Raw genomic sequence first — 288,358 nt, 5'->3', positions numbered from 1 at the left:
TGTAAGAAGGCGTGGCCGCAGTATGTGTCAGGGTCTCCACAAGGGGTTTTAGGTGGGGTTAGCACGGGGCCCTGTGTACCACGTTCTGTCCACAGTGCCATGTTAACTACATAGTTCGTGCTCTCCGGTGTTGTTGGTATATGTAAAACCACAAGACCAGACTTGGAGATTTATCTAGGATTTTCTGTTTGTCCTTTAAGGGTTTTCATCTCTTTTCGTTTGGTGCTGTTGCTCCAGGGTTTCTTGGGTGGCTCAGTGGTGAAGAATCTGGCTGCCAATGCAGGAGATGCAGGTTCAGTCCCTGGGTTGGGAGATGCCCTGGAGGAGGGCATGGCAACCCACTCCAGTACTCTTGCCCCTGGAGAATCCCATGGACAGAGGAGCATGGCCGGCTACAGTTCATGGGATTGCAAGAGAGTCAGACATGACTTAATGACCAAGCAACAGCAATTTTTTCTCCATTTACAGCCAAATCAATTTTGTGATATTCAAAACTTTTACTGATGTCAAATGGAGGAAAGAAACAGCAGGAACAAAGCTCCTCCTGTCCAAGAGTGGGATAGTCCCAGGGAAAAGAGAAAGGTTCCATTTGGTTCTTAAAATCACCAAAGCCCCATCCTAGAATTCCTCCCGGTGGCTTGGTACCAAAGCAAAAGTGTATCCTTTTAATGGTTAGAAAGAACCAATGGCTATTTACAGCTTTACAGAGCTTTCCCCCCTATGGCTCTTCTGTGAAGAAGCAAGGAAGAATGATGAGGTCCTTTATGTGCAAGCATGTGGGCTGTTACATCAGGGAAAGGAAGAAAACAAAGGAAGTGAGAGTGAGGATATGGTGCTTCAAACCTTAACTCCTGTGGCTGAACTAGATGTCTCAGCCACTCCTGCTGCTCTGCTAATACATCCACCCCTTCCACCACCTTCCCTTCCTAGCCTGCCCCAATTCCTGACACCAGGGCTCAGGACTTCCCCTCCTTCTAGGGACCGCTTAGAAAATCCTGTGTTAGTTTCTGGGGTACAGGGACTTGGCCTGGTATTACCATCTAAGACCCAACAGGGGAGCCAGTTTGGGCCAAGAGCCACTCCTAGGGCAGGACTGTCTCCGTGGCTATCTCAGGTGTGCGTGCTACGTCACTTCAGTTGTGTCTGACTCTTTGCAACCCCATGGACTATAGCCTACCAGGTTCCTCCGTCCATGGGATTCTCCAGGCAAGAATACTGGAGTGGGGTGCCATTTCCTTCTCCAAGGGCTGTTATCTCATCAGTTCAATCATTCAGTCATGTCCGACTCTTTGTGACACTGAGAACCGCAGCACGCCACCAACCCCTGGAGCTTACTCAAACTCATGTCCATTGAGTCAGTGATGCCATCCAACCATCTTATCCTCTGTCGTCCCCTTCTTCTCCTGCCTTCAATCTTTCACAGCATCAGGGTCTTTTCCAATGAGTCAGCACTTCACATCAGGTGGCCAAAGTATGGGAGTTCCAGCTTCAACATCAGTCCTTCCAATGAACACTTAGAACTGATTTCCTTTAGGATGGACAGGTTGGATCTCCTTACAGCCCAAGATACTCTTGAGAGTCTTCTTGAACACCACGATTCACAAGCATCAATTCTTTGGTAGTCAGCTTACTTTATAGTCCAACTCTCACATCCATACATGACTACTGGAAAAACCATAGTGTTGACTAGATGGACCTTCGTCAGTAAAGTAGTGGCTCTGCTTTTTAATATGCTGTCTAGGTTGGTCCACACAATCAAATGCCCTGGCATAGTCAATAAAGCAGAAATAGATGTTTTTCTGGAACTTTTTACTTTTTCCATGATCCAGTGGATGTTGGCAATTTGATCTCTGGTTTCTCTGACTTTTCTAAAACCAGCTTGAACATCTGCAATTTCACAGTTCTCATACTGCTGAAGCCTGGCTTGGAAAATTTTGAGCATTACTTTACTAACATGTGAGATGAGTGCAATTGTGGGGTAGTTTGAGCATTCTTTGGCATTGCCTTTCTTTGGGATTGGAATGGAAACTGACCTTTTCCATTCTGTGGCCACTGCTGAGTTTTCCAAATATGCTGGCAAATTGAGTGCAGCACTTTCACAGCATCATTTTTCAGGATTTGAAATAGCTCAACTGGAATTCCATCACCTCCACTAGCTTTGTTTGTAGTGATGCTTTCTAAGACCCACTTGACTTCACATTCCAGGATGTCTGGCTCTAGGTGAGTGATCACATCATCGTGATTATCTGGGTCATGAAGACCTTTTTTGTACAGTTCTTCTGTGTATTCTTGCCACCTCTTCTTAATATCTTCTGCTTCTGTTAGGTCCATGCCATTTTTGTCCTTTATTGAGCCCATCTTTGCAAGAAATATTCCGTTGGTATGTCTAATTTTCTTCAAGAGATCTCTAGTCTTTCCCATTCTGTTGTTTCCCTCTATGTCTTTGCATTGATCGCTGAGGAAGGCTTTCTTATCTCTCCTTGCTATTCTTTGGAACTCTGCATTCAGATGCTTATATCTTTCCTTTTCTCCTTTGCTTTTCGCTTCTCTTCTTTTCACAGCTATCTGTAAGGCCTCCCCAGACAGCCATTTTGCTTTTTTGCATTTCTTTTCCATTGGGATGGTCTTGATCCCTGTCTCCTCTACAGTGTCACGAACCTCTGTCCATGGTTCATCAGACACTATATCAGATCTAGTCCCTTAAATCTATTTCTCACTTCCACTGTATAATCATAAGGGACTTGATTTAGGTCAACTCATGGTTTTCCCACTTTCTTCAATTTCAGTCTGAATTTTGCAATAAGGAGTTCATGATCTGAGCCACAGTCAGCTCCTGGTCTTGTTTTTGCTGACTGTATAGAGCTTCTCCACCTTTGGCTGCAAAGAATATAATCAATCTGATTTCGGTGTTGACCATCTGGTGATGTCCATGTGTAGAGTCTTCTCTTGTGTTGTTGGAAGAGGGTGTTTGCTATGACCAGTGCATTCTCTTGGTAAAACTCTATTAGCCTTTGCCCTGCTTCATTCCGTGTTCAAAGGCCAAATTTGCCTGTTACTCCAGGTGTTTCTTGTGGAAAATTCTGAAAGAGATGGGAATATCAGACCACCTGACCTGCCTCTTGAGAAACCTATATGCAGGTCAGGAAAAAACAGTTAGAAATGGGCATGGACAAAAGACTGGTTCCAAATAGGAAAAGGAGTATGTCAAGGCTGTATATTGTCACCCTGCTTATTCAACTTATATTCAGAGTACATCATGAGAAACGCTGGGCTGGAAGAAGCACAAGCTGGAATCAAGATTGCCGGGAGAAATATCAATCACTTCAGATATGCAGATGACACCACCCTTATGGCAGAAAGTGAAGAGGAACTCAAAAGCCTCTTGATGAAAGTGAAAGAGGAGAGTGAAAAAGTTGGCTTAAAGCTCAACATTCAGAAAACGAAGATCATGGCATCTGGTCCCATCACTTCATGGGAAATAGATAGGGGAACAGTGGAAAAAGTGACAGACTTTAATTTCTTGGGCTCCAAAACCACTGCAGATGGTGACTGCAGCCATTAAATTAAAAGACACTTGCTCCTTGGAAGAAAAGCTATGACAAACCTAGTTCAGTTCAGTTCAGTTCAGTTCAGTTGCTCAGTCGTGTCCGACTCCTTGCGACCCCATGAATCACAGCACGCCAGGCCCCCCTGTCCATACCCACTCTCGGAGTTCAGTCAAACTCATGTCCATCGAGTTGGTGATGCCATCCAGCCATCTCATCCTCTGTCGTCCCCTTCTCCTCCTGCCCCCAATCCCTCCCAGCATCAGGGTCTTTTCCAATGAGTCAACTCTTCACATCAGGTGGCCAAAGTATCGGAGTTTCCGCTTTAGCATCAGTCCTTCCAATAAACACCCAGGACTGTCTCCTTTAGGATGGAGTGGTTGGATCTCCTTGCAGTCCAAGGGACTCTCAAGAGTCTTCTCCATCATTACAGTTCAAAAGCATCAATTCTTTGGCCCTCAGCTTTCTTCACAGTCCAACTCTCACATCCATACATGACTACTGGAAAAACCATAGCCTTGACTAGATGGACCTTTGTTGGCAAAGTAATGTCTCTGCTCTTTAATATGCTATCTAGGTTGGTCATAGCTTTCCTTCCAAGGAGTAAGTGTCTTTTAATTTCATGGCTGCAATCACCATCTGCAGTGATTTTGGAGCCAACTTTTTCACTCTCCTCTTTCACTTTCAACATGGTGGACAGCTCTGACAAAACGTGGTCCACTGGAGAAGGCAATGGCAAACCACTTCAGTATTCTTGAGAACCCTGTGAATGTTATGCAGGAGGCTAAATGCAAATGGGCAGCCTGCTGGGTTTCTCAGGAGTCCGTAATTGGCGAGATCACAGCCATCCCTATAGGGAGGATCCTCGACACCTTGAGCGGGCTTGGCAGTAACCACAGCTGAACCACACTGGGACCTCATGAGGGAAGGCTGCCCTTATTAGGACACCACTTATTATGCCTCGGACAGGGCTTTGAAAAGGGAAACCAAGGCTAAAGAGTTTGAACAATATTCAGGAAATTCAGCAAAACAAATGAAGACCTCTCTCAAGTTTTAGAAAGGATTTATCAAGACTACAGGGCTTCCCTGGTGGCTCAGACAGTAAAAAATATGCCTGCCAATGCAGGAGACACAGGTTTGATCCCTGGGTCAGGAAGATCCCCTGGAGAAAGAAATGGCAACCCACTCCAATATTCTTACGTGGAGACGCCCATGGACAGAGGATCCTGGTGGGCTACAGTCCACGGGGTCGTAGAGAGTCAGAAATGACTGAGTGACTAACACACACAGATGCCATACTAATGCAGACTCGGAAGCCCCTGAAAATATAGAATGGTAAATTTGACCTGTTTTTGAGCAAAGTACCTCGATCAGGAGAAAGTTGCAAAGATTAGGTATTACATTTAGAATGAATACTTCTCAGTTGGTTGGTGTTGCTTATGAAGCGTTCAATAGGGAACAGCAGAGGAAAGATGCAAGGCAAATGCCACTCTCCTGGGGGCAGCATTGAACATCTGAAAGGCAAGTAACCTGGAGACAGGTAAAGCACTATTGAGGAAGGAAAAATGCCCTTAACGGCAAGAAAGACAACACGAAGAAGTGATTGCCCTAGGCCAAAACATAAGAAGAAAAATGATAAAAGATGAGAGCCTCTCATACGGTAGAGATGATCACAGTAAGGAAGGACAAGGCCCAGGGCTCCCTTGGACTTGAGGTGCCTAATTCCCCCCAGGAGCCCAGGATAAAACGGTGCGGGATGAGCTGATGAACTTCCTGGCGATAGACCTCGTCCTGAAGTTTTTCACCAAGAGCTTGGGGTCAGAGTCCCATCAGACTGCACTTTAAGCCTATACAGATGGTGCTCATGGAAACCCCAGAAAAGGAGACAGAGGTCTTCCCCGCTTTACCAACCTCACTCCCTCCTGGGTCTGTGAAAAGATAGCCACTAATATTTGTGGACATTTTTTTCGGTGTGGGTGAAAGCATATCCCACTTGGACAGAACGTCTCTGAAGAGGATGCCTGGGTCTTGAACAAACTGAAAGCTGAACACAAGCAAAGTATCGCCATTGATATCTCCCTGTGGACATTTGAGACTAGCAAGTACCGTCACTGATGCCCCAGGACACAGGGACCTTATCAGAAACGTGATCACGGGACATCAAAGACTGATGATGCTGACCTGATTGCTGTTGCTGCCGGGGAATGTGAAAGAGGCGTCTCCAGGAATGGCAGACCCTTGGGCATGCCCTTCTAGCTTCCACTCTCGGTGTGACACATCTAGTTGCTGGACATAATGACAGATCCCACTGAGCCGCTTTACAGCCAGGAGAGACGAGGACTTCACTAAGAAATTCAGCACCTGCATGAAGAAAATTGGCTCCAACTCTGACACGGTAGCATCCGTGCAATTTCTGGCTGGAACAGTGACAACATGATGGAGCCAAGTGCTCACATGCCTTGTTTCAAGCCTTGGAAAGTCATCCCTAGAGATGGTAACGCTGGTGGGACAAAGTGCTAAAGGGTTTTATCAGATTCAAACAGCTGTAGATAAAAAAGGAAAGAGGATTTTTACCACTGACTGAAGATTCTACGAAATATTCATCTCCCCATTTGGCAGGAAATGGCCAGAGTGGTCTTAATCCTTTCCCTGCAAGTTTGTGGAATGAACATTAACAGTGGAGAAACCTAACAGGGAAGAACCTTTGTATTCTACTACAAGTTACTCACTAAAACAGTACTACCTTTAAGCTTAAATTGTATCTCTGGGAATGAGAGATGGGTATTACGTATAATCTACATAATTCCCTATTATCTCTGCCTCCCAGATAAGGAGCTTCAAGCTAGCATACTTTTGTTAAGCTCACAGGAAACGTCCTGACCAGACCCACCTGCGAATCACTGTAGGAAGGAAGAAATGAACAGGTCCCATCCAGAGGCTGACCCAAACTAGGAAATGTTTGATTTTAATCCCTCCCCTTTAAGTAGAAAAGAAGCCTGAGTTCTAGGTCAGCCAAGACGGTTCTCTGGGACGCAAGCCAGCTGTCGTTTTGGCCTGCTGGCGTTTGAATAGTCACCGTTCCTTGCCAGGACTGTCGTCTCTTGATTTACTAGACTACCGAGCTGCAAGCAGTGTAAGACTGGACTCACTGACACCACTGTCTTCCCGACCTCACGCACCTTCTGAAAGCCAGCCACTGTGTGCACCTCTGTTCCCTTACATGTCACACGTGCTTTTCCTGTGGCTTCCTTTAAGGTTATCTGTCTATCTGGGATTTTTAATCGTTTAATTATGATATGTCTGGGGAGTGGTTCTCCTTCTGTTTCTTCCATTTGAGGTTAACCGAACTTATCCTAAAGGTGAGGGTGGGGGGTGGGGTACTTTCTAGGCCCTTTAAGTCTTTCCAAGTTCGTAATTTCTTATGGTTAACAAAAGAGCTCTGATTCTCTACATCTCTGTTCAAACAGTCGCCCTCTCTTGCTTTGCTGCAGGTATTCATGAAAATGGAGAGAGCGCAGCAGGCATTGCCTGTAGAGATCCTGCCTCCAGGATCTCACAGTTCAGAGTTGCTGAGGACTGGGTGGATTGGAAGGACCTGTGGGATCAGAAAGCAGCTCAGACCTCTGGAAAAAAACGAGCCTCAGGGGGGCACTCTGCCAAACACGGGACCTGGGAGGAGGGACTCCCCACACCCAGCCACCGAAGCGCAGCTTGGTGTGTGGGTTCAGTTAAGACTCTCAGCTCAGCAGGTTGGGGATCAGACCAATAAGCACACTTTTCAAGACCACAGTAGCCAGAAGATACGTGTCATCTTCTGGAATGATCTTCTGCCTCTTGTTTCTGGCGGGGATCTCCACAGAGACTGAGTGGGAAGACATTGTTACAGGTGAAAGCCAAGGAGGATCACTGCTCTGAGACGCCTGGCCCCTGTCTCCTCACTGAAGCGGATGAATCAAAACGTTGGATGTGGATAAGAATTTCTGAGTGCTGAGAGTTATATCAGGTGAAAAGGAAGTGGTTCCCTTTGAGAAATCTGTATCAGGCATGTACCATGTACGGAGCAGTGTCCTGATTCTGTAAGAACTTTTCCCTGGATAAGGACAGGCTTTTGTTCTGAATTGGTACGTAAATGTGGCGTGATTTGGAAACTTCTTGTTAACAGCTGGCGTGTCAGAAAAAGTAACAGCTTCTGGGAAGAAGTATGTGGGTTTGGGTGATATTTATGGAACAGTTTGTAGACATACCATGCAAACACGATCTCATTCAATTCCCTAGAAACGTTATATGGTAGTCAGATTCCCCCCCTCCCCTTGGATAAATGATGGCCAGGGAAATTAAGTGCCCTTCTTAAAGTTTCCAAAAGACGAAGTAGACTGTAGTCAACAGACTACAATCCAGATGAGATTAATATTAATTTAAAACCATAAAAAAGAAATGTAATTTTTAAAATCTCAGTTATAATGCTCCTATATAATTTGGTGTTTCCTTCTAAATTTTTATCGTCTGTGATTTATGTGAATATGCACACAAAAAGGCCTCTAGTTATTTTTGCAGTGTCATGTCCCTCTTTTCATGTTCATCTTGAAGACTTTCTCACATGGCAACATATAACCTTCATGTGAAAATGGGTTTTAGAGTAGTAAAAGAACGATAGATCATATTTACATGAATTGTATGTATAACAGGACACTGAGATTGTGTCCTGTACATGCCTGTGAGTTAATATTGTATTGCTTTCAAACTTTTTCAGAGTATTTTTCCTCATTTGAACTGTCTTCTTTGGATAAATTCCCAGTACTGGAATGGATTTGCCAAAGGTTTCAAACTGTGCTTCCCAGGACTTTGGCTGTTATCAAGGCTGGCACCCCCCTAAAACGAATCTCCTCAGTTTTAGTCAACTGCATTTATTGAACATCACATTTGTGTTCATTTTGTGTGTGTGTGTGTGCATATATGCGAGTGCAAAAAGTTTTCCCAAATGTACTTGTCAGAACTTTAGTATTCTATCCCAGTAATCCGGCATCAAATTCAACTTTTCTTATTCTCGTGCAGTCTTTTTGTGAAATATTCCTAGCTAATGTGTGAATGGGCTTCCCAGGTGGCACGAATGGTAAAGAGCCCTCTTGCTAATGCAGGAGACATAAGAGACAGGAGTTCAATCCCTGGATCAGGAAGATCCCCTGGGGGAGGGCATGGCAACCCACTCCAGTATTCTTGCTTAGAGAATCCCATGGACAGAGGAGCCTGGAGGGCTACAGTCCATAAGGGTTGCAAGAGTCGGACACAACTGAAGCAACTCAGCACACATGCAATGTCTGATTAATGTTTAGAAATGATACAGTTCTACTGTCTTCATATTTTCCAAGATATGGCACAGGTACTTCTATTCTGGTCTGAGCCTTTTTTCCAAAGAAACATCTGGTAGGAATGCCCAAGCCCAGAATGTAGTTGGTTCTTCTACTGACACCTGTTGAATGAAAGAATGAGTCTTTTCCCTTGGTAAGCAGAGTGATTAAAGAGATGATTGTGTTTATGCAAGCATGTCATACATTAAATCAATAAACATTGAGTTCTTACTGTGTGCACGACAGTGTAATAAACATTGAGAATAATAGAATAAATTATTTAAGATCCTGCCCAGAGGACTGATAACCTAGAGGGCTGTAACAAGTTTTGATTGAAATGTGTACATAATCTTTGGGGGGTACAGAAAAAAAGAGTGATCTGTTCCTTTGGGATTGAGGAACTAAAGGGAGTCAATAGAGAGAAAAGGGAAATTTGAGTAAGACTTTGGAATGGGAACAAAAGCTGGATTTTGAAGGTCTTCTGGAATTAGGGCCTAAATAAAATGAAGACAGTCCAGACTTGTTAAATCAGATACTGAGTTAAAGAAATATTCTGTGGTCTTGTGTGGAAAAGAAGGACAACAGAGGAGACTAGCAGACTTCACCTTGTAGTAAAGAAAATATATATTTACAGGACTTAAGTGATTCCTACCAGCCTCAGTGACTGCCCACAGCAGCTACAATCAAGATACAAAGACCACTTCAAAAAATTAACCTAGACTGGATTAAAGGCTTAAATGTACTAAGACCTGAAATCATAAAACTCCAAGAAGAAAACATGGTGTGGGTGGGTGGGAAACTTGACCGTGGTCTTGGCAATGATTTTTTTGGTTATGACAACAAAAGCTCAAGTATTGAAAGCAGAGAATAAACACGTGGGGCTATATCAAACTAAAAATTTCTGCACAGCAAAAGAATCAACAAAATGAACAATCTATGGAATAGGAGAAAACATTTGCAAACCATTAAGGGGTTAATATTCCCCTGTCCCAGGTGACAGACAGGCTGAAGGTAGACGCAGGGGACAGAGAAGCACTTCCAGCCCAGCTACTACCTTATATTTTGAGTTACTGTGCCACATCCAACTTTGTGCAACCTGCCAGGCTCCTCTGTCCATGGGGTTTTCCTGCAGAAATACTGGAGTGGTTGCTATTTCTTCCTCCAAGTGATCTTCCTGACCCAGGGATCGAACCAACATCTCCTGAGTCTCCTGCATTAACAGGTGGATTCTTTATCACTGAGCCACCTGGGAATCCCTGAGGTTAGCTGCAAAATGCCCGCTGCTTTAATTTTGCTCTCCAGGTTTTCCACTGGGAAATATTGAGGGCAGGAGGAGAAGGAGGCAACAGAGGATGAGCTGGTTGGATGGCATCACGGATTCAATGGACTTGAGTTTGAGCAAACTCCAGGAGATAGTGAGGGACAGGGAAGCCCGGCGTGCTGCAGTCCATTGGGTCACAAAGAGTCGGACACAACTGAGCAACTGAACAACAGCAACCAGGTTTTCCATAGGAATCTCTCCGTGCTGTGCTGTGCTTAGTCGCTCAGTCGTGTCCAAGTCTTTGTGACCCATGGACTGTAGCCTGCCAGGCACCTCTGTCTATGGGGATTCCCCAGGCAAGAATACTGGAGTGGGCTGCCATGCCTTCCTCCAGAGGATCTTCCCAACCCAGGGATCCAACCCAGGTCTCCTGCATTGCAGGTGGATTTGTTACCAACTGAGCCACCAGGGATGCCCAAGAATACTAGAGTGGGTAGTCTATCCCTTCTCCAGGGAATCTTCCCAACCCAGGAATCAAACTGGAGTCTCCTGCATTGCAGACGGATTCTTTATCAGCTGAGCTACCAGAGAATCTCTGTGGTCCACCCTAAGTGGAAACATAAAGGGAAGGGAATTCTGGGAAATGTAGTTCAGCCTAGCGGAGGTGACACCTCATTTGTTGAATAGATTAAGTTCTCAATAAATATTAACACTTATTGAGTGATTGAATAAGTGAATGACTTATAGATAAATAAAGCAATACTTAGGTTTCCAGTCTAGTCACAAAAGTCTATTTAAATTATAATGAAACTATACCAAAATACCATTAAATAAAAAATCAAAGCCAGACTTTGGTAAGGAGAGACTTTATTTGAAAGGATTATTTCAAGAGGGAAAAGGAGTGCTGAAATAGGAAGAGGGTATTATTTCAACAGAAGAACTCTCAGATGGTAAGATCTACAAACATCTGAAAGGTCAGGCAGAAAGGGGTTGTTTCATGGAAAGGAGTCAGCAAAGTTTCATGGAGGATCATTCTGAATGCCAGTGTTGGCTTGGGCTGAGGGTGGATCACAGCCAGAGGACTGGGTGCAGGAGAGAAGACGGATTAACGTTTTGTCAAGCTTTAATCTTTGTTAAGCTGTTAGAACACTTTGTTGTGATTGTTAAGCCAGGATAAACCATCCACCTAACCATGTAGGAAGGGAGAGTAAACAGAAAGAATCCAGTTCTTTGCCCTTTTAATGGAATTGTTTGGCTTTTTGTTTGTTTGAAGTTTTTTTTATGTTGACTTCTATGAGCTGTTGAAGATGGGGAGTTTGAAGGATTAGTACCTGGCCTTGTCACAGACAACGTGAGGGTCACGGTGAGTCTTAAGCCCAATGGGAGAAGGGCAGTTCCTTGCAGGAAGACACTCAGAAACACGAAGGGAGTGGCAGGTTTTTTGTTCTGTTTTGCTTTTTAACCATTGCTGTTTCCCAGGAAACAGGGACTTGGGCATCTTTGTGTGTCTTCCAGCACTTCTCATTCCTTGTCTGTCGATCCTCTCTTAGGTTAAGGGACCTGCCGAGATGTTCCATTTACAAGGCCCACAACTGCTGCAGATGTTAGAGAAATCCTTGAGGAAGAGTCTCCCCGAGTCCTTAAAGGTGAGAGTGGAGCCTTCTTAAGGGGGAAAGGGCTAGGGACAGCTTGAGGGAAGGTGGGAAAGAGAACAAGGAATCCCTGAGCACTACTCTGTGCCAAGCTCACCCACCTGGCTGCTCGTTTGGTTTACCTCACCTATCTGCAAGGCAGCTATGTCATGTCTGTAGAACCAAAGGAGAAAGGCAGGCTCAGTCATATGACTTGACCAAGATCATGCCGGTGGTGAGTGGCAGGGCTATGATTTGAACCCATTGTGATCTTTGTTGTGTGATGACACCAAAGCTTTCCCTCGTGCCCTTCAGCTCATGTTATGTAACTCTGGAAGTTTGTTTTTTTTTTTTTTTCCAGAATTGGCAAAGTCAATGTTTATTCTTAGCAAAGAATCAAGTGCCTGGTGAAAAGTTATCCATTATGGTTCTTCTTTGTAATTAATAATTGGTCAAATTCTGTTTTTCGTCAAACCCCAAGGATTATGTTTAACTTTGAATGAGACAGAAATTGTGTTTAACGAATGATCTTGTACCGTAGAGAAGTGGAAGTATTTTTCTTACAATAATATATATTACAAAGGGAGTAGGCTATTACTAGAGATAAAGACTGCCACTATTATGATAAAGGAATCAATTCACAGAGAAGATGTAAGAAAACCTGAAATGCATACGCCTGGCAACAGAGGCTCAAAGGACACGAGACAGAAACTGAGAAAACTGAGAGAAGAAATCTGGAAGGACACAGGCGTGAAGAGCTCAGCACTTCTCGCTCAGTGATTTGTAGAATAAGCAGAAAACCTATAAATACATATGTGAACTTATTGTATATGAAATACTACGAGCCAACTTGAAGAAACTGACATTTATAGAATACTTCCCACAACCATGGCAGGGTACATGCTGTTTTCAAGTGCACATGGAATGTTTAGCAAAATAGACCATATTTTTTAAAATTTTAGAAGAATTGAAGTACAGCAAGTACGTTCTTGAGCAATATAGAATTAAACTAAAAAAATAAAGCCCTGAAAGATATATGGAAAATACCTGAATTTCTAAAAGTATACAACACACTTCTAAATAAGTCATGTTTAAACTTACAAGGAAAATTAGAAAACATTTTAGTTGAATGAAAATAACAATACAAGGTATGAAAAGCTTTGGGATGCAACTAAAGCAGTTGATAACCGAGAAACAGATAGCATTAAGTGCTTATACTGAAAAAGAATAACAGTCTAGGGACTTCTCTGGCAGCCCAGTCGTTAAGACTTGGCACTTCCAGTGAGAATGATTTTCAATACTAAGTCCATACATTTCACTTTGTATATTCTGTGAAAAGCATGAATTACCAAAGGTCACTGAAGAAGAAATATGCAACCTGAATTGCCCTCTATCCATTGGAGAAATTGACTTTGTAGTTTAAAACCTTCCAACAAAGAAAATTCCACGCTCAGATATTGTCAGTGGCAATTTCTACCACACACGTAAGGAAAAAATATCACTTCCACAAAAACCCTTGCAGAATAGAGCAGAGGAGAAAACACTTCCCAAATCATTTTATGAGTCCAGAATTACCCTGACACCAAAACGAGAACTACAGAACAATACTCTTTGTGAACAGAGATATCCATTAACAAAATAATATCAAGTCAAATCCATCAACATATCAAAAGGATAATACATCATACCCAAGGGAAGTTCATCTTGGAAAGGCAAGGCAGATTCAACATTCAGAAATCAATCAGTTCAATTCACTGTTACCAACAGACTGGAGAAAAGCCATAGATCTTCTCTCAGTAGATGCAGAAAAATGTTTGACAGAATGTAATATTTCTGATAAAAATAAAACTCTCAGCAAACTCGAAATAGGAAGGAATTTCTTCAACCTGATAAAACGTGTACTGGAAAAATCTATGCCTAAGATTAATCTAAATAGTGAAAGATTTAGTATTCTTGCTAAGGTCAGTAGCAAGGGAAAGATATTCATTCCCAGCACTCCCGGTGGGAATGGTACTAGATATCCTAATCAGCACAATAAGACAAGAAAAAGAGAAATACATATTGGAAAAAAATAAAACAGTGTTTATTCACAGATGGTATAATTGTCTAATGAGAAAAATCTTAAGGAATCTACCAAAATCCCAAAGCTCCTAGATGTACAACTAGGTTTAGCAAAGGCCTTAGGGTGAATACACAAAACACAAAAATTGGTTTTCTGTGTACTCGCAATGGACAATTGGAATTAAAAATCAATACAATTTATAAGATAGACAAAAACAATAGACAACAACAACAAAAACCCTTAAGTATAAACTCTGTTAGCATACAGGGCTTGTCTGGAAAATAAACGCTTTTCCTTTCAGTGATGAATCACAGCTCCAGACTTCTCAGGGCAGCATGAATATGATGTAGAATTTAGTAGAGTTAATTATACTGATCATGCTGATGGGAAACCTGAAAGGAATAGCATCATATTATATCCTTTTTTGGCCGGGGGTTTGGGGGGAGCTTCCCTTGTGGCCCAGCTGGTAAAGAATCCGCCTGCAGTGCAGGAGACCTGGGTTCCATGCCTGGGTTGGGACAATCCCCTGGAGAAGGGAACGGCTACTCACTCCAGTATTCTGGCCTGGAGAATCCCATGAACTCTATAGTCCACGGGGTGGCAAAGCGCCGAACGCGTCTTCTCCTTGGTGCCCTGACACCTTGTTTAGGGGTCGTGTGTAGGCTGGGCCACGGGCGCTTAGTGTAGCCAGAGGCACGCTACACTGAGGGGTAGGGCAGGGAGCTCTTGAGAGGAACAAGGTCAGGAGTCAGACGGCTTTGATCCCACAAATTCATTGTTTTCTGGGTAACACTGCAAAAATCTCAGTGCTCTTGCATGTAAAATGAGTAAAACCAGAAAGTAAATACTCTTGGCAGACACTCCTCAACCTTGAACAGGGTTGTGTGTGTGTGAGTCGCTCAGCTGTATCTGACTCTTTGAGACCATGGACTGTAGCCTGCCAGCCCCTGCAGTCCATGGGATTCTGCAGGCAAGAATACTGGAATGGGTTGCCATTCCCTTCTCCAAGGAATCTTCCCAACCCAGGGATCAAATGCAGGTCTCCCACTTTGCAGGCAGATATTTCATCAGTTGAAACACCAGGGAAGCCCTAAGTAGGGTTATCATTACCTTGCAGAGATGTTTGGAGGGTTAACTAAGTTATGATAAAATTAATAGCCAATATTTCTTGCTGCCGCTGCTGCTGTTGCAAGTCGCTTCAGTCGTGTCCGACTCTGTGCGACCCCATAGATGGCAGCCCACCAGGCTCCCCAGTCTCTTGGATTCTCCAGGCAAGAACACTGGAGTGGGTTGCCATTTCCTTCTCCAATGCATGAAAGTGAAAAGTGAAAGTGAAGTCACTCAGTCGTGTCCGACTTTTAGTGACCCCATGGACTGCAGCCGACCAGGCTCCTCCGTCCATGGGATTTTCCAGGCAAGAGTACTGGAGTAGGGTGCCATAACACTTGCCAAATATCAGGAACTACACCATGTATTCAGTATAACCTCAAAAGTATTTTTTCAGGAGGAGGAGGAGAAGGAACTAAATCAGTTAGGTGCCTGAATAATTTTTGTCTTTACTGGAAAATTTTTCCAAGTCTACTTGGAAAATTTTTCAAGTTAAATTGTTTTCTTTTATGCTCTATGTCTGGGGTTTGAATTGTTCTTTACTTTTTGTGTTAAGTGGATCTCAAAGTTTTTGGAGAAAATTCTTGGCACGACTAGTCTTAGCCCAACTCTACTGTAAGGCAAAGTGACTCTCAATATGAGATCCTCAGTTTTAATGAGGTTCTTTTCCTCTCTACTCACCTGATTCTTTGATGACATAGCTTTTTCCCCATAAGCAGAAATCTAGGTTATCTGTAAAATTTATCCTTGTTACAAATGTATGACCTAAAACTCATTGACTAGTTGCTAATAAGTCTCAGGTGAGAGAAAAATCTGAGCATTGCAGCCTGAAGGACTGCCCACCTATCTCCCAAGCAGAGGGAACTAAGTGGGTGTAGCTCACCTGTGAGCCTCAGTCCCTTCCCTTTGCAGTGGCTGCCTGAGTCACCATGTTCCGGTTAAATGACACTATCACGAGCACAGAAATGTGTATATAAATGCCACTGGTTCCAAACGCCATGTGGAAAAGCATGTATTTTATTTTCCTTAAAACTGCATTTAATTTCTATGTTGAGCATCTGCTAATGGCAGAAATTTAATTTATAAAAACTCAGTAAAGTCAAAGTTTGGAAAACAAAGTCAAAGTTTGCCTCTTCCTCTTTTGCCTTAGTCTGACATTAACATTTCATGGCAAGAGTAGGGAAGCACGGGGTGAGAGGTGGTCCTTTGTCACTGAAATAGTCACCATTTCCTTGGCCCTGGTCTTTGGCATTCTTCCATGCCTTCTGCTAAGGCGTCTTGTTTCAATGCATCTAGGTCCTAAGGTCCACCCTTGTATGGATTGCTGTTTTTCCTCTCCCCACAACCACGTGGCTCATTCCAGTTTGGACAATCTCTTTCTCAGCCTCTTCAATGTTTTGAGGGAACCAATGTTTGAACAGGTGGTTGCAAAGATTAAAAAAATTGCCCAATAAGTGTTGCCCTTGGACCTTGGCCACCAAAGCTTGTGTTGTTAACACCATGCTTTGTCTCTACTTTTTACATAGAGGGGAATTCATTTATTTATTTATTTATTTTCAATTATTAAGTGAAATTTAATTTCCACATGCACTGAAACAGTTGTACTTATAGAACCAGTGTACTCTTTTTTCTAGAGGTAGTCCTAAAGTGGAAAAACAAATCTGAATCAGAAGGGGGCTTTTGGAGTACAGAATCGAGAAAGGGGATCAAACCTACAAATCAAATGGCTGGGACCAAGGAACTTACAGGCTGCTGAGGGGTTTTTTGTGGATAGTGCTTCAGCAGGCACTAACAATGTTCCTCTAGCCCCCAATTCCAGGCTTTCAGGTCTCCAGACACCATTTGGAGGCATCTCATTGGGAAACACTCAAGTCCTCCCATCTGGAAAGTTCTGTTATTTTAGGTAATGTCCAGACCTTTGAGTTTATCCTACAGTTGAACCACAAGGAGAGAATCATGTTTTTCATTTCCATGTTCCTGGTGGTGAGTTGGCTGCTCGGTGTTCTCCAAGTTCTGAAAACTGATATAGATATTTTTTAATCACTTATTTTTCTTCTACTGAAATTCCTGTAAGTAATGTATTTTAATTTTTTTTTTTTTTTTGCATTGAACCTGGATTGGCATCTCGTTTCATACATGACTTTTCACATGTTTCAATGCCATTCTCCCAAATCTTCCCACCCTCTCCCTCTCCCACAGAGTCCATAAGCCTGTTCTATACATCAGTGTCTCTTTTGCTGTCTCGTATACAGGGTTATCGTTACCATCTTTCTAAATTCCATATATATGCGTTAGTATACTGTATTGGTGTTTTTCCTTCTGGCTTACTTCACTCTGTATAATAGGCTCCAGTTTCATCCACCTCATTAGAACTGATTCAAATGTATTCTTTTTAATGGCTGAGTAATACTCCATTGTGTATATGTACCACTGCTTTCTTATCCATTCATCTGCTGATGGACATCTAGGTTGCTTCCATGTCCTGGCTATTATAAACAGTGCTGCGATGAACATTGGGGTACACGTGTCTCTTTCCCTTCTGGTTTCCTCGGTGTGTATGCCCAGCAGTGGGATTGCTGGATCATAAGGCAGTTCTATTTCCAGTTTTTTAAGGAATCTCCACACTGTTCTCCATAGTGGCTGTACTAGTTTGCATTCCCACCAACAGTGTAAGAGGGTTCCCTTTTCTCCACACCCTCTCCAGCATTTATTATTTGTAGACTTTTGGATCGCAGCCATTCTGACTGGTGTGAAATGGTATCTCATAGTGGTTTTGATTTGCATTTCTCTGATAATGAGTGATGTTGAGCATCTTTTCATGTGTTTGTTAGCCATCTGTATGTCTTCTTTGGAGAAATGTCTATTTAGATCTTTGGCCCATTTTTTGATTGGGTCATTTATTTTTCTGGAGTTGAGCTGTAGGAGTTGCTTGTATATTTTTGAGATTAGTTGTTTGTCGGTTGCTTCATTTGCTATTATTTTCTCCCATTCTGAAGGCTGTCTTTTCACCTTGCTAATAGTTTCCTTTGATGTGCAGAAGCTTTTAAGGTTAATTAGGTCCCATTTGTTTATTTTTGCTTTTATTTCCAATATTCTTGGAGGTGGGTCATAGAGGATCCTGCTGTGATGTATGTCAGAGAGTGTTTTGCCTATGTTCTCCTCTAGGAGTTTTATAGTTTCTGGTCTTACGTTTAGATCTTTAATCCATTTTGAGTTTATTTTTGTATATGGTGTTAGAAAGTGGTCTAGTTTCATTCTTTTACAAGTGGTTGACCAGATTTCCCAGCACCACTTGTTAAAGAGATTGTCTTTAATCCATTGTATATTCTTGCCTCCTTTGTCAAAGATAAGGTGTCCATATGTGCGTGGATTTATCTCTGGGCTTTCTATTTTGTTCCATTGATCTATATTTCTGTCTTTGTGCCAGTACCATACTGTCTTGATAACTGTGGCTTTGTAGTAGAGCCTGAAGTCAGGTAGGTTGATTCCTCCTGTTCCATTTTTCTTTCTCAAGGTCACTTTGGCTATTCGAGGTTTTTTGTTTTTCCATACAAATGGTGAAATTATTTGTTCTAGCTCTGTGAAGAATACTGTTGGTAGCTTGATAGGGATTGCGTTGAATCTATAAATTGCTTTGGGTAGTATACTCATTTTCACTATATTGATTCTTCCAATCCATGAACATGGTATATTTCTCCATCTATTAGTGTCCTCTTTGATTTCTTTCACCAGTGTTTTATAGTTTTCTATATATAGGTCTTTAGTTTCTTTAGGTAGATATATTCCTAAGTATTTTATTCTTTTCATTGCAATGGTGAGTGGAATTGTTTCCTTAATTTCTCTTTCTGTTTTCTCATTATTAGTGTATAGGAATGCAAGGGATTTCTGTGTGTTGATTTTATATCCTGCAACTTTACTATAATCATTGATTAGTTCTAGTAATTTTCTGGTGGAGTCTTTAGGGTTTTCTATGTAGAGGATCATGTCATCTGCAAATAGTGAGAGTTTTACTTCTTGTTTTCCAATTTGGATTCCTTTTATTTCTTTTTCTGCTCTGATTGCTGTGGCCAAAACTTCCAAAACTATGTTGAATAGTAATGGTGAAAGTGGGCACCCTTGTCTTGTTCCTGACTTTAGAGGAAAGGCTTTCAATTTTTCACCATTGAGGATAATGTTTGCTGTGGGTTTGTCATACATAGCTTTTATTATGTTGAGGTATGTTCCTTCTATTCCTGCTTTCTGGAGAGTTTTTATCATAAATGGGTGTTGAATTTTGTCAAAGGCTTTCTCTGCATCTATTGAGATAATCATATCGTTTTTGTTTTTCAATTTGTTAATGTGGTGTATTACATTGATTGATTTGCGGATATTGAAGAATCCTTGCATCCCTGGGATAAAGCCCACTTGATCATGGTGTATGATCTTCTTAATGTGTTGTTGGATTCTGATTGCTAGAATTTTGTTTAGGATTTTTGCATCTATATTCATCAGTGATATTGGCCTGTAGTTTTCTTTTTTTGTGGGATCTTTGTCAGGTTTTGGTATTAGGGTGATGGTGGCCTCATAGAATGAGTTTGGAAGTTTACCTTCCTCTGCAATTTTCTGGAAGAGTTTGAGCAGGATAGGTGTTAGCTCTTCTCTAAATTTTTGGGAGAATTCAGCTGTGAAGCCGTCTGGACCGGGGCTTTTGTTTGCTGGAAGATTTTTGATTACAGTTTCAATTTCCGTGCTTGTGATGGGTCTGTTAAGATTTTGTATTTCTTCCTGGTCGAGTTTTGGAAAGTTGTACTTTTCTAAGAATTTGTCCATTTCTTCCACGTTGTCCATTTTATTGGCATATAATTGTTGATAGTAGTCTCTTATGATCCTTTGTATTTCTGTGTTGTCTGTTGTGATCTCTCCATTTTCGTTTCTAATTTTATTGATTAGATTTTTCTCCCTTTGTTTCTTGATGAGTCTGGCTAATGGTTTATCAATTTTATTTATCCTTTCAAAGAACCAGCTTTTGGCTTTGTTGATTTTTGCTATGGTCTCTTTTGTTTCTTTTGCATTTATTTCTGCTCTAATTTTTAAGATTTCTTTCCTTCTACTAACCCTGGGGTTCTTCATTTCTTCCTTTTCTAGTTGCTTTAGGTGTAGAGTTAGGTTATTTATTTGACTTTTTTCTTGTTTCTTGAGGTGTGCCTGTATTGCTATGAACTTTCCCCTTAGGACTGCTTTTACCGTGTCCCACAGGTTTTGGGTTGTTGTGTTTTCATTTTCATTCGTTTCTATGCAAATTTTGATTTCTTTTTTGATTTCTTCTGTGATTTGTTGGTTATTCAGCAGGGTGTTGTTCATCCTCCATATGTTGGAATTTTTAATAGTTTTTCTCCTGTAATTGAGATCTAATCTTACTGCATTGTGGTCAGAAAAGATGCTTGGAATGATTTCTATTTTTTTGAATTTACCAAGGCTAGCTTTCTGGCCCAGGATGTGATCTATCCTGGAGAAGGTTCCATGTGCGCTTGAGAAAAAGGTGAAATTCATTGTTTGGGGATGAAATGTCCTATAGATATCAATTAGGTCTAACTGGTCTATTGTATCGTTTAACGTTTGTGTTTCCTTGTTAATTTTCTGTTTAGTTGATCTATCCATAGGTGTAAGTGGGGTATTAAAGTCTCCCACTATTATTGTGTTATTGTTAATTTCTCCTTTCATACTTGTTAGCATTTGTCTTACCTACTGCGGTGCTCCCGTGTTGGGTGCATATATATTTATAATTGTTATATCTTCTTCTTGGATTGATCCTTTGATCATTATGTAGTGACCTTCTTTGTCTCTTTTCACAGCCTTTGTTTTAAAGTCTATTTTATCTGATATGAGTATTGCTACTCCTGCTTTCTTTTGGTCCCTATTTGCATGGAAAATCTTTTTCCAGCCCTTCACTTTCAGTCTGTATGTGTCCCCTGTTTTGAGGTGGGTCTCCTGTAGACAACATATGTAGGGGTCTTGTTTTTGTATCCATTCAGCCAGTCTTTGTCTTTTGGTTGGGGCATTCAACCCATTTACGTTTAAGGTAATTACTGATAAGTATGATCCCGTTGCCATTTACTTTATTGTTTTGGGTTCGAATTTATACACCATTTTTGTGTTTCCTGTCTAGAGAATATCCTTTAGTATTTGTTGGAGAGCTGGTTTGGTGGTGCAGAATTCTCTCAGCTTTTGCTTGTCTGAGAAGCTTTTGATTTCTCCTTCATACTTGAATGAGATCCTTGCTGGGTACAATAATCTGGGCTGTAGGTTATTTTCTTTCATCATTTTAAGTATGTCTTGCCATTCCCTCCTGGCTTGAAGAGTTTCTATTGAAAGATCAGCTGTTATCCTTATGGGAATTCCCTTGTGTGTTATTTGTTGTTTTTCCCTTGCTGCTTTTAATATTTGTTCTTTGTGTTTGATCTTTGTTAATTTGATTAATATGTGTCTTGGGGTGTTTCACCTTGGGTTTATCCTCTTTGGGATTCTCTGGGTTTCTTGGACTTGGGTGATTATTTCCTTCCCCAGTTTAGGGAAGTTTTCAACTATTATCTCCTCAAGTATTTTCTCATGGTCTTTCTTTTTGTCTTCTTCTTCTGGAACGCCTATGATTCGAATGTTGTAGCGTTTAATATTGTCCTGGAGGTCTCTGAGATTGTCCTCATTTCTTTTAATTCGTTTTTCTTTTATCCTCTCTGATTCATTTATTTCTACCATTCTATCTTCTAATTCACTAATCCTATCTTCTGCCTCTGTTATTCTACTATTTGTTGCCTCCAGAGTGTTTTTAATTTCATTTATTGCATTATTCATTATATATTGACTCTTTTTTATTTCTTCTAGGTCCTTGTTAAACCTTTCTTGCATCTTCTCAATCCTTGTCTCCAAGCTATTTATCTGTGATTCCATTTTAATTTCAAGATTTTGGATCAATTTCACTATCATTATTCGGAATTCTTTATCAGGTAGATTCCCTATCTCTTCCTCTTTTGTTTGGTTTGGTGGGCATTTATCCTGTTCCTTTATCTGCTGGCTATTCCTCTGTCTCTTCATCTTGTTTAAATTGCTGAGTTTGGGGTGTCCTTTCTATATTCTGGCAGTTTGTGGAGTTCTCTTTATTGTGGCTTTTCCTCGCTGTGTGTGGGTTTGTACAGGTGGCTTGTCAAGGTTTCCTGGTTAGGGAAGCTTGTGTCAGTGTTCTGATGGGTGGAGCTGTATTTCTTCTCTTTGTTCAGTCGCGCTGTGGGGAGGCAGGGAGGGATGCTGCAAACAAATAACACTGGCGTGCGCTCGTAGTGCCTCAGCCACACTGGGTCTGCCCCCGCTCACGGCGTGTGTAGACTCCCTGCCCACACTGCTCGGGCTCTAGGTTGTTCCGCCGGGAACAATCCGAGGCTGGCCCTGGGTTGCATGTACCTCCCAGGTCCAAGCCACTCAGGTTCAGGCACTCGGGTAGTCCTCAGAGGCGCAGACTCAGTTGGGCCTGAGTTTTGTGCTCTTCCCAGGTCCGAGCAGCTCAAGTGATGAGGTGTTTGGCGAGCGCCAATGCTGCGATTTATCGCCTCCCCGCCACTCGGTTATCTGGGTGTAAAACCGGCACACCTTCTCAGGCAGATGTTAACCGTCCAGACCCCCAAAAAGTTTTAGTTAGCAAAGAAGCCTGCTTACAGTTTTATAGATAATGTCTCTCTGGGGCTGCGATTGCCCCCTTCCGGCTCTGGCTGCCTGTCACCAGAGGGGGAAGGTCTGCAGCCGGCTCTCTCTGTTCAATTCTTTGTTCCGTGCGCGGGCCTGGAGGTCTTAGGTTAGGGCTGGCTTTTTGCGTGGTAGATATCCCACAGTCTGGTTTGCTAGCCCAAATTATTTCGCTCAGATAGTGCTCAGGGTATTCAGGCCAGATTCTTACTCTAAGCGATGCAGCCCACGCTGCGCCTCCCTGCCCAGCCCCTGCTTGCTAATGGCGCGTGCAGGCGTCTGCGCTGCTTCTCCGCTGGGGGAGTTACCGTAGGACTCGCAATCTTCGAGTTTTAATTGTTTATTTTTTCTTCCTGTTATGTTGCCCTCTGTGCTTCCAAAGCTCGGCACAGATTCGGCAGTGAGAAGGTTTCCTGGTGTTTGGAAACTTCTCTCTTTTTAAGACTCCCTTCCCGGGACGGAACTCTGTCCCTCCCTCTTTTGTCTCTTTTTTTGTCTTTTATATTTTTTCCTACCTCCTTTTGAAGAGTTGGATTGCTTTTCTGGGTGCCTGATGTCCTCTGCCGGCATTCAGAAGTTGTTTTGTGGAATTTACTCGACGTTTAAATGCTCTTTTGATGAATTTGTGGGGGAGAAAGTGTTCTCCCCGTCCTACTCCTCCACCATCTTGGCTCCTCCCGAGGGGAATTCATTTAACCTTTATGGAAAGTGATTCGGAGATGTGTGCAAGAAAAATAAAATATTTAAACAACAGTTGGTGTTTGACCCAGAAATTCCCCTTCTAGAATTTGTAATATCAGACATATTTGCAAATATTGATGCAAAAGCAATGTTCATTGAAAAATAAACTATTAAAAATAAGAAAACGCTGAAATGACCAGCAGTCAGACAGTAAAGTTGAAGTAGTCCTTCCATATAATGCAAGTTATGCAGCCATTAAAAATGATTGTATAGATTTCTATTTATTGATGTGGAAACAAGCTAGTGTGTATGTGTATGTGAGGGGGACAGATGTTAAGTTAATATGTATTAGGTAATTAATTTCATGTTTAAGAACTGTATGTGTGTGTGTTAGTCACTCAGTCGTGTCCAACTCTTTGTGACCTCATGGACTGTAGCCCACCAGGCTTCTCTGTCCATGGAATTTTCCAGGCAAGAATACTGGAGTGGGTTGCCATACCCTTCTCCAGGGGATTTTCCTGACCCAGGGATTGAACCCGGGTCTCTTGCGTTGCAGGCAATTTCTTTAGTTTCCCTGACTGAGCCATCAGGGAACCCTGAAAACTATGTGTGTGAGTAAATAAATGGAATAAAATGGAAAGATATAACACTAAATTCTACAACGTGTTAGTAGATGATTTTAATTTATTCATTTTATTTACCTGGATTTTAAAATATACTAATAAAATTTTTGATCTTCCCTGGTGGCTCAGACAGTAAAGAATCTGCCTTCAAGGCAGAGATCTGGGTTCTATTCCTGGGTTGGGAAGATCCCCTGGAGAAGGAAATGGCAACCCACTCCAGTATTCTTGCCTGGAGAATCCCATGGACAGAGGAGCCTGGCGGGCTACAGTCCATGGGGTCAAAAACAGCTGGACACGACTGAGCGACTAACACACACGCACACAGTATAATGTTCTCACAGTTTGACCCCAAAGTCTATTTCCATTTGGAGTAGTAAAGTAGAACCTGAAGACAAAAATAAAGGCATATTAGGTACTTAATCTAATTTCACAGAAATAAGCCTTGTCCTGATCAAACAGGGCGCTTCACCATCGCTTCCTGATAAGCTGACCCTCTCACTTTCTCGGGATACGGCAGGTTTACGGGACCGTCTTCCACATGAACCAGGGAAACCCATTCAATCTAAAGGCCCTGGTGGACAAGTGGCCTGATTTTAAGACCGTGGTCATCCGCCCTCAGGAGCAGGTAAGGGGCCAGGGGCAGAATGAATGTGCATCTGTGTTTGCATTCGCTATGCGCCCACCAGGTGCCTGGCAATGTGGGAGACCCTGTGGATACTGAAGCGAAATGCAGTGACAGTGAACAGACCCCTGTGCTCAAGAGCCTCAGAGTCTGGAGGGAAGCAGACAAGCAAAGCAAATGCAGCGAGGTGTGACAAGGTACAGTAAATATGGGAGAAACAGGAGGAGCGCTGGCCAAGAGACGGTTAGGCTACAGAGGTCAGGATGTGGGGCAAGGACCAGAGAGCTTTCACGGAAGACGTTTTGCCAAAAGGGAATTTTGAAGAGTAATAGGTTTTTAACTGGTTGACAAGAACAGAGGTTGCGTTCTAAGCAGAGAAAGGAACACCCCAACATGTGTGAAGGTAAACATGACAACATTGTGTGCGAAGCCGCTTCGGTCGTGTCTGACTCTCTGCGACCCCATGGACAGCAGCCCACCGGGCTCTTCTGACCATGGGGTTCTCCAGGCAAGAACGCTGGAGTGGGTTGCCATTTCCTACTCCAATGATAACATTAGGAAAATAAAAAGAACAGATTATGATGCGTGTATTTGGGAATATATTTTCAGTACTAGACTTTTAAAAATCACTCAGACTAAGTTGTTAATCTGTTTCAAATATAAATATGTTATCAGATCAGATCAGATGAGTCGCTCAGTCGTGTCCGACTCTTTGGGACCCCGTGAATCGCAGCACGCCAGGCCTCCCTGTCCATCACCAACTCCTGGAGTTCACTCAGACTGACATCCATCGAGTCAGTGATGCCATCCAGCCATCTCATCCTCTGTCGTCCCCTTCTCCTCTTGCCCCCAATCCCTCCCAGCATCAGAGTCTTTTCCAGTGAGTCAACTCTTCGCATGAGGTGGCCAAAGTACTGGAGTTTCAGTTTTAGCATCATTCCTTCCAAAGAAATCCCAGGGCTGATCTCCTTCATAATGGACTGGTTGGATCTCCTTGCAGTCCAAGGGACTCTCAAGAGTCTTCTCCAACACCACAGTTCAAAAGCATCAATTCTTCGGTGCTCAGCCTTCTTCACAGTCCAACTCTCACATCCATACATGACCACAGGAAAAACCATAGCCTTGACTAGACGGACGTTTGTTGGCAAAGTAATGTCTCTGCTTTTGAATATGCTATCGAGGTTGGTCGTAACTTTCCTTCTAAGCATATTGAAAATGAAGTATAAAAATTCCCACATCAAAAATATGTAACTGTATAATATCATTTGATGAGTTATTTGGAAGTAAAATTTAAATGTATAGTGATTTTTTTTAAAGTACCAAATTAAACAGAATACAAAAGTAAAGATACTTTAATTATTGAAATCTAAAAAGGGGATAATATTCACTTTTTAATACAATCTTTAAAAACCAGGTTGTTCGTGGTATTAATGGGAAGGGCATTTCTGGGCAACAATTTCCAGCTATTCTGCCCTTGTTGGGTAGTTGTTCTTTGATTTCTTCCTTCAGCTTCAAAATAATCTCATCATCTTTTATTTGTTAATGTTGAGACAATATTTTTGAGCAAATTTTGTTTTAGCTTTTTTGGAAATATGAATTATTTTTTAAACAGTGCTTTGCAGTTTACATTTTTAAGGCATCCTGGGTCTTCATTCTGCACAGCTTTATCACATGTGAGAATTCTAATGCAAGGTTACCTGTGTCCATTTCAATATTGTCCTCATAATCCATTTGTTCTAAGACTCTTTGAAACAGAGTAACATTTACTCTTGCAACTGAAGCTTGTCTTTAACAAAATTTCATTCTTTCTCCTGAGGATTGTAAAATCACTGAAGAATGCACTCTAAACTGTAAGTGTTTGGTTGATTTGAAATTGTCATGCAGCAGAAAAATACCTTCATCAAGTTTTTCTTACTTGTAAGTGGAATTATTCATTAAATCCATGACTTAGACGTATGGTGAAAATGATTCAGAAATGATGATAGCACACCAAGAAGAATAGCAATATTTAGTTTGTCAAATAGCACTGTATACTGAAATACCAAACAAGTGTCCAATCACTGCATATGATCAGTTTGATTTATTTATATTACCCAACCACACAGGAGATGGCAGATGACTTTGATCATTATACCAACACCTACCAAATCTATTCCAAGGATCTCAACAACTGTCAAGAGTCCCTTGCCACATCAGATGTCATCAACTGGAAACAACATTTGCAGATCCAAAGTACGTAAGAGATCTGGGATCTGCCCACTGAGGGGACTGCTCATATCTGTACCTGGAGTGTCACTTTATCCTGAGTACATCCCCTACAATCAGTATTTCCTACTAGACCCCAGACACTCAGCTTGATGGTGACACCCTGAGTCAGCTAACACCATCTCTTCAGTGGAGTTGAATTCAAACATTGCAAACTAGAGGGTTCTTTTAAGAACATGTGAGAAATGTTAGTTCTTGTTAGATGAGGATTCCTGATGTTTTGCAGACATATTGAAGATCCCTTAGGGTGGCTGGGTGTGAGAGCAGAGCTCACCCTCTGGCCTTCTTGCTGTTTGTTGTTTAGTTGCTAAACTGTGTCCAACTCTGCAACCTCAGGGACTGCAGCCCGCCAGCCTCCTCTGTCCACGAGATTTTCCAGGCAAGAATACTGGAGCGGGTTGTATTTCCTTCTCCAGGGGATCCTCCTGACCCAGGGATCGAACCTGTGGCTCTTGTGTCTCCTGCACTGGCAGGTGGGCTCTTTGCCACTGAGCCACAATTGGAATGATAAGTCCTTGTGCCATAGACACATCCCCAGTCACAGGAAAACCTGTCACTGTTGGAATCAGACTCCCTTGGGTGACATCCCTGTTCTGCCTACTATTTGCTTCGTGATCTTGAGCAAGTAGTGTAACATATCTATTTGTCAGTCCCCTCACATATAAACAATGAAGATAATAGCAGTACCTGAAACTTGCGTCTGGGCTTCCCAAGGGGCACAGTGGTAGAGAAACCACCTGCCGATGTAGGAGATGTGGGTTCGATCCCTGGGTTGGGAAGATCCCCCTGGAGGAGGCAACCCACTCCAGTAATCTTGCCTGTAGAATCCCATGAACAGAGGAGCCTGGCAGGCTGTGGTCCGTGTGGTTGCAAGGAGTTGCACATGACTGAGCATGCATGCAATACATATGGTTAATGTAAGGATTAAATGCGGTATTAGACCAATACCAGGGCATGTCGAAGGTTGGCTACTATTTTTTTTTTTTTAATTTACTTGGGCTGTGCTGGGTCTTTGTTGCTGCCCGCAGGCTTTCTCTAGTTGCAGCAAGTAGGGGCTGCTCTTCGTTGTGGTGTGTGGGCTTCTCGTTGCCGTGGGTCCTCTTGTTGTGGACCACAAGTTCTAAGAAAGCGGGCTTCAGAAGCTGCACCACACAGGCTTAGGCCCTCCAAGGCATCTGCCCGGATCAGGGACCGAACCCATGACCTCTGCATTGGCAGGCGCATTCTTAACCACTGGACAACCAAGGAAGCCCAAGTTTTGCTACGATTTTTTGAATGCCATGTATTCTCGATTCCACAGTATTTCTAGTGTTATCTCTGTATTGGGTAAGAGCAAACAGGTTGAGGCAGTGATGAGGCCATGGTCACACGGTCGCTTGCAATACCAGAAACAAAGTTGCTGACTTTCAATCCTGGACGAGTTTGCTGGGAACCTTCCAGAAGCATCTACAAGGGCAGTTACTTCTCCCCTAACTTTACCCCTCTCTAGGTTCGCAGTCCAGTCTGAATGAGGTGATACAGAATCTTGCAGCCACTAAATTTGTTAAGGTCGAGCACACACAGTGCATTCTCTATGTGATGCCGGAGACAGCGAGGAAACTTCTTCCTTCCCTGCCAGAGACAAAGAACTTACCTGTTGGATATGGCGCACCCAAAGCCATGTGAGTTTGAAAAAAGATGCTCTTTCACCATTGCAGTAGCCTCCCAACTTCTCTCCCCATATTCACTCTTGGCTCCCCGCAATCCATTTCCAGAGTGATGCTTTTAGAGTGTGATGTGGATTACATCCATTCACCTGCCGAAGAGCCACTGAGGTTTCTCAGCTTGCTGTTGTTGTTCAGCCGCTAAATCGTGTCTGACTTTTTGCAACTCCACAGACTACATACAGCACGCCAGGCTTCCCTGTCCTTCACCATGCCCAGGAGTTTGCTCAAACTTATATCCATTGAGCCGGTGATGCTATCTAACCATTTCATCCTAGTTGTCCCCTTCTCTCCCTGCCCCCAATCTTTCCCAGCATCAGAGTCTTTTCCAATGAGTCAGCTCCTCACATTAAGTGGCCAAAGTATTGGAGTTTCAGCATCAGTCCTTCCAATGAATATTCAGGACTGCTTTCCTTTAAGATGGACTGGTTGGATCTCCTTGCAATCCAAGGGACTCTCAAGAGTGTTCTCCAACACTACAGTTTAAAAGCATCAATTCTTCAGCACTCAGCTTTCTTTACAGTCCAACTCTCACATCCATATACGACTACTGGAAAAACCATAGCCTTGACTAGACAGACTTTTGTGAGGAAAGTGGTATCTCTGTTTTTTAATATGCTGTCTAGGTTTGTCATAGCTTTTCCTCCAATGAGAAAGATGGTTTTTTTTGTTGTTGTTGTTGTTTGTTTGTTTGTTTTGTGGCTGCAGTTACCATCTGTAGTGATTTTGGAGCCCAAGAAAATAAAATCAAAGTCAAACTCCTTTATGAACTTCCAAGGTCCCATAAGACCTGGAACTCATCACCTCTCGGACTTTATCCTGTTGCCCTTCCTCACTCCCACCAGCAGCTCTGACCCTCTTTATACAACTTGATCCCATGCACCCACACATGGCTTTGGGCCATTGCATTTCCACTTTGTCTTCCCACAATGTCCTTCCCTCTGATCTTCATATACTTGCCTCTTTATTGTCATTCATTCTCTCAAATGCCATTTCTTCAGAGATGCCCAGTCCTCTGCTCCTCTCTGTGTTAAAATGACTGGAAACGTTTTACTCACAGTATCATACATCACTGCCCATGGAGTTCTCCAGGCAAGAATACTAGAGTGGGTTGCCATTTCCTTCTCTAGTGGATCATGTTATATCAGAACTCTGCGCCATGTCCCGTTCATTTTGACTGGTTCTGCACAGCATGGCTCATAGGTTCATTGAGTTACATAAGCCCCTTCGCCATGACAAGGCTGTGATTCATGAAGGGGTGTAGGGGCGGCAGAGGATGAGATGGTTAGACAGCATCGCTGACTTAATGGACTTGAATTTTAGCAAACTCCAGGAGACGGTGGAGGACGGAGGAGCCTGGCGTGCTACAGTCCATGGAGGCACTAAGGCGGTCGACATGACTTAGCGACTGAGCAACATCCCACGAACACCTGAAAATGCCTCCACATCTATAGTCTCATTTGATTCTGTTGTCCACCTCAGAGGTAGACAAGATTGGAGACATTATCCCTATTTTCCTGACAGAAACAGGCTTGGATGATGAAATAGCTTGTTCAGGTCATGTGGATAGTTAAGGGTGTGATGGGCCTGAGTACAGATCTCCTAGTTCCCCATCTCGAGACCCTTTCCAAAGCCCTTTACAGCCTGAAGACGACTTCAGGCCCAGTGTTCTGTGCTTCTGGGGCTGCCTGCACTCCACATCACACCCCTTCTCTGGACTTCAGTTCCCATAGTGGCCAAGGACCCTCTGACAACAACATTCTACGATTCCATGATTCCTAAGCTCTGGCTTTACCCACAGTTGCTAGCATGTGCTTTGGGGCACTCATCTATTTTCTGTTAACCTAGTTTTCTTATGGGTAAAATGCACTCTTATCAATTCCCTCATTAAATGCTGAGTCGCTGCTTTGCCGACAGCAATCGTACTTAACTTTTAGATACTTCTGACTGGAGTAACAGGCAAATTTGGCCTTGGAGGATGGAATGAAGCAGGGCAAAGGCTAATAGAGTTTTGCCAAGAGAATGCACTGGTCATAACACTCTCTTCCAACAACACAAGAGAAGACTCTATACATGGACATCACCAGATGGTCAACACCGAAGTCAGACTGATTGTATTCTTTGCAGCCAAGGATGGAGAAGCTCTATACAGTCAGCAAAAACAAGACCAGGAGCTGACTGTGGCTCAGACCATGAACTCAGTATTGCCAAATTCAGACTGAAATTGAAGAAAGTGGGGAAAACCACAAGACCATTCAGGTATGACCTAAATCAAATCCTTTATGAGTATACAGTGGAAGTGAGAAATAGATTTAAGGGACTAGATCTGATAGGTAGAGTGCCTGATGAACAATGGATGGAGGTTCGTGACATTGTACAGGAGACAGGGATCAAGCCCATCCCTAAGGAAAAGAAATGCAAAAAAGCAAAATGGCTGTATGGGGAGGCCTTACAGATAGCTATGAAAAGAAGAGAAGTGAAAGGCAAAGGAGAAAAGGAAAGATATAAGTATCTGAATGCAGAAGTCCAAAGAATAGCTAGAAGAGATAAGAAACCCTGCCTCAGCAATCAATACAAAGAAAAAGAGGAAAACAACAGAATGGGAAGACTAGAGATCTCTTCAAAAAAAAATTAGACATACCAAGGGAACATTTCATGCAAAATTGGGCTTGATAAAGGAGAGAAATGGTATGGACTTAACGGAAGCAGAAGATATTAAGAAGAGGTGGCAAGAATACACAGAAGAACTGTACAAAAAAGATCTTCACGACCAAGATAATCACGATGGTGTGATCACTCATCTAGAGCCAGACATCCTGGAATGTGAAGTCAAGTGGGCCTTAGAAAGCATCACTACAAACAAAGCTCATGGAGGTGATGGAATTCCAGTTGAGCTATTTCAAATCCTGAAAGAGGATGCTGTGAAAGTGCTGCACTCAATATGCCAGCAAATTTGGAAAACTCAGCAGTGGCCACAGGATTGGAAAAGGTCGGTTTTCATTCCAATCCCAAAGAAAGGCAATACCAAAGAATGCTCAAACTACCCCACAATTGCCCTCATCTCACACGCTAGTAAAGTAATGCTCAAAATTCTCCAAGCCAGGCTTCAGCAGTACATGAACCGTGAACTTCCAAATGTTCAAGCTGGTTTTAGAAAAGGCAGAGGAACCAGAGATGAAATTGCCACATCTGTTGGATCATGGAAAAAGCAAGAGAGTTCCAGAAAAACATCTATTTCTGCTTTATTGACTATGCCAAAGCCTTTGACTGTGTGGGTCTCAATCAACTGTGGAAAATTTTGAAAGAGAGAGGAATACCAGACCACCTGACCTGCCTCTTGAGAAACCTATATGCAGGTCAGGAAGCAACAGTTACAACTGGACATGGAACAACAGACTGGTTCCAAGTAGGAAAAGGAGTACATCAAGGCTGTATATTGTCACCCTGCTTATTTAACTTATACACAGAGTACATCATGAGAAAAACTGGGTTGAAAGAAGCACAAGTTAGAAACAAGATTGCCGGGAGAAATATCAATAACCTCAGATACGCAGATGATACCACCCTTATGGCAGAAAAGTGGAGAGCCTTCAAAAGCCTCTTGATGAAAGTGAAAGAGGAAAGTGAAAAAGTTGGCTTAAAGCTGAACATTCAGAAAATGAAGATCATGGCATCCGGTCCCATCACTTCATGGCAAATAGATGGGGAAACAGTGGAAACAGTGTCAGACTTTATTTTTCTGGGCTCCAAAGTCACTGCAGATGGTGACTGCAGCCATGAAATGAAAAGACGCTTACTCCTTGGAAGGAAAGTTAAGACCAACCTAGATAGTATATTCAAAAGCAGATACACTATTTTGCCAGCAAAGGTCCGTGTAGTCAAGGCTATGGTTTTTCCAGTGGTCATGTATGGATATGAGAGTTGAACTGTGAAGAAAGCTGAGCACTGAAGAATTGATGCTTTTGAACTGTGGTGTTGGAGAAAACTCTTGAGAGTCCCTTGAACTGCAAGGAGATCCAACCAGTCCATCCTAAAGGAGATCAGTTCTGGGTGTTCATTGGAAGGACTGATGCTGACGCTGAAACTCCAGTTCTTTGGCCACCTCAAGGGAAGAGTTGACTCATTGGAAAAGACCCTGATGCTGGGAGGGATTGGAGGCAGGAGGAGAAGGGGACAACAGAGGAAGAGATGCTTGGATGGCATCACCTACTCGATGAACGTGAGTTTGAGTGAACTCCGAGAGTTGGTGAGGGACAGAGAAGCCTGGTGTGCTGCAATTCATAGGGGCACAAAGAGTCGGACATGACTGAACGACTGGACTGAACTGAACTGACTGCTGGTAGGCACAAGTCCTGGGTCCTTATGGTGTAATTGCTCTTCTATCAGTTTTTGAGGAAGGTACGATTGATAGGTTCACTTTATAAAGGAAGGAGGCAGAGAGACAGCATGTTTCCTGTTTGAAATCACACAGCTTTTGAATTATGAATCTGGGTAGCCTTATTGCAGAATCTGTGCCTTTCCCTGCACTCTCAAATGCATCATCTGAAGACAATTTGGGGGCAAACAATATGTATAATACTTCTCAGTATGTGTGACTTACGAGTTTTGTTTTGTTTTTTTCCTTCTTGTCAATAGTAACCAGGAGATGTTTAAGCTCTCATCAATGGATCCTACCCATGCCACTTTGGTGAATAAATTCTGGCATTTTGGTGGCAACGAGAGGAGCCAGAGGTTCATCGAGCGCTGTATCCGGGCCTTCCCCACCTTCTGCCTTCTGGGGCCTGAGGGGACCCCTGCCTCCTGGTCCCTGATGGACCAGACAGGAGAGATCCGGATGGGGGCCACGCTGCCCGAGTACCGTGGCCACGGGCTCATCTCCCACATGCTGGCTGTCCACACCCGGGCTCTGGACCAGCTCGGCATCCCCGTGTATAACCACACGGACAAAGCCAACAAAATCGTGCAGAAAGTCAGTCACAACCTGCATCACATCGCCATCCCCCATGGGTGGAACCAGTGGAACTGTGAGCCCCTGTAAAGTGGGCCTCCACCTGAGACAGCGCCGGGTGGGCTGGACATGTGGCCAGAGAGGCAGAGGGCTGGGCGGGAAGGAAGAATGAATCTTCATCAGCGGGGAAGCAGCGTGGGCTGTTTGGGGTGGGAGAGCGGTGAACGGTCAACAGAACCCCAGAGTCCCTGCTCACTGCTCACCCACGGACTTCCCTTTGGGTCTTGCACACCTTCCTGCTTCCTCCACATTCCAACCCTGGCACCCACCACGCTATTCTGTGCTTCTATGAGTTCAACTTTTTTTCTTTTTAAGACCCCCATGTATAAAGAGGGAGGTGATATATGTATAATTATGGCTGATTTGTGCTATTGTATAGCAGAAACCAACACAACTTTGTAAGGCAATTTTCCTCCAATTAAGAAATAAATTAGAAGAATAAAGTCAATGCTTTGAAGAAACATTAAAAAAATGTCTAAGTGATATCATCAGGCCGTATCCCTGTTCCTGTCTGGTTTATTTCACAGGTTCATAAGTTTCTTGTAACACTTATGGCTAGTAAGGAAGTGCCCATAATCGATAAAGGATGAATGCAACTCCCTATTCCAGTGTTCCATACTGTTTCCAGCACTGTCGAATTTCTCTCTAGAGTATACGGGGCTCCCCCGGTGGCTCAGTGGTGAAGAACCCGCCTGCCAATCCCTGGGTCGGGAAGATCCCCTGGAGGGAAAACGGCACTGCACTCCAGTGTTCTTGCCTGGAGAATTCCATGGACAGAGGAGCCTGGTGGGCTACAGTCCATGGGGTTGCAGAGAGTCAGACACAACTGAACAACTAAGCACAGCACAGCACAAAACTTTAAGACAACAAGATGCTCACATCTCTAATGAATTAGTGTAACACGGGTATGATTATCGGAGAAGAGAGATACTGGGGATGGCTGTATCAGTGGTAGAAAAAAAAAATTCTCCAAGCCAATACATTGAGGAAGAAGTACTTCCTCATTTCAGGAAGATGAACTGAAACTGCTGATCTAAGACAGGATTTCTATATCACAGCTGTGATCATCATCATATCACTGGAATTTCCTGAGTACTGAGAACATAAAACAGCACAGATTCCAGTAATAAAGTACATTAACTACTTACTTTGAAGGATATTTTCACTGAACATAGAATTTTTTCAGTGTTTTTCCTGAAGCCTTTTTTATGCTCTTGATGCACTTCTTTCTAACTTTGTAGTGATAAGAAGCCAAGGGCGATTGTTGTTGTTCCCTCAATGCAATATGTCTTTTTGTCTCTGACTGCTTTGTCCCCCTACTTTTAAATTTTATGTATTTATTTTCCTGTAGCTGAAAAATAGTATGAGATCTTAACAAATATTTCAGTGTATGGGACAGTGTTGTTATCTGTGAACACAGTATGGTAGAGAGGGCCTCTAGAACTTTTTCATCGTACACAGTGGATACTTTATACTCAATGATAAGCAGCTCATCCTGTTTCCCTCTCCTCCTAACTACCACTCCACTTTTTGTTTCCATGAGCAGCATTACTTTAGATACCTCAGGTAAGGGGAGTCATGTCCTTCTGGGACTAGCTTAGTTCACTCAGCATAAAGTCCTCAAGTTTCATCCACATTGTCATATATTGCTGTGTTTCCTCCTTTTTCAAGGCTGAGTAATACTCCACTGTAGGTATGTACCACACTTTCTTTATCCATCATTCTGACATTTACGTTGCTTCCTTATCTTGGCTATTGTAAAATAATGTTGTAACGAACATGGGAGTGAAGACAGCTATTCCACGTCTTCTTCATTTCATCTGCCAATGGACATTTAGGTGGACTCTATGTCCTGGATATTGTGAATAGTGCTGCTATGAACACTGAGGTGAACGTATCCTTCTGAATTAGAGTTTTTGTCTTGTCCATGTATATGACCAAGAGTGGGATTGCAGGATCATATGGTCCGTCCATTAGTTTTTCTAAGGAACCTCCATACCATCCTCCATGGTGTCTGCACCAATTTACATTCCCACCAAAATGTACGAGGGCTCCTTTTTCTCCACATTCTCTCCAACGTTTGTTATTTGTAGACTTTTTGATGATGGCCATTCTGAGACAAAAGCGCTTCCACAGCCTTTAACCTTGGAGGAAGACTAATGAATAATTTAGCAAACGTTAACCCTAGGAGACAAGGTGGAGCAATAATATTCTAGGAAGGCAGAGGTAACCGTGTGCAAATCTGTGCTGTGCTGGTCTATGGACTGAAGGAGCGTACAAGCTTTTTCGACTTTCCAGACATTAATCACCCTTGTCCCTGCTCCTCTGATCAGAGTGACTCCTTCCTTCCATAAAGAAACTGCCCACTGACCCGTAAACAAGGATAAGAGTGATGAGGACAATGACCCAGATGATTCAAACGTCCTTCCTTGGTTGTTTCACCCAGTGGACTATCTTCTCTATGAACACAACTTTCTTTTCTGAGGGTGGTAGGACAAGTGTTCACGTGGGATCCAGGGTACTTTGGCATGAAAGGCTCTGGACTGAAATTCTGTCTAACTCAGCCACACTGAGCCTTAGTTTCCTTTTTGATAAAAGTGAAACTCAGGCCCAAGTTGACCCATTGTGGAGATGTTTAACTGTAGCCTCAGTATGGACAGAGAAGAGAACACAGCTCATCCTAGGAAAAGGAGGATCCTGACAGCTTTAGGATTCTTGCAAATGATCTGCTCTGAATATACATAAAAAGGGAGATCAAATTATGCAAATCACACTGGAGCCCTATCTTTCCCAATATCTTACTCATTGCAGGTGCTTGAGAATGCGAAGTGCTTCCCTGGGGGTTCAGTGGTAAAGAATCCACCTGCCAATGCAGGAGATGAGGTTTGATCCTTGGGTGGGGAAGATCCCCTGACAAAGGGAATGGCAACCCACTCCAGTTCCTTGCCTGGACAGAAGAGCCTGGAGGGCTACAGTCCATGGGGTTGCAAAAGAGTTGGACACGAGTTAGCAACTAAACAACAGCAACAACAGAGACCGGGAAGGGGAGGAGGGAGGTACTGTCTACCAAGTGTGACCTGGGATCCAGCCTATTGGTTTCCTGCAGCTTGGATTTCAGAGTAACGGCAGGGCCTTTGGGCAAAGAGCAGCCTGGTGTTTCACAAAGAGGAGCTCACGTGCACACTGGCAGCCTCCCAACCTTTCAGAACCCGTTCCCGCAACACGAGACCCAGACGGCAAGGGCTGGATTTCATGAACACTGGCTCCTAACTGTTTGCCTCAGTGCAAGGTCCACATCACAAGCCTCCGCTTAGCAATTTCTGCAGAAAGCATCCCTAAAGGCACTCAGCAAGACACCACCAAACTGACTGCATCAAAGAGAAATTTCATCATCTACAGAAGGCTCCTCTTCAGGTGTTCCCGCAATGCTTGGTGTGAAGACAGCTTTCCAGGTAAGTACCCGTTCCAAAAAAAAGGATAATCATTGCTCTGTGACATCTTCTCCACTTACATAAGACAAATCAAAGTGCTCATATTGTCTTATGCTCAGAATACGATGATAAATATAAGAAAAAGGAATAGCTGGAACTTAAGAAAAGTGTATCCAGCACCTATTCTGGAAAACGCAACTTGTTACGTACCATGAAAAAATCTTGCATTTTCCAGATCTGAACTAATAAAGGAATGAGGAAAGATCTGGACTTTTCCCAGAAGTGTGTGGGTAAAAGGAGCACTTCGCTATGGTTTTACCTGTGGTCATGTGTGGATGTGAGAGTTGGACTGTGAAGAAAGCTAAGCACCTAAGACTTGATGCTTTTGTACTGTGGTGTTGGAGAAGACTCTTGAGAGTCCCTTGGAGTCCAACCAGTCCATCCTAAAGGAGATCCAACCAGTCCATCCTAAAGGAGATCAGTCCTGGGTGTTCTTTGGAAGGAATGATGCTAAAGCTGAAACTCCAGTACTTTGGCCACCTCATGCAAAGAGTTGGCTCATTGGAAAAGACTCTGATGCCGGGAGGGATTGGGGGCAGGAGGAGAAGGGGACGACAGAGGATGAGATGGCTGGATGGCGTCACTGACTCAATGGACGTGAGTTTGAGTGAACTCCGGGAGTTGGTGATGGACAGGGAGGCCTGGAGTGCTGCAATTCATGGGGTCGCAAAGAGTCAGACACGACTGAGTGACTGAACTGAAATGAATTGAACTAAATATGTGAAGACGGCACTCTAAACATCACCCTGTTTAATCCTTCTGGTCATATTTTAAGATAGGCAGCATTTTGTCTCTTTAATGATAAGAAAGTTGTTGTACTTTATGTTAGAGAGGAAATGAGCAGATGAGTAAGGACAAGAATACAGAACAGATCTGCTGTAATAAACTTGTTTTAAAGAATTCACTTATATTTCTACCACCACAATCCATCTTTTTGTGTTCTCTTTTGAATTTATGCCTACGTATGTGGTATATGGGGAAACAGTGGAAACAGTGTCAGACTTTATTTTTCTGGGCTCCAAAATCACTACAGATAGTGACTGCAGCCATGAAATTAAAAGACGCTTACTCCTTGGAAGGAAAGTTATGACCATCCTAGATAGCATACTCAAAAACAGAGACATTACTTTGCCAACAAAGGTCCGTGTAGTCAAGGCTATGGTTTTTCCAGTGGTCGTGTATGGATGTGAGAGTTGGACTGTGAAGAAGGCTGAGTGCCGAAGAATTGATGCTTTTGAACTGTGGTGTTGGAGAAGACTCTTGAGAGTCCCTTGGACTGCAAGGAGATCCAACCAGTCCATTCTGAAGGTGATGAGCCCTGGGATTTCTTTGGAGGGAATGATGCTAAAGCTCCATTGATGCATCCAGTACTTTGGCCACCTCATGCGAAGAGTTGGCTCATTGGAAAAGACTCTGCTGCTGGGAGGGATTGGGGGCAGGAGGAGAAAGGGACGACAGAAGATGAGATGGCTGGATGGCATCACTGACTCGATGGATGTGAGTCTGAGTGAACTCCGGGAGTTGGTGATGGACAGGGAGGCCTGGCGTGCTGCAATTCATGGGGTCGCAAAGAGTTGGACACGACTGAGTGACTGATCTGGTCTGATCTGATCTGATGTGGTATATGAGCTTTTTCTCGTCCATCCCTGTGTATGAAGAAGAGGTGACCATCATGGACCTGTATCATAGTTCACATTTCCTTTCTCTCAGCTGCACACTGCGCTTTTGTTCAGTCCTTGCTTATTATGTTCATGTAGCTTAATCAGTTTCTGCTGAGAGCGTTTTTGCTTCCTTTTGGATTGTTTTCTTTGGGTTAATTTCTTCTTCTGGGAATAACTAAGTCAAAGGTTTGGATTTCGCTCCCCAGGACGCTGCCTGTTACCCAGTTCTGCAGCTCAGGGTGAGCGTGTCCAAAGCCCTGTAGTCTGTCCAGATTCCTGTTTCGGTTGCTTTCAGTCTACTTGATTTATGAATCTCGGGCTCACTTGTTTTCAGTCTACCCACCAAGCTTGGTTTTTGGTTCCTGTGTGCATCCGTAAAGGATGGTTCTAAACCCTATGCTTTTCAGGAAATACGGTGATATTATACCCCACAGACTGTTTAAAAACTTTGTTGAAGTATAGTTGACTTATAATGTTGTGTTAATTTCTGCTATACAACAAAATTCTCCAGTTATACATGTTGAACACATATATATTTTTATATATTCCTTTTGACTTTCCTTTCCACTATAGTTTATCACAGGATGTTGAGTATAGTGCCCTGTGCTGTATGGTAGAACTTTGCTCTTGACCCTAACATCCTATATGTAATAGCTCACATCTGCTAACCCCACACTCCCAATCCTTCCCTTCCGGACCACCATCCCCCTTAACAACCGCAAGTCAGTTCTCCACATCTGTGAGTCGGTTTCTGACTCACACATATGTTCCCTCGTGTCACATTTTAGATTTCACTTCCGGGTGATATCACACGGTATTTATCTTTCTCTTTCTGACTTCCTTTACTTGGTATGATAATTTCTAGATCCGTCCATGTTGCTTCAAATGGTATTATTTCATTCTGTTTTATGACTGAGTACTATTCCACTGTGTATATATATGTGTGCGTGTGTGTACATATATTGTGTCTTCCTTGTCCATTCTCTCAATGGGCGTTCAGTGTGTTTTCATGTCTTGGCTGGTGTAAACAGCGCTGCTGTGAACAAAAGGTGCATATATGTTCCTGAATTACAATTTTGTGTGAATATATGCCCATGAGTGGGATTGCTGGATCAAAGGGCAACCCTGTTTTTAGTTTTTTGAGGAACGTCTATACTGCTTTCCATAGTGGCTACATCCATTTACATTCCTACCAGAAGTGGAAGAGGGCTCACTTTTCTCCATAGCCTCTCCAACATTTATTATTCGTAGACTTTTTAATGATGGCTATTCTGACCTCACCCCACGGGGTCATCTTATACTCGGGTAACTCCTTATGAGTTGCCTCGAGATGAAAGGTAAGATTAGCCTTCAGGAATGCTATCCTTTTTACAGTCCTAAGATGTTGAAATAGGGCTCCTCTGGTGGCTCAGTGGTAAAGATTCTGCATGCCAATGCAGGCGACATGGGTGTTACCCCTGTTCCTGGAAGATCCCCCATGCCACGGAGCAAGTAAGCCTGTGCACCACCGCCACTGAGCCTGTGCTCTGGAGCCCGGGGCCATGACTACTGAGCCCACGTGCCCTAGAAACCATGGTCTATGACAAGAGAAGCCACTGCAGTGGGAAGCCCAAGCACTGCGGTGAGAAACAAGCATGCTGCAGTGAGAAACTCCCGCACTGAAATGAGAAGCCCGCGCACTGCAGTGAGAAACTCACCCTGGGCAGCGAGAAGCCCGCGCACTGCGCACACTGCAGGGAGAAACTGGCGCCTGGCAGTGAGAGCCCACGCACGGCAGTGAGAAGCCCCCGCACTGCAGTGAGAAACTCCCACACTGCAATGACAAGCCCGCACACGGCAGTGAGAAGCCTCCACACTGCAGGGAAAAACTCACTCACTGCAGGGAGAAACTCGTGCACTGCAACTCCAGAACAGCCCCGGCTCGCTGCAACTAGAGGAAAGCCTGAACAGCAAGGAAGACCCAGTAAAACCAAAAGTAAATAGATAAAACAAATAAATTAAAAAAAAAAAATCCTCCAATACACAACAAGGCTCTGGACTTTTCTTTTCTTTTAAATTTTATTTTATTTTTAAACTTTACATAATTGTATTAGTTTTGCCAAATATCAAAATGAATCCGCCACAGGCATACATGTGTTCCCCATCCTGAACCCTCCTCCCTCCTCCCTCCCCACACCATCCCTCTGGGTCGTCCCAGTGCACCAGCCCCAAGCATCCAGTATTGCGCATAGAACCTGGACTGGCAACTCGTTTCATACATGATATTTTACATGTTTCAATGTCACTCTCCCAAATCTTCCCACCCTCTCCCTCTCCCACAGAGTCCATAAGACTGTTCTATACATCAGTGTCTCTTTTGCTATCTCGTACACCAGGTTATTGTTACCATCTTTCTAAATTCCATATATATGCGTTAGTATACTGTATTGGTGTTTTTCCTTCTGGCTTACTTCACTCTGTATAATAGGCTCCAGTTTCATCCACCTCATTAGAACTGATTCAAATGTATTCTTTTTAATGGCTGAGTAATACTCCATTGTGTATATGTACCACTGCTTTCTTATCCATTCATCTGCTGATGGACATCTAGGTTGCTTCCATGTCCTGGCTATTATAAACAGTGCTGCGATGAACATTGGGGTACACGTGTCTCTTTCCCTTCTGGTTTCCTCGGTGTGTATGCCCAGCAGTGGGATTGCTGGATCATAAGGCAGTTCTATTTCCAGTTTTTTAAGGAATCTCCACACTGTTCTCCATAGTGGCTGTACTAGTTTGCATTCCCACCAACAGTGTAAGAGGGTTCCCTTTTCTCCACACCCTCTCCAGCATTTATTATTTGTAGACTTTTGGATCGCAGCCATTCTGACTGGTGTGAAATGGTACCTCAGAGTGGTTTTGATTTGCATTTCTCTGATAATGAGTGATGTTGAGCATCTTTTCATGTGTTTGTTAGCCATCTGTATGTCTTCTTTGGAGAAATGTCTATTTAGATCTTTGGCCCATTTTTTGATTGGGTCATTTATTTTTCTGGAGTTGAGCTGTAGGAGTTGCTTGTATATTTTTGAGATTAGTTGTTTGTCAGTTGCTTCATTTGCAATTATTTTCTCCCATTCTGAAGGCTGTCTTTTCACCTTGCTAATAGTTTCCTTTGATGTGCAGAAGCTTTTAAGGTTAATTAGGTCCCATTTGTTTATTTTTGCTTTTATTTCCAATATTCTTGGAGGTGGGTCATAGAGGATCCTGCTGTGATGTATGTCAGAGAGTGTTTTGCCTATGTTCTCCTCTAGGAGTTTTATAGTTTCTGGTCTTACGTTTAGATCTTTAATCCATTTTGAGTTTATTTTTGTATATGGTGTTAGAAAGTGGTCTAGTTTCATTCTTTTACAAGTGGTTGACCAGATTTCCCAGCACCACTTGTTAAAGAGATTGTCTTTAATCCATTGTATATTCTTGCCTCCTTTGTCAAAGATAAGGTGTCCATATGTGCGTGGATTTATCTCTGGGCTTTCTATTTTGTTCCATTGATCTATATTTCTGTCTTTGTGCCAGTACCATACTGTCTTGATAACTGTGGCTTTGTAGTAGAGCCTGAAGTCAGGTAGGTTGATTCCTCCTGTTCCATTTTTCTTTCTCAAGGTCGCTTTGGCTATTCGAGGTTTTTTGTTTTTCCATACAAATGGTGAAATTATTTGTTCTAGCTCTGTGAAGAATACTGTTGGTAGCTTGATAGGGATTGCGTTGAATCTATAAATTGCTTTGGGTAGTATACTCATTTTCACTATATTGATTCTTCCAATCCATGAACACGGTATATTTCTCCATCTATTAGTGTCCTCTTTGATTTCTTTCACCAGTGTTTTATAGTTTTCTATATATAGGTCTTTAGTTTCTTTAGGTAGATATATTCCTAAGTATTTTATTCTTTCCGTTGCAATGGTGAATGGAATTGTTTCCTTAATTTCTCTCTCTGTTTTCTCATTATTAGTGTATAGGAATGCAAGGGATTTCTGTGTGTTGATTTTATATCCTGCAACTTTACTATAGTCATTGATTATTTCTAGTAATTTTCTGGTGGAATCTTTAGGGTTTTCTATGTAGAGGATCATGTCATCTGCAAATAGTGAGAGTTTTACTTCTTGTTTTCCAATTTGGATTCCTTTTATTTCTTTTTCTGCTCTGATTGCTGTGGCCAAAACTTCCAAAACTATGTTGAATAGTAATGGTGAAAGTGGGCACCCTTGTCTTGTTCCTGACTTTAGAAGAAATGCTTCCAATTTTTCACCATTGAGGATAATGTTTGCTGTGGGTTTGTCATATATAGCTTTTATTATGTTGAGGTATGTTCCTTCTATTCCTGCTTTCTGGAGAGTTTTTATCATAAATGGATGTTGAATTTTGTCAAAGGCCTTCTCTGCATCTATTGAGATAATCATATGGCTTTTATTTTTCAATTTGTTAATGTGGTGTATTACATTGATTGATTTGCGGATATTGAAGAATCCTTGCATCCCTGGGATAAAGCCCACTTGATCATGGTGTATGATCTTTTTAATGTGTTGTTGGATTCTGATTGCTAGAATTTTGTTAAGGATTTTTGCATCTATGTTCATCAGTGATATTGGCCTGTAGTTTTCTTTTTTTGTGGGATCTTTGTCAGGTTTTGGTATTAGGGTGATGGTGGCCTCATAGAATGAGTTTGGAAGTTTACCTTCCTCTGCAATTTTCTGGAAGAGTTTGAGCAGGATAGGTGTTAGCTCTTCTCTAAATTTTTGGGAGAATTCAGCTGTGAAGCCGTCTGGACCGGGGCTTTTGTTTGCTGGAAGATTTTTGATTACAGTTTCAATTTCCGTGCTTGTGATGGGTCTGTTAAGATTTTCTATTTCCTCCTGGTCGAGTTTTGGAAAGTTGTACTTTTCTAAGAATTTGTCCATTTCTTCCACGTTGTCCATTTTATTGGCATATAATTGTTGATAGTAGTCTCTTATGATCCTTTGTATTTCTGTGTTGTCTGTTGTGATCTCTCCATTTTCGTTTCTAATTTTGTTGATTTGATTTTTCTCCCTTTGTTTCTTGATGAGTCTGGCTAATGGTTTATCAATTTTATTTATCCTTTCAAAGAACCAGCTTTTGGCTTTGTTGATTTTTGCTATGGTCTCTTTTGTTTCTTTTGCATTTGTTTCTGCTCTAATTTTTAAGATTTCTTTCCTTCTACTAACCCTGGGGTTCTTCATTTCTTCCTTTTCTAGTTGCTTTAGGTGTAGAGTTAGGTTATTTATTTGACTTTTTTCTTGTTTCTTGAGGTGTGCCTGTATTGCTATGAACTTTCCCCTTAGGACTGCTTTTACCGTGTCCCACAGGTTTTGGGTTGTTGTGTTTTCATTTTCATTCGTTTCTATGCAAATTTTGATTTCTTTTTTGATTTCTTCTGTGATTTGTTGGTTATTCAGCAGCGTGTTGTTCAGCCTCCATATGTTGGATTTTTTAATAGTTTTTCTCCTGTAATTGAGATCTAATCTTACTGCATTGTGGTCAGAAAAAATGCTTGGGATGATTTCTATTTTTTTGAATTTACCAAGGCTAGCTTTCTGGCCCAGGATGTGATCTATCCTGGAGAAGGTTCCATGTGCGCTTGAGAAAAAGGTGAAATTCATTGTTTTGGGATGAAATGTCCTATAGATATCAATTAGGTCTAACTGGTCTATTGTATTGTTTAACGTTTGTGTTTCCTTGTTAATTTTCTGTTTAGTTGATCTATCCATAGGTGTAAGTGGGGTATTAAAGTCTCCCACTATTATTGTGTTATTGTTAATTTCTCCTTTCATACTTGTTAGCATTTGTCTTACCTACTGTGGTGCTCCCGTGTTGGGTGCCTATATATTTATAATTGTTATATCTTCTTCTTGGGTTGATCCTTTGATCATTATGTAGTGACCTTCTTTGTCTCTTTTCACAGCCTTTGTTTTAAAGTCTATTTTATCTGATATGAGTATTGCTACTCCTGCTTTCTTTTGGTCCCTATTTGCATGGAAAATCTTTTTCCAGCCCTTCACTTTCAGTCTGTATGTGTCCCGTGTTTTGAGGTGGGTCTCTTGTAGACAACATATGTAGGGGTCTTGTTTTTGTATCCATTCAGCCAGTCTTTGTCTTTTGGTTGGGGCATTCAACCCATTTACGTTTAAGGTAATTACTGATAAGTATGATCCCGTTGCCATTTACTTTATTGTTTTGGGTTCGAGTTTATACACTGTTTTTGTGTTTCCTGTCTAGAGAATATCCTTTAGTATTTGTTGGAGAGCTGGTTTGGTGGTGCAGAATTCTCTCAGCTTTTGCTTGTCTGAGAAGCTTTTGATTTCTCCTTCATACTTGAATGAGATCCTTGCTGGGTACAATAGTCTGGGCTGTAGGTTATTTTCTTTCATCACTTTAAGTATGTCTTGCCATTCCCTCCTGGCTTGAAGAGTTTCTATTGAAAGATCAGCTGTTATCCTTATGGGAATTCCCTTGTGTGTTATTTGTTGTTTTTCCCTTGCTGCTTTTAATATTTGTTCTTTGTGTTTGATCTTTGTTAATTTGATTAATATGTGTCTTGGGGTGTTTCTCCTTGGGTTTATCCTCTTTGGGACTCTCTGGGTTTCTTGGACTTGGGTGATTATTTCCTTCCCCATTTTAGGGAAGTTTTCCACTATTATCTCCTCAAGTATTTTCTCATGGTCTTTCTTTTTGACTTCTTCTTCTGGAACCCCTATGATTCGAATGTTGTAGTGTTTAATATTGTCCTGGAGGTCTCTGAGATTGTCCTCATTTCTTTTAATTCGTTTTTCTTTTATCCTCTCTGATTCATTTATTTCTACCATTCTATCTTCTAATTCACTAATCCTATCTTCTGCCTCTGTTATTCTACTATTTGTTGCCTCCAGAGTGTTTTTAATTTCATTTATTGCATTATTCATTATATATTGACTCTTTTTTATTTCTTCTAGGTCCTTGTTAAACCTTTCTTGCATCTTCTCAATCCTTGTCTCCAGGCCATTTATCTGTGATTCCATTTTAGTTTCAAGATTTTGGATCAATTTCACTATCATTATTTGGAATTCTTTATCAGGTAGATTCCCTATCTCTTCCTCTTTTGTTTGGTTTGGTGGGCATTTATCCTGTTCCTTTATCTGCTGAGTATTCCTCTGTCTCTTCATCTTGTTTAAATTGCTGAGTTTGGGGTGTCCTTTATGTATTCTGGCAATTTGTGGAGTTCTCTTTATTGTGGCATTTCCTCGCTGTGTGTGGGTTTGTACAGGTGGCTTGTCAAGGTTTCCTGGTTAGGGAAGCTTGTGTCGGTGTTCTGGTGGGTGGAGTTGTATTTCTTCTCTCTGGAGTGCAATGAAATGTCCAGCAGTGAGTTATGAGATCTCTATAGTTTTGGGGTGACTTTGGGCAGCCTGTATCTTGAAGCTCAGGGCTGTGTTCCTTTGTTGCTGGAGAATTTGCTTGGTATGTCTTGCCCTGGAACTTATTGGTCCTTGTGTGGTGCTTGGTTTCAGTGTCGGTATGGAGGCATTTGATGAGCTCCTGTCAATTAATGTTCCTTGGAGTCAGGAGTTCCCTGGAGTCAGGGTTTGGACTTAAGTCTCCTGCTTCCGGTTATCCATCTTATTTTTACAGTAGTTTCAAAACTTCTCCTTCTATACAGCACCATTGATAAAACATCTACATTAAAGATGAAAAGTTTCTCTACGATGAGGGTCACTCAGAGAGGTTCACAGGGTTACATGGAGAAGAGAAGAGGGAGGAGGGAGTTAGAGGTGACCCAAATGAGATGAGGTGAATCAATAATGGAGAGAGTGGGCTAGCCAGTAGTCACTTCCTTATGTGCACTCCACAACTGGACCACTCAGAGATGTTCATGGAGTTATACAGAGAAGAGAAGGAGGAGGAAGGTGACAGAGGTGGCCAGAAGGATAAAAGGGGGGAATGAAAAGGAGGGAGACAGATCCAGCCAGTAATCAGTTCCCTAAGTGTTCTCCACCGTCTGGAACACACAGAAATTCACAGAGTTGGGTAGAGTAGAGGGGTTAGGGAGGAGACACAGGGGACCTGGTGGAAAAAAGGAGAGTCTAAAGGGAGAGAGAGCAGTCAAGCCAGTATTCTTGCTCCCTAGTGAAAAATGGGTCCTGAAGATTGGGTTCTTAAAGGTACAAAATTGGTAACAATTACATAAAAGCAAAAATTAAAAATCTAGAGTAGAGTTTGGAATTTCAAAAATACGATGTTAAAGAAAAGAAGAAGGAAAAGAAAGAGAAAAAACGAACAAACAAAAACAAACAAGGTCACGAAAATTGTAAAGAAAGTACAGGTACAAAATTGATAACTAATACCAAAAAGCAAAAATTAAAAATCTAGAGTAGAGTTTGGAATTTCAAAAATAAAATGTTAAAAAAAAAAAAAGAAGAAGAAGAAGAAAAATAAAGAGAGAAAACAGACAAACAAAAACAAACAATGTCACAAAAATTATAAAGAAAATACAGGTACAAAATTGATATTATTCAGATATACAATGTTATATAGAAGAAGAAGAGAAAGAAACAGAGAAGAAGAAAAAAAGAAGTCACAGAAATTATATAAAAAAAAACTATAGGTACAAAATTGATAACAAATACCAAAAAGCGAAAATTAAAAATCTAGATTAGAGTCTGGAATTTCAAAAATACAATGTTAAAGAAAAGAAGAAAAAAAAACAAAAAACAAAAAACAAGGTCAAAAAATTATAAAATATGTATATATGAAGTTTGCTGAAGAAGAAAAAAATAGGGTCTTTTTTTTTTTTTTGCAAAGTAATAGGTTATAAAAGTGAAAATTAAAGGAACAATAGAGGACTTAAAAATTTTTTTTTAATTAAAAAAAAGAAAGAATGATTGTAAAAATAATAAAAATATATCTAGGACTTTCTTGGTGTTGTTGTGGGTTCAGTTCATTTTTGGCTCGTTCCTTGGTCAGACTTATATTTCTCAAGATCTATAGGCCCCTTCCTATGTAGTCTGTAGTAACCACAGGGTTTTGGTCTATTGCCTGTAGCTTCCAAGGCGTTTCCGTCTGTTATATCTTCTTCTGTTTGCTAGTCTCTTCAGTATCTGGTTTCCGCCCTGACACAAAGGGGACCGTGGAGGACACTTTTTTTTTTTTTTTTTTTTTTAGGCTTACTTGTTCAGTCGCGCTGTGGGGAGGGAGGGAGGGATGCTGCAAACAAATAACACTGGCATGGGCTCGCAGTGCCTCAGCCACCCTGGGTCTGCCCCCGCTCACGGCGCATGTAGCCACCCTGCCCACACTGCTCGGGCTCTAGGTTGTTCCGCTGGGAACAATCCGAGGCCGGCCCTGGGTCGCATGCACCTCCCAGGTCCAAGCCACTCAGGTTCAGGCACTCGGGTAGTCCTCAGAGGCGCAGACTCATTTGGGCCTGCGTTTTCTGCTCTTCCCAGGTCCGAGCAGCTCAGGTGATGAGGTGTTTGGTGAGCACCAATGCTGCGACTTAACGCCTCCCGGCCACTCGGTTATCTGGGTGTAAAACCGGCGCACCTTCTCAGGCAGATGTTGACCGTCCAGACCCCCAAGAAGTTTTAGTTAGCAAAGAAGCCTGCTTACAGTTTTATAGATAATGTCTCTCTGGGGCTGCGATTGCCCCCTTCCGGCTCTGGCTGCCTGTCACCGGAGGGGGAAGGTCTGCAGCCGGCTATCTCTGTTCAGTCCTTTGTTCCGTGCGCGGGCCTGGCGGTCTTAGGTTAAGACTGGCTTTTCGCGTGGTAGATATCCCACAGTCTGGTTTGCTAGCCCAAATTATTTCGCTCAGATAGCGCTCAGAGTATTCAGGCCAGATTCTTACTCTCAGCGATGCAGCCCGCGCCACGCCTCCCTGCCCAGCCCCCGCTTGCTAATGGCGGATGCAGGCATCTGCGCTGCTTCTCCGCTGGGGGAGTTACCGTAGGGCTCTCAATCTGCGAGTTTTAATTGTTAATTTATTTTTTCTCCCTGTTATGTTGCCCTCTGTGCTTCCAAAGCTCGGCACAGATTCGGCAGTGAGAAGGTTTCCTGGTGTTTGGAAACTTCTCTCTTTTTAAGATTCCCTTCCCGGGACGGAACTCCATCCCTCCCTCTTTTGTCTCTTGTTTTTTTGTCTTTAATATTTTTTCCTACCTCCTTCCGAAGAGTTGGGTTGCTTTTCTGGGTGCCTGATGTCCTCTGCCGGCATTCAGAAGTTGTTTTGTGGAATTTACTCGACGTTTAAATGCTCTTTTGATGAATTTGTGGGGGAGAAAGTGTTCTCCCCGTCCTACTCTTCCGCCATCTTGGCTCCTCCTCCCTGGACTTTTCTTCAAGACATACCTTAGTACAAAGCAACTGGAAACCTTTCCCATGTCCAGCATATATTATGTACTCAATACATATATGTTGATTGGCTTAATCAATCTCTATGTTTCTGGAAGGTGGAGTTACTAAACAGGTAAATACAGCATTTCTTGCATCAAATCATCCTCATCACCCACTTACTGAGGGCATGTTATGTGCCGCATGACAGAGAATGAGATGGTTGGATGGCATCACCAACTCAATGGACATGAGTTTGAGTAAACTCTGGGAGTCGGTGATGGACAGGGAGGCCTGGCATGCTGCGGTCCATGGGGTCGCAAAGAGTCGGACACGACTGAGCAGCTGAACTGAACTGAGTGCAAGAAGTGTAACAGATAGGATAACAAATAAGATGAGGTTCCTGCCCCAGAGGCGAATACAGTCTGGAAAAGTAAACTCTAGCCCAGAGTAACAAGTTATGTAATGCAGGTATGCAAAAGCACTTACGAGAGCAGAGAAAAGGGAGTGATTGTTCTGTCTGAAGTAAGAAACAAACAGGGATCATCATCCAGTAGAAACTATCAGATCAGATCAGTCGCTCAGTCGAGTCCAACTCTTTGCGACCCCATGAATCCTAGCACGTCAGGCCTCCCTGTCCATCACCAACTCCCGAAGTTCACTCAGACTCACGTCCATCGAGTCAGTGATGCCATCCAGCCATCTCATCCTCTGTCGTCCCCTTCTCCTCCTGCCCCCAATCCCTCCCAGCATCAGAGTCTTTTCCAATGAGTCAACTCTTCGCATGAGGTGGCTAAAGTACTGGAGTTTCAGCTTTAGCATCATTCCTTCCAAAGAAATCCCAGGGACTTCTGACATCCTTCAGAACGGACTGGTTGGATCTCCTTGCAGTCCAAGGGACTCTCAAGAGTCTTCTCCAACACCACAGTTCAAAAGCATCAATTCTTCAGCGCTCAGCCTTCTTCACAGTCCAACTCTCACATCCATACATGACCACAGGAAAAACCATAGCCTTGACTAGATGAACCTTTGTTGGCAAAGTAATGTCTCTGCTTTTGAATATGCTACCTAGGTTGGTCATAACTTTCCTTCCAAGGAGTAAGCATCTTTTAATTTCATGGCTGCAGTCACCATCTGCAGTGATTTTGGAGCCCAGAAAAATAAAGTCTGACACTGTTTCCACTGTTTCCCCATCTATTTCCCATGAAGTGATGGGACCGGATGCCATGATCTTCATTTTCTGAATGTTGAGCTTTAAGCCAACTTTTTCACTCTCCACTTTCATTTTGATCAAGAGGCTTTTTAGTTCCTCTTCACTTTCTGCCATAAGGGTGGTGTCATCTGCATATCTGAGGTTATTGATATTTCTCCTGGCAATCTTGATTCCAGTTTGTGTTTCTTCCAGTCCAGCGTTTCTCATGGTGTATTCTGCATATAAGTTAAATAAACAAGGTGACAATATACAGCTTTGACGAACTCCTTTTCCTATTTGGAACCAGTCTGTTGTTCCATGTCCAGTTCTAACTGTGGCTTCCTGACCTGCATACAAATTTCTCAAGAGGCAGATCAGGTGGACTGGTATTCCCATCTCTTTCAGAATTTTCCACAGTTTATTGTGATCCACACAGTCAAAGGCTTTGGCATAGTCAATAAAGCAGAAATAGATGTTTTTCTGGAACTCTCTTGCTTTTTCATGATCCAGTGGATGTTGGCAATTTGAACTCTGGTTCCTCTGCCTTTTCTAAAACCAGCTTGAACATCAGGAAGTTCATGGTTCACATATTGCTGAAGCCTGGCTTGGAGAATTTTGAGCATTACTTTACTAGCCTGTGAGATGAGTGCAATTGTGTGGTAGTGTGAGCATTCTTTGGCATTGCCTTTCTTTGGGATTGGAATGAAAACTGACCTTTTCTAGTCCTGTGGCCACTGCTTAGTTTTCCAAATTTGCTGGCATATTGAGTGCAGCACTTTCACAGCATATCTTTCAGTATTTGGAATAGCTCAACTGGAATTCCATCACCTCCACTACTATCACAACATTGTAAATCAGTGATACGCCAACAAAAAATTTTAAAAACAAATACAATGTGAATGAATGAGCCAGTTCTTTGACACATGGATCAAAATAGACATTTCATTTTTAGGTATTGAAAATGGGACTATGTATTTGCGTGGTTTTTCTATATCAATATGTATAAATAGGTTTATAACTAGAGATGATTAGACTATAAGCTGTATACACGTGAGAAATAGAAGAGAGACACTGAAGAGGGCTCTGGCAATCAGCACAGAACCTGCTCCTCTTGCTCCTGAATCTCCTTCAGCTCCTCTCACTCATGGCTGTTTCCTGGTTGTCTCTCTAGGCTTACGTGTCTTGCATGATGTTCCTGCTGCAAGGTGCCCAGATGCTGCAGATGCTGGAGAAATCCTTGAGGAAGAGCCTTCCTATGTCCTTAAAGGTGAGAACGGCAAATTCTTGGGGAGTTTTCCCCTTGGGGAGTGAGGACTAAGAAGTTCCTGCAAATGAAGAAGAGAGACTAGTGTTTGCTAAGTGCCTATTCTGTGCCAGGCCTTAGAGCATGTTTCCTCTGGTTTAACATGCATAACCTCTCTGCAAGATGTTCACTGTTATGCCCACATCACTGCTGTGAAGATGGAGGCCTTGGTGAAGTGATTTGCCCGATACCCCAGATAGTGAGCTGCAGTGCTATGGTATGAACATAGGAATACCTGAGACCTAACATTGCTTTTTTTCTCCAAGTTGAATAAAAAAGTGTTCCCTTGCTCCTTTTTAAGAAACATTCCATAATAGCACTGGGAATTTGCCCAGAGCTCTCCTACAAAATTAGCTAAGACTGCTTGTTAACTTTTAATTTTTTCTCCCTAAAGGAACAGTTGCCAGATCATGAGCCGCCTTTGAAATTACCAATGAATCAATTTCTATTTGACTTAAATTTCCAAGTTTCTCTGAACATACTGCACATCAGGCTATTTTGATAGTCAGGCTGACACTGAGGATCTCTGTTCACCTAGTACAATTGATCAGAAACGTTAGGATTAAATAGGGAATACTCATAAATGCCCCCATCCAGAACTGTTCCATAGCAGCTCTACTGACTGGCCGAGGTCCTCGCCTATGTTTTTCTTTAGCAATGAAAGGGATGGTGTCCGTTCCAGTGGAATTTAAATGCAACCATGTGTCTGTGGGGAGTTTGAGCAAATTCTGGGCCATCATGAAGGACAGGGAGGTCGGCCATGCTGCAGTCCATGCGGTTGCAGAGTCAGATATGACTGAGTGACTGCACAACAGCAACAATGGGTGTGTGTGTGTGTAAAATCATTTTTCCCTGAAATATTTTTTGTTTCTTAGGTCAGATTAGAAACTAGATTTCTACTGTTTTGTCAGACACTCCTACAAGATGCATACAGTTGAGATTAGGTAAATGCATTTTTCACCCCCTCACTCTCTAATAGATTTTTCTGCTTCTTCTTTCAGTATAAAGGTGGAAAGTGCTGGCAGTATTTTATTTCTAGATCATATGGCTTCATTTATTAGAAATAGACTAAGGGGGGTACTCCCTAATGGTCCAGTGGTTCAGACACCACACTCCAAGGCGGGGGCCCAGTTCCGATCCCTGGCCATGGAACTGGATCCCACGTGCCAAGCTAAAGGGGCACAGGCAGCAACTAGAGACGCATGTGCTGCAACTCAGACCTGGGGCAGCCAAATAAATATTGAAAAAGAGAAAAATGGACGAATGAAACAACTCACCCTGTCTTTAAATTACTGCCTGAAAATGACTCCAGATCAACTAATTTAAAACTAAAAAACCACCCCCTTCAGTGGATCCCACTAAATACAAATCTCTGTTACCTTTCACTTGATAAATCCTTAAGATCCAGGCAAACTCTCAGAGAAACAGTCAATTTTTTCTTAGAGATAAGATCAATCATACATTTTAAGAACATTTGCTTAAGATATTTTTTATGGTGAGTAGCTGTTTTTTAATATTCTTCAGCCTAAAACTTTCTCCTCAAGTTAAGTGGACTCCAAACATTTCGAGAAAACTGTTGGTGGGTCCAAGGCCCTTATGTGGACCATCTCTGTGTTAAGAAAAGGTGGTCCTCTTGGGTCCCCAGCTTTCCTGAAGAAACAGTATTGGTTGTATATTGGAGATGCACATTATACCCTAGTTCAAATCTACGGTACTTGTTTGCCAGGTACTTTTAATGGAACTGTAACCTGGAACTCAGTACTTGAGTCTCAGTTCAGATAATGTCCATCTGCCCTTCTCAGTGTTGGCTATTCAGTACATTTTATTGTGTGTGAACTCCAGTTGAGTCAATTTAGAGTAGTTGCCTGACTCACTATAGAGTTCAATAGAAAAAAGGTTTTAATTAATTCAGCCAGAGGAATAAGAAAGAGAACAGTTACACGTATTTTCAGATCTTGTAATGAATCATATATTAATATAAAATGGTTTTACAGACTTCCCAGGTGGTACTAGTGGTAGAAAATCTTCCTGCTAATGAAGGAGACATAAGAGACGCAGGTTCGATCCCCAGATTGGGAAGATCCTCTAGAGTAGGAAATGGCAACTCACTCCAGTATTCTTGCCTGGAGAATCCCATGGACAGAGGAGCATGGTGGGCTGCAGTCCATGGGCTGCAGAGAGTCAGACACAACTGAGCGACTAAACACAAGTACATAAAATAGTTTTACACCCCCAGGTGCCGATGTGTAAAAACACTCCACTGAATTTCTATTTCAAGCCTCCATTCATGGCTGAAAACAATACATTCAGGTAAGATCAGGCAACATAGACTTTTCTCCTCTTTCTCCATGATCTAACATCACTAGTTCATGTGAGGTGGAGAGTGGTAGGAGGGAAAGATGTTGAACAGTCTTTGGTCACCATTAACCACGGTAGAAGTCATTCAACTGGATAACTTGTGTTTTTTTTTTTTCCACCTTTGGTCTCTGGCAGTTTCCATGCTGGTATCTGCAGAGGTTTCATGTCCACAAGAGTCACGAGGCCCATGGTAGAATTCATTCACTGCTGCATTCCCCACCCCCCAAACAACTAGAGTATTTAAGATCCAAGGGTGCCCTTATACATTCTCTCATTGCTCTTCCCTCTCTCTCAACAGCGTGTGCAACACGGTGGGGCTGGGATTCCAAGACTGGACTCAGGCCGCCAGATTCCACAGTCCATTCTCTTGAGCATTTTGCTGTAGCCTTTGCTTATTGGTGGGAGGAAATTGCCACCAAGGGGTTATGAAGACATGTGAAAGAGTTTTAAATGTGTCCATAAACTTTCAACTAGTAATTACCTTCTGGATAATGTAAGGAAATAGCAGGTGCCCATGCAAATGTCTGTGCAGGCATGCTCTTTGAAGAACTATCTGTTAAAATGAAAATTTGGAACCAGCTGAAATGACCTTTAACAGGCAAAGGTACAAATGAACTGTGGTACTGATTCTATATAATGGAATCCTCTGCAGCAATTAGAACATAATCTAAAATTTTTTATATTTATGAACATAGAAGTATTTTCACAATTTATTCAGTGGGGGGAAAGATCATGTATCTGATCATTTTACATTTGTAAAATTGTGTATGTCCATGAAGTTCTCAGGTGGCTCAGATGGTAAAGAATCCACCTGCAATGTGGGAGACTGGGATTCAATCCTTGGGTTGGCAAGATCCCCTGGAGGAGGGCATGGAAACACACTCCAGTATTCTTGCCTGGAGAATCCCATGGACAGAGGAGCCTGGCAGGTGGCAAAGAGTCAAACATGAGGTGTCAAGAGTCAATGAGGTGGCAAAGAGTCAAACACGACTGAGTGACTAAGCATAGCACATGGGTATGACTAGAAGACAGTCTGGGAAAAGATAACAAACCCTACAAAAAAAAAAGAGTGATGTTCTTAAGATCACTAACTTTGTTTGTCCAAACATTTTGCCATATGCATATATGAGTTATATTTATTGTTGTTCAGTTGCTCAGTCGTGTCCAACTCTTTGGGTCCCCGTGGACTGCAGCACACCAGACTTCCCTGTACTTCACTGTCTCCCAGAGATTGCTCAAACTCACCTCCATTGAGTCAGTGATGCCATCCAACCATCTCATCCTCCTGCCCCCAATCCATCCCAGCATCAGGGAGTTTTCCAATGAGTAGCTCTTCACATCAGGTGGCCAAAGTATTGGAGCTCCAGCTTTAACATCAGTCCTTCCAATGAATATTTGGGGTTGATTTCCTTTAGGATTGACTGGTTTGATCTTCTTGCTGGTCAAGTGACTTTCAAGAGTCTTCTCCTGCACCACACTTTGAAAGCATCAATTTTTTGGTGCTCAACCTTCTTTGTGGTACAACTCTCACAACCATACATGACTATTGGAGAAACCATAGCTTCGACTAGACAGACCTTTGTCAACAAAGTGATGTTTTTACTTTTTAATATGCTGTCTAGGTATGTCATAGCTTTTCTTCCAAGGAACAATCTTTTAAGTTTATGGCTGCAGCCACCATCCACAGTGATTTCAGAGCCCAAGAAAAGAAAATCTGCCACTGCTTTCATTGTTTCCCCATCTATTTGCTATGAAGTGATGGGACCGGATGCCATGATCTTAGTTTTTTGAACGCTGGGTTTTAAGTCAGCATTTTCACTCTCCTCTTTCACTTTCATCAAGAAGCTCTTTAGTTTCTTTTCACTTTCTGCCATAAGGATATGTCATCTGCATATCTGAGGTTATTGATACTTCTCCTGGAAATATTGATTCCAGCTTGTGCTTCATCCAGCCTGGCATTTTGCATGATGTACTCTGCATATGAGTTAAATATGCAGGGCAACAATATATAGCCTTGATGTACTACTTTCTCAATTTGGAACAAGTCTATTGTTCCATGTCCGGTTCTAACTGTTGCTTCCTGACCTGCATACAGCTTTCTCAGGAGGCAGGTAAGGTGGTCTGGTATTCCCATCTCTTGAAGAATTTTCCACAGTTTGTTGTGATCCACATAGGCAAAGGCTTTAGTGTAATCAATGAAGCAGAATTAGATGTTTTTCTGGAATTCTCTTGCTTTTTCTATGATCCAATAGATGTTGGCAATTTGATTTATATTAGATGGGCAGAAAATTTTCTCATTTCAGGTAAAAAAAAAAAAAAGTTTCACGTGGAGATTGTTGACATAGATGCCCTATTTGTCTTTTTTCCACTATAAAATTTCATGATTTCATAGAAATAGGCCTTGTCCTGATCAAAGAAGGTACTTTGCCATCCCTTCCTGATAGGCTGACCCCCTCACTTTCTCTGCACACTGCAGGTTTATGGGACCGTCATGCACATGAACCATGGAAACCCATTCAATCTAAAGGCCCTGGTGGACAAGTGGCCTGATTTTCAGACCGTGGTTATCCGCCCTCAGGAGCAGGTAAGGGGCAGGTGTGGAGTGAACGTGTTACGTTTATCTTTGCTGCGTGCCTAGCATGTGCCTGGCAGTGTGGTGGACCCTGGAGACACGGAGATGAAACGCAGTGACAGTGAACAGGCCCCTGTCCTCAAGAACCTCAGAGTCCGGAGGGAAATATAGATAGATAAATAAATGATAATTTAGCACAAAGTGTACAAGAACAGAAAATGTACAGCATACAAAGAAATCACTGGTGAAAACTGATGAGCTGTGGAGGCTGAAGACGGAAGTTGCAGAATCAGGTGAGAGACACCTCTGAATGGATGTTTCATTGGAACTGGATTTTGTTGATAAATACATCTTTGTTAGGCTGAAAAAGAATGGAGGACATTCTAACCAGAGAAAGTAGCAAGGACAAAAATAGGAAGGTATAAAATAAGACAGTTAGCTAAGGTGATTATAAAAGCAAACTTATATTAGAATTTCTGTATGCATTTTGAAAAAATATTAAAAAGTCATAAAACTATATAGTTAATACATTTCAAAGACAAAACATTCTAAGTTCATTAAAAATATCCAGTAAAATTATAGCTTTATAAATATATAAATATACTTTTCCTAAAAATAATGTTATTTAAAAACTGGAAACAAAAAAACATATTTAATGAATAAATATATTGATAAACACTGAACTAAAATAAAATTATTTGATCTTTTGTCTTCAATGGGATATTATAAACAAAATTTGTTAATGACGTCATTGCTGAGTTGTGAATGTATTTTTATGAAACGTATTCCAAACATTTTTTAAATTCTATGATTCTGCACTAGCTGTTATGTTTTTCTGTGACTTTTTCATGCACATAATCTCACACCCTTTTTAATAATTTGACAGGATTTTTCTGCATAAGTGATTTCATTGTTTTTCTGTAATTACAGTTTGTTAACTAGTTTAATATTGTGAGTAAGCATTTCTAATAGGTTTTCATCTTCTTTGTCCTAATTAAGTATAGATAGAAATTTCAACCCAGAATTATCAATATCTAAATTTAATATTGTCGTCCTCTAGTTGATATGTTCAACAAGTATTTGAAATAAGAAAAATTTATTCTTGCAACAGAAACTTTTCCTTGTCAATTGCTTTTATCCCTGTTGAGAAAATGAAAATATAGAAAAGTGCTTTCTAGATAGTTGTGCCTTTGTTTGAGAGGACATTTTGACACAATGTATATAATATTCTTCAGTTTTTCATCATAATTTGAATACCTGAATAGTTTATAGCTTATACCTCATAGCTTAAATGATTCAGAAAAATTTGTAGTGCACAAATACAGACAGCAATATTTTAGTACTGAAAAATACCACAGTTTAGTAGATTTTAGGGAAAAAAGGATTAAAATTATGAAAAATAAGAAATTTATTTTGTCCCCCATTTCTTTATGACAACAGGACATGAAAGATGACCTTGATCACTACACTAATACTTACCATGTCTACTCTGAAGATCTTAAGAATTGTCAGGAATTCCTTGACTTACCAGAAGTCATCAATTGGAAACAGCATCTGCAGATCCAAAGTAAGTAACAGGAATGGACTCACCTCTCCATCCTAGCAATTTCTTCTTGTCGTCTACGTCCTTTCTCCAAGCTCCAGACCCTCCACCTGCTGTCAACAGTTTTGTTGTTGTTGTTCAACTACAACTGTACAGGTAAAGGGGAAGAAACGCCCTCCAAGCTTGTATGGGATGCTATAGAGGACTGTACATAGTCCCCGGATAGCCAAGGATTTGTGCCACACTTTGCAGACATAAGCAGGATATCTTAGGATGGTTGGGTATCAGAGCAGAGCTTTCCCCAGGGACTTTCCTGTGGCTCAGCCAGGAAAGAATCCCCCTCCAATGCAGGAGACCTGGATTCAATCCCTGGGTTGGGAAGATCCCCTGGAGAAGGGAACGGCTACCCACTCCAGTATTCTGGCCTGGAGAATCCCATGGACTATACAGTCCATACAGTGTCACAAAGAGTCAGACATGACTGAGTGACTTTCACTTCACTTGCAGACTTTCACCCTTCACTTGCAGGGTGCCTTAGGATGGTTGGGTATCAGAGCAGAGCTTGCCCCAGAGACTTCTGTTCTTAGATCACCTCTCAGGTCACAGAGAACAGCTGTCATGGTTATGAGCAACCCCTCCAGAGTCAGACCACCTAGAATGGCATTTGCCTGTGGCTTTGCTATGTGATCCTAGCCAGAGACATTATCTGAGATCATGATTTAGGTATATAGAATTGAGAATAATCAGTTCAGTTCAGTTCAGTTGCTCAGTTGTGTCCAACTGTTTGTGACCCCATAGACTGCAGCATGCTAGGCCTCCCTGTCCATCACCAACTCCTGGAGCTTTCTCAGACTCATGTCCATTGAGCCAATGATGCCATCCAACTATCATCCTCTGACATCCCCTTCTCCTCCTGCCTTCAATCTTTCCCAGCATCAGGGTCTTTTCAAACAAGTCAGTTCTTCTCATCAGGTGGCCAAAGTATTGGAGTTTCAGCTTCAGCATCAGTCCTTCCAATGAAGGACCCAAAACACAGCAGTGTTGAAAAGATTCAATGAAATCTTGACCAGGGATTGCTGAGTACAATGCCCGGATGTCTCAGTGCATTTCACTGCATAGGAAAGCTCATAAATCTGTGAACTGACAGGTGGGCTGGGCTTGGCAAGGCGGTTGTTCTGTTGGTCTCCTCTGGGTTTTCATATGCAACTGCAGTCAGCTGATGGGTGGGCCATGGGCTGGTTTCTCTAACATGGCCTAAGGTATGTCTGAATGATGGTCTGACTGTCAGGGCTGGCTACTTGTGGACATACAATAGGCGCACACCTCCTCAGCAAGCTAGCCTAGGCCTATTCACGCGGTGTTGATCTCAAGGAAACAGAAATGCAAAGACATGGTGAGCCATAACGTGCAAGCATTTTTAAGCCCCTCCCTGCATCAATATACTCTTTCCCAATTGGTGAAATCCAGTCATATGGCCAAGGTCAGATGCAGTGCAGGAGGGGGACTATTCCAGGGAATGGATACAAGGACATGTGGGCAAACTGAGGACCATCCCTGCAGTCATCTCTGCAATCATCTACCATACTGGAAACACAGTAAGTTCTCCATAGATGGTGGCAACTCTAATGATGATAGCTCACCTTCTTTGGTCATCAGAACCACATGGTTATGTAGCCCAGGAAACTTAGGTCTAGGTATGACCATGACTGAATGAATTCCTAGACATGTTTTCAATTTTGTAAAACAAGGAAAACTGTACAGATCTTGACTACATAACCCCAGTCATACAGCAGCACCACCAACGTGTGAGTGGCTCAGACCTGTCCAACTCTCTGTGACCCTATGGACTGTAGATTTTCAGGCTCCTCTGTCAGTGGAATTCTCTAGGCAAGAATACTGAACTGTGTTGCCATTCCTTTCTCCAGGGGATCTTCCCAACTCTGGATCAAATCCGGGTCTCTGGCATTGCAGGCAGATTCTTTACTGGCTGAGCCACCAGGGAAGCAGCCCCAGGCCCATCTCCAAAGTTTTCTGTCTATAAACCCTCAGATACTCCTACTCCACTGGAGAGCTTTTCCTTAGAATGGACTTAAATCATGGCATGTCTCCTTATAATCCCATCTAGGTACACAGTCCAGCCTGAATGAAGTAATACAAAATATTGCAGCCACGAAATCCTTCAAAGTCAAGTGATCAAAAAACATTCTCTACATGGCATCTGAGACAATAAAGGAACTGACTCCATCCCTGCTGGATGTAAAGAACTTACCAGTCAGCGATGGCAAACCAAAGGCTATGTGAGTTTGATAAAAGCTACTCTGCACCACTTACACCTCTCATACGCAAGTAGCCTCCAGCCTTGTCTGCCTGCTTTTACCCTGGCTCCCCACAATCCATCTTCTTCAAGGCAGCCAGAATAAGCTTTTTGAAAAAATGTAATTCAAGCCGTGTTTCTCCCTGCTTAAAATAGGCCACCAGGCCCTCTCCTCTGGAGCGTGTCAGGCCTGTGCTGCCCTCTCTGACCTGTCTTGCCCTTCTAGCTCACTCAGTCCAGCAGCAGCAGCCTCTTTCTCGTCCTCCATCCTCACAAGCTCAGCCACAGTCCAGGACTCTGTGTGCCCTCTCTCCTCTGCCTCCTCTCTCTCTATAAGGATGATAGAGGTGGGGACAGATGCAAACCTCTAAAGTCACAGACTGTGCTTTTCTCTTGGAACACCCACAGCTGACCCAGAGATGTTTAAGCTCTCATCTGTGGATCCTAGCCACGCAGCTGTGGTGAACAGATTCTGGCTTTTCGGTGGCAATGAGAGGAGCCTGAGGTTCATCGAGCGCTGTATCCGGAGCTTCCCCAACTTCTGCCTGCTGGGGCCCGAGGGGACCCCTGTGTCTTGGTCCCTGATGGACCAGACAGGAGAGATGCGGATGGCAGGCACCCTGCCTGAGTACTGGGCCCAGGGGCTCGTCACCCACGCCATCTACCAGCAGGCCCAGTGTCTGCTCAAGCGGGGCTTCCCTGTGTATGCTCACGTGGACCCCAAGAACCAGATCATGCAGAAGATGGGTCAGAGCCTCAACCACATGCCCATGCCCTGTGACTGGAACCAGTGGAACTGTGAGCCTCTGTGAGCGGCCCTGAGCAGGAGCCAGGGTGGAGGGGTATGAGGACGTGATGGGGGGCAGAGCGCGGTGGAAGGAAGAATAAATTGTGGCTGCGATCACCATGAAGGCGTTGTGGCTGCGATTGCCATGAAGGTGTATGGCTGCGGGTGCTGTGAAGGCATGTGGCTCTGGTCACTGTGAAGGCGTGTGGCTGCGGTCACTGTGAAGGCGTGTGGCTGCGGTCACTGTGAAGGCGTGTGTCTGCGGTCACTGTGAAGGCGTGTGGCTGCGGTCACTGTGAAGGCGTGTGGCTGTGATCCCTGTGAAGACATGTGTCTGTGGTCACTGTGAAGGCGTGTGGCTGTGATCCCTGTGAAGGTGTGTGGCTGTGATGTGTGGCTGCGATCCCTGTGAAGGCGTGTGGCTGCAATCACTGTGAATGCATGTGGCTGCAGTCACTGTGAAGGCATGTGGCTGTGATCCCCGTGAAGGTGTGTGGCTGTGATGTGTGGCTGCGATCCCTGTGAAGGCGTGTGGCTGCGATCCCTGTGAATGCATGTGACTGTGATCCCTGTGAAGGCGTGTGACTGCGATCATGTGAAGGCGTGTGGCTGCAGTCACTGTGAAGGCGTGTGGCTGCGGTCACTGTGAAGGCGTGTGACTGTGATCATGTGAAGGCGTGTGACTGTGATCATGGGAAGGCATGTGGATGCGATCACTGTGAAGGCGTGTGGCTGTGGTCACTGTGAAGGCGTGTGACTGCGATCATGTGAAGGCGTGTGGCTGTGATCACTGTGAAGGCGTGTGACTGCGATCATGTGAAGGCGTGTGACTGTGATCATGGGAAGGCGTGTGGATGCGATCACTGTGAAGGCGTGTGGCTGTGGTCACTGTGAAGGCGTGTGACTGCGATCATGTGAAGGCGTGTGGCTGTGATCACTGTGAAGGCGTGTGGCTGTGATCATGTGAAGGCATGTGACTGCGATCATGTGAAGGCGTGTGGCTGTGGTCACTGTGAAGGCATGTGGCTGTGATCATGTGAAGGCGTGTGACTGTGGTCACTGTGAAGGCGTGTGACTGTGATCATGTGAAGGCATGTGACTGTGATCACTGTAAAGGCGTGTGGCTGTGGTCACTGTGAAGGCATGTGGCTGTGATCATGTGAAAGCGTGTGACTGTGATCATGTGAAGGTGTGTGGCTGTGGTCACTGTGAAGGCGTGTGGCTGTGGTCACTGTGAAGGCGTGTGGCTGTGATCATGTGAAGGCGTGTGGCTGCAATCCCTGTGAAGGCCTGTGGCTGTGATCCCTGTGAAGGCGTGTGGCTGCGGTCACTGTGAAGGCGTGTGTGCTTGGAGCCCTGGGGAGGCCATGTGAATGGCCAGCAGGCCCGCTCCTGGCCCTGCACTCAGGTCATGATGGGCTTGCCTCAGAGGTCTCCACCTGAGCAGTGGCCGGTCCTCCTGTGGTGGGTGCACACATTCTGCTCCCCACATTCCTGGCATCCCTGCCAGGCTTCCTCATCAGCCACATGTTGCCCTGAATGGATTCCCCTGGGACTCTTAGGGCAGGAGTGGGGAGAGCCTCACCACTTTTTCCAGAAGGATAATACCTCCTGGCCCTTATGACCTAGTCCTGAGTTTCTGTGGCTCTTCCCTTAGTGAAGAGCAAGTAGACTCTACTCATTAGGTCTGTTGAGGTCACCTCTCTTCTTTCTGCTTCACAGGTACATTAAACATGTTACATGCAGGGATACATGAGATACTACGTTAAACACCACATGCGTGATGTAGCAGGGAGCCTTACTAAGAAAAAACATATCTGTTAGCCTGCCCACTCCCTACTGTCACTCCAGAGAAAATGATTCAATGTTGTTTCTGAAAGCTGAGCTTCTTAAAGCCACCAGACACCCTCAGACAATGAAGAGATGCTGTGCTGTGTTTAATTGTACAAGTTGAAGCTCAGCCGTTCGTGACGGGGACAGCATGAGTGAGCCTGGGGAGAGGACAGTGGGCACAGCCAGACCCAATGAGGCGGGAACTTATTGAGAATGCAGCTGAGGACGAGGGTGGCACAGTGTGCATTTCTGCTGCTCCTCTTGAGCTTGGCACCTCACTTCAGGATGCCCAGTTCTGTGCGGGTCGACTGTTGTCTCAGGGGAGAGTCTGGTTTCTGGTGTGCTGAGCTGCTCCTCCTGGTCAGGATGGGTTAGGGGGAGAGCTTCCTGCCCCAGCCCTGAAGCAGCCTGAGCACCAGAGCCGGCAGCAAACAGCAGCTGCAAGACGGTGGTCGCCAGGTCAAGAACCTGCTTCCGCTGGTCCGTCTAAGCTTGAAACTCGGCTCTGCAATCGGAGGTTAAGGCCCCCACTCACACATATGCACACATACTCAGTACATGCATGCATGCATACACACATGCTCAGTACTCTGTTTTTGCTCCCAGCACCCTGATTTTTGCTCCCAGCTTTTAACAGTAGCAGTTGGGTGTTTGTGGTCTTTTGTGTTCTTTTGTCCATAATTTGCCTCAACTTCGTGTGCACACACTTATTTTAGTCGCTTAAAGTTTGCTCCCCAAAATAGCATCATTGGCATTATTTGAAAATTCTTAGACTCCATCCAAGACTCCTCTAAAAGATAAAGTCTAATAAAGTCTCCTGTTTTTGTGATTATAGGAGAAAACACCCTTGTACCTATAAGATACACGACATATTTAAAGATTAAAGGGTGAAGTCTGAAAATGTTCCAAACGTTAACAATGTGACTCTATGTAAAGAGTACCTGGTGTTCATTGTACAATTCTTCAACTTTAATAAGCTTGAAATTCTTCCAACATATAATCTTTAAAGCATTATTAAGCATTAGAAGCTTTCAGATTATCCTTTGATAAGAATAATCAATAATATTCATCAACTTCTTTTAGACTCATTTCTGTTAATTTTCTTTCTGTAATTTTCTGTGTATTATTGTGGGTTCAGATGAATGCATTTCTGTATTTTACAAGCATTAGTCTTCTTTTCATGCTCAAATTATAACTTTGGCCAGGGGTTTCCCTTATAGGTCAACTGCTGTGTTCATTTGACATGATCTTATTTATTTTTAAATAAACAGATGCAGAGTACATCATGAGAAATGCTGGACTGGAGGAAACACAAGCTGGAGTCAAGATTGCTGGGAGAAATATCAATAACCTCAGATATGCAGATGACACCACCCTTATGGAAGAAAGTGAAGAGGAACTCAAAAGCCTCTTGATGAAAGTGAAAGTGGAGAGTGAAAAAGTTGGCTTAAAGCTCAACATTCAGAAAACAAAGATCATGGCATCTGGTCCCATCACTTCATGGCAAATAGATGGGGAAGCAGTGGAAACAGTGTCAGACTTTATTTTTCTGGGCTCCAAAATCACTGCAGATGGTGATTGTATCCATGAAATTAAAAGACACTTACTCCTTGGAAGGAAAGTTATGACCAACCTAGATAGTATATTGAAAAGCAGAAATATTACTTTGCCAACAAAGGTCCGTCTAGTCAAGGCTATGGTTTTTCCTGTGGTCATGTATGGATGTGAGAGTTGAACTGTGAAGAAAGCTGAGTGCTGAAGAATTGATGCTTTTGAACTGTGGTGTTGGAGAAGACTCTTGAGAGTCCCTTGGGCTGTAAGGAGATCCAACCAGTCCATTCTGAAGGAGCTCAGCCCTGGGATTTCTTTGGAAGGAATGATGCTAAAGCTGAAACTCCAGTACTTTGGCCACCTCATGAGAAGAGTTGACTCATTGGAAAAGACTCTGATGCTGGGAGGGATTGGGGGCAAGAGGAGAAAGGGATGAGGATGAGATGGCTGGATGGCATCACTGACTCGATGGACGTGAGTCTCAGTGAACTCCGGGAGTTGGTGATGGACAGGGAGGCCTGGTGTGCTGCGATTCATGGGATCACAAAGAGTCGGACAGGACTGAGTGACTGATCTGATCTGATCTGATCTATTAATTTTTAAGTATTTTCTTGCTTTACAGCATGAAAATTTCTAACACTAAAAAAAAATTTTTTTAATTAGTTAAGTCTTATGAAGAACCTGCTTTCCCCAAAAATGGAATCAGCTGCTTTTCCATGTTCCAGTGTTAAAATGGTATTTGAGACCAGAATCTTTACAGATTTACAGATTATCATCTGTAGAATCTGAAGAGATATGGCACACTTCCTACTGACTTGCTTTAAGGACAAATTAAAGAATTCCTATAAACTACCAAACACAGTGTCTGATTCTTTGTAAATACTCAACAAATTTTTATCATTGTTGTTACAATTTCACTGGAAACATTCGGGAAACTCTTGAAGCAAGTATGTCCCTCAAGATAGGAGACATGCACAAATATTGCTGGCCTGCACTCTAGGGCATCTGCAACGAGAAGCCACCACGAGGATAAGCCCTTGCACCACAGCTAGAGAGCAGCCTCCCACTTGCCACCACTAGAAAAAAGTCCAGGCCCATCAGCGAAGACCCAGCACAGCCAAAAGATAAATAAACAAATCTTTAAAATATACATATACAAAATAAAATAAAATATACATATATACTTAGTGCAGTTAACACAGATAAAGTAATTAGCAGTTTCTTGCTGTTTTAGAATGTCTATTTAGCATTCGATTTACCTATAAGCATCTCTTTATAGTTGATTTGCTTGGATAAAAATTCAAACAAGAGCTCCACCATTTTTTTTTCCTCTTTTTATGACCACTTGTGTGTTGAAAAAAACTGGGTTGTTTGTCCTGTAGATATTCCCAAATTCTGAATTTTATTTGTTTTTCCAAAGCCTATGTGTTGTTTAACCTGTTCTCTACCACCTGCATTTTCTGTAAACTTGCAGTTATATCAAGAGTCTTGATCAGGTTCGGTTTTAATTCTACAGCAAGAACATCTCATAATTGTGTTCGTGCACTTTCTACTGTGCCACATTAGGGTGAATGTTAAGTGTCTTTGTTTCTCTTTTCTGATGATCAGATGAATGTAGGTCCAGATACTGTCAGACTTTTCCAACCATTATAATGCTCCCCAATAGCTATTCCTCAGTAGTCAAGTATGGATATGAGAGTTGGACCATAAAGAAAGCTGAGCACCAAAGAATTGATGCTTTCAAACTGTGGTGCTAGAGAAGACTCTTGAGAGTCCCTTGGACAGGCAGGAGATCAAACCAGTCAATCCTAAAGGAAATCAACCCTGAATATTCATTTAGAAGGACTGATGCTGAAGCTCCAATACTTTGGCCACCTGATGGGAAGAGCCAACTCTTTGGAAGAGACCATGATGCTGGGAAAGATTGAGGGCAGGAGGAAAAGGGGATGACAGAGGATGAGATAGTTGGATGGCATCACTGACTCAATGGATGTGAGTCTGAGCAAGCTCAGGTGATGCTGAAGGACTGGGAAGCTGGTGTATTGCAGTCCATGGGGTCACAGAGTCAGACATGACTGAGGGACTGAACAACAGCAATGGTCTTGTGAAGCACCCCAGGACGTGAAGGAGGTGTTGGCACGTGTGAGCATAAAGATTGCACCATACTGAGGACTGACCTTTTGTCATGTGACCCTTGGCCAGGGACCAGAACTCTTGCTTCCAGTGAATGATCACTGGCGGTTCAAGCAATTCCTGGAAGTTCTCCAGAGGGTTGGAATAGACTTCACTGATGTTGCGTTCTTCGAGGGTTAGAAAGAGAAAAAGAAATCCATTGATAAGATTTGGGGGAAAAAATGTTGAGGAACCCTGTGGGAAGTTATTCTTTTCACAAAAAATGAAACTGTGGACCAAGTGTGCCTCCTGCCATATCCGAAGACAAAGGACACTGTGGCCACCAGCCACGCCAGCCATGCCGGGCCTCCCACAATCAAAGGCGAGTCCCAGGGAGACTCAGGATGGAGGCAGGATTCCCACCCCCACAGTCAGGCCCACATGGTGCACCCTGAGAGGACTCAGGGTCTGAAAGCAAGGATGCCTGCCCAGATCCTGAGGCCCATGTCAAAGGGATGATTTCGGCGAAGCTGGACTTTTGCATCTTCCCATACATAGAAAAGTACTGGGTGTGGGGTGGGGAGGAGGACATACACTACACGTCTGGGGTTGGCACATGTGGAGTACTATCTTAACAGGCACATATGCCTGAAGGGCTGCTGCCGAAGTTGACGCTCCAATGCTTTGGCCCCCTGACGTGCAGAGCGGACTCATGGGAAAAGACCCTGATGCTGGGGAAGATGGACGGTGGGAGGAGAAGGGGGCGACAGAGGATGAGATGACTGGATGGCGTTACTGACTTGATGGACATGAGTTTGAGCAAGCTCTGGGAGTTGGTGACGGACAGGGAGGCCTGGTGTGCTGCAGTCCACGGGGTCGCAAAGAGTCAGACGTGACTGAATGACTGAAATGATATATAACAGGTAAACAGCAAGGGGCTATCATACAGCACAGGGAACTATACTAGCATCTTGTAATAACCTATATGGAGGAGAACCTGAAAAGAGTATATAGACAGGACTGCATCACTTTGCTGTACACTTGAAACTACCACAGCACTGTAAATTAAGTATCCGTCAAGTTTTCAAGAAAGCACTAAATTCATTAGCTGGGGGTCTGATTTTCTCTAGTTAATAGTCATCTTCCAACCGGCTCACTGCCTGGTTTTTGTTCCAGACTCCCATACGTCCTGGCTCTTTACTCCCTCTTCAGAGCAGTCCCTTAGAGCTCTCTGAGACACTGTCTCCTAGGCTTGAAATCCTCAGAAAAATCTGATGAATAAAACATAATTCTCAACTGCTAAGTTGTGCATTTTTTTCAGTCAAGATGAGCTGGCCTCATAGATTAGCAAAACAGATACCTGCCTGTCCCTGAGGCTGGATGAAGAGTGAGTGGGAATTTGATCATCTGTTTGTCAACATCATCAACCCCAAAGGATTCACGTAGGACACAGGGAGAATGGTACTCAGAGACTGCAGCTGCCCAAGAAAGTGTTAGATCCGAAATGCAGAAGTAACGTTTTGCTTTTTTTTTTTTTTAATTACTTCTTCTGGCCATCTTTATTCCTGAGATATAATCACACATAATGACCCAGTCCATTCTTCCTTGGGGACTTGAGTTTCCTCTACCCCAGCCTCACTAAAGGAGGATTCAAAATCTCCAAGTGATTGAGTAACTTGGAGTCCTGAGTTTGAGGGGGTGACTCATAGCCTCTGTGTAGAGAACTTGAGAGCTCAGAGATCGAAGAGATCATCCAGCTCGAATGAACTGGAGGCCCTAGGAGGCAAATGGCTTCTACTATCAAGCACAGCTGGATGGTGGCCAGTCAGGACTAAAGCCACGGTTCTCTGGCTCCCAGTACTCAGTCCATTAAAACCCAGTTACAGTGGAGAGGAGGCAGGCCAATGAGGGAAAACTGATGGAGGCCAACTTCCTTCCTGATGGCAAGTCTAGTGCTGGGAAACATTGTTCTTTGTTGTCCAGTCAGTAAGTCGTGTCCAGCTCTTTGCAATCCCATGGACTACTGCAACCTGGCCCCTCTGTCCTTCACTGTCTCCCAGAATTTGCTCAAATTCATGTCCATTGAGCTGGTGATGCTGCCGAACCATCTCATCCTCTGCCACCCTCTTCTCCTCCTGCCTTCACTCTTTCCCAGCATCAAGGTCTCTTCCAAAGAGTCAGCTCTTCCCATCAGGTGGTCAAAGTATTGGAGCTTCAGCTTCAGCATCAATCCTCCCAATGAATATTCAGGACTGATTTCCTTTAGGATTGACTTGATTTGATCTCCTTGTGTCTTCTCCAGCACCACTGCTTGAAAGCATCAATTCTTCGGCACTCAGCCTACTTTATGGTCCAACTCTCACAACCCTATATGATTTCTGGCAAGACCATAGCTTTGACTAGATGGATCTTTGTCAGGAAAGTGATGTCTCTGCCTTTTAATATGCTATCTAGGTTTGACATAGTTTTTCTCCCAAGGAGCAAGAGTCTTAATTTCATGGCTGCAGTCACTGTGCGCAGTGAGTTTGTCCGCTCAGAAAAGAAAATTCGTCCCTGCTTCCACTTTGCCCATCTATTTGCCATGAAGGGTGACGGGCAGGGAGGCCTGGCGTGCTGCAGTTCATGGGGTCGCAAAGAGTCGGACACGACTGAGCGACTGGACTGAACTGATGGGACCAGACGCCATGATCTCAGTTTTTCTATGTTAGTTTAGAGCCAGCTTTTTCACTCTCCTCTTTCACCCTCTTCAGGAGACTCTTTAGTTCCTCTTTGCTCTCTACCATTAGAGTGCTGCCATCCGCATATCTGAGGTTGTTGATAATTCTCCCCTCAGTCTTCATTCCAAACTGTGCTTCATCCAGCCAGGCATTTCACGTGATGTACTCTGCTTATAAGTTAAATAAACAGGGCGGCAATATGCAGCCTTGTCATACTCTTTTCCCAATTTTGAACCAGTCAGTTGTGCCCTGTCTGGTTCTTACTGCAGGGCACTGTGTATGAATATTATTATTGAAACCTTATTGATGAAGACACTGAGGTTTAGAGTGGCTAAGTTCACACACACACAAAGGTTTCATTATTTTATTCAAATTCCAACGTGCTGAATTCCAAAGCCCACATTCTGTCCAGTGTAACACTTTATCTTATGAAAGGACAATAGAAAACACAGCACAGCACATATTTTGATGATAAATTAGCATTTCCAACAAATGCTAAGAGTTTATAGAGATTTCTCAGTAACTCTCTTGGTCATAGGGCATAATTTCATAAAGAGTTACTAAGGGGCTGATTACTAAATGATGAGCCCTAGGTTACAATGACAAGTCCACGTGAAGGAGATTTCCTTGCAAATGGCCTTCATACTAAGTAGACTATGTTTTAAATTTACTCTACACCCCCAATCTTCTTGCCTGTTCATACTGTTCATGGAGTTCTCAAGGCAAGAGTACTGAAGCAGTTTGCCATTCTCTTCTCTAGTAAAGTGAAAGTATTAGGTGTTCAGTCATGCCCTACTCTTTGTCACCTCATGGACTATAGCCCTATAGGCTCCTCTGCCCATGGGATTTCCCAGGCAAGAACACTGGAGTGGGTTGCCATTCCTTTCCCCAGGGGATTGTCCTGACCCAGAGATTGAATCCACATCTCTTATATCTCCTGCATTGGCACATGGGTTCTTTACCATCTGAGCCAGGGGATAGTTTAGAAAGCATTACTATGAACAAAGTTAGTGGAGGTGATGGAATTCTAGCTGAGTTATTTCAAATCCTGAAAGATGGTGCTGCTAAAATGTTGCACTCGATATGCCAGCAAATTTGGAAGACTCAGCAGTGGCCACAAGACTGGAAAAGGTCAGTTTTCATTCCAATCCCAAAGAAAGGCAATGCCAAAGAATGCTCAAACTACCGCACAATTGCACTCATCTCACACGCTAGCAAAGTAATACTCAAAATTCTCCAAGCTAGGCTTCAACAGTGTGTGAACTGAGAACTTTCAGATGTACAATCTGGATTTAGAAAAGGCAGAAGAACCAGATATCAAATTTCCAACGTCCTTTGGATCAAAGGAAAAACAAGGAAATTCCAGAAAAACATCTACTTCTGCTTCATTGACTACGCTAAAGCCTTTGACTGTGTGGATCACAACAAAGTACGGACAATTCATAAAGAGATGGGAATACCAGACCACCTTACCTGTCTTCTGAGAAACCTGTATGCAGGTCAGGAAGCAACAGTTAGAACTGGACGTGGAACAATGGACTGGTTCCAAATTGGGAAAGGAGTACATCAAGGCTGTATACTGTCACCCTGCTTATTTAACTTATATGCAGAGTACATCATGAGAAATGCCAGACTGGACAAAGCACAAGCTGGAATCAAGATTACCAGGAGAAATATCAACAACCTCAGATATGCAGATAATACCACCCTAATGGCAGAAAGTGAAGGGGAGCTAAAGAGCCTCTTGATGAGGGTGAAAGGAGAGTGAAACTGTCTGGCTTAAAACTCAACATTCAAAAACTTAAAATGAAACTTTCAGTGTTTCATGACTAATTTGAATCTATAGATAAGTTTGGGGGAAATAGTGACATATTAGCAGTAATGACTCCAGTGATTCTTTCTCTCCCTCCATAAATCATTATGGATAGTTTTAATTGCTGTATCTTTAGCTTCTCTTCCTTTGCAATGTCTCATTTACTGTTAATCACGTCCAGTGTATTTTTCATTTTAGATATAGTTTTCACGGCTATAAACTTCATATGCATCTTCTTTATATCTTCCATTTTCCTCCTCATTATAATCACATGTTCCTCTATCTCTCACACACGTGGAGTAAAATGATAACTATTTAACATTCTTGTTTGCAGGTTCTAACATCTCTGCATTTACTTATTTATAAAGAGAAACCTTATTGGCAAGAATTATTACAATAAGGGGCTTCCCTGGTGGCTCAGATGGTAAAGAATATTCCTGCAATGCTGGAGACCCAGGTTCTAGTTCTGGATCAGGAAGATCCCTCGGAAAAGGAAACAGATACCCATTCCAGTATTCTTGCCTGGAGAATTCCATGAACAGAGGAGCCTGGAAGGTTACAGTCCATGTGGTTGCAAAGAGTCAGATACAACTGAACAACACACACACACACATATGCACACACACACACACATTACAAGAAGAGGAAAAGCATTCTTGCAATAGAAAACATTTTCACCGTATGTTTGCAGGTGTCTCCTCTGTGTCTAACTGTTTTGATGTGTGTTTCTCTATTTTCCTGATCCTTAACATCCTCACCATTTATTGGATGGTAGACAATTGGAATCATAGGCTGTTACTTGCTAGGTTCTGTCATACGTATTTATAATGCTGTCTCTTGTCCTGGTGCCTGGTGAACTTATTGGAATCAGTTGGATAATGTCAAGGCTTGCTTTTAACCAGAGTTAGGGTGAATCTAGAAGAGGCAAGGCTGAATTTCATCCCCTGCTAAGCCTGAGCATCTTACCCAATGCTCTATGTTATAAGATATTTTCATGTCAACTCATAAGAACACAAAGTATTCCCAGCCTTGTGGGACCTAGAGTAAATTTCCCACCTACTCCTTTCCAGTGATCTTCCCCTAGGTTAAAGTCTAAGGGAGTCTAGGAGGTTGCTTTCCCCAAGAATTCTCCAGATATCCCTCCCTCTGTCTGTCCATCCATCTGTCTCTCTCCGAAGCTCCACCCGGGTCTCCCCAGCCTCCAGTCTCTGTAAGCACAGCTCGGTGAGACCCTGTGCTCTGGTCGGTTCTATTTCCCTGAGCTGCAGCCTTCACACAGTGAGTTGATTCAATCCTAAGGCTCACATTTTCTCTTTTCTGAGGGATCGTATTTCTACGGTGCCTGATGTCCAACATATGAAAACTGTTTCATTTACTTTGTTGAGTTTTGTCATAGCTTGAGGAGGAACGGTAAATAGTCACATCTGGTTTCTCTGTTTTGGCCAGAAGCAGAAGCATATTTACTGTTTGAAAACCACATTTTGTCCAATTCTGGCCTGGAGCATGGCAGTCATGCATGGCAGGTTTTAAGAGAATATGTACTTAGAATACCTCTTCAGCGCCTTCCTGAGAAAGGAGCTTCCTACAGAGGCCACTTCTCCAAAGCTGAGAAATGTAAACAATCTTGTTGTTCAGTCACTCAGTTGCATCTGACTCTGTGACCTCATGGACTGCGGCACACCAGGCCTTTCTGTCCTTCACCATCTGCTGGTGCTTGCTCAAACTCATGTCCATTGAGTCAGTGATGTCATCCAACCACCTCATCCTCTGTCATCCCTTTCTCTTCATGCCTTCAATCTTTCCCGGCATCAGGGTCTTTTCCTATAAGTCAGTTCTTCGTATCAGGTGGCCAAAGTATTAGAGTTTCAGCTTCAGCATCAGTCCTTCCAATGAATGTTCAGGATTGATTTCTTTTAGGATTGGACTGCTTGGATATCCTTGCAGCCCAAGGGACTCTCAAGAGTTTTCTCCAGAGCCACAGTTCAAAAGCATCAATTCTTTGGTGCTCAGCCTTCTTTATGGTCCAAATCTCACACCCATACATGACTACTGGAAAAATTATAGCTTTGACTAGATGGACCTTTGTCAGCAAAGTAATGTCTCTGCTTTTTAATATGTTGTCTAGGTTGGTCATAGCTTTTCTTCCAAAGAGTAAGTGTCTTTTAATTTCATAGCTGCAGTCACCATCTGCAGTGATTTTGAGCCCTAAAAAATAAAGTCTGTCACTATTTCCAATGTTTTCCCATTTATTTGCCATGAAGTGATGGGACTGGATACCATGATTTTAGTTAGTGTTGACTTTTAAGCCAACTTTTTCACTCTCCTCTTCCACTTTCATCAAGAGGCTCTTTAGTTCCTCTTCACTTTCTGCCATAAGGGTGGTGTCATCTGCATATCTGAGATTATTGATATTTCTCCTGGCAATCTTGATTCCAGCGTGTGCTTCATCTAGCCTGGCATTTCACACGATACATAAAACTACAAGTAATAAGTTAGATAAGATGAGGCAGTGAAGGAATATGTTTCAGATGAAGGAAGAAGATAAAACCCAGAAAAAGCAGTGAGTGATGTGGAGATAGGCAATCTACCCTGAAAAGACTTCAGTGTAGTGGCCATGAAGATGATCAAGGAACTCGGAAGGAGAGTGGATACACAAAACCAGAGTTGGAAATATTTAACAAAGAGTTTAAAAATATAAGGAACAATCAAACAGAGATGAAGAATACACTAACTGCAATGAAAAATACACTAGAAGGAATCAATAGTAGACTAAATGACGCAAAGGAACAGATCATGAGCTGGAAGACAGAGCAGTGGAAGTCACTGCCACTGAATAGAAAAAGGAGTGAAAAGGAGCAGTTCAGTGTCCTTAAAGATAAAAAGATATTTTATGGGAACAAGATTGTCCAGCCTCAGGTGGGTTTATTTGGATATTCTTTTAACATGCTGATTGCCATATTGTTTGAGGTAGGTGGTATAGAAATGGGTAGGATGCCCCAAGATTTATACCTGTGCCTGTCCAGAGACTTCGGGTTTCCAGACCCTGAGAGTCATTGCTCAGTTGTCATTTGTCATGACAATTGTCATGTAACCCTCAGCTGTCATGTAACTTTCTCATTTGTTTTAATTGCAGCATTTCCTGTCTAGGGTAAGCAATAACACTATAGCAAGGACTTCTGTGAGGAAAAGTTAACATGATGCAAGTGAAAGTGCTTTATAACTGCTACATGCTATAGACTTGGAGACCGTTGGTTGAGTATACCTAAGTCTAGTACCTTGGGTAATGTGGTAAAAACATGAGGTTAGGGGTCAGGACTGTGTCTGAATTACAAGTAAGATTCAGCCACTCAGTGGATGATACTGGGCAAATCTCATCAACACTGTGGATTTTTGTTTCCTATTTTTTTTAATGCAGATAAAAATACATGCACCTGTAAAAATAGAGATGAAAAGGATTGTGGAAACACAAGCTAGAGAACTGGCTCAAGATTCCAGACGGAGGCCAGCAATCATTTGCCTAAGCTTCATTCATTGTGTGATTAAATTAACACTACTTGGAGTAAGATAAAAAGTAATCTGTTGACACTCCAGATGTGTTGAGGATTTCCTGTAAGCTGGAGAAGGAGAAAGACCAAGACCAGGCTGAAATAAAAGTCTAAGAAACGGCTCCCTGTAACACATGTGTGAAATGTCAGCCAGAAGATCATACAGGGCAGAATCAGCCCCGAGCCAGCAAACTGGAAAAATCTAACCCAGGCTCAGAGCTAGATTATGTAAACTTGCTGGTTGACCTTTGGTTCCATCCTGATTTTTTGCTGAATAGTTTGCAAATGTGTTACTCGAGCAGAAGGCAATTGGGGGCAGAGAGGGGCTTTGGGGACTGGAAGCAACAGAGAGCTATGACCTTTGCAAGAGGGGAGGGCCTCACATGAAGAGGGCAAATGAGTTTCACAATCTGTAACATTCCACTCCCATCCTCCAAAATGCCAGGGATGTGGAGTAACAGTTCTTTTAAAATTGTAAATAGGAACTCTCAAACTCAAAAAGAAAACCAGCAATGACCAAAGAATTGACAAGGAAAGAAAGGCATAAAACTCAGCCTGTGGGTGAATTCACAAACACAGAGCAGGTAGGAGATTTTAGGAAAGTATAGTTGTTGGTATATTATATTCATAGAAGGAATAAACCTCTAGTCAATCTCTAATTTTGGGAATTAAGTACTGGAACTTTGAATAGAAATCGCAATAGATGTTCTGAGTAGCAAAGTGGACACAGCTGATAGATAATTAGAAAGGTAAGAAGTTCCGGTAGACGGTATAAGTCAGAACATCACACAGCACAGGGACCGGATGGAAAATAGGAAAGAAAACACGAAAACTGAACAACATCGAAAAGTTTGGACACTCATGTAAGGGGCATTCCAAAAAAGAGAACCGAGAGTGATGCTATGAAAACAGCGTAAAAGGGAGAAGACAAAGAGGTGGCAAGAGCATCAGAAGACGCGGCGGCGGCTGCCGCCGCTGCTGCTGAGTCGCTTCAGTCGTGTCCGACCCTGTGCGACCCCATAGACGGCAGCCCGCCAGGCTTCCCCATCCCTGGGATTCCCCAGGCAAGAACACTGGAGTGGGTTGCCATTTCCTTCTCCAATGCATGAAAGTGAAAAGTGAAAGTGAAGTTGCTCAGTTGTGTCCGACTCTTCGAGATCCCATGGACTGCAGCCTTCCAGGCTCCTCCGTCCATGGGCTTTTCCAGGTGAGAGTACTGGAGTGGGGTGCCATTGCCTTCTCCAATAATAACTTGGTTAGGTTTTAAAGACAATCCCATCCTGACTCTATAAATTACTTCTTCCAAGTCGCTGGTTCAGTCAACTTAAAGACTGTCTGCACTTGATAGCTCCTAAAAAAAAGAATCCATAAATCCTGGACATATATTTAACTGATGCTACTAAATTTAACAAGGATATTCTGATTAACAGCTGGATTTTAGGAATGTTAGAAAGATACCATTAATAAACATTCATGAGATAGTTTCTGGAACTTTTTTTTTTGACTGCACCCCGTAGCATGTGGAATTGTAGCTCCCCAGTCAGTGATGGAATCCGTGGCCCTTGAATTGGAAGAGTGAAGCCTTAACCAATGGACTACCAGAAAAGCCCCTGGACCCATACTTTTGGTAAGTCATGTTGATAAGACGGTTACATTTGCTCAAGATTAGAAAAATATTGTCTTTCAACCTAATCATTTCAATCACTCCATCCTCAGCCAGACTAGCCCTTTGTCTGTTCAGAGGCATTTCCTGTCTAGTGATGTGTGTGTGCTAAGCTGCTTCAGTTGTGTCCGACTCTTTGTGACCCTAGACTGTCGCCTGCCAGGCTCCTCTGTCCATGGGATTTCAAATTTCTTAGACATAGAAAAAAAAAGCATGGTGCTAAACTGTGTTACATTAATTTTACCAATAATGACTCTTTTTCGGGGGGACAATCCTACAAAAAGTAAATATCCTTGTGCTGTGAAGACAGACACACACATATTCCTGAGAATCGGGAACTGTTTTTCGTGACATAACCCAGACATGGAGAACCTACCGAATTAGTCATTTTAACCACACCTCACAAGAGGCTCTTGGGTTCTTATCCTACAGGGGAATCGGGTTCTTTTCTAAGTCAGGACCGTGGGAATCTTAGACCATGCCCATGTATTTCTTCCCCAACTCCCTCAGTGGACTACCGGTCTTTTCTAGAGTCTGGAACTGGAGTTATGCCTGCTAGCTAATGGGACACCTCTAGTCTTAGGTTGTCAGACAGAACACACTTCAGGCTATGCAACCGTGTCAAAGTACATTATGTTTTTTAGCCCAGAGTTTGAATTTTACTTGACTGACTGGTAAGAGTCTGTGCCATTGCAAACACACAGGATTAACTCCAAAAATGCGCTGGAGCCATTTATATGTAAAATAAATTAAACGTCCGCAGATTTCAATGCTTTTACAGCCAGAAGCTGTTTCTTTTCCTAAGTTAGATCACTGATAAGTGAAAGTGAAAGTCACTCTATTGTGTCCAACTCTTTGCAACCCCATGGACTGTACTGTCCACAGAATTCTCCAGGCCAGAATACTGGAGTGGGGAGCCTTTCCCTTCTCCAGGGTATCTTCCCAACCCAGGGATCGAACCTGGGTCTGCTGCACTGCAGGCAGATTCTTTACCAGCTGAGCCACAAGGGAAGCCCTATCCCTGATAACATAAAAGTAACTTGCCTCCATGCTTTTATCTCTGTTTGCAAGATATATTATGTGTGCTAAGCTATCTGACTGCTGGTAATTTTTTAAAATTTCTTTATGTGGTTTTGGTGTTTGTTTTTTTTTTAATATTTATTGGCTTATTTGGTCCCGTTGGGCCCTAGCTGCAACACGAGGGATCTTGGCTGCCTTATTCAGCGTCTTCGTTGCAGTGCGCTGTCTCTCTAGCTGTGTGGGCTTAGTTCCCTAACCGGGGGTTGAACCTGCTTCCCCTGCATTGCAAGGTGGATTCTTAACCTCTGGACCCCGAGGGAAATCCCTTGATAATGTTTAAACATGAATTTGTTTTCCTTGAATACCAGGAATCCCAAGTGAAGGCAAAACCTTATCTAACCCTGTACATGAGCGTCTTCACTTATATATAATGAGGTAGTTACGAAGAGCCACCTTGAGTCAACATAAACGAGGACTTTGGTGGGGATGTTTATAAGAAAAACTCACACTATGCAGGACTGTTTAGGATGGGGTAGTAGAACAACATATCCCCTCTTTCCAACATTCTTGTCTTCAGTGCCTCACATTAGAATCATCGTATCAAAAGGGATTGGACCTATAACCACAGGGAAAAAAGGCTTTCACTCAATATTTTGCGAGACACATTTACTCAGGCAGCTTACACTATACATGTGTGTAACTTTGTTTTGCTCCCTTTCATTTAAGAGACATTCATATACACATCTTGTATTTGTCAGGTACTTCCCTAAGCAGCTCACAAATGTTAGCCTGTTTCACTTAACAAAGCAGAAATGTAGTAAGTGTAGGCGGTGTTATTGATTTCACCTACAGATAAGGAAACAGAGGCAAAGAGGTATTAGCTGCTTTGGTCATAGAGACACGACTGGTAAACGGTAGGATTACAAACGCTGAGTTGCAACCAGACTCCCAGATTTGCAGAAACAGCAGAACATGTGACCCAGAAGGAGGGCCCAGAGGTCCAGGAGAGGCTGCACCAGCTCCCTGAACCTTCTCCCTTCCTTTTTAAGGAGGAAAGGTCCACAGTGACAGCTCCAACTTAGTTGTTTCTGTAGAAAAACTACCACAACACCCTTTGCAGCTCCTGGCTGGGCGTCCCGGGACAACGAGCACTTCAGGTTCTGGAAAAAGCTGCTGCTTCTCATTGGTTCCTGGGGACTCTTCTCTGTGCAGACAGCTTTCCAGGTGAGGACTCACCTCAGCAGAGAGAATCGCTGCTCTGTGATACTCACCTCCTTCCTTTTCTTCCCACAAGACGGTGGGAAAAATCAAATGCTCTTGTCGGTTTTAGACAGGAAGTGCCAAGTTTATTGATTGATATTTATGCCAAAGGGGAGGGAGCCTATTTGATTTGAGAAATAATGCATTGCCTCTACTATGGCTGCCCTGGTGGCTCAGCGGTTAAAGCATCTGCCTCCAATGCAGGAGACCTAGGTTGGATCCCTGGGTCGGGAAGATTCCCTGGAGAAGAAAATGGCAACCCACTCCAGTATTCTTGCCTGGAGAATCTCATGGACGGAGGAGCCTGGTAGGCTGCAGTCCACGGGGTCGAAAAGAGTCGGACACGATTGAGCGACTCCACTTTCACTTTCACTTTCTACTGTGTATATGATAGATGTACTGTGGGGGGTCGGGGGGGGGGATCTTCTTGGAAGGACGAAGCCAGCTTTCCATTCTGAGCAGATGAATAGTACGGAGGGGTTTGGAAGTTGGTGGGTGAGTGGAGAGGTAATAACATTTGCAGGAAGGATGCTGACCCAGGTAGCGTTCACCTAACACACCTACAGTGCCGAGACAGGAGGCAAATGTGGTTCTGTTTACTCCCTTAGGAAACATTCTACAGGAGGTAGCTTGTTCCTTAGATAAAGGTTAACCAAGAAAACAAAGCAGTTGGTTCAAAGTCAGAGAGGAAATATGCAGAGGAACATGGACTAGAATGCACGGTAGGCTGACTTTTAATTCAGATCCTGTGAAAAAGAAAGTTAATGTAAAATATTTTATCAATAATGTTATGGCCATAAAATGTTTTTTTAGTTTTCTTTTTAATTGAAATATAACTGCTTTACAACATTGTGTTAGTTCCTGTTGTACAACAAAGTGAATCAGCTATCTGTACACATATATCCCTTTCCTGGGCTTTGTTGGTGGCTCAGGTGGTAAAGAATCTGCCTACAATGCAGCAGTCCTGGGTTCAATCCCTGGGTTGGGAAGATACCCTGGAGGAGGAAATGGCAACCCACTCCAGTATTCTTGCCTGGAGAATTCCTTGGACAGAGGAGCCTGGCGGGCTGCAGCCCACGGGGTCACAGAGTCGGACATGGACCAGTGTTCACTCGCTCGTGAGGTGCCCTCTCTCATGAGGCTCCCCGCCCACCCCATTCCCCCTGTAAGTCATCGCACAGCACTGAGCTGAGCTCCCTGTTACACAGCAGCTTCCAGCCAGCCATCTAATCCACACATGGTCGTGTGTACATGTCAAGGCCACTCTCTCAGTTTGCAGTGAATGGCTTTTCACATCTTGTTTTCCCTTCTAACTTTATCTTTCTACCTCCTTCCAGTTCTCATATATGTTGCATATTGAATATGTCTAAGCAGAGATTTACACATTATAATCAAGGATCAGGTACTGTTTTGTGTTCTACATTTTCTCCTTTGATTTCAGGATTCTCTATTATTTAGAGTTTGCTTTCTTTGTTTAAACTGCTCAATATTTTGCAAATATTTCCAGTCAGGATGGCTGGGTCTGAAGTGCTTTGTGTGTGTGTGTGTGTGGACTTTGCCCTTTGCCAAAGCTAAAAGCTCATGATGACTAGGCAGTCTTCTAGAGCCTCTTCAGTTTTCAATCTACTCAATAACAAGGCAACATGTTTTGCTGTTGCTACTGGGGCTGGCGGTACTTTTCACTGTGTGTGTGTGTTTGCACCTGCCTAACAGAACAGTTTCATATTAAATGGCTTGCAGGATTGTAACAATGTTACAACCCTAGAAATTTGGCATCAAACTCATTTTGCCTCTTACAGGAGGCTTTCAGACTAAAGGTCACATTTGCATCTCGGAATGCTGGACTTCTACTTGATGCTGGGAAGGACTGAAGGCAAAAGGAGAAGGGGGCAGAGGATGAGATGGTTAGATAGCATCGCTGACTCAATGGAGATGAATTTGAGCAAACTCCGGGAGATAGTGGAGGACAGAGGAGCCTGGTGTGCTACAGTCTATGGGGTCTCAAAGGGTTGGACACGACCTAGAGACTGAACAACAACAAATCCTGAGGCTTTCAGAAAGATGAGATAAATGCCCAGAGACATTTTTGTTTCTCACAACTGAGAGTGGAAGTGTTACTACTGAGAGCTAGTTAGTAGAGTCCAGTGATGTTATTATACATTCTATGATGCATAGAATTGCCTCCCCCAACAAAGACTTATCTGCACTGAAATATAAATAGTGCTAAATTTAGGGAACCCTACTAAACCCTACTAAAACCCTACTCTAAACGGAACCCTACTCTAAACCCTACTCTTGAACGGTTCTATGAAGACCTACAAGACCTTTTATAACTAACACCCAAAAAAGATGTCCTTTTCATTATAGGAGACTGGAATGTAAAAGTAGGAAGTCAAGAAACACCTGGAGTAACAGGCAAATTTGGCTTTGGAATATGGAATGAAGCAGGGCAAAGACTAATAGAGTTTTGCGAAGAAAATGCACTGGTCATAACAAACACCCTCTTCCAACAACACAAGAGAAGACTCTATACATGGACATCACCAGATGGTCAACACCAAAATCAGATTGATTATATTCTTTGCAGCCAAAGATGGAGAAGCTCTATACAGTCAGCAAAAACAAGACCAGGAGCTGACTGTGGCTCAGACCATGAACTCCTTATTGCCAAATTCAGACTTAAATTGAAGAAAGTAGGGAAAACCACTAGACCATTCAGGTATGACCTGAATCAAGTCCCTTATGATTATACAGTGGAAGTGAGAAATAGATTTAAGGGCCTAGATCTGATAGATAGAGTGCCTGATGAACTATGGAATGAGGTTCGTGACATTGTACAGGAGACAGGGATCAAGATCATCTCCATGCAAAAAAGCAAAATGGCTGTCTGGGGAGGCCTTAACAAATAGCTGTGAAAAGAAGAGAAGTGAAAAGCAAAGGAGAAAAGGAGAGATATAAACATCTGAATGCAGAGTTCCAAAGAATAGCAAGAAGAGATAAGAAAGCCTTCTTCAGTGATCAATGCAAAGAAATAGAGGAAAACAACAGAATGGGAAAGACTAGGGATCTCTTCAAGAAAATCAGAGATACCAAAGGAACATTTCATGCAAAGATGAGCTCGATAAAGGACAGAAATGGTATGGACCTAAGAGAAGCAGAAGATATTAAGAAGAGATGGCAAGAATACACAGAAGAACTGTACAAAAAAGATCTCCACGACCCAGATAATCATGATGGTGTGATCACTGACCTAGAGCCAGACATCCTGGAATGTGAAGTCAAGTGGGCCTTAGAAAGCATCACTACGAACAAAGCTAGTGGAGGTGATGGAATTCCAGTGGAGCCATTCCAAATCCTGAAAGATGACGCTGTGAAAGTGCTGCACTCAATATGCCAGCAAATTTGGAAAACTCAGCAGTGGCCACAGGACTGGAAAAGGTCAGTTTTCATTCCAATCCCAAAGAAAGGCAATGCCAAAGAATCCTCAAACTACCACACAATTGCACTCATCTCACACGCTAGTAAAGAAATGCTCAAAATTCTCCAAGCCAGGCTTCAGCAATATGTGAACCATGAACTTCCTGATGTTCAAGCTGGTTTTAGAAAAGGCAGAGGAACCAGAGATCAAATTGCCAACATCTGCTGGATCATGGAAAAAGCAAGAGAATTCCAGAAAAACATCTATTTCCGCTTTATTGACTATGCCAAAGCCTTTGACTGTGTGGATCACAATAAACTGTGGAAAATTCTTCAAGAGATGGGAATACCAGACCACCTGATCTGCCTCTTGAGAAATTTGTATGCAGGTCAGGAAGCAACAGTTAGAACTGGACATGGAACAACAGACTGGTTCCAAATAGGAAAAGGAGTTCTTCAAGCCTGTATATTGTCACCCTGTTTATTTAACTTCTATGCAGAGTACATCATGAGAAATGCTGGACTGGAAGAAACACAAGCTGGAATCAAGATTGCCCGGAGAAATATCAATCACCTCAGATATGCAGATGACACCACCCTTATGGCAGAAAGTGAAGAGGAACTAAAAAGCCTCTTGATGAAGGTGAAAGTGGAGAGTGAAAAAGTTGGCTTAAAGCTCAACATTCAGAAAACGAAGATCATGGCATCTGGTCCCATCACTTCATGGGAAATAGATGGGGAAACAGTGGAAACAGTGTCCGACTTTATTTTTCTGGGCTCCAAAATCACTGCAGATGGTGACTGCAGCCATGAAATTAAAAGACACTCCTTGGAAGGAAAGTTATGACCAACCTAGACAGTATATTCAAAAGCAGAGACATTACTTTGCCAACAAAGGTTCGTCTAGTCAAGGCTATGGTTTTTCCTGTGGTCATGTATGGCTGTGAGAGTTGGACTGTGAAGAAGGCTGAGCGCCGAAGAATTGATGCTTTTGAACTGTGGTGTTGGAGAAGACTCTTGAGAGTCCCTTGGACTGCAAGGAGAACCAACCAGTCTGTTCTAAAGGAGATCAGCCCTGGGATTTCCTTGGAACGAATGATGCTAAAGCTGAAACTCCAATATTTTGGCCACCTCATGCGAAGAGTTGACTCATTGGAAAAGACTCTGATGCTGGGAGGGATTGGGGGCAAGAGGAGAAGGGGACGACAGAGGATGAGATGGCTGGATGGCATCACTGACTTGATGGACATGGGTCTGAGTGAACTCCGGGAGTTGGTGATGGACAGGGAGGCCTGGCATGCTGCGATTCATGGGGTTGCAAAGAATCGGACATGACTGAGCCACTGATCTGATCTGATCTGACTCTAAACTGATCAAGAAATTTTGAAAAAGAACATGAATTACCAGGACTGTCAGTGATGAGTGAGGGAACACTACTATAGATCCCACAGACATTTAAAGGATAAGAAAATATAGATGGCTTTGTGCAATAAATTCTACAGCTTAGATAAAATGGAAAAAAAAAAAAATCCCTCTAATGACCTAAATAAATAACCAGATGTGTCTAACTCTGCAACTGTATGGATTGTAGCCCACCAGGCTTCTCTGTCCATGGAATTCTCCAGGTAAGAATACTGGAGTGGGTTGCCTTTCCCTTCTCCAGAGGATCTTCTCAACCCATGGATCAAACCTGGGTCTCCTGCATTGCAAGCAGATTCTTTACTGTCTGAGCCACCAGAGAAGACCCAACTAAATAACCAGAAGTTACCTCAAAAATCAGAAAAGCCATATATTTACAAAGGAAATTGAATTTGTAGTTAAAACATTTCCACAGAGAAATTTAATTCCAAGTAAAAATATTTCCGAGTCCCAGATGGCTTCACTGTTGAAATCAACAAATACTTGATGAAGAAATATTAATTCTCTTAAGAAAATAGAGGAGGAGGAAACTCTTTCTCAATTTGTATTTTCTGAACATAAATGTTATATCAAAATGGATAAAAACTTTACTAGAAAATAAGAATATAGATCAATATAGATCAATCATTCACAAACATAGGTGCAAAAATCCTTTAAAATAATAGAAAATTGATCCAAAATATATAAAAATAATACCTTATGAATAATGAGTTTATACTGAAAATATATTATTCATTTAGCATTCAAAAGTAAATAATTAAAATTCAACATGTCAACAAGAAAAAAATCATATAATTATCCCAATAGATGTATTTAAAATGGCTGACAAATATCAACATTAATTTATGATTTTTAAAAAACCCCTTAACAAGCAACTTTTTCAACATGACAAAGGTGATTGATGAAAAATTAACAGCTAAGCTTAAGTAAGAAAATAAATACTTTTCCCTAATATCAAAAAGAATGCTCATATAGTACCTCCTATAAAATATTTTCCTGCAAGTTCTAAGTGGTACAGTAAGCCAAGAAAAGGAATAAAACACATACAGATGGAGGAAATAAAATTATTTTCATTTGCAAAAAACATTTGATCACATATATAGAAAATTTTAATTGCAAAAATACACAACTACTAAAGGTAATTGTGGGAAAGATTAGTTTTCATTCCAATGCCAAAGAAGGGCAATGCCAAAGAATGCTCAAACTGCCAAAGATTGTACAATTGCACTCATTTCACATGCTAGAAGGTAATGCTCAAAATCCTTCAATCTAGCCTTCAGCAGTACATGAACCCAGAGTTTCCAGACATACAAGCTGGGTTTAGAAAAGGCAGATGAACCAGTATCAAATTGCCAACATTGGTAGGCTCATAGAGAAAGCAAGGAAATTCCAGAAAAACATCTACTTCTGCTTCATTGATTATGCTAAAGTCTTTGATTGTGTGGATCAAAACAAACTGTGGAAAACACTTAAAGAGATGGGAGTACCAGACCACCTTACTTGTCTCCTGAGAAACCTGTGTGAGAGTCAAGAAGCAACAGTTAGAACCAGACATGGAACAACTGACTGGTTCAGAATTGGAAAAGGAGTACATCAAAGCTGAATATTGTCACCTTGCTCAAGTAACTTCTGTGCAGAGTAGATAGTGCAAAATGCCAGGCTGGATGAATCACAAGCTGGATTCAAGATTGCTGGGAGAAATATCAATAACCTCAGATAGACAGATGATATCAATTTAATGGCAGAATGCAAAGAGGAACTAAGCTGCTGGATGAGTGTGAAAGAGAGGAATGAAAAAGCTGGCTTAAAACTCAACATTTAAAAAATGAAGATCATGGCATCTGGTCCCATTACTTCATGGTGCAAAGAAGGGGAAAAAGTAGAAGCACTGACAGATTTTCTTTTCTTGGGCTCCAAAATCACTGTAGATGGTGACTGCAGCCATGAAATTAAAAGACACTTGCTCCTTAGAAGGAAAGCTATAACAAACTCAGACAGCATATTAAAAAGCAGAGACTTTTCTTTGCCAACAAAGGTCCATAGAGTCAAAACTATGGTTTTCCCTGTAGTCATGTATGGATGTGAGAGTTGGACCATAAAAGAAAGCTGAACACTGAAGAATTGATGCTTTCGAACTGTGGTGCTGAAAAAGACTCTTGAGAGTCCCTTGGACTGTAAGATCCAACCAGTCCATCCTAAAGAAAATCAACCCTGAATAGTCATTGGAAGGACTGATGCTGCTGAAGCTGAAGCTCCAGTACTTTGGCCACCTAATTGGAAGAGCTGACTCATTGGAAAAGACCCCGATGCTGGGAAAGATTGAAGGTGGGAGGAGAAGGGGATGACAGAGGATGAGATGGTTGGATGGCATCACCAACTCGATGGAAATGGGTTTGGGTGGACTCCAAGAGATAGTGAAGGACAGGGGAGCCTGGCATGCTGCAGTCTAAGTGGTAACAAAGAGTGGGACACAACTGAGCCATTGAACAACAATACTAAAGGTAATGAGTTAACTCCATAAGGTCACACTACACAAAGCCAATATAGAAAAATTGCACTTCTGTAAACAAACAGATTTTTTAAAACTTCAAAATATAACGTAATTTACAGTTATATGTTTATTTATGTGCTAAGTCACTTTAGTTGTGTCCAGCTCTTTGCAACCCCACGGACTGTAGCCTGCCAAATTTTTCTGTCCATGGGATTTTCCAGGCAAGAATACTGGAGTGAGTTGCCATTTCCTTCTCCAGAGGATCTTCTCAACCCAGGATCTAAATGGTGTCTCTTAGTTCTCCTGAATTGGCAGGTGGGTTCTTTACCACTAGCGCCACCTGGGAAGTCTCGTATTTATTTATAATGACATCCAAAGGAGGGAATGAATGGGGATAAGTTTAACAGAAGATAGCCAAAAACTAAAGTCCTTTGCTAAAAAATTTAAAGAAGACCTAAAATAATGAAGAGATACATCACATTCATAGACTAAAATATTCAATATTTTTCAGATATTACCTCTTATATAACTAAGCTACAGATTCACTGCAACCTCAATGTAAGTGTCAGACAATTTTTAATAAAAATTCACAAGATTATTACAAAGTTTAAATAGAAATGCAAAAAACCTAAGCAAAAAGCATCTAAAAAAGTTGGTGGACCCACACTATCAGATTTCAAGGCTTAGTATAAAGCCACAGTACTCAAAAACAGTAGTAAAAAAAAAAAAATCATAAGAATAGATATATAGATCAATTAAACTAATAGAAAGTTGAGAGATGCAGGCATACATATAAACTCAATTGCTTTTCAACAATTACATCAAAGCAACTCGAAAGAGAAAGGACAGTCCTTGCAATAACTAGTAATTAAAAAACCAGTTTCTCCTCCAGGAGATAGTGAAGGACAGGGAAGCCTGGCACGCTGCAGTCCACAGGTTTGCAAAGAGTTGGAACACAAGTTTGCAACTGATCAACAACATCAAATCTACTCTGTGGAAAAGAATATCCACTCTTACATCATACCACTTACAAAAAGTTAACTTGAAATTTTCGTAGACCCAAATATAGGAACTAAACCTATAAGACTTCTGAAGGAAAATATAAGAGGAAATTTTTGTAATGGTAGAACAGCAAGACATGGAAACAATCTAAATATGTCTCCCTCTCCCAAGGCAGTTATTCTAGGCAAATTTACCTTCCCTGTTACCTTCTAAAACTCAGGTAAAGCTGTGTGAATCTTTTCTTATTGGTTCAGCATCTTCTCATTCCTGGCTATTTGTTGGTACTCACTAGGCTAAGGTACCTGCCAAGATGCTCCACTTACAAGGCCCGCAGATGCTGCAGATGCTAGAAAAATCCTTGAGGAAGAGCATCCCTGCATCCTTAAAGGTGAGCTTGGGACATTCTTAGGGAAGCAGAGGGTTGCATTCTTAGGGAACCAAAGAGGTCAGGAGGAGAATGAGCTCTTACTGAGTGCACATTCTGTGGTAAGAACTCACTCACACCACATCGCACACAGTTCACACCATCTCTTGGCAAGAGAAGTGTATTAACTCATGTCCTGGAAGAGGGAAGAGTTCTCAGTTATATGACTTGCCCAATAATTTTAAGTTACAAAAACACTGCCCTCTGGAGACTCAAAAATATTTTCTTGATTTCTCTTTAAAAGGTTGATCTAAGTACATACTAATTTTTAAACATTTGTGCCCGAGGTGAAGTTAACCACCATGTATCTTCTTGGAATATTTAACAGGTCAAGTCTTATTTCTTTGAAATCCAAGTGTGCATGGAAGAGATCTAGAAACAATTATCTACTATTCATTACTTTAAGGCAATGGTATTTCTTACAGAATGGCTGGATTTATGCAGATTTATTTATATTTTCACTTTTAACATTCAGAGGATTGATGGAAGGAGGAAAATGCTTTTTCTTTCATTTTTTTCTTTTCCTTTTTTGTCTGCATGACTTGTCAGATCTCAGTTCCCTAACTAGAGATTGAATCCAGGTCCTCGACAGAGAAAGCCTGAGTCCTAACTATGGACCACCAGGGAATTCCCTGAACTGCTTTTAAAAGCACTTTGCACATCTAAAGATAGAAGTTTAATCACAGAACCGCGGCCAGCACCGGCGCCAGCGGGGCCTCAAGGCCAGAACAATGGCAGCATGGTCGTCAGTGGCAACGGAAAGCACTTCCAGCCCTCACTTCACCGCAGCCGCTGGACTTGATCTGTGGACTCGTGTCAGCCTCAAAACTCCCGTAGGAGGGGCAGTCGGTCTTCTCCCTATGCTGTGGAAGATGGCTCTGAGGCCAGGAAAACTTAATAACTTGCCCACCTGGTTACTCCTGGGGCCATAAATATAATCCATTTATTCCGTTTCAACTCTCCAGAGCCTACCTGTGTATTTTGAGCAAAACAGACCCTCAACTTCAGATCCTATTAAGAGAATAAACTGGATCTCTCATACATCACTGCTGGGAATGTGAGATGGTGCAGCCCCTCTTAAACAGCCATTTGTAAGTGTCTAACCAATCGTGCAACCAGCGCACAGCCAGCGACGACAACCTTGAGCATTTGCCCTAGAGAAATGCAAGTTTATGTTCACACAAAACTGTGTGCCCTAATGTCTATAACAATCTGATCCATGATAGTCAAAAGCTGGAAACAACTCACATGTCCTCCCATAGGTGAGTGGCTAAATGAACTGTGGTACATCCATACTATGGGATACTACTAAGTGATAAAGAAGAAATGACCGAGGGATACCTGCAGCAATTTGGATGAATCCTCAGAAAATTATTGGAGAAGGCGATGGCACCCCACTCCAGTACTCTGGCCTGGAAAATCCCATGGACAGAAGAGCCTGGTAGGCTAGAGTCCATGGGGTCGCTGAGGGTTGGACACAACTGAGCGACTTCACTCTCACTTTTCACTTTCATGCATTGGAGAAGGAAATGGCAACCCACTCCAGTGTTCTTGCCTCGAGAATCTCTGGGACGGGGGAATCCTGGTGGGCCGCTGTCTATGGGGTCGCACAGAGTCAGACACGACTGAAGTGACGTAGCAGCAGCAGCAGCAGCCAGAAAATGATGCTGAGTGAAAAAAGCCAGTCCCAAAGGGTTCCACACTATATAAGTTCGTTTATATAAAATCCTTGAGATAACCAAATTCAGAAACAGAGAACACACTGATGGCTTCTGGAGGTGAACGAGGAGGGGGCAATGGGAAGGTAGTGGATGTGACTATAAGAGCCTCAGGAGCCATCCTCATGGAAAGGGAAGTGTTCTGCATCTGGACTGTATCAGGGTCAAAATCCTGTTGTGGTGTTGCTCCTAAAGTCCAGTAGGTCTCTGTGCTTCACCAAGTTTACACGGTAAGCAGCCAGGATTTTACTCTGGGCAAGTGAACATTTGAAGCCAAGTCCTAACCCTTATGCTCATCTGCTTAGCACAGCGCCTTGGACTTCGGTCAATAAATTATACGTATCAGTTTCTATCTTACAGTTTCGTCTAGAATATGCACCCTCATCCCACCATGGAGTTACCTTGATGATGGTGACTCCTCCTTGGTTCTACAGCTAAAAGGGCAGCCTGCCTGGGTCTGTTCCCACCCCTTCCACCAGCAGGCTGTGTCTCCCCACCACGTTACTTAACTTTTATGTGCCTTGGCTTTCTCACACAGAATGGGAGTCATGAAGGGATTCCCTGGTGGCCCCAGGGGTTAAGACTTGGTACTTTCATTACCTAGGGCCCGGCTTCAATCCCTGGATGCCTGATGTTGAAGCAAAGATCCCACAGGCTGCACAGCCACCATAAAAGAGGAGGGGGAGTAACAGGACCTCCAGTCTCTTGGGGTTGTTGCCAGATGAGAAGATTTGATGGGGAACAGGCAGGCTGTGCTTGCACACAGAGCAGCTATGCCAATATTAGCCACTGTGGGTATAGATCAGACCATAAATTTACAGTGGGGTGAATTGTGGCTACATCGGTTTATCTCATTTGAGGCCAATACTTTGAAAGACTTGGCATAATTTGGGATGAGTTGAATATCTTCACCTTCCTCAATCTTAACCATTTGTAAACCATCCTTTTACTCTGGGGAAGAGAAAGGTAAGCATTCTTCTATAGGTAGCCTATCTGGTTTTGTTTATATTTACTGTAAAGGGACCAAAGAGACAATTCTCCATGACCTTTAGTTACTATAGCCTCCACTGATTTGTAGGAAATAGTTACCTTTACCAGAGGTTAATTTGAAAATATGTGTTGAAAAGCCTTAAACATGTAGATAGCTTTAAACCCAGCAATCTCCCTTCTAAAAACCTTCCCTAAGCAAATATCAGGTACAAATGCAAAGATTTCAGCAAAAAAGATATTCTTTGAAGAGTACTTTTTTGTGTCAAGAAGTTGGAAACACCTGGAGTGGAGTGTATCTGATATTCTCCAGTTTTGTGAAATGTGTTGTGTGTGCCTGGAGAATCCCATAGCCAGAGGAACCTGGTGGCTACAGTCCATGGGGTCACAAAGAGTCAGACGCGACTGAAGGGACTTAGCACATACACGCTTACATGAACAGATGTAAATCTATTAAAGATCTTATTACATTCCATAATGGGAGTTCTGTTCATAAATTCCATTGGTTTGCATATCTTCTATGTGAATATTTTTTAAAGATATATTTATTGTGGGGAAACTTAGAATCTCACCAGTGGTCTGCTGAAGTTCTTACTAGGTACCTTCCAATCAAAAAATTCCATTCTTTCATAAAAATAAACCTTGTCCTATGCAAGCACGGCACTTTGCCATCTCTTCCTAATAAGATAATCCTCTCACTTTCTTGTAATACTACAGGTTTATGGGACCACCTTCCACATAAACCAGGGAAACCCTTTCAAGCTAAAGGCTCTGGTGGACAAGTGGCCTGATTTTAATACAGTGGTTATCCGCCCTCAGGAGCAGGTAAGGGGCCAGATGTGGAATGAATAGGTATTCATGTTCATATTGGCTATGTACTTACCATGCAGTTGGCAATATGGTAGACCCTGGGAATATAGAAATAAATCAAGGTGATATAGTCAACATGTCCTTATCTTCAAAAAGTCCACAGCCTGGAGGAGATTATAGGTAAATCCATAGGGAAATGACATCATGGTGTGAAATGGTTAGATGCTCAGTCGTGTCTGACTCTGCGACCTTGTGGACTGTCGCCCACCAGGCTCCTCTGGCCATGGAATTCTCCAGGCAAGAATACTGGAGTGGGCTGCCATTCCCTTCTCCAGGGAATCTTCCCAACCCAGGGATTGAACCCATGTCTCCTGCCTTGCAGGTGGATTCTTTACTGTCTGAGCCACTAGGGCCCCATGGTGTGAAATGGCCAGAATCAAAACCAAGATGGCATCCTGCTGCTGCTTAGGACCAAACGCTTTGTCATTTCCTGCATCCAGTTTGCGGGAATAGAGGCAACCAGGGGGAGGCTGTGCTAATGTAGGATTATGTTGATGGCGTAGACAAGCGCTTGATCTTTTGTGAAAGGCATCAAAGAAGCATTTCCCAGGCTGGATTTCTACATGTAATAAATCAAGCCCATTTTAAACCCTTAACCTAAGGGGAAAAAAAATATTTCATACCTTGTACAAACACCAGTTTTGAAACCACATCAACTCATTCATGCTAACTCAAAACTTCCCATTGTGGTGGTCTCTTCCCGTTGAGATGCTGCACCATGTTATAACCTATGGTCATCAATTAAGCAAATAAAACCAGGCAGGAGGGGAAAAAGCATGTGGTAGAGGTTGCAGGGAGAGGAATGATTCTTAGTAGAAATTTTACCAAAATTGGATGTTGAATATAAATAGGATTTTTTACATGGTTGCAGATCAGAACTTCATTCAAAGCAGTTGCAAGAGATAAAGTCTGAAACAAGAGTGAATTAAGGAAAATTAAGGAGCAAATTACATAGTTGGAATTGGTTACATATTGTATGATAATTTTTTAATTAGTGAAATTGAATAGTTAAGTTTATTTAATAGTTATGTTTATTCAAAAATAAAATGTATAATTATATTTTAAAATATCAAGTAAAATTGTAATATAAATATATTATCACTTAATATAACTTACATAGAAGTGAAACGGGTAATAAATATTCAAGAAACCAAATTAAATAACAATTTAAAACGAACACTTTTAATTATTGATAGAAATCTGAGCTACTTTCAAAAATACAGTTTTAAAAATAAGACTTTTCCAACTTGAAGAATGATCATTGACATATAAGATTGTGTCAGATCTACAACATTGCAGATTTGATATACACGTACAGTACAGTGATTTCCTCCATAACTTTAGCTAACACTCCATCCTGTCTCATAATTACCATTCTATTTCTTAGTGAAAACATTCAAAATCTGCTCTCTCAGCAACCTTCAAGTACAATTAACCCTTGAACAACATGGGTTGGAACTGCACAAGCCCACTTAAATATTTTTTTCCCCAATAATTACATGCTACAGTACTCCACTATCTGACGATGTTTGAATCTGTGGATGCAGAATAGCAGATACAAAGGATGACTGTAAAGTTACACGCAGGTTTTCAGCTGTGTGGAGAGTTGGGGTCCCTAACTCCTTCTTCGTTCAATGCTCAACTGCATATAATACAGCATTAGCTATGGTCCTGCGACGGGTGCGCCAAAGCGCAGGCGGCTGCGACAGGCACACCAAAGCGCAGGTGGCTGCGACGGGTACACCAAGCACGACCGAGAGGAGCCACCCCACATCCGAAGTCAGGGGCAGAAGCCGGGAGAACCCCATGCCCGAAGGGTGGCGGCCAAGAGGAGTTACCCCACGTCCGAGGTCAGGGGCAGCGGCTGAGAGTACTAGACTGTGACAGCGCAGGAACAGCCCAGAGGAGCTACCCCATGTCCGAGGTTGGGGGGGCAGCCGAGAGGAGATACCCAGCGTCCGAGGTCAGGGGCGGTGGCCGGGAGGAGATACCCCACGCCCCAAACCCGAGGCCAGGGGCAGCGGGCATGAGGAGCTACCCCACGCCCCTAAGCCCGAGGCCAGGGGCGGTGGCCGGGAGGACCAACCCTATGTCCAAGGAGCCATGGCTGCGCAGGCGCAGAAGGGCCTAGAGGAGCTATCCCACGTTGAAGGTCAGGAAGGGCGGTGGTGAGGTACCCCTCGTCCAAGGTAAGGAGCAATGGTTGCACTTTGCTGGAGCAGCCGTGAAGAGATACCCCACGCCCAAGGTAAAGAGAAACCCAAGTAAGACGGTAGGTGTAGCAAGAGGGCATAAGAGGGCAGACACACTGAAACCATACTCACAGAAAACAAGTCAATCTAATCACACTAGGACCACAGCCTTGTCTAACTCAATGAAACTAAGCCTTGCCAGTGCGGCAACCCAAGACGGGCTGGTCATAGTGGAGAGATTTGACAGAATGTGATCTGCTGGAGAGGGGAAAGGCAAACCACTTCAGTATTCTTGCCTTGAGAACCCCATGAACAGTATGAAAAGGCAAAATGATAGGATACTGAAAGAGAAACTCCCCAGGTCAGTAGGTGCCCAATATGCTACTGGAGACCAGTGGAGATATAACTCCAGAAAGAATGAAGGGATGGAGCCAAAGCAAAAACAATGCCCAGCTGTGGATGTGACTGGTGATAGAAGCAAGGTCCGATGCTGTAAAGAGCAATATTGCATAGGAACCTGGAATGTCAGGTCCATGAATCAAGGCAAATTGGAAGAGGTCAAACAAGAGATGGCAAGAGTGAGTGTTGACATTCTAGGAATCAGCGAACTGAAATGGACCGGAATGGGTGAATTTAACTCAGATGACCATTATATCTACTACTGCAGGCAGGAATCCCTCAGAAGAAATGGAGTAGCCATCATGGTCAACAAAAGAGTCCAAAATGCAGTACTTGGATGCAATCTCAAAAACGACAGAATGATCTCTGTTCATTTCCAAGGCAAACCATTCAATATCACAGTAATCCAAGTCTATGCTCCAACCAGTAACACTGAAGAAGCTGAAGTTGAACGGTTCTATGAAGACCTACAAGACCTTTTAGAACTAACACCCCAAACAGATGTCCTTTTCATTATAGGGGACTGGAATGCAAAAGTAGGAAGTCAAGAAACACCTGGAGTAACAGACAAATTTGGCCTTGGAATACGGAATGAAGCAGGGCAAAGACTAATAGAGTTCTGCCAAGAAAATGCACTGGTCATAACAAACACCCTCTTCCAACAACACAAGAGAAGACTCTATACATGGACATCACCAGATCGTCAACACCGAAATCAGACTGATTATATTCTTTGCAGCCAAAGATGGAGAAGCTCTATACAGTCAGCAAAAACAAGACCAGGAGCTGACTGTGGCTCAGACCATGAACTCCTTATTGCCAAATTCAGACTGAAATTGAAGAAAGCAGGGAAAACCACTAGACCATTCGGGTATGACCTAAATCAAATCCCTTATGATTATACAGTGGAAGTGAGAAATAGATTTAAGGGACTAGATCTGATAGATAGAGTGCCTGATGAACTATGGAATGAGGTTCGTGACATTGTACAGGAGACAGGGATCAAGACAATCCCTGTGGAAAAGAAATGCAAAAAAGCAAAATGGCTGTCTGGGGAGGCCTTACAAATAGCTGTGAAAAGAAGAGAAGCGAAAAGCAAAGGAGAAAAGGAGAGATATAAACATCTGAATGCAGAGTTCCAAAGAATAGCAAGAAGAGATAAGAAAGCCTTCTTCAGTGATCAATGCAAAGAAATAAAGGAAAACAACAGAATGGGAAAGACTAGGGATCACTTCAAGAAAATCAGAGATACCAAAGGAACATTTCATGCAAAGATGGGCTCGATAAAGGACAGAAATGATATGGACCTAACAGAAGCAGAAGATATTAAGAAGAGATGGCAAGAATACACAGAAGAACTGTACAAAAAAGATCTCCACGACCCAGATAATTACAATGGTGTGATCACTCACCTAGAGCCAGACATCCTGGAATGTGAAGTCAAGTGGGCCTAGAACAAAGCTAGTGGAGGTGATGGAATTCCAGTGGAGCCATTCCAAATCCTGAAAGATGATGCTGTGAAAGTGCTGCACTCAATATGCCAGCAAATTTGGAAAACTCAGCAGTGGCCACAGGACTGGAAAAGGTCAGTTCTCATTCCAATCCCAAAGAAAGGCAATGCCAAAGAATGCTCAAACTATTGCACAATTGCACTCATCTCACACACTAGTAAAGTAATGCTTAAAATTCTCCAAGCCAGGCTTCAGCAATATGTGAACCGTGAACTTCCTGATGTTCAAGCTGGTTTTAGAAAAGGCAGAGGAACCAGAGATCAAATTGCCAACATCCGCTGGATCATGGAAAAAGCAAGAGAGTTCCAGAAAAACATCTATTTCTGCTTTATTGACTATGCCAAAGCCTTTGACTGTGTGGATCACAATAAACTGTGGAAAATTCTGAAAGAGATGGGAATACCAGACCACCTGATCTGTCTCTTGAGAAATTTGTATGCAGGTCAGGAAGCAACAGTTAGAACTGGCCATGGAACAACAGACTGGTTCCAAATAGGAAAAGGAGTTCTTCAAGCCTGTATATTGTCACCCTGCTTATTTAACTTCTATGCAGAGTACATCATGAGAAACGCTGGACTGGAAGAAACTCAAGCTGGAATCAAGATTGCCAGGAGAAATATCAATCACCTCAGATATGCAGATGACACCACCCTTATGGCAGAAAGTGAAGAGGAACTCAAAAGCCTCTTGATGAAAGTGAAAGTGGAGAGTGAACAAGTTGGCTTAAAGCTCAACATTCAGAAAACGAAGATCATGGCATCTGGTCCCATCACTTCATGGGAAATGGGTGGGGAAACAGTGGAAACAGTGTCCGACTTTATTTTTCTGGGCTCCAAAATCACTGCAGATGGTGACTGCAGCCATGAAATTAAAAGGCGCTTACTCCTTGGAAGGAAAGTTATGACCAAGCTAGATAACATATTCAAAAGCAGAGACATTACTTAGCCAACAAAGGTTCATCTAGTTAAGGCTATGGTTTTTCCTGTGGTCATGTATGGATGTGAGAGTTGGACTGTGAAGAAGGCTGAGCGCCGAAGAATTGATGCTTTTGAACTGTGGTGTTGGAGAAGACTCTTGAGAGTCCCTTGGACTGCAAGGAGATCCAACCAGTCCATTCTGAAGGAGATCAGCCCTGGGATTTCTTTGGAAGGAATGATGCTAAAGCTGAAACTCCAGTACTTTGGCCACCTCATGCAAAGAGTTGACTCATTGGAAAAGACTCTGATGCTGGGAGGGATTGGGGGCAGGAGGAGAACGGGACGACAGAGGATGAGATGGCTGGATGGCATCACTGACTCGATGGACGTGAGTCTGAGTGAACTCCGGGAGTTGGTGATGGACACGGAGGCCTGGCGTGCTGCGATTCATGGGGTCGCAAAGAGTTGGACACGACTGAGCAACTGATCTGATCTGAACTATGGTCCTCGTTCTCTGCCTTTTATCCTCAGAACTTATTTGTCTTATAACTGGAAGTTTGTGCCCTTTGACCAACATTTCCCCACTGCCCGTTCCTGGGCATCCCCAGCCTCTAGGAACCTCTGTTTCTGTGATCAAGTGTTTTAAAATCCACGCACGGAAGCCATCATGCCTTCCTCTGTCTGCCCATTTCACGTAGCACAATGCACACAGGGTCTACCCACGCATCACAAATGGCAGGATTTGCTCCTTCTCCAGGCTGACTGATGTTCCACTGCTAGACATGCCACATGTTCCCTGTCCGTTCATTCGTTGTCTCCATGTCGTGGCTATTGGGAATAACATTGCATTGAGCACGGAGCACACGTGTCTCCTCCAGGTCCTGTTTTCATTTCCTTTGGATGCACACCCAGAATGGGATTCCCAATTCCTAGGACAGTTCTGTTTTAAATTTGGGGGGAGACCACCATACCATTTCTATAGTGGTTATACCAGTTTACATTCCCACCAACAGTGCACGAGGGTTGCTTTTTCTCCAAACCACTGCCCCCCGCCCCAATGTTTGTTATCTCTTGTCTTTTTGATGATAACCGTTCTGCTGTGTATGTGGTCTTGATTTGCATTTACCTGCTAATTCATGATATAGAGCACTTTTTCATGTATGTGCTGGCCATTTGTATATCTTCTTTGGAAAAATGTCTATTCAATTCCTCTGCCTATTTTAAGAGGATTATTTGGAACTGTTCTGAGAACTGTTCCCATTTTGACATTTCTTATAAGGCAAGACTTTGGGTGATGAATTTCTTCAGTTTTTATTTGTTAGTGAAAGTCTGTCTTGTCTCTGAAGAACAAATTTGACAGGTAAAGTAGTTTTGGTTGACAGTTTATTTCTTTCCACACTTTAAATATATTGCCCTATTTTCTTCTGGCTTGCAAGGTCTCTGAGACATCGACTGATAGCCGCCTTAAGGGATTTTCAACAATATTATTCTAATGTATCTAAGTGAGTTCCTCTTTAAGTTGTTTGGTGACCTATTAGCTTCTCAAACTTGTATATCCAAATTTCTTCCAAGAATTCGGAAGTTCTCAGCCATTATTTCTTTAAACAAACTTTCTTCCCTTTTTCCGTCTCTTCTACTTCTGGAAATTAATAAATTCACAAATTGGTTCTTTTGAGGTATCCTATAGATAAGGAGTTTCATGAAATTAATTTCGGTGTATTCAAGGCATATGGGCTTCCCTGGTGGCTCAGCTGGTAAAGGGTCCACCTGCAATGCAGGAGACCTGGGTTCAATCCCTGGGTTGGGAAGATCCCCTGGAGAAGGCAATGGCTACTCACTTCAGTAGTCTGGCCTGGAGAATTCCTTGAACTGTATAGTCCATGGGGTGGCAGAGTCAAACACGAGTGAATGACTTTCACTTCACTTTCATAGGTCACACAGGCTTTCCTCACTGTCTTTTATTCTTTTTCTTTTTGCTCTTCTACTTAGATAATTTCACTTGGTCTAACTCTGAGCTCTGATTCTTTCCTCAGTTTGGTTTACATTGCTGTCGAAGCGCTCTACTGAATTCTTCTGTGTACTCCTACTATTCTTCACTTTCAAAAGTTTTCTTTGGTTCTTTTTTATGTTTTCCATCTCTGAACGTCTCATTTTGTTCTTGTATTGTTGTCCTGATGCTGTTAAATTATTTTTCTGTGTTCTCTTACAGCTCTCTGAGCATCTTTTGAAAAATTATTTTGAATTCTTTGTTAGGAAATTCCTGGGTATCATTGCTTTGGAGCTGGGGTTTACTGTATTCTTTTGGTGGTTTCATATTTCGCTGATTTTTTCAGTTCAGTTGTTCAGTTGTGTCCAACTCTTTGTGACCCCATGGACTGCAGCACACCAGGCCTCCCTGTCCATCACCAACTCCTGGAGCTTGCTCAAATTCATGTCCATCAAGTCGGTGATGCCATCCAATCGTCTCATGCTCTGCTGTCCACTTCTCCTCCCGCCTCCAATCTTTCCCAGCATCAGGGTTTTTTCCAAGGAGTCGGTTCTTCACATCGGGTTCTTTATGAGCCCTATATCCTTGCATAGGTGCCTGAACTTTTGAAGAAACAACCTTCCATACTTTATGGACTGACTTTGGTAAGGGAAAATTTTCTCATGGGTAGGAGCTTCCCTGGTGGCTCAGATAGTAAAGAATCTGCCTGCAATGCAGGAGACTCGAGTTCCATCCCCTGGAGAAGGGAATGGCTACCCAGTCCAGTATTCTTGCCTTGGAAATCTCATGGACAGAAGAGATTTGGCTGTAGTCCGTGGAGTCACAAAGAGTCAGACATGACTGAGTGCCTTTCTGGGGCTCTCTAGCACGTGCTGTGGCCCCAGGTCTAGCGGTGCAGGGCACTGAGTGCAGGGGCTTGTGGTGGCACTGGTCTTCAGGGCTAGGGGGTGATGGCTTTTCCACTCAGGCTACTGGGATCCACACTGACAACTGTGTGATCCTTGGTAAGCATTTCAGGGGGGTCAACAGTGGCTTCAGGGCCTTTGGGGTCCTCAATGATGCCTCCAAGTCCAGTGGCTATGGGCCAGGGCAGGTGTGGTAGTGGCTGCCATCGGTGGTGTGTTCAGACACAGCTGTGGGGGCCAGCGGCAGACTCTTGGGTAGTGGCTGGGCCGTTTGCAAACAGGCACGTGATAGTGGGGGCCCTGGCAGGCAGCAGGGCCAGGACCAACTGCAGGTGCACTGGCAGCCGTGGGGGGCCTCACTGGCACTCAATACAGTGTCTACTGGGTCTTGCCATGAGGGCACAGCAATTGGGGATGGGGGCATGCAGGCAGGCAGCTGGGGGGGTCAGCTGCAGGTCAGTGCAGGGGTGCAGGCCCGATCCAGGCCCACAGACAGCTGTGGGGACCCTAGCTATGAATGGGCTCTCTCATGACTGCACAGTCTGTTTCTCACTGTGCGAATGGCAGTGGAGGCCAGTGACAGTCACCTGTTGAGTGGCACGCAAGTACACAGCTGGAGGGGCCAGCCCCCAACGTGTGCTGGGTGGTGGATGTTAGCTTGTATTCATGCAGCTGCAGAGCTGACTGTGGGTTCGGTGACCTGGTTCCGGTAGGAGCCGGTCGGGGAGGGTGGGAGGAGGGTCTTGGGTGGCTGACAGAGTATGTGAATACTGGTGGGGCAAAATTTGTTGATGTCTGCAGGTGGTCCGATGCTGATTGTTGAATTCTGCAGGGGCAAAAACTGCTGGCTTTTCCTGCAGAGCAGGTCAGGGTGAACTGTGCATCACCCCCATTACATGGCTGCTACTGGTGGCCCCTGCACTTCTTTCTCATTTCTAACCACCTCTATTTATCTCAGTTTTGCCAGTCTGGGTGGGATGAAACTGGAGTGGGACCTTGGTGTGGTGCTCTAGAAGGCTGAGGAAGCTGCCCCTTCATCCTGTACTTCCTCTCTTGGTGAGAGAGAGCTCTTTCTAGCTGGGGAGTTCCCTCTTGGCACTGGGCAATGCTGGCTTGGTGAATGGGATGATGCAGGCGAAATGGGACTGTCTTTCTTCTCTTTGGGGGCAGCTAGTCTCAATTTTTTTTTTTTAATTCTCCTGTGTTGCAGGACTCCAGGGCTCTCTCGTAGCTTTTTCTATGTGTGTGGGTAGTAGGCAAAATTGACCTAATTATTGATCTAATTATTGATCTTTGTGAGGGACAGAGGCTGGGGTCTCCTATACGGACATTTTTGGTGGCGTTACTCTTAAAAATACAGTTTGATCAGAAGTAACCCTTGCTGAATTGCAAGTGCAGTTGTGTGTCGTATTTTCCAGTTATAGGGGGAAAGGCTTTCCGATTCTTCACTAGGTAAAGGAAGTTTCTCCTCTTATCTATTCCTTTATCCTCCTGTGTCCGTTTTAATAATTTCACTAGGTACACTTAAATGAGTACGCTTGTTTGCCGATGGGATTTTTGTTGGTTTTACAACAGCATGATTTTTGTTTTTTGGCCATTCTGTGCAGCATGTGGGATCTTAGTTCCCCAACCAGGGATGGAACACATGCCCCCCAGTCCAACCCATGCCTCCTGCAGCAGAAGCATGGAGTCTTAACTGGACCACCAGAGAAGCCCTTGAGTATTTTTTAAAGAAAGCAAATCGATTTCATCATCTTTTTCTTGGTTTCACAATGTATAGAAGAATCGTCTGACCTGTTGCCTGTCTCTGTTTCAATAAAGGCATGTTCATAGCCCACATAATCTAAACATCTTTGCCCTAAAGTGGGGTGTATTCTTTTGGCCAAATATTTAGCTTCTCAATTGTCATTTTACTGAGCTGGTAGAACTGGGTAAGTCGCAGTCCCAAGTCTGGCCATGGCTGCTGGCTTGGTTTTCGCTGTTTATTGACCACACTTATGGAAGTGGACTGGGCACACACAGAAGCCTCAGGGTTCTCAAGAGCAGCAGGAAACAGCAAGATTCAGCTCTCAGTCCCTTTGCAAGCTTCTTCATGTGTTTCGTGGAGGGGTGGAAAGTAATTTTAAATAGATTATTTTTGTTAGGTTTGAAAATTTAGAGCAATAACTGAGTTGGAAGTAGTTGTGTTCAAGACATTTTTAATTATTAATTGAATAAGGGAGTTCTTGACTTGATCTCATAATGTAAATAATCCTTCAATAAAATCAATACAACAAAAAATGCTAATATTTTAGTATTTTTAAAATATCATAATATAACGGAACACTGAGAACTAGTATGGCATTCACTAAGTAGATGCATTTTGGTGGATTCTACTTTCCTGACCCAAACAGGAGATGACAGATGACCTTGATCACTACACCAATACTTATCAAGTCTACTCCAAGGACCCTAAGAAATGTCAGGAATTCCTTGGCTCGCCAGAAGTCATCAACTGGAAGCAACATCTGCAGATTCAAAGTAAGGGGCCAGGATGTGGGCAGGCTGCTGGACTCTCCTGTGTCGGATATGTAGGGTCCCTTTACCTCTGGAGTGACACCCCTGTATCCTCCATAGCAGGCTTCTTGGGTGGTTCAGAAGGTAAAGAATCTGCCTGCAATGCAGGAGACCTGGGTTTGATCACTGCATCAGGAAGATCCCCTGGAGAAGGGAATGGCAACCCACTCCAGTGTTCTTCCTGGACAATTTCAGGGACAGAGGAGTCTGGTGGGCTACAGTCCATGGGGTTGCAAGAGTCTGACATGACTGAGTGACTAACACTCACACACTCCCTCTCACACACTCACGCACACACACGCCTTCTACATCTTTATTGCAATCCCAGACACTCCAGACTGGCGGGTGGCAAGTTAATAAGCAGGAGAACTTACCTCCAGGCTTGTCCTGGGAGACTGCAGGACGAGGGAATCCCCTCATCTGCCTGCAAAAATCTTAAAAACGTATATAGTGGCCTTATCTGGGTTTAATCATGTGCCCAGTCCAGATATGTGAACACCACGTTTCTATCTCAAGGCTGTGTCCTTGGAGCAGTTTCTGGAAGGCAAGTGGAAGGCCTGTTCCAAGGACAGTGGAGGGAGGGGGAGCCTCCAGTTGCCTCCGGAGTCAAGGGCCACATGTCTTCTTGATGACCTCCTCCAACAGTAGTGAATTAGAACTTAAAGACTGTTGTGTATGGGGTTTACACGGGGAATCACGAGCAATAGAATTTCTTAATAGTTAAAAATTCACAGCTACCTGATTCAACTCATTGGAATTAAGACCTGATGCTGGGAAAGACTGAAGGCAAAGGGAGAAGACAGTGGCAGAGGATGAGATGGTTAGAAAGCACCACCAACTCAATGGACATGGATTTGATCAAACTCTGGGAGATAGTGGAGGACAGAGGAGCCTGGCGTGCTACAGTCCACAGGTCGTAAAGAGTCAGACACGACTTAGCAACTGAACAACAACAAAAATTCATGGTTTATTCCAGGATCGATGATATGGGAGCAGAGCTTCCGTTCTGCCTCACCTCCATGGTGTGTCAATATATCATACTTACAGAGGAGGAATTTAGTGACTACAAATATGTTTGGGAATTCCCTGACATTCAGTGGTTAGGACTTTGTGCTCTCACTGCCAGGGACCCAGGTTCGATCCCTGGTGAGGGAATTAAGATCCCACAAGCCTTACAATGTAGCCAAAAAAAAAAAAAAAATGTGTTCTCTGGAGTCAGATTAGCTGAAGTTGTGAGCTTGTTAGGCCTGTTAGTAGTTGTGTGGTCTAAGACAAGGAACAACAGCTCTGTGGATCAGTCTTCTGATGAGTAAAAATAGCAATTATTGTAGTCCCCCAAACATAGGGCTATTTAAAGATTAAGTGAGATCTTGCATAAGAAATGGCCCTATGCCTGGTTTTATCAGTCAGGTTTTGAAACCACCCCAAAGTAGTGACTGCAAAACACAATCGCTCATTAGCTCACATGTTGTGGGTCAGCAGTTTGTACGAGACTCAGCTGGGTGATTCTTCCACTGGTCTCTCCTGGGTTCACCCCATGTGACTGCAGTCAGCTGGGGGTTGTCCATGAACTGGCAGGACTAAGTTAGCCACAATCTGGAGGCCGGCTGTTAACGCTGGCTTCGTCTGTACTGGCTACTGGCTGTGCCAGTGAAGTGGCTTGGGTGATATACAGAAGTCACCCAAGGTTCTTAAGAGCAGAGAGAAAAGGCAAACTTCACACATAGTCACTTTTCAAGCTTCTTATTCAGTCGCCTTTGCCATTGCTCCATTGGCCCAAACAAGTTTCACAGCCAATCCCAGAAGTCAGGTCAGCAGAAAACAGTCCAGAAAGCGAAGAAGAAAAAACTGGGACCATTATAGCAACAACCTACAGCATAGAATTGTTAAATAAATTCAATAAATGCTGGTTATTATCTTCACCTCATCTCCTTTGATGAGCATACCTGTACTCTGATGTGTTCAGGAATTGTAGTGTTATCCCAGTTTTAATTTTTGTAATTGGAGTTTAGTTGCTTTATACTGCTACGTCAGTTTCTGGGCCGTATGTATACACACGTATCACCCCCTTTTTTTGGATTTCCTTTCTGTTTAGATCACCACAGAGCACCGAGTACTTTCCTGTGCTCTATGGTAGGCTCTCATTAGTCATCTATTTTATACATAGTACTGCATATACGGCAACCCCAATCTCCCAGTTAATCCCATCCTCCACTTTGACCCTTTGGAGTTTGCATGTTTGTTCTCTATGTCTGTGTCCCTATTTCAACTTTGCAAATGAATTTCTTTTAAATGTGAGAGTGACTTACTATTATCCCATAGAGGTCTTTTCATGATGGAAACCCACAAACTTTAATCATTCGAAACCCACAAACCTTGCAGTCAGCGGACAGCTTTTTCCTGACGTTTAAATGAACAATGATATGTCATATGATTCTGCATTTCCTCCATCTAGGTTCACAGTCCAGCCTGGATGACGTGATAAAAAATCTTGCAGCTACTAAATCAGGCAAGGTCAAGCAGACACAGTGCTTTCTCTATATGGCCTCTGAGCCCGGAAAGAAATTGGCTGCTTCTCTGCTGGAGGCAAAAAATGTGTCAGGCGATGGTGGTAAACACAAACCCAGGTAAGTCTGACAGAGTCTGCTCTGGGGAATCCCTGGCGGTCCAGCAGTTAGGACTCTGCACTTCCACTGCCTGCCGAGGTTTAGTCCCTCTGGTCTGAGAAGTAGCTAAGATCGCACCCACAAGCCACATGGCAGGATAAAACAAAACAGAACCAAAAACGTCATATCTGTTACCACTGAAGCAGCCAGCGCATTAGTCTCTTAAGACGGTCACAAGAAGACACGACGGACTGGGATGGATTCAAACAGCAGAAAGTTATCCTTCTGGTTGTGGAGGCCAGGATCCCAAGTCCAGGAGCTGGCAAACCTATGTTCCCTTCAAAGCCCCTAGGAGAGAATCCATCCTTGCTTCTTCTCCTGGTGGCTCTGGGCATTCCTTGACTCGTGACTTTGATACTGACCAGGGTGCTTGGCCTTCTCCAAGCGACAGACATTGATTAGAAGCCCGACAAGAAATTCAGGCAGAGCTTCACTGACGCCCTGCTGCAGCAGGTGGGGGTGAAAACCAGCAACGCTTTCCCTTGCTTGCTTGCTGAGGGTGGGGAGCTGGTTCCTTATATGGGGTGAGGGGAGCAGTGTGTCCAGGGTCAGATGGGCAGCTCGAGCTCAAACAACTCGACTCCTCAATGGTTTTCAGGGAAGGGGTTCTAAGGCAGTGTGAGCAGGAGGGCTGCAGAGAGCACGATTGCCTTGTGCGCAGTTCTCTGGTTGCCATCAGGTGAAGTTACAAGCAAAATCAACCTTCTGGTTTTGACCAGTCTGGGGTCTATGTTCTTGCGGTCAGAAGTGCTCATCTGGAGGGGGTCTGCTTCCTGTAAAGACGGCTTGGGAATGTGCATCAGGCCTTTATCTATATGTCACTTCCCTGATTCGGCTACGTGGCCAGGCTGTAGTCTAAACTGTTAACAGTTTCTAAGTCAACAGCTGTTCTGTTTCTGTGGCTGCACAGATCCTAATCATTAACTCTTTAAAAATTGTTTTTATTTTTAAAATTATGACAGTACGATGACACATTTACAGGGGACTTGGAAAGTACAGAACAAAGTTACCTATTGTGCCACTATATATTACAAGTAATTTTTTTAAGTAGATAAACTAAGATTTTTAGTTGGAGTTTCAACATCAAACTATTAAAAATTACTAAATGAATAGACACAAAATTAGAAGGATATAGTAGACCTGAAAATCACTATAAACCAATTCAACATAATTAAGATTTATACAATTTTCACACAGCAGCAGGGTACAAATTCCATTCAAGTTCCCACAGACTGTAAACAAGGAGACAGTGGGACATATCCAGGGATATATAACAAGGTGAGAAAGTTTCATGGTCTAAAGGTATTGAAATCGTACAGAGTCTGTTCTCTTCTCACTGTGGAATCATGTTCAAAATCAATATCTAAAGAAGTTTGAAAATAACCCACATATTTTCAAATGCAATGGGACATTTACTGAGAGAGATCTTTGACTTAGCCATTGAAAGCCTCAAAAAGGTTAAAAGACTGAAAAAACACAGAGGTTGATTGCAGAGAAGAAAGCATTTAAATAAGAAATTAATATTTAATATCAAGGATAATTTAAAAAACCCATGTAATTAGAAATTAAATGTCCACTTTTATATCATGAGTGTATCTAAGAAACCATGACAAGGAAAATTAGAAAATATTAGTAAAAGAATAAAAAGGGAATTTATCAAAGTTCATTGCATGCAGCTGAAGCTACTCAGTGCAACTAAACGCAATGTAGAATCTAGAATAAGGTATGAAAATAAATAATAGACACTAGCATAAAATTTTGTAAAATTTGAATAAAATCTATACTTTAATAATACTGTATTACATGTTAATCTCCTGTTGCTTTTTTACAACATAATACCTATTTATATTTTCAGAATTGAATTAGAAGTTTCAAGCCTCATTCAAATTTTTTAAATGTCACAAAATAATAAACTTTCTAGATTTTTAGCAATAATACTAGATGCCAGAATATATGAAACTATATCAAAATTTTGAGTGAATATAAATTAGAAATCTAACATTCTATTCATACCTAGTCAAACAAATAGAACCAAAAATGTCAAATATTTATCTCAGCAAAACTTCATGTTTTGTAAAATATATATATCATGCTTAATGGAGGCCTGGCGTGCTGCGATTCATGGGGTCGCAAAGAGTCGGACACGACTGAGCGACTGAACTGAACTGAACTGAACTGAATGTATATAGATGTATATGTAGTATAGGAAAGATTTTCTACTACACTTGGTAAACGCTAGAGAAAGAACAACAAAAAACAGAGATGGAGAAATTGGAAACCATAAGCTGAATGAAATGGGATCGGATCAGATCAGTCACTCAGTCGTGTCCGACTCCTTGCGACGCCATAAATCGCAGCACGCGAGGCCTCCCTGTCCATCACCAACTCCCAGAGTTCACTCAGACTCACGTCCATCGAGTCAGTGATGCCATCCAGCCATCTCATCCTCTGTCATCCCCTTCTCCTCCTGCCCCCAATCCCTCCCAGCATCAGAGTCTTTTCCAATGAGTCAACTCTTCACATGAGGTGGCCAAAGTACTGGAGTTTCAGCTCTAGCATCATTCCTTCCAAAGAAATCCCAGGGCTGATCTCCTTCAGAATGGACTGGTTGGACCTCCTTGCAGTCCAAGGGACTCTCAAGAGTCTTCTCCAACACCACACTTCAAAAGCATCAATTCCTCAGCACTCAGCCTTCTTCACAGTCCAACTCTCACATCCATACATGACCACAGGAAAAACCATAGCCTTGACTAGATGAACCTTTGTTGGCAAAGTAATGTCTCTGCTTTTCAATATGCTGTCTAGGTTGGTCATAACTTTCCTTCGAAGGAGTAAGCGTCTTTCAATTTCATGGCTGCGGTCACCATCTGCAGTGATTTTGGAGCCCAGAAAAATAAAGTCTGACACTGTTTCCACTGTTTCCCCATCTATTTCCCATGAAGTGATGGGACTGGATGCCATGATCTTCTTTTCTGAATGTTGAGCTTTAAGCCAACTTTTTCACTCTCCTCTTGATTCCAGCTTGTCACCCTGTTTATTTAACTTCTATGCAGAGTACATCATGAGAAATGCTGGACTGGAGGAAGCACAAGCTGGAATCAAGATTGCTGGAAGAAATATCAATCACCTCAGATATGCAGATGACACCAGCCTTATGGCCGAAAGTGAAGAGGAACTCAAAAGCCTCTTGATGAAAGTGAAAGTGGAGAGTGAAAAAGTTGGCTTAAAGCTCAACATTCAGAAAACTAAGATCATGGCATCCGGTCCCATCACTTCATGGGAAATACATGGGGAAACAGTGGAAACAGTGTCAGACTTTATTTTTCTGGGCTCCAAAGTCACTGCAGATGGTGACTGCAGCCATGAAATTAAAAGACGCTTACTCCTTGGAAGGATAGTTATGACCAACCTAGATAACATATTGAAAAGCAGAGACATTACTCTGCCAACAAAGGTCCATCTAGTCAAGGCTATGGTTTTTCCTGTGGTCATGTATGGCTGTGAGAGTTGGACTGTGAAGAAGGCTGAGTGCTGAGGAATTGATGTTTTTGAACTGTGGTGTTGGAGAAGACTCTTGAGAGTCCCTTGGACTGCAAGGAGATCCAACCAGTCCATTCTAAAGGAGTTCAGCCCTGGGATTTCTTTGGAAGGAATGATGCTAAAGCTGAAACTCCAGTACTTTGGCCACCTCATGTGAAGAGTTGACTCATTGGAAAAGACTCTGATGCTGGGAGGGATTGGGGGCAAGAGGAGAAGGGGACGACAGAGGATGAGATGGCTGGATGGCATCACTGACTCGATGGACATGAGTCTGAATGAACTCCGGGAGTTGGTGATGGACAGGGAGGCCTGTTGTGCTGCGATTCATGGGGTCGCAAAGAGTCGGACACGACTGAGTGACTGATCTGATCTGATCTGAAGAATTTTCCAAAGTTTGTTGTGATCCACACAGTCAAAGGCTTTAATATAGTCAATGAAGCTGATGTAGATGTTTTTCTGGAATTCTCTTGCTTTTTCTATGATCCAACAGACGTTGACCATTTGATTTCTGGTTCCTCTGCCTTTTCTAAATCCAGATTTTACATCTGGAAGTTCTCAGTTCACGTAGTGTTAGAGCCTAGCTTGAAGGATTTTGAGCATTACCTTGCTAGCATGTGAAATGAGTACAATTGTGTGATAGGTTATACATTCTTTGGCATTGCCTTTTTGGGGATTGAAATGAAAACTGACCTTTTCCAGTCCTATGGACAATGCTGAGTTTTCCAAATTTGCTGTCATATTGAGTGCAGCACTTTCACAGCATAATACTTTAGGATATTAAATAACTCAGTTGGAATTCCATCACTTCCACTTGCTTTGTTCATAGTAATGCTTCCTAAGGCCCACTTGACTTTGTACTCCAAGATGTCTGGCTCTAGATGAGTGATCACACCTTTGTGGTTATATGGGTCATGAAGACCTTTTTTGCATAGTTCTATGTACTCTTGCCAACTTTTGTTAATCTGTTCTGCTTCTGTTAGGTACTTACTGTTTCTGTCCTTTATTGTGCCCATCTTAGCTTGAAATGTTTCCTTTGTATCTCCAATTTTATTGAAGAGATACCTAGTCTTTCCCATTCTATTATTTTCCTCTGTTTCTTTGCATTGATCACTGAGGAAGGCTTTCTTGTCTCTCCTTGCTATTCTTTGGAACTCTGCATTCAGGTGGGTATATTTTTCCTTTTCTCTTTTGCCTTTTGCTCTTCTTCTTTTCTCAGCTGTTTGTAAGGCCACCCCAGATGACCATTTTGGTTTTTGCATTTCTCTTTCTTGGGGATGATTTTGATCACTGCCTCCTGTACAGTCCATAGTTCTTCAGGCACTCTATCAGATATAATCTTTTGAATCTATTCCTCACTTCCACTGTACAATCATAAGGGATTTGATTTAGATCATACCTGAATGGCCTAGAGACTTCCCTGTAGCTCAAACGGTAAAGAATCTGCCTGCCATGCAGGAAACCAGGGTTCGATTCCTGGGTTGGGAAGTTCCTCTGGAGAAGGGAATGGCAATCCACTCCAGTATTCTTGCCTGGAGAATTCCATGGACAGAGAAGCCTGGTGGGCTACAGTCCGTGGGATCGCAAATAGTCGGACATGACTGAGCGACTAACATACATACATAAATGGCCTACTGGTCTTCCCCACTTTCTTAAGTTTAAGTCTGAATTTTGCAATAAGGAATTCATGATCAGAGCCACAGTCAGCTTCTGGTCTTGTTTTTGTTGACTGTATAGAGCTTCTCCATCTTTGGCTGCAAAGAATATAATCTATCTGATTTCAGTGTTGACCATCTGGTGATGTCCATGTATAGAGTCATCTCTTGTGTTGTTGGAAGAAAGTGTTTGCTATGACCAGTGTGTTCCCTTGGCAAAACTCTGTTAGCCTTTGCCCTGCTTCATTCTGTACTCCAAGGCCAAACTTGCCTATTACTCCAGGTAGCTCTTGACTTCCTACTTTTGCATTCCAGTCCCCTATAATAAAAAGGACATCTTTTTTTGGGTGTTAGTTCTAGAAGCTCTTGTAGGTCTTCATAGAACCATTCAACTTCCGCTTCTTCAGCATGGGCAACCTGTTTTTGGTGGGTTTCAGTGTCCTCCTGTCAATGGTGTTCAAAAGCTAGTTGAAATTTTGGTGCTCTTGCAGTAGGAGATGAGTGCTTGTCCTTCTATTCCTCCATCATGATTTGATCTCTCCATTAACTCTAAAAAAAAAAAAAAAGATTTTATTAATTATTTATTTTTGGCTGTGCTGGGTCACTGTTGCTGTGCAGGTTTTCTCTCACCACCAGTGTGGTGACTGGGGGCTACTCTGTCATCATAGTACACAGGCTTCTCATCGCAGTGGCTTCTCTTTGTGCAGAGTGTGTCTCTAGAGTGTGTGGACTCAGTAGTTGCCCATGAGCTCTAGAGTGTGGGTTCCATATTTGTGGCACAAAGCCTTAACTGTTCCGGCTAGGGACCGAAACCCGTATCTCCTGCATCAGCTGGTGGATTCTTTACCACTGAGCCACCAGGGGAGCCCCGTTGACCATGAACCCTTGAGATAGTCCTTTGAGATTCTGGGGAAGCCTGGGAGGCTAAAGTAAAAGGCTTTGACTTCAAAGGACAGGGACACAAGGGCTTGAATGCCATTTCGATGTTATGGGCTATTCTTTCTTTTAATTCCCAATAGCCACCAAAAGATGTTGACACTCTCAACCCTGGATCCTGCCCATGCTGTCTTGGTGAATAAACTCTGGTATTTCGGTGGCAATGAAAGGAGCCGGAGGTTCATCGAGCGCTGTATCCAGACCTTCCCCAGCACATGCCTACTGGGGCCCGAGGGGGCCCCTGTGTCCTGGATGCTGATGGACCAGACGGGAGAGCTGCGGATGGCAGGCACCCTGCCTGAGTACCGGGCCCAGGGGCTCATCTCCTACATCTCCTGTGTCCACGTCCAGACTCTGGACAAACTTGGCTTCCCCTTGTATTCCCACGTAGACAAGGCCAATCACATCATGCAAAAAGTGTGCTCCAACATGCAGAGTATCTTTGTGCCCAACGGCTGGAACCAATGGAACTTTGTGCCTCTGTAAAGCTGCCCTGAACACAAGAGAGCATTGAACAAATGCAGAATGTGGCTGGAGGAGCCAACAGAGAGAAAATACAGTGTAATGAAGGGCGATGAAATGGCTTGACCTCTGAGCAAGCAGTGATGGGTGGTGAACAAGACAGATTCAGTCTCTGTGCTCAAATACGTCCCAGAATTTCCTTGTTTCCTCAGTAGGAAACAGACCAGGTACCCAGCTGTCGGTTTCTGGATGCTTTCACCATCCTTGTCATGATTTATACTTAGTTGCATGCTTTTCTACATTGGTCTTCCTGGAACTCCTAGATCATTAACTCTTTCCAGTTTGCCAGAAGTGTTGTAATATTTTGTGGGCTTTATGATGAATTTTTCCCCTCTGACTTTCTATGACTTTTTAATTGGCTGGAGAGTGACCTGTCCATTAAGTAGATCTTTGAAGATCCTCCTATCTCAGGTCATTTCTTAAGCCTTATATTATAATCACATGAAATATATTATACAAATACACTATACAGTTCTCTATCTATCTATAAAGGTGTTGTTATTGTTTAGTCACTAAGTCATATCTGACTCTTTTGTGGCCCCATGGACTGTAGCCCCCCAGGTAGCTCTGTTCATGGGATTTCCCAGCAAGGATACTGGTTTGGATTACCATTTCCTTCTCCAGGGGGTCTTCCCAACCCAGGGATCAAACCTGAGTCTCCTGCATTGAAAGCGGATTCTTTACCACTGAGCCACTAGAGAAGCCATTTACACACACACACACACACACACACACACACACACACAATGCAGCATAGAAAATTAAAAGAGAAAAATTGACTGGTATCAGTATCCTTTCTTGCAACATCTACTGAAACTGTGCAAACCCCTGTGCCCTTGTCTTTTGAAGTAAAATGCTGACTCAAGAGTTAATGATTGGAAAATGTGAAGATGTGGAAACAAAGAATAACTGTTGGGTTAGGGAACAGGTAACAATTTAGAATAAAATTCTACCATATTACAGAATCACTGAACTCACAGTTCCCTGAAAGGTATAGATAAAGGTATAAACAAAGACCTGACACACATTCCTAAGGGGTTTTTACAGGAAGAAGACCCCCTCCAAATGAAAACCGCTGACCACAAGAACAAAGATCCTAGACTGGTTGAAACGAGAAGGTTGATGATGCTTGAAACTTCACTTTGATGCCAATTGATCCAAGAACTGTGCACGCTGACCACACCCTGCTCCCTGAACACTATAAACCCTCTCACTACCCTGTCCAGCATGGGCCACATGGTCTCCAAGGCAGTAGCCCACTCTGGCCTCCTTTGTCTGGTCAAGCAACTAAAGCTACTCGTTTCTGCTTCACTCAGAACTCTGCACATTGCTGTTTGGCACCAGGGAACAGAGGCTGAGTTTCAGCAACACTGTCCCAGGAAAAGATACTAACGTTGTTTCTGTCAAGACTTTCCTGCTGGTCATGTGATTAAGAGTCCGCCTTGCAATGCAGGGGCCATAGGTTTGATGCCTGGTCAGGGAACTATGATCCCACATGCTAAGAGGCAGCTAAGCCTTCATGGTACAGCTAGAGAAAGACTGCACGCCCCCTCAGGAAGAGCCCACACATCCAACCAAGAGTCCAGACGTCAGGAAGAGCCCACACATCCAACCAAGAGTCCAGACGTCAGGAAGAGCCCACACATCCAACCAAGAGTCCAGACGTCAGGAAGAGCCCACACATCCAACCAAGAGTCCAGACGTCAGGAAGAGCCCACACATCCAACCAAGAGTCCAGACGTCAGGAAGAGCCCACACATCCAACCAAGAGTCCAGACGTCAGGAAGAGCCCACACATCCAACCAAGAGTCCAGACGTCAGGAAGAGCCCACACATCCAACCAAGAGTCCAGACGTCAGGAAGAGCCCACACATTACAAAGGAGACCCAACTCAGCCAAGAACAAAATTGTTCCTGTCGACTGAAATATCAATAAAAACGCACAAGGTGCAAGCTGTGGGTTTCAGATTCACTGTGGGATTTTCTGAGGACTCGCCTGTGAGACAGCCCCTCAGATAACTGAGGAATTCCTCCAGAGGGGTAACGGGGTTGGGGTGGGGGAAATATACAGATGAACTTATTTACAAAACAGAAACAGACTCACAGCCTTCGAGAAAGAATTGATGGTTACTGTGGGGAGGGGAGGGGAGAGGCATAGGGGATTTGGGGTTGACAGGTACACACTGCTGTATTTAAAATGGATGACCAACAAGGCCCTGCTAAGTCGCTTCAGTCATATCCGACTCTGTGTGACCCCATAGACGGCAGCCCACCAGGCTCCCTGTCCCCTGGGATTCTCCAGGCAAGAACACTGGAGTGGGTTGCCATTTCCTTCTCCAATGCGTGAAAGTGAAAAGTGAAAGTGAAGTCACTCAGTTGTGTCCGACTCCTAGTGACCCCATGGACTGCAGCCTACCAGGCCCCTCCATCCATGGGATTTTCCAGGCAAGAGTACTGGAGTGGGTTGCCATTGCCTTCTCCAAATAAGGCCCTACTGTACAACATAGGGAACTCTGCTTAATGTTAGGTAACACTCTAACTGGGAAAAGAATTTGATAAGGAATAGATACATGTGTATGTCTAATTGAATCATTTCGTTGTACAACTGAAACTAACATAATCAGTTCAGTTCAGTTCAGTTCAGTCACTCAGTCATGTCTGACTCTTTGCAACCCTGTGGACTGCAGCACGCCAGGCCTCCCTGTCCATCACCAACTCCCAAGCTTACCCAAACTCATGTCCATTGAGTCGGTGATGCATCCAACCATCTCATCCTCTGTCGTCCGCTTCTCCTCCCGCCTTCAATCTTTCCCAGCATCAGGGTCTTTTCAAATGAGTCAATTCTTTGCATCAGGTGGCCAAAGTATTGGAGTTTCAGCTTCAGCATCAGTATCTCCAGTGAATATTCAGGACTGACCTCCTTTAGGATGGACTGGCTGGATCTCCTTGCAGTCCAATCAATTATACTTAAAAAAAAAAGTTTTAAAAAATGAAAAGGTAAAGGGGGAGACCAGCGTGTATGTGATTTTAGAGCAGGGGCACTTGCAACCAAGCATGCGTCTTGGTAGATCACTGTTAGGCATGATGAACAGATACCTCGGTGAATGATTTTAGTGATTTTAGGAGTATGGAAAGACACAGGAATTGGAGTTCGTAAACATTTTCCCTGAAAATGTCTAACTCTTTGAAGACCTGTTCTGCCAACTTTCCCAGAGCATGAGTGCCTCATTCTTGATCTCCACCCTGAAATCTTTTCAAGGGGTGTGCTGAAGGTCAGCAACTACAGTGGCTAATGACCATCCTTTAGAACCAGATAGCAAGCGACAGGTTTTATTACATTTCTGAAAGCTGAGCTTTCTTAATCTCCCTCCTCCTGTCCACATATAATAAAGAGATTCTCTGTTTGCTTGTGGAAGCTTAATCTATGTGGTCCATGAAAGCAGTATAGGAGAGAGGAGTTTGTTTACCAGGGACAGAAGTCGGGGAGGCTCTGCGTAGGGAGGAGACTGGGCTCTCACTTGGCAGCAGCACATTATTTCAAGATATTTGAATCCTCTGTAACATGACTAAGGGTCTTGTGGGAGTCTCATTGGTGAGGCCACTGACAATTCATCTTTGAGTCTCTCTGGGAAGACTGCCCCAACACTGCCAGAGGAAGGGTGCCTACTTGAAGGGAGATAGAAGGAAAGAGAATGACATCAGCTTCAGACTTGGGACCACCATGGTCCTTAACACCACACCACAGCTTCCTTAACACACCATAATAAAAGCTCTGCTTTTTATACTTGCTGCTGCTGCGTCGCTTCAGTCCTGTCCGACTCTGTGCGACCCCATAGACAGCAGCCCACCAGGCTCTGCCGTCCCTGGGATTCTCCAGGTGAGAACACTGGAGTGGGTTCCCATTGCCTTCTCCATTGTGTGAAAGTGAAGTCGCTCAGTCACGTCCGACTCTTAGCGACCCCATGGACTGCAGCCTACCAGGCACCTCCATCCATGGGATTTTCTAGGCAAGAGTACTGGAGTGGCTTGCCATTGCCTTCTCCATTTTATACTTGAGCACCAGCTAAAGCATCGCCCCCAGAAAGGCCCTGAAGTCAGCAAGGGAAGAGGGGCTTGGGGACCCTGCAGTAGGGAGAGACAGAATTGGCTCTTCCCTGCAACACTATAGTAGAAATTAGTCTGTTATAATAGCTCTTTCAGCCCAAACCACAAATTCTGAAGGTATTTGTTCTGGGGTTCCAAACAGGTAACAAGAGGCTGCTACTCCTCTCCCTCTGATTTTTGCCCCCTGCTTCATGGATAACAGCCTTAAACAGAACTGCAATGCTTCCTAGAATTATCCAAGCCATGTGGCTCCCAAGGCGTGGACCCTTTTCCCATCAGCTGCCTCTCAAGCCCCTTCTGACATCCTCTTCCTGAGATGCACCCTCTTTCCTGGCTAGTGCACTGTCTCTCCCGCTGCAACAGACAATGCACATGATTTGGTCGGAGTTCTCCTGCATTCACAGGGCCTTTGACTACAAGTTATCTGCAGAGTTAAGGGTTTAGCTCCGAGCCATCAGTTCCTACTGGATTCTTCTTCTTTTACTTTGACTTCCCAGAGCCTCTTCCTTTCAGCTCTGCTCCTCCTGATTTCTTCAGGATGGTCATGGAAGGTCTGATTTGCAGAAATGAAACCAATATCAGTTCATTTCTGTGGAAAACCATCTCTACGCTACAAAGACTTCACTCTATTTTTGGATCCTGCTGCCTTACCAGGTTGGACAATGTGAGGACTGGCGAATGTCCCTGAGTTTTTCGTGTGTGTGCCCCCGTCTCCTTTCCAGCTTCTTGTCCATCATTTGAAGAGAATGGCACATGCTTGATTTACCCTTGGATCTCCTTCTTGAGGTGGGAAGAGACTTAGCCAGACCATGAAGGCTGTGGTCGCCTTGACCGTGGCCGCTGAACTCCCTGAGATCCACTTAGGAAATGTAGGAGGGTCTTATTTGCCACCTGGCTCTGGCCTACTTTCCCAGACTCTTCTGTGGCTGCTCCTCACCACATTAGGCCGCAGGATGTTTCTTCAGGGTGGTGTCTGCTTTTTCAACACCTCTGTTCCTTCTGCATTTTGCTCCTTATTTGGAATTACCTAACTCCTCTCTTCTGAGTTCAGCTTCCAATCACCCTTCATCCAAGTCGAGCTGAAGGGCCTGTCACCCCTACTGACTCCCTTTCTTGTTTTTTACTTTTAAATTTTTTAATTTATTTTTTGGCTGCATGGGGCCTTCGAAGCTGCGGCGGGCTCTCTCTCGATTGGGCGAGCAGGGGCCACTCTCGGGTTGTGGGCTCCCCATTGCGGTGGCTTCTCTTGTTGTGAAGGATGAGCTCTAGGCATGCAGGCTTCCGTCGCTTGGGCATGTGGGCTCAGCAGTTGTAGGCTTAGTTGCCCCACAAAATGTGGGATCTTCCCAGAGCAGATCTTCCCAAAGCATTAGCAGATGGATTCTTAACCACTGGACCACTTAGGGAAATCCTCTTATTTCTTACCTTAGACAGAGTAACCACTCCCTTTTCTCTGCTCTCACAAGTGCTTATGCATATCTCCATGTCAGAATTTGCTACATCAGGCTAGAGTTTGTTTTTCCAGACTGTGTTCTCTTCTGGGGCAGGAAGCTCTTCTTATCCTACCCATTATGTTTATCACTGTACCTGGCACATAATATGCCCTCAGTAGGTGGATGGTGAGAATGAGTTAAGGCACAAAATGCTTCTAATCACCTGTCCAATTATTCTAACTTCCAGAGGCATAGATAGATAGATTGATTAATCCAATCAACATATATGTATTGAGTGTATAGATATATGCTGGATATGGGAAATATTTTCAGTTACATTGTACTAAGATATGTCTTGAAGAAAAGTCCAGACCAATGTGCAGGCACCCTTGTCTTGTTTCTGAGGATCTTAAGACTATAAAGCACCTGAGGATCTTAAGACTACTTAAGACTATCAGTGATCAATGCAAAGAAATAGAGGAAAATAATAGAATGGGAAAGACTACAGATCTCTTCAAGAAAATTAGAGATACCAAGGGAACATTCCATGCAAAGATGGGATCAATAAAGGACAGAAATCGTATGGACCTAACAGAAGCAGAAGATATTAAGAAGAGGTGGCAAGAATACACAGAAGAACTGTACAAAAAAGGTCTTCACGACTCAGATAATCATGAAGGTGTGATCACTCCCACTCACCTAGAGCTGGATATCCTAGAATGTGAAGTCAGGTGGGTCTTAGGAAGCATCACTATGAACAAAGCTAGTGGAGGTGATGGAATTCCAGTTGAGCTATTTCAAATTCTAAAAGATGATGCTGTGAAAGTGCTGCACTCAATATGCCAGCAAATTTGGAAAACTCAGCAGTGCCACAGGACTGGAAAAGGTCAGTTTTCATTCCAATCCCAAAGAAAGGCAATGCCAAAGAATCCTCAAACTACTGCACAATTGCACTCATCTCACACGCTAATAAAGTAATGCTCAAAATTCTCCAAGCCAGGCTTCAACAATATGTGAACTGTGAACTTCCTGATGTTCAAGCTGGTTTTAGAAAAGGCAGAGGAACCAGAGATCAAATTGCCAACATCCACTGGATCATGGAAAAAGCAAGAGAGTTCCAGAAAAACATCTATTTCTGCTTGATTGACTATGCCAAAGTCTTTGACTGTGTGGATCACAATAAACTGTGGAAAATTCTGAAAGAGATGGGAATACCAGACCACCTGATCTGCCTCTTGAGAAATCTGTATGCAGGTCAGGAAGCAACAGTTAGAACTGGACATGGAACAACAGACTGGTTCCAAATAGGAAAAGGAATACGTCAAGCCTGTATATTGTCACCCTGCTTATTTAACTTCTATGCAGAATACATCATGAGAAACACTGGGCTGGAAGAAACACAAGCTGGAATCAAGATTGCTGGGAGAAATATCAATAACCTCAGATATGCAGATGACACCACCCTTATGGCAGAGAGTGAAGAAGAACTCAAAAGCCTCTTGATGAAAGTGAAAGAGGAGAGTGAAAAAGTTGGCTTAAAGCTCAACATTCAGAAAACTAAGATCATGGCATCTGGTCCCATCACTTCATGGGAAATAGATGGGGAAACAGTGGAAACAGTGTCAGACTTTATTTTTCTGGGCTTCAAAGTCACTGCAGATGGTGACTTCAGCCATGAAATTAAAAGACACTTACTCCTTGGAAGGAAAGTTATGACCAACCTAGACAGCATATTCAAAAGCAGAGACATTACTTTGCCAATAAAGGTTCGTCTAGTCAAGACTATGGTTTTTCCAGTAGTCATGTATGGATGTGAGAGTTGGACTGTGAAGAAGGCTGAGTGCCGAAGAATTGATGCTTTTGAACTGTGGTGTTGGAGAAGACTCTTGAGAATCCCTTGGACTGCAAGGAGGTCCAACCAGTCCATCCTAAAGGAGATCAGTCCTGTGTGTTCATTGGAAGGACTGATGTTGAAGCTGAAACTCCAATACTTTGGCCACCTGATGTGGAGAGCTGACTCATTTGAAAAGACCCTGATGCTGGGAGAGATTGAGGGCAAGAGGAGAAGGGGACACAGAGGGTGAGATGGTTGGATGGCATCACCAGCTCAATGGACATGGGTTTGGATGGACTCTGGGAGTGGGCGATGGACAGGGAGGCCTGGTGTGCTGCGGTTCATGGGGTCCCAAAGAGTCAGACACGACTGAGCAATTGAACTGAACTGAAGACTATTAAAAAATATAGAATTCATGAAGGCTGATCTTATCTTTTATCTCAGGGTAATTCACAAGAAAGTTACATAAATATAAGATGCAGAGATGCAAGTCAAATCTGGGAGGTCAGAATACCCATCATTACAAAGTCTGCAAATAATAAATGCTGGAGAAGGTGTGGAGAAGAGGGAACCCTCCTGCACTGTTGGTGGGAAGGTAAATGTAGTTGGTGAGGCTCCTCTGGAAAACAGTATGGAGGCTCCTCATAAAACTAAAGACAGAGGTGCCATTTGACCCAACAGTCTCACTCCTGGGCAGACACGCAGACAAAAGTATAATTCAGAAGGATACGTGCCTCCTATGCTCATAGCAGCACTATTTACAGAGTTAAGACATGGACAACCTAAATGTCCACCAAGAGATGAATGCAGAAAAATGGTGTGGGAAATATGCACGTAATGGAATACTGCAGCTGCTGCTGCTGCTGAGTCGCTTCAGTCGTGTCCGACTCTGTGCGACCCCACAGACGGCAGCCCACCAGCTCCCCCATCCCTGGGATTCTCCAGGCAAGAACACTGGAGTGGGTTGCCATTTCCTTCTCCAATGCATGAAAGTGAAAAGTGAAAGTGAAGTCGCTCAGTCGTGTCCGACTCTTAGCAACCCCATGGACTGCAGCCTACCAGGCTCCTCCATCCACAGGATTTTCCAGGCAAGAGTACTGGGGTGGGGTGCCTCAGTCATAAAAAAGAATGAAATAGTACCATTTGCAGCAACATGAATGGACCTAGAAATTGTCATATAAAGCAGAGTAAGGCAGGAAGAGAAAGAAAAATACAGTATGATATCACTTACCGGTGGAACCTAAAATACAGTACAAATGAACGTATCTATGAAATAGAAAGAATCGTAGACATCGAGAACAGACTTTCACTTGCTAGGAGGAGGAGAAGACGGATGGATTGGGAGTTGGGGTTAGCAGAGGCAAACTACTTTATATAGAATGAATAAACAAGATCTTACTGTACAGCACATGGAAAGATAGTCAACATGCTGTGATAAACCACTAGAGAAAAGAATAGGAAAAGGCATATTTATGTATACATATATCAATCCTTTTGCTGTACGGCCAAAATTAACACAACACGGTAAATCAACTATACTCCAGTAACCCTCCAGATAAATCTGTGGGGTGTGATAGTAATGAATTTCCTGAAAAGTACAGGATTTGGAAGCACCCTCCGGGATGCCCACTCAAACCAACAGCCAAGCATTGGGCCTCATAATAAAAGGTAGACTGAAAACAACTGAGACTGAGATTGTTCGTGACACTGGACACACTCACGGTGAGCCGGCAGAGGAGAGCAGCAGGCAATGCCTTCGGGGTGAAACTCAGAGTCTTTGACCCAATTATTCCCAGAAGAGGAAATTCATCCAAGGAAAACAATTCAAAAACGAAAAGAGCTCTCAGCAGATTTTGATAAAGCTACACAAACATAAGCAAGGACTGAACAAAATCTGAGGGGCCAGCAATGGGGAAGGAAATGTCAACTCTGATGCCGCTCCATGATATTACATAACTCCTGTACATATGGACACGCGGCAAGGGGATAGAATAAAATGAAGCATAGGGCATTAAATAAGGTACACCTGCAGAGTTCTTGGCGGTGAGTGAGTTAGGCTGGAGTGATAGGGGATTGAGCTGATTAGTGTCTCCATGAGAGGAGAGAGACATACAGAGGGGAGGGGGCCACGGACACACAGGGAGAACAGAGAGAGCTCCGTGGAGTGACGCAGAGACTGGAACGAGGCATCAGCCAACCCAGGAGCACTGAAGACTGGTGGCAGCCAGGGGCTTGAAAGGGGCAAGGAAGGCTTCTCCCCCAAAGCTTTCAGAGGAAGCATCACCCTGCCCACACCTTGATTTCGGCCTGTTAGACTCCAGAACTGTGAGAAAATAAATGTGTTTGAATCTACCCAATTTTTGGTACTTGTGAGCTAAATTTTGTGGCCCTGGAGAGTCAAGTGTGGTGGGTAAGCGCACAGCCTCTAGAGCCAGACTGCTTCACCCAAAACTCATGGGGCTTTAGGGTTTGGACAAGCTGTGGGGCTTTGGACAATTTACCTACTCTCTTTCTGAGTCATAAAGAAGGCTGAGCGCTAAAGACGTGACGCTTCCGAACTGTGGTGCTGGAGAAAACTCTTGAGAGTCCCTTGGACCGCAAGGAGATCCAACCAGTCCATCCTAAGGGAGCTCAAGGAAGGACTGATGCTGAAGCTGAAACTCCAATACTTTGGTCACCTGATGCAAAGAACTGACTCATTGGAAAAGACCTTGATGCTGGGAAAGGTTGAAGGCGGGAGGAGAAGGGGATGACAGAGGATGAGATGGCTGGATGGCATTATCGACTTAATGGACATGAGTCTGAGCAAACTCCAAGAGATTGTGCAGGACAGGGAAACCTAGTGTGCTGCAGTTCATGGGGTTGCAAAGAGTAGGACACGACTGAGCGACTGAGCAACAGCGTATAAGTGACAGCACACCGTACTTGTCTTTCTCTGACTTATTTCACTGAGCATAAAACCCTCCAATTCCATCTGCCTTTTTAAAAGTTTTTTATTATTATTATTATTATGTGAACCATTTTAAAAGTCTTTGTTGAATTTGTTGCAATATTGCTTCTGCTTTATATTTTGGTGTTTTGGCCCAGAGGCACATGGGATCCTAGCTCCCCAACCAGGGATCCAAGCTGCACCCCCTGCATTGGAAGGAGAAATCCCAGACACTGAACCATCAGGGAAATCCCTCCATCTGTGTTGTAATCAGCAAGATCCCTCTGTTTATGGCTGAATATTACCCCACTTCTGCTGCACTCTTATTAAAGTTGTTGCCCTTATCCTACACCGTGAGCTCCTTGAGGTCAACAAGCTGTCCTATTCTTCTGGTCTTCCTTCACTTCCTGTGGAGCCACACCACCAGCAACTAACACACCGAGCAGAAATATGCAAGGAGAAGGTGCTTAGCAACAAAGGAGCAGGTGGTGGAGAGGAAGGAAGCCCGTCCTCCAAAGCTCCAGAGTCTGTGGAATGAGGTCCGTGTAGTGTTTCAGGAAACAGTTGGTTCAGATGCTAACATTTTTAAAAATAGGTCATTTTGATGCAGAATTTCATTCACAGTTCTCTTGAAATCTCAGATCTGGCCAAAGCAGAACTTCTGCCCATGAGGCAATAATCAGCCAGAGCTCAGTAAGCTGCTGTCCCTCTGGTGGGTCATGTGTTGTCCTGAACACCATGGAGTGGAGTGAGCCCACCACACTCACACCACTGCTTGGTAATTCATCCCTGTCCGCCACCAGGAGGAATGTGAGTTTCCTCCACTCACGCCCTGGAGGAAAGTCTGACGTGCGTCCAGTAGAGCTTTCTAAATTTATTTGCCTCCCCCCACCTTTTAAAATTTTCTGTCCCTGTTAAGTTTTCTCCTGGTAAAGGTATTTTTGCAATACATTATACATTCCTGTTTGACTATTTGCTCACTAGACAAGGTCAATTTGCCCTTTCACTTGCTCTTCTTTTTGAAATATCAACCTTAAACATAACAAAGGGCAAGTTTATGTTTTAAAAAAAGAGAGAGCGCACAAGAGAGTTTATTCCAGAATAGCAGAGGAACTGAGGCCTCCCAAGTGGCTCAGTAGTAAAGAATCCGCCTGCCAGTGCAGAAGATGCAAGAGATGAGGGTTCGATCCCTGGATCGGGAAGATCCCCTGATGAAAGAAATGGCAACACACTCCCAGTATTCTCCCCTGGGAAATCCCATGGACAGAGGAGCCTGGGAGGTTACAGTCCATGGGGTCGCAATGACTGAGCAACTGATTGCGCATACAGCGAGGAATTTCAGGAGAAGCAAATGGTTAAAACAGAGACAACCCAGAGGATAAAAGGAGAGCATTCTTTTATCGAAGAAAGGAGAAAGTTAGGAGGGGTTGCTCTGAATAGAAATTCACTGGAGAAAAGGAGAGTTGGAAGTGGTGGAGGCTCTAACTGGCTGCTGCTGCTGGTAAATCGCTTCAGTCGTGTCCAACTCTATGTGACCCCATAGATGGCAGCCCACCAGGCTTCCCTGTCCCTGGGATTCTCCAGGCAAGAACACTGGAGTGGGTTGCCATTTCCTTCTCCAATGCATGAAAGTGAAAAGTGAAAGTGAAGTCGCTCAGTCATGTCCAACTCTTTGCGACCCCATGGACTGCAGCCTACCAGGCTCCTCCATCCATGGGATTTTCCAGGCAAGAGTACTGGAGTGGGTCGCCAGTGCCTTCTCCATAACTGGCTGCAGACCAGGGCAGCCTGCTTTTGCTGGGTGAGAGAGGAAATCCTCCTTGTCCCTGCTGATCCACGCAAGCTGCAGTGACGAGCATGGGTCTGAATGCCCTCCCTTCACAGCTTCCCAACTCCAGCTTTGAATAAGCATTCTTTAATTCATCTTCACACTCATGACGTGTCAGGGGAACTACACTGACCGCATAATGCCTGCATTTCTGATTTGGAGCAATTAGCCCAGCTCAGACCTACTGAGGACTTCCCTAGTGACTCAGACGGTAAAGAATCTGTCTGCAATGTGGGAGACTCGGGTTCGATCCCTGGGTGGGGAAGATCCCTTGGAGAAGAGAATGGCTACACACTCCATTATTCTTGCCTGGAGAATTCCAGGGACAGAGGAGCCTGGCAGGCTCCAGTCCATGCATGGGGTCACAAAGAGTCAGACATGACTGAGCATGCACACACTGAAGAAAGACCTACTGAGTTTGTGGTTCAGGGGTCAATGCACAGCTTTCCAAGAGAACAGATTGCAAAACCAGGTCTTACAGGAAAACATTTTTTATTTGTCCTGAATCAGGGTCAGACAAGGCCCAGCTCACCAGAGTCTGCAGACTCAATGTGCATCAACGAAATGCCTTTCACTTGGAAAATACCTACAAAGGCTGAAAAGCTGCATACACATGCCTCACGCAGTTTGGGCCAAGTGTGGCCCAAAACACACTTGGCCAAAAGAAAGGAGCCTTCATGTGTGGTGACCTGAGATTCTCAGGAGAAGCAGAGCGGGGGAGGCGTGCATAGAATCTCTGCAGAGGCTGTGATGCTGTGAATCGTTGCACAGGCCAGACTCGTGGTGCTGCAATCGTATGAGAACCGCGGGCAGTTTATCCTTAGTCCCTCATCTCTCTCCTTCTCGTCTCTTCAGGCTTCTCTCAAGGATCTCAGGGTCTTTATGCTGCCCATTCTGCTAAGCATGTGCAAAGTTACAAATTCCTCCAGAACATTCCCTCAGAATAGCTTATCTGGGGATAATGAAAGGCAAGTTGATATAAAAAATAATAATAAAGTTCTATCCTTTCAAATGCGTGAGTGTTGACTTTCCCAGTGATCCAGTGCCTAAGACTCCAGGACCCCAAAGCAGGGGGCTCAGGTTCAATGCCTGGTTGAAGGACGAGACCCCACACGACACAGCTGATAGATTCCACATCCTGCAGCTAAGGACCCTGCAGGCTGCAGCGAAGAACAGCAGGGCCAAGTGAGCCAATGAAACAAACGTGGGCGTCGCTTGTGAAGTAAGGGCAGTGAAATGCCCGACCGAAGGGGAAACTTCAAGAGGAAAAAGCTGCCCCTCGCCAGTGGGATCCCCTTTATGGATCTGGAGACCTGCTCAATGGTCCCAGGGAAGGAAATGATGACGCAGGGTGATTCTGAGTCTCCCTTCTCCCAGCTCTTCTCATTTCCCTAATGGTTCTTGGTCCTTTATAAAGCTTCAGCCAAAATGCTTGCTTTAGATGGTATCCACATGCTGAGGACACGGGAGAAATCCATGCGTGAAAACAAACAAAAAAAGTCCTGAGTTCATGAAGGTGGAGATGCGACCTTCTGTGGGGAAGTGTGAGACTCAACCTCTAACACAGTCCATGGGGGCCAGCACCCCCTAAGTTATGTCCATTCACCTTATCCTCATAATATCCCTGGAAGGAGATACCAGTATTCAGTGGTTATGAACAAAGGAGCAGAGGCCTAGAAAGGATGAGCAAAGACTTGTAAATTGTAGAGCTGAGGCTTGCCTGATTCCCATTTATCTGACTCGGAAACATTCCCCCCTGTTTCAGATGAGATTTCAAGTCAGTGGTGATTTTTACAGGTTCTCAAGTCAAACCCGTGTGCACACGTATGTCCAGCGTTAGCTTTGGTTATTGTCTCAGATATTAGGGACGATATACTGATAGGGTAGGGCTTCCCAGGCAAGCGCTAGTGGTGAAGAACCCACCTGCCAATGAAGGAGACGTGAGAGAAGCTGGTTGATCCCTGGGTCGGGAAGATCCCCTGGAGGAGCACATGGCAGCCCATTCCAGTGTTCTTGTCTGGACAATCCCATGGACAGAGGAGCCTGGCAGGCCATAGTCCATAGGATCGAAAAGAGTCGGACATGATTGAAGCGACTTAGCACAGAGTACATACTGACATGGTATTTATGTAAATAATGTGCCAAATCATACACCAGCATATTCCAAACAATGTCTGTATGGACATCAGCTACGATCAATATTTTCTGGACTAAGAGGGTCATGGGAGGAGACTTTAGAATCATTGGTGCTCAGTTGCTCCTCATTCAATGCCTGCTAATAGCCAGACTCGGTGCCAGGCACTAAGGAGGTAGCACTTTATTTTACATAAATAGCCATAAAAAAAAAATAATTCTAAAACTAGATCTGAGACCACAAAAAGTTACTTCCTTTCTCCAGAGGTCTGTTTCTGTATATTATGAAATGTGTGGGTCAGATGATTTGCATGCTTTTTCCAGGACTAGCATTCAATAATTCTGTCTTTTAAGGACTGATTCTGCCACTTATTAATTATGGGAGTTAGGCCAAATAGCTCTTCATCTTCATCATCTAGTGTCTTCATCTCAAAGATGGTAAAGCTATCATGTTCTTCCTGCTCAGAACTCAAGAGTTTTGGTAGGGATCAGCAGGAATGGCCTTTGAAAACTGCCCCAGGGCCAAAGAAAACATCTTGCTTCTCCAACCTAAGTGTCCAACAACAAATGAATGGCTAAAGGAGATGCAGCATTTCTCAGTCATAAAAAGTTTGGAACATTTATCAGCCGTAAAGAAAGCATGAGACCACGTCACTTGCAGCAACGCAGGTAGACCTAGAGATTATTATACCAAATGAAGTAAGTCAGACAGAGACAGGCAAGTACCACGTGCTGGCTCTTACATGTTGAATTTATATAAGGTATGTCTAAGCTTTCATCCCTGGATATCCCTGTGCTGCCTTGGTGAGTGCATTTCGGCATTTTGGTGGGAAGGAGAGAAAGTTGAGCACTGAAGAACTGATGCTTTTGAACTTCGGTGTTGGAGAAGACTCTTGAGAGTCCCTTGGACTGCAGGGAGATCCAACCAGTCCACCCTAAAGGACATCAGTCCTGAATATTCGTTGGAAGGACTTATGCTGAAGCTGAAACTCCAATACTTTGGCTACCTGATGCGAAGAGCTGACTCATTGGAAAAGACCCTGATGCTGGAAAAGATTGAAGGCGGGAGGAGAAGGGGACGACAGAGGATGAGATGGTTGGATGGCATCAATGACTCAATGGACATGAGTCTGAGCAAGCTCCGGGAGTTGGTGATGGACAGGGAGGCCTGGCGTGCTGCAGTCCATGGGGTCACAAAGAGTCAGATACAATTGGGCAACTGAACCAAACTGAACTGAGAGGAGCCTGAGATTTATGATGGACAGGATCCAGACTTTCCCAGCTTCTATATGTTGGGATCTGATGGGAATCCTGAGCTATCACCCAACATGGTAAATATCCCACCCTCTCCTTCCCTACCTCTCCTTCCCATCCCCTCCCCGTGTTTAAAAGTCAAGTGACAATGAAGTAAATGGCCCAGGGGATTCCATTCTGAAAGCCCGGAATGCTCCTCCGTGTCATGGGCACCACTGACCAGCAGAGGGCAGTGCAGACAGCAAGCGACACCAGTTGGCAGGCTGGTGAGCCCGAGACTTTCCCGTTTTCCAACTCGGAACAGAAGCCACAGTGCTTGCCCTCACATCCTGCAAAGCTTTTTTAAATTTCAATCGTGAGAGTGGAGACAGAGTGTGGAAAACCTTACATCCACTCTGAACTGCTTGGCAGGCGAAGTGACCGTATTTAAATTTCAATCGTGAGAGTGGAGACAGAGTGTGGAAAGCCTTACATCCACTCTGAACTGCTTGGCAGGCGAAGTGACCGTCACTTGTGGTATTGTTCCCATGGGCAAGCACTTAAAAAAAAAGGTTATTTATTTTACAGCTTGCTTTTCACTGTGAAAATTTGTTCATTTGTTCATTCCATACAGTGAACGTTAGTTCATTCCTTAGGAACAGAACATAGCAAGAGCGAAAGGAAGTCCCTCGGCAGATTAGGTAAGGACTTATGTCTAGATCACTGCATCTGGTCACATCACTTCATGGCAAATAGATGCGGAAACAATGACAGACTATTTTGGGGGGCTCCAAAATCACTGCAGATGGTGACTGCAGCCATGAAATTCAAAGACGCTTACTCCTTGGAAGGAAAGTTATGACCAACCTAGACAGCATATTAAAAAGCAGAGACATTACTTTGCCAACCAAGGTCCGTCTGTCAAGGCTATGGTTTTTCCAGTGGTCATGTATGGCTGTGAGAGTTGGACTGTGAAGAAGGCTGAGCGCCGAATAATTGATGCTTTTGAACTGTGGTGTTGGAGAAGACTCTTGAGAGTCCCTTGGACTGCAAGGAGATCCAACCAATCCATCTTAAAGGAGATCAGTCCTGGGTGTTCATTGGAAGGACTGATGTTGAAGCTGAAACTCCAATACTTTGGCCACCTGATGCAGAGAGCTGACTCACTGGAAAAGACCCTGATGCTGGGAAAGATTGAGGATGGTGGGGAGAAGGGGACGACAGAGGATGAGATGGCTGGATGGCATCACCGACTCAATGGACATGAGTTTGGGTAAACTCTGGGAGTTGGTGATGGACAGGGAGGCCTGGCGTGCTGTGATTCATGGGGTCGCAAAGGGTCGGACACGACTGAGCGACTGAACTGAACTGTGTCTTGCCCACAGTCTCTCTCTGACTCTTCTCGGCTCCTCTGTTGTTGTGTTTTTTTGTTGTTGCTTGTTTATTTGCCTGCGTTGCATCTTCATTGCGCCATGAGAGCTCTTACTTGCCTCATGTGGGATTCAGTTCCTCGGACCAAGGACTGAACCCGGGACCTCTTCATTGGGAGGGTGGAGTTTTAGCCACTGGGCCACCAAGGAAATCCCCCCCTTGGCGAGTGATTAATCACAGGCTCTTTAACTACGTGAGTTACTGGGAAATGTAATATCTCCCCATTCTTCTAGTAAAAAATAAAAAAGAGAGAAAATGATTTTTGCCACAATTGAAAGAGAGAAAATCATAAGCACATAGACCACTGTCTCTGTCATAACCTATCATTTTTTTGGTTACCAAACCATTTTATTTTTCTTCTGACTCATAGAACACACCGTCTTCTTCCCAGAAGAGATAAATGAAAGTTCCTTCCAACCAATACTTACGGATCACAGTTGAAGCATCCCAGGGATACACAGCAATCTGTCTGGCCCAGAGGCTCCAGGGTCCAGGTTCCACCTGCAGGGATGTTTTTTATCTCATCTTGGTTTAAGTACAGCTTGCACACCATCTTGTTCCCAAGATGTTATTTGTTCAAGGAAATCAATGTACTCTGCTCATGCTGTTTTTTATATGTATCCACATGCTTAGAGGGTTCTTAAATTACATTAAGCAAATATTTATTTTAATTAAATGTTTTTCATTAGAGAAGATTTATTGAACATCAGCTATATGAGAAACACTGGCTAGGAACTCTAGAAACACAAGTAAGCAAGTTTAATGTCTTCCATATTTACTTATATGTTATTGTATAGTCGCTAAGTCGTGTCCAACTCTTTGTGACCCAAGGGCTGTAGCCCACCAGGCTCTTCTATCCATGAGATTTCTCAGGCAAGAATCCTGCAGTGGGTTGCCACGTCCTTCTCCAAGGGATCTCCAGGGGAATCTTCCTGATCCAGGCATCAAACCTGCATCTCCTGCATTGGCAGGCAGATTCTTCATCAGTGAGCCACTATGTCCTATGTGTCCATTAATTACATGGCAGTCCCAGGTCTGTGTTGCTTGCTTTTTAATTCTTTTTGGTTACACCATGCCTCTTGCAGAATCATAGTTCCCCAAGCAGGGACTGAACCCACGCCGCAGCCATGAAAGCAGCAAATCCTCACCCCTGGGCCTCCAGGGAACTGCTCCCCAACCCTCAGGTCCTCATCGGACATCCCTGCTTTCCCTGGAGAATTTCCGAGGGCACACAACTCCTCAGGTGCCATCCACAGAGCACATCCATCTGCTTCAGGTTTGGCAGACGTTCTGTGTAAGTAGGTGTCCTGGTCCACACGGGAATACATGGGAAAGCTCAGCTTATTCAGAGCCTGGATCTGATATGGTAGAAGGTATGGGAGAGGAGAAGATCCAGGATAAGGTCCTGGGGACCCAGGCATTCACAGCTCTCAGGCTGGTCACTCGGGGTCCAGGTCTCAGGATTCCCATCAAATCCCAGCAGACAGCAGCTGCGGAAGGCCTGGATCCTGTACATCTTGGATCTCAGGCTCCTCCCATCCCCACCAAAATGCCAAAATTCACTCAGCAAGGGAGCCCCAGTGACATCCAGGGATGAAAGTTTAGAGGTCTCCTATACAAATTCTCATATAAATTCTGTGTATAGGAGATAACATATGATATTGTCTTTGACTTTTTTTCCCTCTGGGATTTCTCCAATGTTCTCAGCATCTGGATACCATCTAAGGCAAGCCTTTTGGCTTAAGCTTTATTCTAGATAAAGGGTCAAGAAACCTTAGGGTTTCTTGAGAAAAGCTGGGAGAAAGGAGACTCAGGATCACCCTGTGTAATGGTCCAGGCCCCCAGCAACACCATTTCCTTCTCTGGGATCATTAAGTGGGGCTCCATATCCATAAAGGGGATTCCACTGGCGAGGGCAGCTTTTTCGTCTTGACATTTTCCACCTCTGCTGATCATTTCACTGCCCTTATCTCCACTCATGCATTTTTTTCTTCATTCAGTCAGTCAGCCATTTACTCAGTTGTGCGGTTCTTCACAGCAGCGTACAGGGTTCTTAGTTGCAGCCCACGGGATCTTCCAGTTGTGGCAGGGGGATCTCGTTCTCTGACCAGGGATCGAACCTGGGCCCCTGAATTGGGAGCACATAGTCTTAGTTAGGTACAGGACCACCAGGGAAGCCCATACTCATGCATTTGACAGGATAGAATCTTCTTTTTACCACATTGCTTTCATTATCCCCAGACAAGCTATTCTGAGGGAATGTGAGGGTTCCGGGAGGAATTTGTAACTTTGACACACTTAGCAGAGTGGGTGGCATAAAGACCCTGAGATCCTTGAGAGAAGCCTGAGGAGACGAGGAGAGAGATGAGGGACTAAGGATAAACTGCCCACGGTTCTCATACGATTGCAGCACCACGAGTCTGGCCTGTGCAACGATGCACAGCATCACAGCCTCTGCAGAGATTCTATGCACGCCTCCCCCGCTCTGCTTCTCCTGAGAATCTCAGGTCACCACACGTGAAGGCTCCAAGCATGATTTGGGTGAACCGCACAAGTCATGTGCATCCAGCTTTCCAGCCTTCATAGGTATTTTCCAAGTGAAAGGCATTTCACTGGTGCACGTTGAATCTGCAGAATCTGGTGAGCTGGGCCTTGTCTGACCCTGATTCAGAACAGATAAAAACTGCTTTCCTGCAACACCTGAGTTTGCCACCTGTTCTCTTGGAAAACTGTATTGACCATGGAACCACAAACTCAGTAGGTCTGAGCTTGGCTAATTGCTCCAGATAGGAAATGCAGTCATTATGCGGTCAGGGTAGGTCCCCTGACACCTCATGAGTGTGAAGATGAATTAAAGAATACTTACTCAAAGCTGGAGTTGGAAGCCACGAAGGGAGGGTGTTCAGGCCCGTGCTTGTCACTGCAGCTTGCGTGGATCAGCAGGGACAAGGATTTCCTCTCTCACCCAGCAACAGCAGGCTGCCCTGCTCTGCAGCCAGTTAGGGTCTCCACCGCTTCCAACTTTCCTTTCCTCCAATGAATTTCTGTTCAGAGCAACCCCTCCTTTCTCCTTTCTTCTATAAAAGAATGCTCTCCTTTCATTCTCTGGACTTGCCTATTTGTTAACCACAGTTTGCTTGTCTTGAAATGTGATTCCTCTGCAATGCCTGAATAAACTGGGTCTTTTTTTTTTGGGGGGGGGGGGACTTACATAAAATCACCCTTGGCTCTGTTTAAGCAGGATATTCCCCAAAGGAAAACAAGTGGAAGGACAAGTTGACCTTGTCTAGTGAGGCAGCTCAGTGGATAGGAGCTTGCCTGCCGATGCAGGAGCCGCAGGGTCGATCCCTGGGTCGGGAAGATCCCCTGGAAAAGGAAATGGGTGCCCACTCCCATATTCTTGCCTGGGAAACCCCATGGACAAAGGAGCCTGGTGGGCTACGGTCCATGGGGTCACAAAGGATCAGACATGACTGAGCGATTAGACGACAGCAGCAAGGTGAGCAAATCCGTAGCAGAGCTGAGCCACGGGGAAGCCCAAGGACACTGGAGTGGGCAGCGCGCCCTGCGCCAGCGGGCCTTCCCCACCCAGGGGTCGAACCCAGGTCTCCCGCACTGCAGGCGGATTCTTTACCAACTGGGTTATCAGGGAAGCCCTAAATAAGCATTCAGTTTCAATAAGGCTTTTCCTTCGTTTATTAAGTATGGTCATGTCATCTCCTTAATCAGTTCATGCTGTGGGTTATTTATATGTATTTGTTTCTTCTATTGAAGTTAGTGTATGTGTGTGTCCTCTGTTCTTAAGAGTTACTTCAATTCTTTTGGTTTGTCTTTGCTTAGTCCATGGGATCACAACTGAGCGACTTTCGCTTTCCAATGCAGGATACATTGCAAAAAACAGAAAAAAACCTGGCAGAGGCAGAACATTTCTTTAAGAAGGTAAATTTAGAAAGCTTCGCTGGACTCAGGTCAGACTTTCCTCCAGGGCATAAGTGGAGGAAACACATTCCTCTTGGTGGCAGACAAGGGATGAATTACTAAGCAGTGGTGTGAGTGCGGTGGGCTCACCTCCACTCCATGGCATTCAGGACAACACGTGACCCACCAGAGGGACAGCAGCTTACTGAGCTCTGGCTGATTATTGCCTCATGGGCAGAAGGTCTGCTTTGGCCAGATCTGAGATTTCAAGAGAACTGTGAATGAAATTCTGCATCAAAATGACCTATTTTTAAAAATGTTAGCATCTGAACCAACTGTTTCCTGAAACACTACACGGACCTCATTCCACAGACTCGAGAGCTTTGGAGGATGGGCTTCCTTCCTCTCCACCACCTGCTCCTTTGTTGCTAAGCACCTTCTCCTTGCATATTTCTGCTCGGTGTGTTAGTTGCTGGTGGTGTGGCTCCGCAGGAAGCGAAGGAAAACCCAGAAGAATAGGACAGCTTGTTGACCTCAAGGAGCTCACGGTGTGGTAGTACAATAGGCAACAACCTTAGTAAGAGAGCGGCAGAAGTGGAGCAATATTCAGCCATAAACAGAGGGATCTTGCTAGTTACACGGATGGAGGCACCTTATTGGCGTTCAGTAGTTGGAATCTCTTTTTCCAATGCCGGGAGTGCAGGTTAGATCCCTGGTTAGGGAGCTAAGACATCACGTGCCTCTGGGCCAAAAAAAAAAAAAAAACTCAAAACATAAAACAGGAGCAATATTGTAAGAAATTAATAAAAACCCTTTTAAAGTGGTCCACATCCAAAAACGAAAAAAAAAAAAAAAGACGTAAAGAATAAAATGAAGGAATTGGAGGGTATTGTGCTTAGTGAAATAAGTCAGACAGAGACAGACAAATGCTGTGTGTAATCACTTATATGTGGAGCCTAAATGTAAAAGAGAAGGTGATGAGAAGGCGACGGCTCCCCACTCCAGTACTCTTGCCTGGCAAATCCTGTGGATGGAGCAGCCTGGTGGGCTGCAGTCCATGGGGTCACTAGAGTTGGACACGACTGAGCGACTTCACTTTCACTTTTCACTTTCATGCATTGAAGAAGGAAATGGCAACCCACTCCAGTGTTCTTGCCTGGAGAATCCCAGGGATGGGGGAGCTGGTGGGCTGCCGTCTGTGGGGTCGCACAGAGTCGGACACGACTGAAGCGACTCAGCAGCAGCAGTAAACATAAAACAAAGGGAGCAGATATAACCAAACAGAAACGGGTCACAGATACAGAGAACAAACTGGTGGTTACCCACAGGAATGAGGAAAGGGGGAAGGATGGGGTAGGGAGTTAGGAGTTACAAACTATGGTGTGCAAAAGAAGGGACGTGTTGTACAGCAAAGGGGATGTGGCCATTCTTCTGTAACTGCTTTAAATGGAGGACAAGCTACCAAAACTTTGGACCTCTATGTAGTACACCTGAAGCTAATATAAGTATTGCAAGTCAACGATGCTGCAATAAAGTATGTTTTCACTTGAAATAAATGCAAACATAAAAAGACATTTAACAGATGGAAAATTACCCCCCCCCCCCCCCCCGCCTTAAACTATAATTGCTGTTTCAAGAGGAGAAAATATATAGGAGAAACTGCGGGGTCTCTGCAAATCCTTTTCTTTTCTTTTCTTTAAGAAATGGCAAAGTGACAGGACCTAACTTGAGTTAGTACACACAAGGGCCAGCTTCCCGGGCACAGCAGGGGCAGAAGGCCTTGGGGCTCTACCCGCACACCCAGCAGGGTGAAAGCGTGGAAGGGACACGATGCGGGAAACAGGAGCCCGTGAGTAAGGCGCACCGGTGTGCAGGTGTCACAGACGTGCCTAAGAGGTGGCTCTCGGTCGCCCTCTTGATGTTTGCTCTGCAACCTCGAATACCAGGAAGCCTGCTACACGCCGGAAGTTCTCATGCGATTCTTAACTTACAATGTTAGAGAACAGAGGAAAGGGGCTGTGCTGAACAAAGTGAAGTGAGTCAGGAAGAGAAAGATAAACACAGTGTAGTGATGCCTGCGTATGGAATCAGCAACACGGTACTGGCGAGCCTGTTTGCAGGGCAAGAACGGAGACACAGGCCGAGAAAACAGGCTTCTGGACGCAGTGGACGAAGGCGGCGGCGGGGCAAATGAAGAGAGACGCACTGGCACATCCGCACGGCCGCGCGCAAAGCGGGCAGCTGGTGGGACGCCGCTGTTGAGCACAGGGAGCTCAGCTCTGAGCCCTGTGATGACCGGAGGGGAGGAATGGAGGCGTGGAGGGGGGCTCAAGAGGCAGGGAATGTGTGTACACATATAGCTGGTCTGCGTTGTTGTACAGCAGAAACCAATACACGATTGTAAAGCAATTATCCTCCAATTAAAATAAATACATAAAACCCAAACTTGAAAGGGGGCGGGAAAGACTGAGTTTCCCTGGAGTGACTAGGACACAGAGACGACGGTAGCATGGTGACAGAATGCATAATCTGAACCCACTGTGGACCATGATGAGGAGCGTGCGGCCGGCAAACTCAGTCCCCAGTTACTGACTGTAGTGCTGAAGGTATCAGGACCTCTTGGCAACCATTGGACAGTCTGTGCTCTACATGAAGAGCTAACAAGCCATTTCTTGAGAACCAGACGTTTGGTATTTTAAATCATTGCTGTAGTCATTCTTAAGGTGCTTCTAAGGTGGATGACACTTTACCAAGTGAGGAAGATGAAAACCACTGAAGAAAATATAGGAAAGAAATCATTGCAACTTGCGTAGGGGAAAGATTTTTCCATGGGATACCAAAAGCACCATTCATAAAAGCACAAATTAATAAGTTGACTTTGAAGGAAACCAGAATGCTAACCCCAAAAGAGAAAAACATACAGTTTAGTAAAACATGAAGTGCACATCATTCAGGAGAGACCTAAACCAAAAGTAACTCAAAACGGTGCCCTGGGACTCTGAAGTACATAGTGTCTTCAGCAAGAATAACAAATTTGTAAAGAAATGACAGGGTGAAGGAAGTTAGGCTTCCAAGGAGGGCAAAATATGAGAAGTTAAATATACGGGAGGAAAATTATGGGGCAAAGTTTGTTTGCAGATTCCTCTGGGCTGATAAGAATCTGGCTTGGAAAAAGTAGAATTTATATTCTGCCTTTAGGCAGAAAAAGAGGAGCTTTTCTGTTTGCTGGGACTTCCCTATAGCTCAGATGGTAAAGAATCTGCCTGAGTGCAGGAAATCTGGGTTCGATACGTGGGTCAGAAAGATCCTCTGGAGAAGGAAATGGCAACCCACTCCAGTATTCTTACCTGGAGAATCCCATAGACAGAGGAGCCTGGTGGGCTACAATCCATGGGGTCACAAAGAGTTGGACACGACTAAGTGACCAACACACACAATTTCTGTGTGCTGCTTCTTCAGTTCAGTTCAGTCCAATCGCTCAGTTGTGTCTGACTCTTTGCAACCCCATGGACTGCAGTACTCCAGGCCTCCCTGTCCATCACCAATGCCCGGAGTTTACCAAACTCATATCCATTAAGTCACTGATGCCATCCAACCATCTCATCCTCTGTCATCCCCTTCTCCTGCCTTCAATCTTTCCCAGCATCAGGGTCTTTTCAAATGAGTCAGTAATTGAATTTAATTCAAAATAATTATGTCAAAGAGCCTATTTGGGATAACATTCCGGTTTCCTTCAAAGTCAACTTATTAATTTGTGCTTTTATGAACGGTGCTTTTGGTATCCCATGGAAAAATCTTTTCCCTACTCAAGTTGCAATGATTTCTTTCCTATATTTTCTTCAGTGGTTTTCATCTTCCTCACTTGGTAAAGTGTCATCCACCTTAGAAGCACCTTAAGAATGAATGCAGCAATGATTTAAATAAAGAGTGGAAAATTCTTCCACATCTTCCTTACCTGCTACTCTCCCTACCCTAATGCCTCTCATAGTAAACAATCTGCCTGGAATTCAGGAGACCCAGGTTCTATCCCTGGGTCAGGAAGATCCCCAGGAGAAGGTCATGGCAACCCACCCCAGTACTCTTAGCTGAAGAACCCCATGGGGATGTTCATGGGGTCACAAAGAGTTGGAAACAACTGAGTGACCAACACACACACTGGCTTCCCTTCTCTGGATTCTCCAAACCATGAAGCGCAGCAAAGATTCCTTAAAATCCAGTCTGATTTTTGAGCTCCCAACATTTTGCTGATATGTTTGCCTATAACGTAATGATTGCCTATAACCTCAGATATGCAGATGACACCACCCTTATGGCAGAAAATGAAGAGGAACTAAAGAGCCTCTTGATGAAAGTGAAAGAGGAGAGTGGAAAAGCTAGCTTCAAACTCAACATTCAGAAAACTAAGATCATAGCATCCGGTCCCATCACTTCATGGCAAATAGATGGGGAAACAGTGGAAACAGTGACAGACTTTATTTTCTTGGGTTCCAAAATTACTGCAGATGGTGACTGCAGCCATGAAATTAAAAGACTCTTGCTGCTTTGAAGAAAAGCTATGACCAACCTAGATAGCATATTAAAAAGCAGACATTACTTTGCCAACAAAGGTCCATCTAGTCAAGGCTATGGTTTTTCCAGTAGTCATGTATGGATGTGAGAGTTGGCCCATAAAGAAGCTGAGTGCCAAAGAATTGATGCTTCTAAACTGTGGTGTTGAAGAAGACTCTTGAGAGTCCCTTGGACTGCAAGGAGATCCAACCAGTCCATCCTAAAGGAAATCAGTCCTGAATATTCATTGGAAGGACTGATGCTGAAGCTGAAGCTCCAATACTTTGGCCACCTGATGCAAAGAACTGACTCACTGGAAAAGGCCCTGATGCTGGGAAAGATTGAAGGCAGGAGGAGAAGGGGACGACAGAGGATGAGATGGTTGGATGGTGTCACTGACTCAAAAGACATGAGTCTAGGTAAACTCTGGGAGTTGGTGATGGACAGGAAGGCCTGGCGTGCTGCAGTCCATGGGGTCACAAAAGAGTCAGACACAACTGAGTGACTGAATGACTGAATTTAATGATTCTCAGACTTTCAATGCTGCAACATTCTTTTTACAACAAACACAGACTTTTTTTGCTCCTCTAAGCTGTTTAAAAAACATCATAGCTTTACAATTAAATTTAAAATTAGTCTTCATTGTCAAATTTTCAGGAACTCCTTGAGATAACCAGAAGCTATCTGATTTACAACAGTCCATCTCTATGGAGTCAGTACAGTACAAGTCAGTCAGTACAAGATGAGTCAGACCAAGCCTAAAGCTCCAGGTGGTGAGATTGTGGCTGAGATAAAGAGTGGGCGTGGAAGCTGGGGCTCAGAATTGACCAGGTTCACCCTTGTGACTGCTCAGCTGTTATCCATTTCTTTATATTTTAAAATAACATATGGTTTTTTTTATGTAAATAAAAAATAAATCTTATAAAATTTGAAAAAAATGAGTTAAGAGGAAATAAAAATGCAGAAAAATTAGAGCTAAGATGGAGTTTAGTAACAAGAATGCTGTAGACAGGGCCAAATTTGGCTTGAAGCTCTCTGAAGGTCAAAATAAGGAGAGAGGCCTCTTTGTTCTGCGGGACTTACCATGAGATCGCAAGCACCCAGTGTCCCAGAGAAGCCTCTTTCAGGAGGAGGCGCTGCGTGATGTCCAAGAGCGCCTCCCGGGCAGCACGTGGTCCGTTGGTCTGCGTTCTGTGTTCGGCTGGGATGGAGTTTCAGCAGCCCCTCCACCCTGCTCCTCAGAGTTCTGAAAGGAACCTGGAGACTCGGGGCCCCCCGGCCAGCACTTCCCCTTCCCCATGTTTTTTTGTTTTTTGTCTATCTGCCTTGAATATCTTGAGTCAGTGAAAACTGAGTTATATTGATCATTGTATTTATTCAAGCACTTATACTGGGCAAAATGAGGCTTAAAACTCACTCATTCATGACTTAATACATGTAAGTATCCCAGAAGGGCAAGGAACCTAAAAGGATTTGATGGTTGAGGCTTATCACCTGGGGCCTCCCAAGATCTCTTCTGGTTTTCTTTCATCCAGCAAACTTGTAGAGCAACTAATGCATGTTCTGTCTGACACTGAGCTCTGGAAATAAGTCCAATGAGCACAGCACCTTCCCTTCCCCGATTCAGGGAGCTCCTGATCAGGTTAGATGAAGAACTCATAGCAAGGGACAGGCTCACAATTACATGCTAAAGAGGTTAGGAGGAGTAGGAGACAAATTCTTCCTGGGAGATGGAAGGAATGTGTGGCTTCCCTGGTGACTCAGATGGTAAGGAATCTCCCTGCAATGTGGGAGACATGGGTTCGATCCCTGGGCCGGGAAGATCCCCTGGAGAAGGAACTGGCAACCCACTCCAGTGTTCTTGCCTGGAGAATCCCATGGACAGAGGAGCCTGGAGGACCATGGGGTGGCAAAGAGTCGGACACGACTGAGCGACTACCTGATGAGACGGCGATGTGGGGTGGGGGAGAGAGGGCAAGCAGACATGCATTCTCCTGCGTCCTCAGGGAGGTGACCTTTGACCCTAGTCCTTCTTTTCTTCCTTTATTCACTTTTGGCTGTGCTGGATCTCTGCTGCCACCCACGGGCGTTCTCGAGTTGCTGTGAGCAGGGGCTACTGACTGGTTGCAGCGCACGGGCTTCTCAGCCTGGTGGCTTCTCTTGTTGCAGAGCCTGGGCTCTTGGGCCCTGAACCCAGTCTGGATTGATGAGCAGGATTTCATCCGTCATCACTGGACATGCCGTGGAAGTCAGCGTGTGCAGCAGAGAGAGTGTGCGACACGGGGAGAGGCTCAGGGTGACATAGCCGCCCTGTGCCCGCTGATACTGCTGCTGCTGCTAAGTCGCTTCAGTCATGTCCGACTCTGTGCGACCCCATAGATGGCAGCCCACCAGGCTCCCCCATCCCTGGGATTCTCCAGGCAAGAACACTGGAGTGGGTTGCCATTTCCTTCTCCAATGCATGAAAGTGAAAAGTGAAAGTGAAGTCGCTCAGTCGTGCCCAACTCTTGGTGACCCCATGGACTATAGCCCACCAGCTCCTCCATCCATGGGATTTTCCAGGCAAGAGTACTGGAGTGGGGTGCCATTGCCTTCTCTGGCCCACCTCCAAAAGCGGAGTGAGGACTTCCCAGCTGGCCCAGGGCTTGGGCGTCCACCTGCCCACACAGGGGACGCAGGCTCGCCCTCTGGTGCAGGACGATGCCGCAGGCCGTGGGGCAGCTGAGCCTGTGCCCACGACTGAAGCCGGAGGGCCTGGAGCCCTCCTCCACGAAAGTCATTTCAGCAAGACACCCCCACACCGCGGCTAGAATAGGCCCTGCTCAGCATAACTAGGGAAAGCCCAAGCCCAGCGAAGACCCAGTGCAGCCAAAAACAAAATCAACAAATAATTTTCAAAAATGTAGAGTGACGCATCTTTAATTTAACAGGCCCTAGGGCTTCCCTGGTGGCTCAGGTGGTAAAGCATCTGCCTGCAATGCAGGAGACTCGGGTTCGATCCCTGGGTCAGGAAGATCCCTGGAAGAAGGCAATGGCCACCCACTCCAGTATTCTGGCCTGGAGAATTCCATGGACAGAGGAGGCTGATGGGCTACAGTCCATGGGGTCACAAAGAGCTGGACCAGACTAACACTTTCACCTTCGTGTATTATTTATCATGCTTCTTTTTGGTCTCCTCAAGGGTCCAGATTTGGATGGTCATCACATAGTCAGTCTTAAAGGGCGGTCCCTCTTGCCCCCTTCCTATTTATTCCACACCAAATCCTTTTATTACACCCCAACCCCCGCCCTGCTTGGAGAGAGCTGTTTTTGAAGCCTGGAGGACAGTTGCAGGAAATGAATTGAGACCATCAGAAATGGGAGTTCAGTTTCTGTTGAAAGGATCCTCCCAGGCCAGTAGAACAGAACTAACCTGAAAATATGCCAAGCTGACCCAAGAGTCCAGTCCCATGCCAGAATTCCTATGAGTGCCTCCCCACCAGCTAGAATTTGTGGCCCTAACTCGCTTTCCCATAATGTTTCGTCTGAAGCTCTATGACATTGTTACTGCAGGTGATCTGTGTTTTGTAGGTGTCTTACCCACTCAACTGAGCCCCAAACACACACCTTTGTGTCCTGAGGCCTCATGATGAGACAGCTCACTGGGAGCTGCCAGATGAGAGGCCCCGTACCAGGGGACTTCCACGCATTTCTCATGTAATCCTCGTAAGAACGTATGACATCAGTCTACAGTCATCCCCATTTACCAGCTGAGACTAGTTCTCAGAGAGGCGAGACCATCTTCTCATAGTCACGGTAGGAAGCAGCTGTGCTGGGACTCAAACCCAGTTTGTCTGATTTGATTCTGGAATGCCACTCTTAAAGCAGTGGCAAGTCAGACCCCATAATGCTGGTGTTAACAGTTCCAGATTGAGAAAGGCCAGGCTATTTAATGTTGGCCACCTGATGTGAAGAACCGACTTACTGGAAAAGACCCTGATGCTGGGAAAGGGAGGAGAAGGGGACAACAGAGGATGAGATGGTTGGATGGCATCACCGACTCCATGGACATGAGTCTGAGTAAGCTTCAGGAGTTGGTGATGGACAGGGATACCTGGAGTGCTGGAGTCCATGGGGTTGCAAAGAGTCAGACACACTGAGCTACTGAAAAATAACAGCAAGCTATTTCAAGGGACTTTGCATCCATTAGCTAATTTAATCTTCTCAAGTAACCTGAGAATTTAACATGCTATCTACATTTAACAGAAGACCAAACTGAGGTACAGGGAATTTCCAGAGATGCATATCTGCCCAGATCAAGCCCGTGGATTTATTGTGGTCCTCAGCAAATAATTAAATGAAATAATCTTTCCAAAGGGCAAATTCTAAATATTCGGAAGGCACAAGACATTTTTTTTCTTCTTCTTTTCTTTAATTTTCAGACCATGCTACAAGGCATGTGGGATCTTAGTTTCCCGACAAGGGATTGACCCCATGCCTCCTGCATTGGTGGCATAGAGTCTTAACCTCTGGGCAGCCAGAAATGTCCCACAATTACTGTTCTTAATATTTGAGTCATGTAACTTTGGGCAGGTCAACATCTGAACCTCAGTTTCCTCACTCATATCATGAGAACTACTTACCTACTTAAGGTTTGTGAAGATGAAGTAAGATGCTATCATAAAGGTAACTTTCATGTAAAGAAAGCCTCTATAAATGGTAATAACCACAAATCTGGAGAAAGCTCAGGAGAGCCACTGGTCAGTCAGTTCTTAGCTGACAGCCTACTCCAACGTGCACATATCGGACCAGGAGAAATAGCTCAAATATCCCAGAATCACTTGGATTTCTATTGTCTGCCCTCTCAGGACTCAGACTTTGCACCAATACCACCCCATCAGGACCCTGGAATACAGTGCACTGTGTAGCTAGAGTTGGTGAAACAGCAAGAAGTAAAATGACTCACCTAGGTCACTCAGGCCATGGAAATACAGGTCCTGTCCACCCTAGGGGGGCAACACTTGCTGTTACCTAGGGTCTCTCCAAGTGCCTTCGGATCTGGCTCTAAAGTTCCACATGAGGGAATCATCTGGACTTGGTCCTGCAGGTCCTAGGGTTTAATGGGACACTCTGAGTTTGTCCTTGTGACAACTACCGACCCACCCACACTCTGGGCTTAAATCGTGATGAGGCTTTTGTTGCAAGAACATTACAAATGGAACACTGGCCCCAAGAGACTTGTCTTGGATTAAAGAATGACATTTACTCTGGTGTACTGGAGATAAATAGAATATGCAAAGGGAGACCTTTTCCACCATGGGTGAGGACTCTTAGTTCTCCAAAGCTGAGTCTCACAGAATGGAGGATGAAATGGAAGAGCTCTCCCATGGGTTTCAAGTCTTTGGAGTGTGATCATCGCTTGTATCATATTTTACATTGTGATCACAAATATATGTGTGTGTATATACCTGCCACTTTAGGGTGAGGCAAAATGGTTGGATTTGGGCAATTTTATGTGATTAACTTATTACACAAAATAACCATTATAGCTGTTTCATGCAATATACTGTGTTTTCTGTCATTTAAAAAATTGCTTAAAAAATGTGATAAAAAAAACACACCTAATTCATTCCATCATCCACAAGTAGGTCAGGCCCTATTTGGAAAACAAACAGACCTGACTTAAAACGAGTTCAAGAGGGAACTTTTGGGGTTCAAGGCAATGATTCTGGGAAAATGAATGGACAAAATGAATTTTATAACAATTACAAAAAAAAAAAAAAAAAACTAACACAAAGCTATATCATATATCCTGGGGTCATTACTGATTCTACCTTCTCCCTTGCTTCCCCTCCTACCCCATCCCATCCCCCGCCAAAGAACACCAGGAACACACCTGTATTTGAACAAAGTTGGATTTATTGGCTCTTCGCAACAAAGAAAGTGCCCAACATAAGAATATGGCAAGAAGAATGGTGGGGGGGGGGGGGGGCGGGGGGGCGTTGCTCTCAACAAGAGGACTTTAGGGAAAGAGATTGTTCCAGGAATTGAGCTTGTATTAGGTGATTTGGGGCACGACTTGAGAAAGTACAGTTTAGTCCCTGTACCTTGAGAAAGGGGGCCCATTCTACGAGTAGGTATCGTACATCTGGTTACCCAGGCAGTGGGAGAAACAAAGTGGACTGAAGCTCTGACCAGGGACGAAGGACGCTGCCGTTTCGTCCAAGTCTAGACAGAATTGCTGGCATTCTCTGAGCAGTCAGACGGAGCTGGGCTCTCAGCAGTCTCTGCGGTCCCATAGACTGTCTGCTCCTCGGCCAGGATTCCCTCCGGCAGCCTCCTGTAACCCTGCTTCTGGTAGCGCCTGAAGCCCCAGGTTACCCCCAGAGCCAGAGCCACCACGCCCAGGACGGCCCCCAGGCAGGCGCCCACGACGGCCCCAGCACTGGGCTGGGACCCCCCCTGATCCCGGAGCTGGGCTGCCACGGATGGGTCGTGGATATCGGCCTGCCGCCAGCGGCTGGAGCCCTGCAGCTTCACCCAGGCCCGCTGCCCGCTGGCGTCCACCAGGACTGAGACCCCGAGGCCACTGCTGTTGCCCAGCAGGCTGGGGCGGGCCGCAAAGGGCGGCAGCCGGATCATGAGCTGCTGCGGGTTCAAGAGGAACCCGGCCCGGAGGCAGTAGAGGATCTGGCAGCCACTGCTGAGGTAAGCCGGGTGTTGGCTGTAGCCCGCAGGGCAGGTCATGGGGTGGTCCATGGTGACGCTCAGGTTAAAGACTTCCTTCAGGAATTCGGAGCCCTGGCCCCTTGCCTGGGCCGCCAAGGGGTTGCCCACCTGGCAGCTGAAGAAACCCCCGAAGGGGACCGCGTGGGCCACGCCCAGCTCCCAGTCACTGCTGACGCACACCTTGAGATCACCCAGGAGGGTCAGCGGGAAGAAGGACGAGGGGCAGGCCTGGGCTCCGGTGCGGGGGTTGGGGCGGCCGGGGCTATAGAGGCCTCCGAAGAGGAGGCCGGGCGCGGCTGTCGGGGTGGCCCCCGAGGGCGCGCACCAGGACGCATTGACGCGCACGACGCGCTGGATCTCCAAGTTGCCACACATCCTGTGGCAGCAAGTGAAGATCAGCCAGCAGCTCTGGCACTGCGGCCAGCACTGGTAGCTCCTCTCGCTCCACACCTTGACCTCGCTGCTCAGCAGGCTGGCCGTGTAGTTGGCCGGGCAGGAGGTCCGGCCGGTGAGCGGGTTCAAGATGGTGTAGGGCTTGCACAGGCGGCCGCCCTCGGGGCCCGTGATCGCCTCGCACTCCTGGAAGACGCCCCCGAAGCTGAAGTTGGCGTGCTGGCCGTCGGTGCACGAGCCGTCATCCACGTTGGCCAGCGGGTCGAAGTTGGGGGCCCCGCGCTTCACGCACCCGGGGTGCATGTTGACCTCGTAGTAGCGGCCAATGGCGCGGCTCACGGCCGCCTCCACGCGGCGCACGGCGGGCGCCGGGAGCTCGGGCAGTGCTTCGGGCTGCAGCAGCGCGGGCAGCGGCAGGCCTGAGCGGCCGATGGCCACCAGCCGGTTGGCGACGCCCTCCTGCCACTTCTGCAGGGTGAGGCCCTCGTAGAAGGGCGGCCCCCCACGGCTGTGTATCTTGGAGGCCACTGTGCCCCGCTGGTATGCCTGCACCAGCTGGCTCTCCTTGTCCCAGGAAACCGCGTCGCCCACCCCGACCTTCCGGTCGAACAAGACGGAGGCGGCAAAGGTGACGTTGAGCCTGTCCTTGTCCTCGTTGCCCACAAGCTCCCGACTCACCTGGTCCTCCTGCACCAGGGTGGCCCCCACCTCCACCTCAGTGAGGACGTGCGTGCCGTATGCGAACACGAGCATCTCCGCCAGGTACTCTGCCTCGCGGGTCTGGTTGTTCTCCAGGTGGTCGCTGAGGGTCAGCAGGCGCTGCCGGAAGTCTGGGTGGAAGTCGGGGGTCCCCCGGACCCTCACGGAGTAGATGCTGTGCCGCCGCTGCACGCGGGTGGTGATCGTCTGGTACTGCAGGCTGTACCTCCGGACGTTCTGGCACTCCGCGGAGAACTTGCCGTTGAGGAAGGAGAGGAAGGAGAACTCCGCGTTGACCGAGGCCGCCCAGGCGTCGGTGTAGTTTACCCAGCTATCCATCAGGTCGGCGCGGGTCTGCACCACGGTCTCGCGCCGCGGCACCGCCAGCATGCCGTCGGGGATGAGGTACTCGCCGTCCTCGGTGGTCAGGCACTGCGAGTAGGCGCGCCCGAGCACCAGCCCCAGCTCCAAGTTGCGCAGGTTGTCCCAGCCGGCCCCGGGCAGCGCCCCCAGCACAGACACGTTCAGCTGCTGCTTGCAGCCTTGGAAGCCCCAAGGCCCCCCGTCCGCCCTGCCGCCCGGCCCGGCCCAGAGCAGGACCAGCAGGGGCACCAGGCCCAGGCCAAGGGCCGGGGGCGAGCTTCGCCGGTGCAGCTTGCAGCCTCTCATCTCCTCCAGGACCCCGAGGTCGCTGAGGGGGACCGTCCCCGGCCTGGAGCTGAAATAGGCTCAGCCTCAAAGCCCGGAGGGACTCAGCCCCGCTCAGGCCCCTCCCCAAGCTGGCGGCCCCTCCCAGGTGCCTCTCCCAGAAGTCCTCCCAACAGAGGAGCAAGGCGGTCTCTTATCAGAAGCACCGAGGCGCGTGAAGCTGATTCCAGGCTTGAGGTCAGAGCTGGGTAGATTAGACCAGGGAATGGCCTGACGACCCACCAACAGTCCAGGACTCAAGAACTTCTCTCCTCCCCTTGTATCTGCGAGGAGCTCTCTAGGGCCCCCCTCCCTGAGGGGGAGCTGCTCTAAATACGCTGCTGCTGCTGCTGCTGCTGCTGCTAAGTCGCTTCAGTCGTGTCCGACTCTCTGCGACCCCATAGACGGCAGCCACCAGGCTCCCCCGTCCCTGGGATTCTCCAGGCAAAAACACTGGAGTGGGTTGCCATTTCCTTCTCCAATGCATGAAAGTGAAAAGTGAAAGTGAAGTCACTCAGTCGTGCCGGACTCTTCTCGACCCCATGGACTCCATTTTAAACTCTCAACTCTCTCTCTTTTTCCTTTCTGACCTCTCTGTAGCTCAAACGGTAAATAATCTGCCTGCAATGCAGACTAGTGTTCGATCCCTGGGTTGGGAAGTTACTCTGGAGATGGGCATGGCAGTCCACTGCGGTATTCTCGCCTGGAGAATTCCACGGACAGAGAAGCCTGGCGGGCTACAGTCTGACTAACACACATGATAGTCTCTTTTTACACACTAGAAAATAGGCCCCAGAGAAGTCACGTAAAGTACCAAAATCCCAGGTCCATCTGCTGCCAAAGGACAGTTTCCATCCACTGATCTTGGTTTAGGGCTTCTTCCTCCTACGCACTGTCAGGATCTTCTTTTTTGGAGGGGAAATGTGTCTGCAGAGTCACTCAGTCGTGTCCAACTCTTTGCGACCCCACAAACTGTAGCCCACCACGGTCCTCTGTCCATGGGATTTCTCAGCCAAGAACACTGGAGTGGGTTGCCATTCCCTTCTCCAGGAGATCTTCCCAACCAAGGGATCAAACCCATGTCTCCTGCATTGCAGGCAGGTTCTTTACCATCTGAGCCATCAGGGAGGAGCTCCTTCTTTATTTCAGAACAATGTTATCAATTTTCAGTATCAGAACAGCTACACTCTTGTTTGTTTTTTTTCTCCCAATTGATCCCTACAGAGACCACACCAAAGGAGAGAACGTTTTAAGCCAATTAAGCTGCAGCACACTCACCTAGCAGACCTCACTAGAACCTCACCCAAAAAGGGGGATTGGGTAGGGAAAGAAACTTTGAAAGATCAGCACACTGCCAGCCCACAGACTGTAGAGCACTCTCACAGCCAGAGGGGTCACCCATGTGCCCCAACCCCAAAGAAGCAATGTACCACAATAATATAAAATTTAAAAACAGGTTTGTACATAAGCTCTTCCCGCTTTCTCCAGCAGTAACCAGTACAAAGCACAACGAGATGGCACTTTTAGACAGCAGCTTCAGACCCAGAAAAGGGTGATGAGAAGAGTTTCCTATGGCTAAATCAGTGGCAAAACATACTTTCCTTTCTTTCAAGGAGGCAGGAGAGAAAATGTGTTCGCCTCAACATAAGGGCCACAGGATCCATTCTGTGAGCCCAGGTTGGGAACAGGGTAGAGCTGGGACAAGGATTTGGTCTCAGAGGTTTCACCATCTTAAATTTGTGGGGTCACTTCTGATGAAAAAAGAGTAAAAGAAAGTTTCAACGATACCGTAAAGCTGAAAACTGGAACAGCACTTTTTTTTTTTTTTTTTGCTAACTCCTCCTACAATCATCTTTGTGGTTTGCAGGGTACTTTTCCCAGAGCAATGAGGTTTCCCCAAATGGAGACTTTCTCTGGACTGTGAGGCTCTCAGTAAGGCAGGCCCATACCTTTTCCCTTCCCCTATGGAGAAGGTCTTTGAAAAGACCTTGATGCTGGGAAATATTGAAGGCAGGGGGAGAAGGGGACGACAGAGGATGAGATGGTTGGATGGCATCATTGACTCAATGGATGTGAGTTTGAGTAAGCTCTAGGAGTTGGTGATAGACAGGAAGGCCTGGCATGCTGCAGTCCATGGGGTCACAAAGAGCTGGACACGTCTGAGCAACTGAACTGAACTGATGGAGAAGGCAATATGCGTTAAGCCGAAACGTTACCTTCCAAAACTGAAAAAGGGGTTAGACTGTTGCTTCAGAACCATGGAATTGCCTGGAACATTTTTTCAAATGGTTGTTACATCAACAACAGAAAAAGGTAATTACAAAATGTGTACATCACAGCAGGCTTTTAAAGACACTTCGAACTGTGCTCACATTCCCTTAAACTTTGTCCCCAAAGGTGTTCCGCCTCCAGCCCAGCTGGGGTCTCTGGGGAAAGGCAGAGATAGTTTGGCGAAAGGGACACAGGGGTCGGGATGGGAGAGGTGGTGAAAGGAGAGAAGCAGCAGCTGCTGCTGCTGCTAAGTCGCTTCAGTCGCGTCCAACTCTGTGCGACCCCATAGACCGCAGCCCACCAGGCTCCCCCGTCCCTGAGGCAGACTTCCAGTTAAATAAAGATCAGCCCTAGTTTGCAGGTGAGCTTCGGACAGAGTGTTCTCAGCGGAGTCGGGGTCCAGGGAGGCATCACTAGTGGCAGGGGGCGACTGGGCGCTCTACATCTCGTTGAGGTCGAGCAGCGTCTGCTCCAGCATCCTTTGCTTACAGAGGTGCTCCTCTTGGTTACATTTCACTTTCTCTTCCAAATCGTCCACTCTCTTTTCCAGCCCAGCTACCGATCTCTCAGCAAATTCAACCCCTGTCTCTGCCTCCTTGAGTTTATAGGTAGAAATCTATCTCTTCCTCATATTTGTCTCCTTTTCGAGAGTACTTCTCTTCAGCAGCTCTCAGACAATTCAGGTTCAGCTCCATCAGTCTGATTCTCTCATCCATCTCTCGGCAGTGGCAGTCTGCCAGCTCAGCTCACTCCTCTGTGCATGCCAGGTCTCCCCCAATAATCCCCAGCTTCAGTTCAGTTCAGTCACTCAGTTGTTTCCGACTCCTTGCGACCTCATGGACTGCAGCACGCCAGGCCTCCCTGTCCATCACCAACTTCCGGAGTTTACTCAAACTCATGTCCATCGCGTCAGTGATGCCATCCAACCATCTCATCCTCTGTCGTCCCCTTCTCCTCCCGCCTTCAATCTCTCCCAGCATCACGGTCTTTTCCAAGGAGTCAGTTCTTTGCATCCCAAGCTTATGAGCCACCTCTTCCTACTTCATGTCTGCCTCTTCTGCAGTGTGCTTAGCATCTTTGAGTTGGATTTCCCGGAATTCCAGTTCTTTCTTCATCTTCTAAGGCTCGGTTTTCATACCTTCATACCTCTCTCGATCTCCTCCACAGCTCTCTCAGCTTCCTCCAGCTCTTGCAGGGCAGGGGCCAGGCGCTCTTGAGCTCAGTCCAGCTCCTCTTCAACCAGCTGGATCCTAGGCTCAAGAAAGCCACCTCAGACCCCCCTGCCCTGGGCCTGCCTCTCTCGTGCACCTCTGGAGGTGCTCAGCACTCTGGCCTGAATCACCAGCCTGCTGCTGTGGAACCTGGACCTCCTGCTTCACCGCCTCGATGGTGCTGATCCCGGCCGTGGGCCCACCCAGCTCTCGCTCGGCGCTGCAGCTGCCTCTCGGGGTCTTCTTGGTTTTTGTCTCTCCTAGGACTTTTGGTCCTAAGAAGGCTCTTGGGGAGGGCATAAGGAATCACCTGACCCAGTGATGTCCCTACCAGTTACACCTGTTGGCAGTGATGTGTTGGGAGCAGAGGTTTATTCACCCTACCTTGTGTGGGAGGTGCAAGACTCCCTTCCCTGAGGAATGGATACCAGCCTCACCTTCCCGAGATCTGAGTCAGAGCCCAGACTCTGTCATTTCATCAGTTGGGTGCTCCCACTGGTATGGTTTTCTCCTCCGAGTCTGCTTCCCTTGTCTGCTCCACGATGAAAGCGATACAAAGCTGTTCAGGTTCTAGCCACTGATGAAAGATGCCCAGCACATTTTCTGGCACAAAATAGGGTGTTCACTCAGTGGAATGAGTTCAGGGGCTGGCTCAAGGTCTGCGTTTTTGAGTTGGTGTGAATGCAAAGCCTAGTGCCCCGTCTACCCCCATGGGGTTCCCTCCCATCTCTTTGTGTGCTTATGTGTGCATTTCTTTGATCCAGAAGTGTCACCGGTTTATCATAAGATAATTTGGGAGGGACGATTTGCTAGGGAGAAGACTGTTCTCAGAGTAAGCAGTAAAGCTCTCCCCCAGCTCTGAGTGTATCTTCCTGTGACAAGGACAAGTCCTCAGGCTGCTTTCCCACTTTCTGGACTTGTGACTTAGGAACAAGCACCTCATGTCATAAATTCAAAAGAAGCTGGGTATTTACCATGCTGGGTGGCAGCTCTTACATTTGATAGCAGTGGAGCCGAGAAAAGATAGACCTGCTTCGGTGGAGTGGTAGCTGAGCACCTGCCAGTGGGGCTCAGATGCCAGCAGGAGGAAAGCAAGGAAAACTGTGAGGATGTTTTCTTACCAGCCTGGGCAGCATTGGCTGAGACTCGGGGGTTAAAAGGGTCTACGGGTGCCCAGCACTGCCATCCCCCAATTGTCCCAAGGCAGCGCAAGGAAGATACAGGCAGGACAGTCTTGAGTCAGATGCCATTGCCCTGTGGGACCTTAGACAAAAATGTGACTTCCTGTAAAACAGGAACAAATAGGACTTTTCTAGCTATTCACTTTTAAGTAAAAGTGAAAGGTGCTCAGTCGTAGTCTGACTCTTTGTGACCCCATGGACTATACAGTCCCTGGAATTTTCCAGGCCAGAATACGGGAGTGGGTAGCCTTTCCCTTCTCCAGGGGATTGTCCCAACCCAGGGATCAAACCCCGGTTGCCCACACTGCGGAGGATTCTTTACCATCTGAGCCACCAGGGAAGCCCAAGAATACTGGAGTGGGTAGCCTATCCCTTCTCCAACGGATCTTCCCGACCCAGGACTCTAACCCGGGTCTCCTGCATTGCAGGCAGATTCTTTACCAATTGAGCTATCAGGGAAAGCCCATTCACTTTTAAAAATCACAAGAAATGATTCTTATGGAAAATGAAGAGTCAAGAGATTAGATAAATGAAAACGCCTCCTTCGCCCAGTTCTACTTTCCATAAATAGGCACTGTTATCAGCTGGGTGTGTATCTTTTCAGCCACGTGCACCCAGGCACAGAGACATCTTTGCATGTCTGGTGCTGGGCCATATGTTGATTTTACTGCAGAGAAAGGGGTTCGCAGGGAAAATGGGGTCACACAGAGATAGACTTGGAAAGGAACCAATCTAAGTCCCCAGGTCTCGATTCGCAGGCTGAATCCACTCCCCACCCTGCCTCACAGCCATGGGCCATGGGGATTCCAGCTTAGAGCTTGGGGTACCCTGGCACACTGGCAGGAGAGGCAGTCTGAATTCCTAACACCCTGCTCGTGGCAGGGGAAGCCAGGAGAGCTCACTGGCTGTAAGCCGACCTCCGGAGGCTGAATATTGGCCCTGCCTGGAGGGATCTTCTGGTCAGACCCAAGTTCCAGTGTGCGATGCTGTGACCCTAAGAATCAGAGGTTTTCATTTTTATCTGTTTAGTATTTCTGTGACCCTAAGAATCAGAGGTTTTCATTTTTATCTGTTTAGTATTTCTTCACGGCTACACTTAGTCTTTGTTGCCTGGTACGGACCTTCTCCGGCTGCAGTGGGCTGGTGCTGCCCTTCGTTGCAGTGGCCTGGCTGCTCTTGTTGGGAACCGCAGGCTGGAGGTTCTCGGGCTTCAGTGGCTGCTGCACACAGGCTCGTCACTGTGACTCTCGGGCTCTAGTGCAGGCTCCGCAGTGTGGCACATGGGCTTAGTTACTCTGAAGCTTGTGGGATCGTCGGATCAGGGCTCAAACCTGTGTCCCCATATTGCCAGGAGGATGCTCACCCACTGAGCCAGCACAGAAGTCCCAAGTCTGGAGCTCAGAAAGGGTTGTTCCAAGTTGCTGGGCCAGGAGAACAGGCAATTCACACTGAAAAGACCCGCACTCCCACGGAGTTTTCCGGGGTAGCATTTCAAAGCCTAAATTTGGGGCGAGGACCTCAGAGTGCATGAGTTTCTTCTGATGGGTTGGTGGACGGGGGGTAACAGGAATCTCAGGAATCTCTGCCTTCTGGTTCCAACCAGCCTGGATCTATGCGCCTGCAACCTTGTGGTCTGCAAGTGTTCATCATCCTCCAGCAGGCAGAGTTGGGGGGAGGACGAGAGTAACTGAGAGATGCATATCAGACTGTTATCTACAGCCCTTCAGGAGGAGCTCAGAGTCCTGTGATTCTCTGCCTAATAACTGCTTGAGCCTGCTCTTTGGAACTTGGGGAAAGCCTAGAAGGTTAAAAACATTTTTTTTTTAGTTTTTAAAAATCTTTATAAAATTTGAAATTCTTTATTTCTTTTACTTCTGGCTGTGCTGGTCTTCGCTGCTGCCTGCGGGCTTCTAGTTGCGGGGAGCAGGGATTGCTCTAGTTGCAGTGCCTTCTGTTGCAGAGCTTAGGTGCTAGGGTGCATGGGTTTCGGTAGTAGCAGCACACAGGCTCAGGTGCTCATGGCATGTGGGATCTTCCTGGACCAGGGATCGAAGCTGTGTCACCTAGAGTGGCAGGTGGGTTCCTGACCACTGGACCACTAAGAAAGCCCTTTCTTTCTTATTTACTTTTTTAAAATAAGAAACTGGGGACAAGTAGGAAGTTTTATACCTAAGAAAGCGCCTCGGGGTCCTGTTTAATTTCGGTCTCATTTCACTCCCTACGTGTCTCTAGATGGTTAGTTGAGAACAGAACAGAATGAATGAGGATGAATGCAAAGTGATCTTAAATGGCACCAATAAGGAAGAAATTCCTTTCAATAGAACCACAGTATTATTAACTGCAGCATTACATATGTATATATTTTTTAAATAAGGACAAACGCCAAATAATCCTGCTGCTTGAAAAATATCATGCTGCTTGTCAAAGAGAAGGAGGCAGTAAAGATAAAGGAGTAGTCAGGGGAGTTGAAGTTCATCAGAGCAGGGTTTGGGACAGAGCATGGTGCTTAGTCCCTGGGGGCTCAGATGGTAAAGACTCTGCCTGCAGCTCAGGAGACCTGAGTTCAACCCTGGGTTGAGAAGACCCCCTGGAGAAGGAAATGACAATCCACTCCAGTATTCTTGCCTGGAGAATTCTATGGACAGAGGAGCCTGGTGGGCTGCAGTCCATGGGGTTGAAAAGAGTGGGACACGACTAAGTGACTAACAGGCTAATAAGTTCCCACTCATTAGCCTGTGAAATTGCCCCGCCCATAAACGCTAATCACACCATATTTCTAGGGCTTCTCTGTGGCTTAGATGGTAAAGAATCTGCCCACAATGCAAGAGATCTGGGTTCAATCCCTGGGTTGGGAAGATTCTGTGGAGAAGGCAATGGCAACCCACTCCAGTACTCTTGCCTGGAAAATCCCATGGACGGAGGAGCCTGGTACGCTGCAGTCCATGGGGTCGCAAAGAGTCGGACACGACTGAGCGACTTCATTTTCACTTTTCACTTTCATGCATTGGAGAAGGAAATGGCAACCCACTCCAGTGTTCTTGCCTGGAGAATCCAGGGCCGGGGGAGCCTAGTGGGCTGCCGTCTATGGGGTCGCACAGAGTCAGACACGACTGAAGAGACTTAGCAGCAGCAACCAACTAATGGTATATAATGGTGGCTGCGTGGGTGCAGGAGGGCCTAGAGGAGCTATTCCACGTTCAAGGTCAGGAGGGGTGCTGGGTGAGGAGATACCCCTCTTCCAAGGTAAGGAGCAGTGGCTGCGCTTTGCTGGAGCAGCCATGAAGAGATACCCCACGCTCAAGGTAAGAGAAACCCAAGTAAGACGGTAGGTATTGCAAGAGGGCATCAGAGGGCAGACACACTGAAACCATACTCACAGAAAACTAGTCAATCTAATCACACTAGGACCACAGCCTTGTCTAACTCAATGAAACTAAGCCATGCCTGTGGGGCCACCCAAGACAGGCAGGTCATGGTGGAGAGGTCTGACAGAATGTGGTCCACTGGAAAAGGGAATGGCGAACCACTTCAGTATTCTTGCCTTGAGAACCCCATGAACAGTATGAAAAGGCAAAATGATAGGATACTGAAAGAAGAATCCCCTAGGTCAGTAGGTGCCAAATATGCTACTGGAGACCAGTGGAGAAATAACTCCAGAAAGAATGAAGGGATGGAGCCAAAGCAAAAAGAATACACAGCTGTGGCTGTGACTGGTGATAGAAGCAAGGTCCAATGCTGTAAAGAGCAATATTGCATAGGAACCTGGAATGTCAGGTCCATGAATCAAGGCAAATTGGAAGTGGTCAAACAGGAGATGGCAAGAGTGAATGTCGACATTCTAGGAATCATCAAACTCAAATGGACTGGAATGGATGAATTTAACTCAGATGACCATTATATCTACTACTGCGGGCAGGAATCCCTTAGAAGAAATGGAGTAGCCATCATGGTCAACAAAAGGTCTGAAATGCAGTACTTGGATGCAATCTCAAAAATGACAGAATTCGTTTCCTTCGTTTCCAAGGCAAACCATTCAATATCACAGTAATCCAAGCCTATGCCCCAACCAGTAACACTGAAGAAGCTGAACGGTTCTGTGAAGACCTACAAGACCTTTTAGAAATAACACCCAAAACAGATGTCCTTTTCATTATAGGGGACTGGAAAGCAAAAGTAGGAAGTCAAGAAACACCCAGAGTAACAGGCAAATTTGGCCTTGGAATACAGAATGAAGCATGGCAAAGACTAATAGAGTTTTGCCAAGAGAATGCACTGGTCATAGCAAACACCCTCTTCCAACAACATAAGAGAAGACTCTACACATGGACATCACCAGATGGTCAACACCGAAATCAGATTGATTATATTCTTTGCAGCCAAAGATGGAGAAGCTCTATACAGTCAGCAAAAACAAGACCGGGAGCTGGCTGTGACTCAGATCATGAACTCCTTATTGCCAAATTCAGACTTAAATTGAAGAAAGTTAGGGAAAACCACTAGACCATTCAGGTATGATCTAAATCAAATCCCTTATGATTATACAGTGGAAGTGAGAAATAGATTTAACGGCCTAGATCGGATAGATAGAGTGCCTGATGAACTATGGACGGAAGTTCATGACATTGTACAGGAGACAGGGATCAAGACCATCCCCATGGAAAAGAAATGCAAAAAAGCAAAATGGTTGTCCGGGGAGGCCTTACAAATAGCTGTGAAAAGAAGAGAAGCAAAAAGCAAAGGAGAAAAGAAAAGATATAAGCATCTGAATGCAGAGTTCCAAAGAATAGCAAGAAGAGATAAGAAAGCCTTCCTCAGTGATTAATGCAAAGAAATAGAGGAAAACAACAGAATGGGAAAGACTAGAAATCTCTTCAAGAAAATTAGAGATACCAAGGGAACATTTCATGCAAAGATGGGCTCGATAAAGGACAGAAATGGTATGGACCTAACAGAAGCAGAAGATATTAAGAAGAGGTGGCAGGAATACACAGAAGAACTGTACAAAAAAAGATCTTCACGACCCAGATAGTCATGATGGTGTGATCACTGACCTAGAGCCAGACATCCTGGAATGTGAAGTCAAGTGGGCCTTAGAAAGCATCACTACAAACAAAGCTAGTGGAGGTGATGGATTTCCAGTTGAGCTATTTCAAATCCTGAAAGATGATGCTGTGAAAGTGCTGCACTCAATATGCCAGCAAATTTGGAAAACTCAGCAGTGGCCACAGGACTGGAAAAGGTCAGTTTTCATTCCAATCCCAAAGAAAGGCGATGCCAAAGAATGCTCAAACTACCACACAATTGCATTCATCTCACATGCTAGTAAAGTAATGCTCAAAATTCTCCAAGACAGGCTTCAGCAATACATGAACCATGAACTTCCAGATGTTCAAGCTGGTTTTAGAAAAGGCAGAGGAACCAGAGATCAAATTGCCAACATCCGCTGTATCATGGTAAAAGCAAGAGAGTTCCAGAAAAAAACATCTACTTCTGTTTTATTGACTATGCCAAAGCCTTTGACTGTGTGGATCACAATAAACTGTGGAAAATTCTGAAAGAGGTGAGAATACCAGACCACCTCTTGAGAAACCTATATGCAGGTCAGGAAGCAACAGTTAGAAATGGACATGGAACAACAAACTGGTTCCAGATAGGAAAAGGAGTACGTCAAAGCTGTATACTGTCACCCTGCTTATTTAACTTCTATGCACAGTACATCATGAGAAACGCTGGGCTGGATGAAGCACAAGCTGGAATCAAGATTGCTGGAAGAAATATCAATAACCTCAGATACGCAGATGACACCACCCTTATGGCAGAAAGTGAAGAGGAATTCAAAAGCCTCTTGATGAAAGTGAAAGAGGAGAGTGAAAAAGTTGGCTTAAAGCTCAACATTCAGAAAACTAAGATCATGGCATCTGGTCCCATCACTTCATGGGAAATAGATGGGGAAACAGTGGAAACAGTGTCAGACTTTATTTTTTAGGGCTCCAAAATCACTGCAGATGGTGACTGCAGCCATGAAATTAAAAGACGCTTACTCCTTGGAAGGAAGTTATGACCAATCTAGATCATATATTGAAAAGCAGAGATATTACTTTGCCAACAAAGGTCCATCTAGTCAAGGCTATGTTTTGTCAAGTGGTCAGGTATGGATGTGGGAGTTGCACTGTGAAGAAAGCTGAGTGCTGAAAAATTGATGCATTTGAACTGTGGTGTTGGAGAAGACTCTTGAGAGTCCCTTGGACTGCAAGGAGATCCAACCAGTCCATTCTGAAGGAGATCAGTCCTGGAATTTCTTTGGAGGGAATGATGCTGTAGCTGAAACTCCAGTACTTTGGCCACCTCATGCGAAGAGTTGACTCATTGGAAAAGACTCTGATGCTGGGAGGGATTGGAAGCAGGACGAGCAGGGGACGACAGAGGATGAGATGGCTGGATGGCATCACTGACTCAATGGAGTGAGTCTGAGTGAACTCCGGGAGTAGGTGATGGACAGGGAGGCCTGGCGTGCTGCGATACATGGGGTTGCAAAGAGTTGGACACGACTGAGTGACTGAACTCAACTGAACTGAACTGATACCAAGTAAGGGTCAGATATGCCAAAGGGCCTTGGGGACTTTTAGTTTGTTCTGTTTATACTTCAGTACCAAGGGTTTGCATGCTCATTTGCTCAGCTGTAGCTGACTCTTTGCAACCCTGTGGCCTGTAGCCCACCAGGCTCCTCTGTCCATGGAATTCTCCAGGCAAGAAGACTGGAGTGGATACCTCCTCCAGGGTATCTTCCTGATGCAGGGATAGAACCCTGCATTAGCAGGTAGATTCTTTATCGCTCAGTCACCTGAGAAGCCCCAGTATCATAGGCAGACCAGACTTCAGGATTTCAACATCCTGAATTTGAGCTGATGGGGATTATGAGTTATCTAAGTAACTCCTGTCTCCTCTGGGAGCACCCCCACCCCCACCCTGCCATCCACACCTAATAGTCACCTGACCAAGGGACTTGCAGGATCAAAGACCAGCTCCCCTTCCTTCCCTCCATCCCCAGCACCTTGGAATCACTGCCTCTTGAATTCTCCCTGCCTTTCCTGTGATACTTTTCCCCAAGGATTCTTCCTGGGTTTGCCTCTCCTGGCAATGGATATATGTATTCTCTGCAGCTTAGCTTGGAAAGCTCAGACGGTAAAGCATCTGCCTGCAATGTGGGACACCTGGGTTCGATCCCTGGGTCAGGAAGATCCCCTCGAGAAAGAAATGGCAACCCACTCCAGTATTCTTGCCTGGAAAATCCCATGGATGAAGGAGCCTGGTAGGCTACCAGTCCATGGGGTCGCAAAGAGTTGGACACGACTGAGCAACTTCACTGGTCACTGGTAGCTTGGAGAAGACCTAGAATCATCAAAGACTTGAGGAAACTGACAGGGGACATAAAATCCAGGAAAACCCTGACCACATCCCTGATTTAACCTGTATTTATACCATCATTATATATATTTTTTATTTGTTTGTTTTGGCTGAACCTTGTAGCTGGTAGAACTTCCAGAACCAGGGATGAAACTGTGGTCCCCTGCGGTGGAAGCTTGGAGTCTTCACCACTGGGACCAGCCCTACCCAGAATCATTATATCTCAACCTACAATGGTTAATAAAATTCCAAAGTGGCTCAGTGGTAAAGAGTCCACTTGCCCGTGTAAGAGATGCAGGAGACTCAGGTTCAGTTCTTGGGTCAGGAAGATCTCCCAGAGGAGGAAACAGCAACCCACTGCAGTGCTCTTGCTGGGAAAACCTCATGGACAGAGGAGCTCGGTGGACTACAGTCCATGGGGTCGCAGAGTTGACATGACTGAGCAAGCACACACAGTGGTTTGTAGCTTGGTAGAAGAGGAAAAATAATTTCCCTCCACCTTTCAGAGCTTGACTGTGATCCTCTGTAATAAAAGATGGATCGACAAGAGAAAGACACATTTAAAACATGTCTACTTCATGTATGTGTGAGAGAGAGCTAGGGGGAAATGAATAGCTTAAAGAGGTTGGCTTTGGAATTTAGGCTTAAATATCCTCTTAATAGGAAAAGAGGAGTACCACATGGAGACTCCTTAGGGCAAGGGTCTGCAGCCTCTAGGATCTAATACCTGATGATCTGAGGTGAAGCTGATGCAATAACAATAGAAACAAAATGCACACACATGTCACAATCTTGAATCATCTCGAAACTATCCCCCCGTGCTCCCTGGACCATGGAAAAATTGTCTTCCACAACACCAGAACCGGGTGCCAAACGGTTTGGGGACAGCTATCTTCAGGAACAGCAAGTGATTTTTAGGAAAGGTGAATGGGCCCTTAGGAGACAGGTGGGAGATGTGACTGTGATAAAGTTCATCTGGGTCTGTCCGGTGTTAACTTGTGTTGAGTCCATCTTCCCTGGATGATGAACTCTTCGGGAGGGGGTTTATGATGATAAAGTTCCTTTGAGATTATCTGTCTTCAGGCAGATAAGGAAAGCTCAAAAGGAGTCTCTTCCAGCATTTGCTACTTTTCAAATGCTTTTAGCTCAAAATAAGCAAAATGCCAAAGCCTCCTGTTTGTGGGGACCTGCCCTGCTACCCACCAGCTTATAGCCTTGATTCCAAGCCTGTGAAAAATAGAGGGTTTTGGGTTCCACCGAACAGGAGCTTTTGAACGTGAGTTCTGAGAATCTGTATGTTGACCATGTTCTGAGACCCATACTACCTATGCTCCACAGAGCTTCCTCTTCATCGTAACCCACCACTCCATCCTCTCATTAGCATCACTTTACTGTTCCAGGAGGTTCTTCCCTAGACAAGTGGCCTAGTTATTCACCACTGAAATTTTCCAAAGTATTCCTCAGCTCCTCGAGGATAGCCTCACCAGTTTGTGCCCTAAGGTTATGTAATTTCTCTGCCTTCCCTTGCTTCTGCTGCCAGCCTTCGACTGTTGCGTTCTGATCTCTGCTCAATCTGAATCAAGACCACCCCCACCTTCATCCCAGGACTTCCCTAGCGCTCCAGGGGCTAAGACTCTGTGCTCCCAATGCAGGGGTCCCAGGTTCCATGCCTGGAACTAGACCCCCCATGTCACAGCTAAGAGTTGGCATGCTGCAACTAGTGGGCTAGGTTACATAAGGCCTAGACAAATGAATAAATTTTTAAAAGGACCTTCCCCACTCCCCCGGTGAGGGACACACCTTAAACCAAACGTCCCATTTTCAATCAATTCTAACCTTGCCCTTCCTCCTCTGAGAGGCTGCCAAATCTCTGCAGAGATGGAGTTCTCCTTGTCTCATCAGGGGGTTGTTCTGATAATATTTGGGGAGCTGGCATTCCCTGGTCTCCAGGAGATTCCAGGACGCAGTTTGATCAGAGAACTCCTGGACAAAATCCCGTCCAAATTGCTGAGCCTAAGGTACAAGGTCCCTCAGAGTTGACTGTTGCCTCACTTATTACACAAACCCATTGCCCACGGACTCTTTTTAAGAAGCCATGCACCAGCCCTCGTTCTTTTGTGTCTTTAGATACTCTGTGTTTTCCTTGCTTTTCTCTCTGCTCTTCCTTCTGTGTCTCAGTGCCTTTTCCACACCTGTTCTTGGAACCAGTCTCCAGTGGTCCTTAATTACCCATCCCTCCCAGGATTCACATGCCCTGTGAGGTCCTAACCCACAGTGAACCTGGACTGGCACTGTAACTTGCTGTAACTGATTCAACGTGGTAGGCATTCAGCTGGGCCATCACTGGGCCTAAATGTAAGACCTAGAAACAAGGAAGTGTGCCACCCCCAGAGCCCCGAGCCATCCAGCTATTCTTCTGTGGACGCTGCGCAGAGTGGGCCAGACCAGGGAACTATTTGGACAGCTGCAGGGTTGCTCTGCCAGCATCCCGGTTTCAGTCAGCCTTTGCGTCATCTCTGCAGAGACTACGTAGGTGAGCTCCCACCCAATGTCCCCTGGATAGAAAGAGTGTCCAGGAGCTTCCCTGGGGGCCCAGTGGCTAAGACTCAGGGGGCCAGAGTTGGATCCTGGATCAGGGAACAAGACCTCACATGCCTCAACTAAGACCTGTACAACCAAATTAATTACTTAATTTTTTTAAAAAGCATTCAGCTAAACCCAGAATAGTTAATCGTACAGCATTGCTATCTTAAGCCAGCAGTTGTGGGGGTCGTTTGTCACACAGCAGCAGACCACCAAATGCGCATGCTTTAGACTTGCCTTGATAGCCACTCCTTGGTGGAGCTTTTTTGCATTGTCTCACTCCACTGCCTTCCCGTGGCCAGAGTGGGAAGCAGAAATCGCCTAGTTCCCTGCTGGAGTGGGCAAGAACACATGCAGCTTCCAGAATGGAAATTTCCAGCTTTTTCTGGCCTCCTCCTGAAGCGCCTTCCATAAATTCAACCTGCTTTATGTCCAGTGGGCCTTTTTAGGTGAGACAGCAGTTTAGGAAAAACTCTGCCAAGGATCAGAAAAATGTATGATCTACACTACTGCCAGGAGATCGCATCTTGCCTTATAGAAATTAAATCACTTTTCTTTTATTACTTCCCACTGTTTGATTTTACTGTGATTAATATGTCTACTAGAATATTTAAGAACACACGTGCCAAGTGCTTCAGTCCTGCCCAACTCCGTGTGACCCCGTGGACTGCAGCCTGCCAGGCTCTTCCGTCCATGGGATTCTCCAGGCAGGAGTACTGGAGTGGGTAACCATTCCCTTCTCCAGGGGGTCTTCCCAACCCAGGGAGTAAATCCATGTCTTGTTAGTCTTCTTCAGTGTAGGTGGGTTCTTTACCACCAGCGGCACCTGGGAAGCCCGACAGCTTTTCTTTAAAATCTTTTCCGTTTTTCATTTCTGTGACCACGCAGTGCGCTGTGTGAGATCTTGGTTCCCGGATCAGGGGTTGAACTACGCCCCCTGCAGCAGACTCGAGGGAAGCGGAAGTGTTGGTCGCTCAGTCCTTGTGACCCCAGGGACTGTATGGATTGTAGCCCCCCAGGCTCCTCTGTCCATGGGTTTCTCCAGACAAGAATACTGAAATGGGTTGCCATTTCCTTCTCCAGGAGATTTTCCTGACCCAGGGATCGAACTCAGGCTCTCCTGCATTGTAGGCAGATTCTTTACCCTGTGAGTCACCAGGCAAGTTAAGATTTGTGGAGTCTTAACCATTGGACTGACAGGGAAGTCCTATCCTGAGAGCTTTAAAAAAATATTTTTAAAATGTTATTATTAAAATCTTTTTTGTATTGAAATATATTTGATTTACTATGTGTTAGTTACAGTTGTACAGCAAAGTGATTCAGATTTTTATATATATACACACACACACATATATAAGACGTCCATTATATATACTACTTCGTAGAGGAGACAGCAGGCCTTCCCTCATATCTCAGTCAGTAAAGAATCTGCCTGCTGATGCAGGAGACCCAGGTTCAATCCCTGAGTTGGGAGAAGGAAATGGCAACTCACTCCAGTATTCTTGCCTGGAGAATCTCATGGACAGAGGAGCCTGGCGGGCTACAGTCCATGGGGTCGCAAGTCGGACACAACTTAGCGACTAAAGAGAGAGCAAAGAGAGATACATATATATGTATATTCTTTTTAGATTCTTTCTCATTATAAACTTATTGATGGACTCTTTGCAACCCCATGGACTAGAGCATGTCAGGCTCCTCTCCAGGCAAGAAGACTGGAGTGAGTTGCCATTCCCTTCTCCAGGGGATCTTCCCACGCAGGGGTTGGGCCCACTTCTCCCACGTGGCAGGCAGATTCTTTACCATCTGAGCCAAGAGGGAAGCCCCGTAGCTCCCTGTGCTGTGCAGTGGCTCTTGTTTATCTATTTCGTATGTTTGGCCACCTGACGCGAAGAACCAACTCATTGCAAAGACCCTGATGCCAGGAAAGATTGAGGGCAAGAAGGGAAAGGGGCCACAGAGGCTGAGATGGTTGGATGGCATCATCGACTCAGTGGACTTGAGCTTGAGCAAACTCAGGGAGATAGTGAAGGACAGGGAAGTCTGGCGTGCTGCAGTCCATCGGATTCCAAAGAGCCGGACACAGCTTCGCCACTGGCCAACAATGAGCGAGAAAAACAAAGTGTGCCCACGTATTCAGGCCTCTCTCATCCCCATATTAGCAACTCCTAATTTATTCCCCTCTCTTTGCCCTGGAATCTAGCTTTTTATGTTTCAAATCACTCAAGTTACAGTTATCTGATAGAGGCTGGGATAACTTTTTAGACGATGTGAACATATGGCCACAGGGACAAGTGTAAGGGGAAAAAGTGAGGGATGGCTTTCAGCCCTTTTGGTTTGTGCTGCAGGTTTTTGATGAGATACATTTGCTTTGCAATGCTGTGCTGGCTTCACTGTACAGCAATATGAATCAGCAGTGAACATACACACATCCCTCCCTCTTGAGCCCCCCACGCAGGTCATCACAGAGCGCAGAGCGGAGCTCCCTGTGCTGGGAAGCAGCTTCCCGCGAGCTGCCTGTTTCGCACGTGATAGTGAACGCACGTCAGCGCTACTCTCTCGATTCCCCCAGCCCTCCTTCTCTGCAAGTGAAATGAAAGGGGAAGTCTCTCACTCCTGCCCGATTCTTTCTGACCCAGGCCAGAATACTGGAGAGGGTAGCCTTTCCCTTCTCCAGGGCATCTTCCCAAGCCAGGGATCGAACCCGGCCAGGTCTACCAGATTGCAGGTGGATTCTTTACCAGTTGAGCCCCAAGAGAAGCCCAAAACCACTGCCGAAACCTGGGACTGAACCAGGGACCTTTAGATCTTCAGTCTAACGCTCTCCCAACTGAGCTATTTCAACTATTTTTTCTCCTTCTCTGCCTGTATTTAAAAGCCCTGACAATGAGTGTAAATGGCTCCCCCTCAGTTCAGTTCATGCGCTCAGTCGTGTCTGACTCTTTACAAACCCATGGACTGGAGCCAGGCCTCCTTGTCCATCACCAACTCCCGGAGTTTACTCAAACTCATGTCCATTGAGTCAGTGATGCCATCCAACCATCTCATCCTCTGTCGTCCCCTTCTCCTCCTGCTTTCAATCTTTTCCAGCATCAGGGTCTTTTCCAATGAGTTGGTTCTTAGCATCAGGTGGCCAAAGTATTGGAGTTTCAGCTTCACATCAGTCCTTCCAATGAATAATCAGGACTGATTTCCTTTAGGATGGACTGGTTAGATCTCCTTGCAGTCCAAGGGACTCTCAAGAGTCTTCTCCAACACTACAGTTCAAAAGCATCAATTCTTCAGTGCTCAGCTTTCTTCACAGTCCAACTCTCACATCCATACATGACCACTGGAAAAACCATAGCCTTGACTAGATGGACCCTTGTTGACAAAGGAATCTCTCTGCTTTTGAATATGCTAACTAGGTTGGTCATAACTTTGCTTCCAAGGAGTAAGCATCTTTTAATTTCATGGCTGCAGTCACCATCTGGGTGATTTTGGAGCCGCAAAAAATAGTCTGTCACTGTTTCCACTGTTTCCCCATCTATTTGCCATGAAGTGATGGGACCGGATGCCATGATCTTCGTTTTCTGTATGTTGAGTTTCCATGCACAGTGTGGAATGGCTCCCCCGGTGGCATTTTATTCTGAAAGCAGGTAGTACCTGGCAGAAGACAGTGCAGACAGCACCTGGCAGGCTGTTTTGTGAGCCAGAAAGTCTTTTTCCTTTTCCCTCACTCACGGTGACAAACGCGTAGCGGATGTACCCTCTTACCCCTTTCTGGTCGTGTTGTTCAGTAGTGTTAAGTGTATCCGGTGTTGTGGAACCAGTGTCCAGAACTTTTTCCTCTTTCAAAATTGAAGCTCCACACTCATGTAGCACCTCCTGGTCCCCACTCTGCCCGCCTCAGTCCCTGGGACAGCTCTCTACTTTCTGTCTCTAAGAACTGATTATACTAGATACCCAAGGTAAGTGGAACCACACATCATGTTCCTTTTTGTGACTGGCTTGTTTCAAGCCGCTTAATGTATTTCAGTTAGCTTAATGTGTTCAAGTTTCATCTGTGCTGTAGCATGTATCAGTCCATCCTAAAGAAAATCAACCCTGAATATTCACTGGAAGGACTGATGCTGAAGCTGAAACTCCAACACTTTGGCCACCTGATATGAAGAGCTGACTCATTGGAAAAGACCCTGATGCTGGGAAAGATTGAAGGCAGGAGAAGGGGATGACAGAGAATGAGATGGTTGGATGGCATCACCGACTCGATGGACATGAGTCTGAGCAAACTCCGGGAGTTGGTGAAGGAGAGGGAGGCCTGGCGTGCTGCAGTCCATGGGGTCGAAGAGAGTCGGACACGACTGAGCGACAACAGCAGCAGCAGGGCCTGAGGATCTCCTTCCTTTTTGCAGCAGCTACTTTTGTACATGTCTTCTCTCTCTTTCCTTTTCTCTTTAATCTAAGGGTTATAGGGCATTTTTTGGTCATTTTATTTATCTTTTTGTTTATTTTTGGCTGTGCTGGCCCTTCATTGCTGCACACCGGCTTTCTCTAGTTGCAGCAAGCAGGGATTACGTTGTGTGATGCCCCGCTTCTCATCGTGGTGGCTTCTCCTGTTGCAGAGCTTGGGTCCTAGGCACTCGGGCTCAGTCGTTGTGATGCTTGGGCTAAGTTGCTTCTGGTCATGTGGAATCTTCCCAGACCAGGGATCGAACCATTTTCCCTTGGATTGGGAGACAGGTTCTCATCCACTGTTCCACCAGGTAAGTCCTGTCTTCTCTTTCTTGATTCCACACTTCACGGTACATCAGGCAGCCCACTCCAGTGTTCTTGCCTGGAGAATCCCATGGACAGAGGAGCCTGGCGGGTGACAGTCCATGGGGTCGCAGAGAGTCAGACATGACTGAAGCAAGCTAGCGTGCGTCTATCTGGAAGTGGGGGTGTCAGTGTCTCTCATCAGTTTCTTCCTGGGCCAGCCACGTATACCTGTTTATGTGCACAGGCTGCGTACACGGGGTTCTATGGAGGAGAGATCGGGAAACTGACGTGGTCGCTGGGCCGCCCCTCAGCAGGGCGTCCTGGGTCTGGGTCTCAGAACCTGGCCATTGTTCATACTCCTTCCTTAATTCAACGTCTCCATGTCTGGGAATTTATTCCAAAGAAATGACTCAAGGAGGAAAACAGTATTCACATTCAACAATCTTGGAGCAGTGCATGCAGGCAAGAATGGCGGTGTAGCTCTCACATCTCCTGTGAGAGAGCCGGCTCTGCGGGCGGCAGGGGGCTGACCGCCTCCAGCTGCTGCCCCTTTGGGCTCTGCTGCACCGTTTGCCCCAGCTCTGGACTCTGCTTGGGAATAAGAAGGGCCTCTCTTAGAAAGTGGGCTTTAAGTGACTTCCCTGCAGCTCCAGCGGCTAGGACTCTAAGCTCCCAGTGCAGGGGCCATGGGTTCAATCCCTGGCCAGGGAACTAGATCCCCCGTGCTTCAACTAAGTGTTCACGTGCTGAAACTCAAGATGCCATGTGTCACCATGAAGGTCAAAGATCCTGCATGCTACAGCTAGGACTCAACCCTGCCAAATAAATCAATAAGTATACAAGAAAAGGGAAAGTGGGCTTTAGGCTAAAACATCAAGGATGAACATGACCTACTCAGGCAAAGAGTGGGTAGAAGAGTGTTCTAGCATATCGGTTATTCATAAGCCAAAAAAGAATAAAGTTTCACCCTATTACCTTGGTTACCAGGGGCTGTGCTTCCAAAGAACCCATCTTTTTTTCCACAGATGGCCTCAAAGATGCTTTCCCCTTGAATCTGTAAATGCTACTTCCAGCTGAAAATCCCTGGCCAGACAGGGCCCTCTTACCAAGGCCCTGGATCTTTCAAACAGACTTGGTAAGTGTTGGTATCATGATTAAGGTTATCTGTCATTTTCTGGATGGTTAGGAAAAGAAAGAAAAAGAAGGGTCTCCAGAATACTAGGGAATTTATGCAAACAGAGTGCTTGTTCATTTCAGCCCTGGTGTAAATATCACAGGGCAATCAAGTGGGGTTTCCACAAAAGAACACACACTCCTCCCTGTTTTGGTGGCCAAATGATGCCTGTGTTAAAATTGGTCCACCTGTCCACCAGCGCCCGAAGCTTGAATGGGCTGATCCTGCTTCTGTGGAAAAGGGTATCATAAACCTGGAGCAGCCCAAAGACTGGGGAGAGTCAAGACGTTGGGAGAGGGTCACAGAGCATCCCGTGTCTGTGGACAGACCTGGAGATGAATTCCTGGACGTTCAGGGCTGCTGGGGTTGGGGTCTGTGTGCAGCCTGTCCACCCAGTGGTATCTGCTTGAGCAGCTCGAGAACAGGGAGCCCATGACCTTCAGAGGCAACCCAATGTGTCCCTGGTCTGCTCGGACTATTAGACTTGCGCTTCGCTTGATAGGAATTGGTCTCCTTGATGATTTCACATCTCAATCTCATATCTGGAGCCACTGTGAAAAACTACAATTAAAAATTGTTTGGTTTGTGTTGGTTAGTGCTGGTGCTCAGTTGTGTCCAAACCATGGACTGTAGCCTGCCAGGCTCCTCTGTCCGTGACATTCTCCAGGCAAGCATAGTGGAGTGGGTTGGCATTTCCTTCTCCAGGGGATCTTCCTGACCCAGGGATTGAATGGCGTCTCCTGCATTAAAGGCAGATTCACAGTGATGTTTCGTTGTTGTTCCATCACTCAGTCATGTCCAACTCTTTGCGAATCCATGGACTGTAGCCCGCCAGGCTCCCCTGTCCATGACATTCTCCAGGCAAGCATAGTGGAGTGGGTTGGCATTTCCTTCTCCAAGGGATCTTCCTGACCCAGGGATTGAATGGCGTCTTCTGCATTAAAGGCAGATTCACACTGATGTTTCGTTGTTGTTCCGTCACTCAGTCACGTCCAACCCTTTGCGACTCCATGGACTGCAGCACGCCAGGCTCCCCTGTCCTTCACTATCTCCCAGAGTTTGCTCAAACTTATGTCCATCGAGTCAATGATGTCATCCAACCATCTTCTCCTCTGTTGTCCCCTTCTCCTCCTGCCCTCAATCTTTCCCAGCATCAGGGTCTTTTCCAACAAGTTGGCTCTTCATATCAGATGGCTGAAGTATTCAAGCTTCAGCTTCTGCATGAGTCCTTCCAGTGAATAGTCAGGACTGATCTCCTTTAGAATTGACTGGTTTGACCTCCTTGCAGTGCAAGGGGCTCTCCCGAGTCTTATCCAACATCACAGTCCAGAAGCATCAATTCTTTGTCACTCAGCTTTCCTTATGGCCCAACCCTCACATCCCTACATGACTGTTGGCAAAGTGATGTCTCTGCTTTTTAATACACTGTCTAGGTTTGTCATAGATTTTCTTCCAAGGAGCAAGGCTCTTTTAATTTCATAGCTGCAGTATCCATCCACCATGATTTTGGAGCCCAAGAAAATAAAGTCTCTCACTGTTTCCATTGTTTCCCATATATTTGCCATGAAGTGATGGAACCGGATGCCATGATCTTAGTTTTCTGAATGTTGAGTTTTAAGCCAGCTTTTTCACTCTCCTCTTTCACCTTCATCAAGAGGCTCTTTAGTTCCTCTTCATTTTCTGCCATAAGAGTAGTATAATCTGCATATCTGAGGTTGTTGATGTTTCTCCCGGCAATCTTGATTCCAGCTTGTGTTTCATCCATCCTAGCATTTCTCATGATGTACTCTGCATATGAGTTAAATTAGCAGGGTGACAATATACAGCCTTGATGTACTCCTTTCCCAACTTGGAAATAGTCCATTCTATGTCCGGTTCTGACTGTTGCTTCTTGACCTGCATGCAGGTTTCTCAGGAGGCAGGTAAGGTGGTCTGATATTCGCATCTCTTTAAAAATTTCCCACAGTTCCCACAGATAGCATAGTCAATGAAGAATAATTAGATGCTTTTGGGAATTCACTTGCTTTCTCTATGATGCCACCAAAGTTGGCTATTTGATCTCTGGTTCCTCTGCTAATGTCTTTAGCAGCATGTAACTGTGAGCCTGTCCCTTTGCATGAGTTCTTCATCCAACCTGATCAGGAACTCTTTGAATGGCAGGATGGAAGGTGCTGTGCTCATCAGAATCATTTCCAGAGCTCAGGAAATGAGCAGAATCCCAGCAGATGCTCTGTAAGCTTGCTGATTGGAGAAAACCAGAAGAGCTCTTGGGAGGCCTCGGGTATATGACTCAGCTCTTAAATCCTTTTAGGTCACCTGCCCTTCTGGGATTCATAAATATATTATTATTTTATGTATGAAACAGTTTCAAGCTTCATTTTGCCTCGTATAAGTGCTTGAAGAAATGCAATGATCAATACAACTCCGTTTTCATTGTTTCCAAATATTGGAGGCAAGCAGACAAAAAATAAAGACAAAAAGGATGGGAAAGGGGGAGGGGGCAACATGGGGAAACCCCTGAATCTCCAAGTTCCTTTCAGAACCCTTAGAAACAGGGTGGAGGGGCTGCTGAAACTCATCCCAGCCGATGACAGAATGGGGACTGATGGACAACGTGCTGCCCGGCAGCTGCTATTGGACATCACACAGTGCCTCCCCCTGAAACTGGCTTCTTTGGGACACTGGGTCACTGTGATCTCGTGGGCACTGTGAGTCGTGTCTCCTGTGCACTGGGTCACTGTGATCTCGTGGGCACTGAGAGTCGTGTCTCCTGTGCACTGGGTCACTGTGATCTCGTGGGCATGTGAGTCGTGTCTCTTGTGCACTGGGTCACTGTGATCTCGTGGGCTCTGTGAGTCGTGTCTCCTGTGCACTGGGTCACTGTGATCTCATGGACACTGAGTCGTGTCTCTTGTACATGGGATTGTTGTGATCTCGTGGGCACTGTGAGTCGTGTAGAACAAAGAGGTCTTTGTCATTATTTTGACTTCCAGAGAGCTCAGAGTAAATTTGGCTCCTTCTACAACATTCTTGCTGCTAAACTCAATCTTAGTTCCAAGTTTTCAACACTTATGTTCCCTCTTGATTAACTCACTGTTTCAAAATTTTATGATATGCATTTACATAAAATACCACATATTATTTTTAAAAAATAAAGAAATAGATAACAGAACTGAGCAGTTGTGGAGGGAAATTCACAAGGGTGAACCTGGTAAATTCTGAGCCCCAGCTTCCATTCCCACTCCTTATCTCAGCCACAGTTTCACTACCTGTAGCTTTAGATTTAGTCTAAACCATCCTGTGCTTTACAGAAGACAGACTGGTGTAAACCAGATAGTCACTAGTTAGCTCATGGAGTTTCTGAGAATTTTACAATGAAAATTAATTTTAAATTTAATTTTAAAATTATGATGTTATTTTTAAAACAAGTTGGAGGTGCAAATAAAAATGGACTGCGTGTTTCTTCTGAATAGAGTGTTGCAGCATTGAAAGGCTGGCAATCACTAAGTCATAGGCAAACAAATCAGCAAAGCTGGGGGCTCAAAACTCAGACCGGAGTTGGAGGAATCTCTGCTGAGTGTCATGGTCTGGAGAGTCCTGAGTAGAGAGAGTTGGAGATAAGATGTGAAAGAAAGAAGGGTTTTCCATTCTTCCATTGCAATTATTCATGTATTCATTCTTTGGGCTTTGCAGGTGGCACCAGTGGTAAAGAACTCACCTGCCAACGCAGGAGACGTAAGAGACATGGGTTCCATCTCTAGGTCTAAAAGATCTCCAGTATTCTTGCCTAGAGAATACCATGGACAGAGGAGCCTGGTGGGCTACAGTCCAGTCAGTCAGTCAGTTCAGTCGCTGAGTCGTGTCCGACTCTTTGCGACCCCATGAATCACAACATGCCAGGCCTCCCTGTCCATCACCATCTCCTGGAGTTCACTCAAACCCATGTCCTTTGAGTCAGTGATGCCATCCAGCCATCTCATCCTCTGTCGTCCCTTTCTCCTCCTGCCCCCAATCCCTCCCAGCATCAGAGTCTTTTCCAATGAGTCAGCTCTTCACATGAGGTGGCCAAAGTATTGGAGTTTCAGCTTTAGCATCATTCCTTCCAATGAATACCCAGGACTGACCTCCTTTAGAATGGACTGGTTGGATCTCCTTGCAGTCCAAGGGACTCTCAAGAGTCTTCTCCAACACCACAGTTCAAAAGTATCAATTCTTTGGCACCCAGCTTTCTTCACAGTCCAACTCTCACATCCATATATGACCACTGGAAAAACCATAGCCTTGACTAGACGAACCTTTGTTGGCAAAGTAATGTCTCTGCTTTTCAATATGCTGTCTAGGTTGGTCATAACTTTCCTTCCAAGGAGTAAGCATCTTTTAATTTCATGGCTGCAATCACCATCTGCAGTAATTTTGGAGCCCAAAAAAATAAAGTCTAACACTGTTTCCACTGTTTCTCCATCTATTTCCCATGAAGTGATGGGACTGGATGCCATGATCTTTGTTTTCTGAATGTTGAGCTTTAAGCCAATATTTTCACTCTCCACTTTCACTTTCATCAAGAGGCTTTTGAGTTCCTCTTCACTTTCTGCCATAAGAGTGGTGTCATCTGCATATCTGAGGTTATTGATATTTCTCCTGGCAATCTTGATTCCAGTTTGTGCTTCTTCCAGCCCAGCATTTCTCATGATGTACTCTGCATATGAGTTAAATAAGCAGGGTGACAATATACAGCCTTGACGTACTCTTCCTATTTGGAACCAGTCTGTTGTTCCATGTCCAGTTCTAACTATTGCTTCCTGACCTGCATATAGGTTTCTCAAGAAGCAGTTCAGGTGGTCTGGTATTCCCACCTCTTCCAGAATTTTCCACAGTTTATTGTGATCCACACAGTCAAAGGCTTTGGCATAGTCAATAAAGCAGAAATAGATGTTTTTCTGGAACTCTCTTGCTTTTTCCATGATCCAGCGGATGTTGGCAATTTGATCTCTGGTTCCTCTGCCTTTTCTAAAACCAGCTTGAACATCCGGAAGTTCATGGTTCACGTACTGCTGAAGCCTGGCTTGGAGAATTTTAAGCATTACTTTACTAGCGTGTGAGACAAGTGCAATTGTGCAGTAGTTTGAGGATTCTTTGGCATTGCCTTTCTTTGGGATTGAAATGAAAACCGACCTTTTCCAGTCCTGTGGCCACTGCTGAGTTTTCCAAATTTGCTGGCATATTGAGTGCAGCACTTTCACAGCATCATCTTCCAGGATTTGAAACAGCTCAACTGGAATTCCATCACTTCCACTAGCTTTGTTTGTAGTGATGCTTTCTAAGGCCCATGGGGTCACACACAGTCGGACACTGCTGCAGTGACTTAGCACAGACACATGTGTTCATTCTTAAGGGGCTCCTGATAAAGATGACCCTTTACGACGTGGGGAAGACGAAAAACACGGAAGAAGAAAATATAGGAGAGCAATCATTGTGGAATGAGTTAGGCAAAGATTTTTAGATATGGTGGCAAAAGGACCATTCATAAAAGTACAAGTTAATAAGTTGAACGTTGAAGGAAACCACAAAATTATTTTGAGCTAAAGGTCGTTAAGAAGCAGCAAACACAGAAGAAGCTCCTGCCTTTCTGCCTAAGGGCAGGATTTAAATTCTACTTTTTCTAAGTCAGACTCTTATCAGCCCAGAGATGGCACCAGACGAATCTGCAGGTAAACTTTACTCCATTAGTTTTCCTTTCAACCCACATAGATTTACCTTCCCATGGTTTGCTCACCTGGGAAGCCTACGCTTTTGTTCATCCAGTCCTTTCTCTACAGATGTATTATTCTTGCTGAAGATGCTACAGAAATTGGAATTTTAAGCCACCATTTTGAATTACTTTTGGTTCAGTTTCTTCCTGAGTAAAGTGCAGTGCGTGCTGTAATAAACTATTAAAAAAAAAAGAGAGAGCTTCGGCTGAAAATCTAAGGCGGGCAGAAGTAAAGTTTTGCCTTCCCTACAACTTCATCAAAGTTTAAAAATTAGGCTGAGAGGAGACGGACCCAAAGCTCTGCAACATAAAATTCATATAAATCTGGGGTCAGCGGACGTGGCCCACAGTCTGGGACCTGTTTTTTGTCAATAAAATTTTATCGGAACATGGCCCCACTCACTTGTTTTTGTCTCACCTATAACTGTCAATTTTATAAAACTGTGGACCCTCACACGTCACCACCTTACAGCTTAAAACGTCCAGTGCTTTCTCTTTGCAGTGTTGATGCCCTTTAGCCAGAGACCACTCTGCAATGGCAGAGTTGAAGAGTTGCAACAGAGACCTTGTAACACAAAAGTCTAAAATACTTAATAGACCGTCTTTAGGAAATAGTTCGTTAAAGCCTTCATATAAAGCACAGAATGTCCAACGGCTACCAAGAGCTCCTGACCCCTTCAGCACTAGAGTGACTGAGGACAGAGGCTGCCAGACACAGTCCTTGTCATGCTCCCCCACTTCCCTGCAGCCCAGAGTGCCTCTCTCCTGGAATCCAGACCCCCTCCAAGGCAGCCCGGTGTGCCCGACAACTGGCATCATTTCCGTGAAAACGTTAGGGAAGCATCGATGTGAACAGTGGTCACCCTGGTGCACGCCACCTTCCCTTCTCTTCATCTCTGTCTCTAGCCGCCTCCCTCCTCTCGTCCTGGTAACCTTGGCTGAGCATCTACATTATTCCAGGGAAGACACATCCTGGGCCTTCAAGGAGCCCACCTTCCAGCAGAGCAGAGACATGGACATAAGTAACGCTGTGTGACGTGCTGAGTCATGTAATAGCTATGGAAAGAGAAAGCATGGCTGGGGACTCACAGAGTGACAGAACGGACCTTTGATGGCTCATACACGGTGCTGTGTTTTAAATAGGTGACCAGCAAGGACCTTCTGTACAGCGCAGGGAACTCTGCTCAGCGTGATGTGTCAGCCTGGACGGGAGGGGAGCTGGGGGAGAAGAGATGTATGTATGTGTGTGGCTGAGTCCCTTCCCTGTTCACCTAAAATTGTCACAGCGTTGTTAGTCAGCTGTATCCCCATACAAATTTTTTAAAATTTAATAAAAATGTATGGCTTTTATTGAAGGCAGGAGGAGAAGGGGACGACAGAGGATGAGATGGTTGGATGGCATCACCGACATCGTGGACATGAGTTTGAATAAATTCTGGGAGGTGGTGATGGACAGGGAGGCCTGGCGTGCTGCAGTCCATGGGGACGCAAAGAGTCGGACACGACCGAGCAGCTGAACTGAACTGAACTGATGGCTTTTATATTCAAATAGTTTGGTTTGAATCGCAGCTCGGCCAGTTCCCAGCTCTGCCACACTGGGGAGTCACTTGGCCTCCTTTCTGAACTCCAGTTCTCTCCTCTGTAAGGTAGAAACGACACCAGCCTCCAGAGCGGTGGGTTTCGTGGGGGTGAGATGAGTTGCTTTGTGCAGAGCACCCAGTTCAGCATCAGCGCTCGCTGCTGTTCTCAGCAGCGGTCCTCACGGCAGTCAGTAACAGACGCCATGGTGACAGTCGGCGATGTGGCCAGGAGGGCGGCGGCGGAGAGGAGAGGGGCACGGTGCATACACAGAGAGGCTTTCACGAAGGACGTGGTCTGTGACCTGGGCCTTGACGCAAGACCAGGAGGCAGTCGTGTGGAAAGGGAGGTGCGGGTACAGATAGGATAAAAGGAACACGTTGAAACCCTTCTTGCATGATGCAAATTTGCCAAAGATGGGAAATGCAGAACAGGGTGATTTTCTGATGCACCCGAAGTCTACTCCAGCAGTTGTGACCATCAGAATAAGGGGGGGGGGTCTGCGCTTGGACGTGGACAAGGGGACCCTTTCAGCTGCCCTTAGGACTAAGGCAGAAGAACTAACCTGATCCCTGGGGAGTTTTTTTTTTTTCTCCTTCCTTCTTGTCCAGGTGTCTTTTATGTTGACTTTGAAGAGGGTTGCTGATCTAAACCGAGACCCTCGCGGTTGAGCCCAACTTCCCCTTTCAGCTTCCTTCTCCCCCACCCCTTGCACCCTGCTTCTGTGCTCCACACTCAGCGTATTTAAAAAACAGTCTTCCCATCTCCTACATTACCCCGCCTGCAATGCGGGAGACCTGGGTTCCATTGCTGGGTTGGGAAGATCCCCTGGAGAAGGGAAAGGCTCCCCCTCCAGTGTTCTGGCCTGGAGAATCCCATGGACTGTACAGTCCACGGGGTCTCAGAGAGTTGGACACGACTGCGCGACTTTCCCTTCACTTCCCGTCGTGTTCTCCCCACCATCTGCAGGCGGGGATGCTCCTGTGTGTTCCCTCCCCTCCTGGTTGGGAGGGTGCTTTGCGGGCACTCCCTGTTTCTGGGGCTCACTGGCCTCATCACCATCTTCCCGCTCCAGGCCCTCTGAGCTGGTCTTCAGAGGCGTTCTCTGTGCTCCATCCCCACTGTGACTCTTAATTCGGGTTTTCCATCATCTGGATTTTTCTGTTTCTTTCTGGTCTTGCCCCCACAGGCCCATCTGTGTGTAGTGGTTCGATTACTCATTTTAAAAATACAGACCCTAACATGTCACTTTACAGCTGAAAACTCTTCCAATGCTTTCTCTTTGCAGGGTTGCTATCCTTTAGCCAAAGACCACCAGACCAACACCTGGAGGAACCAAAGCCGGGTTTATTGGCTTGTTGCAACAGGCACCTCAGAACGCACGTGTTAGGGGGTTCGAAGCCACAGGCCTTGGCCTTGGGTTGGTTAGTTTGGGGAAGGATTCAATCAGGGGTCATTTGTTCTGGAATCAGAGTCTGTTAGAAAGCAGGGCTGGCTCTGTGACTGACGTCTTGGTCACTTGTATCTGGAAGGAGCCACCCTGGTTAGCTACATGGACGTGCTCGTCACACACTGACTTCCATCTGTGTTGGCTGTCAGCCCATTGCCTGTGGTCAGCAGTGCGAAGAAAGCTCAGCTCCCTGTCCTCACAGAATTTTATTGTTAGGGATGGAGGAAGAAAGTAGCCCTGGTGTCCAGGGATGTCCAGAATTGAAACAACGATCCCGCAGGACCATGACACTCTCACAGGTCGGTCTGCAGCTCACAGCCAGTGACCCTAAACGTTTCAACAATCTCACAGAGTTGAAACCTCACTCAGAGTTATCCTGAGCCTGTGATCCACGCCACAGAACGAGGTCACTGCGTGGATTTTTCTAATCACACACAAAAGTAAGATCGCTGTGCCGTCGACAGAATAACCAGATGTGGACGTGCCTCACTTTCTTGCCTTCTAAAAAATATTTATTTGGCTGCACCTTCTCACTCACATAGACAGACAGACTTTATTTTTTCCTTAAAACTCTCTTGAAACTTGGCTTTGCAGACACGTTTTTCCCCGAGAAGCTAAACAGTTACCTTTTTATCTGGTGGCGCGTGAGGCCTCCCGGCTTCGCTGTGGCGCGAGGACCCCTTAGTTGCGGTGGGTGGGAGCTAGCGCCCTGACCAGACACGGAGCCCGGGCCCCCTGCGCTGGGAGCTGGGTGGCTTTGCCCCGGACCACTAGGGAAGCCCCAGCTCAGCCCTACCTTGTGAGAGCATCCAGACCAGAGCAAACCTCTGATTCCTTCCGCCCTCCCCCGAACCCCCCAACCAAAGCCTGCATGCCACACCAGGCTCTCTCCAGCAGTGTCTTGAGGACAGGAAGCTCCCTCTTCCTCGGGATCCGCGGGTAAGGCTCCCTTTGACGTCAGTGCTTTCCCCGCAGGTCTCCTGGCAGCTGGCTCGGGTCAGCATTCAGGTCTTGGGGGGACATAGCCAGTTGAGAAAGGCCTTGCTGGCTTCCCTCAGTGATCCCGCATCACATTTTCAAGCTTCTACATGCATTTCATGACGCTCGGTCACGGCACCACCGCGCTGTGGAGGCCGTCTTCACGACGCTCGGTCACAGCACTATCACGCTTTGGAGGCTGTCTTTAGCGCGTCACCTTTGCCTCTGGCTCTGCTGCACGCGGGTGCGCGCGGGCGCTCTCTGCCGACGGTGCGGGCTTCTCGCTGTGCTTGCTTCTCCGCTGCAGACCGCAGGCTCAGAGGCAGGCTCAGGAGTTGTGCCCCTGGGCTTACTGACCCTGGGCCCGTGGGATCTTCCCCCACCGGGAAGGGAACCTGTGTCCCCTGAACTGGTGGGCAGATGCGTACCCACTGCACCCACCAGGGAAGCCCCTCGGTCGTATCACTGAGCTGCCTGCGTCGCCCCACCCGAGCGCCGGGTCTAAGGGATCAGGAAAGCCTCTAACATTTGCACAAAGAGTTGGACGTACCTTACTGGGAGCAGAGGAGCATCTTTTTAACGAGTCTCTGTCTCCGGCAGCTCCCACCTCTGATTGCTGTCTGAGTCTATTTTCTAAAACAAAGGGCAGATGCCAGCGCTACCCATCTTCACAAACGTTTCCTAGAGTCCTTCTTCAAGGCGTCATCCACTTGCTCCTCTTGCCGGACCTCCCACTGGGGCTCTTGGAGAACCCCGAGCTGCAGGCATGGAGAACATTCTGGAACATGCCACATGCCTTCTGGCGGCCAGACCTTGACAAGGGCTGCTGCTTCTATCCGAGACGTTCTTGCCCATCCCCTACCCTGCCCACCGCCACTCCCCGCCCGGCTTATATTTTTTCCTGGGGGCAAAGTCCTGGCCATTTTTCAAAGCCTGGCTCCCAAAGAAGCTCTTTTAAGCGGCTCTGCACCCCCCCACCTTCCTCGGGGCTCCTCCAGGCCTTGGTTAGACTCCGGAATGACTGAATCTGCACCCCACTTTCTGTTGTCTTTTCTCAGGAGAACATGTGTGTTTCTGGGGCAGGGGACCATCAATCCTTCACACCTCTGTTTCTCCAGCTGTAACATTGGAACCTCAGTACCTGCCTCACCGGGTTCTCAGGAGGTGCCTGCCACTCTGGGTGTGAAAGAGTGAACACATGCAGAGGGGCCGCCCAGAGGCTCCCTAAGACGAGGCCAGTCTGATGGAGAAGCTGGGGAGCCCAGTGCAGAATGCCTGGATCAAACCCGTTCTCCTAGTGCGCAGCTGGGGCAGCGGGTGCGCCTCTGGCTTCCTTGTGCAGTGCGTCTTTTGTTTGCTTTTTATTCACGTATTTTTGGCTGCCCTGGGTCGTCACTGCTGCGTGAGGGTCTCTCCCTAGTTGCTGGCAAGAAGGAGCTAGTCTTCATTGCGGTGCGGGCTTCTCATCGTGGTGGGCGGCTCCTCTGGTCGTGGAACACCCGCTCTAGGGCGCCAGGCCTTCAGTAGGTGTGGGGCATACACTCACTTGATCTGCATGTGCTGGATCTCTCTGGACCAGGGGTCGAGCCCATGTCCCTGGCATTGCAAGGCAAAGATATCTTTAACCCCTGGACCACCAGGGAAGTCCTCCTGCAAGGCATTTAATGATGCGATTAAACTAAATGAAGTTTGAGTTCCCTCCCACGTGAGGAGGAGGGTGGTGGTACACGGCAGGATGACTCCAGGTCTAAAAGCGTGCTTTAACGCGTCCTGTGGGTGTCTTGAATCTTCCCTCTAGCTCACGTGGTAAAGCGTGTGCCTGCAATGCTGGAGACCTGGGTTCGATCCCTGGGTCAGGAAGATCCTCTGGAGGAGGGCATGGCTACCCACTCCAGTATCCTTGCCTGGAGAATCCCATGGACAGAGGAGCCTGGTGGGCTGCAGTCCATGGGGTCACAGAGTCAGACACGACTGAGCGAGTAACACTGCTCCTGGAGGGTGCCTCGGTTTGCATGTTTCCTTGGCTCTTTACCACGCGTCTCCAGAACGTGTGTGATGCTTGTGGGAACCGTCTTTTGGATGCAGTGGACAGCCTGGTCTCAGCTCTCCAGGGAGGTGGGTGATTTCCTGGAGGCTGTGCGTGAAACCACATCGGCCTCTAGTGGCCAAAGGCCCACAGTGCAACAAGCCGGGTGCCATCCAGGCTCTGGCCGAACGACCCCTAGGAAGCCCCCGGGACTTATCCCTGAGACCCTTGCAGAGCTCTCTTCTCAGCAAGAAGTCTGCCATTAGTCCAAGCTGTTGGAGGCGTTAAGTATACTCGATATTCGCATGTCACTGACAAATACTTTCGGATACTCAAACGTGTCTGCGCTGTATAAAAGCCTGTGAAGTGAGTTGTTACTGCCATTTCAGCTCAGGAGAGACTGACTTGCTCCCGAGTTTGGAAACTTAGTCCAGTTTGTTACAGAGACTGGCTGTGTGCAAGGAGAGTGAATCACAGGGATGGAGAATGGATGTTTCGGGATGGAGCGATCTTGATTCTTAGGGGTCCCACGGCAGCCAGGGGTAGTGGGGTGAGCTTTGGAGCCAGAACTCTCCAAACCTCTCGTATACCAGAGGAGGGAATTCGGACAAGTTAACACTCATTGGTGTTTGCCCTGTTAGTCAGAGTATTTCAGGGGAGTTGTTGTTCAGTTGCTAAGTCCTGTTCAACTCTTTGTGACCCCCACCGACTGCAGCACACCAGGCTCCTCTATCCACCACTGTCTCCCGGAGTTTGCTCAAATTCACGTCCATTGAGTCAGTGATGCTGTCGAACCATCTCATCCTCTGCCGCCCCCTTCTCCTTCTGCCTTCGGTCTTTCCCAGCATCGGGGGCCTCAGAAGACTGAGTCAATGACATAAAACGGCGTAGAGGCGTCTAACGTCAGTCAGTGCAGTACCTCCTTTCATATGACTTTGAACATGTGGAGAAAAATGCAGAATCTCATAGGCATGTTTTAATATTTTCCAGCGTGGATTTTCCTCAACTTGGTTTCTGCCTAAGGTTTCTTCTGTTGCATGTAAAGCTGGATAAAAGAAAATCTCCGTCAGCTGCAGGCAAGCTGGTAAATGTAGGGGAAATCTACCTTTTTGAGGCTGCCTGGCCAGCCTTGGGAGCTGTGCCCAGTGGCCTGGCATCATAGAGCTTTACCCAGCACGCTCGAGTGAGCCTGGCCCTGGCCGGAGGGATTACGTTTCATCCCGTGTTGAAATCACTTGAAATTCCCCCTGTTCATCCAGATACAGAAATAAAAGCAGCAACTCGTGGTCTTGCTGAGGCAAAATCTTTATTGTTAGCCGTTACCGGGTCCCTTATTCTTTCACTTGGGCATCCATCTGCCAAAAATAGACTGTTGTCAAAATAGGGTATTTTGAGAACCACACGAGTGTGGATTTTCATACCTCACACCCCACACGTATTTCATCAAAAGATCAAATTATATTTTTATCATTTTTATCTGTAGATCTTAAGAGTTCAATAGAAGCTTCTGAATGAAATGATTACTTTCATTTTTATCATCTTCATTTAAAAAAAAATATTTATTTGGCTGTGCCAGGTGTTAGGTGAGGCACTCGGGGTCTTTGGTCTTCACTGTGGCATGCAGACTCTTTAGTCGCGGCACGCGGGATCTAATTCCAGGACCAGGGGTCAAAGCCAGGCCCCCTGCGTTTGGAGCTTGGACGCTCAGCCACTGGGCCATCAGGGAAGTCCCTTGTTTTCACTTTTTAAATGTACTGTCATTTGGGTGGCCATTTCTTGGGTCTGAGGCTTGAAGCTGAGGCAGGATGAGAGGCAGGAGGCCAAAGCATCCTTTTTTAAATGCCCTGCCTGAACACTCACACAGACACACACACAGATGCATCAATTGGAGTGACATCCACATCTTTCTTTTTCCCCCTTTTTCTCATCACCAATCCCTTTCTCATCCCCCTGCTTCCTGCATTTCTATTTTACCCAAAAGAAAGAGAAGGCGACCCGCTACGTCATGAGCTGAGGGTTCACAGAGAGAAATCCTTCTAAACGACTTTTCAGCTGTTTACCTAAAGGTCCTGTCCCTCTGACCGGCGGTCACAACGATGAGTCACCCGTCGGGCTTGAGTCCACAGCCGCCTGAATCAACTACAACTCCCGGGCTGTGACCTCACACTTTCCATTTGTATTAAAACTCTCACTTCCCTCGAACCTGACTGTCTTAATGTCAATTTTCTTCCAGGCGTGGACTTTCAGTTTGTGCTAATTTTCGAGTCTTTTTCCAAATTACCTTTGGAAATCAATGCATGAAGAATTTGCCAACTCTCATACATGCAGTTCCTGGACAGGTTCAGGAGTGTGTCCCCACAGAGAGGCCTTCTCCGGCGGTAGTGTTTGTTTCTTTACTTCTGCTGTGCCGGGTCTTCATTGCTGCAAGCAGGCTCTTCGTTTCGGGGAGAAGGCTTCTCTGGCTGTGGAACACGGGCTTAGGTGTCTGGCAGCACGTGGGATCCTAATTCCCTGACCAGGAATTGAACCCATGTCCCCTGCATTGGAAGGTAGATTCTTTACCACCTGACCATCAAGGGAGTCCCAGTTCTCTTTACAAAATAGGAGTTAGGGGCTGTGAACTAAAATTTTACCTTTTCAGACCTTATTAAGCCTGGTGCTCTGTGACAACCTAAAGCAGTGGGCTGGGGGTGGCGGGTGGGAGGGAGGTTCAAGAGGGAGGGGTCGTCTGCACGCCTATGGCTGATTCATGTTGACATATGGCAGAAACCAACTCAACATTGTAGAGCAATTACCCTCCAATTAAAAATAAATTTAAAAGAGGCCTTATTATATGTAGCATTATATATATGTACTGGAGAAGGCAATGGCACCCCACTCCAGTACTCTTGCCGGGAAACTCCCATGGACGGAGGAGCCTGGTAGGCTGCAGTCCATGGGGTCGCTAAGAATCGGCACGACTGAGCAGCTTCACTTTCACTTTTAACTTTCCTGCATTGGAGAAGGAAAAGGCAACCTACTCCAGTGTTCTTGCCTGGAGAATCCCAGGGACGGGGGAGCCTGGTGGGCTGCCGTCTATGGGGTCGCACAGAGTCGGACACGACTGAAGCGACTTAGCAGCAGCAGCAGCATATATGTGTACGAAAGATTGTCAGTCCTTAGTCCGTTGCATCCATTTCAGATAAGCAGGATGCAGCGTCTGCACATTCAGATCCACGCGTTTACGTCTTTGTTATTATGGACAAGTGCCTGTTTCCCCTTTATCCTTTTCTAAGAAGTCTGTCCACGTTTCCTGCAGGAGAAAGCGACACCCAGCTCCTAGCATGCTGCCGGGGAATGCCCTCAGAAGACACACTACTTCTGTGACCTGATCTTTCTACCTCCTCTCATCCAGTAGTCAGTACTTACACCTTTCCTGGACCCGCTGCCACTTCAAATGTGCATCTAGTAGATAAAAAGTCCTTCAGGTGCGACTCGGCAGAGCTGAAGCCACACTCCACGGCGTCTGAAACTCCTGCAGATATGTGCCCTGCCACGTCCACTCAATGTGAACACACAGCAGGGACGTCCCTGGGGGTCCGGTGGCTAAGACGCCAAGCTCCCCATGCAGGGGCCCAGGTTCGATCCCTGGTCGGGGAATGAGATTCTGTAGGCCCCACCTAAAGATCCCGCATGCCACCACGAAGACCGAAGACCCTGGGCACTGCACAAGACCCGAAGAAGCCAGAAAAATAAATACATTTTAAAAATTGCACAGGGACTTCCCTGGCAGTCCGGTCGTTAAAACTTCGCCTTTCAGCGCAGGGAGTGTGGGTTCCATCCCTGGCTGGGGAGCTAAGTAAGAGCCTGCATGCCTCCTGGCCAAAAAACCAAAACTTAAAACAGAAGCAATATTGTAACAAATTCAATTAAGGCTTTAAAAACGCCCTCCCCCTCCACCCTCAACACAAAATCTTTTTCAAAAAATTGTACCCATTGGGGGACTTAAAGGTGTAATCAGTACTTCTCACTAAGAAATGTCAGTCACATCATTCTTCATTAAACCAAAAGAGCCTAATGTACTGTGCAGATAAATCTAAGCATTTCATATCAGTAAGCGTTTTATCAAAATACTGCTCTTAAGCAGAAGAAACCATTGAAACAAGGAAAAGCTTGAATGAAATGGGCCTTTATGCATTCACTGCAAAGTGACACATTCCACAACCAGCGTTGCAGACACAGCAATGAATTTCTCGTGCTGACTGGACCCAGCTGTGCATTATTGCCTCATTTGCTTCTGGTAAGGACACTCTTCCCTGGCTCTTCTCATGGCTTCTCTGTTCCTCCCCCTGCCTCAGACACACTGGACCCCTGCCTCCTCGGGAAGGCTTTCTGCGCCCCCGCCGGCCTTCAGCCGCGTGCCCCTTACCCGCCTCTCAGACTCCAGTCCAGTCGGGCACCCCGCCTTCCCTGCGTGCCAGAGCCCTTGCCGGGCGCTGTGCACCCTGAGGTCACAGGGTGCGGGGCACAGACCCACAGGCAGCCAGCCCTCTCTGACTCGCAGTCTTTTAAGAAGAAAAGAAGGTGGTCCTTTAAAGAAGCAAAGAAGGCCCAAGTAAGTAAGCCAGATTGATCTGAGCCCAGCCCTGAGCGTGCATCCACTGGCGTTGTGAAGGGAGCGACACCCGGGGACTTCTGATGCCCCGCCCCGCTGGCTCGCAAGCCCGGCTGTAAGTGGCCTTTCCTGTAACACCCGCGTTCACGAGTCGGTGTCGGCGTTCCTCTCAGGAACAGTACGCGCAGAGCCGGGCCCTTTGCCGAGGCGTAGGCAGGCCGCGCTGCGTGGCCTCAGAAGCTCCGCTGGGAACACAGCGGGCCTCACGCCCTCCGCGTGACTAAGGCCAGAGCGCGGCCGGTGGAGGAGGATTTCCACCTTTTCAGCCGAGCAGCGTCGTACCCGCCGCTCAGGGAGCTCGGGGCTACAGGGCCTGTGTCACTCTGCGGTGCTGACTGCGGCGGCCTGAGGCAGCCTGGGCGACGCTGTGCCCAAGCGCACACCCAAGGGCATCCGCGCGTACTCGAGAGCACGCCGCGGGCCTGCACACCGCCAGCCTCCAGAGGCGTGGCGGACCGACCTGAGGGTCTGCACTGCTCTCTTCCGGGCCAAGTGCCGGCAGCAAGTGCTAACGCTGCCTCTAACGCCCCCAGGACACAGCTGGGGGCTGTCTCCTCAGCCCCGGGGACAGAGTACACGGACGCCCTTCCCACCCCTCTGCGGCAAAGAGGAGCCGTGACAGAGGCCCGTAAGCAGGCCTCTGAAGTGAAGGGCACACGGGCTTTGGGACGCGGAACACCTGGGTCTGCTAGGCGGGTAACCCTGAACAAGCTGTACCCACTCCTGCCAGCCTGTCTTCTCATCTGCCAAACGGAGATGCCACCGCCTCCCTCAGCGGGGTTGTGCGAGGTCGTGATTCCCGTAAAGCCCCTGGCAGGGCGCTTCAATACAGCAGATACTCAACACACGCTAATCACGATCTTTATTATCCGAGAGTCTGAGCTGGTGAGAGTCCATGATTTTTAATTCACTCTTTCAGTCTTCTCAGAAGAGTCATCCACAACTGGAGTTAAAAAATATATTTATCCTGTGAGGCTGTTACACGCCTGCAGAGGTTGTTGAGTGGGTAGGAAAGATGGGAACACTGCGGTGGGGGGATGCTGCCCTGTCCGCGTTCCTTTATGGCACGCGCGTGCACACACATGGACACACACACACGCACGCACCCCAGAATAAACCTGTGTGCCCATCATTCCTTTATGGCACACGCACACACACGTACACACACTCACCCCAGAATAAACCTGTGTGCCCATCTGTCCATGTCTCCAATCCTGTGAAAATGGCTGTGGTTTTAGAGGTTTTCAAAGCTAAGGCTGAGGCCTCAGAGAACACTGTCTATTTCGCCAGGAGAGAAAGCAAGTGAGAGGGAGCATAACCGCTACATTCTCTTGTCCTTGGTGGCACAACGGCTCCCACATGCGGGGACCCCACTTTGTCGAGAGATGGTCCTCAGGTCATGCACGGACCTCACCGTCCACCGAGAAAGCTCCTGCAGCACCTTCAGGCCCCACAGCTTCTTCTCAAAGAGACCAGCGTCCCCAGGGAGGAGGGGCGGCCCGCCGGCCTCCCTGGGGGGCACCCTGTGCTCCAGCAGCACCATCAACTCCTCCAGCTGGTACGTGAAGGCCGCCACCTGGAGGAGGACAGCGTGTATCGCCTGGTGGAAGTCTTCTTCGGCCGGGGTGAAGTGTGCCCGCTGGTCTTCCAACAGCCGGGCCAACATCCCGTGGAAGGCGCGGTAGGCCTGGAGGTTCTCTTGGAGCCGCTCCGCCTCAGTCAGCTCGCTCCACCTGCTGGAGCTGGCCGTCGGCACGCCTTCCAGAGTGTCCAGGTTCATGTTCCCGTTCAGACCCTGATGCTTCATCTGGCCAAGGATACAGAGAAACGTCACCCCTCCTGCACTCACTCCACCGTTCTCACGTCACCTCTAAGTCCCACACGCACGCTACTCACGTCCCTGGTCAAGGGTCCAGATTGTAAAGAAAATAGTCTACAAGAGGAATTCTTCCTTTGGGATCCGTGACTGGCATCCCAGAATTTATACACACCGCTTGGATACCTGTTCACTTTTCTTGGGGGAATCGTAGCTTTTGCTAGGTGCTAAAGGCTGAAAGCCACTGTCTGGTCTAGAATAGCTTTTCCTCCCCACTCGACACTCCCTGCTGGCACCTAGAATATTACCATCATACTGGAGTTTAAGTATTTTAAATATACCTAAAGACACTGGCCATACCTAAGCAGCTCTAAAATACAGCCTTGAAAGAATTGTTCTAACAGCTCTCTCCACTGCCCACTCTCACTGGTGAGGAGAGTCATTTATTAGAGAAGTCAATAGCTATATATATATTTAATCTGTATTTTAAAGTCTGATTTCTGAATGTTGGGGCTTTAGGAAGAGAAACCCACTCTCCGAGAACTTAAATTCAGAGCTCTCCACAGGAGTCTGCAGTTCCCACGGCAGGCCCTAGGTGAAGACTGACGGGAATCTTCCTCTACAGAAAATGTACCTAACCCCATGGTCAGCGCCTTAAGAACTGGACACCCTCCCCAGTTCCCCAGGGTTTCTTCCAGGAGACTTTTTTTTTAATAGGTGACCTTTCTATTTAGACACACAAACACTTCTGATTGTATAGGGCCCTAATACTGTAATAGGAAAAGCTGGTTGGTTTATACTGCTCTTCCCCCAGCTCTATGCACCTCCCTCAGCCTTATGTTTACATAGTTAAAAAGTCAGAACAACATATACATGAAGAACCCACACTTGGGAGGGCTCACGGTTCATCTACTCTGGAAGAATTCAGACAGGTATTCAAATTAGGAACAGCCTCCAAGACATACAGACAAACCTACCTAGAACCCCACGTATACTTCCTTATTTAAAGAGCATGTTTCCTAAATAGCATATAGAAAGAAACGTCTTAAAGGACTTCTCTCCAGGGAAAGGGCCGTGTCAAACGACAGGTGCCCAGTGTTTACAACAACTGCTTGGTTAGGGCTTCTGTAATGGATAACGGGGCGGAAATACGATGCAGGGCGGGGTCAGAAGAGAAGAAGTGAAAACAGCCAACAGCAAAGTCGGCAACTCACGTAAGAGTCCACCAGAGCAGTCAGGTCTGAACGGATCTTCCGTGCTAGCCAGATGGAGCGGCTACACAGGTCCCGGCGGTGAGGGGGGAGCAGCGAATGCTCCGCGAAAGCCATCCCCTAGCTCAACAGCCAGGCCCAGCAAACGAGGGAGCTGGGTCTGTCTACACTGGCCCCAATCAGAAATGTGCCTCGCGGGCCAAATGCACTGGGCATCTCTCTCCTAACGGGACTGTGCACCCCCACCCCCGGCCTGGCTGAGGCGGCAGCGAATTCCTGGCTGTGGACTTTTGCGCCCGTGGAATCAGAGGCCCCTTCTCAATCGGCTTTTTGTCCTGCAGCGTCTGCCTCCATCCCTCTCCTCCTCAGCGCCTCGTGTACTTGTCCTCACGGCACTGTTTTGCTTTCGCACTTAGCAACAAGGTCGCTGTCACACTACCTCTCAGGATGCCCTGCCTGATGTGACCTATTTCATACACACGTTCAATCAGTCCATCTTTTTACCACCCGCCCTGTGCCCCCCAGGTCCCTCTCTCTCTTCTTTGGCCTAGTATACAATAATATTGTTACTATTACTGATACAGCTGCCATTCATTAAGCATCTACCCTGGGCCAAACATGGTTACCTGCTTTAAAGCCTTTATTTGATCTTTAGAATAGTTCTACAAGATAAAGTTTTCTTATTTTACATATGAAATGCAGGCTTAAAGAAGTTAATTCATGTGCACAAAATCCAGTACCTAGGTTCAAAATTTAAATATAGGTCTTTGATTCTACAGCTGTTTCTCCCACTGACTTTCCAATTTCATTCTTTGGGTGGTTCATATTTTTCGAGACACAAAGTTTACATGAAATAGACCCTGTAAAAATACAGCACTTTCCCCACTCCCACCCTTTTGCTCTGTTTAAAACTGAATTTTCACTTGATTACAAGTCAGCTAAGGGAGCATCACTATCATCTCAATCATGGTGCCTCCCTTTCCAGGATGAGGCAGGCACTGTTTAGGCCTGTTCTCTTCCAAAAGACAGGAAACACCCAACCCTGACTTGGTAACATTTCTGAGGCAGTCTCACTCAAGTGACAACACGCTTTTCTTCTTCTTCCTTATCCCAGTCATACCACATTGCTTCTTAACAAAATGAAAATTCTTAACAAAATTCATAACAGAATAAACGGGACTGAGAAGCGAAGGCAGAGTTTAAGTGCTCACAGCATCACTTTATCCCATGTAGCTGTAGGTTCCAGGGTGATGCCAACTGGGTTGAGTCACATGTTTCATCCCCAAATGAATCAAGCAGTTCTATTTTATCACAGACACTACCTGTGAATCGAAACAAATGCCTTCTCAGGGGAAAAGTCCCACAAACAATGATCGAGGGACACAGAGGGAAAGAAATGGGCCGGGGGACTGTCACAACAGGCCTTTAAGGAAGGCAGCAGGAGTCTTTTTTTTTAACTCTGTACTTTTATGGACATTGAGTTTTGTGAAGGAGCACTGATATTAAATGCTATCTGAGTATTGTCATCATCAGAGTGAAATTAACCCCACAGCTTCCTTTACTACATTAAAATGGCCACCTTTTCCAGATTGTCGAAACACGGAAAGGATTTTCAATTTTGCCAAATGATCAGAATGGCATGTCAGTATTAGAAATCAAGAACTAAACAGAGTCAAAAGCTAACTACCTGATTCGCAAGAAGGGCAAACAACAGTGTCTGCCACATCAACCTGTTCTGAGGGCACTTGGTTTTCTCATTGAGCAGCATCAATTATTTCACCCCAGCGTAACTATAACTCAGTACAACCAAGGAAGACCAGTTGCTTCCATGAAGACAATTTTTATTTTTCTTCTTTACATTTTATTTTGGATATGCCTTAGCTAGATTAAGAGAAAACAAGGATTTGAAAAGCAGAGTATCCCTTTTATTATAGTTTCTTTTTACATAACCTTTTCGACCTAGATTCAGGTCTCTCTCCCATCAAAGGAGAAGGGTCCTGCACATTACAACAGGCAAAAAAGGCTTTTAGGAAATAAAATATTTTAAATTGATTCATTACAATTTTTCAATTTTCTTGAGTACATTGGAAGGTGGGAAAAAGGCAGGAGGGAAAGATGGTGCTTCAAACAGCCTGACCGTAATAACCTTAGTGAGGTTTAGTACACTCTATATTTTTCTCCAAACAGGTTCTAAGGAGGTTCAAGTGCTCTATGTGGGTGCTTTTCCATACCTTAATGTAGCTATTTTTACTCCCAGTCATCCTGGCCAGTGTTTATCTAAATTCTCTGCAACATATTAAGTCTCAATTATGCAAAATAACCCCAGGCAACCACAAACAAGGGGGAAGCACACCCTGGAGAAACAACGCCTGTTTCAAGTACGTTTCCAGAATTCAGAACTGCCAATTAAAGATGGAGAATACGCTGCAGAGAGAAGGTATTAAAAATGTACCAGAATTTGATTAAGAGTAGGAAACGGAGAATTTTAAGACCGAGTTCCTTAGAAAGATGGTGACGTAAACATCTGAGGAGCAGAAAGTTAAAGGGAAGAGAAACTGGTGACAGTCACTTAAAGCAACTCTTTCCTTTGCTGGCATCCCTTTCTCAAAAGGAAAAAAAACAAACTAAACCCGTGAAAAATACCTGAAAATTCACCTCAATCTGCTACAATAATTTATTGAAGCAAATTACAGGCAAACGGTAGCTATGAAGAGTGAGAAGGGGAGTTTCAAATCATGAGAACTGATGAGCTGCTTTTGGTGGGGAGGAGTGTGATAAAGGGAAGAAAACATTTTCCCTCTGTCTCCAAGTTTTCTTTTAAAAATGCAGTTTGCTTTTGTGTAGGCGGCTAAAACATTCGATGGCTAACCGCTGCAAGTGTAATTCACGGAGACCAAGGATAAGACAAATGTGACCGTGACAAGTGTCGGCTACAGACGCCTGCTAGGACTTCTACGGGGAAAGAACTTCGTTGTAGACCCGTCCAATTAATCTTATAGTAGTTTTACATCTACTCCACACACCAAAGTCAACTCCAAGTCCTCACTGCAGCCAGGAAAGCACATTCCATATTCCTTCCATCCACTCCACTCTCTGCCCAGCCCTGGAGGCGATGGCAAAGCCTCCACAGGGAACACAAACAGCACATGTCTAAGACTCTCACTGCAGACGTGTCCCTCCCTACCCCCTGGCATCCAACACTCACACCCAGTGGGTGTAGAGCAAGCCTCTTTCAGAGATGGCGTTTCGTTACCCTTTTTTTTAGGAGGGGGAAAAATCAGAGAGAAAACTGACAAACTTTGTAGTTTTAGTGTTTGTGAAAAACAAGCTGTTCCTTATTCTGTTCTCAGCAAAGCTTCATTCTTTCCAACAGCCATTATACATTTCTAACAAACAATGAACAGGGCAAGCCTTTAATTCCAGTTTCTGAGGTATGTAGGATAGAAACTGCCCTTCTGGTTCTCTAAAAATGAGCCAAAATAGGTCTTTAGTCTTCTGGAAGTTATGAAGTTGTACAAAACTGTCTCTCTCCCATGGACAGTAGTAAGCGATACACCCATGAAAATCCCTACCTCAAGGGCAATGGTAATCCCTGGAATCTCAGGTGAAGGCCAAAGCATTGTGTGGACTATCCACTGTGCTGAAGACATCCTTTTTCTGAAGTGTCATTACAAGGGAAACACAACAGAACAAGTTCCCGTGACTTAAAACCGTCTGACTCGGACGATTCCTTCTCTGACAGCAGTGCCCTTCAACAACTGGGAGCTGAGACGAACCCATGATGAAACACAGCAAAGACAGAGGGGCCAGAGCTGGGCTGACGGGGGGTGTGTACAGAGGAATGACGGGCACAGAGAAGCAAATGAAGAACTCTCAGGAGAAAACCTTGCTCTGTAGTTCAGACCCTGAATAACCTTCATCCCCTCAAAATTCCTGAACCTCGATGCTCTGCAAGCTCAAAGAGCACAAGTTACCACACCCCCACTGTCCTTCCCTGAAGAGGCTTCCAGAAAAGCACTGTAGTGATTCTGTTGGTGCTGAGGACCAGCTTTCTGCAAAGGCCACTGGAGCGCTATGATTTCAGGGGCTGGCTGTGCTTCCTCAACCCTCTATCTTGCCTTCTACAAGTACCTCTTATGCAAAGGACCCCACGTCAGAATAATGTAATCTTGCCCAGCCCCACAAAATATAGCAACAAAGACAAAAAAAAAAAAAAAAATCAGACTTTCCATTAATAAATAAGGAATCTCAGGTTCCACAACACAAAAACACACATGTTCAAAGTGCAAATTTCTGTCATCAGTCTGGGACTTCTCACCGATAGAGCCCTGTCTATGGTCGGAGACCACGGGGCGGGCGGCCCCTCCTTGCCGGGAGCCTGCTTGCGAGCAAGTGAGCACCATTGAGAACCTTATGGAGGGACTGGGCGGCGGGGGGCAAGGAAGACGGAGAAGGCCAAGAGTAGGGAGGTGGTCCCCACGCAGCCTGCCTTCCTTCCTTCACCTGGAGAGAGTCGAGGGAGAGGGGGTGAGAGATGCGCGCTGTTTTAACAGCTCACCCTGCTCAGGGGCCCTAAAGTGCCAAGTCAAGCTGCCAGCCTCCGGAGATTAGAACTATATGATACTTGGAAGATACATGTGCTGCAAGGGTAGAAGCCAGGACCACGGGGCAGCGGGAGAGGAGGAGGAGGGGAAGAGAGGGTATCAATATATTATTAAGAGTTAAAAGCTGATCCAGAGCACACTGAAGTTACAGGGTGAAAGGGGGCGTCTGCTGATGAGCAGAAGTCTGCCTGGTTGGAAAAGAGTTTAGAAAGAACCCTTCCTTTAAGAGCTGCTGCAGCGGCTTCTTTGTCGAGCTTTCTGAGAAAGGCAACGTCAATTTTATAAAGGGGACGACAGAGGGAGAAGAAGGGGTGTGTGTGTGTGTATGTGTGTGTGTGTGTGTGCGCTGCGACCCAATGGAAAGAGCAGGCCCTTCAGTTATTTCACTAGATTTTAAATGCTTTAAATTTTTTTTTTTTGTCCTTTTTGTCTTTTAAATACAAAGTCTGAGCCGTCCCAGTGCCCGGTCCGCCCCTGGCTATGGCCCCGCCGAGTCCGAGTCTTCAATCAGGACCTCTGCGGTAGCACCGAGGATATCCGAGTTCATGACCAGCCCGTCTGCGCCCGTGCCGCCCCCGCCGCCCACGAAGAGCTTGCCGTCGGTCACCAGGCTCACCCGCTCGGCCCCACCACAGAAGGACTTGGACACACCCTCAGCTTCCAGCAGCAGGCACTCTCCGGGGGCGGGGTTTCCCAGCGGCTCGGGAAGCAGCGGCAGGCCCTGGCCGCCAGCGGGCGGGCTGAGGGCCTCGGGGCTTGTGCCCAGGATGTCTGTGCTGGTGATGAGCGCGCCGGCGTTGGCGGCCAGGGCCTCGGCGATCAGCACCTCGGGGTGGCTCTTCGCTTTGTGCGCCACCACGCTGTCCTTCTTCTCAAACTTTTTGCCGCAGATATTGCAAGAAAATTGGTAGAAGGAGTCTGCATCGTGTTTCTTCATGTGCCAGTTAAGGGATGCCTTTTGCCGACAAGTAAATCCACAGATCTCGCATCTGAGAGAGTGAGAAAGAAAACAGCTTATCAAAAAGAGGAAGGGCCCTCTCATCCAAGGTCAGGGTTGCATGTACAAACGATGAGTCATCGAAACAGGTCCGTAGGCATGACCCCCCAGTCAATGCCCGCTCTCACATGGGGAAAAGCCATGTGCCAGGAGAGGGGCTTCCTCCAGCAGGGCGCACCCCAGGAACGAGTACTCACTGGAGAGGCTTCTCGCCGGTGTGAATCATCCGGTGCACTGCCAGGTTGTGGGAACTCTTGAAGGCTCGAGCACAATACTCACAGATATAATCTCTTTGATCTGAGAAAAACAGTGTGATTAGTTAGTGTTCCATTTGGAATCCCTCTTAACTATTTTTTCCTAGCTTACAAAAAGTAAGCAGATAACCAGGCAGGTGAATTTAGAGTAAAAGCAATGTAGAGTGTAAGCACCCTGGATAAACAAAACGAAAATAAACAGCAGGAGGGAATTCCCTGGCAACCCAGTGGTTTAGCTTCTTGGCCAAGAACAGTTCCTGGTGGGGCAACTGAAATCCCACACAGACTGCACAGCACACTCAGAAAAGTAAAGTATCATTTTCATCTTTTTTTTTTTTCCAGTCTAGCCATTCATTAACATAAGACTGTGTTTACAGTAACAAAAATAAAAAACACAGCTAGAGAGAAATATGAGAACGTGAATCCTAATCTCAGTTTTACCAGTAAGTCAGATGCAGGATAAATTGCTTAACAAGTAAACAATTTTATTTCTCATAGCTTTTTTCTTAAAACAGCTTTTTCACAGATTGTGAAAGCTGAATGGTTACATACAAAGAAGCTGGCGTTCAACGAACAGCAGCATTAAAAAAAAGAATCTGACATTACCTAAAGAAAACCGATCCATACACAAAGTGGTACTCATAGCTTCTGTTTCAGGTTTAAAAAAAAAAAAAGTTACCCAAGATAAACAATTTAAACTTCTCTCAAAAATCCTATGGGGCAAAGGAGCACTGGACTTCTTTTCTTCTTTATCAACTGGTTGGGGAGAAAGTGGACCAACACATGCTCAATGTCTACTTGTTGAACAAATGGCCACTACACTCTTCGTATGCCTTTCACTTAAAATGACCAGAAACAGTCACAGTGAAAACAAGAGGCAAACAACACCCAATGTAATCCTACCCTCCATCCCCAACAGTTCTAAAAGCAAGTGTAGGAGAAGAGCCACGTCTCTCCCACCTGAACGCACGGAGGCGGCACCTGGGGCTCTAGGAGACACAGAGGCGGACTCAGCAGGTCGAGGCGGGGCCTGAGACACGCCGCCTCTAGCAGGGAGCTCACAACGCCAGGCCCATCCGTCTGCATTCCTCACCAACAGTAGGGTCTGAAACGCACACTCCTACCCCAGGGACAAAGCTTACCGTCTCTCAGGTCTGGGCCACATTCCCAGCTCCACGGGAGCATGACGAACCCATGTGGAGCATTTCACATACTTAAGGAAATTACATTTTCAAAAGAAGCCAATTCACACTCATTTGGAAAAGTAAAACTCTCTTAACACTGACATCATAAAATTGTATCAACTACATACAAATATTTGGAAAGGACTTAATTTCTAAACCAGTGTTTGTCATAGTCGGCTTATAAAATCCAGCTAAAGTAGTCTAAACTGGCTGTCAGAAATTATTTTCTATGGAATGAAACAGTGTAACAGGGAGAAGGGGCAGAGGAATGGCAGCTCCTTTAGAGAAACAGTGGGGGCAGCGTCCTCACTGAAGAGACGCAGCGGGAGGCAAGGACTGCAGCCTGTGGAGCCATGAAGACCTCAGGTACACCCCAGTGCCGGGCCCATCAGGTGCCCGGCTCCGTGCAGCACACAGCACCTTACACGTCGCCCCATTCCATCCTTATAATAACGCAGCGTTACTGGAATCATCACTAACCTTACCCAGCCCAATCTGTTCCTATTTAGCTGCACTTGACCACAACTGTCCAGTGGCTGAAAATGAACGCTGTCTGAACTCCTTCGACAACATGTGTCACACAGGTGTTCAGCTTCTCTTCTCCAGCCACCAGTTCCTGTAGGGGGCTACATGCGCGCACAGTTGCTCAGCAGTGTCCAAGTCTTCAGGCCCGCACAGACTGTAGTCTGCCAGGCTCCTCTGTCCATGAGATTTTCCAGCAAGAACACTAGAACGGGTTGCCAATGCCTCCTCCAGGGGATCTTCCTGACCCAGACGTTGAACCCGTGCCTCCTGTGGCTCCTGCACTGGCAGGTGGATTCTGTACCACTGAGCCACTTGGGAAGCCCCACAGGAGGTTACATGTGGATTCAATAGCTAGCCTTTGTGATTCCAATAGTAGCAGAAGTCTTGGGAGATTTTTAGTAGGTAATATAAACTATAAGCAAGCCTCCTCACCATTAAGGCTTTCTCTACATACTCCTCATTTTCAGTCCAGGTAGTTACTACAAGTATCTATCTAACTGAAGCAGAATTAGAAACCACCCCCAAAATTATTATTATTATTTTTTTGCTAAAAACTAGCTGTGTAACCACTGGTTACCTAATGCTGCTCAGCCTCTGGTTTATTGGCTGTAAAACAAAGAGTAGTATAAACAAACTTGGTGATGGATGGATGGATAGGTTAGAAAAAAATATTGTTACCAATCTACACACTTAACAGGGCATTTAGCTACTTGATAAACATTCTAAGAAAGTACCTGTATGATGTTTGGCATGTCGGAGAAGTTGCTTCTGGAGCCTAAAGAGTCGTCCACAGGAGGGATGGGGACATACATATTTCTTCTTCAGCAAATGCTGGTATTTAATGTGGTGCTGAAAAAGTAAAACAAAGTGAAGAGAGAGAAAAATTAGGGCTTCCAGAAAGCTTAGCTCATTCCTTTGCAAAGTCAAAAGTACTGAAAGAAAACCAAGCCCTCTGTACGTGAACAGGGACCACTGCCATGGAGTGCTTCAGCACGTGGCTCTGTTGCTCGCGCGCTCGTGACCCCGGAAGACACACCGCGAGCTCCAGTCCCCATGTGTAGCAGGGAGGTGACGACAACTGCGTCAGCGTTGTGGGAACAGACATCGTGTACTGCACAGTGCTTAGTGCAGCGAATGGCACGTGGCCAAGGAGTCATAGCCATCATTATCAGAACAGAACCAGAATCAGGGGGTAAGGCCTTAGTCGTATGTTATACTTGCTGCTAAAGACCAAACACTTCTTAAGCTTTAGTAATTAATATTTCATGTCTTCTGCCAGACATAAATACAAGCTGTATCCTTACTCATTAAAAAAACTCACTTAAAATAAAAACCTCAAACTAAAAATTTATTCAAAATAGTAATCAAGAAATCTTACGTTTTAGTTTAACCTTATTCTTTAATAATAGACACTAAAAACAAAACCTGTTTAACTGTGTCTTGGTGTGTTATCACACAATCATCTATTATATCAGGCGCATTTGCACCATGAGAAATACTGGAATATCCCAAGATTCCAAGGAACCATTTACATTCAGGTTCTTAACCACTTAAAACAACAACAAAAGCCCAACTCAAGTCATTTGATGTTTAATAAATGACTGTTGTTGACATTACACAGTAATGATGAAGCCTGCACCAGTTCACAAACTAGAAAGTCTCAGTGAGCTCGGGAACTAGTAACGGGAAGCACTCTGCGAGTCCGCCTCCTCTGGAACAGCCCCACTGACCTGCAGGTAGCGCGGGTGAGCAAGGACGGTCCCGCAGCCTTCCATCTCACAGCGGACGTACTGGATGGGGGGCTTCTTTCTAGTAACAACATGGAAGGGAAAAGTCAGCAACAGCAGGGAGGCAGTATGCACACTGGCCTTTCACTCCAACTGCACTATAGGGGATAGCTATTCTATAGTATGAAGAATTAAAATCTCTTTTACTAGCTTATAGCTTGCACAGAATTTATGTTAGAAATAATCAGACTGCCAAATGTTTAGTTTTTTTAAAAAAAGCACAAAATAAACCAGTAACTCTCCCAAAGGCAAAGAAGTGTTAAATTTTTTAGAAACTTTAAGATCCTGCAATGGAAGGTAAAACATAGTAGCTGTGCATCAAGGACACCAATGAAGCTGCTTCTGTGAGATTCTTAGCTAGTCGTTCCCACAGGGTAATCCCAAGGCTTAACACACGAGTGAAGGGCCCACAGCCAGCAAGAAGGCACAGCCCTGCAGGACCGTAAATTACTCACCTCCTTTTGGGTAATCGTGGGCTTTTGTCATCTTTTCGCCTTCTTCCTCTCCTGTAATTAAAGAACAGAGTAACTGTCCACATAGTCCAGACTGAAGCTTATACAGTAAAAGATTAACTGAGGACATACACTCAAGACTGAACAGCTGGTGGCAGAAACAACGGATAACCCACAACACATAAACCCAAAAACAAATCCTGCAAAACCAAAGATTTCACTCTGAAGCAACTTTACCTATAAATAAAACCACACCACAAGTTAACTGAAAAAGTAGAAGAAATTAGTCTATTATCTAAAAGCCCTAAGAATATAAAGGATACTCTCCTTGTGAGAGAGAGAAAAGCCTACACGCTTAAAAGCGGCTCTCTCTGCAACAGGAACTAACTGCCAGGCACGCGCTTTCACCTGATCAAAGCCATTACATCACATGCCTTATTTGCCATACTTGTTTTTACTCTCTTTACTCCCTTCTCTGCGTCCCTGCAGCCACTGACCTACTGTACTCAATGGAACATCGTTAAGTACTGCTGTGAATGAAACTTTTCAAGCTTTTGAGAGAAGTCTTTCCAATCAAACTGTCAGCTGCTTGAGACAGCAATATGTACAGGTCAACATCTTTCCTCCCACTCCTACCCTTTTTTCCAACAGTGACCTGAAAATCTGCTAAGCCTCCATTTTCAGGAGTAACTGCCTACTCACTTCCTAGGAGGCTCCTCGTCTTCCCTGATTTCATTCTCTTCTTCTTTCACCTCTACCTCGACTTCCACTTTTATTTCCTTCTTCTCTTTCTCTTCTTTCACCTTCCCTGATTTTCTCCGTGGCTTTGGGGTTTCCCTGAAAATACAAACATATTTCAACATTGGCATCGAGCAAAGGATCCTTTCAAGAACATCTGTGATAGAAGGATAAAGCCTGGAGTTATCGCTGATTTATTATAAAATTATGCTCCTTGGGATACAAAATGTGGTTTCCAGCCACTATTTGTCATATGGACAGTAACCATACATATATTTAAAGCCAATGAGATGACCCCCACCCCCAAGCTAACAAAGCCTTAGAATCAAATCCCACTATAGATGTAAAGAAAAACAAAAGCAAAAAAAATTCTAAGTATTCAGGAAACTCATGACATCTTAAAACAGGCAGATGTCATAATAATTTGAATACGAGCAAAACAAAGTTCTACAGATGCGAGAGTGTGCTGTAGCAGGGAGTAACAGGATAATGCTAGGTTTGTAAAACAGGTGCAAAATTACTCCTTTAAAAATTAAGTCCATATCCATTAGTTTGGCAACAAGGTGAAATAAAAGCATGCAAAAATGCTTTCCTAACTTATTTTTCACCAACAAACCGAGACATGCCTTTCTAAGTGGGGTTTGTAAGTCTCATCTCTTGGATCATCTTTGAACGGTATTTCTTCTTCACTGATCAACATCTCTTCTTCCTCCTCCTCTTCCTCATCACTGCTAAAAAGAAGCCAACAGAGATTAGAAATCCCAGCTGTTGTAAGTCTATCTGACTGATTTTATTCAGCAATTTACTTAGACGCAGCCACAGATTCACAGCATCATCTAGGATTTTCATTCTAATGATCTAGCTGGACTGCCACCTAGCTCTTTCTCCCACAGAATAATAAGTGGAACTAAAAAGACAAAAATCCCAGACATTTCTCATTTCAAAGGCAAGCCAAAGATGGCTCAGTGACACTAACAGTTAAAAAACAACTATTATTTAACAGTTAGAAAACATCAATTATTTCAAGTAGAAAACCTCTGAGCCATGTGATCTGACTGACCAGCCTTCATCCCCTTTACGTCCCCAAGGGCTTAAATATGAAATATTGCAGCTTCTTACCTAATGCCACCTGGAGACTGATGCTCTTCTGCAGCATCTAAAAAAGGTACAAACAGAACTTGTGGTATGAAGGTATAGATATTTTCTCTCTGCAGCCAAGAGACCCAAACCAAATTACAGTTTAGGGTTATTACACAAATGGAGAATTCTTTGTAAGCTATCAAAAAAGACCCTTTCTATAACACCACACGTGACCCTAAAAGTCAGGCTGTTCTGATAAATGTTCAACATGACATAAAAATCAACAGGCAACTGGTGATTAAACAATCACACTCTCCTGGCACTGTACCATAATCGAGCTGATCTGTGTTTGGCTCTGACTTGCAGATGAGCTGCAGGGAACCAGTCTTGGACCGAGAGCTGCGGGTGTTCTCTGCGTCGCGATGCCGAGAGACGGATGTGCGGCTGCTGCCACGCCAGCCCCGGCTAGGCCGAGCTGTTGCCGAGGGAGCTTCCTGAGCGAGGGCAGATTCTTCCTCCTCTTTCTCTTCCTTGGGATCTAGAGGAAAACATACACCATTCTTTTAGAGTTTACACTTGGCCAATAATCATCTCTGTGTATCTCTGAAGATAACACTCACCCCCCACCACCTGTGGACAGAATTTTACTGATATAATAGAAGCAAGATGAGGGGGAAATGTGATAAAAACTTATCCTTACTGTCATCAGTCTAAAGAAACTGCTTTGTAGGTTGCAAAGCAGCAATTTTTATTTATAGTTTATATATATACTAAAAAATAAAATGCTAAGAGAAATATACCTAAGATCTAACCTTTTGTTCTATATTTTAATCATTAGATCTAAGACAGAAGAGAGTGGTCCCCAAAAGATGACCAGATCTACAGACACATGAGCAAGAAAGAAGCACAGTTCTAGATGGTTTAACAATCAAACAATGTTGCAAGTAAGTGCAAAAGAGCAGTTCCATCAAAAGGAATTCCTTTGCATCTATTCAATTTTACTCAGTATATTAAAAGTGAGCCTATTTTGACCATGGAAGATCCTTTCAATAATCTCAGAAAGGAAAAGTCCTTTGTAAGAACAGCATAGGATTTTAGGTCTTAAGACTGATACATCCAACTTTATAAACATAAAAAGTTTTCAGCATGTCAAATTCCACTATAATCAAAGTCTAACGGCCCAACAGAAAGATAGCAACTCAGTAAAAATGGCTTTCAAACGTGTGAACAAACCAAAACAATGACCACAAAGCTCAACCCACTCATAACAGGAGACACTCCGATGAAGCCAACAGTGCCATGGCAGTGTTCCCTTAGAATACTGGCAACGATCGAAACGTCTGCCAACACACTGTATCAGCAAGGTTGTAGGAAAATAGGAAGTCTTGACAGAGATCAACATGTAGATATCAGTAAAACCTTTCTATAATGGACAATTTGGCAATATCTATCAAAATTTTAAGTACATATACCTTTCCCATCAAGTTCAACTACTAGGAATTTATCCTACAAAACTAAGATCACACTTATAAAACCCACATCCATAAAATGTCTAAATATTATATATGTATATATATAGATAGTATAAATCTACCTATCTACATATCAATCTATATATATCACAATACTTCTGTACAGATTATAAGAAACATAAATACTCGCCACCTTCCAGGGAAGATCTAAAAACACTTCCAGTAATTCCGCCTCACAGTATCTACCCTATGAAGAGAAACTGGCACATGGAGGCTCACTATAGCATGTTGAAAATAAAAAACGGAAACAATGTAACTTTCCGTATTTAGGGGAAAGTGCTTATTAAAAAAGATACAAAAAATTAGCTTCCTTTACTGCAGAGCAAGGTGGTGACTGGGAGTTGTCTCAGTTTTAACTACACTGGTTTGAAAGCTTTATGAGACCATATTAAAGTAATGAAATAGAATTCACTTGAAATGCAGAGATGAATAGCAGTGGGAACTTCAACTTGTTCAAGATCACAAAATTATCTAAGTAGACCTAAAATTAAAAATCCTGTCTTGGGCTAGTAATCAAGGACTTTTACATGTAGGTCACCACTGCTTTTAAGAAAATTTCTTCAAAGGGAGAAACTCAAAACCCTTTATAAAGTACTGCAACATTAAATAATAAAGAGAAAATTAAAAGTATTTCTTTTACTCAACCTAGCTACACTAATGTGGGCTTGAAACCTATTCCATAACCTCCTATACTCAATAAAGCTCTTCTCTACTTCATGATGAAAGGATATGCCCACATCTTCTCAAACTGTGGGTATTATCCACAGGACAAATGATGGTCATCTGATGAGAACTGCTTATCTTTATAAATAAAGCACAGCAGCCTGTTTTATTGAATAACCCACACATCACCTAAAACTCTATAGTTTTTTAAAAAAACATTGTCAAAGTGACAACAGCAGAACTGTCCCTCATCAGAAATGCACACACATACCACCTGCCACAATCAAGTCTGAGGACTCTGCGATACAGTCAAAGGTTGACAACAACCAAGTAAACACGGAAGCAAGAAACAAGCTACACAAGCCATGTAAGGAAACCTCTGTAGGTCATGAGCTGAGCAAAAGCAAGCAGCCTTCAGACAGACCACATAAGACAAAGAACATGGTTTTTCAAAATATGCTCAAACAGCTAAAGGAAATCTTACGAAACTAAAGGATATCAGAAGAATGATGGCTCAACAAACAGAAAAAATGCCAACAAAAAGATAGCAATTATAAAAAGCAATCAAATTCTGGGGCTAAAAAGTATAATATCTGAAATGAAAAATTCATTAGACGATTTCATTAAACAGCAGATTGAGAAAGGAGACACATTAGCAAACTTAGGTCAACTGAGAGCATCCACTCTGAAGAACAGAAAGAAACAGAGACTAAGAGATCAGTGGGGGACCATTAAAACAAACCAATATACACAGTCCCAGAAGGAGAGTACAGAATGGAGCAGAAGGAATCTCTTCAGTTCAGTCGCTCAATTGTGTCCTACTACTTGCGAGCCCATGGAGCACAACACGCCAGGCCTCCCCGTCCATCACCAACGCCCAGGGTTTACCCAAACCCATGTCCATCAAGTCAGTGACGCCATCCAACCATGTCATCCTCTGCCATCCCCTTCTCCTTCTGCCTTCAATCTTTCCCAGCATCAGAGTCTTTTCAAATGAGTCAGCTCTTCGCATCAGGTGGCCAAAGTATTTAGAGTTTCAGCTTCAACATTAGTCCTTCCAATGAACACCCAGGACTGATCTCCTTTAGGATGGACTGGTTGGATCTCCTTGCAGTCCAAGGGCCTCTCAAGAGTCTTCTCCAACACCACAGTTCAGAAGCATCAATTCTTCAGCATTCAGCTTTCTTTATGGTCCAACTATCACATCCTACAGGACTACTGGGAAAACCATAGCTTTTACTGGAAAAACCATAGCTTTGACTAGATGAACCTTTGCTGGAAAAATAATGTTTCTACTTTTTAATATGCTGTCTAGGTTGGTCATAACTTTTCTTCCAAGAAGTAAACATCAAAATTTTAATTTCATGGCTGCAATCACCATCTACAGTGATTTTGGAACCCAAGAAAATAAAGTTGTCACTGTTTCCATTGCTTCCCCATCTATTAACCATGAAGTGATGGGACCTGATGTCATGGTCTTCGATTTTTAAACACTGAGTTTTAAGCCAGCCTTTTCACTCTCCTCTTTCACCAAGAGGCTCTTTAGTTCCTCTTCCCTTTCTACTTTAAGGGCAGTGTCATCTGCGTATCTGAGGTTACTGATATTTCCTGATTATCTTGATTTCCTACAATCTTGACTCCATCTTGTGCTTCCTCCAGCCCTGCATTTCACATGATGCACTCTACATAGAAGTTAAATAAGCAGGGTGACAATATACAGCCTTGAAGTACTCCTTTCCCAATTTGGAACCAGTCTGTTGTTCCACGTCTAGTTCTAACTGTTGCTTCTTGACCTGCATACAGATTTCTCAGGAGGCAGGTAAGGTGGGTTGGGATTCCCATCTCTTTAAGAATTTTCCACAGTTTGTTGTGATCCACATAGTCAGAGGCTTTGGCGTAGTCAATAAAGCAGATTTTTTTCTGGAAGTCTCTTGCTTTTTCTATGATCCAGCAGATGCTGGCAATCTGATCTGTTTCCTCTGTCTTTTCTAAATCCAGCTTGAGCATTTGGAAGTTCTTGGTTCACATACTGCTGAAGCCTCGATGGGAGAATTTTGAGCATTATTTTACTAGCGTGTGAGATGAGTGCAAATGGGCAGTGGTTTGAACATTCTCTGGCACTGCATTGGAATGAAAACTGACCTTTTCCAGTCCTGTGGGCACTGCTGAGTTTTTCCAAATTTTCTGGCATATTGAGTGCAACACTTTAACAGCATCATCTTTTAGGATTTTAAATAACTTAGCTGGGATACCATCACCTCCACTAGCTTTGATGCCCACTTGACTTTGCATTCCAGGATGTCTGGCTCTAGGTGTGTGATCACACTAGGTGTGGTTGTCTGGGTCATTAAGATCTTTTTTTGGTATGGTTTTTCTGTGTATTCTTGCCACCTCTTCTTAATATCTTCTGCTTCTGTTAGGTCCATACTGTTTCTGTCCTTTATTGTGCCCAGATTTGCATGAAATGTTCCCTTGGTAACTCCAATTTTATTGAAGAGATCTCTGCTGCTGCTAAGTTGCTTTAGTCGTGTCCGACTCTGTGCAACCCCATAGATAGCAGCCCACCAGGCTCCCCCATCCCTGGGATTCTCCAGGCAAGAGCACTGGAGTGGGGTGCCATCGCCTTCTCCAGAAGAGATCTCTAGTCTTTCCCATTCTGTTGTTTTCCTCAATTCTTTGCATTGGTCACTGAGGAAGGCTTTCTTATCTCTCCTTGCTATTCTCCGGAACTCTGCATTCAGATGGGTACATCTTTCCTTCTCTCCTATGCCTTTTGTTTCTCTTTTTTTTCTCAGCTATCTGTAAGGTCTCCTCAGACAACCATTTTGCCTTTTTTGGATTTCTTTTCCTTGGGGATGGTCTTAATCACCGCCTCTTGTAACTTCACAAACCTCCATGCATAGTTGTTCCTCAGGCACTCTATCAGATCTAATCCCTTGAATCTATTTCTCACTTCCACTGTATAATCATGAGGGATTTGATTGAGATCATACCTGAATGGTCTTGTGGTTTTCCCCAATTTCTGCAATTTAAGTCTGAATTTGGCAATAAGGAGTTCATGATCTGAGCCATAGTCAACTCCCAGTCTTGTTTTTGCTGACTATATGGAGGTTCTCCATCTTTAGCTGCAAAGAATATAATCAATCTGATTTCGGTGTTGACCATCTGGTGATGTCCATGTGTAGTCTTCTCTTGTGTTATTGGAAGAGGGTGTTTGCTATGACCAGGGCATTTTCTTGGCAAAACTGTTAGCCTTTGCCCTGCTTCATTTTATAGTCTAAGGCCAAACTTGCCTGTTACTCCAGGGATCTCTTGACTTCCTACTTTTGCATTCCAGTCCCCTATGATGAAAAGGACATCTTTTTTGGTTGTTAGTTCTAGAAGGTCTTGTAGGTCATCACAGAACCATTCAACCTCAGCTTCTTCTGCGTTACTGGTCAGGGCATAGACTTGGATTACTGTGATACTGAATCATTTGCCTTGGAAACAAACAGAGATCATTCTGTGGTTTCTGAGATTGCACCTAAGTACTGCATTTCGGACTCTTTCGTTGTCTATGATGGCTACTCTATTTCTTCAAAGGTATTCTTGCTCACAGTAGTAGATATAATGGTCATCTGAGTTAAACTCACCCATTCCAGTCCACTTTAGTTTACTGATTCCTAGAATGTCGATGTTTACTCTTGCCATTTCCTGTTGACCACTTCCAATCTATCTTGATTCATGGACTTCACATTCCAGGCTCCTATGCAATATCATTCTTCACAGCATCAGACTTGACTTCCATCACCAGTCAAATCTGCAGCTGGGTTTTGTTTTCCCTTTGGCTCCGTCTCTTCATTCTTTCTGGAGTTATTTCTCCACTCTTCTCCAGTAGTATATTTGGCACCTACCAACCAGGGGAGTTCATTTTTCAGTGTCATATTTTTTCCCTTTTCATACTGTTCATGGGGTTCTCAAGGTAGGAATGCTGAAGTGATCTGCCATTCCCTTCACCAGTGGACCATGTTTTGTCAGAACTCTCTACCATGACCCGTGCATCTTAGGTGGCCCCACATGGCATGGCTCATAGTTTCATTGACTTAGACTGATCCATGTGATCAGTTTGGTTAGTTTTCAGTAACTGTAGCAGAAACAACACTCAGAGAAATAAAGGACAAAACACCCCCACCAAGTCTAAGACATAAACCCATGCAAACAAGAAGCTCCACGATCCTATCCAAACAATCTTACATTCACAGGTTCTCAACATCTTTTGAGAGCAAACAATCCAATCAACAGAAAATGGCTCTACAAGTATCAAACAAAACAGACTTCAAGTCAAAAACTGCTGTAAGGACACAAAGTTAGACACTGTATATTAAAAGTCAATCAAAACAATGTAAATTATAAATCTATACATATGTAATACATGAAGTAAAAACAACAGATTTGAAGGGGAAAACAGGTGTTACTAAAATAAGTTAGAAACTTCAATATCTTACTTTCAGTAATGGATAAAATGACTACTCAGAAATTCAACTAGGAAATAGAGGACCTGCACAACAGTATTTAAAATAATTAAAACAGGGAAAAAAAAAAAAAAAACTAACAGATACAAAAACAACAGAATATACAATTTTCTCAAGTACACACAGAAGATTATCCAGAAAAGACCATATATTAGGCCACTTACGATATTTAAAAAGATTGAGTGAATTCCCTGGTGTTCTGGGTTTGCACCTACAGAGGCAACAGCACTCACCCAACAAAGGCCACAACGTATCACAAAACATGGACTGCAGCAAAAGCAGCAGAGTGGCATTAGCGGCTACATTAAAACACAAACAAACAAACAACACATGTCTAATCAATACCTAACTTTATACCAGGTCAGGAAGCAACAGTTAGAACTGGACATGGAACAACAGACTGGTTCCAAATAGGAAAAGGAGCACGTCAAGGCTGTATATTGTCAACCTGCTTACTTAACTTATATGCAGAGTACATCATGAGAAATGCTGGGCTGGAGGAAACACAAGCTGGAATCAAGATTGCTGGGAGAAATATCAATCACCTCAGATATGCAAATGTCACCACCCTTATGGCAGAAAGTGAAGAAGAACTAAAGAGCCTCTTGATCAAAGTGGAAGAGGAGAGTGAAAAAGTTGGCTTAAAGCTCAACATTCAGAAAACAAAGATCATGGCATCCGGTCCCATCACGTCATGGGAAATAGATGGGGAAACAGTGGAAACAGTGTCAGACTTTATTTTTCTGGGCTCCAAAATCACTGCAGATGGTGACTGCAGCCATGAAATTAAAAGACACTTACTCCTTGGAAGGAAAGTTATGACCAACCTAGATAGCATATTCAAAAGCAGATACATTACTTTGCCAACAAAGGTCCGTCTAGTCAAGGCTATGGTTTTTCCTGTGGTCATGTATGGATGTGAGAGTTGGACTGTGAAGAAGGCTGAGCACTGAAGAATTGATGCCTTTGAACTGTGGTGTTGGAGAAGACTCTTGAGAGTCCCTTGGACTGCAAGGAGATCCAACCAGTCCATTCTGAAGGAGATGAGCCCTGGGATTTCTTTGGAAGGAATGATGCTAAAGCTGAAACTCCAGTACTTTGGCCACCTCATGGGAAGAGCTGACTCATTGGAAAAGACTCTGATGCTGGGAGGGATTGGGGGCAAGAGGAGAAGGGGACAAGAGAGGATGAGATGGCTGGATGGCATCACTGACTCGATGGACGTGAGTCTGGGTGAGCTCCAGGAGTTGGTGATGGACTGGGAGGCCTGGCGTGCTGCTATTCATGGGGTTGCAAAGAGTCGGACACGACTGAGCGACTGATCTGATCTGATCTGATCTTGACAGTTTGTTGATTTTGTCAAATGCCTTTAAACTACATCAACTGGGATTGATTTTTGTGTGTTGAACCACGCACCTGATCCTGGGATCACTTGGTCATAGTTTTAATGTGCTGCACTGTCTCGATATGCCAAAATAGATTGGGAAACAGTGGCTGACTTTATTTTTGGGGGCTCCAGAATCACAGCAGATGGTGATTGCAGCCATGAAATTAAAAGACGCTTACTCCTTGGAAGCAGTTATGACCAACCTAGACAGCATATTAAAAAGCAGAGACATAACTTTGCCAACAACAGTCTGTTTAGTCAAGGCTATGGTTTTTCCAGTGGTCATGTATGGATGTGAGAGTTGGACTATAAAGAAAGCTGAGCCCGAGAATTGATGCTTTTGAACTGTGGTGTTGGAGAAGACTCTTGAGAGTCTCTTTGGACTGCAAGGAGACCCAACCAGTCTATCCTAAAGGAGATCAGTCCTGAGTGTTCATTGGAAGGCCTGATGCTGAAGCTGAAACTCCAATACTTTGGCCACCTGATTCGAAGAGCTGACTCATTTGAAAAGACCCTGATGCTGGGAACGATTGAAGCCGGGAGGAGAAGGGGCCGACAGATGGCTGGATGGCATCACCAACTCGATGGACATGGGTTTGTGTAAACTCTAGGAATTGGTGATGGACAGGGAGGCCTGGTATGCTGCAGTCCATGGGGTAGCAAAGAATGGGACATGACTGAGCAACTGAACTGAACTTTACACCTTAAAGAAAAAAGGGGCGGGGAACGCAAACAAAACCCAAAACTAGCAAAACAAAGGAATAAAAAGTAGAGATAAATAAGAAAACAGTAGGACAACAGAGAAAAAGATGAAAGCAAGTTAGTTCTTTGAAAAAATCAACAAAATCAACAAGCCTCTAGTTAGACTGAGGGGAAAAAAAGGAGGCTCGAACTACCAAAAATCTGAACACACTTAATAACAAGTGAAGACACTGAGTTGGTAATCAGAAACCTCCCAGTGATAAAGAAAAAAGCCTAGAAGGAACCTCCCAACTCCCCAACTCATTCCAGAAGGACAGCATAACTGATATCAAAGCCAGACAAAGATACAAGAAAACTACAGATCAATATTCCTGCAAATCAAATTCAGCAGCATATCGAGACAGTGCAGCACATTAAAACTATGACCAGGTGATCCTAGGATCAGGAGGGTGGTTCAACACACAAAAATCAATCCCAATTGATGTAGTTTAAAAGCATTTGACAAAATCAACAAACTTTCAATATAAGAACACACAATAGAAACTTCCTCTGCCTGGTAAAGGACATTTATCAAAACCCCAGAGCTAAGATACTTACTGGCAAAAGCTCCTTTCCTAAAATCAGAAACAAAGTATCGATGCCCTTTTCCTCCTCATGGATTTAACGCTTTACTAGAAGTTCTAGCCAGAGCCTTAGGCCAGAGAAGAAAGGCACACAAACAGGAGAGAGTAAAGCTAAATCTATCTGCAAATAAAATGACCTTATTTCTAAAGAATCTGCAAAGAAGAACTACTAAAGGTAACAAAAATTTAGCAGAGTTTCAGAATATAAGATCAACAGGCAAAAATTAATTTTTTAAACTATACCAGCAATGAGCAATCCAAAAAGGAGAATTAAGAAAATGATTCCACTTACAATTCAATCAAAAAGAAAAACATACTTAAATACTGCTAAAATGGCAATACTCCCCCCAAAGATCTACAGATTAAATAGAATCCCTATCAAAAATTTCAGCTTCCTTTTTTGTAGAAATTGACAATGTGATCCTAAAATTCATATGAAAATGCAAGCAGCCTAGTTTAGTCAAAACAATCTTAAAAGTGAATTTGGAGTACTCTGTCCAATCTCAAAACTTACTACAAAGCTATAGTACAATGTGGGCCTGGAACAGGGTGGAGAGTCACAGCCAGGGAGCCACGCGAACGTCCAGATGTGCGCCCGTGCTCTCTGTGCGCGCCGTCGTGTCTCTCTGTGACCACGTGGACTGTCGCCCACCAGGCTCCTCTGTCCACGGGATTGTCCCAGCAAGAACACCCGACTGGGATGCTTTACTTCCTCCAGGGGATCTTCCCAAACAGGGATGGAACTCGCATCTAATGTGGCTCCCACATTGCGGGGGATACTTTACCATCCAACCACTGGGAAAGCCCCCAAAACCCAAACACTTAACGGTCAAATAATTTGACAAGGTTGCCGAGACCGTTTGTGGGGAAAGAATAGCTTCTTCAACAAATGGAGATACATACAATGAATGAAGCCGGACCCTTACTTTATACCATACACAAAGATTAACTCAAAATGGATCAGAGACCTAAATGTGAAGAGCTAGCACTAAATAAATTAGAAGTGAAGTCTGTAGAATGGAAGAAAATATTTGCAAGTCACATATCTTACAGGAGTCTAATATCCAGAATATTAAAAAACTCAATTTAACAGCAAAAGACAAACCATCCAGTTAAAAAATGGGCAAAGGGAAGGGCTTGAACAGATATTTATCCAAAGACAGACAAATGCTCAAAAATCACACAAAAAGACGCTCACTATAAGTCATCAGTGACATGTAAATCACAACCACAATGAGACGACTACTTCATACACACCACAATGCCTACAACCACAGCAATTTTAAAAATGGAAATAACAAGTATCAGAATGTAGGGAAACTGGAACTCTTTGTACACTGCTAGTGGGAATGTAAAATGATGCAGCCACTGTGGAAAATATTTCGCAGTTCCTCAAAAAAACAAAAACAAAATTACCATTGGTTGTTGTTCAGCTGCTAAGTCATGCCCGACTTTTTGCGACCCCCAAAACTGCAGCACGCCAGGCTTTCCCGTCCTTCATTATCTCCCTAAGATTGCTCAAATTCATGATCATTGATTGAGTCGATGATGCCATCCAACCATCTCGTCCTCTGTCGCTCCCTTCTCCTCTTGCCCTCAGTCTTTCCCAGCACCAGGGTCTTTTCTAATGAGTCAGCTCTTTGCATCAGGTGGCCAAAGTACCTGTCAACTCCACTCCTACATATATGCCCTCAAAGCTGAAAACAGGTATTCAAATACCTGTGCATGGATGTCTGTAAAGTACAATCCACAAATGTGCAAACAACCAAGACAGCTGTCCAACACCGAATGGACAAACAAAACGCAGTATTTCTCATGAGGAGGAATCAAGCACCTTTGGGACTGACAGATACACACCATTATGTTTAAAATAGATAACGAACAAGGACCTACTGTACAGTACAGGGAACTCTGGTCAGTATTCTGTAACAACCTAAATGCGAATGAGAAGGATACATGTATAACTGAATCCCTTTGCTGTACACCTGAAATGAACATAGTATTGTTAAACAGTACTCCTATATAACAAATAAAACTAAGTTAGTGTTCGTCAGAGGCTGGAAAGGGGCTGGGTGGGAAATGACTCCCTTTAATGGGTACAGGGCCTCTGCAGATCGAGGTGTTGGGAGCACAGCACTGTCAATGGACTAAATGGCACTGAATTCTATGTTTCATGATGGTTCACTCTGTCCCATGAGTACGGTACCACCAGCCACTGTGAGTGCCGTGAATACCACACGGTGGGATGAGGAAGAGCAGACAAACCGAGAGCGGGGGATGCTGTGAACTGAGACAAAAAGACACTGGTGCTGCTGGCAGGCATGCGTCTCCCAATTCTTCTAGGTACCAAGATGAAACATAAAGTGAATTTTCTCAATCTGAGAGTAGCTGACAATCCTTTTAAAACAATCTAACATCAAATCCAAAAGGCGACAGCCATTTCATCACGATAAAACACTTCAAGTTCTAAGTTTTACCCTAATATGATCTGGTCCTCCTTCAGACTGGCTCCTCACTTTTCTAATTGAGGCTGAGAGAAATTAAACAACTTATCCAAGATTACAGAGTTAACAGGGAATGGCTGGTTAACAGGCTGGAACAAATTAGAGTGTAAGTCTTATCTCTAATTAAATATTTACATTTTTGGAGGAAAACTAACAAACCTTAAATACTTGTTAAGTGCCTAATATTTTCTCCTTTTTTCTAAACTTAGTCCTCATAATCTTGCCAAATAATATTTTAATAGTTGAGGAAAACAAGTAACTGACTTTCGCAAGCTCACATATTAAATGGTGGAGCTAAGATTGGAACCCAGGTATATCTAAGTCCAAAGTCCACATTCATTCCACTACACCACACCTATCATATAAAAAAGAAATGGGAAAGTGCCAGTCCAAGAGCTTAATTCAGATTTGAGAGCTGGTTCATTTCCACCAAGTCTCAGGTTCAAGTGCCAAAAAAGCGGCTCATTTATGTAAGATACTAAAAGACCACAAGAAGAAGTATTTCAACAAAGTGAATTCTTAATCTAAAACTGCAGCGAACATTCACACCATCATTATTCACAGTAGCTATTTAAAAAGCAGATCAAGTGATGAACAATCTGTTTAGATCAAATGGAGTATTTTCACACAAAGGAATGAAAATATTTATACATGCTACAACATGGAGTAACCTAAAAAATTTTGTGCTAAGTGAAAGAAGTCAGACTCAAAACAGAAAACCTCACATATTTTAAGTACAAGTCTGTATACAACATGTCAGAAAAGATGTATCTACACAGACAGAATTACACACTTAAAAACATGTGTATTTTAAACTATCGATATGTAAACTGTGCCTCAATAAAACTGTGTTAATAAAATAGGTATTGCAGCACAGAGTCATAAAGGCCAGTAACTCAAACTACCCAAACGCCCGTCAGTAGTAAAAATAGATAAACTGTGATATATTCCCACAATGGAACAGTACATAGCAATGAAAATAAACAGTCCATAACAAATCCAACACAGAAGAACGTCACATAATGGGGAGCAAGAGAGGCCCTACACAGGAGTATGAAACGAATTACTCCACTTACATAAAACTCAGAAACTGGCAAAACTACTTTGTGCTGTTCAAAGTAACAACAGTGGTTACACTCAGGGATGGCTGACTGTGTTGTGTTGAGCTGGGTAATGTTTACGTGACTGGACTTGCTTTGTGGATACACGATGCTGTACACGTCCCTAAGTGTGCTTTTATACATGTATGGTGTATCTTAATAATTTCTTAAAAAAAAAAAACCAATCACCTGTAATCTACCCTCCCTCTCCAGGGGTTGGGGGAGAACCTGAGAAATACCAAATGTCCTTCAATCAAGTAACAGTTAAATAAACACGGAACACCTACGTGTGGCAGTCATAGCTGGAAGCCCATGAAGTCACCCATCTCTTTCTCTTTCTCTTAGAGAATCAATCCCACTGCTAAAAACATGTTGGGATTTGAGTGGAAACTAAGGTTTTCACAGTGCAGTTTGCAAACTGCTATGGGTCCCCAATACTCTTTCAAGAAGTTTTCAAAGTCAAAACTGGTCACCAAAAAACCTGTTGGGATTTTGATTATACTGCACTTACAGATCAATATGGGGAGAAATAAAACCTTAAAAATGAGTCTTCAAACTCATGAACAAGGCACACTGCTCTTTTCACTTCCGTCGCTCAGCCGTGTCTGACTCTTTGCGACCCCATGAATCACAGCACGCCAGGCCTCCCTGTCCATCACCAACTCCTGGAGTTCACCCAGACTCATGTGCATCGAGTCGGTGATGCCACCCGGCCATCTCATCCTCTGTTGTCCCCTTCTCCTCCTGCCTCCAGTCCCTCCCAGCAACTTAGGTTTTATTAATAACTTCCCTCAGCAGTGTTTCGTACTTTTCAGTGTATACTTGACATCTTGTGTCACATTTCTCCCTAGATAATTCATACTTGTGGCACTATCGTAAGCAATGTTTTTACACACAAATACAACTGATTTTGCACGCTGATCTGGTTTCCGTGGGATGACTTCAAGAGGCCCTGCAGCTTCTGGACCGCTGTCCTGAGACCACACGACATGAGGATGTCTGACTGGAAGACCACGAGGAGAATGGCCCAAATGAAAAAGAACAAACTACTGTCTTTTAAACCACCAAGCTTTTGGATGGTTTGTTATACAATATATAACTGACACAGAAGTTTATAGAGAGAGTCACAGTAAAGAAAATGGGGTTTAGAAATTCTCAGAGTTAAAGTTACAAACAGAATCAGTCAATAAGAAGGTAGGATACTGGGAGTCTAGGATTAAACAAGCCAGTCACATTTAAGGAGATATGTAAGCAAAAGACAGACCCTCAGGAATTCTCAGTAGGGAATTAACTGTACTAAAGCAAAAGGGACTACTTGCCTGGGTGTATTAACAGTGAGATCAACCTGGCTAGTTTTAATTCCGAGGAGCTTGATCCTTCTTGGGACTGAAAAGATCAGGGGTCATTAACTCAGAGCTAATTTCTTTGTGTCACAGGATCTTGCCCACCCACAATCTCGGTGTAAGGATAAGATTACGTCCACAGGTCCAGACGAGTATCTCTTAGGGGTTTCCCATTCTTATCTACTGAGTGGAGGTCTGCCCACTCAGGACCCTGGGCCTCTTCTGCCAGTTGCAACTCTCAACTGGTAGTGGAGGAAAAAGGATCTCAATATAACTATTATATATAACTATTATATCTACTACTGTGGGCAGGAATCCCTTAGAAGAAATGGATTAGCCATCATGGTCAACAAAAGAGTCCGAAATGCAGTACTTGGATGCAATCTCAAAAATGACAGAATGATCTCTGTTTGTTTCCAAGGCAAACCATTCAGTATCACAGTAATCCAAGTCTATGCCCCAATCAGTAATGCTGAAGAAGCTGATGTTGAACGGTTCTATGAAGACCTACAAGACCTTTTAGAACTAACACCCAAAACAGATGTCTTTTTCATTATAGGGGACTGGAATGCAAAAGTAGGAAGTCAAGAAACACCTGGAGTAATAGGCAAATTTGGCCTTGGAATAGGGAATGAAGCAGGGCAAAGACTAATAGAGTTTTGCCAAGAAAATGCACTGGTCATAACAAACACCCTCTTCCAACAACACAAGAGAAGACTCTACACATGGACATCACCAGATGGTCAACACCGAAATCAGATTGATTATATTCTTTGCAGCCAAAGATGGAGAAGCTCTATACAGTCAGCAAAAACAAGACCAGGAGCTGACTGTGGCTCAGACAATGAACTCCTTATTGCCAAATTCAGACTTAAATTGAAGAAAGTAGGGAAAACCACTAGACCATTCAGGTATGAACAAAATCAAATCCCTTATGATTATACAGTGGAAGTGAGAAATAGATTTAAGGGCCTAGATCTGATAGATAGAGTGCCTGATGAACTATGGAATGAGGTTCACGACATTGTACAGGAGACAGGGATCAAGACCATCTCCATGGAAAAGAAATGCAAAAAAGCAAAATGGCTGTCTGGGGAGGCCTTACAAATAGCTGTGAAAAGAAGAGAAGCGAAAAGCAAAGGAGAAAAGGAAAGATATAAAAATCTCAATGCAGAGTTCCAAAGAATAGCAAGAAGAGATAAGAAAGCCTTCTTCAGCGATCAATGCAAAGAAATAGAGGAAAACAACAGAACTGGAAAGACTAGAGATCTCTTCAAGAAAATCAGAGATATCAAAGGAACATTTCATGCAAAGATGGGCTCGATAAAGGACAGAAATGGTATGGACCTAACAGAAGCAGAAGATATTAAGAAGAGATGGCAAGAATACACAGAAGAACTGTACAAAAAAGATCTTCACGACCCAGATAATCACGATGATGTGATCACTGACCTAGAGCCAGACATCCCGGAATGTGAAGTCAAGTGGGCCTTAGAAAGCATCACTACAAACAAATCTAGTGGAGGTGATGGAATACCAGTTGAGCTATTTCAAATCCTGAAAGATGATGCTGTGAAAGTGCTGCACTCAATATGCCAGCAAATTTGGAAAACTCAGCAGTGGCCACAGGACTAGAAAAGGTCAGTTTTCATTCCAATCCCAAAGAAAGGCCATGCCAAAGAATGCTCAAACTACCGCACAATTGCACTCATCTCACATGCTAGTAAAGTAATGCTCAAAATTCTCCAAGACAGGCTTCAGCAGTATGTGAACCGTGAACTTCCTAATGTTCAAGCTGGTTTTAGAAAAGGCAGAGGAACCAGAGATCAAATTGCCAACATCTGCTGGATCATCAAAAAAGCAAGAGAGTTCCAGAAAAACATCTATTTCTGCTTTATTGACTATGCCAAAGCCTTTGACTGTGTGGATCACAATAAACTGTGGAAAATTCTGAAAGAGATGGGAATACCAGACCACCTGATCTGCCTCTTGAGAAATCTGTATGCAGGTCAGGAAGCAACAGTTAGAACTGGACATGGAACAACAGACTGGTTCCAAATAGGAAAAGGAGTACGTTAAGGCTGTATATTGTCACCCTGCTTCTTTAATTTATATGCAGAGTATATCATGAGAAACGCTGGACTGGAAGAAACACAAGCTGGAATCAAGATTGCCGGGAGAAATATCAATAACCTCAGATATGCAGATGACACCACCCTTATAACAGGAAGTGAAGAGGAACTAAAAAGCCTCTTGATGAAAGTGAAAGAGGAGAATGAAAAGGTTGGCTTAAAGCTCAACATTCAGAAAACGAAGATCATGGCATCTGGTTCCATCACTTCATGGGAAATAGATGGGCAAACAGTGGAAACAGTGTCAGACTTTATTTTTCTGGGCTCCAAAATCACTGCAGATGGTGACTACAGCCATGAAATTAAAAGACACTTACTCCTTGGAAGGAAAGTTATGACCAACCTAGATAGCAATTTCAAAAGTAGCGACATTACTTTGCCAACAAAGGTTCATCTAGTCAAGGCTATGGTTTTTCCTGTGGTCATGTATGGATGTGAGAGTTGGACTGTGAAGAAGGCTGAGTGCCGAAGAATTGATGCTTTTGAACTGTGGTGTTGGAGAAGACTCTTGAGAGTCCCTTGGACTGCAAGGAGATCCAACCAGTCCATTCTGAAGGAGATGAGCCATGGGATTTCTTTGGAAGGAATGATGCTAAAGCTGAAACTCCAGTACTTTGGCCACCTCATGGGAAGAGTTGACTCATTGGAAAAGACTCTGATGCTGGGAGGGATTGGAGGCAAGAGGAGAAGGGGACGACAGAGGATGAGATGGCTGGATGGCATCACTGACTCGATGGACGTGAGTCTGGGTGAACTCTGGGAGTTGGTGATGGATAGGGAGGCCTGGTGTGCTGCGATTCATGGGGTTGCAAAGAGTCGGACACGACTGAGTGAATGATCTGATCTTATTATATATAACAAGATAAACTTATAACTGTGTTAAGATGGTTCTGATATGTTGAATCATAATAGGCAAATTATTATACACCTATCTTCTGTATATGTAAGGGACAGAAAGACTCATTGACCTGATTGAGAAAACATCCTATAACCGAAAGGAACTGATAATCAAGGCTTTCTAAGCCCATGTCACAATCCACACTAATCATGAGGTATGTCTGCACGTCTAGGAAACTAGAACAGAAAGGAAGAACCATCGGAGGCCTGGGTATTTGAAGTAGAAAAAAGTCTGAAGGCTACGGGGCATTCCTAACAAGGAACAAGTTGTTGAGCACATCTTTCTCACCCTGAGAGGAATAATGTGGTTCCTGTCACCTTAAGATAAAGGGCCAGGAAGGAAATAGGATAGATAAAATGTCTATCTAGTGTACTGTCAGCCTCTTGAGACATAAGCATTACAATAGTCAGAACTTGAGTCTCAGAAACCTGATCGTGTGACTCTGTGTATTTCTATAATTAGCTCTACTTTGTTTTCCATAAATAATTAGTAAAGTCCATTTTGAAATATTAATATTAGTCGATTTCAACATATTTGAAGAAGTCAGGGAAAGCAAGTCCTTTGCTTTTTTTAAAAACTGAAAGCAAAACTAGTTATTTAAGCCAACTTTGGAAGAGTATCATTGTGAAGACAATGTTTTTCGTACATCCTTCGTGCAGAAACTCAAATGGTAAAAATTAAGTATTTATATACCACCACAGGAAAAGAGAAATACTCTGATGAAAACAATCTAAATAAATCCCTAGATCTGATTAACTCATTTGGTGATTCTGTCTAGGCAATCTTTTCCAAACATCACTACAACAGGAAGAGTAACTAAAAACAGCAAAATGATATTAAATAAAGGATGAAGCCCACACTTTAATACAATCAAAATTTTAAACAACCAGGATTCCAAACTGTTTCCTCCAAGCTCTAATTTCATTCGATATTCTTTAAGGGAAAAAAAGGAGGGGCTGTCTTACATGCAACTACTGTGTGTCGTGGTATATACACTGCACACCACCCAGAAACAAAGTCTGTGAGATCAGAATTAGCAGGTAAAGCAACACTGGGATTATCAGTAACTACACTGGAGCAAACCATTCCTTAACCTTCACTGTGTCACACTGTTAGAATGTCTTCACCCCACACTTATTTACCGCACAGCCTAGTATCTAGGATGGTGCTGGACACACAGCGAATGCTCAACCATCACCTGCTGAATGAACTATTCGTGAGGCAATTTTTTACTGCATTCTAGACACATCCACCAGGGTTAAATAAACACAGTAGGCACAGGGACCTAATGCACTTCTTTACTACTATTTCAGCTTGAAAAATGACCATGGCACTTTGCAATTCAATAATTTTAAAACAACAGCCAGTTCCTTTTTTGAGTGTACATTATCATTTATTCAAACATGTCCAGAGTTCTCACCTTTAATCAAAGGAGAGCACTTAATTTCCAAGTTGTTTGGAGTAAGAGTAAAAATAATCCTGAAAACATCTTTTTAATACTAATGAAACAAAGAGATATCTTTAGAAAATCGTCTCCATTTCTATATTCCGTGATCTAGTTGTAGAACTATGAGACACTTACATACCTACATATGCAGCTCAGAGTTGAATGACTACTGTAGTAACTGAACTTACACAGAGACTGAGATGGGAGTTGGAGAGGATTTCTTTGAAATTTTATAAGCTAACAACAGTTACTTTTTATTGAGTCTTTACTGGATTCAGTTTACTAGATTATTTGCAATAAAAGGCAGAATTTATCCCATCGAAGTACTAACCAGGCAATAAAAGGCAGAACTTGAATTCAACCCAAGCTGTAACTGCAGATCCAGAGCATTTATCTAGGGGATTAAAGTGGGACTTAAAGACTGACTTACCCATAATGCAGGTGTTTCTCTTTGTTTTCAACTTTAGCGCAGATGACTTACGTCGTCGAGTTAGTGCCAGGTGTGCAAGAAAGGGACTCGTTTTACACACATCTACCCCCACCGTACTTTCTCAGGTTCTCTTCCATCATAACTAGACACTGACTATACTTCCCTGTGCTATACAATAGGTCCTTGCCGGTTATCTATTTTATATATAGTAGTGTGTATCTGTTAATCCCAAAGTCCTGATTCCACCCTCCTTTCCCTTTTGGTAACCATAAATTTAAGTTCATTTGTATCTTTTTTTTTTTTTTTCCAGATTCCACACATATGCGATTATCTGTTATTTATATTTGTCTGACTGACTTTACTTAGTATGATAATTCTAGGTCTATTCATGTTGCTGCGAAAGTCATTATTTCATATGTTTTTATGGCTGAGTAATATTTCAGTGTGTGTGTGTGTGCACCCATGTGTGCACACACTGGAAAATATACATATATATACACACACACACACAATCACAATACACATCTTCTGTATCCATTCATCTGTGGAGGGACACTTGGGTTGCTTTCATCTCTTGGCAACTGTAAACAGTGCTGCGTGACACTGGGCATGTTTATCTTTATGAATTAGAGTTTTCATCTTTTTCTGATAATACACCCAGGAGAGGGAGTGCTGGATCATGATGGCTCTATTTTTAGCTTTTAAACAAGCATCCATACTACACTCCACAGTGGCTGCACTAAGTCACACTCCCACCAATGGTGTGGAAGGGCCCCCCTTTCTCCACACTCTTCCCAGCATTTACTATTATAGACTTTCAGATGATGGTGATTCTGACCAGTATGAGGCAGTACCTCATTACAGCTTTATTTCCATTTCCCGAATAATTAACACTGATGAGCATCTTTTCATGTGCTCGGTAAGTCATCTGTATGTCTTTTTCAGATAAATGTCTGTTTAGGTCTTCTGCCCATTTTTTGATTGTTTTTTTGATATTGAGCTGCATGAGCTGTCTGTATTTTTTTGGAAATTAAACCCTTGTCAGTTGCAGTGTTTGCAAATATTTTCTCTTAGTCCACACTACTATCATTTACATAGAAGGATGTTTTTTGCCTACCTTCTCTGAGTTTTATGGTGTCATATCTGATATTTACATTTTAAGCCAATTTGAATTTAAGTATAGTGTGAAGCAGAAGATATTAAGAAGAGATGGCAAGAATACACAGAAGAACTGTACAAAAAGATCTTCACGACCCAGATAATCACAATGCTGTGATCACTGACCTAGAGCCAGACATCCTGGAATGTGAAGTCAAGTGGGCCTTAGAAAGCATCACTACAAACAAAGCTAGTGGAGGTGATGGAATTCCAGTTGAGCTTTTCCAAATCCTGAAAGATGATGCTGTGAAAGTGCTGCACTCAATATGCCAGCAAATTTGGAAAACTCAGCAGTGGCCACAGGACTGGAAAAGGTCAGTTTTCATTCCAATCCCAAAGAAAGGCAACGCCAAAGAATGCTCAAACTACTGCACAATTGCACTCATCTCACACACTAGTAAAGTAATGCTCAAAATTCTCCAAGACAGGCTTCAGCAATATGTGAACCGTGAACTTCCTGATGTTCAAGTTGGTTTTAGAAAAGGCAGAGGAACCAGAGATGAAATTGCCAACATCCACTGGATCATCGAAAAAGCAAGAGAGTTCCAGAAAAGCATCTATTTCTGCTTTATTGACTATGCCAAAGCCTTTGACTGTGTGGATCACAATAAACTGTGGAAAATTCTGAAAGAGATGGGAATACCAGACCTGATCTGCCTCTTGAGAAATCTGTATGCAGGTCAGGAAGCAACAGTTAGAACTGGACATGGGACAACAGACCGGTCCCAAATAGGAAAAGGAGTACGTCAAGGCTGTATATTGTCACCCAGTTTGTTTAACTTATATGCAGAGTACATCATGAGAAACGCTGGACTGGAAGAAACACAAGCTGGAATCAAGATTGCTGGGAGAAATATCAATCACCTCAGATATGCAAATGTCACCACCTTTATGGCAGAAAGTGAAGAGGAACTAAAAAGCCTCTTGATGAAAGTGAAAGTGGAGAGTGAAAAAGTTGGCTTAAAGCTCAGCATTCAGAAAACAAAGATCATGGCATCCGGTCCCATCACTTCATGGGAAATAGATGGGGAAACAGTGGAAACAGTGTCAGACTTTATTTTTCTGGGCTCTAAAATCACTGCAGATGGTGACTGCAGCCATGAAATTAAAAGACACTTACTCCTTGGAAGGAAAGTCGTGACCAACCTAGATAGCATATTGAAAAGCAGAGACATTACTTTGCCAACAAAGGTTCGTCTAATCAAGGCTATGGTTTTTCCTGTGGTCATGTATGGATGTGAGAGTTGGACTGTGAAGAAGGCTGAGCACTGAAGAATTGATGCTTTTGAACTGTGGTGTTGGAGAAGACTCTTGAGAGTCCCTTGGACTGCATGGAGATCCAACCAGTCCATTCTGAAGGAGATGAGCCATGGGATTTCTTTGGAAGGAATGATGCTAAAGCTGAAACTCCAGTACTTTGGCCACCTCATGCGAAGAGCTGACTCATTGGAAAAGACTCTGATGCTGGGTGAGATTGGAGGCAGGAGGAGAAGGGGACGCCAGAGGATGAGATGGCTGGATGGCATCACTGACTCGATGGACGTGAGTCTGAGTGAACTCCGGGTGTTAGCGATGGACAGGGAGGCCTGGCGTGCTGCGATTCATAGGGTCGTAAAGAGTCGGACACAACTGAGCGACTGATCTGATCTGATAGTGTGAAGAAGTGCTCTAACTTCACTGATATACATGCAGCTTCCCAGCTTTCCCAACCCCACTTGCTGCAGAGACTGTCTTTTCCCCACTGGATATTCTTGCCTCTTTGGTGAAGATTAACTGACCACAGGTGTATGTGTTTATTCTGGGCTCTCTATTCTACTCTATTGGTTCACGTCTGTTTTTGTGCCAATACCACTGTTTTGACTGTAGCTTTGTAGTACAGTCTAAAGTATGGGAGGGTTATGCTTCCAGCTTTGTTCTTTTCTCTCAGAATTGATCTGGTAATTCTTAATCTTTTGTGGTTCCATATTTATTTCTTTGAATCACCTTCAATTTCCTTTATCAACGTTTTACAGTTCTCCACATTTAAGTCTTTTACCTCTTTGGTCAGGGTTTTTCCTGGATATTTTATCTTTTTGAGGCAATTTTAAGAGGGATTTTTTTTTTTTTTTTACTTTCTCTGATATTTCAATGTTAACATAAAGAAATCTGTTAGTACAACAGGTTTCTGTATGTTACTCTTGTATCCCACTACCTTGCTCAATTTATCAACTCTAATAGTTGCTGTGCAGAGTTTATTTGCAATAAAAGACAGAAATTGAATTCAAACTCTGAGTTCTAACTCTAAATCCAGGGCATTTAACAAGCTGATTAAATCTCTCCTCAATGCAAAACTTTACGTAACATGCCAACTTCTGGTTTAAGAAATTGACACAAAAGATCAATTAAAAAGTTATCTACAACAGAGTTCTTAATTTCTACCACATTCTGTGAGTTCACTGCAAGGCAACCCAAAATAATGTCTTTAGACCCAGGAGATAATTCTAGCTGACAGATGCAGGTTGTGGCTTTTGTCTTAATAGAAGTTGCTGTTACTTGTCACCTGTCACAACATTCTGCCTGGTATACTATGAAATAAAATACTAGCAGATTCTAAAATTCAGAGGAAAAAAAAAACCTGGTCACTGATACCTAATTACTCACAGAGTAATTAAGTTACTGGTTCCTAACCATACTACCATTCTTCTAAATGGCATAAATTCAGGTTCTACACTTGACCTGTACATGCATATTGCAAAGCATTCTTTAAAAGAGAAAAGTCCACACTGAGAATAATATGTATTCATATTACATATATACATAATAAATTAACTGATTAATACTTTAGGACTGGACCAAGATTAGACAAAGTAAATGAAATATGCTTAAACGTATCTTTGTTTTAGTTTTAAGAAGGATGCGATGCATTTGAACGCAGTATCAAGGAAGAAAGTCAATAACTAGGAAAAAAATTTAATAAATGAGCAACTGGCTCAACATGGTATGGGCAATTTTAATAATCCAATCTGCAAAGCCAGAACAGTCTTTTTAAAAAAGCGTTAAAAAAAAAAACAAAACTGACATTAGCTTCCCTTCATAATCCAGATAAGAATACTTTTAATACATATATCTGGTTTGCTATTTGAAATAACCTAATGAGCCCATTTAATTATTCACCAGGCTGCAATCTTAGAACACTTTTCTTTCTGCATTCTTCAAAATGCATTTATGACTCTCCACAAGAATCTATACTGTACTGTGTATACCGTGTATCATTTCGCTCTGCTATTTTACTGAAAAACCAAGTAACTTTAAAAATTACAATAAAGTGACATCAAATAATCTGATTTCCCATTATTAGGTTTTTAAATACTACTAAAATGTTCCACTTGCCCAAACCTGCCACTACTTAAATATGGCCTATCTATTCCAACAGTTCATTACTAAATAAGTCACTTTTAAATTGGAGCAATTTGAATAATCAGGTTGAAGCTCATTCTATTGTCTATCAGATTATAAAGTTGTCACGTAAGGTTTGAGTGCTAAGAAGGACCCATCTTACCTTTCTCAGTTGATACTTTTTCTATGCATCTGAAAGAAAAGAGAATCAAATGGTAAATGAATAATCTTGCACATTTTCTTAAAATACAAACATTTATCCTTTTCAGGTTCATCTCCAGAGTGATACATCTAGAGCAGCACTGTCTAGCTAAACTTTCTGCAATGATAAAAAATATTCTACATCTGTACTGTCCAATATGGTAGTCTCCTGAGCGACTGAAATAGCTATGTAGTTGAGGAACTGAATTTTCAGTTTTGATTAATATCATTTAAATAGCCACAAGTAGCTATCATATTTGACAGCACATAACTAGAGTATCATTCAAAATAGTTGTTTTTAACTGTAAAAAAATATCGATACAAAGAAACTAGGGCTAATTTTGTTGTATTAAATGGTGATAGAAGAAAAATGTCTTTATTTTACACAAATGCAGTAACTAGTGGTGCAATGAAATATTTGAGATATCCTCTAAAATACTTCTGCCAAAAGAAAAACAGGGAAGAAGGATAAAGGTAGTAAGAATGGCAAAACCTCGGTAACTGTTAAATCCAGGTGATAAATACTGAGGGTTCATTATTATCTCTACTTTGGATATATTTTGACAATTCTCATATTAAAAATTTAACGAACCTAAGAGAAAATCCTAAAATTATTCATTTGTTAAACTAAAGTCAAAATCTATTTCTAAAATGGCAGCAGACTGGACCTAGAAATAAATGTAACTTGAACTTTACAAATTAGATGGGAAGAGTAAAGAGTCTCGTGTGTAATAAACTGGCGGTTAAAAAAAATGTCATTCACATGTTTTTAATTCGGGGAAATTTCTATCAAATGTTAACTGCTGAGTACAGGATGATGACTCTCTTCTACAGCCCTTACCCAAATTCAAAGTTGATCTGTCTCAGATCTTTCCCAAGATGCCAAACAGCATCTCTGAGCAGTATAAAGTTTTTTCCTTTTTTTTCTTTTTTGAAAATAAACCTAATACAAACGAAGACTCTTACAAAGAATATCCAAGCACATACTAAAGCCACAGCATAATACAAATTCTGTTCTCTTCAGAGAGACTAGATATCATTTTTCTCATCTCATTTTTTTTAAAGCTTGATATTATAATTTATTATATTTTTAATGTCCCAATTAACAACTAACACAGGAATATTGCTCATCATCTTAGCTCTAAATGAAAAGTTACATAAATCATTGTTAGATGTTTAAATACTATGCAATAAACTTTCTGAAAGCCTATGGGAATGGTTCAGTGTTTCCGTTACCAAGATCACTGCAAAAGGAAAACTCAGGATTTCGGGCTTATACAATTGAAGCCTTCTCTAAAGAGCCACAGAATCCAGAATTTTTTCCAATTCAGAGTATTACTGCCTCTTCATTCTCACTATCATGACCATCACCTTCTCCTTACAAAAAGAAAGTGTGAAGCAAAGGCTTACTACCATTTTACTTTCCGCAAGAATACAAACCGCAAATGGAATTCCATATACTGGAAAACAGTGCAGTATTTGTTTCATTTCTAACCCATCTGAACCTGTAGGTTTACCACTAGGAATACTGTTCTAGCCTATATTCCTATATTCCTTATGGTGAGGAAAGAACAGCTTTTCTCAACAGCTAAGTGAGAAATTAAAAAAAAAAAGTATTTAAGTATTAAATTCTGAAATGCATCAGATAATCAAAGGACTTATTATCACACAGCAGGAAGAAAATAAGTGTTCTGCATTTAAAGTAATCTTATTTTAACAATTACAGTGTTTCCCTATTAGAAGAGAATGGATGTTTTAACTTCTAAATCAGAAATAAGCTGGAGTGTGTGTATGTATACACAGATACCTGTATATACGCATACATAGATACCTATAAACATCTGCATTTGAAGCATAACAATCTTAACTCTGGAATTTATTGGCTAAAATACAGCAAATAAAGAGCCTCTTAGTACTAATATATAACCTTTCTTCAAATTTGGTTTATCTTTCCTTACTATTAGCCTTTAAGCTTTTAATTTAAAATAATTGTAGATTTAACTTAATGCCTTTTGCTTCAGCACAATTACTGAAAAATTCTTTTTATTCCCCTTCACAAACAGTTCCTATTCTTTTCATTAATTCCTGAGTATGTCAATGCAAATAGAAAAATTGTTAGAAGATTAGCCAAGTTTATAAAAACAGTAATTGCCATCTAACTGTAAAGCTCATTCCACAAATCATAAATTATCAGCTAAAGATGAAGAAGCATATTCAAGGAGATTAAGTGACTTGCCCAAGGTCACTTAGTAAGCAGTAAAAAGCAATGCTTTTTTCCTATTTTGCCTTGTAAGAGGAAGTGATTACAGTCAATCCAAGTCTATTTACTGACACTTGAAGTTACTGTACAAGTCACTTTGCTGTTTCCTTGATCAAGAAAAACAAAGGTAGGTTAAACAGTTGATTACTGGGAATTTATTGGGAGAAATGTTATTTGGAAAACAGAGCTGAAATCAAGGTCAGAAGGCACTTGACCAGGGTTCAGTGATCACACATTTCAAAACTTGAAATGTCTTAAAGGATAAAGTTTCTCAATTACTTTTTAAAATGTATCACTCTGAAAATCTGTAAACCGTGCATACATCTGACAAACCTCCACTAATTCATGCATTATCCCCCTTTACTGAAATCCATGTCTCATTTTTCTTTATAAATCCTGGCTCAGCACACTACCAGACCCAATTATTTGCTAAATCAAGGTTTACAGAGCTGAAATGCTGTAGGAGTCCTTCGATTTCCAGGGTATGTAGTAAATTGAAAACATGTAACAAAAAAATTATTAAAGTGAAAATTTACCAAACAATCCAATCAAAACTGCATAATTTAAAATATACAGTTAAGAAATAGTTCTGAGGCTTAAAGAACACTATGATCTTTTATGATACTGGATGAGAGAGAAATGGACTTTTAAGAATTAAGACTTTTCTTTCCTCCCCACAAAGAATACTGTGGAGAAAAAAACTGAAGGGATTTAATTAAGTCATCCTTATCCAACTTCAACTGTTGTAACGTTTACATTGTGGAAATAAAAGTACTCTGTACTTTTTTGACAGAAGTTAGGGAACATTAATAAATCATGAGAGCTGGTAAAACTAACACTTAAGATTTTCTCTAAGTAAAAGTGATGAATCAGTGGGAGGGAAAGGTGCTAAGGAGATATAGCCATATATAACTTTCAAATGGGTAGGTGAAAATGGAAGGAAATTTTAAAAGATTAAGTTATTAACCTTCCGGTGTATGGTTATAGAAAAAATTAAAAGTCCAATTTGGCAGAATTTACACGAAAAACTCCACTACACAGTAGTTCTACCTCTACTATAGAACAGGCTCCTCTGTCCCTGGGATTCTCCAGGCAAGAACACTGGAGTGGGGTGCCATTTCCTTCAACTACGTAACTCCAGTAGAGGTTTAACTACTCCGTAACTACACACAGTAGAGGTATATAATAGGCAGCATATCACTGCTCAAAACAAACACTTTCAGTATTTCCTACGTACCATGCTTTGAATTAAGTGCTGCACTTAAGTCTCACAAACTCATCTCATTGAGCTTAACATTATCTCCTACAGATAATGAAACTGAGGCACAAGCAGTTTAACCTGTCCAAGGAATTTATATCCAAATAAGGCCAATGACATCTTTTCAAATCTATGATAGTAAAAACTGTTTAAATTTTTTGTCTATGAAATTTATTTATAGCAATTATTAATAGAATTCTAACTGCAGCTCAATCATTTATAATTACAAATTTTTGTTGTCCACAGAAATTTAATTTACACAATTCTCTAAATTATGTTAATTGGTGAAAGTCGCTCAACTGTCCGACTCTTTGTGACGCCATGGACTATACAATCCACGGAATCCTCCAGGCCAGAATACAGGAGTGGGTAGCCTTTCCCTTCTCTAGGGGATCTTCCCAACCCAGGGACAGAACCAGGTCTCCCGCAATGCGGGCGGATTCTTTACCAGCTGAAAGAAAGTGAAGTCGCTCAGTCGTGTCCGACTTTTTGCAACCCCATGGACTGTAGCCCACCAGGCTCCTCTGTCCATGGGATTTTCAGGCAAGAATACGGGAGTGGGTTGCTATCTCCTCCACTTTACCAGCTGAGCCACATGTTAATCAAATAACATCCAATAATTTGAAAGCACATCTAAAACACAATATACCTTTGAATGTTACTTCTTTCTGAGAGTCTTCCAAGACAAGTACGCCACGATCAGAGACTTCACTTTTAATTGTGGAGTAGGTGTGTTTCAAATTTTAAATTGACCGGGCCTGTGTAAGCCAAATATTGTCAGGATCTCTACTGGGGAGGTAGGGTGGCGGCGGCGGCAGGGACATTTAACATTGATTTCTCCCCTCACCTTCAATTTTTCCTGCTTTCACTTAAAATTTTTCACTTGAAACTCAAAAAGCCACAAAAGTCTTCAGCAACTAATTCCACGCCTAATGTTCTTCATTTGTACAATTTACAAACACGTGTGCTTCACTACTTTAGGCACAGAAACATTTTAATGAACCACTTAAAAAATATGTAGATTCCTGGTCATCTTGGTTCTTCTACGACCTCTCGGGAAGAATTCCTTTCATATTCTTCAAAATTTTAAGGACGAAATCCCTATATTAAAACACATCCAAAAACACACACTAGTGTGTGCCTCAGTTTTATCTATAGGAGATAATGTTAATTAAGCTCAATGAGATGAGTTTGTGAGACTTAAAGTGCAGCACTTAATACAAAGCATGAGACGTAGGAAATATTCAAAGTTTTTGTTTTTGACAGTCGTCAAAAAAATAAACACGCATTTCAGAGTCTACACTTTAAATTGGCAAGCCACGTTTTTATCCCACTAATTTTTTTTTTTTTTTTTTTAAGAAAACCAGTGAAAAGTAATGTGAAAATTTAGTACGTTAACAAACAAACAAACTGCATAACGATCCCAGTACAACTGAGACTGATCAGGAGGGAAGGGTGGGGGGACGACCTCATCCTGCGCGCTGAGAGCGAAAACCCCGCCGCCGGTTTCCCAGCCCGGACGCCCCGTAACAGCGCAGGCCGCCGCGCGGGGGAAGGGGCCGGCGGTCAGAGGGCGCGCGGACAGCCCGGGCCGGCGGGGCCGAGCGGCAGAGGCGCGCCCCGCGGGGGCCGCTGAGACGGGAGCGGGCGGCGGGGCGCGGGCGAGCGGGCGGCGGGGCGCGGGCGGGCCGGCGGCGGGGCGCCGAGCCGGCCGGCAGGGGGCAGAGCGGCGGCGCGTCACGTGGGGCGGCCGCTACGGGAGCCGCGAGGGCTGCGCGGGCGGAGGGGGGTCGCTCCCACCGCCGCGGAGACGGCGTTACTCACAGCAGGCGCGGGCTCCTCTTGCCCTGGGCCGGGGACGGCGGCTTCGCGGCCTGGGCCGGCTGCCCCGGGGCGTCGGCGGGCCTGGCGCTGGGGCTGCTCCTCCGCCGGCGAGGGTATTCGGCCTTCCTCCGACGGGACACGGCGGCGGCGGCGGCGGCGGCCGCGGCGGCGCGGCCCCGGTCCCGGCCTCCCCTCAGCACGCGGCTGCTGGGGGGCCCCGCGGGCGGCGCCGCCGCCGCCTCGGGGGGCTGTGGCTGGGGCTCGGCCGCCGCCGGCCCCCCTCCCTGGTCCTGCCGCTCCGGGGGTCGCGGCTCTTCCGTCTCCCCCGGCATCGGGACGTGTCCGCCCCCCCACCCCCTGGTCCCGGCGGCGGAGGCGGCGGCGGCGGCGGCCGCGGCGCTGCTCCCCCCGCCCCCCGGAGCGGCCGGCTCACTCACTCTGCGCGCCTCTCTCCCCCCTCCCCTCCGCCCGGCTCCGAGGGCGCCCCCCCCGCCCCCTGCCACTCAAGGGCCGGTAGCGCTGGCGGCGCGCGCGCGCGCCCGCCACAGGCGCACAGCGGGCCAATCAGGAGGAAGGAGCGGCTCCTTGGCCCCGCCCCTCGCGGGTTTTCACGTCGCGGTGTCCCGGGCTTCCGCCCACCCCCACCCCGGCCTTCCACCAATCAGGAAACGGCTCCAAGGGAGCGCGCGAGGTTTCCTTCCCCGCGCACCCGTTCTCACCGTTAAACGGCTGCGTCTCGCGACAATCCCAAAGTGACCTTTTCCGCCCCCCCCCCAACCTCCGGAGCTCAACGCGCGCCCGGGACAGTGGAGGGGCAGGCCTCGCGAGGGGGCGGGTGGGAAACGCACCTCCTTCCCCGCCTCGCGCGCACCCTGGGCTGGCTGCGCGCGCACCTGCCGCCCTAAGGAGCCTCTAACGCCACAAGGGCTTTCTATCCTTCTCCCTTAAACCGCGGAGGGAGCCTCGGCGTCCTTCCGCCTCCACCCCGGCCCCACTTTCCTGTCTGTGGCCTTTCTGTCCCCAGCGCCGCGAGGTCTTGCGGGGAAGAAGGGGGGGAATTTTTTTTTTTTTGAGCTGTTGCTTCTCCTTTAAGAAAAAAAGCCCCGTCGGCCGCCGGATGAAAGTCTCTGAAAAAATGGCGGCGGTGGAACAGAGGCGGGGTCGTGAGGGCAAGGAGGACCCGCCTTCTGGCGCATGCGCCTGGTCAGCTCGCTCCGAGGCATCCTGGGAAGTGAAGTTCCGCTTCCCCCTGAGCCTTCGGAAGACAGATGGCAACCCCGAGGCGGAGAGGATGCTGGGAGGCTTTGACCGTTGCGCGCTGGGAGAGGTAGTCGACTGTCCCGTTAGTTCGAATTCGCTCTTCCGGGAGGCGGCGTTTCCGGGTTGGGCCTGAGCGACCGCCCGCATCCGGGTACGACTACCGAGCCAGTCGCTGGTTGGAGTCGCCTGGCAGAGTTTTCCGTAACTTTTCGCTCGGTGTTGGCGAACCATGTCAGGGTGGCCACGCAGTAACCCTCACCTCTGGTCAGACGGCGCCGCCGCGGGGACCGGCCAGCGTTCACATACATCTGCACTATCCCAACTTCTGTGCGCGTCTGGAGGTCAGGAGTTGACTGGTCCCGTCGGCTCTTGGTGGGTCTGGCACAATTCCTGCCCCTCATCCGATCCTTAATAAAAGTTTGTGGAATGACTTGTGGAATTGCTTTTTTCCCCTGGATATCAGGGCTGAGGACTGGCACCCGCTGCTTAGGCTTGCCTGTGCCCCCGGGTTGGAAGGAAGAGTGGTGAAGCATTGTTAGCGTGACTCTTGTGACCTCCCCAGACATCTGAAGGCTTCCCACCACCACCTCCCTCCACTCCCCACCCCGAAACCATCTGCTGCTGCGGTTTTTAAATGTCGCTGCTACACAGGAAGCACGGTCAAAACTGCAGCTTTGTAAGAATTTCTTTTTCTACCAGCGTGTGCAACTCAATGACTAGTGCATCAAACGGGAGTTTCCATTTGCTCATCTACCGAGTTGCCTTCGGTGATGGCTCTGAACTTCTTGTATTGCTTCCCTTTTTTTTCCCTTTCCTCCATTATAATGAAGGAGCGATCTGCAGGAATACTTCTCAGTCCCGGAAACGAAAGCACCCAGGGTTAAAAATCTCCAAAGTGAGTGGCTGGAAACAAGCTCTCAGAATCCAATTCTACATTTCACATGAATCATTTAGTTGAACTGCAGATGGAGTCCAATATTTTGCAAGCCAAGTGCTGAAGAGCCTTTTTCCTTCCAGTGCTTTGGCTCAGTTACCACTTCAGATTGGGCAAATGTTCATCTTCTCTGTGGAGTGTTTTGCACTTTGATGGGGCTGAAGGCATTTCAGTTGTAAAAACTGGCATAGTGTGGGTAGGAGTTTTTCAAAGCTGTGTTTGCAGTGAGCAGACTTTTGGAATGACGCTGACATCCAATGGCTGCGAAAAGTAATGCAGAGGTGGGATCTCCTTTACGTTAAAAAATAAAAAAGTTTTTAAGAGTCACAAAGGAAGGGAGAATGAGTTATTCCTTTCAGTTAACCGTAAAAAAAGACCACTGGGTTGTAGAGGAAAGAACACAGGCTTTGACATTAAATCTATTATATGTATTATAGTAAGTAGCAAAGCTACTTACTAATTGTGTTAACTTTAGCAAATTTCTATTTCACTACTGGTAAGAATGGGGCTAATATCTATTTAACAAGGCCATAGTTTTACTTCTTTATGTACGGCCACCTTATAGCAGACCTTTTGAAATTGCTTTATTTTATTCAAGGTGAATAAAATGCCAGTAGCCAAAAAACAGGGAAAGCTGACCCCAGTGTCACTTTTGAGAGAAATTAAGGCCATATAATTAGACGGCAAGTGTGCATGACTGAAACATCTGCCCCTAAGAACCTGGTGTCAAATCTGCCAGTTTCATTCTTCATGACACTGCTAGATGATTGCATTTTAAACCACTGAAATAAACCTGGCCGGAGAATCCAACAGTAAGCCTGGTCCAGAGAATCCTGTTCTGCCTTTAATGGGTTGATGATCTATTTAGAAAAGCAAATAAGTATAATTTCTGGATAATTGGGTAAATAAAGACAGCAAAATGAATTGAATGCTAGTTAACTCTGATGGAAATTTTATGAAGGAGATTATGCTTCCATGGTCTTTCAGCATCATAGAAAAAAAAAAATCAGGATCTTTCACAGCAGTCTACCCTACCCACTCTGGGAAAGAAACACAAATACAAATCTGCCATTCCCATGAATTCAAGATAAATCCAGGCACATAGTAGGTTCTCAAATTTTTCAAAATTAATTTTGCTTCTTTATCACCTTGGCCAATGCACAACCAGAACTCAAATCCAACAACCCATCTTTCTATGTCTCAGTTTTTAAAACTCTGACTTAGAAAAAAGAAAAAAAAAAAAAAACTCATCAAAAGAGAGGAAAGTGAAGTCGTTCAGTCGTGTCCGACTCTTTGTGACCCCGTGGACTGTAGCCCATCAGGCTCCTCCGTCCATGGGATTCTCCAGGCAAGAATACTGGAATGGGTTGCCATTTCCTTCTCCAGGGGATCTTCCCGACCCAGGGATCAAACCCAGGTCTCCTGCATTGCAGACAGATGCTTTAACCTCTGAACTACCAGGGAAGAAGCTCAGAGGTTAAAGAGAGGAAGTGCTAAGCAAATACAGGAACCAAAAAAGGGTTATAGAGGCTGCTTCACGCTGGCTCATTCAGTCCCTTTGTGGTCCTCTTCTCCAGCACATGCCAACACAGCGCTCTACAACCTGTGTGCGGGACCAGGGCATCTCGGCTGTGAGGCAATGGAGGAACTGGGTGAGTGAGGAGCTTCTTGGAGGAGCAACTCGAAGGGATTGAAGACTCGGCTGCCATTTCCATGTGTGGTGGGGTGTACTTCTAGCCAGATGGAGGATAGTGTTGGAAGATTTTCTTTTCACTGCTTTCCTGACCTCAGACCAACCAAGAGTGAAGCATGAGGAACTATGTTATTTTGGGGAACTATGGGTTTGCTGTTTTTAGAGGCACAATAGGCAAAGAATTTGGTACTAACCACAGAGTCAACTCTGCACAAATATTTTCGAACTGAATTGTGCTTGAAATCGTGATTTTGTTAGGAGCATTTTAGCTCCTTGGGGGGCTGCGAGGAGATCATAGCGGGGCTACAGAGTCGGTAAGTTCAGAAATGTGATTTGAGGGGGGGAGAAATAGGGGGCACTGGGTAAAGGGTGTCACAAGGAGAATAAACGGACTAGAAGTGTGAGAATGAGGGATCCGCAAAGGGTGGAGAAAGGCCAGAGTTTTTCATCTGTTCCATCGTTGAGCATTAAATCAAGAAGACACAGCACTGTTACTCCACCGCCTTCATTGCTAAGCTTTTTATTGAGAGCAGCTCTGAAGGAACAGATGACCACGGCCTGCAAATACGATACCTCCTTCCACGCCAAAGCAACTGAAACCGGCACTGAAACCGTGGGCCGCATTGCTCAGAGAGACCCCTGATTTCAGACCTTGGGCGTGCCGTCAGGCTTGTCATTCTCGGGACTCATGCCATATCCTTTGCCAATTTTTGTTGCCATCATGCTTACAAACACTGAGTCACTAAACTTTACCCAGTGTCCAAGCTGTATAATTCCACGGTGTCTTGGGTGGTAGTATGTCAAAAGTGCAAATGACAGCAACAAAAAAAATCTTGCATATTGTCTTTTTTTTTAAAATGTGTTTTGAGAGCTAGAGGAGTAGAGGAAGGAAGAAAGGCAAATTACAGAAGGGAAGAGATGTTAATGAAAAGGAAAAGGGTATTTAATATTAAAATGTGAACTGTTTTGGAAGGAAAGTCTATTTTAATACGTGGAGTAGAATATATTTTGAACTTGGGGTAGAATCCCAATTCTTATCCTGTGTGAGGGTTGGAGAGATTCATGTTTTTGGCTGAGTTCCACCCGAATCCAGCTCTGCTTTTTTAGGGATATGTCATGGCTTTCAAGGAGAAGGCAATGGCAACCCACTCCAGCACTCTTGCCTGGAAAATCCCATGAATGGAGGAGCCTGGTGGGCTGCAGTCCATGGGGTCGCTAAGAGTCGGACACGACTGAGCGACTTCCCTTTCACTTTTCACTTTCATGCATTGGAGAAGGAAATGGCAAACCACTCCAGTGTTCTTGCCTAGAGAATCCCAGGGACAGGAGAGCCTCATGGGCTGCTGTCTATGGGGTCGCACAGAGTCGGACACGACTGAAGCGACTTAGCAGCATGGCTTTCATGGAGAAGAAAATGGGAACCCACTCCAGTATTCTTCCTGGAGAATCCCATGGACAGAGGAGCCTGGTGGGCTACAGTCCGCGGGGTGGCAAGAGTCAGACACGACTGAGCGACTAAAGAGAAAGATGGCTTTCATGTCGTAATTGGAAAGGGAACTAATCCTTATTCAGTGACTTAAGCTGAAACTCTACATTTTTATATATGTTAATCACGTTAGTGTTCCAAACAATGCTCTGAAATACGTAGTATCCACGTCTTTTTCTTTCAAATAAGGAATCAAAAAAACAAAATAACTTGTTCAGCGTCACCCGTAGGAACACCTGACTAAATGACTAAACCAAAGCCTGATTAAGTGACAAGGTGTTCCTTTAGAAGTCTGTTGGCCCTGGTGTTCCAGCCAATATGACAACCCAGATAATTAAAAGATTAAAAAAAGATAGATTGGTGCAGTTTCACATTTCCTCAGCAGGATGAATGGCAGACGAATTTGGTCCCGAAATACAGAAAGTACCAGGTGGCCTGGAGGCAGCTCTCACGCGTGCCAGCCAGGCGGCCGGACCTCACCAAGCCATTAACAACCGCACCTCAGCCACTCCTTCAGATGATCGGCAGCTCAGCGTCCACCAGAAAGACTTGGGTGGGTCTGTCTTCTCCCACGTGGGGAAGCAGTGGGGAGGACGAGTCAGCCCAGCGGGCCAGTATTTCCTCTTGGCAGCGTTGCCCCCATTGTGGGTAGTCTATGTCCACTAGGGAGATCTCACCCAAATCTGAACCAGGAGCAAACTGTAGCTCTGAACAAAGTCATTACAATCCACTGAGACACTCAAGAGACCTCCCTTAATTCTTTTCCTGTGAATGTTGACATTGCTGGATTTCCTCAGACAAAGGGCTATAAAAATGGATGGTAGAGTTTTCAGTCTGATACCCCCAACCCTGCAGCAGTAATCTCTTATTTGTCATACATTTGAAATTCAGTTCAGTTCAGTTCAGTCACTCAGTCGTGTCCAACTCGTTGCGACCCCAAGGCCTGCAGCATGCCAGGCCTCCCTGTCCATCACTAACTCCCGGAGTTTGCTCAAACTCATGTCCGTTGAGTCAGTGATGCCATCCAACCATCTCATCCTCTGAAATTAGTCATCTTCAAATTACAGAATCTGGCCAAAAGGCAAGATAATCTCAGAGTGTTGGTGATATGTATACGCATAGGAAACAGGAAGAGAAAGGGCTGTTAACTCATGACTGAAAGGAGTTTTAGTAACTCTGGTTAGCTGGTGCTTGTAAGGGTAACCTACTTTTAGGGAGATGGCTTGCTTCTCTTGTAGAGGGTCTTCACTCGCCTCTCATCTTTTTTTAAAATTTATTTAATTGGAGGCTAATTACTTTACAATATTGTAGTGGTTTCTGCCATACATTGACATGAATCATCCATGGGTGTACATGTGTTCCCCATCCTGAACCTCCCTCTCTCTCCCCTCATCTTTATTGTAAATGCTTTGTTATTTTGAATCCGAGAGGAACCATGACTTCTGTTTTCAGTAAAGCTTTGGAAATAGAAAAGAAAGAAGCTGTATCTTAATAGAGGGCTACAGAATAAAAATATGGAACTCAGAAATTTGGCATTCAGTCTGAGAGAAAAAGTTTTGTTTTCTATTTCTATCTTAGTTTTCTTTAAAAAATTAAGAAAAAACCTTTTATTATAGAGAATTTTAAAATTTATAAGAGGAAAAAAAATACTTAAATCTGATGTACTCCTAAGTCACCTTAAACAGTTAACAACTCTTGGTCAATCTTACTTCATTTATACATCCACCCATCTTCTACTCCTAGATTATTTTAAAGTAATTTCAGGCATTGTATGATTTCATCTATAAACATATATATATAGTTATGCAAGTAACCCTAATATCATATCCATAAAATTCTTAATAGTAATTCCGGATGGACAGGGAGGCCTGGCCTGCTGCAATTCATGGGGTCGCAAAGAGTCAGACTGAGCGACTGAACTGAACTGAATGTCATGAGTGACCATTATCACACCTAAAATATTAACAGAAACTACAATATTATCAAATATCCTTGTCACACCTGAAATACATTAACAGTGCTTACTACTTATTGAATTTTCAGTCACTGAAATTAGTCACTATTTCTAATTCTTTCTTCTTTGGTTCTTGCTTGTTTATTTAAGATTCATCCACTACTGCTACTGCTAAGTCACTTCAGTCGTGTCCAACTCTGTGCGACCCCATAGACGGCAGCCCATCAGGTTCGCCTGTCCCTGGGATTCTCCAGGCAAGAACACTGGAGTGGGTTGCCATTTCCTTCTCCAATGCATGAAAGTGAAAAGTGAAAGGGACGTCGCTCAGTCGTGTCCGACTCTTCGAGACCCCATGGACTGCAGCGTACCAGGCTCCTCTGTCCATGGGATTTTCCAGGCAGTAGTACTCAGTTATAAATTTCTTGAATCTTTTTTAACCTATTGGTCCCCCTCTGTCTCTTCTTTTCCACTAAAGTTTATTTGTTGAAGGATCATTAGCCCTGAAGAGTTTAGCTCAATTTGTTTATGTCCAAAATGGTGCATACAATTCAATATATTTGTGAGACAGATGCTTGAGAAAGATCTGTAGAAGATTTCATTTGTAAAAAAAATGATCAGATCTTTTCTTATGCCATTAAGAAATACCCATCCCCCAACATCGGAAATGAAATCATTTTTTAATGACCTGTAAAGTTCATTTTCCCCATCTGAAGACTTTAGAGCTAGGTAGAGCTTCAGTCGTGTCCGACTCTGTGCGACCCCATAGACGGCAGCCCACCAGGCTCCACTGTCCCTGGGATTCTCCAGGCAAGAACACTGGAATGGGTTGCCATTTTCTTCTCCAATAGGTAGATCCTTTAGGAATAATATAATCCAGTGTTTTGTAAAGTTTAAAACGCTACGGTCTCTGATAAGAAATTCACTGCAGGTTCACTCCTGGGTGTGGATCTGCAATTTAAAATCTACTATTGTGATACAATTGCTTCATTATGTGGATGAGAAAACAGCCTCAGAGAAGCACATGTCATGGAAAGATGACCCAGAGAATCCACATGGAAAAGAGGTCTGGCATTTCTGACTTGCAGACGTCAAGGATCATATAGTTCAGGATCAGCCAGGTTCTGCATTCAGTAGACTGTGCTTAGTCGCTCATATCTGACCCTTTGCAACCCTGTGGACTGTAGCCCACCAGGCTCCTGTGTCCATGGGATTCTCCAGGCAAGAATACTGGACTGGGTTGCCATTTCCTCCTCCAGGGGATTTTCCCGATCCAGGGATTGAAGCTGCATCTCCTTGCATCTCCTGCATTGGCAGGAGGACTCTTTGCCCTCTGAGCCATCAGCTGGCACTCAGGAGCAGTGTAACCTTACACAAGATATTTTTCTCTTTCTTAATCTACAAAATAAGGACAATACTATCACTTGACTCAAAGTATTAGGATGACTAATACATAAATATATAACTATTATATATATCATACAATATATTAATATTATATTCAATTTATATTTATATGAATAATGTAAATAAATATGTCCTGTGTTGATTTTATTAATTATTACTATTAATTTCCTGAAAACAGAAAGTTGATAGTGTAATACTCATACAAGAAAGTCCGTTGGTTTCTCCTAAGAAAACTACAAGAGAAACAAATTTCAACTGTTTGGATTGAAGCATCTTGTTCGATTTTGCAGTATGTTTCCAATCAATCCATTTTTCTCCCCACACTTTAAAAGACAGAGTACCAATACCTTGAGAATTTTGTTACATGCTGGGGATATTAAGGAAAAAAAAAAACTTCAGGATTAAGAATCAGTTTTACTGTACTGGTATGTTTGGGAAAACTGTAAAATAATTGCTTATATTTTTCTGATAGGAAAACAGGTAGCATTTACACCTAGAGTCTATTATACAGAGCGAAGTAAGTCAGAAAGAGAAAGATAAACATTAAATATTAACGCATATATACGGAATCTAGAAAGACGGCACCAATGAACCTGTTTGCAGGGCCGCAGGAGATGCAGACGTAGAGAACATGCTTGTAGACACAGCGGGGGCTGGAGATGTTGGGAAAAACTGAGAGTGGTGTGGAAGCATATACATTAGCGTATGTGAAATTAGACGGCCAGCAGAAATTCGCTGTATGACGCAGGGAGCTCAAATCCATTGCCCTGAGACAGCCTAGCAGGGTGGGGTGGGGAGGGAGGTGGGAAGGAGGTTCCAGAGGGGGGCCATGTGTATACGTATGGCTGATTCATGTTGCTATATGGCAGAAACCAACACAATATTGTAAAGCAATTATCCTCCAATCAAAAATAAGTAATTTAAAAATGTATTTTAAATTTACTCATTTCCTTGGCTGTGCCAAGTCTTAGTTGCGCACGTGGAATCTTTGATCTTCAGTGCGGCATGTGGGATTTAGTTCCCCGACCAGGGATTGAAACCAGGCCCCCTGCATTGGGAGTGCGGGGTCTTAGCCACTGGACCCCCAGGGACGCCCCTGTTTACATTTCTCTAATTGGAGATCTTCGTGGGTGATCGACTCTCAATGATAAAAATGAATAAGGGGCAATATAGAAAGTCAAAGTGAAGAGGAACTCAAAAGCCTCTTGATGAAAGTGAAAGTGGAGAGTGAAAAAGTTGGCTTAAAGCTCAACATTCAGAAAACGAAGATCATGGCATCTGGTCCCATCACTTCATGGGAAATAGATGGGGAAACAGTGGAAACAGTGTCAGACTTTATTTTTCTGGGCTCTAAAATCACTGCAGATGGTGACTGCAGCCATGAAATTAAAAGACTCTTACTCCTTGGAAGGAAAGTCATGACCAACCTAGATAGCATATTCAAAAGCAGAGGCGTTACTTTGCCAACAAAGGTTCATCTAGTCAAGGCTATGGTTTTTCCTGTGGTCATGTATGGATGTAAGAGTTGGACTGTGAAGAAGGCTGAGTGCCGAAGAATTGATGCTTTTGAACTGTGGTGTTGGAGAAGACTCTTGAGAGTCCCTTGGACTGCAAGGAGACCCAACCAGTCCATTCTGAAGGAGATGAGCCCTGGTATTTCTTTGGAAGGAATGATGCTGAGGCTGAAACTCCAGTACTTTGGCCACCTCATGGGATGAGTTGACTCATTGGAAAAGACTCTGATGCTGGGAGGGATTGGGGGCAAGAGGAGAAGGGGACGCCAGAGGATGAGATGGCTGGATGGCATCACTGACTTGATGGACGTGAGTCTGAGTGAACTCCGGGAGTTGGTGATGGACAGGGAGGCCTGGTGTGCTGCGATTCATGGGGTCACAAAGAGTTGGACTCGACTGAGCGACTGATCTGATAGAAAGTCAAACTGTAGAGTGAGACTATGTGATTGAACGCAGCTGTCAGAAATAAGAGATAGGCTACAGTATGCAGAGGGCATTAAACATCTCCTGGTAAAACAGACCATATTCTTGAAGTCAAATAAGGAGTAAGGGAGGATGTTTGAGTTTAGATTTAACTCTTAACCTAAGAGAAGAGGGAGATAAATGGTGGCATAGTGGGGATACTCAAGAGGATAATTATTCTAGAAGATGTGCATAGTCCATATCATGATTCCCTTGTATCTTTTGATATAGATGCCTTGTTGGAGGAACTGGAATACTCTACGTTCCAGGAAAGTGATGAATACTCCAAGGCAGCTTCTCCTCCCCTGGATCAGCATTCGAGAAAGGAGAGTAACCTTGATGAGACTTCAAAGGTCCCTTCCGTTCCTGATGACACGAATCCCTTTCCAGTAAGTTTTCATTTATTGAAGTATCTTGAATATACCTATTTGAGTGCACTTCTGAAAATTAATTGTATCTCAAATAAAATTATGCAAAAAGGAGAATCACATATCCAAGAGACAGAAAAAACCTTCTCCTTAAAAATTAAAAAAAAATTTTTTTTTAAATGATAAAGGTGGTTGTTTTTGGAAAGAGGAGGAGCACTGAGAAAAGTATCATAGAAGAATAAGTCTTTGGAAATTTTTTTTTTCTTATTAGAGCCTGGAGCTGGCAGAGTATTGTGTAATTCACTTGGGATATTCTGATATCACCATTTGGGTATCAGACATGCATGTTGCAGTTTGATTGGAATGTCGCTCAGTAAGGCCAGAGATCACCTGGGCAAGGCCAGGTGACAGTTTAGCTAAATCTTGTCAGGATGGCTTTTTTAGGGTATTCACTTTCTGGCTCTTCTTTTCTGCTGAATATATTAGGAAATTCAATTATTTGTATATGCAGAGGTGAGGAAGCTCTAAGGAACCAACACAAAAAAACTATACTCAGGAAAGATTATGAATTAACCTCCCCGGAAATCCAATTTATTAACTTCTGGCTAGAATTTAAAGGATCAAGTAGAGCAGATACGAATAACATTTGTTGATACATGTTGATATATATCCTTCCCTATGGATAAGTCTACATGCATCTACTTTATAATTAGAAGCTTACTTGGTGAGAATGGGTTACTATAGGAGGAATCAAGAAGATGCTTTTCATATCTGGTGTTTCTGAACGATGATTTTTTTTCTTTTTGGCCACACTGTTCTGCATGTGGGATCTTAGTTTCCCGGCCAGGGTTTGAACCTGTGCGTCCTGCACTGGAAGAGCAGACTCTTAAGCACTGTAGCACAGGGAAGTCCCTGAACTACCGTATTCTGACCCATCCTTGCACACCATATGAAGTCACCAGTAGCACAGACTTGAAATCCGGGCCTGTGGGAAGGCTTCCTCTTTAACCACTCTTCCTTCCAGCTATGCTGGTACAGTTTTCAGGACACACATTTCTCTCTTTTGTAGGGAGCCATTGTCTCTGTTCTCACTGTGAGGTATACCCATAGACTCCTAACTGGCCCCCTCACCTGACCCCCTGCAATTTCTTCTCCAAATTGCAGTCAGGATAATCCTGTAACACTTAAATCAGATCACCTCATTCTCCTACTCAGAACCCCGCAATGAATTCTCGTCTCATTTGCAGTAAAAAGCCACAGTCTTCACACCGACCTGATTCATGGGTGACCATATGTCTTGGTTCACTTGGAAGAACCTGGGTTTTTGCTTATTTTCTTGACATCCTCTTATTGACTTTACCTTTTACCCCAGATTTTCCATATTTTTGTGAAATTTTAAAAATTAGTATTAGCTTTAAAGTAAGCCAGCATGGATTATAAACCCCCATTTGGTTCTTCTGGCTTCTCTCACAGTCTCCTGTGGGAGTATATAAAACACATGTGCCGTGAGCGGAGTCCTTATTTTATTATTGCTGTTGTTCAGTCACTCAGTTCTGTCTGACCCTTTGCAGCCCCATGAACTGCAGCACGCCTGGCTTCCCTGTTCACGCTCTCCTGGAGCTTGCTCATACTCATGTCCATCGAGTTGGTGATGCCATCCAGCCATCTCATCCTCTTTCAGCCCCTTCTCCTCCTGCCCTCAATCTTTCCCCGAATCAGGGTCTTTTCAAATGAGTCAGCTCTTCGCATCAGGTGGCCAAAGTATTGAAGTTTCAGCTTCAGCATCAGTCCTTCCAATGAATATTCAGAACTGATTTCCTTTAGGATGGACTGGTCGGATCTCCTTGCAGTCCAAGGGACTCTCAAGAGTCTTCTCCAACACCACAGTTCAAAAGCCTCAATTCTTTGTGCTCAGCCTTCTTTATGGTCCACCTCTCACATCTGTACATGACTACGGGAAAAACCATAACTTTGACTCTATGGACCTTTATCAGCAAAACGATGTCTCTGTGTAGATTTGTCATAGCTTTTCTTCCAAGGAGCAAGGATCTCTTAATTTCATGGCTGCAGTCACTGTCCACAGTGATTTTGGAGCCCAAGAAAACAAAATCTGTCACTGTTTCCATTTTTTCCCCATCTATTTGCCATGAAATGATGGAACCAGATGCCATGATCTTTGTTTTTTGAATGTTCAGTTTTAATTATAGCTGGATCTAATAGATGTGGTTTAGTCGCTAAGTCATGATCGACCTTGGTGACCCCACGGACTGTAATCCACCAGGCTCCTCTGTCCATGGGATTCTCCAGGCAAGAACACTGGAGTGGGTTGCCATTTCCTCCTCCAGGGGATCTTCGCCACACAGGGATCGAGCCTGGCTCTTCTGCATTGTAGGTGAATTCTTTGCCAACTGAGCTACAAGCGAGGTCTAGGATCTAAGAGATGACTAATGACAATGACTAGTCTCTCATTTCCTGATCCTGTTAAGACAAAATCTAACTGGCAGCACCCTTTGGAGGGTGATACTCATGGTGCTGGCTGTTGTAGCTAGAGCTCAAGCACAGCAGTCAGTGGCAGCTGACTCCTCTGGGTTTACGTAGTGGCAAGAAAAATGAGGAGATATTTTTTCCCCTGCTGGCCACCTGTCATAGCACTGCTTGTGCCCTGCTGTGGTCTGTGAGATCATCTGTGAGATGCAGAGAGTCTCCTCAGGGTCAGAGGGAAATACAGGAAACCATGGCTTAACGTCACACGCATCTTGCTGAAGAAACGGAGGCTGAGCACTCTTGCCATAGGCTACAGATCAGAGCACATCAGTCGCTCAGTCGTGTCCGACTCTTTGCGACCCCAAGAATCGCAGCACGCCAGGCCTCCCTGTCCATCACCAACTCCCAGAGTTCACTCAGACTCACGTCCATCGAGTCGGTGATGCCATCCAGCCATCTCATCCTCTGTCGTCCCCTTCTCCTCCTGCCCCCAATCCCTCCCAGCATCAGAGTCTTTTCCAATGAGTCAACTCTTCCCATGAGGTGGCCAAAGTACTGGAGTTTCAGCCTCAGCATCATTCCTTCCAAAGAAATCCCAGGGCTGATCTCCTTCAGAATGGACTGGTTGGATCTCCTTGCAGTCCAAGGGACTCTCAAGAGTCTTCTCCAACACCACAGTTCAAAAGCATCAATTCTTCGGCACTCAGCCTTCTTCACAGTCCAACTCTCACATCCATACATGACCACAGGAAAAACCATAGCCTTGACTGGACGAACCTTTGTTGGCAAAGTAATGTCTCTGCTTTTGAATATGCTATCTAGGTTGGTCATAACTTTCCTTCCAAGGAGTAAGAGTCTTTTAATTTCATGGCTGCAGTCACCATCTGCAGTGATTTTGGAGCCCAGAAAAATAAAGTCTGACACTGTTTCCACTGTTTCCCCATCTATTTCCCATGAAGTGATGGGACCAGATGCCATGATCTTCGTTTTCTGAATGTTGAGCTTTAAGCCAACTTTTTCACTCTCCTCTTTCACTTTCATCAAGAAGCTTTTGAGTTCCTCTTCACTTTCTTCCATAAGGGTGGTGTCATCTGCATATCTGAGGTTATTGATATTTCTCCTGGCAATCTTGATTCCAGCTTGTGTTTCTTCCAGTCCAGCGTTTCTCATGATGTACTCTGCATATGTTAAATAAGCAGGGTGACAATATACAGCCTTGACGTGCTCCTTTTCCTATTTGGAACCAGTCTGTTGTTCCATGTCCTGTTCTAACTGTTGCTTCCTGACCTGCATACAAATTTCTCAAGAGGCAGATCAGGTGGTCTGGTATTCCCATCTCTTTCAGAATTTTCCACAGTTTATTGTGATCCACACAGTCAAAGGCTTTGGTATAGTCAATAAAGCAGAGATAGATGTTTTTCTGGAACTCTCTTGCTTTTTCCATGATCCAGTGTTCTTGTTAAAGCAGTTTTATCACTGAGTGTATACTAAAGATGTTAGTTTTATTATTTGGTAATGTTTTTAAATTCTGTAATGAACACTTCCAGCAGCATTTGGCCCAAATCCAAACCAAAACCAAAACTACACGTTTAACTGTCTCAATAAAGTTGATGTTTGGGACTCCTCTGGTGGTCCAGTGCTTAAGCATCTGCCCCCTAAGTGGGATCTATTTATGCTTAACTTTTGAAGTAGATCTTGATGCTTCTTCATAATATTTGTGTCTTCTAGTTTTTGAACCAACAATGATATTTCTACTCCCCGGTGCCCCATGTTGGATGATAAATATTAACAAAGTTGAACAAATACTTTGTGCAGAATACACCCTCATCATCATCTCTTCTTTTTAAAAAAGCTTTATGATTTATTTATTGGTTGTGCTGGGTCTTCATTGCTGCGTGTTGGTTTTTCTCTAGTTTCAGTGGGCTTTCTCTTGTCAAGGAACATGGGCTATAGGGAGTGCAGGCTTCAAGATTGGGGCACCTGGGCTCAGTATTTGTCCGAGGATTGAACCCGTGTTCCCTGCTTGGCAGGCAGATTCTTAACCACTGGATCACCAGAGGAGTCTGATCATCAACTTTCTTGAGACAATTAAATGTGTAGTTTTGGTTTTGAGAAGTTAATACTTAAGAAGAACGTGCCAGGTGATGATTCAGTATGTGAAGCTGCAGGAGGTGTGTTTACACGCCATTGTGATACACACCTTCCATACGGACCAAATGACTCTCCTCAATTAATTTTGCTCATTTACAATTCTAAGTTTTCTTGTGCTTGTAACTAAAGTGAACTAGTGATAATTAATTGACTCCTTTTGCAAGCCACCAGATAATGTCAGATTAAATCAGTTAGAGGCCTCAATTAGAAACTTTAGTTCCAAATTGGTTTAATTGTTACAGCTCATTCAAAGGACCACAGAAAAGTACTTAGAAGTTTATTCTTCTGTCTAAAATGAAACATCTGATATTGCTAATGCCATTGTAAATTTAGTTGAAAGGTTCAACAATGGAGATCAATGTTGTTTTGAGGGGGTGATAATGCTGATACAAATTTTGATGGAGCACAGCCTAATGGTAAAATCAATGTTTTTTTCATACTTGAAAGCCTGTGGAGCAGATAGGTAGTTGGAACTGGTCGTGATGTGCACAAAATTCATGACTGCATCCAAATAAGCTTCTGTATTCTACCAATCAGAATAGAAACTGTGGTTCTTAAAATTTACAAAGTCTCTCTCTATATATATTTACACACAATCAGTGGAGAAGGAAATGGCAACCCACTTCAGTATTCTCGCCTGAGAAATCCCAAGGACAGAGGAGCCTGGTGAGCTACAGTCCGTGGGGTCACAAAGAGTTAGACATGCCTGAGCAACTTATCACATGTGCACACACACACACAATCAGGGTGTGTGTGTGTGTGTGTGTGTGTATCTCATCTACAAAACTTTTGTGACAGAAGCTGTTGTTGAATCTAAAAATATATATTAGCATGGCTGTATATATTTTCTCTATTCATTGCCTGCCATCAACTGGGTTTTAGAAATGTCTGAGCCTTTGAAAAGCAACTTTGTAAAGCAACCTCAATGGAGGCCATGTTATGGGCAAAATCAGTTGGAAATATTTAATCAGATTATTTAATGCATGTAGCATGAAAATTCAGCTTTTGAAGTTTTTAAACAAGTTGCAGTTATGTGCAACAAAGTTTGCAAAAAGGAAGTAGCTCAGATTTCTCCTTACAAAAGCCTGGGAGGAAATGAACCAATCAAAAGATGAGCCCTCAAACATTTTCATGACCTAACTTGAAAATCATGTTTTGGAAACATCTCAACTTTGATGGACCTCCTGATTTTAGTTGAATAAATTTATATTCCCATCAGAATGGGTTGAAATTGTGAAGGCCTATGATTTTGCAGTATCTACATTTGATGAAACGTTAGAAGGCATCATTTAAGACCTCTGTCTTGTAAAAATATCGAAGAAAGTTGTGCTGAATGGAGGCAGAAATACTGCACATGTGAAAATATTGGAGCTGAAATATTTACACATTTTAATACAAAAAATAGGATTGAGAATATCTTCCACTCAGCAGAATCTGCTCCAAACTTAAAGGTTCATCACCATCTAGACAGGGAGTATCTTCTCAATTAAAATTATTATGGGCTATGGAGAAACAGTGTCAACAATTTCAGATATATTAACGGTAAGACACAGCTTCACAGAAGACTGCAATTTAATAAAAAGTGTAAAAATAAATAAGATCATGTTGAAAAAAGGCATTTTTTCAGAAAAATTTTAGCATCATGATGTTAAAGACAATGGCTAAGTAGCCAATTAAGATATGCATACATATATCTCAAAAATATTTACTTGTGCCGTTTTAAAATGCTCAAGTAATCAATATAAAAAGTCTAAAAAAGTTTTTGCTTTCATGTTCATAGCTATGTGTCATTTTAAAATGTTCTAGAAAATTTTATTTTGAGTAGAATTAGTTGATTGGTCTACCAGTATGATAAAATAAAAATATTGGTCCATAAATACACATTTTAAAAATTAATGTAATATTAGTTATTTTTAGTACTCTCTTTCATTTGCAAGGACTTCCTTGGTGGCTCAGCTGGTAAAGAATCCGCCTGTAATGCCGGAGTCCTGGGTTGGATGCCTGGGTGGGAAGATCCCCTGGAGAAGGGAATAGCTACCCACTCCAGTGTTCTGGCCTGGAGAATTCCATGGACTGTATAGTCCATGGGGTCACCAAGAGCCGGACAGGACTGAGCGACTTCCACCTCACGTCACTCTCAAACGTGTCGCAGTCTGAATAATAAAGCATGTGTTCGCCGACCTGCATGAACTGGGCCCTGACTTCTTGTCTCACTGGTGTGCTCTACTCAGGCCACGTAGGTGCTCGACCGCGGTGCCCGTGACATCTGCACAGTGTCCTCATTCCCTTAAGTCCTTGCCCAAGCACTCCTTCCCAACCAATATATCGGTGGACGCCATCCCTCCCGCTTTCCTCGTCTCCCTTGTTGTTGTTTGGTCTCTAAGGAGCGTCTGACTCTTTGTGACCCTAGACGATAGCCCCCACCAGGCTCCTCCATCCATGGGATCTCCCAGGCAAGAATACTGGCGTGGGTGGCCGTTTCCTTCTCCAGGGGAACTTCCTGACCCGGGGATCAAACCTGCATGTCCTGCGTTGGCAGGTGATTCTTTCGCAGTGAACCACCAGGGAAGCCCCTTTCTTATCTCCTACCCATCATCAATGTTTATTATTTTTTTACATATTAATCATATGTCTCTCACCACCGTAATGCAAGGCTCAGGAACAATTTCTATTCTTTTGTTTTGTTTTTTGACTCCTGCATCCCCTAGCCCTCACACCTGACAGGCACTTAATAAATATTTGCTCATGAAATAAACTACGGGTCAGCTACCCTTTAGAGTCACTCCTTATTTTTACCCGTGTGTTAAATTGAACCGCGTTGTACTCTTCCCCGACTCCGTCCTGTATAGTTCCAGGGGCTTCGCCCTGACTCATGTTGTTTTGTGGTTCTTTTCTGAGAGGGGTGGCGTCCCTGTTTCAGTGCTTTGAGGGCGGGGTGGGTTGGGTGGTCCCTGTATTTGATCACAAGCCAGCTACTGTGCTGAGCATTTGGCCTTTCTCTATGGGACGGCTGCTACTCCTCTGCCTTGTGAAAGATTTGACATATGCTAGTCGTCAGTCCCCTTTAGAAGCTCCAAACATCTTCTAACTCTGGCTGTGGGTAAGTACTAGGATTCTTTTTAAATTTATCTTTTATTAAAAAATTTTATTGAAGCGTAGTTGATCTACAATGTTGTGTTACTTCCTGATGTGCAGCAACGGGATTCAGTTATCATCTACACACATGTATGTATGGGGTCGCACAGAGTCGGACACGACTGAAGTGACTTAGCAGCATGTATGTATTATCTATTTCTTTTTCATAGTCTTTGCCATGATGGTTTATCACAGGATACTGAATATAGCTCCCTGTGCTTTACCGCGGGACTTTGTTGTGTATCCAACATGCAAATAATGAGAAATTCATTCTTACTTCTTCTCTGTCACTTGCGTGTCTTAGGTGCAGCTTGTGTATACTACCGAAATCCAGGGACCCAATGTCTACAGGTATTTTTCTTTTTCATTAAATATTTTAAAATGAAGGATACTAGAGAATTGTTGTCAACCTATGTCTGGGCCATCATTTGCTTTCTCAAGTGTTTGTTACTAGCATTCCTATTTCCCGCCCCTCATTCCATGGTCTGTGAGCAGTGGTGGAATTCTGCCCGCTGACACGTGGCGGTTTCTCAGGGAGCCTGGCTTCCAGACGGGTCATCTTCTCATCCGCGCGGGTGGGCGCTGTTGTTTCCTAACCTCCTGACAAAATGTAAACAGCCCGAGTCATCACAGGTGCTACGACCCAGCTATTCCAGACACCGTGCTTCCGTTCACTAAAGAGAAAACAGCCAAAGAAATGTCAGCAAGACGCTGACAAAATCAGAGCCAGGATCAGGGCGGAACTAAGACAGTGGTTTCCATGGCAGATTGATGAATACATGTGGTTTTTGTTCTGTTGCTAAGTCGTGTCTGACTCTGCAACGCCATGGACTGCAACACGCCAGGCTCCTCTGTCCTTTACTGTCTCCCGGAGTTTGCTCAAATTCATGTCCATTGAGTCAGTGATGTCATCCAACCATCTCATCTTCTGTCGCCCCCTTCTCCTTTGCCTTCAATCTTTCCCAGCATCAGAGTCTTTTCCAATGAGCCGGCTCCTTGCATCAGGTGGCCAAAGTATTGGCGCTTCAGCTTCAGTAGCAATCCTTCCAATGAATTTTCAGGGTTACTCAACATTTATTTAGCGGTGGAGGGATTTCCTTTTAATAAAAGTTACATATTGCTGCAGATTCTACTTACTAAATGATTTTTTCTGGGCAAGGCAGAGTTTGACGATCTAAAAAATTAAAGGGCCACTGTTTCTGTTCATCAGACAGCATTCTGGGAAAGAAATCAAAGGGTTTAAAATGTAAATGCTAAAGCTTCACACTTGGTGAAGAGAACTACACCACATTAGCGTGGTTTCACAATTGCAACCAGTAACTCACACGTGGCACAAAGATACAAGGAGGGCCTGTGCTCTCTTCTGAAGCCTTGGCACGACTTCCCATCTTAGGGGGCTTTCTGTTCATGTGAGAGTGAAGCCAACTTACTAATACCTATCGCCAGCTTATTCCAGTGCTAGGAAGCTGCCTGCTGGGTGTGCCCCTTAGGCCTTCCCGTCTCTTTCCTTTGTCAAAAGAAAAAAAAAAAAAGCAAAACATTAAGTACGTGGTACACTGTAGCTTCTCACTTAATATTTTTTTATATTGAAGAAACCAAGACTGGAATGGAAACGCTAGTAGACACAGGGATATCTAGTATGAAACCCAGCCCGACCGGTGGCCACTTTGCCGTGTATCTGGCCTCGTGACCCGCTGATGGAGCGGCGTCCTAACTTCCGGGCGCCTTTCCTCTGAGTACAGATCTTTGGGGAGAAGGAAATGGCAGCCCACTCCAGTGTTCTTGCCTGGAGAATTCCAGGGGCAGAGGAGCCTGAAGGGGTCACAAAGAGTCGGACACGACTGAGTGACTCACACACACACACAGATCTTTGGGCCAGGAGAGCTGACCCCTGCGGGTCGGGTTTTACCAGCTCCAGGGCCGTAGGCTCCCACCGGCTGCAAACAATGGAAGGCGCTGGGCGAGACTGGGTGGGGCGGGTGGGGTGCCAGGGGGAGAGGGGTGCAAGGCAAGGCTGTTTAGGGCGCGTGCTCGCCCAGGCTCTCTCTCCTCGGTGTCTCTCCTTTTACGGCTTCTGATTTCCCTCCTCTGCCTGGGAACCTGGGCTCCCGGGGCTTGGTAACTTTGCCTCTGCGTTTTGTGCCTTTGACTAACCGCTTCTTGCTGAACCTGATCTCTGAGCTCCCTCGGTGTTTCCTGTCTGCTTCTGAGCTCTCCATCACCCGTGTAATTAAATTGCTGAATTAAATTCCTTCTGCTTACTCTCAGTCTTTGAATTTTCCTGAGCAGATCTCAATCGATGCAAATACCACTACTGAAGGATACTCACCATGTCGATCTGTGTAGGAGAGTGATATGAAATGCAGGTGACCTAGTCAATATGTAGCGGGCTGATCCAAACCCGGGGCTGATAAAATTCGGAGCCCACAAGGCTTCCGTGTGCAGATTCAGCATGAGACACAGAAGCAAGATTCCTGCTTGCTGTTTCCACCATTCCCTCTGACTTGCTTAAATTAACCAAACATTACTTTCAACCTTGAAAGTATGTTCAATACCAGGTGTGGATATAACAATATGATGATTTTTAGAAATACATCTTTTATATGACCCAAAATAATTTTAGTTAAGAATAGGGAGGGACACTTCATAAACATATTGCAGAGGAATAAACAGGGGAAAAAATAAAGCCCTTCACTTGATAAGTCTTGAACTCAACTTTTATATTTGTATTTTTTTATGGTTTATCATAGGATTTTTTTCTTAATTGGGGGATACTTGCTTTACAAAGTTGTGTGTGTTTCTGCTGAACAACAACATGAGTTGGCTCTAAGTATACATATGTCTCCTCCCTCTGGATCTTTCCCCACTCCAGCCCACCACTCTCGGTCATCACAGAGCACTGAGCTGAGATACCTGTACTATACAGCAAATCTGGTACCTTAGACCCCTCGGCCATCCTGACACCCCTGTTGGTATTATTAAGACCTCTGCATAATGAAATTGTTACTAATGGTATACTTACGTGCTTTATCACGTGGCGTCCATGGTAAAGAACCCGGCTGCCAGTGCAGGAGACTAAGAGACACAGGTTCAATCCCTGGGTTGGGAAGATCCCCTAGAGAAGGAGAAGAGTACCCACTCCAGTACTCTTGCCTGGAGAATCCCATGAACAGAGGAGCCTGGGTGGGGGGTGGGGCGCTACAGTCCAGGGGATCACAGAGAGTCAGACACGACAGAATCGACTTAGCAAGCACGCATCATCTTAGAGATGGAGGGAGAAATCAAAGGAGCTCTGAGTCTTTTCAGGAGCGTTTCCTATAGTGAAGTCATCATTGACACTTCAAGAGGTCTTTCCTTTCTCATTTAGAAGTTGATACTGTTGACTCAGTTACTCCTAGGGTATTATGACAACGATCTCTCTTTCTTTCTACGCTGCACTAGGCGTCTAGTTAGCAGCTAGAGAGAGGGACTCCCCTGGCAGGCAACAGTTGAGGGCTTGCACTCCCAGTGCAGGGGGCGCAGGGCTGATCCCTGGCTGGGGGACTAGGACTCTGCATGCCACATAGCACAGCCAAAAAAAAAAAAAAATGGGGGGAACTAACCAGTGAGAGTCCTTTCACTAAGAACAAGGATGCCCATCTGCAGGATGAACAGGTTTTTGGATTATACAGGGCGGCGTGAGAAGCTGCATTTGTTCTACGCTGGGACACAGGAAAGAGGTGTTCAGTCCTGCCACCTATTGTACTCCTAAGACACGTGCCTGTGGCAGCAGTTCCTGAGGGATTAAGACTGAAAAGAGTTGTGGGAGAGAGAGAGAGCTCCTTTGCACTGTGTCCTTGGAAACCTCCAAAGACTATATCCGTCACTTGCATACCTGACCATTTTTGTTCTTCGAAAAAAAGAAAAAAAACAACCCAAACTTGTGTCTGGCCGGAAGCCATATTGTACCTAAAGGACAAAGTCCTTTAAGAGGGGAAAAGATCCACTTCCTCCGACATTGCCCTTGCTGTTAGATGTTCAAATGTACGTGAGCCAGTAGCACATGTTGCACCCAAGAGACGGTCTTTTTTTGTTAAGAGAGGAAGATGTCCATCTTTCTTCTACTTTTTCCCTAGTTGATAAATATATAAAATAAGTAAAATAGTAAGATTTTTGTTGTCATGTATGAAAACACATTTAGTGAATGCTTTAGAATATTTGACTTTATTTATGGCTTTATGTGTGTGTGTGTGTGTGTGTGTCTCTCTCTCTCATATACACACACATAGTTTGGTGGGTTGTTAGCTAAGCTTCCTGATTAACTTGATGACAAACACTACTCCAGATTCCGTTACTTGTATAATGCAGTGATTCCACTTCTCAGGATGTACTCTGCGGAAGTGAAGATATCAAACATTTATTTAGCAGTGTTGACTACAACAGTGAAAATCAGAAACAATCTAGGTATCTAACAATAAATGATCAGTTCAATAGATTATAGCACACACTGTATAGCCCTTATACATCTTTCAGAAGATAATTTAGTGATGGAGAACACCAGCTGAGCAGTCTGCAGGCCCGACTCTGATGTTTGCCTTTTGTATAGGGTACAGCAAAGGCTTTAACGTCCCTAGGCCCCAGTTTCTTCATCTGGGGGTAGTGCTGCTGCTGCTGCTAAGTCGCTCAGTCGCGTCCGACTCTGTGCGACCCCACAGACGGCAGCCCCCCAGGCCCCCCTGCCCCTGGGATTCTCCAGGCAAAGACACTGGAGTGGGGTGCCATCGCCTTCTCCGGGGGTAGTACTACTTACCTCTTATTGTTTTTATGAGGATTTAAAGAGAACCCATGTAAAACTCTTTACAGAGGGCCTAGTGTTATATACTGGAGAAGGCAATGGCACCCCACTGCAGTACTCATGCCTGGAAAATCCATGGACGGAGGAGCCTGGTGGGCTGCAGTCCATGGGGTCGGTAAGAGTCAGACACGACTGAGCGACTTCACTTTCACTTTTCACTTTCATGCATTGGAGAAGGAAATGGCAACCCACTCCAGTGTTCTTGCCTGGAGAATCCCAGGTTACAGGGGAGCCTGGTGGGCTGCCATCTATGGGGTCGCACAGAGTCGTACACGACTGAAGTGACTTAGCAGCAGCAGCAGCAATGTTATATACACACTCAATAATTGTTAACTATTATGGTTGCAAAGGATAGATAAGGATGTGAATTAGGGGATGGGAAAAATGTTAACTCGAAAACATGAAGAAAACCAGTAATATTCAAATTTCCTAAAATCATACACAATCATAGAAGAGTGTAAAAACATAAGGCATCGTGTCTAGGGTGTTCAGTGCCTCTCAAAAGGAGGAGAATATGTGCTTTTATTTTTTTCTTTGTATTCCTCTGCAGTTTTAAATGGCAATCCACTCCAGTACTCTTGCCTGGAAAATCCCATGGACAGAGGAGCCTGGTGGGCTGCAGTCCATGGGGTCGCTAAGAGTCCGACACGACTGAGCGACTTCACTTTCACTTTTCACTTTCATGCATTGGAGAAGGAAATGGCAACCCACTCCAGTGTTCTTGCCTGGAGAATCCCAGGGACGGGGGAGCCTGGTGGGCTGCCGTCTATGGGGTTGCACAGAGTCGGACACGACTGAAGCGACTTAGCAGCAGCAGCAGTTTAAAAATGTTCTACATTTAACATTACTCATTTTATATTGAACATAATTTTTCATAGGACTCGCAACATTGTGACTATATTAATGTAGTATACCGTAAGTTACTTAATGGAATCGTAGTTGATGAATGCGCGTGTGCGTGAGAATCGCGCTGCTGACACCCAGCCTGCCGCTCCTGCCGTCTCACCGGCTTCTCTCAGTGTCTCTTTCCTAGGATAGCTGACCTTTGTTTTGAAAATATAACTTCACACACACAATTAGTTTATGAACTCACATATATAAAAAGTCAAAGAGGTATCTTCTGCTTACTATTGTGTATAAACCTAAACCTGCCCTGAAAAATAGTCTTAAAAAAAAAAAAAAAAAAAACCAAAGCAGAGAATTCCCTGGCTGTCCACCTGGCTGTCCAGTGCTTAGGACTCGCGCTTTCACTGCCGGGCTCAGCTTCAGTCCCTGGTCAGAGAACTAAGATTCCGCAAGGCTCGAAGCGCAGCCAAACGCAAACCAAAAAACGTGAGACAAACCGGAAATATCCAGGGTGAGCTGCGAGACCACCTCCAGCAGCGTCTCTCCTCCCACCACCTAATTACCAGCTCGATAGGTAACTGCTGTCGGGCCTGTCTTCTTACAGATCTGTGTGTGCAGCTCCAGACTTATGGATCCGTGTTTCTGAAATGATGTCGATGGAAGGAGAGTTTTCATATTGTTCTGGGCCTTGGTTTTTAAGTTAGCAGTTTAAATTAGAAGTCTTCCTTAGTTCATATAAATCTGTTGACATTTTTTTTTTAGCCACAGGGTATTTTATAGTGTGGGTGGACCATAATTTATGTGACTGTATCTCCATTTAGTTTTAATTTGCTCATAAAACTATACTGCTTCTGTGTTTCAAGGAATGTCTTTGTGTATGTATCTTTATAGATATGTCCAATTTTTCTGTAGGATAGGGTCTCAGAAGTAAAATTGCTGAATTGGTCTAGTTTTAGTCCTATCTAAGGGGTTAGTGGGTCTAACCAGGTGGCACAGTGGGAAAGAACCCACCTGCCAATGCAGGAGACGTAAGAGATGCAGGTTCAATCCCTGGGTCAGGAAGATCCCTTGGAAAAGGAAATGGCAACCCACTCCAATGTTCTTGCCTGGAGAACCCCACGGACAGAAGAGCCTGGCGGGCTACAGTCCACGGGGTCACAAAGAGTCAGAGATGACTGAAGTGACTTAGCATGCATGCAAAGGGCTAATAGTTAAAACTGCATTTTCTGGTATTTTAGGCACTGTCTAACGCTTATTTGAGTTTTGGTGTGTTAGTTTGATTTTTTTCTTTCCTCCTTACAGTGAGATTCAAGAGCCAAAGGAATCACCACCAGCTTCTAAAACCTCAGCAGCCGCACAGTTGGATGAGCTGATGGCGCATCTGTGTGAGCTGCAGCATCAGGTGAGCTGGGATGCAGCCCGCAGGGCTTCTCTCTGTGGACCTCCGCCCTGCCCTCCTGCTTCAGAAACTCCCCCATGTCCTTACCGATTCTGCCGGACTCAGTTTAACTCAGTGGATGAGCTCACTGAAGTGTCGCTGATTTACAGTGTGTTGAATTTGTTTCCGGTGTTCAGCAGAACGATTCAGTTCTGTATCTCCACCTATATCTCTATCTGACTTTTTCCTGTTAGAGGTTATTACAAAATATTGAGCATGGTTCCCTGTGCTGTACAGTGGTAGGTCCTTGTTGGTTATCTGTTTTATATATAGGAATGTGTCCATGGTAATCCCAAACTCCTAATTTATCCCTCCCACCCTTTACCCCCAAATGTGCTAAGCAGCTTCAGTCATGTCCGACTCTCTGTGACCCCATGGACCGTAGCCCACCAGCCTCCTCTGTCCATGGGATTCTCCAGGCCAGAAGACTGGAGTGGTTGTCATTTCCTCCTCCAGGGATCTTCCCGACCCAGGGATCGAACCCTCGTCTCTTACATTTCCTGCATTGGCAGGCAGTTCTTTGTCATTAGCACCACCTGGGAAGCCTTTTACCCGCTTGGTAACCGTAATTTTTTTTTTTAGTCTATGGGTTTATTTCTGTTTTGTATATAAGTTTATTTGTGCTGAGTTTTTTTTAGATGTCTTATCTGGATATAAAAGACTCTGTGATACAGGTTCTGATTTCAAGGGGCTTGGAGTGTGCTTAATAAAATGAGATATAAAATGAGGTGACATTTATTAGACTAAAAGACAGACTGTTTGCCACTAAAGCTGGATAAAGTGTGGAAGGGCTGTTAAAGAGACCTCCCTGAGTAAGATAGAGGAGACCCATGGCAAGCTGGAGCATAGCAAGGGAGCGCAAGCATGGCTTTGAAATGAAGGATGCATCCTAAACTCTTACTGAGAGAAAACCCACCCCTCTTGGTCTAGTCTCTGGGCTTCCCTGGTGGCTCAGTTGGTAAAGATATGCCTGCAATGCGGGAGACCCGGGTTTGATCCCTGGGTCAGGAAGATCTTCTGGAGAAGGAAATGACAACCCACTCCAGTACTCTTGCCTGCAGAATCCCATGGACAGAGGAACCTGGAGGCTACAGTCCACAGGGTCGAAAGAGCTGGACACGACTGAGCCACTAAACCACCACCACCACCATAGCTGATCAGCAGTGTGCTAATTTCAGGTGCCCAGCAAAGTGATTCAGTTATATACACACGGACCCTTTTCAAATGCTTTTCCCATTTAGGTTATTGAACTAGAATTCTTAAGGTAGAGAATCCAACCATTCTGAATTGGTTGGGGTATTTGATACGCACACTTGAAGTGACTATGAAGTAATTTCAAGGCAGTGTATAAAAATGTGTGTGACTTGAAGGGCAGGAATCTTATCTCTGTGGCTCACCTTTGGCTTTCCAGTGCTGTTTCTGATGCATTATGAGTAATGCATATTATTAGAGAGACAATGAATAAATATTAGAAACAAGTTTTTTTTAATATTTACAATAAAGCTGAGTGCATTCCTCATCGCATTGTATATCTGAAAATTGTTGTTTAGTTGCTAAATCATGCCAACTGTTTTAAAACCCCATAGACTATAGCCCACCAGGAGCCTTTGTCCTTGGGATTTCCCAGGCAAGAATACTGGCGTGGGTTGCTATTTCCTTCTCCAGGGGATCATTCAGACTCCAGAATGGAACCTGCATCTCCTGAAGTGGCAGGCAGATTCTTTACCACTGAGCCACCAGGGAACCCCATATCTGAAAATACTAGAAAAAAAAAATCTACATTAACAGTTTTTATTGTGTGATGTTTTAAAATTGATTTAACGTGTGTCTTAGTTTGTTTACATTTAAAAATTTATGTTTATTTTTTGAATTAGCCATATCTTTCAGTTCAGTTCAGTCGCACAGTTGTGTCCGATTCTTTGCAACCCCATGAATTGTAGCACACCAGGCCTCCCTGTCCATCACCAACTCCCGGAGTTCACTCAGACTCACATCCATCGAGTCAGTGATGCCATCCAACCATCTCATCCTCTGGCATCCCCTTCTTCTCCTGCCCCCAATCCCTCCCAGCATCAGAGTCTTTTCCAATGAGTCAACTCTTCCCATGAGGTGGCCAAAGTATTGGAGTTTCAGTTTTAGCATCATTCCTTCCAAAGAACACCCAGGACTGGTCTCCTTCAGAATGGACTGGCTGGATCTCCTTGCAGTCCAAGGGACTCTCAAGAGTCTTCTCCAACACCACAGTTCAAAAGCATCAATTTTTCAGTGCTCAGCTTTCTTCACAGTCCAACTCTTACATCCATACATGACCACTGGAAAAACCATAGCCTTGACTTTGTTGGCAAAGTAATGTCTCTGCTTTTCAATATGCTATTTAGGTTGGTCATAACTTTCCTTCCAAGGACTAAGCATCTTTTAATTTCATGGCTGCAATCACCATCTGCAGTGATTCTGGAGCCCAGAAAAATAAAGTCTGACACTGTTTCCACTGTTTCCCCATCTATTTCCCATGAAGTGATGGGACCAGATGCCATGATCTTCATTTTCTGAATGTTGAGCTTTAAGCCAACTTTTTCACTCTCCTCTTTCACTCTCATCAAGAGGCTTTTTAGTTCCTCTTCACTTTCCACATATCTGAGGTTATTGATATTTCTTCCGGCAATCTTGATTCCAGCTCGTGCTTCTTCCAGCCCAGCGTTTCTCATGATGTACTCTGCATAGAAGTTAAATAAGCAGGGTGACAATATACAGCCTTGACGTACTCCTTTTCCTATTTGGAACCAGTCTGTTGTTCCGTGTCCAGTTCTAACTGTTGCTTCCTGACCTGCATAGAGGTTTCTCAAGAGGCGGGTCAGGTGGTCTGGTATTCCCATCTCTTTCAGAATTTTGCACAGTTTATTGTGATCCACACAGTCAAAGGCTTTGGCATAGCCATACCTTTACACTGTACAAAAATCCAGAGTACAACAGTGTTCAGTGAAGTGTTCCCAGCCATCCAGTTCTGCCCCCTGGAGGTATTCAGTATTTTCTATTTTTCACATAATCCTTTCAGAAGCACTCTGAAATATACCAGCAAATAGATGTAATTGTATATATAGACACAGACACATTGCTGTGTTTTTACTTAGTTATTTTCAGGCCTTTTCGATGTTAACCTTTAGAACACGAATTTCTTGAGCATGAACTAACATTATATAATAGGAGAGGGAGGAAGTGTGTCAAATGATAAGTTTCTCGAAGGAAAATGAGCATTTTGCTTAGTGAGATGGTGGGAGGTTGTCCCAGGCAGAGGCCTGAAGCAAAGGGAGCACTTTCTGGAGACTGCGGGGAGCCTGGCTGGGTGTACACAGTGGGGGCTTTTCCTGAGTAATCCAAGATGAAACGGGAAAGGTGAAGTGGGGCAGTGGGCGGAGACGCTGCGACTTCAGCGCCGCAGGCCGTGGAGAAGCACCACAGCCCCCTGGTCCGGAAGGCGCGGTCCTCTGGAAACTGGGAGTTGAGAGAGACGAGCTGGGCAACGGTTCTGTCACTCAAAGTCTCCCTGTTGAATGTTTTATCGCAGCTGCATTGGAGTTTCCCTTTAATAAATCCAACCGGCCACCAAGTTTTATCTGACCACCTCTCACCACCTTCTCCACCGTCACTGGCCCAAGTCATCTCCGATCCCAGCTGTGTTGAAAGTCTCCTGCCTAACGAGCGCCTCTGATGCCTCTTGCTTTGTCCATACCTAATTCCTCACTCAGCTAGCGCAGGGATCTTGTGAATCAGATTCTTTCCCTCTCACGCTTGAAGCGCCCTAATGGTTCCATCACCCTTGGAATAAAACCTGAGCTTTATTAAGTAATAACAATTATTTATTTTTATTAATAAAACCGAAGCTTTGTCCTGCGGGCTCTGTGTGATCATTGCCTCTTTTTCCATTGTTTTCTCCTGCCTCACTCATCTGCACTCCCTCTGTTCTAGCCCTCCTGACCTCTTTTTACTCTTTATGTGTCAGACTATCTCATCCCTCTGGGCCTTCCTTCCCCCTAGAATGCTGTTCTCACAATTATCAATATTTCTGTGTCTCAGTAAATCACTCAAATATCTGCTCAGGTATCAGCTCCTTAACCTTCTCGGATTCCCCTCATCTGAATCCATTCTTCCTCACCATCCCACTCTCTTTTGTCTCAATATATAATTCATATCTCTAACCTGACATCATATCGTCTGTTATTTCTTTAATTGCTTACTGTCTGTTACTCAGAGAAAATAAATTCCATGAGGGCAGACACTTGGTTAGTCTTGAGAACTGCTCTGCACCACGAGCCTAGAACAGTGAGTGGCAGAAATTAGCTGCCCAATAAACACTGCAACATAAATACATAAAAAGATGAATTGTTGACCTGCAGTCATCACAAGAGATAAGGTATCCTCTTCCTATGTTCAATTTCCTACTGCCAGAAGAGATTGGCAAACAGGAAGACTAGTCAGAGTTCATTCAGCCTGAGGAACTTAGAGTGAAAGGGAGATGAAAGCTTTTTTTTTTTTTTGGTGTTGCAATGTTAGATTCTTCCAGCGCCTTGGAGGAAGTTCAGGGAAAGACTAAGAGACAGTGCAGAAGATGCCAGTGAGGCTGACTCTCTTTGTGGTTCTCTTCTTGGTACAGGTTACAGCGAAAGCAGATGCCAGCAAGAAACCCGTATCCGACAGTCAGGATCACAAGGCCTCCCTGGACTCCATGCTGGGGGGCTTGGAGCAGGACTTGCAGAACCTGGGAATTGCCACAGTACCCAAGGGGCACTGTGCCTCCTGCCAGAAACCGATCGCTGGAAAGGTGGGGCGGGCCAACACACTGATGCTACGGCCATCCATGTCTGTGTGTGTTCGTCTCCACCCTCCAAGGACTGCTCTTTCTTCTTATGACCTAAGACGATGTAGTGATACTTACCAATCCTTCACAGTGCTCCGGGTGTGGGACTAAGCACCGTACAAGTCTTCTTTTATCTAATGGTTGCATTATCCCTTCAATCCTGAATTGGGAAGAGCCCCTGGAGGAGGGCATGGCAGCCCACTCCAGTGTTCTTGCCTGGAGAATCCCATGGACAGAGGAGGCTGGTGGGCTACAGTCCATGGGGTCACAGAGAGTCAGACACGACTGAATGACTGAGCACGCATGCACGCATACACACAGCCCTTCAATGGTTGCAAGCTCTTTGTAAAGAAGAGGAAACTGAGGGCCCAGGGTCATTAACTGACATATCCAAGGTCTAGTAAGAGGTCGATGTAAGATCCAAATCCAGGAGACTCTGGCTTGAGAGTTCAAGCTCATAACCATTTTCCTCTACTGCCTTATGGAGAATAATTTTCCCTCTGCTCCCTTGGTTCAAATCTTCCCAGTGCAAAGTGACTAATTATGACTTTCAGCTGCTCCCAGAATCATAGCATGACCACAAATTCCTGCTTGGGCACCATCCTTCATCCAAAGCATTATAAAGGGCGTCGAGACCTGACTTTCCACAGGGTGTGAGATGAGGTGTCCAGATCAGAGGAATAAAAACTGTCATTGGTCTCCTGTTCCCGGGATCCCTTCCAGGCCAAGCATGTCGTCTGTCACCACTGTGCTCTATTTTGTGTCTGTAATTTTCTGGGGCAGTATAGCAGAGTGAGCGTTAATTAAGTTGGGAAAGCGGACACCATGCCGTTATCCGTGAAGTGTGGGCCACAGGTGGAGAAGGGAATAGCAGCCCACTCCAGTACTCTTGCCTGGAGAATCCCAGGGACACAGGAGCCTGGCCGGCTGCAGTCCACGGGGTCACAGACGGTCGGACACGACTGAGCGACTCACACATACACACATACCCACAGGCCGCGTGAGTGCACCCGAGGTCTTGGCCTCAGTGTGGCGTAACTGCAGGGGGTGTCGTTTCCATGGATGCTGTTGAAAGAGCACGCCCCAGAGTCTTGCACACTGCGGACCCCCGAGTGCCCGGGCCCCCACGCCAAGCTTTGCTTCACCCTCCAGGTGATCCACGCACTGGGGCAGGCGTGGCATCCCGAGCACTTCGTGTGCGCCCACTGCAAAGCGGAGATCGGCTCCAGCCCCTTCTTCGAGCGGAGCGGCCTGGCCTACTGCGCTGAGGACTACCACCATCTCTTCTCTCCGCGCTGTGCGTACTGCGCCGCTCCCATCCTGGACGTGAGTGAGCCCGCTGCCCCCGCCTTCGCGCAGTTTTTGTTAGAGCCCGGCTCGTGTTTTACAGCTCTGCAGCCTCCTAATCACTCTCCGTTGCTTTTCCAGAAAGTGCTGACGGCCATGAACCAAACCTGGCACCCCGAGCACTTCTTCTGCGCTCACTGTGGAGAGGTGTTCGGTGAAGAAGGTACGGCCCGGCTGGTTAGCAGGGCTTTTCCCTGATCTTCTCTGCTGGTCCTGGTTCCTGCCTCGACCACCCAGGTGCCCATTGCGGTACCAAACGCCATCCCTTCCAACCTGATCTGACATAGATACCTTTTGCTTAAATGAAAATTTTAAATCAAAATCATACAAATGCATAGTTTAAAATGCAAATACTACGCCAAGAGTAATATTAAAAAACACTCCTTTGCTTTTCCTTTTTCCACCCCCAAGTCCAGTTCTCCTCTCTAAATATTTTAACTTCTTCTGTTACTTACTTGTGGGGCTTTCCAGGCGGCGCTAGTGGTAAAGAACCTGCCTGGCGATGCAGGAGACGCAGGTTCCATCCCTGGTTCGGGAAGATCCCCTGGAGGAGGGCGTGGCACCCCGTTCTTGCCTGGAGAATCCCATGGACAGGGGAGCCTGGCAGGCTATGGTCCGTGGGGTTGCAGAGTCGGACATGACTGAGTGACTAAGCACAGCACAGCACATTATTTACTTGTATATTTTAGACAGTATATTCCTCTATATTGATTTTTTGTCCAATTTTAGCCATTACATGTTAACTTTCTACCAAGACAGATAAGGATTTAGAAATGTTATTACTCCTCCACCCACCCCCAACATAATTCTCCTCCCCTATTCTCTCAGTTATAATTAGGTCATAGTTATAAATCAGATCAGTATTCAGTGTGTACATGTGGACATTGGCATAAATATTGCTCACCACTGAGTCATGTAACACATGGTGATACAGTACAGGGAGGATTTGGGGTTCGTCTGCCTGGTTCAGATCTGGGCTGTGGCATTTATAGCCATATGGTGTTAAAGGGATCTTTGGAGCTTACTTTGCTCATGAGTAAAATGGACCTAATAATAATGCTTACTTTAGGACTTCCCTCGTGGTCCAGTGGTTAAGACTCTGCGCTTCCTATGCAGGAACGTGGGTTTGATTCCTGGTTGGGAATCGAAGCTCTCACATGCCATGTGGCATGACCAAAAAGATTTTTTATTAAGTAAGGAAAAATGATAATGCTTACTGTATAGGGTCATTATGAGGATTTTAAGAGACAATATCAATGTAGTGTTTGCAACAGTGCCTGGCACGTGAAGATGACGAAGATGACGATCAATATCATGATGTCCTTTTCATACACATGTGTTATTTCCTGAAATTAACATCTGGATCCCTTTTTCATTAGCTTAATTCTCATTGTAATTATCACTAATTTATCTGATACAGCTGTGGAATCCTTCTCAAAATGGTCATCCACTTCTGGTAATACGTCAGTTCCATTCGTTTCTTTTTTTTTTTCTTGGAGATATCTGTCCAGGAGACTTTCATCCTTCTGCTCCAGCCTGCCTGCTGAGAAGCAATACTTTATCTCGGGAATCCCTTGTACTAAATCCTTTCCTCCATCTTTGAATATGTATTATTGCTTTTATTTTGGTGGAGCACACCCTCCAGTAGCTCCTGGTAGAAACTTTGAAACCTTGAGCATCTGAAAATATCTTGTCTGCCTTAAGTGTCCTGGACATAGAATTCTAGGTAGAAGCAATTTCCCTCATCATTCTGAAGACAGTGCTTCACTGTCTTCCTGCCTCCATGGCTGAAAGTTTTTTATTAAGATTTTGTTCTTGTTCCTGACCCTTTCTGTGTGACAAGTTTTGCCCCTGTTGCAGGCTTTTTACTCCCTTCTGTTTTCTGCATTGTCTTGATTTTTCTTTCCTGACTTCTTCTTTTTATGTTTGTTTTGAACCAATATGACTCGTGTATGAAATCAGAAAGCTTCTTTTTTCTTTTCCTGTAATTTTAGAATTAATTCACAGGGAAAGTTTTCTTCTAAATAAAAATTTGAGGCAGTCTTATGTCTTTTTTGATTATTTTTAATAAACTACTCTAAATAGAAAAGTAAATTTAAGACACAAAACACAAGTCTAAATCCTTAGGTAATTCATTCTGTATAATGACTAAAGCCTCCAACTTATCTAAAGTGACAGCTACTCTCTCCCCTGGTGGGGTCTTTAAGCTGCAGGAGGCCAGGGAAGAGGGGTGTGGCCGGTCACGGGTCCTTTCTTGCTTTTATTCTCACACCCACTGCTAATCTCCATAGCTGACCCCTCCAGGGTTGAAACAGGGGTGGAAGGGTTTAGCCTGGAGGGCAGAAAGGTTCTAAGTTGTCTAATTTGCTTTGACCTCTCTGGGCTTGGTGTATATTTCACTCTGACTTTCTTTTTGTTGTTGTTTAGTTGCCAAGTCATGTCTGACTCTTTTGTGATCCCGTGGACTGTAGCCTACCAGGCTCCTCTGACGGTGAGATTCTCCAAGCAAGCGTACTGGAGTGGGTTGCATTTCCTTCTCCAGGGGATCTTCCCGACCCAGGGACTGAACCTGGGTCTCCCGCGTTGCAGGCAGACGCTTTATCGTCTGAGCCACCAGGGAAGCTGGCTAGAATGACCGCACTTAATTTCAGGTGCCTCTCTCTATTCAGCGGCCGTAGGCCCTTTAACCAGACTCTCACCTGTGGATCTTTTCCGGGGATGAGTCAAATACCTTCACCTGTACCCCACGCCTGGCAGGGCACCCATACCCAGCTCTCAGAGTGGTCCTGCTGCAGTCCCTCTCTTGACTTGAGGTTCCCGGGACCATACCTCATGCCTCCTGGCGATGGTGGTGGAGCACACTTGGCACAGCTTTCTCAAAGAAATCCCTGTCTCAGCTTCTGTTTCTCTTTGTTGTTGTTCAGTGGCTCAGTCATGTCCCACTCCTCGCGACCCCATGGTCTGCAGCATGCCAGGCTTCCCTGTCCTTCACCATCTCCTGGAATTTGCTCAGACTCATGGACATTGAGTTGGTGATGCCATCCAACCATCTCATCCTTCGTCTCCCTTTCTCTTCTTACCTTCAATCTTTCCCAGCATCAGGGAAAAGATCCTTTCTCTACACCTGTTTGATATCCTAGGTGTAAGGGAAGAGTCCAAGATTTGTGCAGATAGTCCATAACTATCTACTCTGAGGGACGTCTTGCCGCCCACTTTGAACTTTGACATCTATCACATCTTGATGCCCTCTATCCCGTTGCATTGGTCTTTGCCAAGTGCTGCTGAGCTTTGCTTGCCCATTCTTTATTTAAGAATGAATGAGACACTTTAATGCTGACCAGAAGCTCTGTGGGTGAGGCAGAATGCACTGACTGGTGGGCTGGTACTCAGGTAGGGCAATGCACTATTAATATGCAGACCCTTGCATATTAATATTTTAGGTCTTCTGTCTTGAATAAATTTTACCAAAGAGTTGTGCTCTCTGTCAGCTTTACAAAAATTAGTAAAAGGGATTAGGGGATGGGGTTTTTACCATTCAGTATGCCAACTTTTATTTAATTCCCATTTTTTACTAAAACACGTAGAACTTTAATTCTGTCAGGCCTCCCTGGTGGCTCAGACGATAATGGCTCTGAGCTGCTTGTGGCTCTGCCTGCAATGCAGGAGACCCAGGTTCGATCCCTGGGTCAGGAAGATCCCCTGGAGAAGGGACCGGCAACCCACTCCAGTGTTCTTGCCAAGAGAATCCATGGACAGAGGAGCCTGACGGGCTATCGTCCGTAGAGTTGCAGAGTTGGACACGGCTGAGTGAATAACACTTCTAGTAGAAAGCTTGACTTCTTTTCTTATAACAAATGTCCAGCATCCCTGAACATTGAGACCCTCTGACTTGAAATTTACAGAAATAATCATTGCATCTATGGTTCGGATGGGGAATCTGATTTTCTGACAGTTCTTCAGACTTTCGACCAATCCTGCTTCCAGCCTTGAAGACTATTTCATGAATTTAAAACAATCCGAGCCTAAGCCCCTTTGATGTTTTAGAGCTCAGGGTGGTTGAGGGTTTTTTGGCCATGTTACTCAGCATGAGGAACGTGGGATCTTCGTTCCCTGACTAGGGCCCAGACCTGTGCCCCCTGCAGTGGAAGCACAGAGCGTTAACCACCGGACCACCAGGAAGCCCGGGATGGCTTCAGTTTTACCAGCATCTCCCTCTTTAATTATCAGGTTTCAGGGTTTTTGTTGTTGCTGTTCGTTTTGTTTCTGCCAAGCTAGGTGCCACTCTAACACCTACTTTAAATTTTAGACGATTTTGATATTTCACCTGTGGCATGGTCTTCCCTCTTCTCCTTTTTCCCATGAAATCTTTCTGTTTTAAATAAAGGGTATGAAGATAAGCCCCATGTTATGCTAGTTCTCCTGGAGGTCAGGTCTTAAATATCAGGCAGGTTAACATGTGTGTGTGCTAAGTTGCTTCAGTCGGGTCCAGCTCTTTGTGATGCCGTGGACTCCAGCCCTCCAGGCTCCTCTGCTCATGGAATTCTCCAGGCGAGAATACTGAAGTGGGTTGCTATGCCCTCTTCTAGGGATGGAACCCGACCCAGGGATCAAACCCACATGTCTTTTGCCTCTTGCATTGGCAGGCAGCTTCTTTACCACTAGTGCCACCTGGGAAACCCTATGTGTATTCCTGACTGTTATTCACTTAATCCCCAGCACAACTTTGGGAGAATAATTTTACCAAGTATTAGATGGAAGCACTGAGCATCAGGGAGGTAAAGTCACTTTTTTTTTTTTTTAAGTCATGCAGCTAGAAAATCACAGAACTGGAATTTAGACTCAGGTTTCATTTCTGCATGTTCCGTGTTTTTCTGCACCATCGTAACTGCCCCTTGATGGAGACTGAATCCCTCTTCTGCTGTTGGGTCTCTTTGCTTTCTTGGCATAGACACGGGACAGTTTATTTGAAGACAGACCTGGGTAGAGTAGGACTGATAAAATCCACTAGTGAAGTGCTTTGTAGTAATCTGCTTGCTCACTCAAGCTTGTTCAGTGCTTTTCACAAATCATTAGGTCTTTCATGTTTAGATTGCACTGTAGTTAAACAGCATTTTTCATCGAGATTTAATCTAAGTCATGGTCAATTTATATTACACTGGTTGCCATAGAAGTCTGAGGGTGTGTTGGGTAAAAGAGTCAGCAAGTGAATACTGCCCATGGATAATTATGATGTGGAAGGTGCCTGAGAGCAGACACCAGTGCATACATATTTTAAGAAGAGACATAAGTTAAATACAAAAGAAAAGTACCCCAATCCATAGGATAACCAGGAAATGCCTTGAAGGTAGCTAGTTCGTATTGTTTTTGGCTTGGGCCCCTTCTAACTAGACAAGGCTGAACTGGTCATTTATGACTTTATATAATCGATATGAAGCCACGCTCAAAGCATATTTATTGAGACAAGTGACAAAAAAAGGCCCTTTACTAAGCAGAAGCTCCTCTTGGGTTGTATGGTTGCTTTCATCCATTGTTTTCTGTAAACGTGCCTCCTGCCATGTGGTTAGTCCATTAATTAGGTGGCATCCTGCCTGGCCCAGGTCACATAGTCACACACGAAGTTTCTGTAATGACAGCACAACCGCTGAGCCTCCTGGGAAATTAAATTCATCTGCATTTTTGTTTCATTTCAGAGGATTCCTCTCTAAGGCTCACGTTGCTAAGCACACCAGCCCTTAGCATCCTCCCATAGGGACCGGGTCCCCAGTGCTCGTGTCTTTCTCTTTAATTGTTCATTATCCAGGCCACGCCAGTGCCCCCTAATTTCCCCCGTGGCTGTGAGCCTCACCAGAGTACAAATGCCCTTCTTCTCTCGAAGGTACTTTTGCAAATTGTTAGTGTTTCTTATCTGTCCTCCAGAGTAATTGGTCCCGGAGAGAGCCTCCAAAAAGTTAAGTGCTGAAACTTTCTCAATTTGTTGGATTAGTCACTGCAGGGGTATCACAGCGAGTTGGGCTGATTGCTTTTGAGTCCTCTCCTGGGGCTCACCTGAGCTGAAACAGAGGCTGTTACTTCCCTACTGCCTCACGCTTGAGACCAGCTACTCTGTAAATGCCTAGACAAGGGTCATTCCTAGGGCGGTCGGCCTGTCTCACAGTTTTCTCAAGTAACACCTACTTCTAGGCAAGCTCAGTTCTACCTCATTTGTTTTATGAAACGTCAGCATCAGCTTGGGGGCTTGTCAAGGATGCATAGTTTCGAGCGCCAACCCAGACCTACTGAATCAGAAGCGCTGGGTGGGGTGGGGCCACGCAGTCAGCGTACTGACCGATTCTCCAGGTGACGGATGTGTGCTGTAGTCTGTGTGCCGCAGAAGCAAGAAGGATGGCTGTGGGTGTTGGTTTGCTTGGCTTCCCCTGATGGCTCAGCAGGTAAAGAATCGGTCTGCAGTGCAGGTGACAAGGAAACACGGGTTCAATCCCTGGGTCGGGAGGATCTCCTGGAGGAGGAAATGGCACCCCACTCCAGAATTCTTGCCTGCAAAATCCCACGGACAGAGGAGCCTGGTGGGATACAGTCCAAAGGGTCGCAAAGAGTCGGGCACGACTGAAGTGACTTCGATGCCCGCTTTCAGCTGTCCTTGATCAGACTCTAGACGTTCTTTGACAAAGAGACCAACTGAGCTCTTCTTTGTCTCGGAGGCAGAAAAGAAGGACACAGGACAGCCTAAAAAAATTATTGGTTTACGTTCTTAGATCTAGAGGCCTCAGAAATCTATTAAATCATCTGCTTTTCAAAGAAAGCATAGTTGAACAAGGCGAGGCATATCACAAAATGACCTGAGGTTATGGATCACTGCGGCTGCGCGATTTGGGCTTGAACCCCTGGCTTCTCCTGTTGCCTTTTTTGGATCCGGTTGCTACTGTCAAAGTGCAGAAATAATATTCTAGAAATAATGTTTCTTGTGTTTTGCTTACATGCTGTTTGAGTGGGGCACATTTAGAGCACTCTTCTACTTACCAAATTATTGGGTTATGATATTTAAGCTCAGCTGATACTCGCAGTTCCCATGGAGAGATCAAGGTGACAATGCCTTTAAGGTCAGGGATGTGACATCCAAGTTAGACTTTGAAGCTAGGCCTAGATTTGAATCAGTTCCTCCACTGCCTAGCTGGTTATTTGTACTTTTGCTGAGCTTCCCTTTTCTCCCTTGTAAAATGGGAAGGTTGCTATGAAGAATCTAATTTCGATTTAGTCCTGCAGGGAGAGCCCTCAGTTGGAACCAGTAAAACAGTAGGTGTTGCCAAAACAGGGTTCTGCTGGTTCTCTTTGTTTTAGGTGGAATCTCTAAGGAGAGTTTCTTCTAGAAAAGTTCACCTGTTTATACATGTTCCCGTTAATCTTGGCGCGGGGCGACCCTCTTCTGAAGCTGATGGTCTTAACCTTGCTTTTGCAGTACTGTTCACAGGTCTGCTAATTCGGTGCATGTTTTTTGAGCAGCTTCTATATATGTATCAGGTCCTATTCTAGGAACTAGGGAGACAGTGACAAAAAACAAAGTCCCTGAATTCGTGGTGCGTGTGTCCTAGTGAGAAAGACAGACGGTAATCAAACTAGCCAACTAACCGATTAACTAACTTACTCTGTACCTTAGGAGAGGGGATGAGGGACAGTAACAGGGTTCTACTTGAAATAAAGCAGTCTAGCTGTTGTTCCCTTAAGACCCCTGAGTTAAGTGAAGAACCAAACCATCTGGGTGTCTTAGGAAATGATTTTTGAAGCAGAGGGAATATATTACATGAATAAGTGCTTGGAGATGAATCAGTTTATTATATTTTTCTTTTTTGTGATGTGAAGACAATAAAACCTTGCATAAAATTTTATTTGTAATCTATTAACTTCTTAACCTAGTGCAACAAAAAATTTGTCCTACCAATATTTTTCTCCATTTATTAATATTTGTGTATATATAAAAGTTACAGTATACCTGAAATTCCTTTTTTTCCACTTAAGCATTTTCCCATGTTGTTTAATAGTTTTATAATAATTTTAATAATATCGGTTGCTCCATCAGGGCTTCATGTAGACAAATTTTAAAAGACTCTATGCCTGAAGATGTTTACTAAAGCATTATTTATAGTTCCAAATACTGAAAACAACTAAATGTATTTGTTGTCTTAGGAGAGCTGTAATGACCATCTTTAAACATAGAATTTTCTTCTATTGAATTATTTATGTAGATTAATTTCTAGGATCGAGATATTTATATATTTTAAAAATATTGATACACATTATCAAATGACTTCCTAAAAGAATAATGGAATAGTAACATTTATCTTTGTCACTAGGAATATAAAAATATACGAATACCTCCATATGTTTTGCAGCATTGCGTATATGTTTATTTAACACTGTTTCTACTACTTAGCAAATTAGAAATTAAACTACTAATCAGTAAAACTTGGAACTTCAATACTTTCTTCTATGTTTCATTCTTAATCGTGATGTTGAACACAGTACCCCTAAAAGTATTTCTTCTTGGGCTAGTTGTCTATTTGTGAAGCAGACTTATTTCAAAGATTTTTAAAAGCAGTCGCCATGGGCTTCTTATCTCGCATCACCTGGACACAGGATCTTTAAGAGCCAGGGGTTTTCTAATCCGCACCTAGCAGTGAGCATTTCAAGTACTAAAACGAAAGCACTTACACCTCAACATGTTTATTTTTAAGCTTTTTATTATGGAAATTTCAATAAATACCAACATTTAGCCAAACAAATTTCTTCTAACCACTACTAAACCACCTAGCCTTTTCTTTTGAGGGACTAATTTAAAAGCAAATCCTAAAAATCGTATCATCTCACCATTAAATACTTCAGCACACGTCATCTCCAACTGATAAACACCCTTCGTACTTCACAAAACTAACAGTTCCTTATTTTCATCTAAAACCCGCACCCCAATTTCTCAAGCTTCTAAATGCCGTTATTCAGTTGCTTTGTTTGAATCAGGATCCAAGCAAGATCCTTTATGTACTGCCTTTGACTGCTTTATCCCTCAAAATTTTTGAATTCTGTAACAATCCTCTCTTCCTCACTTTTTTGTAGCATTGATTCATTAAGAAACTGGAACCTATGTTCTATAAAATGTCCCTTAGTCTTGATTTGACTGGCTGCTGCCTCATAATGAAGTTTACCTCATTTGCTCTATCTTCATCTTACCCCGACTTCTGTATTTTCTGTAAATTGTTAATTTAGATCTAGAGACTTGATTCAGTTTAGGTTTAGTATTTAGGGGAGAATAGGTCATAGATACTGGCTGCTATGTACTTCTTGTTGAGTCATATCTAGAGGTATGCAATGACTGGTTGACCTACTTTTGAAAAATGAAAGTGTTACTTGCTCAGTCATGTCTGACTCTTTACTACCCCATGGCCTGTAGCCCGCTAAGCTCCTCTGAGCATGGAATTCTCCAGGCAAGAATACTGGAGTGGGTTGTCATTCCCTTCTCCAGGGGATCTTCCCGACTCAGGGATCAAACCCAGGTCTCCTTTATTGCAGGCGGAGTCTTTACCGTCTGAGCCACCAGGGAAGCCTGACCTACTTTTACTGATGCTAAGACTGACCCTGGTGGCAGCAGTGTTAGCCTCACCCTCCATTTGCAAGTTCCCTGTTGGTGATCATTGCCTATCACCAGTGATCTCAGCTGTAAAATGGTGACTTTTCCATCACTCTTTCAGCGTTTATTAGATGGGATTATATAAACAGTACCATTTCATCATTAACTATTTAATTATCTTGAAATACATCTCATACAGGAAAACTGAAAAAATGCTTTTCTATGAATAAATGCTTTTACCATGAATAAATGCTTTTGTAACCTTATTGAAAAAAGTTTAAAAGATTTTTGTAGCTCTTTTTAGAATACAGCCTATGTATAAATAAATTATACAGTCAAAATACTGTGTTTTAGAGCCATTGAATGAATTGTTGCCTTCTTTAGTCATGTTATCAATTTGATATATGGTTAATTGGCTAAAACTTGATTAAAATTTTAGAGATTGATTTTTCTTTTTTTTTTTTTACATTTTAGAAAACAATCATTGAAATCGTATATCCAGTTTGAAGCTCCTTGATTTAGTTATATTTTTCTGATATATAGGTAGCAAATATTTTCCTCAGTTTCTCGTTTGTCTTTGCTAATGATCTTTTTTGGCCATACATAAGTCATTCCTATATATTTTTAATGTAGCTAAATTTATTCATCTTTAACTTCCTTTTGAAATTTGAGCCAATTTTATCACAGTTTTCTATTCCCCAGTTAAAGAGGAACCCGTGCATTTAAAAAAAACACAGTATTTGTTTATTTAGGGCTGTGCTGGGTCTTCCTCACTGCGAGGGCGTCTCTCCAGCTTTGGCAGGCGGGACTCCTCTCTAACTGTGGGGCGCGGGCTTCTCCCTGCAGTGGCTTCTCTTGTCGTGGAAGACGGGCTCGAGGGCGCTGAGGCTTCGGGAGCTGCAGCCCGGGGCTCTAGAGCGCAGGCTCAGTAGTTGTGGTGCCCGGGCTTGGTTGCTCTGTGACACGTGGGATCTTCCCAGATCAGGGGTCTAACTGTGTCTCCCGAATTGGCAGGTGCAGTCTTTACCGCTGAGCCACCAAGGAAGCCCCCATCCATTTCTAATTCACGTGTTTGTATGGTTTGAATGATTACATTTGGATTTCTGCATCAATTTGGAAATTATTATTTAATATTGCTTTCTTTTTAAATATTAGGCACTTTTCTCCCCCCCAGATACTGTTTTAGATACTGGGGATTATAAAGTGACCAGACCAAAATACTTAGTTTCCTTCAGAGCAAACATTCCAGTGAGAGAGAAAAGGCAATGGAAAAGAGATGAAGAGATAGATACAGGCTGCAGAGATTCTCTCTGATTAGAGGATATTTGAGCTGATTTCTGAAACACGAGGCGGGGCTCGCCATATCAAGGCCTGGGAATGCAGAGGCCGAGGAATACTTAGTGCAGCGGCGTTGAGGAGGAATAGACCTTAACGCTTATTAAATACTTGCGCAAATCAGACAGGCTTCCCTGGTGGCTGAGAGGTAAAGAGGAGACATGGGTTTGATCCCTGGGTTGGGAAGATCCCCTGGAGAAGGAAATGGCAGCCCATTCCAGTATTCTCGCCTGGAAAATCCCATGGGCAGAGGAGCCTGGTGGGCTACCGCTCATGGAATTGCAAAGACTCAGACCCGATTCAGAAACACTGTGGATGCGCTGCCTCGTGCGTTTCTTCTAACAGCCCCTCGACGTAGGTGTCTGTTAGCGCATTTTCAATGTGGGAGAGTTTACATCATTGCCCTCTTCTCCGTCTCTAACTTGGATTAAGGTCTCAGACCACAAGAGCAAACCCTTGCTTTCCCTCTCTCCAGGCTTTCACGAGAAGGACAAGAAGCCGTATTGCCGGAAGGACTTCCTGGGCATGTTCGCACCCAGGTGTGGGGGCTGCAACCGGCCAGTGCTGGAAAACTACCTTTCGGCCATGGGCACCGTCTGGCACCCAGAGTGCTTTGTGTGCGGGGTGGGTATCCCCGCTTATCTTTTGGGTTTCAGGAAAGGCAGGGTTCTTCTTTCTGGGGCGCAGCTGGTAAGAGGGTTCACAGCTCGGGAAGAGAATTTGACATGGGCTTCGTAAAAGAAATACAAGTTTTTCTCGGCCACTAGAAGGAATGAAATAATGCCATTTGCAGCCACGTGGGTGGACCTAGAGATTGTCTTACTGAGTGAAGTCAGACAGAGAAGGAGAAATACAGTATGACATCCTTCTATGTGGAATCTAAAAAGAAAGAGGCTGTGTCCATGGGTCACAAAGAGTCGGACACAACTCAGCAACTGAACACCAACAGAAGAAATGAATTTATTTACAAAGCAGAAGCAAACTCACAGACGTCGAGAGTGAATTTATGCTCACCGAGGAGGCAGGGAGGCTGAGGAGGAGGGAAAGTTAGGGAGTCTGGGATGGAGATGTACAGCCTGCTATACCGAAAATGGATAACCAGCAAGGACCTACTGAATAGCACAGGGAAGTCTGCTCAGTGTTATGTGGCAGCCTGGATGGGAGGGGAGTTTGGGAGGAAACGGATACATGTTTATGTATGGCTGACCATCTTGTTCATCCACTATACTCCAATACAAAATTTAATGTTTCTTTAAAAAAAGAAACACGAGACACATCATCCATGTGGGCATTTGCTCGTCTGGTTTGCAGAGGGGCGATATTCTAACCTCTGTGTGTCCACTGGCGGGAAACCAGCAGGGATTTCCAGGCTGAAATTTTGCTGATACTTTACTTCTTGACATCTGCACCCCTTGTCTTTCTCTTCCCCCCACCTCCCAGGAGTGCTTCAGCGGTTTTTCTACCGGCTCCTTCTTTGAGCTGGACGGGCGTCCCTTCTGTGAGCTCCACTACCATCAGCGCCGAGGAACCCTCTGCCACGGGTGCGGACAGCCCATCACGGGCCGCTGCATCAGCGCCATGGGCTACAAGTTCCACCCCGAGCACTTCGTGTGCGCTTTCTGCCTGACGCAGCTGTCCAAGGGGGTCTTCAAGGAGCAGAACGACAAGACGTACTGCCATCCCTGCTTCAACAAGCTCTTCCCGGTGTAACCTCAGCTGAGCCCACACGCGCCCTCTTCCGATCTGCTGGAAAATTTAAGCCAAGAGGGAGGAGTACACTTCTAGTTCCTGACCTTCTGCTCAGGAGGCTTAGAGGGAAAGCAAAGGGGATGGGCACAGAAGGGAGCGCCTAGAGGTGGCGTGGCTGGCTTCCGGCTTTAAGTTTTGGTCTCAAGCCTTTTTTTTTTAATAATGCAGTTGAATTTTGATCTGGGACCTGCTGTCTCGTGCCTCTGCACGTGTATTTTCACACGCACACATTCGCTCCACTCCAGCCTTCCTCGGCTTTCTCCACTCTCACCTCTGTTGATGGTCCTACGGGTAGGTCTTGTGTGCTTAGCCTTAGAACTGGGTCTTTCAGGCTACCCCCATTTCCCTGAGACTGCCTTTCCCACAGTCCCTCTGTGGGCTTTGTTCCTGTTTTTTTTTTTTTTTTTAACAGGAGGATGATTGCTTTACAGTGTTGAGGTGGTCACTGCTGCAGGGCTTTATTCTTGCTGTTAGGAATCACGGTGTCACTCTGAAGTTCCTTGTATTTCCCTTCAGTGTATTTCTCCTTTTCAAGAGAAAGTAGATTTTAACTGGAAAACTTCGACTCCTGACATCACTGATAAATAAAGGAACTTGTGGTTTTAATGACTCAGTGTCATATTAATTTGGTAAATAAATTTTCTGCTTCCCATGTTGTATGCCAGGCACAATATGCAATCAAGTTTGTATCATACCTCTTGTTTACTTCCGTACAACGGGCCTTTTGTTTACATCAGAAGAAATGAAAAGGAGGGACTCCTAGTCATTGACTTTTAATTGGGGCCCGTAGCTTCCACTTTATTTTGTTGCACTTAAGTGATTGATTAAAAGATGGCAAAGCTTCTTAAAAGTTTTTTCATTGCTTCGTTTACCTTCAGAGGAAAATAATTTCCACTAGGCAGTTGCAAATTCATATTTGCATATGGATGCATATCTCCAAACTCATAAAGTTGTATGCATTTGTCCAGTTTTCTTGTATATCAACTATATCTCAATAAGGCTATTTTAAAAAGTGGAATGTGCCTTTTCCTTCAACTTCACAGTGGTCGCATGAAAGCACGCAGGATGGCTGTTCTTAGAGCATCTCTGAAGAAGGGTGCTTTAAACCTCACCTCACCATTTTCCAGTTTGGATTACGAAATCCAACCCTCACTCCCCTAAAAAAAGCTCCACCTAAGTATTTGTTCCTCTGAAAAATATTATGAGTAAACCTGTAGAAAAGCTTGTCAGACTATTCAAGAGTCTGACTTGCTCAAGTTCTATCTCAAATCAGTTTTAAAGGGCGTCATGCTTCCTCAAAAGAGATCTTGATATGCTCTGTAACGTGTCTCTCTTACCATGATATTAAAATTAACCGTACGATTATTTGTTATGAAAAATTTTTAAATCACCGAGGAAATCCCCTTCCCTGGAGGTATTTTTTAAAATAGGGCTGAATTTTTAAAATAGACTGATGTCTTTAGATTATTAGTGTGGGGACAGAACTTCCAGGAGGGCAGGAATGGATGAAATGATTCTCGCCAAGCTTTATCCTGTTGGCCCCCTTTACTGGAGTGAATGGTAAGGGGGATTTGAGGGTTAAGAGGAAGTGGTAACAGTGACATTCGACAAAATAGGAACTCCAAATGCACCCGAGCTGTGAGGGAGGCTGATGAGACAGGGAGCCAGTTGGCCTTTCATCCCGCTGGCCGAGTACCAGACTAAGCAAAATACATATTCCGTTTCTAAACATCCTCTTGACTGCATGTGACTCTGTGATGGTGTTTGCAGGTGTTCATGGTTGGTTTGGCATTTAACAAAAGAAACTTGGGGTTTTAACCAGAAAGAACGTTCAGGTGGTGAATTTTTTTTTTTTTTTTTTAAGGATTGGCTATTTTGAGATTTCAGTAGAACCTATGTATTCAAAAATGTCAAAGAAAAACCGCAGTTTACTAAGGTAAAATTAAGAAGTGAAAAATTTTATTTTCATAATGCAAGTGGTTTTATATTTGTCCAAAAGGGGATTCTGTCTTCTGGACTAGTGTTTCAGCAACAAGGAAACCACTGAAAAGTTAAAAGTTTTCCTTTTTTAAAAAATAATACTTTTCTCATACTGATAATATACTCTTTACTTGGTTCTGAATAACTTATAGGTTTTATTAATTAATTTTATTAATTAATTTTTTTTGGCTGTGCCACATGGCTTGCAGGACCTTCGTTCCCCAACCACAGATTAGAACCCAAGCCCCCTGCAGTGAAAGTGCAGAGTCTTAACCACCAGACTGCCAGGGAAGTCTCCAAAATTTTGTTTTTATTTTTTGGCCGTGCCATGCAGCATGCAGGATCTTCGTTTTCTGACCAAGGATTGAACCTGTGACTCCTGAAGTGGAAGCATGGAGTCTTAGCCACTGAACTGCCAGGGAAGTCCCCTTATAGCTTTTAAAAAATAAAACCTACTCTCAAAAGACAGAGTTCTTCCTGCCCATGAGGATATATATTTTTATAGAAGAATGTGCCATTGATTGAGAACTCTACTCTCAAGGAGGAATCACTCAGTTTGGCCAATGGTCCTTCGGAATAGAGTCCTCCAAGGTGATACTTAGACAAAGACGACAGTCATTTTCCCATACGAGTTCCAGCACGTAACCTTGTAGGATGGCTACTGGGCATAAGCTCCCTGTTTGTGAGCAGTAGAGGGAGACAGAGTGCTTTTCTCTAGCTTTGCAAGTGAAAGTCCTGAGATTCATCCTAACTGCACTAGCTTAGATCACATTAAAAAAGAAAAAAAATCACTCACTCATGTCCAACTCTGCAACTTCAAGGACTGTAGCCCGCCAGGCTCCTCTCTCCATGAGATTTCCTAGGCAAGAATACTCAAGTGGGTAGCCTTTCCCTTTTCCGGGGTTTGGGGGTAGGTCGGGGGTGGGGGGGTCTTCCCAACCCAGGGATTGCACCCATGTCTCCTACGTTACCCTCAGATTCTTTATCGTCTGAGCCACCAGGGAAGTCTGCATACCCACCAGTGACTTTTGCAGGGGTAATTGTACTATGCAGCCCGCCTTAAACCAAACTAGATCATTTCCAGAGTTAGGGTCAGAACTAAGTTTTTAAAAACACAAGGGCCCTGTGCAGGAGATGTGGATACTTAAAAACTCTGGGAACTGACCAAAAGAGGTCGCTGAATCTTGACTCTGTGTGAGTATGTATGTTGAAGAGCAAAAGAATTTCAAGATAATACAGAAGGTAACCAAGCAGATCTTTCCAGTGCCCTGGGGGAACGTGCCCGAGAACGTCACAGAGTGTAAAAGCGGAGGGGAGCCCGGAGTGCGGATGTGATGGAAACACGTGGCAGATTCTGACCTTCCTTGGGACCTGGGTGGGGGGTGGGGTGTGGGGGCGGGCACAGCATTAAGACACATCCAAAGCAGTTTCAGTTTGAGAATCTGAGAAAGGAGATCTTCTAGCTGAAATAAAAGTGAGCAGTGACGACTGTGTTTAAGGGCAAGCGTCACAGCTGTGTACGAGTGTGTGTTCAGTCACTCAGTCGTGTCCGACTCTCTGCGACCCTGTGGACTGTAACTCACCAGTCTCCTCTGTCCCGGGAGTTTTTCAGGCAAGAATACTGAGTCTGTTAGTCACTCAGATGTGTCTGACTCTTTGTGACCCCATGGACTGTAGCCTGCCAGGCTCTTCTGTCCATGGGATTCTCCAGGCAAGAACACTTGGAAAGGGTTGCCATGCCCTTTTCAACTGGATCCTCCCAACCTAGGGATTGAACCCGGGTCTCCTACATGGCAAGCAGATTTGTTACCCTCTGAGCTACAAGGGAAGCCCGTTAGGTGTCAGCAGGTCCTTAATAAGAACAGAGGTGGCAGTCATTAAAATATGAGACTGAGAAAGTGACTACTTGCCCTCAAAATGCTGTGAGGTTAGTGTTATTAGATAAAACTCTCCATCAGAGCAGCATGTACGTGCTGAGAACCTAGAGGTGAAAGGGGAAATGGAAATCTGCTGAGAGATCCTGGATCAGGAGGAAAGAATCCTCAGACCAGTGCTGGAGCTTGAGCTGTGCTTGTTACAGATGTACAACTTAGCCAGAAGGCAGCAGTGTCTCGAATCTATTCCCAAATCTATACAGAGTGAGGTAAGTCAGAAGAGAAAAACAAATATCATGTATTAACACATACAGGTGGACTCTAGAAAAACAGTGCTGATGGACCTATCTGCAGGGCAGGAGTAGAGACCCAGACACGTGTGGACACAGCGGGAGAAGGGCTGGGTGGGATGTGCTGGGAGAGTGGGGCTGACGCATACACAGCGCCACGTGTGAAATAGAGACAGCCTCTGTATAGCACAGGGGGCTCAGCTCCGCGCTCTGTGACGGCCTCGGGAGGTGCGAGGAAGATCGGAGAGGGAGGCCAAACATGTACGCACACCACGGTGTCATCGTACAACAGAGAGTCGCACCACATACTGGAGCAGTCACACTCCAATAACGCCCGAGGTGAAATTCCCGCTACACGTGCTGCTTTGTCTGGTGCCCCTCCATAGAAAATGGCTCGATCTTGAATGTCACTGTAGTACTGTGTATTTGTAGTGAGAAAATGTTCTAAAAACTTGATGTCTTACTTGCAGAAAAAAAGAAAGACAATTTGGAAGATTGTAAGAGAATTGTTGTATTTACCTTTATTCTGAAAACTGGTACTTGAAGAAAATTGGGTTAGAAAGAGTTGAGGAAGAGAAAGAAGATATTTATAGTAATTCTGAGAGGAGCTTGTAGGGACGCTTTTTAACGTTTTGGAGGTTGAGGGGGAAGGTTTTCATTATGTCCAGTGACACTTAGAAAATATGACTTTCCCTGTCTGGTTGCTCTTCCACTTGCAGACACGAGTTCAGAGATATTGGAAGCTCAGAAGTAAGGTGTGCTTGAGGTGTGCCTCTAAGGGGTGCTTCGAGGGAGAGAGATTTTCCTAAAATAATCTGAGATTTTTGAAAGAGAAGGGGAAAAAAGAAGGGAAGGGAGTTATGGGCTCTATAAGTGAATGTGTGAGTTGGACAAGTTGGAAATTCCGGGGCTTCCAGGAAACATGGGGAAAGAAGAAGGCTGGCACACAGCACTCTGTGGGCGAAAGAGACAGCGGTGGGGCTGGGCCCTGGCACCCAGCTAATCCCCTTACACAGGCTCGGCCTGCAGGGCCTCTTAGTTTCGGTTCTCCTGGAAGTGGGCCCGAGCCTAGGATTTGTGTGCAGTAGTTTATTTAGAAGCCTTGTGGGTGTACAGGCAGGAGAGTAGGGAAGTGAGGCAGGGACTAACGCACACTAACAAACAGCTTACTGGGGTGGAAAGTCGGAGCTCAAAACTCTCGACGACTTCTGGGGTTTATTAGACCACATGAGACGACAACCAATCCCCCACCCGACCTCTGCTGCCTCTGGCCTGCCCTCTACACAAGCTGGATATGCTTCTGACCAAAGAAAGCCCTTAATCTGAGTGCCAGGTGCTTTCAGCAGGAAGCATCATTTGCCCCAGGTAGTGAGGGCCAGCAGACACAGGAACTCAGAGCATCGGTGGGGGAGTTATGAGGAGGTAAGCCCGTTAGAAGAAATTCACTGGAAACGTCTTCAAACCACATTTGGAGTGCGGGCTCGGACTCAGTCGCTCGGTCGTGTCCGACTCTTTGTGACCTCATAGACTGTAGCCCGCCAGGCTCCTCCGTCCACGGGATTTTCCTGGGAAGAATCCTGCAGTGGGCTGCCATGGCCTCCTCCAGTTGGGATGTATAGTAAGTGTTTGTTTTCAGAACTTTAATAGGGTTCATGTATGCAGTAGAATATTACTCAGCCATAAAAATGGACACAACTGAGTCATTTATGGTGAGGTGGATGGACCTGGCTAGAGTCTGTCATACAGAGTGAAGTAAGTCAGAAAGAGAAAAACAGATATTGTATATTAATGCACACCTGTGAAATCTAGAAAAGTGCCACAGATGAGCCTATTTACAGGGCGGGATGGAAACGGGGTGTAGAGAACAGATGTGTGGCGTGGGAGTGCTGAAGGGCGGGGATGGAAACGGGGGTGTAGAGAACAGATGTGTGGCGTGGGAGTGCTGAAGGGGGCTAGGGTGAGTTGGGAAATTGGGATTGACATATGCACACGACTGTGTGTGCAACAGACAGCTGGGGGCATTGCACAGGTCGCTCGGCCTGGGGCTCTGTGTTGAGCTAGAAGGGTGAGAGGCAGGTGGGAGGAGGAGGTCCCAGAGGGAGGGGCATGTGTTTACATAAGCCGATTCACTGTTGTACAGCAGAAACTAACCCAACATTGTAAAGCAACAATACTCCAATTAAAATAAAATAAAATGTCCCCAGTTCTAGAAAGCTTAATGCATTTCATCAACTGTAGCGATGGTTGAGGGGCTTTAGGGAGGAAAAGAGTGGGCATTTCCATTTTACCCATGAAAAACGACAATTACACAACTTGGCCAAGATTACTCAATTTTAGTGGTAGCACTAGAATGGGCTGATGCTTGCTTATACAATCCCTTGCCTGGGACACTTTCTCTTAGGCTTTACTTCAACAGTGTGAAATACATCTCAGAAATAAGGCCCAGTTTTCAAGGATGGCTGAGGGCTCTGGGGCAAGAAAGGTGATCCAGTGGTGTGACCTATGTTGTTTGGGATACAGTGGCCAGAACTGTAGCCTTGACATCAGACAAACCCAAGTTCAGAGGCTGAGTGTACCATTTACAGACGGTGTCAGCCTTAGTTAAGTTATTTATCTTCTCCAAACTTCAGTTTCACAATATGCTAAATGTGGGTAATAATCTGATGTGGGTTTGCTCTGAGGATTAACCAAGATAATAAGTGCAAAAGAGCTTTGTAAACCTCCAAGAACCACACATAAAAGGTGTTAACAAAATAGTCCAAGAGGTACGTGAGGAAGTCAGTACAGCTTCCATCTCTAGCATTTCCATGGAAACTATGAAAATATGGCAGGTTTTAGTTGTATTTATATGATTTTATAAATCTTTTCCGGGGCTCAGGAGGAAAGCTGGTGGAATTGAAAATGCTGGGAGATTAGGAGAAGAACTCGAGTGTGAGCTGATAATCTCCCTTTGCAGCAACATATTGACAAAGTAGTGCTCAAGACGAAATGATTTCCATGGTACAGGAAATCTATTCTGTTAGCTGTTTCCTGTAGATAGAGAAGTGAGCCCAGGTTAAGGAAGCAGAGCCAAGGGGCGAGAGTTCAGGGGCCTTCCAAGGCGCTGGTAGGCACCGCCTGTCAATGGCCTGACCACAATTCAAACAAAATTCCAGGGAAGTCCTTGCCATCATCATCACTTGTATTGCCAGGGGTGCTATACCAAAATACCACAGCCTGGGTGGCAGAAAGAACGGATACTTATTTTCTTACAGTTCTAGAGGCCGGAAGTCCACGATCCAGGCGTCCACGGGTTTGGTGTCTCCTAAGGCCTCTCTCTGTCTTGCTGGCCGCCTCCTCCCCGTTGTCCCCGAGTGTCCTTTGCTCTGTGCGTGTGTCTCCCTGGTGTTTCCTCCTCTTCTTATAAGAACAATAGTCCTGTTGTTTAGGGTCCCACCCTCATGGCCTCATTTAACCTGCATTAGCTCTATCTCCAGGGCTTCTCAGGCGACGCTAGTGGTACAGAACCCTCCTGCCGGTGCAGGAGGCGTAAAAGACACGGGTTTGATCCCTGGGTTGGGACGATCCCCCAGAGGAGGGCAACCCAGTCCTTTATTCTTACCTGCGGAATCCCATGGACAGAAGAGCCTGGCGGGCTACAGTCCATGGGGTTGCAGAGAGCCGGACACGACTGAAGCATCTTAGCATGCATGCATCTTAAGATGAAGAAGATGATACTAAAGGGAACAGCTGAGATGGAGGCTGAGATGACACGTTTTAGGAAGGGTCCAGCTTCTGTGCGTTTACACACGCCAATGTTCTGGGACACAGCTGACGCAGCTGGTTTCTCTCTTAAAGGCGAGGGGGAGAGATATTTCAAAGCACCAGTTGAAGCTGCTTTTTTTTTATTTTTTACAGACAAAAAAGCCCTCAGGGTTTGCAAATCTACAAATAGATACTTTTCCATTTTCATTCCTAATGAGAAGCATACAGTGCTTTTTTAAGATTACCATGTCTGATGATCTGAATGCTAGTTTGGTGAGTTAGAGACAAATACATTTCTTTTAAATTGAGCTCCTCAAATGACATCTCTGTTCCTAGTCCACTTTATTAAACCGAGAATCAGGTAGAAGGTGCAAAACTCGGTAGGCTCATTCTGTTTTCAGACACGGTTCTAGGCTCCTGAGGAAAATCTAAGGTGAGTAAGCCTTAGTCTTATCCTCGAGGACCTTACGGCCTAGGAAAGTCACATATCCAGGCCTGAGATGAGCTTGTCTGTACAGAAGGACTTCTTGCCTGGCAGCAGAGGTCAGGGCAGTGCGAGACAGAGGAACTAGGAAGGAAAACGAGAGGAGGCAGACGATGCACAGAGCTAAACAGATGGTTGGATAACGTCACTGACTCAGGGGACGTGAATTTGAACAAACTCTGGGAGATAGTGGAGGATAGAGGAGTCTGGAGTGCTGTAGTCCACGGGGTTGCGAAGAATCGGACACGACTTAGTGACTGAACAACAACAACAAAATATTACAAGGCAATTTGGAAAAGTGTTATAAATAGAAGGACACACATATGTTTTTCATAATCTCAGCAAAAAGCTTCATGGTGGAGATGGCTTTAATTTGAATCTTCAAGTGAAAATGAGAAAGGAAAACTGTAGCATTCCAACCCCAAGGGGAAAGGCAAGAAGTAAGCAAAGGGGAAAAGTGCTTGGTGTGTAGGTGGAGAGGAGTTCCTTTACTGAGGACCCACTGTGCACCTTTTCGGGAGTGTACGATGAAGTAGGGTACTTGGTAGTAATAAAAGAGAATTAGCATATACATACTACTATATGGGCTTTCCAGGAGGTGCTAGAGGTAAAGAACCCACCTGTCAATGCAGGAGACATAAGAAATGTGGGTTTGATCCCTGGGCTGGGAAGATCCCCTGGAGGAAGGCATAGGAACCCACTCCAGTGTTCTTGCCTGGAGAATCCCATGGACAGAGGAGCTTGATGGGCTATGGTCCAAGGGCTGCCAAGAGTCAGACACGACTGAAACAATTAGCACACAGCACTCACTGAGTATATAGAAAACAGATAATCAACAAGGACCTACTGTATAGCACAGGAACTCTATTCAACATTCTGTAATCACCTATATGTGATGAAAAATGTGACAAAGAATGCGTGTATGTGTATGCATGACCGAATCACTTTGCAGGAGACCCGAAACTAACACAACATTGCAAATCAACTGTACCCCGATATAAAATAAAAAGTAAAATTAAAAAAAGAGAGAGAAATACAGCAAAAAAGGTGTGTCGGGCTAGTTGGGTTTGACTGTCAGGCTGGAGAAGTTGCATGTTATCCTGTAGGCAACAAGCGAGTCGTTGCAGTTCTGAACACGGTGGATTGAAGAGAGAAGGGGAAGCAGAGGTGGGTATGAGTGGAGGTCCCAAGCCTCCTGGGCATGTTCAGAGATTTTACCTGCAAAACACACATTTGAAGATAAAATTACTGATAACTTGAAAAGAGCAACTGCAGAGCATTAAACCCCAAGGACGGAGCCCTCCTACGCACAGGTCCCTGTATGATGGCAATGCCTGTGTGTCTGTGAGGCAGGCTCTGGAGTGGCCTTTCAGAAGACTGTTTCAATAGAACAGACGTGGAAACAGTTGAGGCTGTGGTGCAGTGGCTTGAGGGTGCGGCGGGAGACAATGCAGATGACAATCTTAATGGTAGAAGGAGGGATACTGGGAGAGCACAGGGTCTGTTAGGGTGGGAGAAAGCCTTCTGAGAGTTGGGGAAAGGGTGGTAACTTACGCATGCTTGAGGACACACAGGGTAAGAGGAAGTGAGAGAAGGTATGAAGGATGGGCCAGTAGCTACAGTAACACTCTCACAGGAGTGAGCAGAGGCTGGATCAACAGCACACTTCAAGGAGGAGGAGGAGAAGAGGGCAAGGCAAGGTCCGAGCTAGGAAGGCAGAAGGGGCAGTGTGAAAGTAGATGGGGCGACTGAAGTGACATTAAAACCAGGTGGCCCCAATCTTAGTAAAGCATATGGCGTCGCCCGTGGAAAGGGCAGAGACCTCAGTGGGGCTGAGGACTCGAGAGAAGCTTGGGAGATTCTGGGTAAACTGGTGGATGGAAATGAGTCAGGGGTCTCAGAGCCTTTTGTCGTTCAGTCGCTCAGTCGTGTTCGATTCTTTGCGACCCCATGAACTACAGCATGCCAGGCTTCCCTGTCCTTCACTATCTCCTACACTCAACCATGTCCATTGAATTTCAAATATATTGCTAACCAGTTTTGTGGCTTTGGGTGGACCACTTCATCTCTATAAATCTGTTTAATCCTCAATCAAATTAGATATTTACAAAATAACACATATTTATAGTGTTCAGTGTTCTAGGTACTTTATGTCTGCTAACTTGATTCTTACAACAACCTCATAAGAAGAAAGAGAGGTATGGAGAGGCTAAGTGACTTGACCGAGACTTCCAGGCACAGGGGGCTTGGGGACGGGGAGAGCTAGGGTTTGAACCTGTTCATCGGGCTCTAGGGATGGTCCTTGTCTCCACTGGGCCACTGCTGTTTTGGGTACCTTAACCCCTCATGATCTCTTGAGTCTTAAAAGGCACTGACATCCATGAGTCCACAAAACTAGCATTTTAAGAAGACTAGTAGCTTCTTCACTCTTTGTAAGTCCAAAGCGTCTTTCCTCAGTGAACTCACTGGTCAGGGTGCCGGGGAACGTAGGCTCTGGTCCCCCAGCCGGCACCCCAGTAAGCTCATCGCAGGAAAGCCTTGCAGTGGCCGCGAGGTGGCAGCATTCAATCAAAGATATGTGGCCTTGCGCTAACTGAAAAGTCAGGATTGGCCCCTTCCTTCTCCTTCACTTTTCTAAAACCCCAGAGTACACCCGTTTGATGGTGAAGTCTGGGCTTGATCTTCTGAGGTTCCCAACAGTGAAGGAGCCACAGGAGTCCAAATGCAAGTGTCCCTCCCGGGAACTCAGAGCCTTTGGGAGAGAAAAGGAGGGAGGTAAATTCAGGACCACAGGGAACTGATGAGCAGCGGGTTCTCTCTCACCAACACCCAAGACTATTCCATTTTACCTTGTTAACAGTCTCCATTTTAAGCTGTTTAATTTGGTCTACAATAATAAACACGGATAAAGGGGAGAACTAAATTATTTTATGGAAACAGACGTCCTGACTAGATTGTCTCAGTTAGGATGTTAGACGTACAAGGTGAAGTTTTCTCTTTCCCTTCTTTCCACTCCCTTTGCCTCTTCTCTTCCCTTTTCCTTCTTGTTCTCTTTCCTTCCCTCCCCCTCCTCCCCCTCCTCCCTCCCCCTCCTTCCCTCTCCCTCCTCCCACTCCTCCCTCCCCCTCCTCCCCTCCCCCTCCTCCCTCCCTTCCCTTCTCTAACCTCCTTCTCCCTCCTCCTTCTTCTCCTTTCTCTTCTCCTTCCTCCCATTCTCCTCCCCTGTCTGCCTCTCTTTTTAAATCTCCCTCCCTCTTTCTCTCTCCATTCCCCCCGACTGCATAGTGATCAAATGGAAGAGTGATGAGGAAGGTCTAGTCTTCAGAGTAGGATGTGCAAGAAGCTGAGATCCGCAAAATTCCAAGACTGGTGCAAAAACATCTTTGCCCTTTCAGCACCTAGCTTGCCACTTACTTTAGTCACTTATTATTATTCTTTTTTAATAAAAGCTTAAATTTATTCTAACACAAATTTTTTTGTAAAGCAGAATATTTTCATATAAGAAACAGGTTAATAAGCTTCACTTTTTTAGCCGACTCTATTGGAGAATGCATCTGTGAGTCCCTGTGGAAAAGAGGACGGTCTCTAGATTCTGAGACCATCCCTGCTCTTGTGCGTGGACCCCCAGAAGGAGTAGTAGAGCACGGTGCTGCAGTGTAGACGGAGCGAGCCAGGCTTGAGCATCTCCTTACTTCCGGAGTGACGAGATGCTCCAGGTTTGACTGGTGTAGTCCTTGCTCTAGTCTTGGAAGCAATCATCTCTCCAAGGAGCCCTGGTTCCTTTTATTAGAGATTATTATTAGAAACAAAGATTGGGGTGCTAGATATAAACTGAAGTTTTTACAACTGTAAGACTGGAGACATAATAGAGTTCTCATAGAGTTGAGTGAACATTAAGTGAAATAACAATTAAAATTTCTCCCCATTTAGTCTTAGAAGGAAGTGAAGTCACTCAGTCGTGTCTGACTTTTTGCGACCCCATCGACTATAGCCCACCAGACTCCTCTGTCTATGGAGTTTTCCAGGCAAGGATACTGGAGTGAGTTGCCATTTCCTTCCCCAGGCAGTCTTCCCGACCCAGGGATCGAACCTGGGTCTCCAGCACTCCAGGCAGCCTCCTTGCCCTCTGAGCCACCAGGGAAGACCAGGAATGTTCATTACTTGGCTGTGCTGGGTCTTAGTTGTGGCATGCACACTCGTATCTGTGGCATGTGGGATCTAGTTCCCTGACCAGGAATCGACCCAGGTCCCCTGCCTGCAGCATGGAACCTTAGCCACTGGACCACCAGGGAGGTCCCCAAAGTGAAACCCTCCAGGTGTGGCAGCGGCGGGGTTCGAAGCCACACCATCAAAATGACTGGAGCCTAAATCCGGGGCCTTAGACCACTGAACCACACTACCTCTCTCCAAGTTTTAGAGCCAAATCCTGATACTCACAGGAAGTCTTCCACGGGCAGAGTGGGGATGGTTGGACCCAGCAGTTCCTTTGAAGGCATTTTGACGGAACTTGATCATCAATCATTTTAGCCTTTGCTCGAAGGCCGGGCCGTCCCCCGGGCCTCTCAGCCTCTTTCATATCACAGTCATGTCTTGTTCCCTCGGGAAAGCAGTGCTTTGATTCCTTGTTTGCGCAGTTCTGAGCCCTGGGTTGGGGTTGAGGACTTAGGCAACATCCTCCCAGAGGATTCCACGTCTACACAAGAGGTCCCAAGCCTCTCCTGTAGTTTGATGCCACTCACTTAAGCTCTGAAACTAACTGTAACAGGGGCTGAACTGCCTTTGCGCTCACTCTGTAGCCTCAGGAAATCTTTTACTTTTTGAAATCTGAGGCCTTCAGAGACTGAACAGCGCTTCTTTTCTTTTGCAGCCTTCAAAAACCCTGTAGTTGAAGGCAGCTCTGAATTAAGACCTCACAATTCCCAAGGAACTGGGTTTGATTTCTCTGATTTTTTCCCCCAGCATTCTTCGTACTGTTGGTAAAAATAATGGGTTTGTCTCAGAGAAAGGGGCTCAGAAGCAGGTGTAAAAAAGGACTCAATTCCATTTTCCCACTTTACTCTGTCGTGTGAAAACCTGAGATGAGACAAAATCACCTAGGCAATTTTTTGGTCACCTTTTCTTAAACAGAAAATGACGCAGTCGTTTCTATGTAGATCGCTGCTACCAGCTGGTGTTAATAAAATCCAGGAACCGAGGTTATATGATTGACCAGTTGGTTTTTAAATTCTTTTATTCTTTTAATTGAAGTGTAGTTGACTTACAGTGTTGCACTAGCTTCTGGTACACAGCAAAGTGATCTAATTATGTGTACGTGTATACGCATATATGTTCTTTCTTATATGCATATGTATTCTTCTTTATGGTTATCACAAGAGGCTGAATATCGCTCCCTGTGCTGTACGGTAGGGCCTTGTTTATCTACTTTATATACAGTAGTGTGTATCTGTTAATCCCAGACTTCTAATGGATCCCTCCCCAACCTCCTTCCCCATTTGGTAACCATAAGTTTGCTTTCTCTTGATTGACCAACAGTTTAATAAAAAGGTAAATTCAGTTGTATTGAGGACCCACCATAGACCACATAGTGGCTAGATTTTCTCATATTTCATCTTACTTAATTCTCTGTTATTAGAGGAAATTGGCTTGCCTACAGTCCCACACTCGTAAGCATTAAAGCTGTGATTCTCACTCAGCTGTTGAGTTTCTAGTCCATCCGTTCATTTAACAAATATTTAAGAATCTACTCTGCTCCTGGCACCAGCCTAGGCAGTGGAAATTGATGCACAGAACAGGTACACGCTTTATCTCTTTTTCATGAATTTAGTCTAATAGTTTTCCACTGAGATTCTTCTTTGGAAGATTCCCCCATGGAATGTGATAGCTGAGGGCGATTCTTCAAAGCCCTTTAGAAGCAATTTTGATAACACTTTTATTTGCAGATTATCTGTCTTGCTGATTTCAACTTTATAATCCCTTCATCCTTAAAGTTTTAATGTTTTTCAGTTTTCAACACACTTTCTCATTTGTTTTTTATTTATTCGGCCACATTGCATGGCTTGTAGGATCTTAGTTCCCTGACCAGTGATTGAACCTGGGCCCTTGGCAGTGAAATTGCAGCCTCTTAACCACTGGACCACCCGAGGATTCCCTCTTGTTTGTTACTTATTAAATAAAGCAGTATCTTTAATATTTGTTAAAATCTCTTTGCTTTTTCAAGGCTCCTTCTGGTATTTATTTCAGGGCTATGCAGAAAAGCTTGTCCTCTGGAGGGCTTTGGTGGGAAGGGCACAACACTCAGCAATGGGGTGTGGATTCAGGCCGTGAGGGAGGGTGCTGGGGACAAGTAGGGCCTTTCTGTCTCTGCCCTGACTCTGGATTCTCTCTGCTGCTCTGGGTCCGGACACATTTATGAACAGTGATGGCAATGCATAATGGAAAGGATTGTCCATCAGGAGAACAGAAACACTTTGAAGGCTAATAATGTACCAAGATGCCATTCTGAAGCAATTCAATAGGGGGAGTGGGTAATAAAGGTTAGAGATCAGACCTACAGCTTCAATTCACTTCAGTTCAGTTCAGTCGCTCAGTCGTGTCTGACTCTTTGCGACCCCATGAATCGCAGCACGCCAGGCCTCCCTATCCATCACCAACTCCCGGAGTTCACTCAGACTCACGTCCATTGAGTTGGTGAGGCCATCCAACCATCTCATCCTCTGTTGTCCCCTTCTCCTCCTGCCCCAAATCCCTCCCAGCATCAGAGTCTTTTCCAATGAGTCAACTCTTCGCATGAAGTGGCCAAAGTATTGGAGTTTTAGCTTCAGCATCATTCCTTCCAAAGAACACCAGGACTGATCTCCTTTAGGATGGACTGGTTGGATCTCCTTGCAGTCCAAGGGACTCTCAAGAGTCTTCTCCAACACCACAGTTCAAAAGCACCAATTCTTCAGTGCTCAGCTTTCTTCACCGTCCAACTCTCACATCCATACATGACCACTGGAAAAAACCATAGCTTTGACTAGATGGACCTTTGTTGGCAAAGTAATGTCTCTGCTTTTCAATATCTAGGTTGGTCATAACTTTCCTTCCAAGGAGTAAGTGTCTTTTAATTTCATGGCTGCAATCACCATCTGCAGTGATTTTGGAGCCCCCAAAAATAAAGTCTGACCTACAGCTTAGGTACATATAATTGGGTGGTCAGCATTAACCAAGAAAATTGACTAAGCATTTGAGAAGATGTTTTGGAATAGAATTCAGAGACCACGCTAAGTCAGCTGCCTTTCATTCCTGGAGTTTTTCCATCTTGTTTATCATAGCTCTTTTTGGGGAAGACATTTGGTTTATGAAATAGGAGGGTGGGTATCTCTTTAGTTAAGGGACCAAGGTACTTGGCCAGCAGTTTTCCCTTCTTGGGCTCACTCACCAGTGAGCAGCGATGTTTGCTGGAGCTCTGGATCTTGAACTAGTCAGTTTACCTCACCAGGTCTCAGTTTCTTCATACATACGCGGAGAATCCCATGGACAGAGGGGCCTGGCGAGCTACAGGCCATGGGCTTGCAAGAGTCGGACACAACCTGGTGACTGAGTACACACACCACACATACCTGAATATGGTCTGTAATATATATGTACGCCGTGAAATACATAATACACATAACTCATGACATTGTGGTCACATGAACTGTGAACACAGGTAGAGTTTTATAATCTCTTGAACAGTGGTTCTCAACCAGGGGTGACGCCATGGGCCTTTGGGACTTCTGGCAGGGTCTGGAGACATTGCTGGTTGTCGCAACTGAGGAAGGGGGTGTGTTCCTGGCATCTAGTGGGCAGAGGCCAGGGACACTGTAAACCTCCTACAAAGCACAGGACAAGCTTTCCCCCGCCGCCACTGCCACCTAGAACCAAACGACTGTTCAGCTCATAATATTCACGGTGCAGTGGTTGATAAATCCCGCTCTGGGACTTTGTACAGATACTGCAATTAAGAGGCCCCAGTGTTCTCATGTGTGCTATCAGGGAACTGCCTCCTGTAGATGGTGAGACATTGCGTCTGCTCACTTAGAGAGCCAAATGTCAAAAGGGAAAAAATAAAATAAAAAGGACTGGCTAAACATAACAGTCCTGTGGCTGGTGACTGCAGCCATGAAATTAAAAGACGCTTGCTCCTTGGAAGGAAAGTTATGACCAACCTGGACAGCATATTCAAAAGCAGAGACATTACTTTGCCAACAAAGGTCCATCTAGTCAAGGCTATGGTTTTTCCAGTGGTCACGTATGGATGTGAGAGTTGGACTGTGAAGAAAGCTGAGCGCCGAAGAATTGATGCTTTTGAACTGTGGTGTTGGAGAAGACTCTTGAGAGTCCCTTGGACTGCAAGGAGATCAAACCAGTCCATCCTAAAGGAAATCAGTCCTGAATATTCATTGGAAGGACTGATGCTGAAGCTGAAACTCTAATTCTTTGGCCACCTGATGTGAAGAGCTGACTCATTTGAAAAGACCCTGATGTTGGGAAAGATTGAGGGTGGGAGGAGAAGGGGACAACAGAGGATGAGATGGTTGGATGGCATCACCAACTCAATGGACATGAGTTTGGGTAAACTCTGGGAGTTGGTGATAGGCAGGGAGTTCTGGTATGCTGCGGTTCATGGGGTTGCAAAGAGTCGGACACAACTGAGCGACTGAATTGAACTGAACTGAAACGTGATAGAAAGTGGTCCAGGTTGGGAAGTTAATTGGTACATTACTGAATGGAAATCTGTTAATAAGCAAGGGAAAGATAAAAATAGAAAATTCTAGGAATTTATCTTAATGGAAAAGAAAGAGGTGTGAGAAACATCTACGAGGGTATTCCTTGGAGCACTGTTTACGATGGTGGAAAGTGGACGCTAGGACTGGAGTATTACCATGGTTCCTGAGTGATAGCATTTCTCAGGCTAGCTGAGCCCATCTTCTGATGCCAGCTGCCACACTCCTGTGTGTAATTATCATCTGAACTCAAGAGGCTGGACTGTCTCCTTTCGTGTAATAAGAAAGGCCTCTTATCAGTCTGATTGCTGCAGTTGCAGATAAACCAAGGTCACGCAGAGCTGAAGCATTTTCTCCCTTGAATTCCTTCTTTCTCCCTTTCTCTCCTTCCTCCACATCTTAAAACCGAATAAATAAAATCTCAAAAACTAGTCTATCAGACATATCGTGGTTTTCCCAAGGATGTAAACAGGTAATAATTCAAATTTTGAGTGTACAGACTTTGGGTTCAGAAGTATAAAGATGGGAATTTAGTTCTGACCTCTACTAATTAGGTTGTTCTGGTCACTCTTAAGCACCCAGGCCTTAACTTCCTCATCTGTAAAGTGGGCATAATCAGTTCAGTTCAGTTCAGTCGATCAGTCGTGTCCGACTCTTTGTGACCCCATGGACTGCTGCACACCAAGCCTCCCTGTCCATCGCCAACTCCCAGAGTTTACTGAAATTTGTGTCCATTGAGTCAGTGATGC

At 44.6% G+C, this 288,358-nt stretch overlaps 7 protein-coding genes, 1 non-coding gene and 1 pseudogene across 19 annotated transcripts; 4 read left to right on the top strand and 5 right to left on the bottom strand.

Annotated features, from left to right (window-relative positions):
• The first annotated feature begins 7,053 nt into the window (after nt 1-7,053).
• LOC109569853 (glycine N-phenylacetyltransferase) lies at nt 7,054-34,011 on the top strand. 5 transcript variants are annotated; one of them, XM_070804326.1, is made up of 8 exons: nt 7,055-7,666; nt 11,450-11,514; nt 11,702-11,797; nt 24,483-24,590; nt 26,693-26,819; nt 28,342-28,513; nt 30,683-30,814; nt 33,191-34,011. In XM_070804326.1, the coding sequence occupies exons 3-8, from the start codon at nt 11,720-11,722 to the stop codon at nt 33,591-33,593; spliced, it is 1,020 nt and encodes a 339-aa protein (XP_070660427.1). In that variant the 5' UTR covers nt 7,055-7,666; nt 11,450-11,514; nt 11,702-11,719; the 3' UTR covers nt 33,594-34,011. The 5 variants fall into 5 exon arrangements, with proteins under 5 accessions (XP_070660426.1, XP_070660427.1, XP_070660428.1 ...); XM_070804325.1 differs by lacking the exon at nt 11,450-11,514 and having other exon boundaries at nt 7,054-7,666; XM_070804327.1 differs by lacking the exon at nt 11,450-11,514 and having other exon boundaries at nt 7,056-7,548.
• Nucleotides 34,012-36,715: 2,704 nt separating this feature from the next.
• Nucleotides 36,716-61,257, top strand: LOC109569937 (glycine N-acyltransferase). The gene is given in 7 exon segments (XM_070804324.1): nt 36,716-37,015; nt 51,432-51,527; nt 56,398-56,505; nt 57,934-58,060; nt 60,162-60,328; nt 60,394-60,397; nt 60,759-61,257. Coding segments are annotated over 7 exon segments (933 nt in total). The 5' UTR covers nt 36,716-36,988; the 3' UTR covers nt 61,163-61,257.
• A 13,921-nt stretch (nt 61,258-75,178) lies between these two features.
• Nucleotides 75,179-114,550, top strand: LOC109569864 (glycine N-acyltransferase-like). 5 transcript variants are annotated; one of them, XM_070804320.1, is made up of 7 exons: nt 75,179-75,915; nt 76,226-76,335; nt 87,273-87,368; nt 90,827-90,934; nt 101,284-101,410; nt 103,902-104,073; nt 110,324-114,550. In XM_070804320.1, exons 3-7 carry the CDS (start codon nt 87,291-87,293, stop codon nt 110,724-110,726), a joined length of 888 nt encoding a protein of 295 aa, XP_070660421.1. In that variant the 5' UTR covers nt 75,179-75,915; nt 76,226-76,335; nt 87,273-87,290; the 3' UTR covers nt 110,727-114,550. The 5 variants fall into 5 exon arrangements, with proteins under 5 accessions (XP_070660421.1, XP_070660422.1, XP_070660424.1 ...); XM_070804322.1 differs by lacking the exons at nt 75,179-75,915; nt 76,226-76,335 and adding exons at nt 78,365-78,615; nt 79,260-79,373; XM_070804321.1 differs by lacking the exon at nt 75,179-75,915 and having other exon boundaries at nt 75,969-76,335.
• Nucleotides 114,551-142,359: 27,809 nt separating this feature from the next.
• Nucleotides 142,360-144,621, bottom strand: LOC109569173 (macrophage-expressed gene 1 protein-like). Its single transcript, XM_019974475.2, has one exon. The coding sequence runs from the start codon at nt 144,619-144,621 to the stop codon at nt 142,360-142,362; it is 2,262 nt and encodes a 753-aa protein (XP_019830034.2).
• A 2,560-nt stretch (nt 144,622-147,181) lies between these two features.
• On the bottom strand, nt 147,182-148,421 carry LOC109569260 (tropomyosin alpha-3 chain-like; annotated as a pseudogene).
• A 13,637-nt stretch (nt 148,422-162,058) lies between these two features.
• TRNAF-GAA (transfer RNA phenylalanine (anticodon GAA)) lies at nt 162,059-162,131 on the bottom strand. Its single transcript has one exon. It is a non-coding gene; the product is annotated as a tRNA-Phe (tRNA).
• Nucleotides 162,132-177,970: 15,839 nt separating this feature from the next.
• CNTF (ciliary neurotrophic factor) lies at nt 177,971-186,412 on the bottom strand. The gene is made up of 2 exons (XM_019975068.2): nt 184,666-186,412; nt 177,971-183,442 (listed from the first exon to the last, which is right to left on the bottom strand). Exons 1-2 carry the CDS (start codon nt 184,777-184,779, stop codon nt 182,957-182,959), a joined length of 600 nt encoding a protein of 199 aa, XP_019830627.1. The 5' UTR covers nt 184,780-186,412; the 3' UTR covers nt 177,971-182,956.
• Nucleotides 186,413-186,565: 153 nt separating this feature from the next.
• Nucleotides 186,566-225,978, bottom strand: ZFP91 (ZFP91 zinc finger protein, atypical E3 ubiquitin ligase). Of its 2 annotated transcripts, none has more exons than XM_070804315.1 (11): nt 225,632-225,978; nt 220,252-220,280; nt 196,612-196,821; nt 196,323-196,359; nt 195,830-195,934; nt 195,168-195,302; nt 194,469-194,519; nt 193,957-194,035; nt 192,961-193,075; nt 190,461-190,560; nt 186,566-190,255 (listed from the first exon to the last, which is right to left on the bottom strand). In XM_070804315.1, exons 1-11 carry the CDS (start codon nt 225,961-225,963, stop codon nt 189,745-189,747), a joined length of 1,704 nt encoding a protein of 567 aa, XP_070660416.1. In that variant the 5' UTR covers nt 225,964-225,978; the 3' UTR covers nt 186,566-189,744. The 2 variants fall into 2 exon arrangements, with proteins under 2 accessions (XP_070660416.1, XP_070660417.1); XM_070804316.1 differs by having other exon boundaries at nt 195,830-195,931.
• A 3,340-nt stretch (nt 225,979-229,318) lies between these two features.
• LPXN (leupaxin) lies at nt 229,319-271,099 on the top strand. Of its 3 annotated transcripts, XM_070804318.1 has the most exons (9): nt 229,319-229,477; nt 236,570-236,727; nt 244,781-244,827; nt 251,459-251,558; nt 256,243-256,410; nt 257,599-257,772; nt 257,875-257,956; nt 269,217-269,365; nt 270,182-271,099. In XM_070804318.1, the coding sequence occupies exons 1-9, from the start codon at nt 229,465-229,467 to the stop codon at nt 270,449-270,451; spliced, it is 1,161 nt and encodes a 386-aa protein (XP_070660419.1). In that variant the 5' UTR covers nt 229,319-229,464; the 3' UTR covers nt 270,452-271,099. The 3 variants fall into 3 exon arrangements, with proteins under 3 accessions (XP_070660419.1, XP_070660418.1, XP_070660420.1); XM_070804317.1 differs by lacking the exon at nt 244,781-244,827; XM_070804319.1 differs by lacking the exons at nt 229,319-229,477; nt 244,781-244,827 and adding an exon at nt 229,493-229,832.
• The last annotated feature ends 17,259 nt before the right edge of the window (nt 271,100-288,358 follow it).

This window comes from Bos indicus, chromosome 15 (genome assembly GCF_029378745.1).
Source record: "Bos indicus isolate NIAB-ARS_2022 breed Sahiwal x Tharparkar chromosome 15, NIAB-ARS_B.indTharparkar_mat_pri_1.0, whole genome shotgun sequence".
Taxonomy (NCBI): domain Eukaryota; kingdom Metazoa; phylum Chordata; class Mammalia; order Artiodactyla; family Bovidae; genus Bos; species Bos indicus.
The sequence above is the reverse complement of the archived record's forward strand: the minus strand, read 5'-3'. Positions and strand labels throughout refer to the sequence as shown.

What these genes read in the sequence shown, in the direction of transcription:
- LPXN (XM_070804317.1), top strand. Translation starts at nt 229,406, where the DNA reads ATGCCAACACAGCGCTCTACAACCTGTGTGCGGGACCAGGGCATCTCG. An exon ending in TGTGTGAGCTGCAGCATCAG is followed by an intron (nt 251,559 to 256,242) that starts GTGAGCTGGGAT and finishes TTCTTGGTACAG; the next exon opens with GTTACAGCGAAAGCAGATGC. An exon ending in AGAGGTGTTCGGTGAAGAAG is followed by an intron (nt 257,957 to 269,216) that starts GTACGGCCCGGC and finishes CCCTCTCTCCAG; the next exon opens with GCTTTCACGAGAAGGACAAG.
- LOC109569173 (XM_019974475.2), bottom strand. Translation starts at nt 144,621, where the DNA reads ATGAGAGGCTGCAAGCTGCACCGGCGAAGCTCGCCCCCGGCCCTTGGC.
- ZFP91 (XM_070804315.1), bottom strand. Translation starts at nt 225,963, where the DNA reads ATGCCGGGGGAGACGGAAGAGCCGCGACCCCCGGAGCGGCAGGACCAG. An exon ending in AAAAGTATCAACTGAGAAAG is followed by an intron (nt 196,822 to 220,251) that starts GTAAGATGGGTC and finishes GTTTTCCTCTAG; the next exon opens with ATCCCAAGGAAGAGAAAGAG. An exon ending in TACAAACCCCACTTAGAAAG is followed by an intron (nt 195,303 to 195,829) that starts GCATGTCTCGGT and finishes TTGTATTTTCAG; the next exon opens with GGAAACCCCAAAGCCACGGA.
- CNTF (XM_019975068.2), bottom strand. Translation starts at nt 184,779, where the DNA reads ATGGCTTTCGCGGAGCATTCGCTGCTCCCCCCTCACCGCCGGGACCTG. An exon ending in CTGCTCTGGTGGACTCTTAC is followed by an intron (nt 183,443 to 184,665) that starts GTGAGTTGCCGA and finishes ATCCTTGGCCAG; the next exon opens with ATGAAGCATCAGGGTCTGAA.
- LOC109569864 (XM_070804320.1), top strand. Translation starts at nt 87,291, where the DNA reads ATGCTCCACTTACAAGGCCCGCAGATGCTGCAGATGCTAGAAAAATCC. An exon ending in TTATCCGCCCTCAGGAGCAG is followed by an intron (nt 90,935 to 101,283) that starts GTAAGGGGCCAG and finishes TGACCCAAACAG; the next exon opens with GAGATGACAGATGACCTTGA. An exon ending in GCAACATCTGCAGATTCAAA is followed by an intron (nt 101,411 to 103,901) that starts GTAAGGGGCCAG and finishes TCCTCCATCTAG; the next exon opens with GTTCACAGTCCAGCCTGGAT.
- LOC109569853 (XM_070804325.1), top strand. Translation starts at nt 11,720, where the DNA reads ATGTTCCATTTACAAGGCCCACAACTGCTGCAGATGTTAGAGAAATCC. An exon ending in GTCTCCCCGAGTCCTTAAAG is followed by an intron (nt 11,798 to 24,482) that starts GTGAGAGTGGAG and finishes GGGATACGGCAG; the next exon opens with GTTTACGGGACCGTCTTCCA. An exon ending in TCATCCGCCCTCAGGAGCAG is followed by an intron (nt 24,591 to 26,692) that starts GTAAGGGGCCAG and finishes CCAACCACACAG; the next exon opens with GAGATGGCAGATGACTTTGA.